Here is a 243793-nt window from a genome sequence, read left to right as displayed (position 1 = left end):
CCCACAGGGCTGGAAACCCTGACTGCCCTTAGGGACAAAGAGGGAGGAGGAGAGGGAGGGGGGAGTGGAAGGGTGTTGGGAGGGGGGGCGTAAATGGAAACTTTTATAATTTAATAAAATTACTTTCAAAAAAAAAAAAGTCCCAACTACTTAATATTCTCTGCCCCAAATTGAAGCCATGTTCTCTGCAGCATAAAGAATTAAAGGGGCCTTTCCAGACCACACTCAACGGAGAAAGAAGTATTTATCTGGACTACACATTGAGCATATAACTCTAGGAATCTAAGATTCAGGCTTTCATACTGTTCTTATATCTATCTTTTTACTCTTTGTATAGGAAAGACCATTAAGTGTTTGGTTATAGATATTTTAGTTTTATTAAGTCTCTTCATTTTCAAAATAAACTTATCAGTTTCTTTAACAGTCAAAAAAATATAACTATCTATAGTCAAAGGCTATAATGCCATTCTTTGTTCTTTCATCACAGTTAATTTGATGTCTTAGCATATTCTGTTTCCAAGGGAGTGATGATACTATCACTTTTGTATAGATTTACAATTTTACATTTTGGTCACTAGTTAAATGACCAAAATTATTTTCTGCTCACCTAGTGTTCATTTCTATTCATATTTTGTCACATAAAAGTATTTATAAAACCATAAATACGTAAAGGATTTGGATATGTGTGTATTCATATACAAATAGACTTTAATACACTCACTAATTTTGTTTGCCTACAAATAGAAGTGGCTGTTTTACTATTTAGTCTACAAATAGTTAAGTATATTGCTAACAATGGTTGCAAAGAAGACTCTGTGGATATTCATAAAGTTTTCCAACCATTTCTCACACTTGTGCATGTTCATTAAGATGAACAACAAGGTGCATTTCTTGTATGCAGCAGGATGGATTCTGTTTTTGAATCCAATCTGTTAGCCTGTGTCTTTTTTATAGGTGAGTTGAGTCTCTTTATATTAAATTCTCAAGAATAAGGAAAATTATTTTTAATTAATAAAGTACTATATATTTTAAATAAATACCTTTAGCATTCAGCTTTCATCTGGCAGAAAAAAAAAGATGAACAAAAAGAACCATTCACATCCTTGTATCTTGCTTTACATCATCTCCTGAGTAATGAATGTGCAGCCATTCATGCTATCAAGGAGATCCCAAGGGAGCTTTTAGTTCCACTTCTCTCCGCTGCATTTTAGGGGGCATAAGAATATAATGAAGGCAATGGTGAAAGTTTGGCCCTTTACCTGTCTCCATATTGGAACATTAAGTGTGTGGGAACCCCATTTTGAACTCCTGACAGCTATGCTGGAATGTCCTCAATTCCTACCTGTTCAAGACTCAAGATGTAGGTAAGACCCTGTATGATAGAGATATGTAAATAAACAGGAGGTTATACCACAGCCTGCTACTCCTCCAAAAGTAGTACATGCAAATAGTGAAAAATAATGTGGGCCTTTCAGGGAACTGAAAGGCATAATTGATGGTCTTCAGGTGTTACTGTCAAGAACTCAACTTTTCAGTAAGAATGTGTATAACAGGTATATGGTAAGACAGCAAACATTTTCCTGGAACCTGTTGCAAAAGAAGACCTAATAATCTCTCATAGTTAGCTAATAGTGAATGATGAAAATCAATGTGAGGTCGTTGGTACATCAGTTGAGGTTATCTTAAAAACTCTGATGTCTTACAGAGGGTTTTAATTTTGTAATACAGATGACGCTACTGTTGATAGATGTCCATAATGGATATGTTTCATGAAGACAGGAATAGCAAGACATTCTGAAAATTCATTGATTACAGAAAACAGTAAAGAATATAGTATTTGTGTAACAAAATCTTGCTGGTAGCTGGTGTATAAAATGACAAAAACAAAAAGAAAGATGATTTGTCACTACATGTTGTCATTGATCCTGCTGGTTCTATTAGTATCTCTAACTCATAATATTCTATGTTCTCTTTTCCCTACAGGAAGCCTAAACTGAGGATCCTAGATTTAAGGGAGGATTCTGGCTCCAAGATCGTCTGCCCAGATATCAGTACTAAGTCATCTGCATGTTTGTTCTCCTGTGTTCACTCTGAACACTCTTATCTTGAAATTGAATTCTAGCATAGTATTCCAAGTTCAGAACCAGAGATTCATCCCTCTTTTTAGGCTATGTAATTAATCGTGAACTTTTCCCTTGGTAGCTGTAGCACCTTAAGGAAACGTGAATATTTGGCTCTACTTCTGAACAAAGTAGAAGAGAGTTCAGGTTCTTTGTACCTATGCTGCCAAGATTTGCAAATCACTAAATTGGGTGATAGCAGAAATACCCTGAACCATCTAGATCTAAATCACGTCTTGGTCACCTGTCAGTTTTTCAGGGTTTAGAGACTTTTTCTGTCTAAAGTCACTTGTAGATCTTTGAATGGGAAAGTCTTCTGGAATTTTGTCTAGCAACTTAGGTGTATGCACTGTCTCAATGAACTCAATTTGCATTCTTTGGGATTCACAGATCATCTTGAAACTCTTTGTTAAAGATATACTACAAAAACATATAAAACAAATTAATTAGTAATGTATTTATGTTCTTAATGTGTTGAAATGGGCAAACACTGCATTGCAAGGACATAGCAAAAGTGTATAAAATTTAGTTTGTTTCAGTCACATGCTGAAATGTCAACACCACTGCATTTTAATTACTTACCAAGGAAGGAAATAAACAAACAATTATGCAGGTTTCTGAAATAAGTCTAACTGTGTTTTAAATATCTAGTAAGAAAAATCAAAAACTATAATATGTCTATATTGTTTCGATTTTTAAAAGATAATATACTGGATTTCAGATGAACCAGGCAAAAATACAATTAAAAGTTGCAGAGTTTTTTTCATAGTTCTTACATACTGAGATGATACTGAACTTTATTTTAGACATATAAAACATTAAAATGCATCTCCAAAACTAAAGTTTGCATGATTATATTTATATGATAAAAGATTATCAAAGTCAAGAAGATATCAATAAAAACCACATGCACAATTCTGGCACAATTATGTCATATTATTTATATTTTGAACTCACATATATGTGATTTTATCAATAACATTGTTAAGAACATATAAAACATATATGTTAAAATTACTGATTCAAAATCAGATGGAACACAGCAAAATAAAATTCAAATAAGTTTGGGTGAGTAATCCTTTAATCCCAGTACCTGCTAGTCAGGTACATACCTGTCAGTTCAATGCCAGACTGTTCTGCATAGTGCCAACCATGGGTGTATATTAAGACCTTGTCTCAAAAATTTAAATAGGAATAGAAAGATTTGATTAACTCCTAAATTCATGCTTCAATATTTTCTTTAATTTATTTTTTTAAAAAAAATATCTTTTCTTATTTTACATTCCAATCTCAGTTCCCACTCCCTAAACCCCTTCCATCCCCTTCAACTTCTCCTCCTTTCTACCCCCTCCATCCACTCCTCAGAGAGGGTGAGGCTTCCCATGGGAAGTCAACAAAGTCTAACACTTTGCTTTGAGACAGGATAAAGGCCCTCCCCCCTATATCTAGACTGAGCAAGGTGTCCCTACAAAGAGAATGGGTTCCAAAACCCAGTACAAGCAGTAGGGATAAATCCTGGCCTCACTGTTAGTGGCACCACAGTCTGCCTCAGTTATACAACTGTCAAGCACATTTAGAGGGCCTAGTTTTGCCCTATGCTGGTTTGTTTCCCCGATATCAGATCAGGGTTGGTGGGCTCCCATTAGCTCAGGTAAACTGTTTCAGTGGTTACCCTCATTATGGTCTTTACCCCTTTGGTCATATTATCACTCATTAGTCTCTTTGACTGGACCTTGGGAGCTCAGCCCATTGTTCAGCTGTGAACTCTGCATTTGCTTCCATCAGTTGCTAGATGAAGGTTCTATGATGACAGTTAAGAGAGTCATCAATCTGACTACAGGGCAAGGTCAGTTTGAGCACCCTCTCCACTACTGCTTAGGGTCTTAGCTGGTGTCATTCTTGTGAATTCCTGAGGATTTCTCTAGTGCCAGGTTTCTTGCTAGCCCCATAATGGCTCCCTCAATCACAATATCTCTTTCCTTCCTCTCCATCTCTGTCCTTCCTCCATCTCAATTATCCCATTTCCTTAAGTTCTCCTCCCTCCTCCCTTTATGCCTTTCCTTCTCTCCTCACCCCCATGCTCCCAATTTTGTTCAGAGATCTTGCCTATTTCCTCTTTTCAGGGGGAATCTATGTATGTTTCTCTTAGTGTTCTCATTGTTACCTAGCTGCTCTGGGGTTATGGACTATAGTCTCCTTATCCTTTTCGTTATGCCTAATATCTACTTATGAGTGAGTATATACCATGCTCTTCTTTCTGGCTTTGGATTTTCTCACTCAGGGTGCTTTTTTTCTAGTTCCATTCATTTGCATGCAAATTTCAAGATGTCCTCCTGAAAGGTTGCTCTGAACACCCTCAAAATATTACTTCACTCAGCTACCAACTGAGATGAATCTGGCACACAGGATACACCATAAAAGACCTGATTAACAGTGCCCCTATACAGTAGGAAGAAGTTTGGAGAGAAATAACTATGTCCATATTCTCAGATATTGTTTATAAATGTTCTTTTACATTTAAAGGGGGATATGATATAGATATGAATAATTTGCATTGATATGGATTTTAAGGTCAATTTTGTTATATGTATATGTATTTCTGATCTTGATTATGGTTGTGTAGTTTATTTAAAAATGTAATGTATAAATAAGAAACATAGGTTAATAGATAATCATCTATAATAGTCAAGTTTGTAGTCATGTTAGTTAGACTTTCTAGATGTACATAGATATATTTCAGATAGGTATTCTTCATATCTTTCAAAGACTACAGAATATGGCATTTAATGTTTTAATAACTTAGGATTTTTCATGATAATGAGACATGTCTGCTCCTGACAGCACCAAACTACTTTCTGAAGAAGATGGGCATCAAAGAGGCTCCTTATGGAATTTGCTAGCCATTTGGGCAAGAAGCTGCTTTTGCCTGGACTGATTAACTGTACATGAAGAACCCACAGAGAGAGGACTGTTGAACTTGTCTAAAGGTGAGATGATCCTTCGGGGTTCCTGATTCATGAAAGAGACTATGAGACATTCTGCAGGACACAACAGATAGTAACTGAACTGCTTTTGAAATTTCCTGCTTCATGGAAATGTCTGCTCTAAACCATGGGCCTGTAGGCTGAAGATGGATGCCCCAATGGTACAAAAGAACTTTGGGTGACTATACAGGCAGCGAGATGTCTCTGTCATTTCTAGAGTTTTGGAAGTTGCTTACTTCTTGCTTACTTAGGTAACATTATATCCTTCTGGAGTCTTTGATGGAGTTGAAGAATGGTTAGTTGTAGTTTTTCTTAGTGATCATAAAAGATAAAATAAATATAAATATTGTAACTGTAATTCTTGCTTGATAACTTTTGATAACTGTTATATGTAATTTTACTATGTTAAAGATAAAGCTTTCCTTTTTGTTTAAACAAAAAAAGGGGAAATGGTGTAGGAGGGTCTTATTTCTATGTGTTGCTTTCATTGGTTGAATAAAGAAAACTGCCTTGACCTTTTGATAGGGCAAAACTTAGATAGGCGGAGTAGACAGAACAGGCAATGGAGGAGTGTTCCCTTTACCCCACATCCTCTCCAGCATAAGTTGTCATCAGTGTTTTTGATCTTGACCATTCTTATATAGTTGTTGATTTGCATTTCTATAATTGCTAAAGATGTTGAGCATTTCCTAAGTGTCTTTCAGCCATTTTAGATTCCTCTGTTGAGACTTCTCTGTTTAGGTCTGTACCCCATTTTTTTTATTGAGTTATTTGTTCTTTTGATGACAAGTTTCTTGAGTTCTTTATATATTTTGAACATCAGCCCTCTGTCCAATGTGGGATTGGTAAAAAAAACCTGTGAGCCATTTTATCAACAGCAAACACTGTCAGGTGTTTCCCTAGAACAGATTAGTTCCCTTTAATTAACGACTATTAGAAATAAGAAGAATTGGCATTGATTTTGGAAGCTCTGAAAGTCAACCAATGTTTCAGAAAAATGAACTATTATCTAAGTACCTGGACTCACTAAGGCAACATATCTAGGTTATAGGCTCATCATTTCCTTTATATAACTAGACACCTTACTCATTCTATATTCCAATTTACACCATAATTTAGATATTTGAATTTGAGTTTTTGGTTTCTACACCACACCACTAACTTTAATGATTTCTGATTATAATTATGTGCTGCCAAATTGGCAACAAGAAGCCATCATCTACCTGCAACTACAAAACCCAGTAGATTTTTTCTCTAGGCTATAGAACTATATAAATAGTTATATAACTGAAAACTGTCTCACAAGAGTACCTTTTCTCTTTTTTTGCAAATTATTACAACTAGTTTTCCCTGAAATTTTTATCACATATTTTTAATGAAGAAAATGTATATAATACTAGCTTTCAACTAGGGTGTATGCTTTATGAAGACAGTTCTCCAATTGCAATAGGCCAAGCATTCCAACCATCAGTTCTCTTTCACATCACATTCATTCTCTTCCTGCAGTATGTGGTTCTCAAAGCTCCTTAAACTCATGCCCACTCCAGTCCCACCACAGCCCTAGGCAGTGCCTGATGATCTTTACAGAAAAATTCTTCCCCATACTTCTCATCACACTTACAGAAATCCTAGAGAAAATAGCTAATGATCAATTTACACTTAAAATGTAAACTTTTCACCTACTTTTTTTGTATGAAAAACAAAAACGAAAAGAATTTATATTAAATTGTGGTGCCTTCTATCACCAATGACTATTATTATAAATAATGGTATTTTGGTTTACAACTCAGGTTTAGCAATTTTTCTCCTTTAAGAGATGATCAGCAGCAATTATGGTAACCCTCCTCTCCATTAAATAATTTCAGCAATTCTCAATCTGTAACACTTAGATATCAGTACTTTTAATATTGAGTGTATAAATGAACCCTTGAAGCACACTGCTCAAGTGTCAACTGCTGGGTAGGTCTTGAGTAGAGAATTCTAATATGCTCCCAGAGGATGCTTGATTTAGAATAACATTGCATAAAAATTAATCTAAACTAGACTTAGTTCTTGGCTGAAATTTGGAGTCTAATATTCCATACAAATTTTAAAAACTGTCTACTACACCAAGGCAGTTAAGTTATTTACCTTTGTAATTTACTTTTAAAATCTTCTTACTAAATTCAGATTTGATCATTGACCTGTCTGTCACTCTCTTGCCCCCTCCCACAAGCCATAACACTGACAAAAAGTAAGACAGTCAAAACAGCAAAATGCTTAGCAAGTAAATGGATTTGCAATAAAAGCCCAATGACTTGAGTGTGAACCCCAGTTCCCAGTGTGTAAAAAGAGAACTGACTTGTAAATTGTTCTTGAACCTCCACATTAGGTTCTTGACACAAGCTTTTACACCTCCCCACACAATCATATTTTTAAATGAAAGTTTACCTGTAGCTAACAGGGGATTCCCATGTGTTTACTGTGTTGTTTATGAGTTCTAAACTTTTCAAATATAGTCCTTGGTCAGTTCACAATTTTCAGCCTTATAAGCGTCCTTTTCTTTTGTGAAATGTGATACTCAAAGAACTGAGGATGTGTTCAAAGCTTCCATCATTCTTATTTGTGGTGAATATTTTTACCCAGAATTCATTTTAAAACCAGAATCCACATAACAATTAAATCTTGTTTCCCAAGATTTGGTAGTACCTCCATAAGTTAGTTCAACTTACAAGATCATGTTATTTTATCAATGCAACACTGAATAAAATCTGATCCACCTCTTGTTTTTTTTCTACATATAAAACTCTTACCATATATTTATGTGAAAACAAATGATTACTAGAACGTAGTAATTCTACCATCAGCTAAGGATTTGCGCACCATAAAATGTACCTAAATGCAATGATGAAGGTGAGCATGGTGTCACATAGGTGCAATGGCAGTACTTGAAATGTTGAGTCAGTACTATCACACGCTAAGGCTACTTGAGATACATAACCACTCCTTGACTCAAAAACCCAACAGTATCAGGACAAACACTGTTCTGCAGTAAGATGTATTTGAAATATGAAGAGAAAATGAGTTTAATATGACTCATGCTGGGTGGCTATAAGCCTAAAAAGCATAGCTTAACAGAGGGTCTCTTCATAAGAATAAACTTCCTTGTTCAGGTCCATATGGAAGCTCTGAAATACAAAAAGAGCTCTGTTACTAACAAATTGTTAATACAATTTTACTAAAAATTAACAATTCAGAATATAAAAAGCAGAGAAGTGAAGCATTTCCTGCATATCCCCTATTCTATCTTTACAAAACACAGTACTAAGTTCATTTTCTCACACATGAACTCTAGACTGACAGCTGTGGAGCCTTCCTGGGACTGAAGTAGGCCCTCCATATGTGGGAGACAGTGCTGAAACTTGAACTATCTGTGAGGGCCCTGGCAGTTGGATCAAGATCTATCTTTGGTGCAGGAGTTAGCTTATAGGAGCTCATTCCCCATGGTGGGATGCCATGCTCAATCTTAATACTGGGTGGTGGGGGGATCTTGTGCCTGCCCTAACTTAATATGCCAGACTTTATTGACTCCCCATCAGAGAACTTTAGTCATTGAGAGGAGTGTATAGGGGGCTGTCTGAGGGAGAGTTGGGGGGCAGGAGGAGATGTGGGGGAGAACAATAATTTGAATATAAAATGAAATAAAAATAAATAAATTTTAAAAAGATATTTTTCTCCAAGCACATTTTTTCCATAAAGTCTACATCATAGATAGTTTTAAGTGTCAACTTGACACCATTTCAAATCCTCTGGAAAGGTGATCTCAGTGAGAGTTTTTTTCAGGTCAGGTTGACCTGTGATCACATTTGTGAGGGATTATCTTAATTCCATTAACTAACATGGGAAGGCGCATCCCACTGTTAGTAGCACAGTTACTTTGGCCTGTGTCCCAAACTCTGTAAGAATGGAGAAGGTAGGGGCTGGAGAGATGGCTCAGCACTTAAGAGCATTGCCTGCTCTTCCAAAGGTCCTCAGTTCAATTCCCAGCAACCACATGGTGACTCACAACCATCTGAAATAAGATCTGATGCCCTCTTCTGGCCTGCAGGCAGACACACAGACAGAATATTGTATACATAATAAATAAATAAATAAATCTTAAAAAAAGAATGAAGTAGGTAAGCTGAATGCTAAGCATTCAAGCATTCATTTCTCTCTCGTTTTCGCTCAAAATATATGTGACAAGCTGTTTCAGGTTCCTGTCACCCATGTCACCTTTCCCCCTCCCAATCCAGTTCTTCTGGAGTTCAGGCACTGTACTGTTTTCTAACCTAAAGATCTGTAATTTTTCATGTTCTAATATATATAATCTTCCATTTTGACAAATTTAATCACCACTCCCAAAAATATGGCTTTACAGTACCAATTTTGAATTTTCTGATGATATTTTCATAATGTATTAATTGTAACTCATAGTGAGCAAGCAAAAGTATAAAATGGAGGTCTATGAATTCTGAATGCATTGCTCTTGTGTGTCTACTGTTTAAAACATTATATAACATTAAACAACTTACCAATGTTGGTTCAGGTTCTTCCTTCTCCACAATCAAGCAGAGAAGTAATAAAAGAAATACAAAGAAGAGACAAATTGGCACTAAGAAAACAATCTTTGAATCTGGTCCCATGTAGCCTAGGATTAAAACAAAAACATAATAAAAGGAGAAATGCTAGCAGTTTATAAAGACCTTTGAAATTGAATTATTTCACAAATATCCTGTCAGTGGCACAGAAATGTGGTTAAGGGGGCACAGTGGCCAGCACACAAATACCACAGCAGGGTCTGAGTTTAGCATTCCTCTTGTTGGCAAACATTTCATCCAGAAGAACTACTTTGCTCAGCTGTGACATCTATCCCATTTCAATTCCAAAGCACATGTGATTTTGCTTGTAATTTGATGTTGTGACATTGTTCATTAAAAGCACATAATACAAGAGTCAAGAGCTTAAACAAATAAGTCCTATGTGTCTCCTTACTCTGAGGAACAAGATCTGGGCTTCAATAAGGATGTATATGAGGGTAAAGACACTAACCTTACAAGGTCAAATTTTAAAATTTGTCTCACACTTTAGAGGCTGAACTGAAGAACAAGAGATGATTTTGCTGTTTGGCATTTAGATGTGACATTTTCTTTATTCTTTCTCTCTTTGGTAGTTTTTCTTTTATTTTAGCAAAGGTAGTTGATTGAACCACAGGCCTTGAGCATGTGAGGCAAGCATTCAAGCACCAGGAGATCACCAGGCCCAGAAGTGGAGTGTTAATGTTGCTTCTGCATAGTGGAACTGTTGGTGGTGATACTTAGACTCTAAACAAATGTGACCTTCCAAGTCTAGCATCTCTGACTTGTTTTGGAATAACATACGGCATGTCAATTTTTAGTTCCAGATCTATAAATCTACCCCCATCTCAATTTGTCTTTGTCTTATTCCCTTGAGCTCTTAGTTGCCTCTAGAAAATTTTGAGATTTTAATCTCAAACTATTAACCAAATTCTAATGCTTAGTATCATAAAGATTTACAGGGGTAATTTCCAGAGAAGTGACCAACAGGACAAGTCTCCTGTCATGGGATGTTAACAAGGGCAGGGCAGACAGTTCCTTTCATAAGGTTCTGTTTGTGTTCTCTCGTCAAGACAATTCCTAAGAAGTTATTTTATTGCCAAAATATTATTGTGCTACTTCCCCCCATCAAGTCCAGCGTATGTTGCCCAATAGCTGGTGGGAATGGAACATGACCGTAAGTGTGGTCAAAGGCTTGGGGGTCATGTTAATAAAGAAAGTTGACTCTCCCTCTCCCAAGAGGTATAAAATGACAAACTCAAAGTTTGGAAGGTATAAAGGTATGGCCAGATAGGAGGGAAGGATCTGGCAATTTTAATATGATCAAAATTTAAAACATAAAATTCTCAAAAAACAATAAGAGTAGTAGTAAAATTTTAATTCTCCTAAAAAGACCCTTCTGAGGGCCTGCCTGTGTGTGATCTGTGGCATGAGCTCACATTTTCACTCTCCAAAATTGTAGGAGAATTAATATATGCTTTTAAACTAAATATGTATAAACATTTATAATACATACAAATATATGCGTACCTATGGTTGTCCTATTTTTCTACAACTTGAAGTACCCAACAAGAAATGTATACTAGTAACCTAAAATTAGAAGCAACTCCAAAAATAATTTGTTCCTAACTTGTAAGTCTAAATTTAGACTCTACCAAGATACCTGTCAGGATGAAATAAATCTCAGTCATCAAAATTCCTGATGAGATTATATGTAATGCAAAAGATATATATTTTGATAATGTAATAAAGAAAAGTCTTCAAATCCACATGAAATTTATGGTCTAATGAGAAAATATAACTCAATACAACAGAGAGAGAGAGAGAGAGAGAGAGAGAGAGAGAGAGAGAGAGAGAGAGAGAGATACACATACATACATTTTCCAGATTTCTGATTTTCTGACAATGGAAACAAAAATAAAACTGTAGAGGCAGTAACAGTATTCTCTCTGATCACATTTGGAGTTTTTTGTTTGTTTGGTTGGTTGGGTTTTTTGTTGTTGTTGTTGTATTGTTTTGATTTTTGAGACAGGGTTTCTCTGTGTAACAGCTCTGGTTGCCCTGGAACTTTTTCTGTAGACCAGTTTGGCCCCGAACTCACAGAGTTCTGCTTGCTTCTGCCTCCTGAGCACTGGTATTAAAGGTGTGTGCCACCAATACCTGGCCTTAGTAATTTGTGATAATGTTAATATATTCTGAAACAAACCATCTAGGCTTTTAAGTTTGTATCACTATGCAATTTGAATATCTTTTTAGCATAAATCACTTTCATTAGCATAGAATGTGATTGTTTTTCCCAATTATAGCATCTGTGATAATACAGTGTAATTGTCAGCTTTCTGCTCTGTACAATCATCTGGGAAGACAGTCTCATTGAGAGGTTGTTTGAAGCAGATTGGCCTATGGGCATACCTGTGAGGCATTTTCTCATTTGTGTTAACTGAAGTGGGAATACCCACCCTGGATACGGCAGCATCATTTCATGGGCTAGGTCCTGGCTGAATGAAAAGGAAAGCTGCCTGAGCAGTGTTTAATGCATACAGTCATTGCTTTCTTCTCTTTACTGCTGGTGTGAGGAGCTGTTTTAAATTTATTCCAACTAGACTTCCCAACTGTGATGGACTGTAACCAGGAATCCCAATCTAAGTAAGTTCTTTCTTCCCCACGTTGCTTTTGGGCAGGATATTTTTAATCACAACAACAGACATGAAGCCAGAACACCATCTCAATTAGAAAAATTACCAGTACTTAGTATTAGGTACTTGGAGTCAGTTACAGCCCTTGCTTTTAACGTTCTGTTCTTATGAAAACTGAAAGCTCAAAAATAATGATTGAAATGGACTCTGAACCTTCCCCCAAGAAGAACTAACAAACTAGCAGAAAAACAAAACTGTTAAATATTAAATTAATTAAAAACAAATTAAATAAATAGAAATATAAGAAACACTAAATATATTATATAATATAATTTGTTATTATATGTAAATTAATAAAATATTAACATATAAATATAATAACATATAAATAATTATTATAGGTTAATTAAATATGAATATTGACTATTAAGTATTGTCATATTAGGCAGAGTATGACTTCTACTTCCAAATGACTACTATATTTTTAGTAAGCATATCATTTATTGAGGTACTTGCTTTCCCCCCATTTATAAATGATGCTCAAGACACTTTGATCTTCCATTACAAGCACACCGAGAGGAAATAAATTTGCTAGCAAACAGCCCAGAGTTACTTAGTGCCTATCCTTTCCTTAGTACATACCTTCCCAGCATTCCTCTTCACTCCATTCACTCCAAATTCCGTCATCTGCACAGTATATATTGACTTTACTTCTTACAAAAAAGCACAGCTCTTCACTATCATTTGTTCTTTTTTTCAACTTCATGTCATTTTTATCAGTGGCAGCCTGAAAGCCAAGAAAAAAAAATATGGTGTGTTTATTTGACCTAAGTGCAACTGCTATGATTTCCTTTCTCAGCTTCGAAATGTTTGGGGACATGAAACACCTGCATTGGGATACTAGCATTGGTCATTCACTATACACTTCCACTTTGTAGCTGTACTTTAGTTTATGTTTTGTCCTATCACAGTAATTGGTTACTTGTAATAAGGAACAGTATGTGTGATATGTCACAACTCTATGTAGTTTGATGTCCATAATGTCCAGATTAGTGTCTGATATTCCAGGTTGCATAAGCAGGAACAGGAAGACTACATAAGAAGAGTTTAGTGAAAGAAAAAAGTATCATGTGAATGCAAATTTTCTGGCAACTGAAGTGTTCATATTTAAAATGTATCCCCTACTCTTTTTGCTCTGATTAACTTTTGAAGACCCATATAATAGTCCTCAGTGATTGGCGCAAAACTACCACTTCAGATATGAGACTACCGTAAAATATGCGGATACTCTCACGAGAATCACAGGGGAAACAAAAACTAAAGAAATGACTTCAGATTTCCACTTCAAAGTGCTAAAGAGTTCTTCACATATGCTATGATTGCTTTTGATTTATTTAACTTAGCTTCAGAGCCTAGAGAATATGTAGTGCAGACTTAAGTGGCCTAGGACTCAAGGTTTGAGTATACTTTTATTTGTCTATGAAGTCAATACACCCTTCTGGAACAATAATACTAACTCAATTACCAATTTTCTATTCTGTGAATTGAATCATTGAGAAACAGTAGTTCACATTTTTGTCTTTACCAATATCTAAATTGGAAACAAACAAGTCAAAGCAATGTATACCAAAGTGGGATTAAAGAAATCGCCAAATCCTTGATGTTGGGAAATAATTAGTTTCACAAGCATCACTGCTTTTAAAAGTCCCTCTTCTCTAGGAAATCTCTTATATCCCTGAGGACTCTTAATTTTGACTTCGTGGCTGGACTTCAGAAAGTAATTTCTCTGTGTGTGAGAGAGATTTTTGTAATTTAATTTATTAAGACAGAATTGGAAAAAGTAACTATATTGTCTCCAGGGTCTTTTGCAACTTTAAAATTGGCATGATTTGGTTATACTTTTTAATATTTTTATTGTCCACTGGATTTGACTTTCTGAAAGGAAACAGAAATACTTGTTGTGGTCCATTCTTCTTTTGAACAACAACAGATTTTGATTCTCCCGTATCCTATTATATTTAAATAATACATTTATGATTTTAGCAAATAAGTACAACATACCTCCCAGGAAATATCATCTTCTCGGACCACAACCTCATAAGTGTAACACCTTGGTGGAATGGGCCCTTCGGGTGTGCTCCATTTCATTCTAATCTCAACAGAATCCTCCATGCTAATGTGAAGGAATTCTGGTGGCAACGGTTTAACTAAAAAAGTAGAAGGAAACAGTTTCAACATGAAAGTTGCTAAGTTAGCAGCAGCTCTCATCCAAAGCTGGGGACACTCTGTAACAGAAACTTTCAGGGACAAATTAAGTGGCTCAAGATTATTCTCCTGATGTGACTGAAAACCACAGTTGCTTGCCAATCAAGATGAACTTCTTGAGAAATTTGATTATTTGGGAAACTCATTTTTGTTCATTTGGTTTTGATAAATTCCACAGTAATAAATATTGGAGGTGAAGAGGAAAAATAAGAAGCCCCAAATCATTGCAATGATTTCCCCATTTTTGCAACTTTAGAAACAACAGCCAAACCACCATTACTACAATTGTGAATACTTTCTTATTAATCTGTATGCTCTGGCTACCATTCCTCTGACATTGCACCAGTGTTGCATGGTCTTCCACTGTCTTCGCATACTTGATAAGGAAATTTAAACAGAGACCTTAAGCCAATCACCCAAACTCATACAATTCATAAATGGTAGAACCCCCAGATGTGGGGGTGCCTTTAATCCCAGTAATAAGGAGGCAGAGACAGGCAAATTTCTGAGTTCAATAGTGGGACCCTGTCTTAAAAGGAGAAAAAGAGAGAGAGAGAGAGAGAGAGAGAGAGAGACAGAGAGAGACAGAGAGAGACAGAGAGAGACAGAGAGAGACAGAGACAGAGAGAGACAGAGAGAGACAGAGAGAGGCAGAGAGAAGAAAAAGAAAATGGTAAACTAAGGGTTCAAATCTAGGTCTCTTACTCTTAAAGTTCTTGGAATAAAAATACAAATTCAGAAGACATAAAATGTTTTGGTTTTCAATAGTTTGTCATTTGAAGCCAAGGTTAATAGATTCTATAATTAATAATTCACTAAAACTAAACAAAAGTACTAAATAGCAGAGAGTCAACCTGGAAAATAAATTGTGATCTCTAAAAACAGTGCTGTTTTATATTTCTCTCAATATCTTCTCTACTTCCTCATCTACTCTGCTTCCTTTGTGTTTCTGCCTTTGCACTTTTATAAGTATCGCTCTCTCCTTGTGCCTCTCCTGCTCCCTTCAGAATGGCCAGAACTAAAATGAATGGTTTTGAAGTTGATATTATTTGTTCATATTTCACCTATATTTTGAAGTTGAAAAACGGTATAGCTGGATCTGATAGGTTCTGTGTTTGAGGATCCATTAACACAGATGAAGAAGTCTTTATAGTCTGATGACTCCAAGTCAGAAAGCTTGCATCCAACATTTTTTTCATTATCCCGAAGATAATTGGTACACTGCAAGGCTTGATCCAAGCCCTCATACCTATAGCAAAAGGAATATTTCAGGAATTGTTAGCAGCATCTTTTTATCCCAGTGATCAGTTTTGAGTTATCTAGTGATATTATATAAAATATACATATGAGCACAGTATATTGATCCAGTAGATTATATATATATATATATATATATATATATATATATATATTCATTTATTTGGATATAGCAATATAAACACAAACACATATGTAACAATAGTAATTTTTAAAAGAGTTCATGACTTTGAGAGGTCACTAGAGCAGTTGGAGAGAGGTAAGGGAGAGATAGAAACAATGTAAATATGGTACACATGTATGACATTCTTAAAAATGTTGTTATAAAAAGGCTACAATATGAAGAAAGAAATCATTTAGTACCTGATAGTTGCTACATGTGATATTCACCAGCAAGAAAATCAACCTAGTTAATTTCATGAAGCTTTAGTTCAATGTGAATCTTTACAAAGCAACTCAAGTATTATTATTCATAGATTTAGTTTTTGTTGACTCACCAAAGTTGATGAATCAAAGATTTGGATTATTAAGGTAGCCTTAATAATATTTGACTGAGAAAATTATTTGAAGAGAAAGCGTACTTAAAAGCAGGTATAAAATATTCCCAAGTTTAATAAAGCAAAAAGAAATCTTCTGATGTTATAACATATTGTGATATAAGTCTGAGAAAAATCAACTAGAGGAGGGAGTAAAATGAGCAAGACAAAGTAGTTTGTCAAGTGGAGTGTAATTTTCCCTTTGTCTTAAGCAAGAAATTTCATCCCATTATTTAAAGTTGACTTTGTTTCAGCAATACAGCTGTTGGAAATGAAGGAGATCTTGGGTTGTTACCAACTGATTTATAAAGCAATGATTGCTGATATATTTTTCTAAAGACTAGCCTGCAGTTCAGAGTATGACTTTGGCTTTGAAAGCAGTCAAAACTCCCTTCTGAAGTGAAACCAGCATAGTAGCTGATAAGGAGCTACTGAAAATATCTAGACTCTAGTAAATGAACTTTATACGTTGTGTCCAACTTCAGGGATGTCTTTTCAATTGTAGTCTCTTGGTTAATTGTCTGCTTACAGTCTGGGAGCCTTCATAGCTATGATTTTGTTTATTTATTATGCTCTGATACAGGAATTCACTATCCACTGTCTTAGAACTGAATATGCAGCCCAGGAACTCAGTGTCAAACTCATGATTTTTACATATTACCTTCCCAAATTCTGGGATGACATGTATACATAACTATGTCCAACTGATGTTCGAGTTTGCAAAGACTGACTGTGTGGCTTTGGTCAGTGAAAAAACTGATTCACAATCTTTAAAACATTAATATTTGTTCATCCACCATCCACTTAGTAAGGATAAGGTTATGTTAAGCATGAATGAGTGAAACGTGTCTTCCTCTTTTGTTTATTGTATCTTTGTAATTAATAGCAGTGTCTTTTATTTAATAAATGTTTAATATTTATGGATTTAATGACCAAAAAATTAGAAATTTATCCATCCAATTCAAGATATTGAACATCAAACATTCCCCCTAGATGAACTGTCTGCCAAAATCTACCCAGATTCATGTTGCCAGAGCAGAGTTTAAAGCACAATTCTCAAAAGCACTAATCCTTTATACCCAATCATTTAAATATCATGTTTTTCCTTTAAAAGATGCAATCATAGTTGGAGCTGAAAGATCACAAAAACTACAAGTTTGTCTTTTCTTGATTTGTCTTTCTTTAGTATGCATAATTTCTGATGTTTTTCATTTATCGATGTTATCATTGTTTTCATTCTTTTAGTAGTAATCTATTGTGAGTGTGGCCTTCTGTAGACAGGTAAGAGAAATGTAAGGGTTGGGTAACACCCACTAATTTTAAAAGAACTTGAGGAGACAAACTATACACATGAGATACTTTTGAATACCCTCTGAACAACAAGGGAAGTTGTAAGAAACAGTAGTTTAACAGCAAAGTCAGTGAATTAGGTACCACATAGGCTTGTAAGGCTAAAAAAGAATTGGTAAAAGGGTGAGCCAGAGGCCATTCCAGATCACAGGATGTGCATGACATGAATAAGGAAAAGAATGTAGAGATGGATCAACACAGAATAGAAAATTACATAGCAGATTACAGTTTTGGAAAGGCAGTGATGCAGTGAGACAAAAACTTCAAAGGCAGCCTAAATTTGATGCTGGGCATATTTGTAGCCACTGGGGACATATTGTCTATAGACTGGTTGGTATATAAGAATTCCAAGGAAGAAAAAGCTACCTAGCAGGAGGGGTAAATGCTGCATTCACAGCAACCGCCATTTGAGAGGTCATGGCAGTCATCCAGGTGAGGAATGTGAAAGATCTAAATGAAGGTTCTTACAGTAGATATGGAAAATGAAAAACATATGTACAACTTAGCAAACAAAATGTCAGAGTGTAGTCATTGTCTTACAACAAAGCGATTATGGAAGTGGCTACTGGTAGAGGGGATTGTGTTTTTACTGATCTGTCACCCATGCTCCAAATTATGCCCACACAGGTGGCCCTAGTTAAATTCACCTGACCACAACATGAGAATTAAATTAAAACAAAGGAGATGAAAGTAGGAGGGGGTTTGTTGAGAGTAATGGAAGGAAATAGAGAACAGGAGTGGTGATTGTGACCCGAACATATTAAATATGCATAGGGAATAAAATCTTTCTTTAATTTTTTTGAGGATCAAGAATAATTTAATAGTATCAGACATAAAATAACTGATCATTTAGCAGAGCTGCCAGGTTGCCCTCCTTTTCTTCACCAGGAAGGGCATCACATAGGTAACATAAAGGTTTGTCCCAGAGGCATTGTCTAAGAGCAAGAAGAGTAATAAACTCAATTTCATGTCATCAACTGAGTTCCTCTTGATTCTCCAGGAAATAAAATTTTAAAAGGCTCTATGTTTAACACCCTCAGGAGCAGTTAAGGAAGAAACAGTGAGAAGGTCCAGGTTAACAGAGAGCTGTTTTTAAAAAACTAAATGAATAAAATGTACAAAAACTTTTCTAACTATAAACCCAGATATCTATAGAATATAATATTTCATCATGTGTGGAAATAGTCACGTGATACCTTACAGTATGTCCAGCCTGAAATTCTCACATAATTATGATTAATTATCATCATCAATATAACTCTGGTGAAGATCGTGGTTGTAGTTCAGTTGAAATATAGTTGTTTGTACTGTGTGCTAATCTTGACAGATGTTTTCCCAATGTGGGATTCTAAGTATAAAAATACTTACCAGAAAAACATAGTATAGTTGGCATCAGAATATGCTACCTTGCCAGGCTTCCAAGAGCAAACCAAATACTGCCAGTTATAATATATACACTTCATATCCTGAATTTTAGTTTCCAGGCTTCCTAGGAAATGAATGAACTATGAATACTTGGAAGACATAGTGATACATTTTCTTTGTAATCACAATGCAATTTTATTTCCTTTGGCCTTTCTATTTTATTTAGCAATCAACATAATGAGAAACTCTGCAAAAGGAAGCTATCAGAAATCACCTTACTGTCAAAGAAGATATTGCAAATCTGAAAACATGTGAGGGCTTATTTACTGACACTAGTTTATGCCAAAGTACTAAATTAATTATTCTAAGATGCTCTCAGAAATGGAGCAAATACCCGTTCATGTTTACTAATATGGCTGCATGTTGAGGACTCTACTAATAAGATGTAGATTTATTTTTAAAAAAATTTTTCGGTACTGGAGTGATGGCTCAGTGGTTAAGAGCACTCACTGGCTGTTCTTCCAGAGGACATGTGTTCAATTTCCAGCAACCACATGGTGGTTCACCACCACCAGTAATGAGATCTGGTACCCTCTTCTGGCCTGCAGGCATACATGCAGTCAGAACACTATACATAATAAAGTGTGCACCACATTTTTTTAATGCTTGCTAGTTTATTAATGTGCTCAGAAAGCCACAACACTAACAAGAAAACATATTCTATTTTGTGCCTAATTGTCACATGTTTTACTGTGTATATAATCACCTATATAAGGGTTAAGGAATTTATTCTCTACATGTTTTTTTTTTCCGATAGAATCAAATGTGTAAAAGAAACCTTGTTTTGACCTGCATCGGATGTCCGATAAGAAGCTTCCATCCATGAACTTAGAACTTCTGATCCATTTGTACACTGCTCTGATAAATGTGTACGTATCTTTCCTTCGATGCCTTTGTTAAGATCAAACCCATCCTTGTAAATTAGATTCCTAGTAATGATGGTCTATTTGATTTAAAAAAAAGATGAAATAGTTCCATTTTAAAAACACATTGAACAGTGATACATATTAGTAAAGCTAAACAATTATTAAAATCTGATATAATTATTCACTATAGTGTCCCACTTGCATTTCTGGCAGATATCACCTCTGTAGATAATATTGTTTGATAAGGTCATTCAAAAAAACAAAACAGAAAACATTTAGTAAGGGGAAAGGTTCTGTGATGGGAACATAAGCTTTTTACAACTTGGTGTTAAATAGACAACTTTCAACAATATGAGTATTGCATGACCAATAATTTGTCACTTTCAGATATAATCTGAAACTTTCAGAATTCCCATAAAATAAAATAAAATAAAGAGCCTCAGAGGTACCTGACAAAAACTGGACAATTTGTAAGCTTTCAAAGGATGAAATCATATATAATTCAGTCTTATGTTTCTGGAATGCAGTCAAGCATTTTGCCTAAAACATCGTTCAATAAATAACTTGAATTACTCATTGAAACTACCTAGCTGTATTATAGCGCTAATGGGACACCTTCAACAACAGAGCTCTGAATGAACACAATTGTTATTGTATAGAAATTCAATAAGCATTCATTGAAACCTAGGCATACATGGAACGGACAATGTCATGTCCTGTGATGTGTATGTAAAGATCTAACACAACATCAGGTATTTTGTCAGAATTGTAGAAAGTGAATTGATATAACAATAAATTGTAAAAGTACAGCAAAATACATAAGTATTCTTGAAGTTTAGATTCTAGAAGACCTGATTTCCTTTGTTGTCCTTTCAAAAGTAGTCTTAATACTGCACAAAAGGAAAACATGTTCCTGAAGATGCACAGAAGCTTCCATGAGAGCTTTTCATATATTGATTAGAATAGTTAAGGCACACAAAGTGGCAGATACTAGAGTCAGTAATACAAGAAAACCTCTAATGAACAGCTCACTCTGCTGTTACAAGCCTTGCTTTACTTACCTTCCATTTATCACTATCACCATTTCGGTATTTTAACTCATATTCTAGTGTGCATTCCTTAAAGTTTTCCACCACCACGGGAGGTTTCCATTGCAAATGGAGATAACCTAGCAATCCAGGATCCATTATTTCAAAATCCTGAGGAGGATTAACTGAAATGCAATTAATAAAGTATTTATATTTGTCCTGTATTTTATGACTAATATTGTTGAATGTTAATGATTCTCAAATATCCATTACTTGATTATTTAATAAAATTCTAGAGTTTCTATAAGCTATAACATAACTAGATAAAGAAATAAAGCACTGATCAAAGACTGTAACTGAAAATATTTTTTTTCTAGCTCCAGACACAGAAAGACAATTATCACGTGTACTCACTCATAAGTGGTTTTTAAACATAAAGCAAAGAAAGCCATCCTACAAACCACAATCCCAGAGAACTTACACAACAATGAGGACACTAAGAGAGACTTACATAGATCTAATCTTCATGGGAAGTAGAAAAATACAAGATCTCCTGAGTAAATTGGGAGCATGGGGACTTTGGGGGAAGGGTTGAAGGGGGGAGGAAGAAGCAGGGAGGGGAGCAAAGAAAAATGTAGAGCTCAATAAAAAAAACATAAAAAAGCCTTGAATGATTAGGCTAAGTGAAGGGAACCCATCTCATAAAACTACATATCTGGTGATTTGGCCACGCGGTGGTGGCACAGGCTTTTAATCCCAGCACTCGGAAGGCAGAGGCAGGTGGATCGCTGTGAGATTGAGGCCAGCCTGGTCTACAAGAGCTAGTTACAGGACAGGCCACAAAGCTGGAGAGAAACCCTATCTTGAAAACAAACAAACAAACAACATCACAGTGATTTCATTTATACAAAATACCCTATGTGAAGACAGTAGTAGATTAGTGATCACCAGAGGCGCAGGGTTTCTCTGGAAGAGAATGTAGGAATTTGTTGGCAGTAGCAGCTTCATAACTTTGTGGCTATACTGAAATAATCTCCAAACGCTACATTAGAAGAGTTATATAAAAATAAATCTGTTGAAGTCCATAATTTTCTGTGTAGCTGTCCGCTTTAAAGAAACCACATAAGCAAAATGTGATTATTGCCTCTCTAGGAATGATGGCTGCCCAGAAATACACTCTCTATGGAATCTTCTTTGCGGACATATACACCAGGATTTGTATAATATTACATAAATAGTAGTTATATAATTATTTCTAGTAGCGAAAGCCGATCAATACTAATTCAGTACCTTGTTACGGTCAGTATAAAACATTGTGATAGATACAAGAAAAACATATTCCCTATGCCTGAGCAGCTTAAGAATTTGGAGAATAGGCATGTCTTGTGAGTAGTTCATGGAGTTAATTGAATACATAGCGCCCCACAGTTCAGAATTACTCAGAGTTTGGAAAAGCAAGACTTTCCTATAAACTTTCTAATGTCAAAAGTAGATTAGCACTATAGTACTGCCCTCATGCTAGTGAGGCTAATTCTCTCTGCTGAATGCTGTTCTGTTTAACTTCAACTTGACTAGGGATTCCTCTCAGGCTTTCCATTGAGAATGAATTTGTGTCAAATTCAATGTCCATTAGACACTGAAAACTCAGATTTTTCATATACTTTAGTTTAAACTTCCATTTTCTGGTTTGTCCAGTTGTCTGTTTATCCATGTTGTGCTAGAAGAATATAATTTTCAAATGAAGAATACACTTTTCAAATGCTTAAGTTATTGCCTAAAAAAATTATATAAAAGAGGTCTGAAAATTGTTGTTTGATTTGGCGTTTTACCTAAGAAAATGTGATCATTAGTTTATCTTCTACTACATACATATACAAGAACATATTTTAATATCATGGAAATATTACTAATAACATTATCTACTAGTTTCATACTTTCATGATAAAGAGTGAAAATACCATTCATATCCTTTGCGATGACTTCATTAAAAGAAGTTTAATTTGTTCATTTACCTTTTATTTCCAAAGAAGGTCCAACTATTGCACAAAGAAGTAACAGACCCAGGCATTTGGTATCCACACCCATAAAAGCCATTTCTCCAAGACAGTGTGCTGAAGGCTCCACTCTAAGAAGGAAAAGATGACAGTGGGACTTTATCATACTCAAATAATCATGGGGGTAAATGTAGCTAATGATATTTCTGGGAGTTCTCTGTGTGCTTTCTACCGAGACAGAAAACTGTGTTCCTTGAACCATGGAAATTAACCTTGGAGTCAATGCAATAGCAATAAAAGAATTCTGATCCTCAAAGAATCAAAACCAGCCCTAATAAAAAATAATGGTATAAACTCAACCACATAAACTTATTGAGACTCTAATTAAGATATAGTGACTTCCAGAAGCCTTCTTCCTGAAATCAAAGTCATCAGAATATCCCTCTAGTGCTTTGGAGAAACTTAGACCCTCCACCCTGTATCCTAGTAACTACTTTTCCTAGATGCCAACAAAACATGCTGAGATATGCTACTTTCTAAGAAAAAAAGTATTTGAAATTATTCTACTCTTAAACTAATTCAAAAATCCACATGAACACCTCAGAAAGGTAAGAAATTTGTTCTAGTTCTTCATAACTATTCAGTCATCACTGTATACTCTCAACTATCCCAGATTTGCCCATTTTTCCTCTCAGTAAATATCATAGTATTTAAGCCTTCCTTAGTTCTCCCCTCTTCCATCCAATCTCTTCATTACAACTCTCAACTCTAATTGATCTTGTCATCCAGAATCTTATCCAGTCATTCCTACCACCAGCACATTGTCCACACAACTCACAAGAGGAGTGATACATCTAAAGGGACAATTGGGGCTTCTCCTTTCTCTTCAAAGCTGTAACAGCATTTCATTGTCACAGGACACAGGTGAGCTTTTTTAGGCTTCAAGAACACTGCCTTTATGATCAATATTTCAAGGAATAACACCTACAAATATCTACATCATTTTAAAAATCATTTTTTTATTTTTAAATTATTTGAGAGTTTTGTACATGCATATGATGAATTTTAGTCATTTTCACACCTATTTCCCGTTTCTAACTTCCATCCCTCCTGCTCAAACACTCAACAATTCTTTCTTCTACATTTGTGTCTTCTTTCTACTTATGACAAACTGAGTTTAGTTCATGCAATGTACATGAGCATAGATGGGAGATTATTTACTGGAGCAGGGGTAATGTATCAATGGCTACATTACCAAAGAAAATGGTACACTCTTTCCCAACCACCATTAACTGTGTGGGTTGTTCAAGAAGAGCTCCTTTCCCCATCTTTGTGGGTCTTATTCAAATAGCCACTTCTTCAGTGAGTCCAATGTCTATGCCATATTCAGAAGACATTTTACTGTGTGTCTTGCCATATTCATGTTCCTACATCCTTTCCACTCTGTTTTCTGAGCTTTGAAAAGAGATATATAGATATGTATGCAACAACAACTAGTGAAAAAAGAAGATATAAACTGAAAGGGAATGAGAAGTGGTGTGGGGGAGATTCTGTATGCAAAAAAAGTAAAGGGGAAAGAGGGAAATATTATAATTTCTAAAATAGAAGAAGAAAATTAATCATTTAAGGAAATTTACCATGCTTAAGTTTTCACATTTCTTTTGGAATCTGAATCCTGGGACCAACCATTTCATGGAAAGCTGAGAATGAAAGTTTATGCATCTAATGATCAGTGGACCACTTTTATGTTCTTCTTCACAATTTAAGTCTTATTGCACCCTCTTCAACCAGTTCACTTAAAACCTTCTAACATTAGTAAACTTCAACTGTAATCTATTAGAATCTTGTGGTCAAAGTACTGGCTCTTAGTAGAAAGTTTTCAAGTCTTCTTTCCCATTTCTACCTACAGGCTATTAAAATTGGAGTTCAGCTATTAAATACCATTTACTTGATCAGTCCAAAACACTTACGCATAGAAAATAGGATAGATAGCACTTGGGGCCATTTTCAGATAAGTTTCCAACATAAATTCCTAACTTACACCTTGAAGTCAACTCAGACCTTCCCAAAAGAATACAAAGATAGTTCTATCATTGTCTTCCTGGATGCAGAACTGTCACTAGAGCACTGAGACTGGCATTAGTGTACTGGTTCCAGGAATTTTTCACAAGGTATGTTTGAAGACAAAAGGAAGGGGAAATAATGAATGCACACATACACAATCTTAAATGTCCATGACATACTAGAAATGTATCAAACAACTCATCTTGACAGAAATCCAATTTTTTAAATGAAGAACTAGCCGACAAAGAGGAAGACTAGTTTTCCAAGTTCACACAACTTACTACTTTCAGAGATAGGATCGAAAACCAGGTCTTTTTGACATCCTTTCCATAACTAGCCACCTCATTTTCTTGTCTTAAGAAGTTGACTACACCTATTATATAAAAAACCTCCTAACACCCAACTTTCCACAACCTACTGTCCCTACCCAGGCCAACTACCATACCATTTACATTTCAACCACATTTCTCACAGAGGAAAACTTCTCTCTCTCTCTCTCTCTCTCTCTCTCTCTCTCTCTCTCTCTCTCTCTCTCTCTCTCTGTATATATGTATGTGTATATATATATATATATATATATATATATATATGCATGCATTGGGTATAGGGACTTTGTTTTTTTGTTTACCTGGTAATAGTCAAATAAATTGTTTATTTTGCATAAGAACCAAATAACAAGTCACAATATCTGTAACGAGAATATCTCCTACAATGAACCCTGAGCATTGTTCATTTTGCAGGTATTATTTTACACAACTTTTAAAGTCAAGCTTGAACATTTAAACTGTATTTATGACATCTTAGAAATCAGAGGCTAAGAAACTCAGAAGTTAAACAATATACCTCAGGTTGCACAGACTGTAAATGCTGAAGCAGGGATTTAAATTTAAAAAAATGTAGAATCAGAGCCATGGATAGCAATTATGGCTAGGTATTTTCCATGCCTAAGAGCAATAAGAAATGCAACTTCCTGTTTCTACCCGTTTGGTTTTATGTAACACTGTTGCTAACACAGTTTCCCATTGACAGTCTCCTTTGGAATGGCAAACCTACAGTGATTTTCTCTTTTCAGCCTTCATTTCACACTTCTTTACAATAATACAACAAAACCCCTTTGCTATAAGATTTGGCTGAGGCTGAGAGTGAAGATTGAACTCAGTGATAGAATGTCTCCCTAGCTTGAGCAAGACTGTGGGTTCCAGCACGAGCAACCACACACACGCACACACGCAGAGAGAGTCATTCATGCATTCACAAGCACACACACAAAGAATTGGCTGGATTATCCTTGCATTACTGGAAAAGCTCCAGGTACTTACCAATAATATGGTTTCTCAAGAAATGGTATTATCACAGCAGTTATCACAAGCCCTCTTTGTCCTCTCCTCTCCACATTAGACACTAAATTGAATCTCTGCTGTTTTCCTTCCTGCCAGAAAATAAAGAACACTGAAAAACTTAAGATAGGTGTTCCTGAAATAGCCAGAGGGCCAGGATAATGATTCTACAAATCACAATCAAGAACAGCTTATGGGTGGTGCTAAATGCCATCTAAGGCAAATTTTTAATTATGACAAAGTATTTTAAAGTCTGACAATGATTATTTGGGGAAAGTAATAAGTTTATTGCCTAGAAGTTTATTAGCATAAATAACCACCTATGTTTTATTGGTGCTTAAACTACTGGGCAAATTAGAAGCAAATTATATCTTCCACCTATAAAATAAAGATAATAATACAAGCTTGGATAGTAATACAAGCTTTGGCTGGAGTTTCTGGATGTTCAAATCAGATTACGTATATGCAAGTACTTTGAAAATAATAAATTGCTCTATAAACATGAAAGATGATTGCTTACAAGGATCTTGCCACTAGTCAAAACTTGCTTCTATTTATTTATTCCCCCTGTTTTTTGATATTTTATATCTCAATGTTGAAAACTAAGCACTTAGAATTAATCTCCAGTTTCAATCCATTATTCTGACTTTTTTGATATTTAATGACAATAATTCCTTTTATTTGTTGAGGTTACAGTAGTGTATAAATAGTTTATTGAATTAATTTAGCCGGTAGGTTTGGAGAATCATTGTTACAAACAGTAAGAGAGAAGTGATGTGGCTGTCACAAGGCCACACGGTTCAGAAAAGCCATAGAAAAGGAAGGCAGGCGGGAGAAGGAAGAGACAGAAAATGTTCTAAAGCAGTGGTTCTCAACCTTCCTAATTCTGCAATCTCTTATTGCAGTTTCCTCATGTTGTGGGGACCCCCAACCATAAATTATTTTCATTGTTACTTCACAACTATAATTCTGCTACTGTTATGAACTGTAATGTAAGGATCTGTGTTTTCCAATGGTCTTAGGCGACCCCTGTGAAAGGGTCATGATCCACAAATTGAAAACCATTGTTCCAGGTCAATAATATATAATTTGTTGCTTTTCTATATTGGCAAAAATAAATAACTTTTTTTAAACTATCTAAAATCACCATAGTTTTTTTTCTTTGAAGTTTTTTTTTAAAAGGAAGAGATTAATTTGCAAAGATAAATAATTATTTATTATAGGCAAACTAATTAGAATTAGTGTTAAAAAATTAGATATTTTCTATTCATATTTCAAGGTATCCAAAGATATAAGTCAAGCAATTTACAACAGAACTTGGGAAGAATGAAAATAGTTAATATAAGAAAGGAGAGAGAGAGAGAGAGAGAGAGAGAGAGAGAGAGAGAGAGAGAGAGAGGAGACAATGATTCCTTGATTATTTGTGCTGCAGATGAGATGAGCAAACAATTTGAGGCTCTAATGTCAACTTTGCCATATGACCTTAGAAAAAGATCATAGGATCTGTAGTTTATTTTGCTCCTACCATGATCAATCTCTGTACCAGGTACTTCATGCAAATTACCACAGTTAAATTTCTCAAGTGTTCATAGCTAATTTTATTACCTCAATATTGCAAAAGAGGCATTTGAAGCTTAGAAAAAGAACACTTCTGAAGGTCATAAAAGCTAAACGAGCAAGGATATTTATCGTTTTCTAAAGCTCATGCACCTTTTAAACAGAGAACACCATCTTCCAACCAGTCTTAGCGATGGTCCATTATCTTTCCCTAGGATGTTGTTCTCAATTGCATCAGTCAGTCTGCAGTACTTTTAGTACTTCTTGTCATGGTTTTAGGATATGACTCAAGAGTACTGCATTACTGGATAACTAATCTTCTTTCAAGGACACCATCCAACAAGTGTAAACTATTCATAGCTTCTGAATACGGGCATGACTCAGCATCAGAATCAGAATGTCTAGAAGTTGCCAGGTTTTTGAGTCCTAATAGCATGCTGAGATTGATTCATGCCTCACAAATACTGCAATCAGCCTATGAACCACTGGTGAGTCAAATGTAATTTTGATAATAACATGTCTCACAGTAGATAAGCAAGTAAGGAATTCTGAATATGGTTTCACACACATTAAAGCAGTAACTTTGAGCCACACAAATTTATCATGAATGCCATCAATCAAATCATACAAATAATTTCATACAAAATAAGACATAAGGAATATTGGTACATGCTGAATGATTAAGATAATTATATTTAAATTAAATATAGGTAGGATCTTTATTGTAGCATATTATTTAAGCACTCAGTTAGCTACAGTATTATTATATTTACATCCCTGCTAAGATTGAGTGCTGATATAAATGCTCACTAATATTTACAGAATACGTTCAATAAATCTTATCAAAGCATAAGGAGTCATTCTATTCTTTATTCCCTCTTTAGATAGATTCCCATATGGTATCCTGAGTTCATCTGGCAAGCAAGGTTCCTAAAGTGCTATCCAAGCTAAAGTATTTGCCTTTGAGCTTCCATAGTATTATCTAGGTTCAAAGCATACATTCAAAAATCATCTCACACATTTCAGCATCTGTGCACGATTTACATAATTCAAAATCTGTCTCTAATTTGAGCAGATCAGAACTTTGTTATTTTATAACAAAATTTATCCCACCCAACAAAGCAACAAAACGCTTTTCATAATAACCCACTAAAGATCGTGGCTATACACTTTTTATTTGGGCATCAATTAGAAAAAATTCTTAAAATTTTAAATTTAAAATCAGTAAAGTATTAATTTAAAAAATACCTTTTAGCTGAAGAGAAAAGTACTGTCTTGACAGAGATCACTGTTCAGAATATAACAAGCAATCTTTCTCTCCCCCCTCCCTTTCTCTATCTTTATCTCCTCCTCTCCTTCTCCTCCTCCACACTCCTCTGATGCTTTCAAATACTGATTTGTAAATAGTGTGTCCTGTACCCAAAACATTCACATCATGCAACTACTTCAAAGGCAAGAAATAGGCTGTCATCCAGCACCTCAATAGTCATTACAAGCACAATGCACAATGTGTAAAAGTAGGTTTTAGAATCCTTACTTATTATTTTCCAGTCTGTTCTTTCATATCTCCAAAATACAGACTGAAAGAACATGGGACTGGTATTTACTAGATCATAATATATTGCATCATATTATGTCTTCAGTTAGAGAAACAAATGTTTGCAAGTACAATTAAGTATTTATATTATATATCTATTATACAGAAATTAATTTCAGGAGCCTGTTATCTGCCACATAGTGTTATAAGTACTGAAGATACAACATTGAACAATAAAAAAACCAGTATTTACCTTCTCTTCTGGTGTTGGAGGCAGATGGTGAAGTCATCAAATCTTTATAAACTGTGCAAAAGAAAGCAAAGCATGATACCAAGAATGGCAATGATGGTGGTTCATTTTTGATAGGATGATGAAGGAATGCCTCTCAGAGAAAGGGACATTGAGATTCTCAGTGAGGGATTTAGCCAGAGTAAGATAAACGGAAAGAATTTTCCAAGGAGAAGAAATTGCACAATCTAAAGCCCTATAGCAGTAATAAGCTTAGGCTTAGTAGTTCCAGGAATAGCAAGACCAGCGAGACAGAGAATAGAAAAGGCTGATTTGGTATTGCGGTTTGGTATGAGGTGTGTGTGTGTGTGTGTGTGTGTGTGTGTGTGTGTGTGTGTGTGTGTGTTTAATGCTGCTTTGCTTTTAGAAATAAGGTTGCATGTAGCTGGAACTGTTCTTAAGCTTGCTATGTAGTGGAAACTAGCCTTGAACTCCTTATACTCTTGTTTCCACCTACCAAGTGCTGGAATTAGAGGGGTTTGCCATCATACCAGCCTTGAGAATAGGGAAGGTTGGAAGATAATTTCATCTACTTAGACATGGCAGGGGCTGTCACAGTAGTAAATATTTTATTTACTTGTAGTGAAACATGAAGCGGCTGGACAGCTATGAGCATATTGATATGACATACATTATATTTTGCTTTAACTATGTATGTGTTACTGTATGCATGCATATGTGCATGGTATACATGAATATGTGTACACATATGTGTGGAGGCCAGAGAGTGACATCAGTTATCTTCCTCAGTCACTCTCCACTGTACTTTTTGAGATAGAGTCTCCCACTGGATCTGGACCTTGCCAATTCGTCTAGTCTGCTTGGCCATGACAGCCCAGGAACCCTCCTCTATCTGCTTTCCCAACACTGGTATTACAGATGCATGCCCATATGTCAAACATATCACATAGGTGCTGGGGTCTGAACTTAGGTCTGTTTGCTTGTACAGAAAGCATTTCAATGATGTCACCACCTCCCCAGCCTCATAAATCATATTTTTAAAAGACTATCACATAAAAAGATACTGTAGAAACAATGACTCATGGTAAAGCACTTAGTGAATTGGAACAGGCTGACAGCAATGGTGATACAGAAATAATTTAATAGTGTATTGAATGGAGACTATCAAAGGAAAAATGCCTCTATTTTAGCATAGGCAACTGATAATTACTTCTGGAGCCTGAGGGTGAGAATTAAGAGTTCAGTTTGCAATAGTTACATTTAATCTACCAGAATAATAATGGTAGAAGTAGGTGAATAGTTGAATTTGCAGAGTAAGGGAAGACCATTGCTCTAAGTACATATTTGAGAGCCATGGAAGCACTGAAAGTACTTTGGCACAATGGAAGTTACTTATAAGATACTGTAGATGAGATAGTGTTGACATGTATGGTAGAGGAGGATCATGGACTAGAACCTTCAAATATAGAAAAGGTCAGTGTATAAAGAGGAAGGTACAAAGGACATGAAGCAGAGGCCAACATGTCAGAGTTGGTGGTGTCCCTCTTTCTTCCAAGTAGAGAAACTGTTTCCAGGACCAGCACAATGACAGGCAGTGTCAAAAGGTCCTGCTGGATGAAGTAAGGTGGGACTTGTGAATGGTCTATTAGATTCAGCAAAGAGAATCTGAAAGGTGCTCTCTATAAATGAACTCATGCAGTAGAATGGCTGAATCACAACAAATTAAAGAGAGTTCAAAATAGAATGGTGAGGCAAAATTTGAAGACAATAAGTACACTTAACTCTTACAAATAGAAAAGAAGGGACAGGGCTATAAGTGGGATCAGAAGTCCACAATAAATCAATAAAAGTTAAGAAAAAGGAATGGAAAACACAAAGGATTTTCCCTATTTTTCACACAATTAGAACCATTCAAATTATTTCATCTCTGGCCATCCAAATCTGTAAGCATTTCTCTCTACAAGTAACCAACCAGCTACCTAACAGACAGCATCTGGGTGTCCTCTGATTTATTTCAAAAAGCATGGCAAGTTGAGGGCTGACACAGCTTACCTACAAATCAGGGCGCTTATAACCTCCTTCTCTAGTTACATTCATTTCATATCATAGCTCACAAAATCCAGGAAACATCGCTTACATGTCTTCGTTCACGACAAATAATATTACAGAATATGCAGGCGAAAAATTTGGTGATTGAAGTGGCATGTGAGAAAGGTTACAGAGCTCTCCTGCCTTTTCCAAGCACCACTACATATTCAGCTTCCCAGAAGCACCCTGAACCCAAATCTTTGGGCCTTGTGAAGGCTTTGTGCAGGGGCATGATTGATTAAATTGTTGGCCATTGATGACCAACTTAACTTTTAAATTTGTCTTTTTTCCCTGTGCATAAGACAATAGCATCTGTGTGGGGGAAGATGAGTCTTACCTCTTAGGAGAGAACAAGAGTTGTCTTCCAGGAAGTTGTCTTGAAACAAAGATCCTTTACATCAAAATGACCATATACGTCAGAAAGGCACACTTTCTCTCATGTGTGAAAACTAGAACAGAAAAACAATGGCGTGAAAGAGGAAAGTATAAGGAGATCAGAGTGAGAGGAAGGGGGACAAAGGAGGGTAAATGTAGTGTAAGTAATGTAGTGTAAGTATGATGAAAGTTTGTTATATGTATGTATGAAAACAGAACAACGAAATCCACAGTTACATACAATTGATACACACTAATACAAATTTGAAAACAAGCACATGAGAGTCACATTCAGTCACTAGTAATGAAGTCAATCGTTCTTCTATCATGACCAAAGATCAAGGCAAAGACACTCATATTTTCAGATTTTCAAAACACACAATATCCTCTTTGACAAGTTTTCTATGCATTGCAGGATTTACATTTGTGAGACTCATGTCACGGTAATTTAGGATTATTTATCAAAAGGTATCCTGAGAAGTATAAGCATTTGTGTGAGGAGACTAGAATCTTTCAAAGTTTGAGTTGGCTGGCTGGCTCAGTGTGTAACTGCTTTGTATACATGTGTGAGGACCTGAATTCAAATCCTAAGAACCCATGTCAAAAAGTTGGTTTTGCAGTTCTCTAATCCCAGTGCTGTTACACAGAGATAAGCAATGGAGACAAAGGAATTCTTGGATGTTCCTGGGCTTGTTCATCTGGTGTCTGTAGTGGCAAATGACAAAAGAGAGACCCTGATCTCAAACAAGGTAAAAGGCAAAGGCTGAAACTCAGAATGTCCTCTGACGTCCACATGGGTACCATGACAAACATGCATCCACACTCACAATTATGAATGCACACATATAATACATATTCATATATTATGTACACTTATGTAATACATGCATGAAGATGCATGTGCACACGTGCACACACACACACACACACACACACACACACAGAAAGAGAGAAACTACCAAAGTTTATTTCACCAATGATTACCAACTGTTTCCCATTTGTTCAAATTATTTTGTTAAGCTTATTGCATTTTTGATAAATAGTGTTATTTTTATAAACTTGGGGCCAACATGATAGCTCAATGAATAAACGTGCTCACTGCCAAACCTGAGGACCCTATAGGAGTGTAGTGGTAAAGCCACACCTATACACACACAAAATACAGATAGATAGATAGATAGATAGATAGATAGATAGATAGATAGATGGATGGATGGATGGATGGATGGATGGATGGATGGATGGATGGACGGACGGACGGACGGGTGGGTGGGTGGGTGGGTGGGTGGGTGGATGGATGGACGGACGGACGGACGGAAAAACGGACAAGATAAGATAAGATAGAAGGGTTGGCTCAGGGCTCTCAGCACCCTTGTTACAAGCTAAGCATCCTTCAAAAGACTTAACACTAACTTGGATTAAAAAAGACATATATATATATATATATATATATATATATATATATACAGAAAGACAAATAACAAATAAATAAATAAATAAACCTACCATTTTCTCACAATATTGAACATCTCTATTTTCTGCATGTAGTCTGAAATTTGATTTCTTCTGTGTATGTTTTCTGTAGAAAACCATGAGAAACAATTTTAACTACATTTTTTTACATTTGCTGACTGAAATACAATTGAAGGGCTGAACCAACGGAGCACCAGAAATAAATTCTGAATTAGAAACCAAGAACGAGAACAAACAGTACCTGTGTCATACTAGACTTTGCCCCTCCCCCGTTTTTTTCTTTTGTTTTTGGTGTCTTGAAAACACTCAGGGATAAAAGAGTGTAGGAGAACACAGTCCCAAAGAGTTCTATTATGTGTGTTCCTCTAGGTAGGATTGGGTCTGTTCTGCTTAAGCCTGGAATGCAAAATATGGAGAGTCACACTACTTCAGCTTCTTGCTGTTGGCTTCTTCCTCTTTCCTCCTGCATTGTGATCCTCAAGCTGACTTCTTTTGCTTTCTCCTTTCTGACTTTCTTTTCCTCTTTTCTCCCTTTCCCTTTTTTTTTCTGAGTGTATAAAGCAGATACTTAGCCGAGCAGTGGTGGTGCATGCCTTTAATCCCAGCACTCAGGAGGCAGAGGCGAGTGTTGATCTCTGTGAGTTCAAAGGCAGCCTGGTATACAAGAGCTAATTCCAGGACAGACTCCAAAGCTACAGAGAAACCCTGTTTCGAAAAAATAAAAAAAGGACTTTGCATCTTAATTGTACAGTTGGATGTTATGGATGACCAGACCCACCGTCACTTAGAAGATTTATTAAGACACATAACAGGATGAGATACAATAGGAAGATAACCCCCAGATGTTGAACACACCAAATATATGGAATTTCAAGTGTGGTCAAAAGACACACAGGCCCAGTTAAGAAAAGGCACTGTAGATGGAAACTTAGTATACCAACCTATCTCTTTGCTGTGGGTCACTCAGTGTTATTGGGATAGCCTCTGACTTGGAGATTGCCAAGAGACAAATTTTCAACGATCCTCCGGTTCAGCTCAACATATTCCTGCCTGGCATCAGTGCTGCCCATTTCCACACCATTGGGCCCTCATCATTAACCTCTATGATCTGTTCATTAACTCAAGAGCTAGATATCTGTCCTGACTCTTCACAATGATACTCTAATTTGCTTTTTTATTCCTATTGTCTCTTTAAACCTTTTAAAGATTTCAATAATTTGTAGATATGTGATTTGAATATTATGAATACTAATAGTCAATTTGAAATGTAATGAAAATTTGCAATTTCTCTTGTCATGAACCCAAGTGAAACCGAGAGTATTCAGATAAGTAAAGCTGGTGTAGTCAATGTAGTTTGTGAATCTACTGGCATTCAATAAATCTACCACCATAGAAAACCACTGACCTGCATTAGTGGTAGAATTTACTGACAAATCTCATATTTCTCTTTTCTACCAGTGGACGCTTATATATGTTTAGATAAGTTGTTATCCTTATTTTTTTTCCAAAACTAAGGATGCCTTTCTTTTATTTTTCAAATTTTGGCCTGACAAGGTTTCACTTTTAAAGCCGGACATTAACTCCTCCAAATTGCTGTAAAGCCTCTAATTTGCTACATGTTCCAGTCTAGCTTCAGACTCATGATCCTTCTGCCTATGTTGGCTGAGATTACAGAAATAGACCTCCATGCCTGGTACAATGTTTATTTTTGATACAATTTTTAGTAGTACTTTGTCTTCAGAAGAATCATTTTCATATTTATGTTGCAGATTAAAGTCATGTTTCAACCTTAAATTTTCTCTTTTAAAGTTATTTTTAATTATTTTTAGCCAGAGCTTTCTCATTTCTGGGCAGACTGAAAACCTTTATTGCAACAAATTCCAATTCCCTGGTTTAAAAGTAGTGGTGCTTTGCATCCCTCCTCCCCAAACTGAGGAGCAATAAATGCACATCTTAATCCTAAGCAATAGGTCTACTTGTATGTATTGTTCTTTTTGACAGCTGTGTTGAACCTAAGCCTGACACTTTCCTAAGTGACATTAGAGTGTTCTCATCAAAATAAACCCCATAGTTTCTGTTTGTATAATATTTGCCTAAATCCAACTTTGCTTACGGTACCAGTGCTGACATGGTCATGGGCATCTATCCAAATCATCATTTTAGGCATTTCCTGAGCTTCCATCTTGCACCCAATTCTGAAAACAGACAAGGCATAGTATTTCCTGCCCTTGTTTCTATTGATGGAGCAAAGGAAAAGAAATAAGAATTGTAATGTATGGTTTTCATGTGTTACCAGTAGAAGGGTGAATTATCTTTGGAGGTGATATGGCTGAGATGACAAGCCATCAGCTTCAGACACTGTGGAAATCAAGGGAACATAGCTGGGTACATAGCCAGGTAAAATGAAGACCTGTATTTGAAGATGGTGTTTCAGACTGTCCTTTCAGCTCCATGAAGCATGTTATTAAAGTTCTGGATTAGGGGATGCAAATGGCAGCATTATCTCTTATCTTTGAAGCTAGCCTGTAAAGAGAATAGGTCTTTCTTGACCTTCTCATCTTTTTTCATCCTACATAGGAGAGTATGGTCTTGGTACAGAGCTTCTTTTGATCAAGCAGATGAGTAGAACACCCCAAGCGTGATAGAACAACCAGTTCACTGAGGCCCAAGGCCACTGTTGACCTATGGCAATGAGGCTGTGAACTCTTCATGCAGCTCTGGACTCATTAGCCCCAGGTAGTCACATAAAATCAAAGCAAGCTGTCTTATTTTAACAGAACCTGTAACTTAAAATTTGAATTAGATGGCCACTTGGCAATGTGTATAAAGATGGTTTGAAGTTTATATCATTTTATTCTCAGATATCCAAGAAACCACATATACAATGTTACCATTTGTTTTTTATATACCCTTAGTGTCTGAACCTTGCATAGCATACTTTGGAAGAACCTCATCTAATTATCCTTGGTTGAAGGTCTCATACATATACATTCCATAGAGAAAACATATAGAACCATCAACCTACTTTTAAGCATTGCAGCTACAACATTAGGAAGTGATAAATAATTTGTGACAACATTCCAATGCTTCAGTGTCCCTCTTTGGGGCTTTCAAAATCCTTGAGGTTGTTAAACAAGAGGAAATATCTACTGAAGGAGCTTCTGAGGTTTTTGGAAGTGCTGTTTTTATGATGACACTCACACAGCTTTACTCCCGTGTGACATCTGCAAGGCCCAGTGATGCCAACTTATCCAATATGCTTTGTGTATCACCACAGTGTCCTGAAGTAGAGTCCCTCTTGGTGAAACTTGTTTCCTTCTCTCAACAGTATGCACTATTCTTCCTGCAAAACTTCTAGATGAAGAAAGGTACCTTGTTCCATAACTAGTTTAATCACTGTTGGATAACTGAAGCCAAGCTGACCTCAGGGGATAAAATGACTTACTTGTTGTAAAGCCACTCATAATGTATAAGCAAGCATGATATACTCACTGGTTCCCCAGAACAAACACTGGTGAGCTCATACATTGGTTTGTCATTGGAACTTTAGAAGAAGAGGGTAGACCTTGTTCACAACACTTGAATGATTGACATCCGCAGACGGTGTGACCATGAGAGTATTCAATGAGTTGTTTAGAATGGCTGGTACCTTCTATCCCCCCAAACCACTTCACACCTTGAAAGAAAGTGAGACACTCATTCTTCAAGATCTCTTTAGCCCTCCTCATTTGCTTGAAGCTTACTATATGAAGACAGTGAGGCAAGCATACAAAATTACAAATACATACTTACCTTCTACCAATCTACTTTGCTCCAAGCTTATGATTTTAAGTATTGCAAGTGATTATTTTTCAGCTTGGAAAAACTTTTAGTTCACAGACCAATATTTCTTTTCCAAGTACATGAGTCAGATTCTCCCTTATTTCTATCTTTATTCCACCAAGACCACCTTACATTCCCTCCCAAACTCAGGTGCCCACTGTCCGTTTGATCATAACTTTTCAAAATATAGAGGTCTCTTCTTTTGTAAAGAAGAAACAGAGGGCGACTGAAACTGGGGAAGAGGGGAGTTTGGGGAAAGTGGGGAGGCGTGGAAGGAGGGGAGATTGAGAGGAGAATTTATTTTCAATAAAATAAATTTACCATGTTCCTATGTAAATCTAACTTATATTTTCTCTGTGCCTGAACCTAAGCAGGTAATTGCTGATGAAAGGGGTCTCACTATAGATGATTTCCATGGTAAATGTATAACATGCAAGGTTAAATTAGCCCACTCAAAAGCCTTACTACATGTCTCTGTCCAATCTGCTTCATTCTTTTAAGTACAAAGCTCTCCTACTCTCTTCAATCCTCTTATTCCCCTTCATCCCCCCACATGCTGAGCACATGCTGGTAATTTTGCATTAATATCACTACTCAGTGATGTCGAGCAATGACTCAAGTCAGTAAAGTGCCTGCTGTGAACACTTGTGGGTCTGAGTCTGAATCTTCAGCACCCATGAAAAAGCTGGGCATGGCCATGCATGTCTATCACTTCAGTGCATAAGATGGGTAGCAGAGACAGGCAGATCTCTGAAGCTCACTGTATAACCATTTTAAACAAACTAGTGGGCTCTGGGTTCAGTGAAATGTGTGTCTCCAAAGGAGAAAGCGATAGTTGAAGACACCTGTTGTCAAGCTCTGGCCAACACATACATATGCACAGCACATATGCCCATATATTTGTATGAACACATACACTACACATACCAAAAAATTGAAACTATCAAGATATATAATTCTTCTCTATCTCCATCCATCGTCGGATGAAGGTTCCCTATGATCCTGCCTTCCTTGCTCACGTTCTCCCTCCTTCTGCTTCTCATTTGGACCTAGGGAGTTAAGTCCAGTGTTCCAATGTGGGTCTCTGTCTCTATCTCCATCCATCGCCAGATGAAGGTTCTATGGTGATATGCAAAATATTCATCAGTATGGTTATGGGCCAAGGCCAGTTCAGGCACCCTCTCCTCTGTCCAGAGAACAATCTGGGGACCTCTCCTTGGGCCTGGGAACCCCTCCAGAATCAAGTCTCTTTCAAACCCTAAAATGGCTCCCTTAGTTGAGATATATTGAACTGAGCCCCAAAGGTCCAAATGAGGAGCAGAAGGAGGGAGAACATGAAAAAGGAAGTCAGGACCGCGAGGGGTGCGTTCACCCACTGATACAAGGGGACTGATCTAATGAGAGCTCACCAAGTCCAGCTGGACTGGGACTGAACGAGCATGTGATCAAACCGGATTCTCTGAATGTGGCTGACATGGGGGCTGACTGAGAAGCCATTGACAATGACACTGGGTCTTGTTTCGGCTACATGTACCGGCTTTTTGGGATCCTAGTCTGTTTGGATGCTCACCTTCCTAGACCTGGAGGGAAGGGGGAAGAACTTGAACTTCCCACAGGGCAGGAAATCCTGACTGCTCTTAGGACTGGAGAGGGAAGAGGAGAGGAAGTGGAGGGAATGGGAAGGTATTGGGAGGAGGGGAGGAAGTGGAAATTTTTATAAATAAATAAACACTTTTTCTAAAAAAAGATATATAATTCTTGCATCGTTCCAATTTGTGAGAACCTTTCTTTAGACCCAGCCAGTGCTCGCCTTTAATCCCAGCACACAGGAGGCGGAGACAGGCAGATCAAGAACCTTTCTTTAGTGTTTTCCAAGTCTCTCCTGTTATTATAAAGGAGAAAAATTTCCACCAAGTAATATAAAAGTCCTCATATATGTTCACATTTGTTGATGTTTCCTGAAACACTACAACAGTTTCTTTCATTCTTTCTAGGTGATACTGGGGGTGGAAGCTTAATAGTCTTTTAATGTCTCTCGGAATTTTCTCTGTGCATCATGACAACTCTTTCCACAGGATAAGCAAACTGTATATAGTTAATTTGAAAATGTGAATCTAGTTATGTAACTTCTGAGCCGAGAATTACCATTGTTTCCTTCTTATTTTAGAATTTATGAGTAAAGATCAGAATCCTTGATTTTGTATTCATGGCTCTAAATATTATAGCACACGGTTAGTTTTTCAGCTACTTTTTAGGACCTGGTGTTATACCCTTGGACTACAAGGACTATATGTGGTTTTTATCCCCCAAAGATTTTTGGACAAGTCTTCTGACTTCCAATGCAAGACAAAGTTGCCAATGAACTATTATATTTTTGTACTTGCACAAAGTCACTAAAGGATTTGTCTCAGTAAGATTCTTTAAGTTGTATAAATAGTAGACTTATCAAAGAAAGAGAGAGAGTGAAGAGCATGTATTTCCTGTGGCAGAGCTAAGCTTGTCTTATGGGGATATTCTTAAAATACACACATCATTAGTGCTTTTAAAATACATATGGATGAGGTCACTCAATTTTCTCTGCTTCAAAGAACATGAGCCCCATGAAGATATGAATATTCAAAACATCTTCATTTCCCTTGCTGAATCTGTGATACTGTAACTTCTCAAGCCACAATTCTATGTCATTCTCCATTCCTTCTACTTACTTATCCCCACCAATTTTATCAGAATATGTCATATACTAAAGATTCTCTTCTTAACTACTTTTGTGTTTCATCTGCATCACCACATTCTTCCCTGAAATACTTCTAGTGCCAAGCCTTCAGAGTCTCTTGACTGATCAACTACTATAACCGATGAATACACTTTCCAAGTTACGATATATTAAGTTCAGATAATTCTCCCTACTGTGGTCTGCAAACTATGAAAAGCTCAGATATGTACAAACTCTCTCCAAAACTTCTCATTGCTTTATTGAATGATTTATAATGATAACTCCCCCTTGGATGCATAAGCATCTCCAAGCATATCACTTCCACAACTCTCTTAATCTTAATACAGCACAGCATTGTGGGATACATAGATAATACTGATGTGATCACACTTGAATAATAAAGTAACTGGAAGCACAAACATGCTACGTGAGTATCTTGGAGTCTCATTAGTTAGCAAGTGATGAAGCTAAGAAAGTCAGCTGGTTCCTCAGGACTTTGCCTTTAAGCTCTATGCTGCTACTTTCTCTCATGTATATACATGTATATAACATTAATGGTTAAGGAAGAAAAGGCTTTGAATTTGAGAGAAAATGATTGGGGCATGTGATGAGTTTGAGAGGGAGGAAGAGAGATGTCAATAATGTAAATTCAGTACCTGTATATGCAATTTTCAATAAAATACACCCACAATTTTAAGAACATAAATATAGGAACACAATTTAAAAAACCTTCAGCATGGCAACCAAGTCTTTCCACTCTCTGGATCCTACTAACGAGTTCAGTCTCATATCCTCTACTGTCTTGCTTTGTCCCTAAGCCTTTGTCCAAGCAGTATCATTAAAATTATGGTTTACAAAATTTCATCATGAACAGATTCCTAATGAAGTTTAACGGAGGTAGTAAATAGAGACTTCTGTATGATTTTATGCTTGTGCAAAATAAGAGTAGTAATAATGATATTCTAAACAGACCCTAGTACCTTCCCTCTTGGGTATCAGACTTTTGAAACAATGATCTCCATGGGACTGGAATTTCCCCAGAAATCTCATGTTGGGAAAAGGAAAAGGCTGAAGCATAGTGCCAGTCAGATGAGGAACTCTTCTCCCAGAAAAATGTTTTACATACTTCTGATGACCTGACAGATTATCCTGAAGGAGACAGTGGATCCCAGATAAGGATGGGTCAATAATTGGTAAGACCACAGCTTATCCAGAATTGTTGAGTTATGCATACCTTTTGTTTTCCGTTTAAAACTAAATCTCCTGCCAGGACAGTAAAGATAGACTTGAAGGAGGGAAAGGTATCCATAATTTTTGTACCTCTTGCAAATGTAGCCACCATTAAAGATATGTTTTTCTGTCCTTCACTATTTACTTGTCTCATTAATTGAACTATGGAGGGCAAGTGGCCAAGCCTAGCTTGTGGTGCTGTCAGGGACCAGGCTCTGATCCTAACACTGGGAAGACTTGTTCTTCCAGACAAAAGAATGTACATCTCTTCTGTATTCTGGACCAAACCAAAGAGAAATAAAATTCAATCATATTTTTAAAGCACTTTTCATTTAGTAAAGTAAACAGCCTTCTCAAATACTGAGTATGTGGGCTTACAGTGGTGGCTCAGCAGTTAAGAGTACCAACTGCTCTTATATAGGCCCCAGATTTGATTCTCAGTACCTACAGTGTGGCTAACGGTCTGTAATTCCAGTCCTGTGAGATCCAACTCCCTCTTCTGACCTCCCATGAGCAAGGCATGCATGCAAAATACACATACACATAAAAAAAAACATCTAAAATACAGCTAAGCATGTGGACAAAGATAAGAGTTCTTTCTGCTTATTTGTCATTCTCCCTTATTTCAAGAAGATAACTGGGGCCATCGTTCCTTACCTGACAGGATACACCCGCACCGTGATTGCCAGAACCCAAATTGACAATGTGAAAACCCAAGGTGACAAGAAAAATAGCATGCTTGGCAAAGTCAGTAAGGGTCTTAAGGGAACAGGTGAAATTTCTTTTAGAATTCTATGAGGAAAGAAAGTGGCATATTTCTTTTATTGATTTTTTATTGAGCTCTACATTTTTCTCTGCTCCCCTCCCTACTTCTCCCCTCCCCTTTCAACCCTCCCCCAAGGTTTCCATGCTCCGCCAATTTACTCAGGAGATCTATTTCCCATGTAGATTGGATCTATGTACGTCTCTCTTAGTGTCCTCATTATTGCCTAAGTTCTCTGGGATTGTAATTTGTAGGCTGGTTTTCTTTGCTTTAAACGTAAAGCAAAGAAAGTGGCATATTCTTAATTGAAAAACAATTCAGATGTCTGATACGAGTAAAAGTTGACAGTGAAAATAAGGAACCACTCAGTAGTAGATGGTAGCAGGCGAGTCAGAGATGTAAAATCAGATGCATTTGCTTAAATGTACTTGATCATAGACACAAGGGGCACAATCCCAGTAATGATCTAATCTCCTAAGCATAAAATACAACTGGTAGCAGAAAATATAAAACAGACAATTCCAGCATTAGACAAAATGATAGTTTAGAGAGTATATCAAGAAAATAATGGAGGTTTAATGCTCAATAATCAAAAGGGAATACCAGAACTTGAGGGCTATCTAAGGCTTCAAATATTTGCATAACCCAGCAGTCAGTCTAACAACTAACTAAAATTGTACATTTACTTTCTTGGGAGACTGTTAAGTATGAGATGGCTTGATAAATATTTTAAAGTGGAAGTTTCTTACATACCCACATACTTTTGTGCCCTTGATTTACACAATGACTAGTTATCAAATGGTACGGTAAGTTCCAGGAAAGAAGTAAGTAAGCACTTAGAAGTCCAGAGGACAGGTAGGTACTCAGTCTGATCTTGGGGATGGTCATCCAGTGACAGGCATTTAAGAAACTGAAATGCAAGCTGTCCCACAGATGAAAAGTATTTGCCAAAGAGATGTTGACAGATTAGGGGAAATAGTGTGTCCTCAATGTGAACCGATTATGCTAATATAAAGAATAAATAAATCTTAACAGATTCGGGGAGCTGCAGATGATTTGTTTTGGTTGTGATATAAGATAAGATTAAATAGACATACCTTACAGATAATGTTCTAAAATTTGGATTTAATCCTGAGAGTTATAAGTAAGAACTGAAGGATAAAAGGTTGTGTTTTCTTTTTAAGACTGGAAAACAAGTACGAGTGAAGATGAAAATCAATGACTCTATAAAACAAAAATAGATGAGTGGATTAAAAATGCAGCTACACCTGAAAACTTTTAGTTTCTAGGTGAAACAGGCGGGAAGATCACCTTTTGAAAATAATGGGTACCAGCTGAACATGGAATTTAAGAAGAGAGATGAACTGGGAATATGGCACAGAGGTATAGCACTTATTTAAAATGAGGTATGAAAACAACGGGAAAAGGAGAGTAGGAAGGAAAGAGATGATGAATGGAAACGGGGGTGAGGGTAAAGAGGAAGGAGGGAGGAAGGGAGGAAGGTCATCCATAAGGATGATCTTAGCTAAGACTCTAAGCAGTAGTAGAGAGGGTGCCTGAACTGACCTTCCCCTGCAGTCACCTTGATGACTACCTTAATTGTCATCATAAAGCCTTCATCCAGCAACTGATGAAAGCAAATGTAGAGATCCACAGTCAAACACTTAACCATGCTCCAAAAGCTCATTGAAAGAGAGAGAAGTGATAATATGAGTAAAGGGGTGATAAAAATCTTTGATCATGATGATACCCACTGAAACAGCTTACCTGAGCTAACAGGAGTTCACTGATTCTGAACTGACAGCAGGTAACCAGCATAGGACCAAACTAGCCCCTCTGAATGTGGGGGACAGTTGTGTGGCAGGGACAGTCTGTGGAGTTACTCGCAGTGTGACCAGGATTTATCACTACTGCTTGAATTGTCTTTTTGGAGCTCATTATCTTTGGAGGGATGCCTTGCTCAGCCTAGATATTTTGGGGGAGGGGAGGCCTTGAACCTGCCTCAAAAGGATATGCCAGATATTGTTGACTCCCCATTGGAAGTCTTACCCTCTCTGAATAGTGAATGGGGGATGGGAAAGAAGTGGAGGAAGGGGGAGAAGGGGAAGGAGTGAGAACTGGAATTGGTATGTAAAATTTCAATCAAATACAAAAAAGAAATAAATTCTTTTAAAAAGTTATATTTACAATCCAATGAAGATAATATTCACAGCAGACACCAAGGATCTATCTCCCAAATAATAGCACACAGTCATCTACAAGCTGGTTCTATGTAATACTGTACATTATCCATGTCTCCAGCATAGGTTTTAGTCTTACTGAGAAAATGTATAGTGTGAGATTGAAGTGCTTATCTGTTCAATAACACCTTAGAATGACCATGGAAGCATTGTGCAATAAAGAAAAGAGTCACACAAAGCCAAGCAGGGTATTTCAGCTCTCTACATCTGTATTTTCTTATGAAGAGAGTAAAAACAATAGCACTTATTACTGTACAGCCTATGAAATGATTAATGGAATAATGCATAGAAAAGATCTTTTGCAAAGTTAATATAATAACTCAATTTCTTTTCCTTCTGCTCCTTCTATATCCAGAGACCTCTTCCTAGGAATTCCTTGAAAAGTACCCCAAAAGTCCACTTCAATTCCTACCAAGCTTTGGCAAGAGCAACAAAATATACTGAAAAATATACTGAAAGCAGTTTTCATTTAATGGTAGAGTATTGACATTACAAAAATTTCTGTGTCTTCTTTGATTTCTCTAAGTGATTAAGCAATCAAATGTAACCATTACATCACCAGGTAGAGTTGGGTTGGATAACTGGGTTACTTTACAGATGAAGAAATTAAGATAAGGAAAGCTAGGTAACAGGCATACACAGGGAAAATCTAAACAAAGCCATGCATTGTTTGTTATTAGTTTAATGCTATCCGCAATAAAAAATCAGTAATATTAGTACTAATACATTAATATGATTCTTGAATCTGAAATGTACTGCAGTATTCAATGATCACAATATATTATATACATGTTTAAAGTAGCATAACAAAGTCCACTGTTTTGTACAATTAAAAGATGCTAATAAAATAGGGAGAAAATAGCAGTTAAGCTCTTGATGTTGATGGCCGGGTTTATGTGTTCTCTTTTATTAAGAAAAATTAACCCAGAAAAGAAACCTAATTGAAAGCACTTGCACTGTATACAGTAACTGGCATATTTCAGTGTTGACTACTGATATTTTTTCTTGCGGGGGAAAATGGAAATTGCTAGTATATTTTTAGAGCCAACACAGTGAAACTGGAACTTTCCTTTCCATAACAATTCACACACATAATCAGAATACATGAGTAAATGAAGCCACACACAGAGAGAATATGCATGTTCTCCTAAATAAATCAAAGCATCAAAAGTAAATGAAATCATTTTTCTTAGAGTCCCTATAGTTGTCTCCAGGCTTAAGAGACTTCTACTCTGTAGAAACTTCTCCTTTATGATAATAATAACATAGAAAATTGTTTCAGAGAACTCTAAAAAGATCACTGTTGCTTGAAAGAGATAAGATTTTTATAGTCATTACAGGTTAATAAAAATTAAGCAATAGTATTATTCATGTCATCGTACAGCATATACTAATTAGCTTCATTGAAAACATGTAGTATTTCCTCAACTATTTCCACTTAGTACGACTTTAGACACATGCACAAATGTGTCCTTCAAGCATGCACAAATGTGTCCTTTAAGCAAAGATGATAAAAGCAAAATAAGCAATTACTCAAAACAAGTTACTTCTCATTACCAAACTTCATACCCAAGTAAAACTTCGAGACTTACTCTAAGTGAATAATGTGCCCAGTTGTAATGAAATTCTTCTGAAATGCCACTGAAATCTGCCTCAAGGAACAGCTTCGAAGCTTAAAGGGTTTTAAATGACCTTAGAACTAAAGCTTCTATTTAAGGAGGAGGAGCTCCAGCTTTAGCTGCAAAAAGTACCAACTATCATGAAAAAATTTGCATTGAAAGCAAATCAGCACTCAGTTATATTTGCTTAAAATTTTTCAGAGGAAATTATATCCTGAGTGACTTTCCCTTTTAATTATTTCCTGATATAGCCTCTTAGTATTGCCAGTGTTAATCTGCTACGTGACTCACCACATTATAAACAAAATGATAATCTAAAGGCAAGTATATGATTAATACGTTTCTGTTTTATCAGCATATGCTATGCAAAGGCATCATGGTTTTGAGTGTTAAATATCTTTAAGTAGTAAAAGAGGAAACCCTAAATCTAGATTCTATTCTAGGAGCTGGTTTTATAGTCAGCTGTGGAATCTTGGCACTATTTGGAAAGAAAATTATTTTAGGAGATGATGATATAGCTCAGTGGTTAGCTCAGTGGTCCAATGTATGCTTGCCATGTGCAAGGTAACGGGTTCATTTCCAAACAGCATGAGAAAGAATGAAAAAAAAGTACTGAATGAGACCACAGGTGTCATTCATTTTATGGTTGCCTGGGACAGACAGAGACATTTTCTTTCACTACCAAGGAGGCAATGCAATACTCCAGTAAATAATCATACTGGAGTCCTGTAAAAACCACAACTAAATTCAATAGGGTTAGAGAAAAGGGGGATAGAGAGTCAGGGAGGAAGAATGAAAGGAGGTAGAGACAGAAGGAAGGAAGTGAAGGAAAAAGAAGGAGAAATGGAGAAAAGGGGAAAGAGGAATGAAGAGAAGAAGGGAAGAGGAGAGGATGGAAGAAAGAAAGGGAAAGAAGGAGAAGAAAGGAAGGAGAGAGCATTGAAAGGGAGCAAGAAGGAAGGGAAGGAAAGAGAAGGAGGGAAGGATAAAGAGAGGGAGGGAAGAAAGAATGAACAGATGAAGGAAGAGAAAGGAAGGAAAGGGAGGAAAGGAAAGGGGGAGGATGAAGGGATGGAGGAAGGAAAAAAGAAGGATGAAAAGGAAGGAAAAGGAGGGAAGGAAGGAGAAAGAAAAACAGGGAGGGAGGGAAGAAAAAAGGGAGGGAGGGAAGGAGGAAGGGAGGGAAGGAAAAAAGAATGAGGGAATAGGATAGGGAGGGAGGAAAGGAGGGAAGGAATCAAAAGATAAAGGAAGGAAGATAAAGACTCTCTGACAAGAGAATGGAGGATTGCATAGGAAGAAGAAGGGGATGGGGGATGGGAAGTGGAAAGACAAGAAAGGGCCAAGGGAGTATGTAATGCTCAAAATGCATACATGTATGAAAGTGTCCTAATGAAACACATTATTGTGTATAATTAGTATATCACAGCACATAGACTTTAGTGTTAAGTTGTTTTAACCTTCTATTTACACAAAATTGCCTCTTCACTTTGCCTACGAAGTGGGCCTTCATGAGCTTAGGGTGGAACTCTCATACATGTGTATGTAAGAATGTGGACTTGAAATCCAACATCACAGAACAAAGAAAGAAGATCCTGTATCTTATATACTTAAAATTGATGGACAAAAAATAGAGGATATCCAAAATTCCTCTGGTTCCTAAAAGCCCTGATATAATCCTTGGTACTATAGTTAAAATCTGTTAAGTGTCATGCATTTTTATTTTTTTCACTGAAAATATCAAATCGTTCTTCACATAATGAAGTGAGGTTTTATTTTAGTCTAGATAAAATTAAGAAACCTGGACTAACAATCAACTTTTCTTCACCTTATGGGTCTTGATGGAGATTTTCTCTGGCCCTGATTTGATCTCCATGTTCATACAAAGTAACACTTGACTCATACATAAGCTAAGAAGCCAGAGTACTTTTGCAGTTTTCCTAGGTAGAAGAGGTACCCTCAATGGTGAATTCTCAATAAGAACTAACAATTTCAGCTGTGTCCCCAAACCGTTAACACTTCAATGGATGAAAATCACACTCTTTACGTTGGAATGAGTGGAATGTATTTAAAGATAAGCTACACTTTGTATTAAAGAGGTAATTAAACAAAGGTAAGGCATCTAACCAGAGGGCTGAGTGTAGTATTCTTTCCGTGACAAAGTTCTCGTTTTATCCAAAGATGGCTTTCTTTCCCCCGATACTTTTTTATAATGAAATGTAATGAATTTGTATTTCATAGTTGATGTTTCTCTGTAATTTTTTTATGAGACAGGATCTCAGCCCATAACCCCAGGTGGCCTCAAACACGCAACCCCCATTCATGTCTTGCACTCCAGAGTGCTGAGATTAGAAGCATGTGCCACCACATCTAATCTACTGTTTCTCCAACTTTGACAGTCGGAAGGCAGAAAGAAACTCCAATTTAGATAGAGAGTATGGCATTTACTTACCAGACATTGACTGATTTGGCTGTTTTGCAATCATTTTGGTGAGAAATTACTTATCAGACCTCTGTGTGAGAATTTAGTGTCCGAATTTGCTGACAAGAAAAAATTTAAAGGAAACCTAGATTCAAACTTTCCTTTCTTTTTCCTGAGATTGCAATTTCAATTATCTCCAGGAAGTTTTTCTCAAGTTTCCTGCTTCCTGTAAATATTTTGGCAGCTGCAGACACACCAAAGCACTACAACTCATGTTCAATACACTAGATCCAGCTTTGTGGTGTTCGATATCTTGCAATAAATAATATGGTACCTATAAGTACAGTTATGTAAAGGATAAGCTCTATTTGGTTAATGAGCTGTTTTAAATAATGATACACATGTGTCTATTGTTGAAGTCTTACTAGATCGGCCCTTCTGTCCTAATTAGACAACTCAGTTGTCAAAAGCATAGGCTAAGCTTTCTGCTTCACGGGAGGAGAACTTCACCCAAAGGACAATTCCTTTAATTTTCCTAAAAGTTCTATTTCAACTTTTCCAGTGACAGAGATGCATATATAAATCAACCATAGCTTATGATTCTGCTTCAGGTAAAAAAAAAATACATTGCAACTTCTGAGAAATACTAAGACTGAGGAGTAATGAGTGAGAGATCCTTTTTTTTAAGGTGGAGAGAAATAACAGAAAGATACTGGACATCAATCTCTGGCCTCCACACATGCATGCATAGCACCTGCTGCTGCCTAAACATATGCATTATATGTGTGCATGCACACACAGAGACAAACTTTAAAATATCAGGCTAAGTAAAAATCCAAGTTTCTTATAATTTGCACCTATGTTTATGCTTTTTCTATACTTACTGAAGTGCTGCAGATTTTATATGAAATGCTTGCCTGACAAGAATTAAAATATCACTTTCTAGGTATGATGTTTCATATGTCCAACTACTGTGTTGACCACCGAAACAGGAAATGGGTAGTTTTAAACTGCTCTTCAAATTAGTCTGGGAGGAAAGGCTGCACAGTTGTTATTATCTGTCCATTGGCAGTTGGTTCTAGGCTCTCTGAGAATATCAAAGTTCACAGATGCACTTACCCTTACATAACATGTAATGTCTGCATAGACTCTACATTATCCAAAAATCCTTCTGGGCATTTTTAGACTAGCTCTATTATCTGATATAAAATAAATACTGTGTACATGGCTGCTTATTGTACCATTTAATGATTAATCATAAGAAAAATGCTTCTATATATGTTTAGTACAGATTTAGTTTCTGTGTTTGCTTAAAACCAAAGGTATGAAGCCTCCAGAAAACAAGGCTTCACTGCATCTAGTGCTCCCAGGTGTTATTTTGTTTTAAAGGTTAAGAGATATTAAATAGAAAAGGAGAGAGAGAGGGAAGAAAGAAGGAAATATGATTACATAAACACACAAGGTTTATAACAAAATTTGAAATTTAATAACAATGTTTAAACATTCACATAAGCATATTCTGTGAAATAGAGAGTGTCAAGGCTGCTTACCTTTCCCACACATCTAGTTTTATTTTGCTGTAATAAATCTGTGACTTACACTACCAAGACTCAATAGCAGGAATCCAGAGCTGAGATTACCGGGAAACTCACTTGAACCAGAAAACACAGTTGGCAACAAGAGGAGCCTTTCCCCAAAAGATTTTCAGAAACAGTAATTAGCACCAACCAGGTGTGAACGCAGGCAACAAAGGTCAGCAATGCCAGCTTGCTTCTCTTCTCTCCCACTCATATCAAAGCGGCCGGGCATCCAAGGCCTCAGCGTCATACAGAGATGCATTCAATGCTATAGCATGATGTTTGAAGTCTAGTTGGAGGGATGATGGAAACTGGAAACTATTGAGTGTTTACTCCACATCATGAGAATGTTACCAGACCTGGAAGAAACTGGAACCAGACTCCTGGTAGAACCAACACCCTGTAAAATCAAGAACTGGCACTGCAGGACTCTCAATACAGGCTGACCCTGAGTGAAGATGTGACATCCGAAACTGCTCTGAAGGTCATTAATAGATTGCTATTCAAACCTGATTCCAGGAACCCTGCTAGATTACTGTCTAGCAGGAGGCTTTCTGACAAAGAATAAAGACACACCATCAGACCTTCCTCCTGTAAGAGTTGATGCAAATGTAACTGTCAGTCATCCAGAGGAGAAAATGTCCCTCTGAGGAGGTTTCTTGTTCTAGAGGCTTTAGAACTATTTTAAAAAATCTTCCTAAAGGGGGTTAGAGAGAAGGCTCAGATAGGACTGAGGTTTGATTGCCAGCACCCACATGGTGTCAATTAACTCTCTGCAACTTCAGTACCAGGGGATCTGAAGCTCTCTCCTGGTTACCTCAAACATTAGGCATGCACATAGTATGTAGACATAAAAAATGTACATGCACACATAATGCTGATGCACATAAAATAAAAAATAGGTTTTTCTAAAGTCTTTCTAAAGTGTGGAGCCAGAGAATAGTCTCATTGACCATTGTCCACTCCTTCCCCTTCAGAGTGTGCTTTCCTTGACTCTACCTGTCTTTGATACTATGATATGGGTGTCTCTTATTTTTTATTTTTCTGGAGACCTTAAGGATCAAGAGACCTATGTGAGATCCTGCTGACAAGACAAAAATCTTCTAACAGAGAAGACTATTGGCATCTAAAAGAGTTTTCTACCTGTGTCAATGAAGAAGATGAGCATCGTCAGGCAAAGATGGTTTGGAGGTTGACCCTGGTTTTGTTAATATCAAGTTGCAAAATACATGAAATTTTTAGCATTGTTCTCTTCCAAAATCCCTTGGAATTTCATGAGAGATAGAAATGAGTTTGTCAATGTTCTGAATCTTTTAGGAAGCAACTGTATCTAAAGCTATCTTTAAAACTGTGGCAAAAACCAGGTGTGGGTGGTACCTGCCTTTAATCTCAGCACTTGGAAGGATGGTGGATCACTGTGAGTTCAAGGCCAGCCTTGTTTACCTCACATTCAAAAATATGAAGCAAAACAAAACACCTATGGCAGAGACTATTTTTTCCTAGGTTCCATATCTTCTTTCAGCCATATATAATGTGTTAGGATTACATACACAGCTTTATTCTGATGGTGCCAATAATCAAAGATCTCACATAGGAAATGGAATTCAAATTCAATGATAAGAAATGATCTTTGCTCCGCACAACCAACTCTGGTTACAAATACTACTACAATAGATCCCCTTTATCAGTAGAGGGGTACCTAATGTGAGTTCTAGTGGATAATTGAATCCATAGATAGTATCAACACCCTATGGAAACTAGGGGGGGTTTTCTCTATACATGCAAATCCACAATAAATTTAATTTAAAAATTAGGTACAGAGAAAGAATAATAACACTAATTTTAAATAGAATTATTTAACAGTATATATATATATATAACAAATTTATATGATGTGATCTTTCCCTCTTAAAGACATTGTATAAAATTTAATGACTTTTCTTATCAGTAACTAATGATAGTTCAGAGAATTTATGGGAAGTCATATCTCTGATAAGAGAAAGAGTATTATCTTGACATTCCTATTGTACAAAAGAGAAATTTAGGCCAACAAAAGTTCAACACTTAGCAAACGGAACTCAAAATTGTTGATCATCAAAAGGTACTTTCCTTGCTCCAACAAAGTCAGCCGCACTATGTTCCAGAAAGCCAGGCAAAAAAACTGAATGGCAATGAAAAGCAATAACATCTGTGTCTTTAAAACAAGCTAATTATTACAAATAATCAAGCCAACCTAATTTGTATGCCCAGGCTTGGTAAGTAAACACAATGTATATCTTGTTTACAAATACTTTCCTCCCTTTTTTGTGGGACTTCTCCTGTAGCATAAGATGACTTGAACTCTGTGTGGTGCTGCTGATGACCTTGAAATTCTTATCCTCCTGTTTTCACATTTTAACTGCTAAAGTATAGGCATGCACCACCAAACTCAGTTTATGCAGTTCTGGGAGTTGAACCCAGGACTTCGTGCCTGCTAGGCAACACTCTACAAACTAAGCTACAACCCCATCACTTTAAGCTATTTGTTCGATCAGTGAACACTTTCACTTTTAAAATATTAGCACAGGGACATTTTTAAATCTGGTCTAAGTTTGACACAGCTTCTGGAAAAGTGCCCTGGAATGAACAGGCGAAGCTGCTAAGGAATATAAATATTTCACAGAAAACATAAAAATATTATAGCCTTGAAATAGATTTCAAGAGATCAGTTACAATCTAGCAAATTATCTGTAAAGCAATTTATTGGTTTTATTTGTAAATTTCTTGTTACAATAATATCCAAACAAAAAGAAATGTAAATTTCAAAAATGACATTGCACAAGTCTTGGGACATATAGAGCTCAATAGAGTCCTGGGTTCTGTTCTGTATATCAAAAACAGCAAAAGAGAAAACATATTTTCACTGTAGATGAAATCCTAAATGTTATTACCTTGATTGAAAAATTATGAGATAGTAAAATATTAATTAATATGCCATAATGTGATATCTGACCCACATAGTCTCAAAAATCAAGAAGGAGCCATTCATAAAATAAAATCTTAAATGGACAAGACTGAACCAAATCTAAGACTTAGTCTAGCTAATTTTTTAACAAGGAAATCACTGTTCAGAAAGGAGAAACTGAGTAGAGTTAAAAATAAAGTTTTATATATATAGGAATTCATTATTCATTTCTGCCATATCTCAATGTCTCCTAGCATTAAATACTCTTTAGTTTAGTTGACTTCCCTAAAAATTATGGAATAGGTTACACCATTTACTCCATAAATTCACTGAACCTATCTGGGCTATTTTAGGCATTGCCAGACACAAATCTCTTCTACATGAAAATGTTCAAATAGTAAACATTGCAAAGTAACTCATTTCTATTTATCTCTTTCAAATGTCTAAATTCTATTATACAATAAAGTTTATTAATCAAAAAACCTTAGAGAAATAACACATACAACTTTACCATAACATCGTGGTCATTCCTGGTTTCTCATTGATAATGTAGAGTCAGAAACAAGCACATAATCAAATGTTTAATGAGCAATTATCAGGAAACACAAGTGTACACATGAGTATTCTTGGATTGAGCATTAATAAAAATAGGAGGTGAAGTCCCAGATGGACACTGAACAATGAGCAAAAAATTCCTAACAGCCAGGGTAACCATCATTTCAAAGAAAAATAAAGATCAAAACTGAGCATTAATCTTCCCAAATTATCATTTCACTAGTGACATGTGGACTTTCATGCTGTTTTAATGAATTACTAAATAGGATTTTGAAAGAAATTAATTTGTGAATTCTTTCATTTTATTTGAAGAGAATCACAGATTTTGTAGGTCATATTCACTATATATAAAACTGATTTAGAAGGGGTGAGATTTCCAGAAAATACAACATCTGGATTATTTGATCATTTACAGTAACACTGGGATGATCTTGTGAACAATTTTCGATTGGTCATTTATCTCTCTTTCTTTCTCTCTGAGTGCCTTGCCTGGTTTCTTTTTTTTTCTCTTTTTTAAGACAAAGTTTTGCTCTGTAGCTTTGGAGTTTTCAGGCCTCTTGCCCTCCCCTCCCAAGTGGCTGAGACTACAAGCATGCCTCACCACACCCAGCCATATTTTGGCAGGGTATCCTTTACAACATGTTTTAGCGCTTTATTCAGACCAAGACTGTCTCCGTCGGCTAATGCTAATTGGCTGTTCATTCATTCTGTAAGTTATTTATTCAATAAATAGCAAATGCTATGCTAGACAAGTGGGACGCAGTGATGAGTAATTCCTGCACTCATTGTACTTACATACCCCTGAAAAAGATAGACCGTAAATTAATAAACAAGCAATGATAAATACTGCAATGATAATCTCATTTGTTCAAAGTTCAGGTAAAGTCTAAATATGCTGTTCAGTGACAAGATGCCTGCTTAATGTACTCAGATCGCTGGGTTCCATTTCCAGCATGGAAGGAGGGAGGAAGAGATACAGGAATGTGCGGGATTCTAGACCAACTTTTGCTCTTATATAAAGAAACTGTCTCAAAAAAAAGAACAACAAAATAAAATCTTAAAGGGGGAGTAATTGGGATTGCTACAAGGTTTTAGTAGGAAATAAGTAAATTTGTTCCCACAATCTATCTCTCTCTGGACTATAAAAGGTCAAGATATAAATTATTTGGTGGAAAGGTTTTATTAGAAGTTAGATACGCTGATGCATGAAAGAAAATTTACCTATCAGTTTGTCAGTACTTAGTCCTTGCCGTCTCCTCAAGCTATACTTCCCAATACTCACATACCTAGTTCTCAAAACAGGAATTATTTGTTCTAATAAATCCCAACTGACAAGGTTGGAGGTGGAGCAGAGTTCCAAGAGTGCTTACGTAGCATGTATAAAGCCCCGGTTTCAATTCCAACCACCACTATGCTTAGCATGATGATATACACTTGTAATCTCAGTACTTGAGAGGTCCAAGAGGGAGATCAGAAGTTCACATGAAGTACTCAGGAAGAAGTACTACATAGAGAAGGAGCAGTCATGTTTTAGTGTTTCAATTTTGATGTTTGTATAGTGTGTCTAATCTTTTTCTTGATGTTGAAGGAGCCGTGTCTAAATACATGGATACGTTCAACAGTGAAGGAACAATTCTCAGAAGAGGGAATAAAGGAATAATTAAATATTAATCAAGAATGAATTGCGGGTAGGAACTGTTAAATGACCAAAGACCTTATTGTCACAATTGACCGTGCTGAAGCCTCCTTGATTGTTTTCAAAAATAAACTAATTTCTGCAAATAGTTACAAGAAATTCTTCCAGTTTCACTGCTGAAACATGAGGTTCCTCTTCTGGATAAAATAAATCAGAAAGTATCGCAGGATAGATATCCACAGATCATTCAAACTCCTAAAATATCATATAATAAATAATAAACAATCTCTTCTGTGAGATATGAGGACTATATGCAAGAATGTATTGTAGAACCACACAGAGATTTTCATAAAACAGAATGAGAAGAAGCAGTCGTCATTTTCACTTATTTTTAAAAAGTTTAATAAGATAAACTAGGACAACAGTCAATGGAGGAAAACCTACCAATTTTTAATACATTAGCTTTATTTATGCTGTGTGTTGAAATATTTATAAAGACTTCACTATCCTTCCCACATATTAATGAATATTAAGTTGTCTTTTCTTGTGACTGATTCCTTTGAACTAAACTTTTCATAAAAGTATAGGAAGACAAGCAAGCTAACAATAAGTGCAGTTAGGTAATAGTTAAAACATCCAAGGCAAGAGATATAACAAGATCCTCTTATTTATCACAGAGAAATCATTCCCTTTACAAGACCTATAGCTTAGATATGCACAGATCCATTTTCAAAAAAAATGTTGTCCTCTATCCAATATATTGCATCATAATGTCGATTTATTGTTCTACCTCCTGAACCGGTCTGTAAGACTTCCATTTTAATTTATCTTTGTGCTCTTGCAGTGCATGTCTGCTGAAGATACAATGGATGTGCCAGAGGAAGGAAAACTTACTGATTTGACTTACTAACTTTGCTCACATTTAGCTATCAGTGATGTTAACCTTTTACATTATCATGGGTCTTTCAGACTGCCACACTGCCTGACAATTCTCATTAGCTATGTTGTTCAGAAACCTAATGACAGAGACAGGGCATCAATTTCAAGTGACATAGATATTGCTTACTACAGTCATTTTAGAGAACTCAATAGCTATAAACACTATATTTAGTAAGGTTTAATGGGATTTTCTTGCAACCAAGAATTACCTTACTTAATTTCTTAACTACCGTCTATGACATTTGAGGAAATTTCTCCCTACACCAACTAATTGTTTATATTCTCATGCACGGCAAATAAACACCCACCCCCATCTTAGAATTTCAGGAGTGAAAGGCTGTGTTTAAATTAGTAAAAAAATATTATGATACTTAATCTCACAGTGTCTTTCCTGCACATTTCATTTTTTTTTAAAAAAAATCCTTCTTAATTTTGTCTTTTTAAATCATGGCTGCTGCAAATTAATAGACCAATAAATTCTTAGGTTTAATAAATATACACAAAACAGAGCAAGACACATTGGTGTATGCAGTGAATTATGGGACCTGAGTTTTGACCCCATTCCTTCCATCACTGTAAGTATGAACACATCTTTCTTTTTCTCAGCACTTCATTGGTCTAAATCCTGAAGGAGCAATGCTGAACATCAGAGTCAATGCCACGTACTCACAGAAAAGCCCTTTAAATAGTCTTTACCTTTGTTAAAAGGGCAGCTATCTTACACATTTTTTTACAATTTTAATAAAATGTAAACCTACCTTTTGAAATGTGCATGGGATCCAGAAACTTCTTGTGAAATGTCTCTAGAAGGCCTGTGTAAAGCTATTACTGTTAATAAAACTAACAAGAACAAAAATTTTAATTTGTTACCATTCTGATATCTGTAAAAGGGTAATAAAACAAATAAATGTTGATTTCTTTTACAAAAAAGCTTACGATAACAGAATGTGTGTGAATAATACAGCTCATATTGTATTCTCTTCTTCCAAAACAGAATGGATTTTGCTAATATTATTCATCACTGATGAGACAGTAATTAAAGAAACACATGAAGCATATTAGTACTGGCTGTGATATCTTTACAGAAAATATATTTTAAAAAATATATACATTATACAACCAGCCAATGAAATAGAAATCATGCTAATGCAATGCAGCCTTATATGAAGACAGCATGATTCCCAAAGAGATAGTGCACAAAATCAAGTCCTACACAAGAAACCTTAGGGTCACTAGGTCTTGCTGCTATTCTGGTACCCTCAGCAAATAAGACTCTCTTATTTATAATCCCGTCTAGTGAAAAGATTCCGCAACTTTCTTCAGGAGCCATTTCCAGTGTTTCACAATAAAGATTCCTGCTTAAGTCTGCCTCAAATCTCTCATGGCTCTTCCTGTGTCCATTGCATCATCCAAAAGTAAAGAGAGGACTGACTGTCTCCTGCATCTGAGTCATCAGCACATTTTAAGGCAAATATTAAGTTAGCCACCAGGCTTCTCTTTTCCCGTATCAATGAATACAATTCTTCAACAATCCTCTTTGAAAATGCATGTTGTATTCCATAACAAACCTATGTGTATATAACTATGCCCTTCATGGATTCTCATAAGTTCTGCCTAGATTTGATTTAAGCATCTGGAGAAACGCTGATCACATTAAACTCAGCATTCAGAACTTTGATGCAATCTACAGAACTGCTCTTTCCTAAGATGTTTCTCTTTCAGGATAATATTAGGCACTGTTACTGAGATGATATGAAATGGAATTGCATTACCAGAGTGTAAGAAATACCCATTAAAATATTAAAAATCCCTGGCTCTAGCTAACAAACAAAAACAAGAGCATTGCGATTTTAGCCTTGTGGTATCCTGTCCAGAGGCCAAGAAATTATTCAAGTGGTATTTCTCAGGAAACAAATGTTTAGACTCCTGGGAAGAAGCCAAGAAGCTGGAGTGGTGATGTGGTTCTTGGCTCCCAAATTATTATGTCACCAGAAAAATATTTTGGCTGGGTATTAGATCCTCGTCCTCATTTCCAGTCCACTGCAACTTGTAAAGTTATATTCTCTGGAGAATTTCACAGTGCACTCCAAGGTGCATTTTCATGGTTAGCTTGTCATGTGTTATACATTTGAAATTTGACCATTTGGAATTTGTGAAGGTATTGCCAACATAAAAGCTATCTTCTTACATATTACTCAATAAAAGAGAATGAATGTCTCTCTAAGGTTTCTGTCCTCCATTGCTGAATCAGATTCAAGAAGAGAGGGGAATGGTGTTTGCTGTATTTAACTGTGACATGGATTAAAATTTAAAAAATAAACCCTAAACACAAGCCGACTACCAACCCCATTACCCCCCAGGACACCATGAATTTCTCCTTATTAGACTTAATTTTTAAAATTGTGTTACATATCCTATTTGTTTGTGTGCATGGATGTGATATATGCATAAAGTCAGATGACAACTTCTGGAAGAAGATTTTTTTCTTCTAGGGACCTGGGGATCAAATTCATCATCGGGATTAATTAGTTGTAAATGCTTTTATCCACTGAGCCATCCTGATGGACCAGATTTAATTTTTAATTGACAAATCAAAACTGCCCTTATTGACTTACACATTAGGTTCTTTTCAAATACATATGTACTATATAATGGTTAAATGAAGTCAGGTAACATAATGCATTACCTCGCGTACTTACAATTTTGTGTTGAGAAAGCAGGAAATGTATTCTTTGAAATTTTTCAAGAACACACCATTAACTATATTCATCATGTAACATCATAGATCTTGTAAGCTTATTGGGACTATCTAACTTGACTTTTGGATCCTTTGGCCAACATCTCTCTATTCCTGGAAACCACTGTTCTTTCTGTTTTCAAACCATTTTAGATTCCAAATATAAGTGAGCACATGAAGCATTTAATCTTTTTATGTCTGGCTTATTTCATTTAACATAATATTCTTTAGCACCACCCATGTTATCATAAATGACATGACTTATTTCTTCATTTGGGGTTGAATAGTATTCCATGGTTAACATATGCCACATTTTCATTATATAATCATTAGTGGACACATAAATTATTTACACTTCTTGGCAATTATGAATAGTGTCATCATAAATATGGGTATGAACTGCCCCCTTTGGAGTTTATTTAAAAAAACATCTAGTTTGGAATGTTGCTATATTCCATGGTAGTCCTATCTGCAAATTTTGAAACATCTCCACACTGCTTTCTACAACGGCTGTGCTAGTTTACATTCTCACCAAGAGACTTAAGAGTTCCAATTCCTCCAACAACTACACAGCAGTCATTATCTTTTCTACTTCTGTTAACAGCTGTTCTAACATATTCCTTCTACTCACACATTTTTAGAAAAAAATAGTTTTTCTTAATATCTGATATTCAGATACTTGTTGTTTGTAATTTATTTCCAATCTCACTTTTCAAAATTCCCATCTCTATGAAACAGATAGTTAGTTGTACACTCTAATTAAATCTCAAATGCCTAAAATAGATCAACTGCTTCTTAAATATGTTCTAATTGAATTAATGAATCAAAAAATCACCATGGGAGATACCAAGAATATTTGGTTGATACTGTAACATATTTCATTACTCTAAGTTATCCTCAGCTCATAATGCTCTTACAATTCATTCAGTTACATGTTACTACTGGGTATCATTTTAATTTATGTACTCATTTAAAAATAGTCATTCACTGCTTCCAAGCTATATAATACATCATGTATATAGATATGACTATTTGTGTACATGACCACACAAGCATTATTTATAAGCAGGACATGCATACAAGAAGCAAAGATATAGAAGCAAAGTAAGAATGTCTCATGGAGTGTTAGAGTGCAAGTGGCTGACGGAACACTGATGAGAGTATAAGGTAATCCCAGAAAAGAAACAAGAGTTGACATAAAAGGCTATGGGGGAAGATCTCACCTGGATCTCTCTATTGTACCTTAACTTTGATCTGGTACAGAAGGTCACCCTTACTTAAGTCACTCCTCATTCCTTTGATTCTTGTTCCCCATCCACTAAAACTGACATATCTCCCAAAGTTCCACATGCCCTAGGCTTTATATGACTGCTAGCGTGCATTTCCTGAAACTAAAAGGGTGTGGGGGTAAGGTGTTCAGTCACTTTCCTTAAAATAGAACTGAAGCAGGAGAATTAAGCTTTCCTGGGTATAGTTTTGACTTCTTGGGAAATGAGCCACACAGAGACAAGGGAGCTGCCCCACTGCATTCCCTGCAAATATTTTCCTTGATCATTTCTTATCAATGAGTGAGTTCCTTTTAAGTATAATTGGCTGAAACAAAAACAAAGAGAATGCTGCCGCTTGAACTTTAAAGAACCATTTAGAAATTCCTCTCTCCCCCTTTCAAAACATGAAACACAGCACATTCATGGAAGTCATTAACGTTTTTGAACAATTGGAGGAAAGTGTCAGCAATATACGGGCCAAACTTGCCAAAAGTCACTTATCTTAATATTCAAGACATGCCTACCACTTTCTCCCTTGTAATTTTCTTTCCTTGTTTGTTTTTATTTTTATGATACCATGCTTTCAAAATAAATAATATAGGCAAAACATTAAAGAATATTAATGTGTCATAAATATTCGTGGCACAAAGACAAATTTTTAATTTTGTATTTATATTTGTATTAATGAGTTTCAAAGAAATCATTGATTTAGCTCAAACCACTCCAACATGAAAAAAAAATAAAGTGCATCTTTCTAAAGCACATAACCAAGCTGGGGATGGTGGAATGAAACATTCTTCTAAATTGCTCATTGTCTAAAGTAATTCTGGATATCCAACTCCTTAGTATGTTTTTATATTACTTATGAATTTATACATTCATTTAGTATATACAAAAGGAGCAATTACTGCTCCCCCCAAAAAGAGTTACATTCTCTAGGAACAAAGGTAAGACAATTTCTCTCACCTCTGTGTGTGTGTGTGTGTGCGCGCACATGGGTATGTGCATATGTGTGAAGAACAGAGAAGAGAAATGTAAATATATATTACATCGCTACAAAGGTATTAGTATCAAAAGTTTTTCAATAATATATAGTGCCATGTTTGTTATTTTAAACAAATTCTTGCAGGATATCCATGTTAGTTTATAAGTTACATACATGAACTTTCTTCATAATGAAAGAAAATATCTTTACCCATAAAAACTTACACTGAAGATACAACTATTATACAGAGTCTGATGCACAGATTTATGTCAAATTTAGACAAAATATAGTCATCTAAGAGATGGTAATCTCAATTAAGAAAATACCTTCATATGATCAGTTGTATGTAGACCTGTAAGGTATTTTCTTAATTACTGATTAGTGAGAGAGGTCCCAGCTTATTGTATGTGGTGCCATCCTTGGTCTGGTGGTTCTGAATGCTAAAAATAAGCAGTCTGTGAAAGTCTTGAGAATCAAAGCCAGTAAACAACACCCTTACATGGCCTCTGAATCAGCTTCTTCCTCCAGGATCCTTCCCTGTTTGAGTTCCTGTCCTGACTTCCTTGATGATGAACAGCTATATGAAGTGTAAGACAAATCAACCCTTAACTTCCTCAGTTGCTTTTGCTCATGGTGTTTCAGCACAGAAGTAGAAAGAAGATACAGATCATAATCATTAAACAATTCCTGGAAATATGTTAATTTGTAGGAAATTTTGTCAGGAATCATTGTGGTTTGGGGATATGGTTTGTATTTACCCTAGTAATGTAGCTGACCAAGGATGCTGTCAGTTGACTCTCCACTTGTTGCTTACATTATTGAAAACACTGTCAGTATTCTTTGTGAGTACTTTTTGAGGCAATGGTCTATGTGTTTATTTCAAACTAAGTAATGACACTGAGAGATCTAATCAGGAATATATACATGACAAGACACTTTAAGATGTTGAAACCAAATTAATAAGTGTTTGTGTCCACACTGCCATACATTTATATCAAGGTACGCCTTTATCCATGTTGAATGATATCCCATGTGAGTTTCTGACAACTTACAGATCAAATGCTGCTAACCTTGTATTTAGATATGCATATGTATAGTTATTTTGCATATTTAATTATATGCATAAATCCTGAATTCATTATTTTCATAAAAGCAATACAAGCAAAAAATCTTTTCCTCTATTAACAATGTCTTTGTCCGGACAGGAAACCCTGACTGCTCTTGGGAATGGTGAGGGAGGAGGAGAAGGAGTAGGGGGAGCGGGAGGGTATTGGGAGGAGGGGAGGAAGTGGAAAGAGTGTTTTCGGATACTTGAATAAACAAGTCTAACAGAAAAAAAAAACAATGTCTTTGTCCATCTACAAAAAAACCGTAGACCACAGATGTCTAAGTTTGGACATCATTGCTACAGTCTGCCCAGTGGTCAGAATATAATTTTAAGAATTTTAAAGATTTTTTTCAAGAAATAATAACTGAGTTAGGACCGGAGTACAGTTATAAATTCATTGCTTATCATATGTAAAAACCTGGGTTCCAACTCTGACACCACAACCACCATCATAACATGAGGTCATAAGTTGAGAATCGCAGCACCCATGTAAGAAACAGGGTGGAGGCATGTAATTGTAACCTGAGCACTAGAGAGTGAGACTGAGGCAGATTCCTAGGGATGAATAACCAGAGAGTTTAATCAAATCAATATGATCAAGAGTCGTCAAGAGATCTCATTTCAGAAAGGAAGGCAGAGAATAATAGAAGACTTTTAATACTGTCCCCCTAAACATACACTCACACACACACACACACAATAATTGAATGAAGGAATTATACATATATATATATATATATATATATATATATATATATATATATATATATATCAACATTTGTTTCTATTACTTTCTGGTTCCTAATCAGAAACTCTGGTAGCCATGGCATCCCAAATTCAATCACAACGCTGTCTAGTGGAGCTTTATTGTGTTTCCTCTATATTTTTTAAAGATATCATTGAAAGAATATAAGGGGAGTTCACTAGTTCATGAGTTGAGGTCAGTTGGTTCCAAGTTGACTAAGATTACATAGCTCCTGTGTAACTTTATTGAGAGATTTACTCAGTTTCAAGTGGCCGCACTTTGCTCTGATTCATAACCTCAAGCTTAACAAACATGACATATTAAAGGAAATAGTTTAATTTAGTTTTTGTGAAAATATCATACATGAGTAATTTATTTACATAAGTCCACCCGTCTCTCTCTTATTTAATTCCTCCCTTGTCTCCCTATGCCCTGTAAAATTCACTACCTCTTCTTTAAGCACACACACATGCATACACACACACACACATACACACACACGAGCGTGCTATACATAAATACATGCCTTTAAGTACATCAGTGTTGTTTGTATGTGTATAAGATTAGGCTGACCACTTGGTACTGGATGATCTATCGGGGACTCCTCCTTAGAGAAGAATGAGTATCGCCCTCTCAGCAGTCATTAATTGCCTATAGTACTTCATGGTTGTGATCTGTGAAATTTCCCCATCAATGATATTATGTCAGTTGTTATTGTCCTCTTTCAGATCTTGCTTAGGCATTCATATCACTGAGATGTCATGGGTGGAGTTCCCTGTCATACATAGGATAAACTATCTCACAATAGATCACCCGGTCTTCTTGCTCTTAAAATCTTTCTACTGCAAGAGGTTTAGGTATAGGGGTTTTTATGTAAATGTGTCAGTTGTGGATGGGCACACCATGGCTAGTTCTCTGCATTTTGAAAAGTTGTGTCTCTCTGATGATCTCTAAATGGTGCAAAAAGACATTTCTTTGGTGAGGGGTGAGAACTACACTGATCTATGGGTAGAGGACAAGTATTTAAAATACAGTTTGTAATTATACTGATTTATTAAAGTGGCAGTAGTACATTCTCCTCAAGAATCCAGGGCCTCAGTAGGCACAACGGGTTGGCTGGGTTTATACTACCAGAAATGAATTCTCTCCTACTGAATGAGCCCTAAGTCCAATTCAGGGACTGGTGGTTTACCTCTAATATCTAAGTGCCTCTGTTGTACCCTTGGGAACACCCTGCCAAGGTAGTCACTGTTGTAGTTCTTGGGCTTTATGGACGGGACAAACTGTTGATTGTTTTTTTTTTTCCCTTGGCTGCTTGCATAACATAACACCTTAATACTGTGTGACCCAGTCTTTTGAGACGTTCTCAGATCAGTGGGAAGAAGTTTCCAGATCAGTGCAATTTGTTTCTTTGAAGTCTTGTGCCCAAAGTGTGCAGTGGCTTCAGTAGTAGAGTATTATCTTAATGTTCTGGTAGGGCAACAGCAATAGACTATATTATTTTTGGAGCCTTTTGTATTTCTCTAACCAGCAACCAAAATGGAGGTTAGTCATGGGAATTTTACCAGCAGCACAACTGCAAATGTTTAATTTCAATTTATATAACATTTCTATATATAATATTTTAAGAAAAGATAATATGATTGCTTCTTTAAGGATTTTGTAAACATCTTTACTCTTATTTACCTCTGCTCTATCCCACTCCTTCCATATTGGTCTTTCTCTTTCCCAGTTAAATAAACACACACCCAGTTTTTCTTATTTCCCCACAGAAATCATCAACGTAAAAAAAAAAAAAAGCATGGTGAGGGTGAGAAAAGAAGCTTTAGTAGTAAGATGGCTGGTAGAACACAGGTTAGAGATAAACAAAACATTGCTTTAAGGCAGCAAATTGTATTAGAAAGTTTTAATGTCAGACAGGCTTCTCTCCCTCTCCCTCCCTATCCCCTTTTCTCTCTTCATTTCTCCTCCTCACCCCATAGGCTCTCTTCCAGATTAGGGTGGTGATGCTAAAAGTCCTTCCCAGAGCAAAATTTAAGCAACACCCACACCTTCTAAGGTCACATCAACAAAGAGAGGCACAATTCCCACCAAAATTCTCTCTGGAGAACCAAGGAGTTAATTGAGTTATTTTACAGAGGTGAGGGGTCACTTTTAGGGTTGTGGACACTCTTCCCCTAACAGGACACAGTGAAAAGCCTTACCCAGCATGGATGAAGACATGCCTGTAGCAGAATAAAGATGAACAATGCCCTGCCTTTATATATGCTCTAGTTCCTAGCCCAAGTCACCTGAAGAATTACCAGTTGGTAGCCAGAAGTTGTATATTGGGAGAGAACAGGGACGGAGACATGAATCTCAAACAATCGCAGATGACATGATCTTTTGCAAAGTGGGAGTAGCCAAATGTTCCCAGATAATTGTGGCTTGACTCAGGGGACAGTCACTCACAAGACTACAGATGGAAAGCCTTTAATTCGCAGGGGTTAGGGCTTTGGCTTTGTTAGAGCTACAAAGTGGAGCTCCCAGACCCTAGCATTTCTAGGTTCTAGACCAGCAATTCTCAACCTGTGGCTTGTGACCCTTTGGGGGACAAAAAGTCTTTCACAGGGATTGCCTAAGACTGTCTGCACATCAGATATTTACATTATGATTCATAACAGTAACAAAATTACAATTATGAAGTAGAAATGAAAATAAATTCATGGTTGGGAATCACCACAACATGAGGAACTGTATTAAAGGGTCATAGCATGAGAATCTAAGGCAGGGTTGCACAAAACTGATGGTAGGGAACCACTGGTAGCTCAGGCATGGGGCTCATGATCCTGCCATGCCTTCACCCAGTCAACAAACCCTGCCAGGATAATCCTTTTGCAAGACAGCATTTGCTTGACTTAGAGGGCAGTCACATACACCAGATGGCCTTACAGAGTTATCCTGGTGCTGCCGGTGGTCTATATAACAACAGAACATAGGTGTTTGCACCACAAATATATACTATCTCCTTGTAAAGTGGAGAATATCTGGTTCTTAGAGAAAACACACACATGCACACACACACACACACACACACACAGAGACACACACACAAGGTTGGGGGACTGATTTGCTGAATATTTGGTAGAACTCTTTTTTGGAAAATAAAAGCCTTTTCAAGCTTGCTTCCTAGATATGATTATAATATTTCTCTGAAAAAAAAACATCTGAAGGTATGCTACCAATCAGATATGGGAAGAATTTTCACAAACAGAAAGAAAAATCATCTTTTCCTAAAAGCAGAGTTCCCTTGTGAGAGGGGACTTTTGCTGTTTGTATCGATTAGAAGAGTCTCTATTCCTTATCATTGGAGTTCTGCCACTCAAGGCTCTATACCTCCTATGAAGGCATGTATGCATATGTATGTTTGGACATTTCCTTTACCGGATATATGCACCATCCATTACTTGGCTGCCATAATGAAAGCACTAGCATCTCCTACAAAGGCACTAACTACCACAAACAAAGGCTGATCAGCCTGGGGATGCTGGCAGAACAACGCCTGAGAAGGCGGCAGAAATGAAAGTGAGGAGTATGGAAGTAGGCACCAAAATCATCCTTCTGAACTTGAGAAAGCACATTCCATTAGGCCATTAGTAATTCATTTTTCAGGCCTAAAAAAACATTCCAGTCTCTGATAGACTTTCAGAAAGCTCCAAGTGCCCTTTCTGGGAGAGGACAGAACCTTTTAGATAAGCCTTCTATTTAGTCTGTTAGAGAAAATAGTTAAGAAAGAGAAGATCTCTTAAGGGGGGAAAAAAGCTCAGTCTGAAACCAATAATATGGAGAAATGAGCTTCAGTGGGATGGTACAGGTAGGAAAAGGTTGAAGAACAAAAGGTCAAAGGGCAAGCTCTTGAGTAGGATGTGATAGCACATGTTTGTCTTTCCAGCTCACAGAAGACTGGTCAGCAGGATTGCAAGTTAAAGACAAGCCTGAATGATTTAGCAAGGCTGGATTATTTTTGTTTGGTTGGTTTTTTTGTTGTGTGTGTGTGTGTGTGTTTTAAAGAGGTTATGATGGTATTTCTAACTTTTTTATTATTCTCTTTCTTTCCATCTTTTTTCCTTTTTCTTTATTTACTTATTTATTTATTTATAAAAATTTCCACTTTCTCCCCTCCTCCCAATACCCTCCCATTCCCCCCACTCCCTCTCCTCCTCCCTCTCCAGTCCTAAGAGCTGTCAGGGTTCCCTGCCCTGTGGGAAGTTCAAATTCCTCCCTCCTCCCTTCAGGTCTAGGAAGGTGAGCATCCAAACAGACTAGGATCCCAAAAAGCCAGTACATGCAGACAAAACAAGTCCCAGTGCCATTGTCAATGGCTTCTCAGTCAGTCCCCATGTCAGCCACATTCAGAGAATCCGGTTTGATCACATGCTCGTTCAGTCCCAGTCCAGTTGGGCTTGGTGAGCTCTCATTAGATCAGTCCCCATGTATCAGTGGGTGAATGCACTCCTCGCGGTCCTGATTTCTTTTCCATGCTCTCCCTCCTTCTGCTCCTCATTTGGACCTGGGGGGCTTAGTCCAGTGCTCCAATGTGGGTCTCCCCATCGTCGAATGAGGATTCCCTCTGATCCTGTCTTTCTTTCTTTCTTTCTTTCTTTCTTTCTTTCTTTCTTTCTTTCTTTCTTTCTTTCCTTCCTTCCTTCCTTCCTTTCTTCTTTTATTTTTCTTTCTGTTTTTTTTTCAGCTTCCTCATTTTAAGCTTGCTATGCATGTTATATATTCCTTGACTCCTGATCCAGATTCAAGGATGACCCTGCAGATTAAAAAAACATAGTTAGGCCTAAGGTAGTGAATTACCATGACATAGCTGGAAATTAGTAGAAGAGGTATACTAATGTGGAAAGGCAAATTGTAAGGAAAGAAAATACAGATAAAGAGATGCTGTGTCTCTTCCTGTTTGCACACTTGCTTTATAACTAAAATAAGTATCAAAATCAACATTACACTAGAGATTCTGTAGAACAGGGGGAAACAAGGAGGTGGTCTATGGGAGAACACAACAGTGATAGCATCTAGGGCATTTGTTCTATCAACCCTGACTATTTTACAATCTAAACACTAGAACTAGACAGTGCAATTTATAAAAGAAGGAACTTGCTTTAAACTCCCAAATATCCCAGGACTCTGGAAGCTTTAAAGTTTCATGACCTTATCATCTGTAAAAATAAAAAATAAAAATGTTCAAAATGATCAACACTCTGTAGCTTAAAATTTTCCCCACTTTCCTAGGAATATGTAAGATAGACAGCTGTATTTATGGATGGTGACTTGAAGAACCCTAATGAAAATACAAATCTTGCTACTGACGTCTTCTCTAGCCTTGTTAAAGTGCTGCACTTATTCTATTATTCATGGAAGGCCCAGATTGTGACCATAATTGAGGAAATGTTCCCCAGAACCCAGCTTCCTTGGGTGTTGTTTATTAGTATGTAGTCAGTTGTACATGCTGCTCCTTGTCATATGCTGGTTATTTTCTCTCTTTGTTCCTTTTTATGTTTTTCTCTGCCAGAGGACTTATTTTTAGAATCTATTGAAATTAGAGAATTCAGTGGAAGTAGATATAATAAATAAAAACAGCTTTGACAGGAAAACAAAGAAATTCGAGGAAAAAAAGGAAATCCTTTATTTATTGTTATTGGAACTGCTTTAAGAAAGTGTTGGTTTCTACAGAAAGACAAACATCTTACTTAACTAGTCCTTGCAAATCCTTAAAATTATGTCAGTAATTAGTGTGTAGACTGCATTTATGTGCCTGAGAAATTAAGTAGGCCAAGTCATCTCACAACACATGTAAAAGAATGGATATACAAGTTGAACTGGAACAGATACACCTTTGAATTTTAACACAATTTTGCTCAGATATTTTAAGGACAGATTGTCAAATGTAGCCCAGGAAGTTACTGGTTACTGGTTATTTTTATTTCACCCTTGGCCTGCAGCTTGTGTGTTGCTCATTTCATTCTACTAACTTTGACACAAGTACACAAAAAATGGTACATAGGATATTTCCTTAGATTACTAATTGTCATCACCATTAATGCAGTGATATAAAAACATCACAGAATATTCTTTTTCCCTTTTATTGAAAATAGATTTTTTTCTCATATAATATATTCTGATTATGGTTTCTCCTTCCTTTATTCCTTTCAGTTCCTTCTCACCTCCCCTCTCACTCGAATTCGTCTGTCCCTTTTCAAAAAACAAATGGTATCCTACCATAGGAAATGTACTCCAAAAATATAGTTCATGAAGCCAGGATAAGTCCTGGACCCACTGTCAGCACCCCTCAACAGATCAAATCACAAAACTGTCACCCACATTCAGAGAGTTTAGCTTGGTCCCATGAAGGATCTCCAGCTGTCAATCAAGAGTCCCTGAGCTCCCACTAGCTTGGGTCAACTCTCTCTGTGGTTTTCCCAATCATGATCTTGACCTCCTTCAGCTAAGCTCCAGGAGCTAGGCCCAGGGCTTGGCTGTGAATTACTGCATCTGCTTCCACCAATTACTGGATGTAGGTTCTATGATGACAATTAGGGTAGTCACCATCTGATTACAGGGGAAGACCAGTTCAGGCATCCTCTCCACTATTGCTAGGAGTCTTACTTGGGGTCATCCTTGTGAATTCCTGGGAATTTCCAAAGCACCTGGTTTCTCCCCAAGCCCATAATGGCTCCCTCTATCAAGATCTCTCTTTCATTGCTGCCCATCTCTGCCCCTTCCCCCAGTTCTGCCATATGAATCTTCAGGTTCCCATCCCCTATCCCATCCCTTCAATTCCCCTTCCCAGTTTGCTCATCCTTGATACGGGGCGGGGGTTAGGGTCTTGGTGCTCCCTCAACTTGTTATACCAGACTTTGTTGACATCCCAAGGGAGGCCTTACTTTTTCTGAGGAGTGGGTGGTGGTGGAATGGGGAGGTAGGGATAAGGAGAAGGGGACAGAGGAGGAATTTGGCTAACAAGTAAAATTAAAAACTTTTAAATATGAAAGAAAAAAGAAAAAAATTGGATTTTAATGGATAATGGCAAAATGGAATAGAATGCATTAATATAAAACAAGAACTAGCATAGCATAGTAAGAAAATACAAATATGCAGAGGAAGAAATGCCCAAGAAAAGGTACAAGAAACAAAGATGTGGAGACACACTCACTCATAAAAACACTATGAAGAACTGGAAGCAAAAATATATGTACAAAGGGTTTGTATGGTAAAAGAGAGGGAAATATACATATTTTACATTTATATACATATATACATATTTTATAATCAATATATACTAAAATAAAGCAATAAAATACCCCCCAAAAGGCCCTGACATGACCTTATAAGAAAAGAAACAACCAAGTTGAGTTCATTTTATGTTCAACATCTATTTCTGGGCATGCTGCCAACCCTTAAAAGTAGTTTGTTTCCCCAGTGAGACTCCTTTTGAGATAGCTTCTGGGTTAGGGATGGGGGCAATAGCCTGTTTGGGGAGTCCCATGAGATCCCTTTGGACAACAACTCAATTAGATGTAACCCAATTCCAGTACTGGAAGCTTCATTTGTTGACAAGAGATGGCCAGTTGGGACTGTCTCCCTCATTATTTGGCAATTTCATTTAGGTCTCCTTCATATATATATATATATATATATACATATATATATATATATATATATATATATGTGTGTGTGTGTGTGTGTGTGTGTGTGTGTGTGTGTGTATAGTGTAGACTAATGTCTGGGTTTCTGATTTGATTCCATTGATTCATTGTTTGACATGTCTTGTTTTTGTTCCAATACCATGCTCTTTTTATGACTCTAGCTCTATAGTAAAATTTGAGGTCAGAGATGGTGATACCTCCGGCAATCCTTTTGATATGCAAGATTATTTTAACTATCCTCTCTTTCTTTGCACCCTCTCTCCGCATGTGTATTTCCACATGAAGTTAAAAGTTGTTCAAGATCTGTGACGAATTGTGTTGGAATTTTGATGAAGGTTGTATTGAATCTATAGATTGCTTTTGGTAGAATGGTCATTTTTACTATATTAATCAGTAGTAGGCTTTCTCAGACCAACTGCCCCAAACAGAAACTTATTGTTATGATTTATGGAAGTGTGGGTGACCCTGGCAAGTCCCACTGCAGGTGGCAGAGATCACAGTGGGTAGGAGATAGATAGATTAAGCCATACAAAGATAGCTTGAGTATACAGTTTATTTAGTGAGTATTGAGAGGGTATAATGGTAAAAGAGTTATGGAAAGGAGAGACATAGACAGAGAAAGAGAACAAGGAGAAAAGGGGGAGGAAGGGAAGGTAGAGTCAGGAAGGGAAGGTAGAGTCTACTTCTTCAGAAGAAGAACAGACAGAAAAAGGATGAGAGGAGGCATGAGATCAGCTTGCCTTGGCAGGAAGGAGGAGATTGGGAGTTAACAGAGTTTGTCTCTTAAAGGGACAAGGTACCCAGGTGACAGGGAAGGCCAGCATAATTACAATTATAACATTCCTGTCTTTTTCTAAAAAGGTACGGAGTTAGTGGTGTAGGAGGTTCTTCTGTTTGTGTGTTGCTTTCATTGGTTGAATAAAGAGACTGCCTTGGCCTTTTGATAGGGCAGCCCTTAGATGGGCAAAGTAGACAGAAAAGAATTCTGGGAAGAAGGGAAGTGTGGTAGATGCCATGAATCTCCTGCCCGAGACAGATGTAGGTTAGATGCTTGCTGGTAAGCCACAATCACATGGTGATACACAGACTTAATAGAAATGGGTTAATCAAGATATGAGAGTTAGCCAATAAGAGGCTAGAGATAATGAGCCAGGCAGTAATTTAATTAATACAATTTCTGTGTGGTTATTTTGGTGATTAAACTAGAAGAACAGTGGGACACAGCCCACCACTCTCACTACAAATTAGACATCACAGTTTAAGGGGATGAAGGCATCAAGTTCTCAAGACTGCTTCCTGTTCATTTGTGATCAGAGTCTTGGGGGAACTGAGAAAACTGGGCTATCAGTCACAGGATAGCTGGTTGCTTAAATTCTGTCCAAGATTTGTGGTGTGGAACTGTCTGGTGTTTCTTGGACCTGGTGAGCTGTTGGCAGAGGAGAGGACAAGATTATGTTAAGGTATAAAAAATTTCTTTAGGTCCTGGTAATTGAGGAGTATGGTGTCAGGACCAGGGAATTGATAGAGTGGTGTATCTGACCTGATTAATGTAAATTCTTTAATTCGGGAATGCAGAAGAATTCTTTGAGTTTGTGAAAACATAAGTCTTAGACACGTACATTGTGTATACAGCAGCATTTTCATGCCATAATGACTGTGACAGATGTTCTTGCACATGAAAAGTATCTTTAGAAAGTGACCAAGGAGAATTTAAAATCTTGATCATGCAGTATAGTAGTGGTAGTACTCTGTCAGAGTCAGATCAATAGTTTATCAGTATTTTATTGATAATGTTAAGACTATGAAGAGCAGCATAATGAGAGAGAAAATGTGATAACTTGTATTTGTCATTTGACTTAGATGTCACATTGAAATCTGTTTTGTGTGGTTGTCCTTTTTAAACTGGAAAAACCTCTCAGCTGTCAAACTGCATCAGAGATCTTTGAGAAGGATAACATTTTACTTTATTTTAATTGATTTGAAAAAAATGACAGAGAACTCACTCAATTGACTACCTAAAGTCACTGCTCAGGGTCCTCTATGCTTGTTGAGGATAGGGCCTTCAGGACTGTATTTGCCTACAGGGCTTTTCAGGCTTTCAGATTGTGTGGCTTAGGAATCTGTAGGAAGACAAGCCTACCTTGCCCTGAGCAGCTAGCCTATCCATTCCAGTCGATTCCATCCACTGTCTGGAAACCTTCAGGAGTTTAGATGAACGGCAGTTTTCCCCAGTTGTTAGAAATTTCACTTGATGAAGCAAATCGCAGATCAACGTTGTTCTGTGTCCATCTGTCTTCTGTCTTCTTTGGAAGAAATGGGGTGGTAGTGCTAGGAGCCATCCTGCCTCTCTGTTACAAAAAGTCTTTTAATAATTAAACATTTAAAAAGCCATATTCCCCAGATATCTGAGTAGTTGAGGGCTATTTATTTGGTATAGATAACTCATGACTACAGAATAGGATCTGCCTGGAGAGTTGACTGTGCTGGTTTTTAGCTTAAGAGGTGAGATTTATACTTGTGAAAGACAAAGAAGAAAAAAACTGTTTGCAATAGAAGCTTAACTGTAAAACTGACAATAGGGAAGAACAGCTCACAGAAAAGGCTGTTGGTTAGCTTTCGTTAATCTGAAATATATCTTTATAATCTTACATTTTTACTCTTATATAGAATATATTTTAAAGCAGAGTTGATGTATGTGAACTGGAATTGCAGAGGCCACCTGCCAAGCTGGACCATCATGCAAATCCACCATATGTAACAACATAAAAGTAATTTTAAAAAGCATAGCTAATGGGTTGCGGGTAGCTGTTGGCAGGTCATGTAGCTACTGGGCAGCCAAGCCCCTATCAGAGCATGGTCGCTTGTTAGTATGGAAGCCAGCTGCAGGTACCATTTGGCTATGTGCAGAACCTCAAGAGTCTGAGGCTCCTCCCTATCTTAAGCACAAACAAAACGGTGGCAGTTGCCCCTAAGAAAGATGGTGCTGAGGGCCACAAAGAAGCTACTGGAATTTTAAACAGATAGAAATAACAAGAGAGACATATAGGACACATGGAACACACATTCAAAACAGAATCACATCACATTCACACATTCTCTTATACATGAAATAGACAGGAAAATTCCTTTGATTCCTTTGTGGCAGGTTCAGGCAGTGAGGGCTGGGACTAGAATAGTTGCCTCCTGGACCTGACCAGTTTTGCTGGCTTCTGCAGGACCCTCAGGGGTAGCAGTGGCACAGACAGCATGAGAGAGAGAGAGACAGAGAGAGAGACAGACAGAGAGAGAGAGAGAGAGAGAGAGAGAGAGAGAGAGAGAGAGAGAGAGATTGAGAGAGATTTTGAATAGGAGCTAGAAAAGGAGAATTTACAAGTGGTTGGGGGAATATACTGCTCCAGACAGAGTTAGCTTCTGTAGGAGGCAGCACAGTGGAGGGAAAAGCAGATGGGCATGATAAGCTGGCTGGACAAAGTTTAGTATGGCTGGGTAGAAACTTCTCCATCTGCTTGTTCACTATTAGAAATTAGAAAGCTTCCATGTTGGGGGTCTGCCATTCCATTGCCCAGAGTTGAGGAAGGGATGACAGACAAGATTCAAAAGAAAATTTTTTTAGGCATCCCTAAAACAATGCAAGAATCGAGCAGATTGGTTGAAACCATTACGAGGTCCATTGGCACAGGAATTGGGGACTAGGGCTACTCTGAGTGGCCTGAAGGACAGCAGTCTGAGATAAGAAATGAGATCCCAGTCCTCAGCCTTGGGGAATTACCAGAAATGAATATCAGCGAAAACTGACTTGAAGACGAGGATCTTACCATTTAGTCTACTTTGTGCACTCAGCAGACAGGAAGTTGGGAAATGGTCCAGCCCAGGAACCCTGAGTGCCTCAGCTTGTCCACCTGTTGGTGGGAGTGAACACTGAGAGAGCCTGGCCAAGTCACATAACAATGTTATAAATTATAGCTGCACAGGTGACCCTGGCAGGTTCCACTCCGGGTGGGAGAGGTCGTGATATGTGGGAGACAGATACGCTATGCAGAGAGAGCTTGAGTATAGAGTTTAATTAGTCGGTATTGAGAGGGTATAAAGGTAAGGGAGTTATGGAGAGGAGAGAGAAAGACGGAGAGGGACAGAAAAAGAGAGAAAAGGGGAAAGGGAGGAGGAGAAGGCAGAGGCTGCCTCTTCAGAAGAACAGACAGAGAGAGAAAAAGGCAAAGAGTATATGTGAGAACAGCTTGCCTAAGTGGAAAGGGGGAAGACTGGGAGTTGGCAGAGATTGTCTCTTAAAGGGACAGGGTACCCAAGTGACGGTGAAAGTCAGCATAATTATAATTATAGCACTTATTAGTGATGAATACTTTGCCTTAGTTTACGCTTTCCCCTCTAGATCTTTTTTTATTAAAAATTTCCACCTCCTCCCCTCCTCCCACTTCCCTCCCCTCCCTTCCCCACACTCTTCCTCCCCCTCCTTCTCCAGGCCAAAGAGCAGTCAGGGTTCCCTACCCTATGGGAAGTCCAAGGTCCTTCCTTCCCTCTAGATCTTATAATTTATTTCAAACAGTTTATCTTCACCTACATTTTGCCTGGGCCTTTTTACCTTTTTTTCATCCTATATACCCTACTTTCCTTCTTCCCTTATGTCTGTCTGTCTGGTGCCAGCCTGGATGCCTGGTGCCAGGGGTCTCCCTCTCTTTTTCCCTCTATCTCCCTCATCCTCCCTCTCTAGCCTAAATTTCTCCTCTTATTTTTTCTGCCCACCATTCTTGCCCTATCCTTCTTCTGCCTAACTACTGACATTTCAGCTTTTTATTAGAACAATCAGCTGTCTTAGGCAAACAAGGTAAATCAGCAACACACCTTTATATAAATAAACAAATGTAGCATAAACAAATGCAACAGACTTTAACATAGTTAAAGTAATGTTCTGCAACATATACAAATGTAACACATCTTTTCATAGCTAAAAAATAATTCACAGCATTAATTTTACCAATACATGAGCATGGGAGATTTTTCGATCTCTTAATATCTCCATCAACTTCCTTCTTCAAACTCAAAAGTTTTTATCATACAAGTCTTGCATTTGCTTGACTACAGTTACCCCAGGATATTTTATATTATTTGAGGCTATTGTGAAAAGTCCTGTTATTTCTTTCTCAGTGCTTTTGTCATTTGTATATGGGAGTAATACCTATTTCTGTGAGCTAGTTTTATGTCAAGCTACTTTGCTGAAGGTATTCATCAGCTGTAGGAGGTCCCTGGAGGAATTTTTAGGGTCACTTATGTAGACTATCACTATCATCTGCAAATACATTACCTTCTTTCTAATTTGTATCCCTTCTGATCTCAGTCAGTTGTTTTACTGCTTTTGTTAAAAAATTCAAATACTGCATTGAACAGGAATGGAGAGAGTGGACAGCCTGATTTTAGTAGACTTGATTTGAGTTTCTCCCCCATTTCATTTGATGTTGGCTATAGGCTTGCTCTAAAATGCTTTTATTGTGTTTAGATGTGTCCCTTGTGTCCCCAATCTCTCTGTGAATTTTATCATGAAGCAGTGTTCATCAAAGATCTTTTTCTCATCTAGTGAGACAAGCTTGATAATGTGGGTTTTTTCTTTCAGCTTATTTATAGGGTAGATTATGTTTAGATTGATTTATGTTGTACCATTCCCACCCCTCTGGGATGATGCCTACTTAATCAAGGTGGATGATCTTTTGGATGCTTTCTTGAATTTTTTTTCAAGTATTTTATTGAGAAAATTTGCATATTAAGTGAAATAATTGGTCAAAGTCCTTTTTCATTCTTGGGTCTTTTTGTGGTTTAAGTATAAGAGTAACTCTGGCCTCACAAAATAAATTTTGAAGTGCTCTTTCTTTTTCTATTTTGTGGAATAATTTAAGGAATATTGACATTAACTCTTCTTTGAAAGTGGTAGAATTCTGATCCAGGGTTTGGTAGGGAGCTGTTTATTGGGTGTTAGAGGTCTCTTTAAATTGATTAGCTTATCTTGATTTAACTTTGGTAGGTAGTATATACTGAGAAAACTATCCATTTTTTTTAGATTATTTTCAATTTGGCAAAGTGCAGTTTTTTTGTCTAACTTCTTTTTTATTAAAAATTTCCACCTCCTCCCATTTCCTTTTTCCTTCCCCAACACCCCCCCTGCTTCCTCTCCAGACCAAAGAGCAGTCAGGGTTCCCTGTCCTGTGGGAAGTCCAAGGTCCTCCCCTCTTCATTCAGGTCTAGGAAGGTGTGCATCCAAACAGACTAGGCTCCCACAAAGCCAGTACATGCAGTAGAATCAAAACCCAGTGCCATTGTCCTTGGTTTCTCAGTCAGCCCTCATTGACAGCCACATTCAGAGAGTCTGGTTTGATCACATGCTCCATCACTCCCAGTCCAGCTGGCCTCGGTGAGCTCCCATTAGATCAGCCCCAACAGTCTCAGTGGGTGGGCACATCTCTTGTGGTCCTGACTTCCTTGCTCATGTTTTCCCTCCTTCTGATCCTCATTTGGATCTTGGAAGCTCAGTCCAGTGCTCCAATGTGGGTCTCTATCTCTATCTCCATCCATCGCCAGATGAAGGTTCTATGGTGATATGCAAGATATTCATCAGAGTGGCTATAGAATCTGGCCAATTCAGACGCCATCTCCTCAGCTGCCCAAGCAACAAACTGGGGACATCTCCTTGGACATCTGGGAATCCCTCTAGAGTCAAGCCTCTTGCCAACCCTAAAATGGCTCCTTTAATTAAGATATATACTTTTCTGCTCCCATATCCACCCTTCTTCCATCCCAACCGTCCCATTCCCCCAAGTTCTCCCTATTCTCCTCTTCTCCCTTCTCCCTCCCCATCTCCCCTTCCCCTACCCCACCCCCACCCCCAATCTCCCAGTTTTTGCCTGGCAATCTTGTCTACTTCCAATATCCAGGAGGATAACTGTATGTTTTTCATTGTGTTCACCTTCTTATTTAGCTTCTCTAGGATCACGAATGACAGGCTCAATGTCCTTTAATTATGGCTAGAATCCACTTATGAGTGAGTACATACCATATTCATCTTTTTGGGTCTGGGTTACCTCATTCAGAATAGTGTTTTCTATTTCCATCCATTTGCACACTGACAATAAGAGCAACAATGAATAAATGGGACCTCCTAAAACTGAGAAAGTACAGGCTTTTTTATTTAAGTAATTTTATTAAATTATAAAAGTTTCCATTTCTGCCCCTCCTCCCACCACCCTCCCACTTCCCCCACTCCCTCTCCTCCTCCCTCTCCATCCCTAAGAGCAGTCAGGGTTTCCTGCCCTGTGGGAAGTTCAAGTTCCTCCCGCCTCCCTCCAGGTCCAGGAAGGTGAGTGTCCAGACGGACTGGATCCGCAAAATCCAGTATATGCAGAGGAAACAAGTCCCAGTGCCATTGTCAATGGCTTTTCAGAAAGACTCCAGGCCAGCCACATTCAGAGAATCTGGCCACATTCAGAGAATCTGGTTGGATTGCGTCCTCATTCAGTCCCAGTCCAACTGGCCTTGGTAAACTCTCATTAGATCCGTCCCCTTGTATCAGTGGGTGATCACATCCCTCGCAGTCCTTATTTCCTTTTTCATTTTCTTCCTCCTTCTGCTCCTCATTTGGACCTTGGGGGGCTCAGTCCGGTGCTCCAATGTGGGTCTCCATCTGTATCGCCATCCATCATCGGATGAAGGTTCTCTCTGATCTTGCCTTCTTTGCTCACGTTCTCTTTCCTTCTGCTTCTCGTTTGGACCTAGGGAGTTAAGTCCAGTGTTCCGATGTGGGTCTCTGTCTCTATCTCCATCCATCGCCAGATGAAGGTTCTATGGTGATAAGCAAAATATTCATCAGTATGGTTATGGGCCTAGGCCGTTTCAGGCACTCTCTCTTCTGTCCAGAGAACAATCTGGGGATCTCTCCTTGGGAGTCGTTTTAGGGGTTACAGGAGACTTGATTATAAATGGGATCCCAGGTCCAAGGAAAGTACAGGTTTTTAAAGTATGTTCTTATGATTCTCTGAATTTTCTTAATGTCTATTGTTATTTCTCCCCCTTCATTTCTACCTTTTAAAAGTTGAAACTTTACTCTTTGATTTTAGTTAATTTGGATAAGAATTTGTTAATCCTTTTAATTTTTTAACAACTCCTTGATTATTCACAGTCTGTTTCTATTTTATTGATTTTAACCTTGCATTTATTGCCATCTTTACTTTTGCATGTGATTGTTTCTTTTTGTTCTAGAGCTTTCAAGTGTGCTATTATTTGTATTTTTTTGTGTAGACACATAGTGCTATGAACTTTCATCTTAGAATGGCCTTCATTGTGTCCCATGAGTTTGGCTACGTTGTATCTTCAGATTCCTTAAACTCTAGAAAACCTTTATTTCTTCACCCACTTTTCATTCAGTAGTTCCCATGAATTTGTAAGCTTTCTGTTGTTGATGATATTGAAATCTCCCAGTATGAGTGTGTGACAATATGTGATTTAAAATAGAGACCTTTTTTTATGAACTTGAGTGCATTTGTGTCTGGTGCATAGATGTTAAGAAATACAATGGCTTTTTGGCAGACTTTTCCTTTGATGAGTGTATGGTGCCCTTCCCCGTCTCTTCAGATTAGCTTTGGTTTAAAGGCTATTTTCGTCAGATACTAAAATGAGTGCAACAGCTTGCTTCTTAAATAAATTTGCACAGGATATCTTTTCCCCATCTGTTTACTCTGAGGTGATGTCTTGATGATAAGGTGTGTTTCTTGGATGTGGCGAAAGGATGGATCATGTTTTCAGAACCATTTTGCTAGTCTGTGTCTCTTTATTGGGGGCACTTGAGATCATTGATGTTGAGAGTTTTCAATGAGAAGTATTTTCCTGTTAATTGTTTGTTCTCTCTCTCTGTGTGTGTGTGTGTGTGTGTGTGTGTGATGTGGGGTGTGTGTGTGTGTGTGTGTGTGTGTGTGTGTGTGTGTGTGTGCGCGCACGTGCGCACACATGTTTTCTTTCTTTTGATTCACTGTGTTTCTCCTCTTAATTTTCTGCATTTAGAGTCTGGGCTGGTATCTGTAGTTTCTTAAAGTTTATAGATCTTGTAAAGATTTCCTCCAATTTTTCTTTAGTATTTTAAAGTTTCCTTAAAGAGACTTTTCATATCCTTGGTGAAATTTATTCCAGGGTGTTTTCACAGGGTACTGTTAAGGAGATTATTTCTATGATTTTTGAGTATGTCTCATTGAATAGCCAGAACCTGGAAACAACCTAGATGCCCTTCAGTTGAAGAATAGATAAAGAAATTGTGGCACATTTGCATATTAAAGTACTACTCAGCAGTAGAAAACAATATCTTAAATTTTACATACAAATGGATGGAACTAGAAAACAGTATCCTGAGTAAGGAGGTAACCCAGATCCAAAAAGATGAATATGGCATGTACTCACTCATAAGTGCATACTAGCTATAAACAAAGGATATTGAGTCTCTAGTTCATGATCCTAGAGAAGCTAAGTAATAAAGTGAACCCAAAGAAAAACATATAGATCCACCTGGAATGTTGAAACATACAAGATCACCTGATAAAATTGGGAGTATGGGGGCCGGGGTAGAAGGGAGGTTGGACAGGGAAGAGGAGGGGAGATGGGGAGTAACGAGGAGAAGATGAGGGAATGGGAGAGTCAAGATGGAAAAAGGACAGAGATGAAAGCAATGAAAGCAATATCTTGATTGAGGGAGCCATTATGGGTTGGCAAGAAACTCGGCTCAAGAGAAATTCCCAGGAATCCACAAGGATGACCCTGGCTAAGACCCTAAGCAATAGAGGAGAGGGGACCTGAATTGGCCTTGCCTTGTAGTCAGACTGATGAATATCTTAAATGTTACCACAGAACCTTCATCCAGCAACTGATGGAGACAGGAGCAGAGACCTGGACAGAGTTCAGGGCACTGGACCGAGCTGCCAAAATCCAGTTGAAGAGTGGGAGGAATGAGGATATGAACAAAGAGGTCAAGATCATGATGGATAGACCCATTGAAACAGTTTTTCTGAGCTAATAGGAGTTCACCAACTCCAGCCAGACTGGGAAGGAACAAGCATAGGACCAAACTAGCCCCTCTGAATGTGGGTGACAGTTGCATAGCTGGGGCAGACTGAGGGGTCACTGGAAGTGGCACCAGGATTTATCCCTATTGTTTGTATTGGCTTTTTGTGAACCCATTCTCTTTGGATGGATACCTTGCTCAGCCTAGATATAGTAGGGAGGACCTTGAACCTTCCACAAAGCAGTGTGCCTTACCCTCTCTGAGGTGTGAATGAGGGTAGGGTAGGTGGGTATGTTGAGGGAATGGGAGGAGGGTAAGGAGTGGGAACTTGGATTGATATGTATAATGCAAAAAGATAGTTTGTTTTCTTTTTTAAAAATTAAAATTAAAAAAGAAAGGCTATTTGTGTGTGTGCATGTGTGCACACGCACGTGCGCACATGTGTGAATGTGTGTGTATGTAGCCTGCATTCTACTTGTTCTCAATAATAAAAATCCAGAGTTAGGTATTAGGGGGTGAATGCCAATAGATCAGAGAAACAGAGCAGCCAGTCACTATAGAGTTCTTACATCTACCAGTGCACAGACCAAAGGGGTGATCCTGTCTCTATGAATCTTTAGACCGCTGCTATCTCTACAAAACCTCAGACTACATGCTCAGAATTAATCTTCAGACTGCATCTGAGCTCTTTTCTGCTCCTGCCTTATATCTCTCTGCCCAGCCATATCACTCCTGTCTCCAGCCTCCCTAGTGCTGGGATTAAAGGCGTGTGATCACAAGTGCTAGGATCATATTTGTGTGAGTTCTGTTACTCTTTCAGACAGATTTAATCTCATAGTTTAGGGTGGTTTTGAACTTACACAGATCCATCTGCATCTGTCTCCTGAGGACTAGGACTGGGATTAAAGGTGTGTGTTACCACTGCCTGACCTCTACGGCTAACTAGTGGCTTAGCTCTGCACTCTGATCTTCAAGCAAGTTTTGTTAGATTACAAACAAAATCTCTCTCCCTCCCTCTCTCTCAGTGTGTGTATGTGTGTGTGTGTGTTTGTGTGTGTGCATGTGTGTCTATTAATTTTTTATCTGGCCACTTTGGTAAGAGTGTTTATCTGTACCAAGAATTATTGGTGGGATCTCCAAGGAATCTTACCTGTAGAAACAAATTGTCTACAGAATAAGATACTTTAAATTCCTTGTTTCCTATTTGGATCTCTTTCACTTGTTTTCCTAATCTTCCTGTCCTTGCAGTATCTTATTCCTTATTGTAGTGAAAAGCTTTAAATTCTTACACATTTAATATCATGTGGACCAGAGGTTTGTCATGTACAGTCTTTATGTTAAGACATTCTCCTTCTATTTTGAATTTCTTTAAGACTTTTAAAAATTTATTTTTTAATTATATATACTTGTGTGGGAAAGCGTTGCATGTGATTAAAGAAGCCCTCTGAGATTAGAGACATCAAATTTTCCTGGAAAGAGAGTTAGAGAGAGTTGTGAACTGCCTGAACAGGGTGCTGGCAACTGAAGCTGTGTACTCTTCAAGAGCAGTATGTGTTTTTAATTGGGTTGTTTTCTAAGTTTTTTTGAATTTTTTTGTATGTTCTAGAAAGTAAAACCCTGTCAGATATGTAGCTTATAAAGTTTACTTCCCATTCTAGGCAGTCTACTGAGTACAACTATGGTGTCTTGATGAACAAAGAGGCTTAGATTAATTGTTGCTCTTTTTTTCTTATTTGGTCTGATTTTTTTATTTGAGATAGGGTTTCTCTGTAGCTTTGGTGCCTGACCTGGAACTTGCTCTGTAGAGCAGACTGGCCTCGAACTCACAGAGATCTGCTTATGTCTGCTTCCAAAGTACTGGGATTAAAGACATTTACCACAACAGCCAGGCTAATTGTTGCTCTTTCTTTCTTTCTTTCTTTTTTTAATTGATATTTATTGATTTCTACATTTTTCTCTGCTCCCTCCATGTCTTAATGTTCACATGACTGAGGTCTTGTTCGGAGTCCCTTTCTGTACCAGTGAGTTCAATCATATTCTTGGCTTTCTCCACTGTTAGTTTTTCAGGTTATTGAATCTTATATTAATATTCCTGATACATTTTGTGGTTATGCTTTGTGCAGCATGAGAGACAGGGATATAGTTATATTCTACATGTATTCTACATTCCACCCAGTTTAGCTAGCATCATTTGAAGGTGTTACCTTTCCTGAAATGTGTATTATTTACTTCTTTGTTAAACAATCATGTGGCTCTTGAAGTGTGGGTTTAATTATGAAGCTGAAGGTAAATAGATGGAGTTCAAAAGTCACTGTGAGAGAGTTAGCCCTAACCCAGAAAGACAGTTGTCACATTTCTCTCATTTATAAATGTTAGTTTTTAATCTTCAGATAGTTGTTTCATTTCAAATACTCACAGAGGTCAATTAATTAGTAAAGGCACCAAAGGAGTACTTTTAACTGACAGTAGATATATCACAGAGGTATAAAGGGTTACTCTGGAATAATGGATCAGGAAGTGGGTAAACTGAATAGATGATATGATGAGAACAGGATAGATGAAGAAGTAGGGGCATAAGCAGCACTAAAGAGTTTGAATAAAACTTATGGTTAGCTAATAATGTTCCTAAAATACAGACACACACATATTGTAAAAAAATATATAAATGGAATTACCCTACAACAGGGTGGCATTGCCCCTATTAGACAACACGGGCCAATAAATAAAAACCCCATATATATATATGTATATATATATACATATTCAGGCTTATACAACACATCTGCAAGGTATAATTTTAGTTAATATATCATAAGTCATTACATTATTTTATATTTGTTTACATTAGAAATTAGTGAAGGATCTGAGTAAAGATTTTAGCAAATGTTATTTGTTTTTGAAAATATGTTTTTTATGTATTTACATATGTAAAATCTTATATATTTCTCACCTACTTTTGTAGTCATGTAATTAATGTGTATCAATAGAATACAGTGAAAATAAATTAATTTTTCCTGCCATTAAGTTGCATAGCAATCACATTTATATATTTGAAAAACAAATAAAATATTATAGATTTAATAAAGGAGAAAGTAAGCCTAGTGCTTGCTAAAGATCATCCAAAATTCTGCAAGACACTTGGAATACTTTAAACCTCTTTTACCAAACAGTTTTGTGCTCAAGAAGTCATCTAAATGTGTAACTTTAAGGTGACTATAGCAATATTCTCTTCAACAACAATTGGCAATATATAAATGCTCTACATTTAGGCTAAGACAAAATTATAAGCAAATACTAGTTACTTCAATTAAATACGTGGTTTGGGATTTATTTTCTGAAAAGATGTCTTATTGTATAAAGAAGATCGTTGTCAAACTCACTGTAATCCTCCTATCCTAAGTGAATTAAAATGGTGAGTCACAATGCCCAATTAAATATGAGCATATTTAGAAAAATTACAATTGAAAGTAAAAATAAATTTCTTATAATTCTGTTGTATATGAAGCAGTAAAATGTACAATAAAACCATCACATAATGATCTTCTCTATATGTGGTTTTAAATAAGTTTTCTTTTGTCAGATAGAGAGTTAACATCATACATTGATAATACTGGGTTGAAAAAAAGCTTAATAACTTAATACTTTTTAAACAAAATTTTCTTGAAAATAATATAGTATAAAAACAATCATGAGACTTACAACAATCTACTTCAGCTTTTGATATATTTGTTGCTGCTGTCATTTACTTTCTGAGACAGAGTCTCACTTATTTGCTAGGCTAGCCTTAAACTGCTGGCTTCAAGACATGCTCTCACTTTAGACTCCCTAGGACGCAAGATTCTAGGTGTAGCACCATGCCCAACTAAAACAGCCTGCGATGACTATACATCTTACCAAAGCTTTGTTTGTTTAGTCAAAAGCGTGCTGAGGTGCACTTGTGGAGCATAAGAACATGGGGAGCCACAATGAAAGGACAGCTTTCAGCTTTCAGTTCTCTTCTGCCACCATGTGGGTCCTGGAAGTCAAACTCAGGTTGTCAGCCTTCACTCACTGAGCACCACTACCAACACTCAAGGTTTGAATATCCATCCACAGTAGGGACCACAGATACTAACTATCGAAGACGGACCAAAGATATTGATAGTGAAAGCGACGCTAAAAAGGAAGAAAAGGAGCTCCAGCTTGGATTGTTTTCATTCAATTTTATCCACAGTTTGCATCGGTAATATACATTTAGTGTTCCATTTTTTTAAATGCATCAGAAAATCAATTATGATAAATCTGTGACTAATACAAACATTTCTGAATTCTTCAAAAAATTCAGTTAGAAAAGTCATTAAACTAGCATTCTATAAAGATAAGTATTAAACAAATGGTTACGCATTTTTACTCATTTCAATTCAAACATTTCCAACATCACTTCTTCCTTGTGCCAATGTGGTCATAAAGTTTAACAGAAGTAGCTATCTCGTGATATTTTGGGCCCAATAAGATATTCTTTGTTTATTCAATCTTCCTCAAATCACAAAGCCATTCAAATAATGATAATCATTCTTAATTCGATAACTGATGAAGTAAATATATAATAAGTCATAGAAAACATTTAGGATAAAATTTACACTAAAAAGTTACTAACAGAAATATGGCAGGGTCTTGGTATGAGGTTGTCATTGTGGACTATGCTGAAACTGCATTAGAAGAGATATTGGTATTGCCTTTTGGCACAATAATAATTGAACTGCTGTGTTACAGGCCCCAAGGGGACCCATCTTGAAAAGCATTTTTATTTGTTATCAAGTATGAGCACTGAAGTTCAGGTGTGTTTTCTCAATAAGGTAATAGGTAACTGACAAGTGAAATGTAGTAAAAAAAATTGCCTAAAGTTTCACAACTATTTCAATAATAACAAAGCACATAATACTTGGAAAATAACACAAGATTGATTAATAAGAGAATTTTATAGCACAATAATCATGATAGACGTATGAGTGATTGTTTTGGTTGTTAAACTTTTTGAAATTTATAATGCTGTCAACTGTCTAAATTAAAAATTCATCAGCTAAGGTACTTCCTAAATTACCTATATTATCCAAATTTTCGCTAAGGAGTTTCATTATGTCAATGGGAATATTTTTCAGATCCAATGATTTAATCATATCTAATTAGATCAAATATTTAAATAATAAATTATCAATAATTTATTCTTTAAAACTTACAGTAATAAAAAACCTTTCACTCTTCAATAGTTCCGATTTGACTCATGGGGACTAAAAAGAAAATATCTATATTCTGAAGCCAAGATTAAAAAATATGGTTCCATGACAACTGACCAAAATAATGTAGAATTATTCCTAAAATCAATCCTTACCATAGTATTTGGCACATGACATTTTACATTTTATAAATTTCCTTTGAAATACCCAGGCCAATGGTTTTATTAAGTTGCATCCATATTAAGAGGTAACAAGTGCAAATAATCACACAGTTAGAAATGATACTTGTTTGGCTACTGCAAAAGTGAATATGAAGGCTCTTCTATAGGAAACTGAGTTATTCATCACAGTAATGTTTTGGAAAAATTTCAGCACTACTATCACCATAAGTTTATCCATCTTCAAATCAAGCAAGGTCTTTACTGAACATACTATTTCATGAAACAGAATGTGTTTAATTCAACATCAGTTTACTTGAGGATCACAAGAAATGCATGATCCAGAAATGGCCAAATTGTGAATCAAAACCTGCTTCTCAATGGCGGCTCTTTTAATATGGAAGGCAGCGTTTACGTACTTAATGTCCTTATAAGTCAAGATATAAACAAGAACACTGACAGTTACATCAAAATGTCCTTGACAATTAGTACTTCCCTAGCCTTCCAAAGTCTTACTGCTTTGTGTAATGTTTGCAACACAAAAATAAAATACTCTTCAGATAAAAGAATTTAAAAGATGATTATGCTTTTGCAAAATTAAATAGCATAAATTAAGCATATTAACATTTTTGACAACATGAAAGAACCAATTTAAGAAAAAACTGCACTGGGTTAACTAAGAAACCAGCAATGTGAGGTGCATTTAAACCCTCACATATTATTGACCGTACAAAACCTACCAAAATATTTAAAAATTCCATTGATTCTATTAATACATAAAAAGAAATTGCAAAAATGCTTAAGACTATTTGAGATTCATCAATTACACAGGCACTTCACATGTAAACAACCTACAATATAAATGAAAATATTTTGGCACCAACTGATAATACTAAAAAAATTGAATAATGCCAAGGTTTTGTTTTCTTCTATTCATTTTTTTCCTAGGAAACAAAACAAAATATTGAAGAAATTGTGTACAAAGCAGGAGTATATGGAAAAACTCAAATATTGAATTGTTTTCCTAAATTATTACTTTTACCCAGATGATTACTAGTATACAGTGATGCAAAAAATTCAACTTCATGTGATTATTAAATTTAAAGCATGTTTTAAATTTTGTATCAATTTGCATTTTGAAAATCAGTCAAGGTTCTTGAATGACATATTAAAAGGAGAATTTCAATTTTCAAAATCTTATATAAATTAATCCAATTTTCCTCCAAAAGTTATTTGGACAACTCAGTTTATATCTGAGATCTTAACGTAATTCTGAAAAAAGAAACCTAAGGCAAACTATTTTTTTTACTGAACATTCTTCATGATTTTGAGATATCTGAAATCATTTCAAATACATGAAATTATTCATGTGTGTGTTTTTTTTTAATTGTCAAATCAAGCCATAGAAAGCTGAGATGCCTTGGTAGTAGGCAATTCAAGGAGTGCCTGAACTGTAACACCAACTTTCACAAGCCCTCGTTCTTCCAAAATATGGTGAGGCAAGCAGAGTCTCTCCTGGGGAAAGAGAAAAACAATATTTTAAGTCTGGAACCGATTTTAGAATTTTGCTTATTAAATTATTAATTTTATTTTTTGAGATTGCAATTGCACCATTTCATTTTCCCCTTCTCTTCCCTTCCTCCAAGCCAATCCACATCTCCCTTCTCTTCAACCCAAAAAAACAGTCTGGTTATTCAAAATGATTTATTAATTAATGACTTTTATATAGAGAAATGTTTTATCAGCTGCACACCAGAAGAAGTCAATGGATTTCATGGGAATACAGTTATAGACAGTTGTGGACTGCCATATGGGTACTGGAAATTGAACTTAGGTTCTCTGTAAAAGTAGCTGGTGCTCTTAACTGCTGAGCCATTTCTCCAACCCCAAGAAACAGATTTTCAAAATATAATTTCTATTCAAATTAAAGGAAATAATACAATAATTCAACATTTTTTCTTCTTAATTATACTATAAAATGTGGTTAGGTTCACACTTGAGCCTAAGGAAGGGATTCTAGAGATTAGCTTGGTTTCTAACAACATCAGTGCACTCCACTCAGAAGCAGACTGCTGAGGACTGTGTCACCACTATCTTACACCTGCCTCTGAAGAATCTGCTCACAAAAGATGCTCTGTTAAAAGTCACCACCACCTTCTTAAAGATCACACAGTACCCATACATATTCGACTAACTCTGTTACATCAATCTTCAACCAGTTCTTTCCTTGAACTCTCGTCCCTGCTTTCTTTTCTGTGATACCAGCCTGTTTAGTTCTTCACCTTGCCTATGCAATTGAGCTTTCAATTACAGTAGTCTTTACCCATCTTCTTTTAAAGTCCTACATATTGTCAAGAATTTTACACTCACTCTTCTCTTTTTTCACTACACCACCCCTTAGTATTGTGTCTAATAATTTTAATTCTCATTTCCACCCTGAATTCCAAATCTTTATTTCTACTAAAGGTACATCAAGCAATGCTAGTGAGCCATGACCAAATATATGTCCTACACATACATCTAAATCAACATATCCATGAAAGAACTGCTTCAAGAAATAAAATTATCTTTTGGAATTTGTATCTCAGACATTTTTCAAAATACACTGATACAAAAATATTAAGTGTAAAAGACTCCTCCTCCTTAATTACTTCTATAATCAACTTAGTATTCATCAAATATTACTAAAGATAGCTAAAGCAGCCTCAAAATGACATTCATATATCCAGTTTCATTGTTAAAACTGGTGTTCTTCTAGTATTTTACTCAAAAATTCAAATAATCAATATTATTATAAAAAGTTTCAAAGTAAAGACAATAGCAACCTTCATAGAAACTACAAAAAGAACATATTAAACCAATGCGGAACAACTAGGTATTCTGCATATATGTTACAGTTGTATAGCTTGAGCCTCTTGTAGGACTCCTAACAGTGGGAAACAGGGACTGTCTCCAACTCTTTTCTGGTTTTTGGGACCCTACTCCTCATGCTGGAATGCCTTGCCCAGTCTTAACATGAGGGGATATGCCTAGTCTCACCAAGTGGTAGGTGATGCACACCTTTAATCCCAGCACTTGGGAAGCAGAGGCAGGCAGACTTCTGTGAAATTGAGACCAGTATGGTCTGTAAAGTGAGGTTCAGGACAGCCATGGTTGCACAGAGAAACTCTGTCTAGAAATAAATCAAAAAACAAACAACAACAAACTAAAACAAAAACAACCAGATCACAATAAAAGAAGAGGTTATTTGTTTTATTTTTTTTTTACCTCAAAGGAAAAATATGATTTATTCTGGAACATATAGGATTAAACAGAGCCCAGGGACATACATTTAGGTTCCCCAAATCTAATATTCCACATGGAATCAGTTTAGTGTAGCCTTACAGTAAAGGAACAAAGAAAGCCATCAATATGGGTAACTTTCAAATGCAGTGGTGGGTGCATCAGAGAGGCAGTGACACAAGGTGGGACACAAGTCTCTCCAAAAGGCCTCAGTGCTATCATAGGGTAGTGTTGAGTTTGGGGTTAGTGGAAGATAGTGATCTGCTAAGTTAATAAATTCCAGGTTTTTAATCTAATAAACATGGAAAAATTGTATCACCATAGAGGTGGGGAATGCATGCCTATTGGCGTCGTGGCTAAAACTAGAAGAGTTTATTTATATTCATAAAAATGATTGGAGGAAAGGGAGTGGGATAATGACATAATAAGATTGTAAATACATTGATAAATATATGTTAGCAACAAAGGACCAGATGTTGAATTAATATCCAAATTAACTGTGAATGAAATTCAAGAAGACTCCAGTAAGGACATACATTGTTCACAGAAGTTAAGAAGAAATATTGTTTTATTAGATACTGCATGATTTCAAAAATTTATGAAGAGAAACCAATGCAATTATGGAGCAAAATATGATTAATGAAACTAAACAATTAAACCAAAAAATGGATCACAGACACACACACATACATAGCCCGTGACACAGAAGAAAGGTAGATGAATACAGAGAAAACGGGATTTCATGCAAGAGACTATGCAACTATAAGAAAGTAACTAAGGAAAATGCATCAAATCACTGGATGGACAGTGATGGAAGACCCATAGATCACCTGGTGTGATATTTTAATGAATCAGAATCAGGATTTAATAAAGATATCTTAGTAGCCAGTGAAATCATAATAGAAGGTAAAGGACTTAATACTTTCTCTGAAATAAAAAAAAGACCTCTGATGGCACTACCAGTGTTCCTCATATGAGTGAATCCAGTCAAAACACTTAGACAAGAAGAAATGAACAATGTTCAAACTGAAAACACTACACTACTACACTTATATAGGTTTTTTAGGTTATAGATTATAGGTTTTTTAGGTTTTAGGTTATAAAATTATATCCTACTTTCAGATAGAAGTGAGTTTGGCAAGACTGAAGAGTAAAAGGTCAGGTGTATCTCTACATAATAGTAATAAAAATCTGAAAAGTTTTCAAATTGAGATAATAATTGCATTATAGTAGAATAAAATGCTAGACTTAACATAACCAAAGAGGCAAAGTCCTCACATGAGGAAAACTATAATGCGCTGTTTAAATTGATTTTAGAAGGTGTCAGTTAATGAAAAGACATCTCAGGTACCTGGACGAAAAATAATGTAGAGAAAACAGCAGAATCTACAACAAAATCTAAGGTGGTCATTTTGCAGAACTTGGCAAACTAATGCTAATATTGATATACTGATATAGAAATGCAAAGGAATCACTACAGCCAGAATAACCTTAAAATTGAATAAAACATGAGCATCCACACTGTCTTCCAAATGTCCCAACAGGCTACAGTCACACAGGGTGTTGCTGCCATAAAGAAATCAGTGTGGAAAACAGGAAGCAAAGAAGTAAAGCCTTCCACTTATGAACAACAGATTTGTGACAGGAGTGTCAAGACAATTCAGTGAAGAAATATGAGTCTTAGCAACTACTTGTGCTGGGAAAAGTAGATACTGAGACCCAGGAGAATAAATTTGTAACCCTATCACACACCAAACACAAAACTGACATTTAAAATGAAGTATACACCTAAATAACACTGTCGAACTTTTCTGAAAACATATAGATATAAATAAATACTTACAACCTTGTATTAGGCAGTGCTTTTTTACAAATAACATGAAAGCTATAGGGAGGGAAAAAGTGGGGTTGGGGACTATACTTCATCAAACCATTTTTTTTTTGATTTTCAAGACAGGGTTTCTCTGTGTAACAGCTCTGACTTTTCTGGAATTCACTCTATAGACTGTATTCAGCCTCAAACTAACAGATATTCTACTTCTGCATCCTGAGTGCTGGAATTAAAAGTGTGCAAAAATTCTCAACAAAATCCTGGCAAACCGATTCCAAGAACACATTAGAAAAACTATCTATTATGATCAAGTAGGCTTCATTCCAGAGATGCAGGGCTGGTTCAACATACGCAAATCTATCAATGCAATCCATCATATAAATAAACTGAAAGAAAAAAAAACATATGATAATTTCATTAGATGCTGAAAAAGCATTTGACAAAATCCAACATCCCTTTATCATAAAGTGTTGAAGAGATTGGGGATACAAGGATCATACCGAAATATAATAAAAGCTATTTACAGCAAGCCGACAGCTAACATAAAACTGAACGGAGAGAAACTCAAAGCCATTCCATTGAAATCAGGAACAAGACAAGGCTGTCCACTCTCCCAATACCTCTTCAATATAGTGCTAGAAGTTCTAGCAATGGTAATACGACAACATAAGGGGATCAAGGGGATTCGAATTGGAAAGGAAGAAGTTAAACTCTCGTTATTTGCAGACGATATGATAGTATACATGAGCGACCCCAAAAACTCTACCAAAGAACTCCTACAGCTGATAAACACCTTTAGTAATGTGGCAGGATACAAGATCAACTCCAAAACATCAGTTGCCCTCCTATACACAAAGGATAAAGAAGCAGGGAGGGAAATCAGAGAAACTTCACCTTTCACGGTAGCCACAAATAGCATAAAATATCTTGGGATAACTCTGACCAAGGAAGTGAAAGATCTATTTGACAAGAACTTTAAGTCTTTGAAGAAAGAAATTGAGGAGGATACCAGAAAAAGGAAAGATCTCCCTTGCTCTTGGATTTGGAAGATCTACATACTAAAAATGGCAATTCTACCAAGAGCAATCTATAGATTCAATGCAATCCCCATCAAAATCCCATCAAACTTCTTCACAGACCTTGAGAGAATAATAACTAATTTTATATAGAAAAACAAAAAACCCAGGATAGCCAAAACAATCTTATATAATAAAGGAACTTCTGGAGGTATAACTATTCCTGACTTCAAACTCTATTACACAGCTACAGTATTGAAAACAGCTTGGTACTGGCATAAGACCAGAGAAGTCGACCTATGGAATCGAATAGAAGACCCAGATATTAACCCACAAACCTATGAACACTTGATTTTCGACAAGGGGGCTAAAGGTATGCAATGGAAGAAGGAAAGCATCTTTAACAAATGGCGCTGGCATAACTGGAAGTCAACCTGTAGAAGAATGAAAGTAGATCCATATCTATCACCATGCACAAAAATCAAGTCCAAATGGATTAAAGACCTCAACATTAATCTGACCACTTTGAACCAGATAGAAGAGAAAGTGTGAAGTAGTCTACAAGACATAGGCACAGGAGACCACTTCCTAGGTAGAACCCCAGTAGCACAGATAATAAGAGAATCAATGAATAAATGGGACCTCCTGAAACTGAGAAGCTTCTGTAAAGCAAAGGACACTGTCAGTAAGACAAAAAGGCTACCTTCCGACTGGGAGAAGATCTTCACCAACCACTCATCAGACAAAGGCCTGATCTCCAAACTATACAAAGAACTCAAGAAACTAGACACTAAAACTCTAATTAGCCCAATTAAAAAATGGGGTGCTGATCTGAACAGAGAAGTCTCAACAGAAGAACTTCGAATGGCCAAAAGACGCTTAAGGTCATGCTCATCATCCTTAGCGATCAGGGAAATGCAAATCAAAACAACTATGAGATACCATTTTACACTGGTCAGATTAACTAAAGTCAAAAACACCAATGATAGCCTATGCTGGAGAGGATGTGGAGAGAGGGGAACTCTCATCCATTGTTGGTGGGAATGCAAACTTGTGCAGCCACTGTGGAAATCAGTGTGGCGGTTTCTCATGAAACTGGGAGTCAACATCCCTCAAGACCCAGCAATTCCACTCTTGGGAATATACTCAAGAGATGCCCTATCATACCACAAAAGCATTTGTTCAACTATGTCCATAGCAGCACTATTTGTAATAGCCAGAACCTGGAAACAACCTAGGTGCCCCTCAAAAGAAGAATGGTTAAGGAAGGTGTGGAACATATATACATTAGAGTTTTACTCAGCGGTAAAAAACAATGACATCTTGAATTTTGCATGCAAATGGATGGACATAGAAAACGTTTTACTGAGTGAGGTAAGCAGACCCGAAAAGAGGAATATGGTATGTATTCACTCATAAGTGGATTCTAGCCATAATTAAAGGTCTTTGAGCCTATTATTCGTGATCCTAGAGAAGCTAAATAAGAAGGTGAACCTGAAGAAAATCATGTAGTTATCCTCCTGGAGATTGGAAATAGACAAGAGTCTCAGGTAACCTTGGGTGCATGGGGGGGTGGGAGGATTGTTAGAAGGGGAGAGGGTTAGAGAGAAGGGAGTAGGGGAGAAATGGGGAAAGCTCGGGGGACTGGGATTGGGGGGAGGGAGGAAGGATGGATATGGGATCAGGGAAGAATATATCTCAACTAAGGGAGTCATTTTAGGGTTTACAAGAGACTTGATTACAAATGGGATCCCAGGTCCAAGGAGAGATCGCCAGATTGTTCTCTGGACAGAGCAGGGGGTGCCTGAACCGGCTTTGGCCCATAACCATACTGATGAATATTTTGCTTATCACCATAGAACCTTCATCTAGCGATGGATGGAGACAGAGACAGAGACCCACATTGGAACACTGGACTTAACTCCCTAGGTCCAAACGAGAAGCAGAAGGAAAGAGAACGTGAGCAAAGAAGGCAAGACCAGAGGGAACCTTCATCCGATGATGGATGGCGATATAGATGGAGACCCACATTGGAGCACCGGACTGAGCCCCCCAAGGTCCAAATGAGGAGCAGAAGGAGGAAGAAAATGAAAAAGGAAATCAGGACCGCGAGGGGTGCGATCACCCACTGATACAAGGGAACTGATCTAATGAGAGTTCACCAAGGCCAACTGGACTGGGACTGAACGAGCACGTGATCCAACCAGATTCTCTGAATGTGGCCGGATTCTCTGAATGTGGCTGGCCTGGAGTCTTTCTGAAAAGCCATTGACAATGGCACTGGGACTTGTTTCCTCTGCATATACTGGATTTTTGGGATCCAGTCTGTTTGGATACTCTCCTTCCTGGACCTGGAGGGAGGGGGGAGGAACTTGAACTTCCCACATGGCAGGAAACCCTGACTGCTCTTAGGGATGGAGAGGAAGGAGGAGAGGGAGTGGGGGAAGTGGAAGGGTGTTGGGAGGAGGGGCGGAAATGAAAACTTTTATAATTTAATAAACTTTGAAAAAAAATAAAAGTGTGTACCACCACTAACTGGCCAGAATGTTTTTAAAGTATAAAAGTATTAAATTTTATGCTTTTACTAATGTGTATCTTATTATATATTGGTATTATCCCAATAGAGTTTTTAAATGTCTAGAACAAGGAAATAATAAAACAATTACACACTATTAGCGCTAAGCTACCCATCGAACTTAAATATAAAACTCCTAAAAGAAAAATGGTAAAAATAAGAGCATGTAATATCAAGTAATAATAGCTGGGAAAAAACATCCTCAATTTTCAATTCCCTAAGAAATGATAGGTACACAAAAATGAACTTTAAGAAGTAAAATTTTAAGGCACCATATATAAATCACAGATAATAAAAAGACAGCAAGTAGTTAACTAAGTACACATGAATTCACTGCTTCTTTAAAAAAAATAAATGGTGTCTATTCAGTTGAGGACATGGGCTAAATTTGGATTTAAGGGTAAGTTAATAATGTCACCTTTTAAAAGAGAGTTTAACACAAAGTAATTGTGGTCTAAAAATATTATTTTTCTCAAGAGTCATATGAAGATTAGGTTCCTGAAGTCTTCAAAATAGGCAACATTTTCTTATACATATTAATCTATTGACAGTACTGATTTGATTTTGTAATACTGCAATTATTATATAAAATGCAAGCCAATGATTAGGCATCTCTTGGGTATATTCCCAAGAGTAGAATTGCTGGGTCCTGAGAGAGGTTGACTCCCAGTTTCCTGAGAAAACACCACACTGATTTCCACACTGATTTTCACAAGTTTGCATTCTCACCAACAACAGATGAGTGTTCCCCTCACTCCCCATCCTCTTCACCATAGGCTATCATTGGTGTTTTTGATTTTAGCAATTCTGACAGGTGTAAGATGGTATCTGAAAGTAGTTTTGATTTGCATTTCCCTGATCGCTAAGGAGGTTGAGCATGACCTTAAGTGTCTTTTGGCCATTTGAATTTTTCTGTTGAGAATTCTCTGTTCAGTTCAGTGCCACATTTTTTAATTGGGTTAATTAGAGATTTAATGTCTAGATTCTTGAGTTCTTTATACATTCTAGAGCTCAGACCTTTGTTTGATGTGGTGAAGATCTTCTCCCAATCAGTAGGTTGCCTTTTTGTTTTAATGACAGTGTCCTTTGCTTTACAGAAGCTTCTCAGTTTCAGGAGGCCCCATTTATTCATTGTTGCTATTGTCTGAGATGCTGGGGTTCTACATAGGAAGTGGTCTCCTGTGCCTATGTCTTGTAGACTACTTCCCACTTTCTCTTCTATCAGGTTCAGTATGGTCAGATTAATACTGAGGTTTTTAATCCATTTGGATTTGAGTTTTGTGCATGGTGATAGATATGGATGAATTTTCATTTTTCTACAGGTTGACATCCAGTTATGCCAGCACCATTTATTGAAGATGCTTTCTTTCTTCCATTGTATACTGTTAGCTCCTTTGTCGAAAATCAGGTGTGGTGTTCATAGGTTTGTGGATTAATATCTGGGCCTTTGATTCGATTCCATTGGTCAACATCTCTGGTTTTGTGCCAATACAAAACAGTTTTCATTACTGTAGTTCTGTAAGAGTTTGAAGTCAGGGACGTTTATGCCTCCGGAAGTACTTTTATTGTATAGGATTGTTTTGGCTATCCTGGGTTTTTTGTTTGTCCATATAAAGTTGATTATTGTTCTCTCAAGGTCTGTGAAGAATTTTGTTGGGATTTTGATGGGGATTGCATTGAATCTATAGATTGCTTTTGGTAGAACTGTCATTTTAACTATGTTGATCCTCCTAATCCAAGAGCATGGGAGACCCTTCCATTTTCTGGTATCCTCTTCAATTTCTTTCTTCAAAGACTTAAAGTTCTTGTCAAATAGATCTTTCACTTCCTTGATTAGAGTTACCCCAAGATACTTTATGTTATTTGTGGCTATCATGAAAAGTGATGTTTCTCTGATTTCCCTCACTGTTTCTTTTTTCTTTGTGTATAGGAGGGCAACTGATGTTTTGGAGTTGATCTTGTATCCTGCCACATTACTAAAGGTGTTTATCAGCTGTAGGAGTTCTTTGGTAGAGTTTTTAGGGTCGCTTATGTACAGTATCATATTATCTGCAAATAATGAATGTTTTACTTCTTCTTTTCCAATTTGAATCCCCTTGATTTCCTTATGCTGTCTTATTGTTATTGCTAGAACTTCTAGCACTATATTGAAGAGGTATGGAGAGAGTGGACTGCCTCGTCTTATTCTTGATTTTAGTGGGAAGGTTTTGAGTTTCTCTCCATTTAATTTAATGTTAGCTGTCAGCTTGCTGTATATTGCTTTTATTATATTTAGGAATGAACCTTGTATCCCTAATCTCTCCAAGACCTTTATCATAAAGGGGTGTGGAATTTTGTCAAATACTTTTTCAGTACTCAATGAAATGATCATATGGTTTTTTCCCTACAGTTTATTTATTTGATGGATTACATTGATATATTTTCTCATGTTGAACCAGCCCTGCCTCTCCGGGATGAATCCTACTTGATCATAATGTATAATTTTTTGGATGTGTTCTTGGATTCTGTTTACCAGTATTTTATTGAGAATTTTTGCATCGATGTTCATGAGTGAGATTGGTCTGTAATTCTCTTTCTTGGTTAAGTATTTGTGTGGTTTTGGCGTCAGGGTGACCGTAGCTTCATAAAAGGAGTTAGGCAATGACTCTTCTGTTTCTATTTTGTGAAACACATTAAGGAGTATAGATATTAACTCTTCTTGGAAGTTCTGGTAGAATTCTGCATTGAAACCATATGGTCCAGAGATTTTTTTGGTAGGGAGGTTTCTGCTGACAGCTGATAATTCCTCATGATTTACAGGTCTATCATACTACAAAAGCATTTGTTCAACTATGTTCATAGCAGCACTATTTGTAATAGCCAGAACCTGGAAACAACCTCGGTGCCCCTCAATAGAAGAATGGATAAAAAAGAACATAAATGCTTTAGAGTTTTACTCAGCGATAAAAAACAATGACTTCATGAATTTTACATGCAAATGGATGGAAATAGAAAACACTTTACTGAGTGAGATAACTCAGACCCAAAAAGATGAATATGGTTTGGACTCACTCATAAGTGGATTCTAGCCATAAATAAAGGTCATTGAGCCTATAATTTGCGATCCTAGAGAAGCTAAATAAGAAGGTGAACACAATGAAAATCATATAGTTATCCTCCTGGATATTGGAAGTAGACAAGATTGCCAGGCAAAAGTTGGGTGCATGGGGGTGGGGGAGGGGTGGGTATAAGGAGAGATCGAGAGGGAGAAGGGAGAAGGGGAGGATTGGGGAGAGCTTGGGGGAATGGGATGGTTAGAATGGAGGAAGGGTGCATATGGGAGCAGGGAAATATTTATCTTAATTACGGGAGCCATTTTAGGGTTGGCAAGAGAGTTGACTCTAGGGGGGTTCCCAGGTGTTCAAGGAGATGTACCCAGCTTGTTCCTTGGATAGCAAAGGAGAGGGTGCCTGCTCTGGCCTTGTCCCATAGCCACACTGATGACTATCTTGCATATCACCATAGAACCTTCATCTGGCGATGGATGGAGATACAGACCCACATTGGAGCACTGGACTGAGCTCCCAAGGTCCAAATGAGGAGCAGAAGGAGGGAGAACATGAGCAAGGAAGTCAGGACCATGAGAGATGTGTCCACCCACTGAGCTGGTGGAACTGATATAATGGGAGCTCACCAAGGCCAGCTGAACTGAGACTTAAGGAGCATGTGATCAACCGGACTCTCTGAATGTGGCTGTCAATGAGGGCTGACTGAGAAGCCAAGGAAAATGGCACTGGGTTTTGATTCTACTGCATGGACTGACTTTTGTGGGAGCCTGGTTTGTTTGGATGCTCAACTTTATAGACCTGGATGGAGTGGGGAGGACCTTGGACTTCCCATGGGACAGGGAACCCTGACTGCTCTTAGGACTGGAGAGGGAGGGGGATAGGGAGTAGGGGAAGTGAGAGGGAAATGGGAGGTGGGGAGGAGGTGGAAATGTTTCATAAATAAATAAAAAAAAATGCAAGCCAATTTCTACTCATTTCAATGTTTGTTTATTACAGATATTATCATATATAATACTAATTGTTGTGGGATTTCAATTCATCTAGTCAATGGCTTTTGTGGCAGCAAGTTCATGGTCTTGTCTGCCTACATGACATGACACATTATAAGCTGAGGGAAATGGTCTCTTGCTCGCTCACTCTCTTGGGTGGTAAAAGAAAAGTAGGCAGACCCTGGGCAAATGACTGGACGAAGGAAACAGGATCAGCAATGGTATCTAACCAGTTTTGTATCTCTGAGTGCATACCCCTAATTTATACCTAAATTCTTGAGAACCATTAACAGACGCCTGTCGATTCACGCTACAACTAAGATTTTTATTTGTTATATATTTTGATTTTTTAGTGATTTACTTATTGTTATTTTCTGTGCATTTTTGTTTTCCCTGCATGTGTGTCTATGTGAGGGTGTCAGTGTCTCTGGAACTGGAGGTCCAGCTGTCTGCTGTCCTGTAGGTGCTGGGAATTGAACCTGGGTCTACTAGAATAGCTACTGCTCTTAACCACCGAGCCATCTCTCCAATCCTGAACCAAGTCTCATTGTTCTAATATAGTTATACTAATGGAAACTTTCTTCTTTTAATTTTATTACTTTAAAAAGGTACCAATCCAAATTCCTACTTCCTCCTTTCCTCTCCCTCCCTCCCACTCCCCCCACACATGTTTCCCCCAACCCCTCTAATCTTGAGAGAGGGTAAGGCAACCTGCCCTGTGGAAAGTCCATGGCCCTCCCCACTACACCAATGTTGAGAAAGGTATACATCCAAAAAGAATAGAATCCCAAAAAGCCAGTATATGCACTAGAGATAACTCTTAGTGCAATTGTCATTGGCCCCTCAGTCTGCCCAAACTATCAGCCACATTCAATTTAGAATCAACTCATGAAGTTACAAGGGAGAACTGGAGTATTATTAGTTCAGTGGTAGAATGTGTGCCTAGCATGTATGAGGCTTTGGGTTCAATTTCCAGCATGGCAATAAACAACAACAAAGGAGTCACAGAAAGAAATAAACAACAACACAATGGTGTCACCATCATGTTTCAGCTTTCATTACTACATTCTCTTTACTCAGTGGTATCTACAATCCACAGACTTTGTTCACACAGGCTTTATAAAAAAACTTTTTGAAGTGTTTAAAAAGCACTTACTAGATAAATGCTACAGTTACATGAAGGATCATAGGAGCAGAATAGAGAAAAGAAACTCAAATTTGTGTTCACAAAGAGTGACTCATCCCTCACTATGAAGATGCTTCTACTGATTCTACTTTCCACGTAATAGATTAATATTTAAGTGATGATGTTGTCAGATAATTACCTGGGAAACACCCAACTTTTTGCAAGCATCAAGAAAATTTTCTACATTTCTTCGACATTTCGCCATGCTCAGCTTGGGCTATAAAAAAAAAAAACGAGAAAGACAAACATTTATAAGTAATTATATGCCAAATAATTTGATACTGAAAATTGTATTGCTTAATTGCACTAGTTAAGAACATATTTTAAACCTTGTGCTCTTCTTGGGAGAAAGTGTAATCTGTTGACACTACTTACCACTGCTGGTGATGGTACATGAATACTAGCTACAGAGCGTGGCCTTATATGATTGGCCAAGTGGCAAAGAACAACCCCATCCATCAGTGCAGCTCCTATGTCATCAGGCAGAATTACTTTTAATCTGGACTCAAGGTTCTATAAAGACATGAGGATAAAGGTTCAGGTCATATCTAAACGTATGGCATACATTCATATTATCAATTATATGATCAAAATTTGAAAGAGCATTAGAAAACAAAATCACTATATGAATTTGTGAAATGAAATCTATTTCTGTAAAGCAGCTGTGCAAGGTCAACATGACTTACATTGCGAAGCTGTCGTATCTGTTCACGCTCTTCCCGTAAATGCTCCATCTTTCTTCTCATTGTAAACCCTGGATCTGCTGCCCCATATTCTTGCCGAGATGCACGACTAAAGGCTGTATAGAAAGAGAAATTCCCTAACTTTTTATAAAAAAAGAACAGACATCCATGAAGAAAGATGCATGATAAAAATAATCAGTAAAGAATTATGGAAGATGTTTTCAATAATGCATTACAAATATTTTAATTACATGTAAATGATCGTTAGTTGCATGGATGAAAAGCAACAGGCAATTCAAGTGCAATGATTTTCAGCACTTACGTATGTTCTTATTTAATTATATATTGTGACAAACTTATGACTCAGGTTAAAAGTGATGATACAACATATGACAGTTTTCTAGCTTTAAAGAAAAAAGGAAATTATTCAGGAAGGTCAAGGTGGTTATTCACTAATAAGACTATAATTCAATACCTTGCCAAGTAAAATGGATCCATTTTCTTTGGGGCATGCCAAATGCAAAAAGATCCCTGTTTTAAACCACAATACAATGGAATGCTATAATTTCAAACATTTGTGTGCTGACAGAGGGCTCATTCTAATAGCAATCACAGCAGGGGAGAAATAAGACAGCAGGATACCTAAGGCAAAAAACTGAGTTTACAGGAGCTTGAAGGTAATGGAAAAGACAGAAATGGTGATTGGAATTGCAAAGATAAATATGATCAAGAGAAAATTGCTTCTAGAAGAGGGGAAAGGATCATTGCTTACATAAAATTATGGATTCTAAGCCATTTAAGCTGGGAAACTCTATATTGAACAAAGAAGACACCAAATTTTATTTGAAGACTATACTATATATTTACCCGATCTAGGTTTCAAGCCAAAGGGACCATGTGAAAAGCCATCAGTCCTGTCATATTCCTAAAAGAAAAAAAAGCAAAACCCTTGCAGTTTCAAAATTATCAAGTCACTTATTCAAATCTGTTCCAATTTTGAGAAGTCTTTATTTCCAATGTTTTCTTAAATAGTGAAACTCAACCTAGATTTCAATTCAAGTTGATATGTTTCACGTTTTAGAAGTAAATAAATATTTCTCATTTACCTGGGTATACAACTTTAAATTTTTATTTCATTTTTAAAAAGAAAAGAAAATTATGTATGTTCACATGTGTGTGCATGTGTGTGCTTATGTGTGTAAGTGTGTGAGAGAGAGAGAGAAAGAAAGAGAGAGAGAGAGAGAGAGAGAGAGAGAGAGAGAGAGGCGGAAGTAAGAGGACAACTTGGGGGAGTAACTTCTTCAATCATATCGGTCCTTGTGATCAAATTGAGTTGGTCAGGCTTGGTGGCAAAAGCCTTTATCTTGTTGGCACATAATATTTTCTGATACTATGAAAAAAATTGAAAAGGAAAATAATTAACAAGGTGTGATAATTTTTTTAAAAAATAATTAAGGGAAGGTTTTTAAAATAATGAAGAGCACATCAATTAAAAGATAGATCAACAAGGACTGTGTATGTACTATTGACTTGACACTGAGTGGAAATTTTGAGGCCAATCCACAATTACAGGGGTTTTAGAATAACAGATGAGAGCAAATGATTATCTCTTACATCTGAACACACATTATTTTAAAGTGTTTCTGCAAGTTATAGTGAGCTATGGAAAGATACACATAACATTAAAGAAATCCTCAATCAGAGCAAAAAGCCTAAAGTATGGTGTAGGAGGTCCTTCTGTCTATGTGTTGCTTTCATTGGTTAATAAACTGCCTGGGGCCTATAACAGAGCTGTATGGGAACAGAGATAGGTGGAGAAAACTAAAGGGGACCCTGGAAGAAGACAGAGTCATGGAGATGCCATGGATCCATGGTCAGAGGTAGACGTGCTGAAAAATTGCTGGTAGGCCACGACCTCGTGATGATATGCAGATTAATAGAAATGGGTTAAATTAATATGTAAGAGTTAGCCAATAAGAAGTTAGAGCTAATGGGCCAAACAGTGATTCCATTAATACAATTTCTGTGTGGTTATGTTGGGGCTAAGCTAGCCAGGCAGCCAGGATGAATAAGCAGGCCCTCCTCCTCCTACAAAAGTATATTTGCATAAACATTTCATTTAATGAGATTAAGTCCATATGTTTCAAATGGATTTTAATGAAGTAACAGAAAGTGTTTTATAAATTTTATAATTTATAAAAACAAATAAATAAAATGCAGGTGTGGCAGCACCTTATGACTCTGGGTGACAACTCCCAAAAACTGATAGGGCAAAAGTTTTAGTTACTTCTCTGCCATTTACTGACTAGGCTCTTGGGGAAAGCTACTGGATTTTTCAGGTATAAAACAATAAAGGCACATTAAAAGGGGACTCTATTAATGCTGAAATGAAACAGAGAGACTTTATTTAATGTGGTACACTAACAGGTTTTACCATTTTCTTCTCAAATGAAACTGTGGCAGTAAGAAATCTGTACGGTGTCTAAATGTTCTCTAGACGTGATAGGCAATGTGAATGTGAGGGGAGCTAGGAAAACACATTCAGCATCCTACCTATATACATCCTTATGTTTGGTCTTTGTTATTTTGTTGAAATTGTTATAAATTACTGAACAAAATTCTATTTATCCAAATAAAAGCAAACATCACAAATGCAGTAGAACTTACCTGAAAAAAATAGACATTAGTACACTTCCTGGTAGACATAGGCCATAAAATCACACAAAACAACAATGCAAACCAAGTGGTAGTCATGTCTATCCTTACAGTTGTTATAACTTACAAAGAAGGGATTTAAAAAGCATTCAACTATGACTAATTTTAGGACATCCTAATTAAAATTGTTTTCTAACACAATATATACTATTTTGTTTTCCATGTAATTTAGTAATATTTTTATTAAATTCATGCTCATGGTCATAGAAAAGTTTTATAATACAAATCACACAAAGTAATACAGAAAAATTGCAGTTTTTTAAAAACAAATCTATGTACAAATAATGAGATAAATCTATATAAACAAGTTTATACAATAAATTCAGGTCAATCAAACATTTTAAGATGTGAATTCTCAAAATGAATTATTATTTTTCTACTAATAAAAATGGACTTTATCATACTAAATAAAGTGATCAAAACTAAATGAGATACTATTTAAAATATTTAAAGTTCTTGTGGTAAAGCAACAAGATTAAGTTACATGAACTCGTCATTCAAACCACCATAGTATTTAAACAACATTTTAGAAATTATGACTTTCATATACCAGCTCTCTCATTATTCTTTAGATCTAAGATGCCAGGAAATGTGTGACCTCCTGTCGATAGGAACAACCCACTACAGGATTGTTTCTCGTGGAAAAAGGACATTTCTCTTGCATTGTTTTCAGACCTTATTAGTTACAAGGAAAACCAAAGGCCATTGCACAATGCTTAATGCATTTTTAAAATTAAAATTCCAAAGCTATTGTTAAAATCCAACAGCTATTTTAAAATGTAGAGGAATAAGAAGGCACACATCTCATAAACTGACTTACATTCGGTGATGTAGAAATGTGTTCCACAGAAAACCACAACTTAGTGAAATTTACTAGGGATATTCATACAAAGGAATAGTATTCATAATTTTTTACAGATAAAACTTGTACATAGTAGTCAACCACCGATTTCAAAAAAGAGTAATTAAATTACTTTGTAAAAAAGATGAAGTTTTAGAAAGGAGGTAAGAAAGAACTCTTTATAAAACACAGAAAAGATACAAAGCATTAAAACAACTTGTACCTCGGATGATACCGGAGACTGTGGTGACATATGAGCATTATCACTCTCTTGCTAAAATATAAAAATAAAAACATGAAAGATGAAATTAAAATACACAATGGTGATTTAAACATACAAAAGGACAATGGAAAATTGTTTTGAACAACTGTCAAAAGAGGAATTGACAGTGTACAGTATGGCATCTTGTTACTTAAATGTTCTTGGTGAACCACAGCACAGACATCACTGGGAAATTTTAGACATAAATGATCCCTGGCCCCAAGTAACAATGAATCAGATTTTATGTAAGAGCCTCTAATGATATATAAGAATTTTAAAGACTCAAAAGTACAATCAAGACACAATAGGTAAGATGTATTACCCCTTCAGACACAGCAATGAAGGCTGGCAAGAGATCATCATGGTAAATAAGAAACTAGCTGGAAGATTATGCATATTAGTTAAGTAGAGAAATATTTATGAATTTAACTGAATAATATCAATAAACGGTTCATGGTTTAGGAATGAATACTCTAATGATAACCAAATGAAAATATCTTGACATTTAACATGGAAAATGCATACCACATTATGCATGCATTCAACTGACAAGTAATTATTTCTCAGATACTATTCTAGAAACTAAGAATGAGGAAATTTTTGCTACCCTGTATTTTTTTGTTTTTCCATATGAAATTGAGTAGTATTCTTTCAAGGTCTCTATAGAATTGTGCTGGGTATTGCATTGAATCTGCAGATTACTTTGGGTAAGATTGCTATTTTTATTGTGTTGATCCTGCCTATTCAAGAGCATGGAAGTTCTTTACATTTTCTGATATCTTCTTCAATTTCTTTCTTTAGAGACTTAAAGTTGTTGTCATACATGTCTTCCACTTGTTTTGTTAGAGTTGCACCAAGATATTTTATGTTATTTGTGGTTACTGTGAAGGGTGAGGTTTTACCGCTTTCTTTCTCAACTCATTTATCATCTGTACATAGGAGGGCTACTGATTTTATTTAGTTAATCTTGTGTCCTGCTACATTACTGAAGGTGGTTATCAGTTGTAAAAGTTCCCTAGTATAATTTTGGGGTCACTTATGTAAACTACCATAACTTCTACAAATAGTGAAAGTTTGACTTCTTACTTTCCAATTTGTATCCCCATGATCTCATTTTGTTGTCCTATCACTCTGGCTAGAGCTTCAAGTATTATATTAAATAGATACACAATGGACAGCCTGTCTTGCTCCTGGTTTTAGTGAAATCACTTTGAATTTCTCTCCATTTAGTTTGATGTTGACTGTTGATTTGCTGTATATTGCCTTTATTATGTTTAGGTATGTTCCTTGTATCCCTTACCTTTATCATGAAGGGATGTTGTATTTTGTCAAAGGCTTTTTCCATATCCAATGATATGACCATGTGGCTTTTTTCTTTCAGTTTGTTTATATTGCGGATTTTCACATTTGAACCATTCCTGCATCTCTGGGATGAAGGTAACTTAATCACAGTAGATGATTTTTTCTGATGTTTTCTTGGATTGGGTTTCCCAGTATTTTATTGAGAATTTTTGCTTCAGTGTTCATGAGGGACATTGGTCTGTAATTCTCTTTTTCAGTTGCATCTTTGTGTGGTTTGGGTACCAGGGTAACTATCACCTCGAAAAAAGAGTTTGACAGTGTTTCTTCTGTTTCTATTGAGTGGAACAACTTGAAGAGTATTGGTATTAGCTATTCTTTGAAATTCTGGTAGAATTCTGCGCTGAAACCCTCTGGTCCTGGGGTTATTTGGTTGGGAGACTTTTGATGACTACTTCTTTTTCCCTAGGGGTTATAGATCTATTTTAAAGTATTTATCTGTTTTCATTTTACTTTGTTTTATAGTTCAGAGAAAATTTTCCATTTCCTTTAAATTTTCCAATTTTGTGGAGTATAGATTTTCAAAGTATGACCTAATGATTCTCTGAATTTTCTCAGTGTCTGTTGTTATGTCCCCCTTTTCATTTCTGATTTTGCTGATTTGCCTATTCTTTCTGCCTTTTGGTTAGTTTTCATAAGGGTTTGTCTATCATGTTGAGTTGTCTCATTGATTCTTTGTTTCTAATTTATTGATTTCAGCCTTCAATTTGATTGTTTCCTGGCACCTACTCCACTTGGGTGAGTATGGTTCTTTTTGTTCAAGAGTCTTTAGGTGTGCTGTTAAGTCGGTAATGTGAGATTTCTCCAAGTTCTTTATGTAGGCACTTAGTGCTATGAACTTTCCTCTTAGCACTGCCTTCAAAGTGTTGCATAAGTCTGGGTGTTCCGTGTACTCATTTTCATTAAAGTCTAGGAAGTCTTTAATTTCTTTCTTTATTTCTTCCTTGACCCAGAGGTGATTCAGTTTAGCATTGTTTAATTTCTAAGAGTTTATGAGTTTTCTGCAATTAGAGTTGTTGTCGAATTCTAACTTTAATCCATGGTGATCTGATAATATACAAGGGGTTATTCCTTTTTTAAAAAATATCTATTGAAGTTTGCTTTGATACCAAGTATGTGATCAACTTTGAGAAGATTCTATGAGGTGCTGAAAAGAAGGTATACTCTTTTGTGGTGGGTGGAATGTTCTATAGATATCTGTTAAAATCATTTGAGTCATAACTTCTGTTAGTTCCTTTATTTCTCTGCTAAGTTTCTGTCTGGTTGTCCTGTCCAGTGGTGAGAGTGGGGTGAGAAATGTACAAGAAAGGAACTTCCAAAGATATCCCCATCCTTGACTTCAAGCTCTACTGTAGAGCTCTAGTAATGAAAACAGCTTGATACTTGCACAAAACAGACTGGTGGACCAATAAAATAGAATCGAATCAAAGATGCGGATATCAATCCACATATCCATGAATTTCTGACAAAAAAGCTAAAATTATACAATGGAAAAAAGAAAGCATTTTTGACAAATGGTGTTGGCATGACTGGATTTCAACATGTAGAAGAATGCAAATAAGTCTTTAATTTATTCATTTATTTCTTCCTTGACGCATTGATAATTCAGATAGAAGAGAAAGTGGGAAGTACACTTGAACACATTGGCACAGGAGACCACTTTCTAAATATAACCTCAGTAGCACAGACACTGAGAGAAACAATTAATAAATGGGACCTTCTAAAACTGAGAAGCTTCTGTAAAGCAAAGGACATGGTCACCAAGACAAAACTGCAGCCTAAAGAACGGGAAAAGATCTTCACCAATCCCACATCAGGCAGAGAGCTGACCTCCAATATATACACAGAACTCAAGGAATTGGTCATCAAAAGAACAAATAATCGAATAAAAAATGGATTACAGAACTTAACAGAAACCTCTCAATATAGGAATCTAAAATGGCTGAAAGACACTTAAGGAAATGCTCAACATCGTAAGCCATCAGAGAAATGCAAATCAAAACAACTCTGAGATTCCATCTTACACCTGTAAAAATGGCCAAGATCAAAAACACTGATGACAACTTATGCTGGAGAGACTGTGGGGTTAAGGGAAAACTCCTCCATTGATCGTGGTAATGCAAACTGGTACTGCCACTTTGGCTATAAGTATGGTGTTTTTTCAAAAAATTAGGAAACAACCTACCTTAATACCCAACAATACCACTTTTGGGTATATACCCAAAGGATCCTCAATCATACCATAAGAACATGTGCTCAACTATATTCAATGCAGCATTGTTTGTCATAGCCAGAACCTGGAAAGAACCTAAATGCCCCTCGACCAAAGAATGGATAAGGAAAATGTGGTACATTTACACAAACAGCAGGAAAAATAATAACATCTTGAAATTTGCAGGCATATAGACAGATCTAGAAAACATCATATTGAGTGATGTAATCCAGAACCAGAAAGACAAATATCATACGTACTCACTCATAAGTGGCTTTTAGACATAAAACAAAGAAAAACCAGCCTATGATTTACAATCCTAGAGAACCAAGGCAACAGTGAGGACCCTAAGAGAGGCATGCATGGATGTAACTGACATAGGAAATAGAAAAAGACAAGATCTCCTGAGTAAATTGGGAGCATGGGGACAATGGGAGAGGGTAGAGGGGAGGGGAGAGAAGGGAAGGGACTGTAGAATAATATATATCAAAGAATGCAAATAGATCCATATCTATTCCATGCATAAAACTCAAATCCAAATAGATCAAAGACCTCAATATAAATCCAGCAACACTGAACCTCACAGAAGAGAAAGTAGGAAGTAGCCTTGAAAGGATTGGCACAAGAAACTACTTTCTGAATATAATACCAGTAGCACAGACACTGAGATGGACAATTAATAAATGGGACTTCCTGAAACTGAGAAGCTTCTGTAAGGCAAAAGACACAGACAACAAGACCAAATAGCAACTTACAGAATTATAAAAAAAAAAAATCTTCACCAACCCCACTTGAGATAGAGGACTGATCTCTCAAATATACAAAGAACTCAAGAAACTGAATACTAAAATATCAAATAACCCAATTAAAAATGGGGTACAGATCTAAACAGAGAATTCTCAACAGAGAAATCTCTAATGACCAAAAGGCACTTAAGGAATTGCTCAACATCCTTAGTCATCAGGGAAATGCAAAGCAAATGACTCTGAGATACCATCTTATAGCAGTCAAAACGGCTAAGATCAAAAACACTAATGACAGCTTATGCTGGAGAGAATGCAGAGTAAGAGGAACATTCCTCCCTTGCTGGTGGAAGTGCAAACTTGTACAACCACTTTGGAAATCAGTATGATCTTTTCTCAAACAATTAGAAATCAATCTACTTCAAGACCCAGTAATATCACTCTTGGGTATATACCCACAGAATACATACCCATACCACAAAGACATTTGTTCAACTATGTTCATAGCAACATTATTTGTAATAGTCAGAACATGGAAACAACTATGATGCCCCGCAACTGAAGAACAGATAATAAAAATGTGGTACATTTACACAATGGAGTACTACTAAGTAGTAAAAAACAACATCTTGAAATCTTCAGACAAATGAATGGAACTAGAAAAAAAACATCCTCAGTGAGGTAACCCAGACACAGAAAAACAAACATGGTTTGTACTCACTACTAAGTAGATATTAAACATAAAGCAATGGATAATCAGCCTACAGTCCACAACCCCAGAGAAGCCAGGAAACAGGGAAAACCCAAAGAGAAACATACAAGGATCCCCTAAGGAAGGTGAAGTAGTCAAGTTCTGCATAGTCAATTGGCAGCATGGCAGTAGGGTGGCAGGGGCATGGTGGAGGGGAGAACAGGGAGTAGGGAGGAGAAACAGAGGGATTGGGAAGAGCAAGTTGGGTAAAAGACAGAGATGGAGAGCAAGCAAAGTGATACCTTGAAAGACGGAGCCATTGTGGGGTTAGCAAAAAACCAGGCATTAAGTAAACTAAGGAACCTCATTAAGGAAACATTAGGAAAACTGAGAAAACCACAAGGATGACCCCAGCTAAGAGTCTAAGCAATAGTGGAGAGGGTACCTCAACTGTTCTTCCCCTGTAATCATGTTTATGACTACCTTAATTGTCATCATAGAACCTTTATAGAGTAACTGATGGAGGCACATGCAGAGATCCACAGATAAGCACTGGATCGAACTCCTGGAGTCTAGTCATAGAGAGGGAGGAGCAATATTATGAGCAAAAGCTCAAGAACATGATGGCAATACCCTCAGAAACAGCTGACATGAGCTAGAAAGAGCTCATTGACTCCAGACTTACAGCTAGGGACCCAGAATAAGACCGAACTAGGTCTACTGAATGTGGGTGACCGTTGTGTGGTATGGTAGTTTGTGGGGCCATTAGCAGTAGAACCAGTATTTATCCCTAGTGCTTGAACTGGCTCTTTGGAGCTCATTCTCTATGGAGGTATATCTTGCTCAGCCTACAGACAAGGAGGAGGGCTTTGGTCCTGCCTCGAGTGATGTGACGGACTTTGTTGACTATTCATGGAAGGCTTCCCTCTCTGAGAAGTGGATGGGGGTAGGGTTATGAAAAGGTAGAGGGAGTGAAGGATGGGAGAAAGAGGGAACTGGGATTGGTATGTATAATAAGATTGTGTTAAAAATAAAAAAAGTTGGCTGGGCAGTGGTGGTGCACGCCTTTAATCCCAGCACTCAAGAGGCAGAAGCAGGCAGATCTCTGTGAGTTTGAGACCAGCCTGGTCTACAAGAGCTAGTTCCAGAACAAGCTCCAAAGCTACAGAGAAAGCCTGTCTTGAAAAAACAAAATACAAACAAAGAAACAAAACAAAAGTTAAAAAAGAAAAAGAAATTAGGAAATTTGGTAAAATATCATCCTTAAAGAATATCTCAGTCTAGAGAGTAGACAAATTTAAGATAACATTTCCAGTCTATGTATGGATCACAAAGAAACTGCAGAGAAAAGGAAGGGGTGGTGAAAAATATAAGCTTCTGGAGACAGTAAAGTTTGGTAAAAGTCAGGTAAATTGAAAAGATAAGAACAAAGACACAGAATCAATAAACTCAAAAAAAGCTGACTGCAAAGCAACTCTGAATTCCACAGGACAAAAAAAGTAAAAGGATGGCAAGTTGTGAGTTTATGCTTATGTGGTTACCAGGGCCTTGATCAATAAAGACTAGGAATTTACCTTGTAAGGCATTGGGTGAATCTTACGGTTTTTAAGCAAAGAAATGGCCTTATTTTAAGGAGAATGTACCAAAGAGAGAAGAGGTGTAGGGAGACATTTCAGATGGTAAAGTGCTTGTAGTGCAAGCATCGGGATCCGAATTGGGATACCCAGTACCCACATATAATGACAAACTTCATAATATGTCTCTGTGTTCCTAGGAATAAGAAAGCAGAGAGGTGAATTCTTTGAGTTCACAGATAAGCAAGCCCAGCTGAATCTGTGAGCATCAGATACAATAAGAGACCCAGTTTCAAAAAACGATGTTGAAAAGGGCTGAGGAAGACACTGGAAGTTGACAAATGGTGCACACACATGCATGCACTGTGGCATACTCAGATAGATAGATAGATAGATAGATAGATAGATAGATAGATAGATAGATAGATAGATAGATAGATAGATAGATAGACAGACAGATATATAAATAAATTATAGATATAAATAAGCAGATATACAGGCAGATAGACAGTATAAATACAGAAAAGCAAGGAAGTTGTTTTAACAATCCAAGCAAGAAAGACTGAAAATCTATGCAAAGGTAGAAAAGATGGAATAAGTGGTGTAGACAAACTATTTCAGGGCCCAAAAATAAACACGTGAATTAGTAGGTTTTCATAACGGATTAGACATTGAAACAGGTGGGAGAAAAGTGACTATGAGGAGGCAGGGAGGACAGCCAAGGTGAACCTCTAACTTGGAGTTCAAAGAATGCTGTCTGTTTAACACTTCAGATTTTGTGGATGACATGGTCTCAGTACTAACTTCACAACTTTGTCATTAGAATGCAAAAGCATCTGTAGGCAAGTGGCTGTAACTCTCTTATATGTAAAAGTTACTTACAAACATAGCAAGTGGGCCAGCTTTCATCCTGGGCCACTTTGTCAACTTCTGCTTTGTCTAAAAAGGAGTTGGTAATTTCATAAAGTAGTTACCAGCATTGCCTACACAGTAAACTCAAATGGAAAACTTTTAAACACACACAAACACACACACACACACACACACACTAATTAAATCTGAATGTCTGTGTAAAATCCAGATATCATGAGTTTTCATTGTGCAACCTAGGTTGAAAAAGATGCTTCATCAATTTAAAATGTTAATATGTTTGAAGCATGGAAAAAAGATGAATGTGTTGAATCCTAGGTGAGCAGAGATTCCGAGCAGCTAAGAAAGAGGAGACATTACTACAAAAGCCTTAGGCTCGATGGTAAAGTACGGACTAGAGCCATAAACTAGGAGCTATCACTAGGACCACTGGGATCAGTCATCAAAACTCTGCGCACTGAAACCAGCACTTTAGAGTCCATACTATGGGTTATGACATAAGGAATAAAGCGAAAGGGTCAAACAGATATTACAAAGTGCAACGGAAAGCCAGCAGCAGGTACACAGGAATTGACTGCACTCATGAATAGCAACCTAGAAAACATACCTACACAAAAAAACTGCTTTCATGATTTACCACAGATACTAACAAGGAAATAATGGAACGTTTTGGAAGCAACTGTCTTAATTTTTTTGGAGGGGGTCTCCATAAACACAATTTGATAGACATGGAAAGATAACAGCATTTGCATTAAACAAAGGTAATTCACATAGATTACTTATTTTGCCCAGTGTAATTTTATTTCCATGAAAAAATGTTTTCAGGTGTAAACTGATGGGTTAGAGGTCCAAAACAAATGATAAACCTCTAATACTACTGTGTTCTAGAAAACAAAGGGTTAAATTAGTAACTATACGACAATGCTCAGAATTTTTTATTATTGTAGAAAACTGGTGCTCAGTAGCAAAGAAAACAACAGCAGGTCTGCATTAATTCTCACTAAGTCAACTAAATGCGAAAGTAAAGAATCCAAATCAATATTACCCTTAGTCTTACCTCCTCATTTTCATTGCCACTTGAATTCTTCCTTGCTGATTTGTACTGAAAAACATTTTAAATGAATACTTTATTTTTCCTTAAACATGTGAACTTTTTGTTCAAAATGACACTTGAGGCTTATTACAATGTTGGCACTTTTATTAAATTATCTGATATTAAACTGAAGTACACAGTCAGTTTAAACAGTCCTCCTTTTCACGCGTACAATTATGTGAGTAACACTATTCCAAAATCTCTAACTATGTCAAATAGCGTTTCCTTCCTGAGCCAGACCCACTTCTCATTCTTTCAGGTTTGCAATCTGTGGGTTGTCTTAGAACAGTGGTTCTAAACCTGTGGGTAGCAACATATTTGGGGTCAAACGACCCTTTAACAGAGACTGTGTATACAGATATTATGCATATCAGATATTGTATACAGATATCACGCATATCAGATATTGTAACTCTTAACATTAGCAAAATTATCGTTATGAAGAGGCAATGAAAATAATTTTCTGGTTGAAGGTCACACAACATGAGGAACTGTGTTAAAGAGTCGCAGCATTAGGAAGGTTGAGAACGATTGTCTTAGAGTCTTTCTTTTTCTTAGTTCAATGAATTCAACAAGTCATCAAGTCAACTTTTGGGCAATCTCTCCTAGACTTGCTTCATTTGAATTCTTACAACCACCATCCTATCCAGGGTTCTTATCATCTCTCACATGGTTTGTAATTTCACTATACTAAGACCATAGCAATTGTAGCTGCATTATTTGTAATAGCCAGAACCTGGAAACAACCTAGGTGCCCCTCAATAGAAGAATGGTTAAAGAAGGTGTGGAACATATACACATTAGAGTTTTACTCAGCGGTAAAAAAACAATGACATCTTGAATTTTGCATGCAAATGGATGGACATAGAAAACGCTTTACTGAGTGAGGTAACCCAGACCCAAAAAGAGGAATATGGTATGTACTCACTCATAAGTGGATTCTAGCCATAGTTAAAGGTCTTTGAGTCTATAATTTGTGATCCTAGAGAAGCTAAATAAGAAGGTGAACCTGAAGAAAATCATATAGTTATCCTACTGGATAGTGGAACTAGGCAAGATTGCCAGGAAAATTCGGGTGCATGGGGGTGGGGGGGTGAAAGTAAGGGAAGATGGTCAGGGAGAGGGGAGAGGGGGAGGATTGGGGAAGGCTTGGGGGAATGGGAGGGGGGAGGGAGGAAGGATAGTTGGGGGAGCAGGGAGGTTTATATCTCAGCTAAGGGAGCCATTTTAGGGTTTGCAAGAGACTTGATTCTGGAGGGGTTCCCAGTAAAAATTAAATAAAAAAAATTAAAAAATAAAAAAATAAAAATTAATAAAAAAAAGAAGAAAAAGAAAAGAAAACGCTTTACTGAGTCAGGTAAGCCAGACCCAAAAAGAGGAATTTGGTATGTATTCACTCATAAATGGATTCTAGCCATAATTAAAGGTCTTTGAGCCTATTATTCGTGATCCTAGAGAAGCTAAATAAGAAGGTGAACCTGAAGAAAATTCAGGCAGTTTTCCTCCTGGAGATTGGAAATAGACAAGAGTCTCAGGTAACCTTGGGTGCATGGGGGGGTGGGAGGGTTGTTGGAAGGGGAGAGGGTTAGAGAGAAGGGAGCAGGGGAGGAATGGGGAATGCTCGGGGGGGGGACTGGGGGAGGGGAGGGAGGAAGGATAGATATGGGATCAGGGAAGAATATATCTCAACTAAGGGAGTCAGTTTAGGGTTTACTAGAGACTTGATTACAAATGGGATCCCAGGTCCAAGGAGAGATCCCCAGATTGTTCTCTGGACAGAGGAGAGGGTGCCTGAACTGGCCTTGGCCCATAACCATACTGATGAATATTTTGCTTATCACCATAGATCCTTCATCTGGCGATGGATGGAGATGGAGACGGAGAACCACATTGGAACACTGGACTTAACTCCCTAGGTCCAAACGAGAAGCAGAAGGAAAGAGAACGTGAGCAAGGAAGGCAAGATCAGAGGGAACCTTCATTCGATGATGGATGGCGATACAGATGGAGACCCACATTGGAGCACCGGACGGAGTCCCCCAAGGTCCAAATGAGGAGCAGAAGGAGGAAGAACATGAAAAAGGAAATCAGGACCGCGAGGGGTGCGATCACCCACTGATACAAGGGGACTGATCTAATGAGAGTTCACCAAGGCCAGTGACTGGGACTGAGCGAGCACGTGATCCAGCCAGATTCTCTGAATGTGGCCGGATTCTCTGAATGTAGCTGGCCCTGAGTCTTTCTGAAAAGCATGACAATGACACTGGGACTTGTTTCCTCTGCATATACTGGATTTTGGGATCCAGTCTGTTTGGATGCTCACCTTCCTGGACCTGGAGGGAGGGGGGAGGAACTTGAACTACCCACAGGGTGGGAGACCCTGACTGCTCTTGGGGATGGAGAGGGAGGAGGGGAGGGAGTGGGGGGAGTGGGAGGGGGTTGGGAGGAGGGGCGGAAATGGAAACTTTTGTATTTTAATAAACTTTGAGAAAAAAACTGGGCTGGAGATGTGTTTCAGTGGTAGCATGCTTTCCTACCACCTATGAACCTCTGGGTTCAATCCTCTGTACCACAAAGAAGTAATCTTCTAATTTCCGGCTATATTAAATGCATATGGCAGCTGCACAATAATAGTAATAGTGCTAAGAGCTAACATTTAGAACTATCATTTACATTACAGTAGTAATGATTGAAGTGCAATGCATGGATTGAGAAATTTAATCTTTATAGCAAGAGAATAAGTACTTTTATCCCAGTTTATAGTGAAATATTGAGAAAATGTGTTCAACATAAAGAATTTGAATATGTGACAAAGTGATTTTTAGAATCAAGGAGAATATACTGTGACAATCAGTAGAAGCCTTATTTTCTTATTCCTTGCCAAAACTGCTTGAATTATTCTGCAAATCAATGGTAGAACCACAAAGGTGTTCATAGACGTTCCTTAAAAAAAAAAAAAAACCTACTGATTTTCAGATCATGTCACAAACTATTTTTCCTGATGTCCAGGGTTAAATTTAATGTCCACTTTATGTAACTCTGTCTTCCATATTCTGCAGAAATAACTTACCTAGTATCTCAGTCACAAAGAAAGCTGTATTAGGAACTGCAGATAAGTGTATATGCCCCTATTATAGTTTATAGCTGTGACTAATGTACTATTAATTCCATTGCATATCTTTTTGTGTTGATGTCCAACAGCCTTTAGTATACTAAGCAAGTGCTGTTAATAATGAGCTACACCGCAGCCCTATACAATTTTGTATTTTCCTAACGTTAAAGGAATAATTTGAAACCAATTTTTCATGCAATGTCCTAACACTGACATCTTCTGACAATTAAGAAGAATTACACATGTCCCTACACAGTCCCTTAACCCAGGGACTGAAGATTATGTTTACACCCACTTTATAATGTATGAAAGAAATGAACATTTACTGACTGATGATTACATAATAGTCATTTTATATATTATCCTATTTTACCTTTTAGAAACTAAATAATATAACTAATAAAGTAGAAGGAACATATATGCCATGAAGACTACATTTTTGAATGAACAAATGATGGTTTTAAACTGAGTAATAGCTGACTATGATAAAGATTCACTAACACCTCTATTAAGTTCACTTGAATTATTGTATAATATTTTGAAAAAATGAAACTCTATTAATGTTAATGTTGATTTCTTTCATATCATGCTGTCCACAGCATAAAGACACAGCATTAAAAATGCTCTGAATTCTAATCTCAATTTTATGATAAGCACACTATTGGCTTTCTGGGCCTTAATATTCTCCTATGTAAAATACAAATGATAACTACATTTTATGCTACTGAAGTTTCCTGAGGAACAAATGAACTGAAAATATTTGGAAAGGTTTATGTCAGTTAACAATTCCAGTACAAGTGTTTTGATGAATATAATCAGTATGGTATTGTTATATTAGGATAAAGGAAATCAAAGAAATATAAAATACCTCCTGCTGCTTAGAAATAACACATCATAAGTAATTCATCAAGGTTCACTTAGAAACATATTTTCAATCAGTACTTTTGTTTATGCTTCCATGACTTAAAAAGGGGAACTAAGATAAAGACCAGATGTAAACCTAACTGCAGAGCCGCAAAGGGTTCTGATCATTAGAATGCCCTGCCCTTTTCCTTCCTATGTGTTTTTTCTTATTACCCAATTAACTCAAAATCCACTGGTTAAAAATAATCAGTAATCATTTGTTCAAAGTTTAGCGTGATTACATATTTGATAAGGCATATACCATTTTTATTTTTATTTTCAAACACATATTGATTTCCAGTATATGGATAGAGAAATATGTAGATTGAAAGAAAAACTTCTGCCAAACACAAAGGTAAAAACTGAATTCTATTTATTAGTGGCATAAACTTGAAATAATGTGCAACTTAGTTGAGTACTACATATTTAGAGAAAATGATTATCTGATGAGGTTTGCAGGACGTATGGGACAACAGAATTTGTTATTCATGGTGGAGGACAAAATTTGTACTACTCATCTGAGTCAATCCCAAGAGTAAATGCTGATTGAAAATTTTTCTAAATTTTGATTACAGTCCCTTTCAAATGTAACAAACTTGAAATACAAATAAACAATTATGTAATAGAAATTTATGATAATTTGCAAGCTCTATTATTTTATTATTTATTTTTTTTATTTATGTTTTGGTTTTTCAAGACAGGGATTCTCTGTGCCTTTTGAGCCTGTCCTGGAACTAGCTCTTGTAGTCTTAGGCTGGCCTCGAACTCACAGTGATCCGCCTGCCTCTGCCTCTAGAGTGCTGGGATTAAAGGCATGCACCACCACCAGCCCGGCTCTAGTATTTTAATTTAACTTTCATCTTAAGAAATCTACTGAATTATGTGTAGTGAGGCACAACTAAGAGTTGGGCAGATCTCTGTGAGGTCAGCCTGGTGTACATAGAGAGTTACAGGACAGCCAGACTTATATAGTGAGACACTAACTAAAAATAGTTCTGAACTATTTATTGAAATAAATCCAATAAAAATCTTTTTCTGAACCAGGCCTGGTTGTTCACTTCTGGAATCTCAGCTTATAGAAGACAGAGGCAGGGGGTAGGGATTTGAGGCTAACCTGGGTTATATAGTGAAACCCTACCTCAAAACCAAAAGACCCACATAATTAATTGCCTCAATCTGCCAATCTGTGGTGTAACACACAAACATCCATCCTCCTTTTAACCATTTGAAAAATCATGAAGTATACCGATTAATTCCAAATTAATTTAAATTACTGCAATTTTGTGGCTCTACTTACAAAGCATATCATTATTCTACACACCAGGGCAATCAACATGAACACAGTTGTGGCATTTAACTGGAGAGTTATATGTCATTTATTTAAAACAAAAATTTAAAAATAAAAGTAAAAACAAAACAAAATTAAAAATTTCTTAAGGTACCTTGAAATATTCTTTTCTGATCTGCTTACTCCGTCTCCTTTCTTCGTTTTGCCAGATTATAGGCTGAGATTCTGGCCACTGTTGTTCAACTATTTGATCCTTCTGATTTTCTAATGGCTTTAATGACAAAAGTTCTTTTTTAAACCAAGCAAATGACAACAACAAAATAGTATATGTATTATTAATGTTGTTTGCTCTTACCTGCCATGCAAGGGGTGATAATGGTGAATTCCCTTCATCTGCTGAGACACTAAAACATTAGAGATGCTTTAATATTACTTAAGGTAATTTTAAATCCTTTTGCATACTTTAAATGTGACAAATTTGTCTTTTCATTGTTTTAAGACAGCAATGTAAAGACTATTCATCATACCTATATGTTTCATTTTGTTTTGTTGTTTTGTGTTATGTTGTGTTGTATTCTGTTGAGACTGGGTTTGCTGTGCAGTTCTGGATGGCCTGATACTCACTACTGTAGCCAGCCTCCCAAGAACTGCAATGGCAGATATTAACCACCACATGGTTGACTAATATTATATAAAGTTGATTAAACCAACCAATAGCGAGTGCCTGCTAACTATTGTGCCACAAGAAATAACAAAATGAATTTATTTTATATTCATTGTATACATAAGCCAACCCTATTTGGTAGAGGCCAAAAGGAGTATCATATGTATAAATATATAGTAAAATAAACATAATATTATAAAAAACAAGTTACTCTTTCTTTCAATGGTATCAGTGAGATGAGTGAGCATGTAAAGGTACTAGCTTGCCAACAAGCCTGACAACCTGAGTTAGATCCCTGGGATTCACATAGTGGAAGGGGAGAACCAAACCCATGAATCCTTGACAGTTGTCCTCTGACATCCACACCTGTGCCATGGTACACATGCATATGCATGCACACACATAATAAACAAACAAACAAATAAATAAGTAAACACTTAAGTTCCTTCATCTAAATGCCAGAGTTCAGAAGTCAAATACGTTATTTCCTGTTGAATTACGATCATGAGCTTTAGTTATGACGTAAGAGGGCCTACAACTGAATTCAACATTGACACACACTTCTTCTAACTCCAAGGGATCCAACATCCTCTTCTGGCAACCATTCACACACAGAAACATGTGGCATACACTTACACAGACATAAACAAACACACACAGAAACAGAAACACACTAAAAAAAATTTTAAGATTAAATGAGAGAGGGGAAAGAAGGAGGGAGTAAAGCTGAGTATGGTGGCTCATACTGGACATTTTAGCACTCACAAGATGGAGCCATCACCATGAGCTGGAGTCCTGACTGGGATCCACAGGTAAGATAAACATCAGCCTGGGCCACAGAGTAAGAACTTGTTTCAAACAGACAGAAAGGATGGAGAGGAGGAACAAGAGAAGGGAGAATAGCAAGAGAGAAAATAATAAAAAAAAATTGTAAGAGTACAAGGAACATACCTCTCCTTGGGAAGTAATAAATATATACAAAAATGAAAATATAGTAACAACAATTCCAGAATTTATAGATTTTTTTCAGTGGAAGATAGAGTACAAAATTTTTGGCATAGAAACTTATGGTACAAATGTATAGACATTGGAGATTATGTAGCAAGTAAAATATAAACAACATAATGAGTACTTGTAAAATACAGAAAGAAAGAAACAGCAAAAAGGGATGGGTAAGTAAAAAAGGAAGAGTAAAAAGGAAGACAAAAAGCCTACATCCTTACCTCTTATCAATATATAGAAATCTATTAAATAAATTTACTTTAAATGTAAATAAAGAATCCTAGAAATGGATAATGAAAGAAGAATGTCATGCTTGTCCCATGCTGCTACATGCAGAGCATTTCCATGTCACAGACCAGGGAGAAAAAATTCAAGGCAGAGTGCAGATGGTTCCTACATTTAGAAGTCAGAGAAAAATTGGCATACATAGTCCACAGGATAGTATGATAAAGAAGCAGGTAAGCACATAGAATAGCATCCTGGGACTCTATATGGTTGGTTATGTACACAACCACATAATGACACACACAGACACACACAGAGATGAAGAGAGAGGCGGGGAGAGAAGGAGAGTGGAAATGTGTACAACACTTCTAATAATTTTCAGTCCAGCTCTTTCACTTTCCCATACCACACTATGCACACACACCTCCCTGGACGAGCCACCTAATAGTCTACAACCCCACCTGCATTGGACTATACATGGAGCCCTCTTGGAACAATGGGATAGCATTTTACTCTTCTACCAGCTATCAAAACTTTGACAATTTCTATACAAACATACTCTCAGTTTTTTTTCAGGAACAAAGGAGTATAAGCTGATCTGACCTAAAGTAATTTTTAGTGTCTGTCCAATAAGGCAAAATTGTATTCCCCATGTAAACTCTTGGGGGAAATCCATGTTTGCCACCTTATGGCTGTGCACAGTTGGGTGTGTAGAGAGCAAGGTTGACAGAAGTGAAGTTGGTAAGATGTGATCAGATTTCCCTAGTCAACATGATTTGGTAATGTGTTAGCTATGGGGTTTGAGAGAAAATGGCAAACTAAGGATGAAACTTTTTCAAGTGTTGAACAATAAGAATGGAGTTAGCACTTTCTGAAATGGGGAAAAATCCAGGAAAATCATGTTTAAGTGAGCAACAAAACTGAGTAGTGGTATGATTTCTGAAAATCAGACATTCACACCATGCATCTAAATGTAAAGTAAAGAAGAAATTCCACCATACGGTGGTAAATATCAATGCACAACATACATATAAACACTATATGTACAATTTATATATAAACATTGTAATACATATTGATGCGCACTGGTATATAAACGCTGTGGTATGTATCAGCGCACATTCCTATATATAAACACTGTTTTATAGACTGATACATACACCTAGATATATAAACAAGTGCAAATACTCCCATGTACATATAGAAGGGTATACTATACCTTCCATACAGTGTGCTTCCCATAAGGTATAATTTATAAAGAGCTTGAAGCTCTACGTGGTGGTAAAAAAGTGGTGAAATCAATAGGAGTAGAGCTCAGTACAATACAATACGGTCATTGGAAAGCCTCTCTTTGGAAGGGATTAATGTAGTTTTCTAGGCGCTCCAGTGGCTTCTATGAGAATAAGTTGTATTACATAAAAACCTAAAAGTAACTTAATTATTAGATCCTTCTGGCTTCCTGTCTTACTATGTGACCTCTTTTATACATGCTCCCAACACTGTGATGCTGTCTACAGTGAAGCTCTAGCCCAAACCATACAGAATTGAACTGATTTCTAAGAGACCATGTAAAGAAAGGAAGAAACATGGGCAATATGAAAAGGAGACCAAGATATAGAATGTAGAAATAGGGAACCACACTGAAATAAATAAAAGAGTTATGCTTCTAAACTTAGAGGCTGTGACTCTAGAGACTGCAAAGATGAGGCTCTGAACTGAGATTGAAGACAAGTAGAAGTCAATTTCAACTTTATGGTTAATCTCAACATTTTACCCTTTATGATAAAAAATATCTATACCGGTTAGAAAATAAGAAATAAGGGTTGCATTGGCTGATTAAGTTTTAAAAACCTCTGTTCTTTAATAATACAGAAAAGAAAGGAGTTATGTGTGGAAACTGCACTGTAGCTCAGACGGAAAACAATGGGAGCTGAAGCAATACAACTAAATTAGTAATGGAGGGGATGGAAAGAGGGTTAATGGGATATTCATGTCACAGGAGGAAGACATAAGAGTGAAGTGTTTCCAAAGTTGCTAGCTTAGGGGACTACATAGTACCTGCACATTCACTAGGGTAGATGACACAGGAAAGGAGGTTTGGAGACACAAATCTGCACTATCTGCAGAAATACATCAAGTGAGATGCATGGATCTGAGGTAAACTTATTGTTACTATATATGAAGACTTCAGGTTCTGCAATAAGACACACCTAAGTAGGAATTATGACTCTCCCATTTACAGTGTGATCTTGATCTAGTTATGAAAATTCTTAGTTTCAGTTTGCTCGTGTGTAAATGAGTATAGCAAAAGTAACAACTTCACAATTTTATTGTGATGACTGAATAAGACAGAGAATTTACAGAGCTAAGAAGAGTGCACATATATCCAGCATCCAATAAGCTATCATTCAGTGTGTGCCTCTGTACTCCCATTTTTGAAAATTTATACCCAGGACTTGGGTAAAACCAATGAAGAACAATAAAAAGAAATTTTCAGACCTTCTAGTTGTTTGAAATTCATATCTGTAAACCTAAGTCATTTAACAAATAGTTTAGCAAACCCAATTAAAAGAAATTAAAATGCAAACAATAACAAAGAATAAACATAACCAGTGATGAAGAAATACATTATTAATGGTGGTTATATCAATTGGATAAACATTTGTGAATGAATCAAGACAAACCGCAAATATAAACAAAAAAAAATCAGAATCGGGGCGTATGTTTATAGAAAACCCAATTGGACACAAGTTTTGACATATTTGATCTTTAAATTATCTACCTATATGACATCTGCATCATATATCCACATAACATCGTTTGAGGAAAATTGCTATAAGAGTATCAAATCTCATTATAAGATACCAAATATTATAATGACTATGATGTTTATACCTCTTTTCACATTCCACAGTTTGTTTCAGCTTATTTCTCATGACAGAAGTTGAATGATTAAGAATCCTAGAAGTAAATCAACATATTAATTACAAACTATACTGAAGATAGCATTGTACACATATGTCCTAAATAAACTGCAGCTATGTCATGAAGATCTTGCTAGAAAATAATATTTCAGTCCTATTTGGACTTAAGTGCCCATCAGCACATTGTTTATAAATGATGTTCACAAAATGTGTCTTGCATCTTGTTTTAGAAACCACTCTCTAAGTGCGGATATTTTCTAGCCAATGAATGATTACTCTGTGTATATCTAAGTCTAGTTTACACAGAACACAATGAAATATTTTAGGTATCATTTTGAGTCATTTCCTTTTTTTCAGGACAGAAAATGACAGGAGATATATTGGTACTTTATAATCATTTTGACAAAAGCCAAATGACAAATTTAATTATAAATGCAAAAATCAATGTTAAAGGTTAACTCCTTTTTCAAAAACTCAAAAAATATTAAAGCTTCAATAGGAAAGAGTATTATAACAAAAATATAATAATTTCCTATTAAAGAAAACTATTTGTTTAAGGCTTTGTCTAATTCTAAGTATTAATCTCAATATCAAAACTGGTAAATTAGTAATTGTCTTTCATTAAAATAAGTAATTGTACATATTAAAACATTCTTATTAATATACATATAAAAGTAACTTAATTTTACAAATAGTGCTACAATGAATAAAATATCTACTTTTTAAAGAATACTTTCAACATCAACAATCTACAGACTATGAAAAAGAATTTAGTGAATTTAGTATTAACTAAATACACACTGGTAATTAATGCTCTATGGTGAAGATAGAGCAGTCAGTTGATGCCGGACTCTCTTCCTTATTAGCTTGACTCTAAACATTGCCTCACTGAGTAAATACAGTGATGTCAAAGGGTCAAGTATTGACACAAACCTGTATTTCTGGGCCAAAAAGCACAGAATTAAGCACATTTAATTATCTTTTCCTATGTACATAAAATTTCTTTAGATCCAAAAATGCAAAATTATGGTATTGAAATATCAAATAAAAATATACTTTAAAAGGAGATTTAAAAATAGAGAAATAACAATAGGTACTACTCAGGAAGGAAAGTCAGAATCATTGTTAGAGGGAACTGGTCGAGCTATTATGACATTTGTCATGGTAAAATAAAAGCTTCTCCACAACCACACTCACTAGTATCATATATGTATCATACTGTAGTAGAAAGAAAAATATTTGAAACCTACTTACATATAAAATATGGATTATGTATTTGAAAATTCAACTATATAAAACTCTGGAATATACACTGATATTTCATTTACTCTGTGATAAAGAAAAAGTAAACATCTATTTTATCTAAATGTCTGTTTGAGATTATTAATATGCTTCCCTAACACAGTTCCCAGTACTTATTTTAAGAAAAATGTTAACACAAGTTCAGCTACATAATCCTGGAATACTTATGGCTTCTACCAACTCTAGATACCTTGATTTCCGTCCTGCTGCTCTGGTCCTCTGGAAGAGTTTGTCACTGAATGATGTTCTATAACTTAAAGGCCTCCATCTATATTCACATTTCACATATATCAACCAAATCAAAAGATGGGAGAAGGGAGATATTTTTGGAGAAGACAAGGAAGTCATTAGTAAAGAAAACAGAAAAGAAAGAATGGCTATGTTTCAAGAGTTAAGAGAAATATTGAAGTAGTTATACAAACTAGAGGTTAATACAATGCTCCTCAACCTGAAATGCTGATTAATCAGATAATAATCAAAAGATACATATCATAATGCATTTTATAATTCTAAACTCAATCCACAATCCTCTTAAAACCTGCTTTTAATTTCTTTGACAGTTATACTTCAGTTATTTAACCTTTAACTTTTTTTTTTCTAGCTATGTCGCAAGGTATTCAGAAGTACATTCATTTACAGTAAAGAAAAGCTCTCAGGGCATACCAAAAAGCAAATAGAACATTTATGAAAATGTAAGATATACCAAAATAGTATAGAATACATTATCAGAGAAATATACAATGAGGTCAGTTAACTGAAACTGTTGCAAAGTGCACATATACAATAATCTTTACTTTAGGATAATAACCAAATATTAAGAAGCTAGCTAAAGACTCACTTATTATGACAATGAAACCACTAAACACCAAGGTCTAGAATCATTTTTCTACTGCTAACATATATAAGTAGGACTGGTTAAAATGTAGGGAAATGGATCAGTGGTATAGAGTAACATTAAAGTGTTTTTTTATCAGAATTTGCTTCAATTTATTGTCAAGTCAATATTACAAATATTCTTTTTTATGATAAGTCACACATACACATGCAAAATACTAATACTGACATTTTATTCACAGCTCCTTTTTCAATTCTCTTTCTAATTCAGAGAAGCATACGTATTTTCTAAATTTAATTTAATTGTGGCAAAAATGTTTGGGGTGTGGGGGGTGGATGTAAGGGGAGATGGGTAGAGAGAAGGGAGAAGGGGAGGATTGGGGAGAGCTTGCGAGAATGGGATGGGAGGGATGGAGAAAGGGTGGATATGGGAGCAGGGAAGCAGATATCTTAATTAAGGGAGACATTTTATGGTTTGCAAGAGACTTGACTCTAGAGGGGTTCCCAGGTCCAAGGAGAGGTCCCCAGATTGTTCCCTGGGCAGCAGAGGAGAGGGTACCTGAACTGGCCTTGTCCCATAGCCACACTGATGAATATCTTGCATATCACCATAGAACCTTCATATGGTGATGGATGGAGATAGAGACAGAGACCCACATTGGAGCACTGGACTGAGCTCCCAAGGTCCAAATGTGGAGCAGAAGGAGGGAGAACATGAGAAAGGAAGTCAGGATCACGAGGGGTGCGTCCATCCACGGAGACGGTGGGACTGATCTAATGGGAGTTCATCAAGGCCAGCTGGACTGGGAGTGATGGAGCACGTGGTCAAACTGGACACTCTGAATGTGGCTGGCAATAAAGGCTGACTGAGAAGCCAAGGACAATGGTACTGGGTTTTGATTCTACTGCATGGACTGACTTTGTGGGAGCCTGGTTTGTTTGGATGCTTCCTTTTATAGACCTGGATGGAGGGGGGAGGACCCTGGACCTCCCACGGGGCAGGGAACACTGACTGCTCTTAGGACTTGAGAGGGAGGGGGAGGTGGGAAGGGGGAGGGAAAAGGGAGGCGGGGAGGAGGTGGAAATTTTTAATAAATAAATAAATAAATAGATAAATAAAAATAATAAAAAATATTTAATTATCTAGTATGCATGTAGTCTGAGTTTGACCCCAGGATAATAATAGAAACATTTAAAATTTAAAAAAAATTAACATGAGATCTCCCCTGAACTTATTTTTAAATGTGAAGTGCATGGTTAACTATATGCACAATGTTATAAACAGACATCTACAATCTACTCATCTCACAAAATTATTTTAAGACACTAATTTTAAAAAATATTTTTTTCATTTGAAATTCTTCCTTGGGGAGTGCCTGTTTTTAATCCTTTCAGCTGCATTCTCCATAAGGATATGTTTCACAAACCCTGGGCTCAAAAAATGCACTAGTCTCTGTCCCCAAGGAGTTAGACAACAGACACACAGCACCGCCGGAGCTTTTCAGAAGCCTACCCTGTACATCAGAGAAAGCAGGGCTGCCTTATAGGCAACTTGTCTTCATAATCTGAAGCCTTGTGGGCTAGCTACACAGTACTCTATTCACTGAAAATTTTCCCCAGTGTTCTTGGTCAATAATTTTGTCTTCTGGATTCTTCTGTTACTTTCTTTGGACAGTATCATTCACCAAATAAAAGTACACACTTCTGCTACAAAGTAACAATTCGTACTAACTAGTATAAGCTAAGCAAGCAGCAAAAGAGCCATAACAAATCATCATGGAACTGAATATCGCCACTGCTCCAGTCAACCTTACTTTGAGAGTGTAACCATTGTTTCTTTTAGCCTAGACCTAAACATATGTTCATTTTGAAACAATAATTAAAAGAACAGTACAGTATACAGTCAAGGTAGGTGTCCCGGGGGACATTTTCTGGTACTTGGAGTTAATCTCATACTACACAAATTACTTTTAAATGAGAATAACAATAAACAAAAGAAACCACCAAATATAATAATTGTATTAAAAACTGACATGTAGATTCTACATATTCTCTACAGAACTTTTAGAAGACAAATTTGTTTCTCCTTTAACTAGAAGGTAAGAGTTACATTTAGCATTATGGCAAAGAATTCCATATTTGTAAAGACTATAATGCTGAATATTTTTCCTATAGTGAAAAATAAAAGAATGAGTGCCTCAAACATACTCAATGCCTTCAAAATTTAGACACATCAGTATATACAAATACTTAACCTAAATCGTTCTTATATTATCTGGTAACACATAAAAAGATTAAGAAAAAAAAGAAGAAAATCAGATGGAGACTGGAGACAAAATTATCTTTGTATATATCTTGAAAAGTAAAAGAAAGTTTTATGTAGAATATAAAAATTTCAGCTAAACTGATGACTTCCATTAAGTTAAAATTTGACAAATTTAAAGAATTCACTTAGCAAACAATAGTAAAACACTGGGTCTTCTCTGTTAGAAAATACAAATCGAGGTCTGCTTTGTACTAACTATAAAGGTATTGCCAAAGCAAACCCCACAAAAGATGGACTACTTAGATATCCATTAACCTAAACTATGAAGGACAATTTAAGAAACATAGATAGATAAACATGAATATAATAATAGTAGAGATGAAAATAAGGAAAAAACTGTATGGCAAGGTTGAGTCTAAAACTAAACTCTCAAACAGAAAATGAATTTGATTGTAGAATCTTAAAAATATTATTATTCTCTTCTCATAATGAAAAATAAATACAAGTTTACTAAGTAAAGGAAGCATAAACTCAAGCATTTTTAACTTCCAAGATCTGGTGGTAGTATGCATCAAGTTAAACCACACAGGTGAGGAACACTTAGGCAACATATAACCTTACTGTAACCAGTTTGAAAAAGGCATATTAGAGCACACCAATTGATTATCCAATATCAAATGATTAGCTCTGAAAACATACATACAAGTTATATAGACTGAGTAGGTTGTATATATGCATTTGGGAATATATGTGTGTATCTACATATATACATATATAATACATATGTAAAAACATATACATATGTATACATACAGACATATAACAATTTTTAAAGGTTCATGAGCTTGAAAGAGGGTAGAGAGTTATGTGGGATAATTTGGAGGGAGAAAGAGGAAGACAAAAACTATACAACACATTATAATCTCAAAAATTAGAAGTTATTATAAAATGGCATATTAGAAATGAATTGTTAGAAATATTAAACTATAAAAACCAAGGAAACATTTACATAATGAAGTGATACCAGAAAAAAGGAAACAGAATGAGAAGTCATCAGATAAAGAAATGATAGACAGATAAGCGATTATTTTATAGTATGACAATTTTAAGAGAAATTGTAGTAGCTGTGTAAAAGTGATACTAGATGGCTACTTGTCATATTATCTATTTGCAGTTTTTTTCCTAAAAGCAGATCCTATACTCCTCATTTGATAAGTTTGTTTGTTTTGTCTTTTGGTTTCATGTATGAATTTATTTCATGCATGCACATCTTTGTACACTTGCATGCCTCAGCTTTCATGTGAAACTCAGAAGACAACTTGTGGGAGCTGGTTCTCTTCTTCTACCACATGGGTTCCAGGGATCAAACCGAAGCTGTCAGGCTTGTCTGCAAGCACCTTTATGCACTGAGTCATCTCACCAGCACTGTCTGCATTTTGTTTGTTTTGTAGTATTGGAAATGTAACCCGGACCCCATATAGGCTGGGCAAGAGTTTCATTACTGAGTTATGCAGTCAGCACTCGCTTGCTAGAACTTTTCAGGGTCGGTTTTGTATTATGAGACACAGTTTTATACAGTCCTGACTGATTATCATTTTGTGACCCTCAGCCTCCTAAGATCCAGGATTATGGACATGCACCACCATATCCAGGTACAAAGCATTTTTTAAAGAATGTGTATGTGTATATGTGAGTGTATGCCACATATGTGTGGATTATGTGGAAGCCAGAAAAGGGTGTTGGATCCCCTGGAGTTAGAGTTACTGGGTCCTGGAAAAAAAAAAAAAAACCAGTCTTCTGAAAAAGAAAAAGTGCTCCTAACTCCTGAACCATCCATCAATCCAGTTGCCAGATGCTAGGTTTTAATGATATTTTTAAAACAAATGCCAATATCAAATCTTCTCAAAACATAGTAACCATGCTAACCACAAATATTTATTTTGAATAAGTAAAATGAAATAATATTCACCCCAAATATACCAAAATTATCCTATTAATTTTCTCATGAAAAAGAAACAAAAACTTCAGTCTATTTATTTCAAAACTACAAATATAAGATTCTCAGTAAATACAGACAGCTGTAAGAGTAGCACATGGTCCATTTCATCTACTAAAAATGGGCTTTGAGCTCAGGAGGCAAATTGCCTGCTATGCATTTAGATTTTCAGCACCTGTAAAAAAATCCCAGGGATGGCTGCATGCATCTGTAAACCCAACCTGGTGAGGGTGGTGGTTCCTCGAGAGTCAACAGACTCGACAACTCTAGTCAATCAGTGAGTTCTAGGTTTAGTGGGAGACTGTGTCTCAAAATGCTATATGGAAAACAACTGAGGAAGATACCTGATGTGTCCCTCTGACCTCCATGGGTGCACACATGTCTGTGAACACATTTTTACACTCCACACACAAAAATGTTTAAATGAACTTAACTAGATTCCATTTTCACGCTCATGCAATGCCTTGCTTGTTGGCAAAGACGTGCACTTCGAAAAAGCTGAACCAGAGAGATGAAAAGTTGTTCGCCCAAGAATTAACCAATTGTAAAGTTGGGACACTCAAATTGTCACACTGATTTAAGAACCAATTATATAATTCACTTCAATTCCGGAGAAACTGCATATCCCAAATAATTGGGAATCTGATAAAAATCTAATAAACTTTACCAGTATAGAACATACTCACAAAAAAGTGCTTATACTGCAAATAATGCTACTGTAAGCTAAAAATGAATATAGTCGAGCAAATCAATTTCTATGATTTATCACAGAAGTAAAAATTTTAAGTACATTAACTAAGGCTAGTGTGTAGCACAAGAGCAGAGGCCTTGCCTAGCATGGATGAAGCCCAGAGTTTGATCACCAATACCACAAATATATATAGAGCCAAATTGTGAACATTCTATTAGTTATATATTCAATTTCATATTTCTCTTCTAAGTATTTCCTACTGGCTTTCAGCAGTCAACCTCTTGACTACATATATTTCTATATTTAAAGGTCACTATTGGTTACTTACACCTTCATTTCCTTAAGTTGATAATCTTTCACTGATAATAAAATTTGCCTGTTCAAATCTTATTACTAAAAAGAATACCTGTTCTTCTGTTCTTGCTTTAATAACTGAGCAGCTATCTTCCTCAAATCAGTTACTTCTTTCAAATCATCATCATCTTCCTCCGGAAGTAACTGTTCTTTGTCCAGTCTGAAACAGACACAGTGATTCCAAAAGTAAAGCGAACTGTTCTTTGTCAACATCTAGATATGAAAACTGTTGTTAGTTTTAATTCCATGTGAGCAAAAATTTTTATGCCTTTATATTTAAAATACTAAAGTAGAAAATAAGAAATATTTAGGAAAATATAACTGTATTCTCAACTCAATATAACTACAGCTAACAAGTGATATTGAAGTATAAACTATTTTAATTTTTTTGAAATATATTATGGTCACAAGTTAACAATAAAGGCAGCTGCTTTGGGTATATAAAGTACTGCAAAATTCCAGATAGCCAATTTCTAGAAATAAAGAAAACTAATATCAAAAATTTTCATTTTGCCACACTGTTTCTAAAGTTTACTTATTTTGATTTTTAAGATCTCTATATGAAATAAAATAGTTTAAATAAGGGGAATGTTAAATGGGTTCAAATGAGAGTTTAAAAATTTCCAGAAATAGTTAAATCATTTTAAAATTAAAAACTAAATCAAAAGTAAGTTATTCTGGAAATTGTAGCTATTTGGTGTTAAAAGCACTTCATTTAATAACAAGAACCATAAATAACAATAACGGCAATAACAATATTGTATTCTCATTTGATGAAGTAAGAAATTAATAGAAAAATGGAATCTGAAAAGCAAAATGGTGCCACAGGCCTGTAATCTCAGCTACATTGGAGCCTAAGGCTAGACAATCATAAGTTCAAGGCACAGAGGGCTGTAGCTAAAAACAAGGCATATTTATCACCACTTCTAAGGCTCTATTTGGAAGGAGGGTGCGGGGGGTAGAGGGAGGAGAGAAGGGGGGTTGAGGATAACTTGAGGGAAAGGGGTGCTTGAGAGGAGGAAGGACGGATATGAGAGCAAGGAAAGAGATATCTTGATTGAGGGAGCCATTATGGAGGAAGCAAGAAACCTGGCTCTAGAAAAATGCCCAAGAACCCACAGGGATGAACCCAGCTGACACCCTAAGCAATAGAGGAGAGGGTGCCTGATCTGACCTTACCCTTTGGATCACTGGTTGTCAGCCTTCTTAATGCTGTGACATTTTAATAGTTTCTCATGTTGTTGCGACCCCCTCATTCATAAAATTATTTTTGCTGCTACTTTACAACTATAATTTTGCTACTGTTATGAATCAAAATATGACTAATTTTGGAGATAGAGATTTGTCAAATGGGTCATGACTCACAATTTGAGAACAACTTCTCTAGACAATGTAAAACTCCAAAAGTTACTTTATAAAACACATAGTTAGCTTCATTTGGGCCAACACAAATCAAGACCCACTAATAAGTCAAGAAAACAGGGAACTCGTGGAGTTCTACCCATTCCTTCTGAACTATTGAGAGAGGGTGAACCACTGTGTGGAGGTGTGTATCCACTGCTGAGCCAGGAGACTCCAGCAGCTATTTTTAAACCAATGGTTGACACAGACAGGCCTGGATAATCTCAGTGGGCTCCAAAACAAAATAAAACGACATGAACAACATGAAGGAAAGATCTATGGGAAGTGGGGATAACAGGGGTTGTAGTGAGAAGGGGAATGAGAATGACAACTATGCCTTGTCTACATTTGTGAAATTGTCTAAAAACTCATTAATTTAAAAACTAGGACTTAGGCTATAGCTCAGTGATAGAGCACTTGTTCAGCAGAAGGCTCTACAGTCAATCCTCCACATTAAAAAAAAAGACTACAAGACAAAGCAATGTACTACCTCATTGGGTAGTAGAAATAATTAATTAACAATTTCTTAGAAAATTACCAAATAAAGTTTCAGGTGTGTAGTTTAGAAAATATACGTTCAGCAGGCATGAAATCTTGAGTCAATCCCTAGCACTAAACATAATTATCAATAAAGTCACTTGAAGGAAGCACAATGTACAGAGAAAATTAAGGGAACTGGGAGAAAGTACAGTTCAGACGCTAGTAGGTACTAGCTAAGTGCCTTTACATACATAATATAAAGCCTTTTAGTAGGTAATATAAAACCACTGAATTGCACCTCCCATATGAGTAGATATGGAATTAATTTTGCCCAAAGCAGGACTTTAGCCAAGATTAAATGAGAAACATGGAAAATCACACAGCGCTGGTCCTGATTAGTAAAGCTCTAAATAACCTAAAGGGACGACTGACTCCATCATTTTGTGAAATGAAATAAAAATAAAAGATAAAAATCTCAATTATGTAATAAAATATGGAAATATCTAGCTCATCATTTCCATATCTAGACAACAAAATGGAAAGTATCTTAAATCAAGAGACACAAAACCCAACTTGCAGGAATTCAGAACTCTAAATCTCAGCTTCCTTATTGATAAAACGATGCTGATGACATTTATATGAAAGGGTTGTTAAAGAACTCAAATGAAATAATATTCATGAAGACTCAGTCCTCTTTGGTAACCAAATAATGCACATGATTACTATTCTACTGCAGGGGGGACCAAATACCTATTAGAATTATGAATTTAATTAAAGAATTCAAAGTATTAGAAAGTTAATTATCTACACATGACATGAGGGAAAACATGGCATATGAAACAAATTCTTTCAAGTGCTCTCAAGTAGGAATACATAATGAATAGTCCAAGAATTTATAAGAAACATTTGGAAAATTAGTGCATACTTACTTTTTTTCATTTCCCAGTTCTTCAATTTTCTGAGATTTTTCAGAGCACTTTTCTTTCCCCTTATAAAAAGGAAAATTATTATTTAAAATTATATGGTATACTTCTGTATGATCAGGAAGAAGTGAATGTTATTAATGTTTGTTCAGTTTTGTTTACCTTAAGGAAAGAGACAAATGATCCAATATGTGTATCTCCTTGTTCAGGAACTGCTACATCTTCTGTGTTGGAATCAATAAAATCATACACTTCCTGGTCTAGGTTCAGATTAATATTATGAAATATTATAAATGCTCTAATACTTTATACTCATGATAAAAGCTTAGCTGTGAATATAAAATATATAATAAAATACTGCACAGTTTCAAAGTCTATTTTTAATAAAAATCTCAGTTTTAAGATGCCCTGCATACATGAAACAAAACTAGCAGATATCACATGAATTACCTTTCTGCGAATCAGGCTTGCTTCCTATTAGATGACTGTCATTTCTTGATGTTTGCTCTCTATTCGATTCTGAGACTTGAGAGTGAAGACTGATTGTATCATCATCTGATGGCTGAAAGGAACAAGCATACTGTATAAAAGAGACATTCGAAACACATGACGAAGTTTGTGCTCCTTTAGCTAAACAGGAATTACAAAACATCTGATTTCCATCTCCATATTTCCAACCAAAAGTCTATGTTATGATGAATGTACTGCTTTTAAAAATTAATAGGCACTCCTTCTTTTGAAATCATAAAATAGAACAAAAATTAAAGTTTCATGTATGTTTAGAAGTCAATATTGCCAAGGGCCTCTTTTTCAATGGTTTATGAAATAGCAAAGCAGCATGGATCAGCAACAGAAGAGACTCACTTCCGTTGTAGACAATCGCTTCTCTCCATTATCACTTCCAATTCCAGAGTCAGGGCCATGATTTTTATTTGGATAAAAATCTTCCATACTACAGAAAGAGAAATTCTCAGAGCAGTTAGAATTTTGCTCTTAAATCCACAATGCACACTTGAGCTAAAACACTCTAGGCAACACAAAATGCATACTTTTGATGTTCAAAATTCTTAAAGGAGGAAATAACATAAATTTGTCTAAAATGTATTTTACTCATGACATTTAAGCAGTATTTTTTTATTTTATGTTCTCCATAATGTAGCAGTTGATAAGAGTATTTCTCCTTAGAGACTGAAAACAGAAAGAGAGGAAAATGGACTGCCCTGCCAGAAAATCATTTTGATAAAGACATTTATTCAGTGCTTTTGGCATGTTATAACTTCACAAAATTTCTCTCTTGTTGACTGTTAAAATGTGTTAGTTATATAAATAATGTGTATAATGTTGAATGTGTGTGTACAAGTGCCTCCATTTCAAAGCTCCATGAAATGGTAAACCACCCAACAAGAGAAAAGATTCCCTTCTGTTGTAGACAATTGCTTCTTTCCATTATCACTGCCAGGGTGAAGACTAACAAACACTAGTCCACTTCATAATTAAGAAAAGGGAACACACACATACACACTGTCTGCAAAGTGCTGAATATAGAACTGTTTTGTGTGAGACTAGAGCTGTCCTTATAAATTTTCAACTTGCAAATTATGCCACCAAGATAGCAAAGTACTTCTTGCACACTGTGCAATAACTACCTAGTATGTAGCAAATACTGACTTAAGTGTTTTAAAGACAATGTCAAATATAATTCATGTAAAGTTCTAATAAAAATGGTTGGTGTTTTTCTATTTTATAGGCAGGCAAAGAAGGGCAATTTACCTATATAATTTGCAAATGTTAATGTAAATATGGTCCCTAGATTTCACCTAAGCCTGAACAATCCTTGATTTTAGCACTATGTTATAATTCCTCAAGGGCTTCCTTGACCTGGGTCTTTTTCCTCTTTCTTTCTTTTTTTGTAAGACAGGGTGTCATCACTTTAACCCTAGCTGCCTGAAACTTGCTATGATGTAGCCCAAGCTTACCTGACAGTTTCCATCCTCCTGCTTCAGCCTCCTTAGTTCTGGAGTTACAGGCATGTGCCTCCAGCACTTGATATTCTTTCTGACATTCTCCCCACCCTATCCCCACTGTTCATACAACTGGATTTTCTTAGTTTATTTCTTAAATTAAAACTCCATCTCCCCATAATGCCTGGTTGCAGACCTGATGGCACAAGCCTGTACCTGAAAACATAGACAGGAGGCTCCTCAGAGGTATCAGACTGTACTGGTCTATATAATGAATTCCAGGCCAGACAGAACTCCACAGTGAGAACTTGTCTCAAAAATAGCAAAACAAAATGCTAAAAGTCTTCAACTTCCCAAAGAGATATTCCTTAACCAAAGTCTTGGAATATGATGAGAAATATTTGTCTGTCAAAGTGTATGTCATAATTTCAAATTTTAATACATCTTAAAAGTTTCCAATAAATTAATTGTAAGTTAAAAATATTTCAAATAAAAATTCATTCACCATGCATTTTGAACATAATGCTTTAGCAACACACAGTCCACTGTAGAGTATTATGTGTTTACCCTTGTGGTCCAGCAAGAGCTCAATGTCACTGCCCATCAGCACAAGGGTATACTCATACTATATACTGACATCCCTGGAAATGATGAAAATTCAAAAATGAAGTATGGTTTCTGCTCATTGCATGTAGCTTAAGCACCATGAAAAATTTGAAAAAAATGGCAAAATGTACCATCATATGCCAGCTATCATGTGTGACTCTGTATGTGTGTGTGCACATGTGTGTGTGTGAGTGTATGTGTGTGTGTGTGTGTATGTGAATGTTATGGTCTGAATGTGTTGTAAACTTAATTCCCAATGCAAATCCATTGTCATGTGAAGTCTGATAGGGATTTAGGTCATGAAAGTTTAGTCTTTGAAGAGAATAACCTCTATTGAAGGAGTGAGTTTTGTCCAGGAAATAGATTTGTTACGGGAGTAATCTGACACCCTGTTCACATCTCCTACTTTCTTTTCTTACATGTCACCTTTAGACATGCTGTGGTGCAATAATCAGGCCCTCACTGAATGTGCCCCACCTATTTTGTACTTAATCAGTTCCTAAAATTATGAGCCATAAAAATTTTCATTATTTAAAATTACACAGTTTCAGGTATTCTTTTTTAGCAGGACAAAGTGGATTGAACACTTTTTTATATGGTTCCTTGTTCCACCTAAACTATGAGTTCAAATAGTTGCCAAAACAAACATGTACTGCTTTCAACAAAATATGCCCTGAATCTAACAGCAGGCATTAAGCAGCTATGTATAACAAAAATGATTGGTGAAAAAATGAACACCATTACTAATCTCACTTGCAAAAAAAATATAAAGCATACTAACAGAGATTACCATAGATACTAATTCTAACTTTAATAGAATTTTAATGATATTCTGCTACTACTATCAAACAAAATACACTTTGGGAAATAAATATAATATGCAAATATTTTATGAAAGGAGAAGAAATAATTTTGAAAAAGTCCTATTTGGGAACTCAAGATTTTACTCTTAACAACATTATTTACTATGATCACATCTAAAACAATCTAAAATTTAACATATAAATCAATGACAAACCTTTAAATATATATGTGGTCAGAGATTCCTTTTGTGTAATCTTACCCATTCCAAGTTTTTTTTCAACATTTCTGGATAAAATTATATTTTCAAAAGTCTTTCAGACTAATCTACATCTTGAAAGTATGAATTAAAAGGAATAACATATCTGCCATATCAAAATGTTATAGAGGACAGCACAATCAAAGAATATCAATGATATGTTACTTTTGCCCTGGAGATAGAGTTATAGCTTACTGGTAGAGCGTTGGTCTAATATACAACCGGCTCTGCATTCAACTCCCTGCACTGCAAAAAGAAAAAGAACACACACACACATACATACACACAAAGGGCTGGGGTTGTAGGTCAGTGATAGAGTGCTTGCTTAGATTGAATACTCAACATCAGAAAAAGAAAAGAACATTAGGAAAAGGAAGAAATGCATCTCCAAAGTGTCTTCTTCTTGCATCAACTTCAGTTCAAAGTCAAATTCTACCTGCTAGTTACAAGTATTAAAGCAGTGGTTAGGCTACCAGTTGTCACAGTCAGGAAATCAATGCTTTTACCTATACTGTCAAACATATACATTTTTTGTGCTAGAATAATGCTATCTGGAGAAAAAAATCTCAAATTTAGTTCAGTATCCCAGAAGTTATTCAATAACCAATGACGGTCCGCCAAATACATTTTTTAAACACTAGTGCAATCAGAATAAATTCATTCCACATACCCCAGAGAGATAAACATCTTTTCTAACAGAGGAAAAACATCAGGTGAAATGAAGACTGTTTATGTTACCTGTCTGTGAGGGGCTGAGAAGGCATTCTTTTACTCAGTGATGGAAGATCCAGGGAATCTGGTTTCTTATCCATTCTACAACATGCTTGTATATTTAAGTACTTAAATATATGTACTTTACCCTTTAAGCATATCTGTAACCAAAAAATGAAGTAGATTTTGTAATAACTCCAAATAGAAATATTTATATATTTATGTGTATGAGTGTTTTCCTTGTGCACCTTGTGCTTGCCATATGGCAGAGGCCAAAAAAAGATATGTGATTCCCTGGAATCGAAGTTCCAGGTGATTATAAACCACAATGTGAGTGCTGGGAAACAAATTCAGATCCTCTTCAAGAACAGAGAGTGTACTTAACTGCTGAGTCATCTCTCTGCTTTCTAATTGCAAATATAAAACAACACTATCAAGTTATTTGTATGTTGAAATGATCTCAAAATAGGCTGAGATATCACAACCTTGGCAGTTTGTATATTTTACTGAATTATATGTGTGGTGGAAGGAAGGAAAATGTGACAATGATAACAAATAAAAATCTTCTCTCTGTTACGGTTGTGAGCCAAGGCTTCAGCAGCTGAGCCATCTCTCCATTTAGTAAGAAGTGGAAGAAGATGCAGAGATGCAGATGCAGAGTGGTTAGTTGTGGGAGCTCACTGACTCCAGACAGACAACCAGGAAACCTACATAAGACCAGGCTAGTCTCCCTGAAAGCAGGTGGTATAGGCAGTTTGTGGGGCCTCTGGCAGTAGAATCAGTAGCAATCCTTAATGAAAAATCTGACTTTTTGAAGCCAGCTTCCTATGAAGAGAAACGTTGCTCAGCCTAGGCATGAGAGGGAGGGCCTTGGTCCTGCCTCAATGTGGCGATACAACAGAATTCATTGACTCCCTTATGCTCTCTAAAGAACAGATGGGGGAGGAGGAGGGAAAATGGGGGAGTGAGGGAAGGAGGGGAAATTGGAATTAGTATGTAAAAATTAAGAAAATCTATAATCATTTTATCAGAAAACATTTTGTATATATTTTATTTTTTCTTTGTTAAGAATAAGGGTATTTTCTTTTTTTAATTGAAGAAGGATTCTTTTATACAATATCTTCTGATTATGGCTTCCCCTCTGCTAACTCATCCCAGATTCTCCTTACTTCCACATCCACCCAAATTTACACTCATCTATCTGTCTGTCTGTCTGTCTATCTATCTATCTATCTATCCATCTATCTAATCATTATTATTAATAATTATCTATTATTAGACAACACACATCTCAATACCCATTATACCAATAGTCCAACAAATACCAAGCAAATATACACCTGAGAGAGTTCATAATCTTTCTTTTTAAAATAATACAATCAGAATTGTAAACTCACACAGAGAAAGGGGGATTGTAGATTTTCCAAATGCTTGTCTATAACCTATACTGAAACTATTATCAAAATAAAATAAAAAAGGTTCTAGCAGGCCATGGTGCCACAGTTTTCCAAGTTTATTATTTGATTGGTAGACACAGGAGGAGGATCAAAATTCATAGCTATCTTGTTGGGCAGTGGTAACACTCAGGTTTAATCCCAGCATTTGGGAGACAGAGGCAGGTGGACCTCTGAGTTGTAAGACAGTCAGATCTACAGGATGAGTTCAAGGATATCCAGAACAACACAGATAAACCCTGTCTCAAAACAAACAAGCAAACAAACAAACAAACAAAATTTATAACCATCCACCACAAAGAAAATTTGAGACCAGCATAAAAATATGAGACCATCTTAAAACAAAACAAAAAATAACAAATGTCAGTTCATAGAAAAACTCTAGATACTCCTATGTAAAAGATAAAATTGACTCATATGATACTGTATTTAAATTTAATAAAAATAAAATCATGATAAAACTGAAAAGAAAGAAGCATCATATGCTTATTACAAACCTGTGCTGGCGGTACTTGCAAAGGATTGTTATCCAAAATTATGACTTGTAAATGGTGCAGCTTCCTATAGCAGACAGGAATTTCAGTCACTTTATTACAGGAGAAATCCAACTTGACTAAGGGAAGATCTCCTAATTCTGTTCAGAAACGAAAATAAAGTTAAAGATTGTATGGTTACTCTCTTATTCAAGTAAGTGGAAATAGTGAATATCTTACCATCTGGCAAAATATGGAGATTATTTCTTCTTATATTTAGCTCTTTAAGTGAATGTAATTTTCCCATTTGTTGGGGAAGGACCTGAATTTCATTGCAGCTAATATCCTAAGGAAAACAAGAAAGTGAAACAATATCAAATTGAGAAACACAAATATATTTTCAATTTTAAAATTTAAGAATATGGATAAATTGCTAGCAAAGCTAATTATAATGTTTTCTCTAGCAGATCTTTATTTGAATTAGATCATAAGTCAATATACCACAGTCAATAAAAATTCTATGAAAAAATTTGATATTAGATTTAGTAAGTACATGAGCAAAACTCTCAACAAAAGAACAACTTTGACCATTGAAATTAGAAGAAGGAGCTAAATGTTCAAGCAGAGATAAAACACTGTAGATAACAACAACCAACTTAATCTGCCATCTACCATAGATCATTTCACATTATTTAGGAGGATAAAAACCTCAAGAAAATCAGGAACATCAAGATGTGAACTAGAGAACCAGACACCATAATCATGGTAAGTTTAAATAAATTACTCTCTACAAAAGAGTACGAATATGAAACATATGCATGTAGTCCAAATCCCACTCAAAGATATCCAAAGGAATAAGAATCTCAAGTCTCTCAAGGTTATAAAAAATATAACCCTGATTTAAAGGCCACTAATCTAAAGACCTTTTAGGAAAGAGATCATATAGAAATCTACTACTATAAAAGCTTCTTTAAATATAGATAAATTCACATGCATATATAAAATGAGTTAAAATCGAGTCACCCAATAATAGGTCAAAAATGGTATTAGATGTAATACATTATTAAATAAAATTGCTAGTGCCAGGAATGGGTCACGCCTTTGAGAATTTTTGAACAATGAGGGCCTACTGATCCACAAATATTACAGACTCTAGCTATTGCTGTTAACTACCCTCAAACACTGACAGTAAGACCTTTTGATGCAGATGGCACCTACTTGAGACACAGGCCAAGGAGAAATCAAGTTGGTACTTCCCTGGAAGCTTCCTTCCTAACTGGCTAGCTTACTTAGTTCTAAAAGGTACTATGCTTGCTACCAGAAGAGAAAAATAGGCATAAATATTATCCAGCTATAAACCCTGTGGACTACCATAATAAATGGCCTGCCATTGTGCAATAGTGGCATGAACACCACAGGAGTAAACTATGAATTTTTGGTAGAATTTAGTGCTTAGTCCACAAGATGAAACTGATACCTGGCACTATTATCAGACCAGTAACTTGTGGCAAGGCAGGCCATAGTCCCTAGGAGAAAAGCCAACTGCCACTATTCTGCTAGATGGGCACGGCATTAAATTGATTTCTTATAATTTATTATTATACAAATAGGTTAGTCCATCTTTTAACACGTATCAGAGAAGCTTCTGTTGACAGTGGAGTATTAACAAAAAGCCCTATAACTACTAAGGGTTCAGAGAATATGTAGTTGTGTAATGATTAGCACTAAAGGGAACATGTATACCACACTCTCTCTTTCCAAGGCTCAGAGAACATTGTGGAAGATGGTGTAGGATAATAAAGAATGACCACAAGAAAACAGAGTTTTCCAATGTAGAAGGGAAGTTGCACATATGAATCCACAGCAAATGTGGCAGTGCCCACTAGACCTGTGTGAGCTCAAGCAAGATAAATAACAGCGTGGAGAGGAGAAATGAATAGAAAGTTCCACCCTTAGTTAAGGTGTGATTGAAAATGATGCTAGTTTACTTTAAGAGTGTATCCTCCAGAATATATGGGTATAGGTGCTTATTTATTTAAGTTGCACTTAGAGATTTTCACTTCTAAAGATAATTGAGCTGTTCAAAATATCCCTGGATTACATGATGTCCAAAAGTAGCTATCTGCAAAGAACTATGAACTGTGAAAGAAATTAAAAGATTGTAGTCAATTTTTAAAAGCCTTTTAATAAACCAGGCAGTAGTGGTACACGCTCTTAAAAACCAGAGCTTAGGAGGCATAAGCAGATGAATCTCTGTGCATTCGAGGTCGGCCTGGTCTACAAGAGCTAGTTCCAGAACAGGCTCCAAAGTTACAAAGAAAAACATGTATCAAAAAAGCAATATAACAAAACCACTTAAAGGAACTCTAACAATAGGAAAATATCAAAAAGAACTGCTTAAACTTCAATGAGTGAAAGTGTATGATGAAAGACCTGTTCGACAAGACATGGTCTTAGAAGAAAGAAATTGAAGAAAATACAATAAAATGAAAAGATCTCCAATGCTCTTGGATAGGTAGAATCAACAGAACAAAAATGACAATCCTACCAAAAGCAATCTATAGATTCAATGCAATCCCCATCAAAATCCCAACACAATACTTCACAAACCTTGAAAGAAAAATAATCAACTTCATATGGAAAAACAAGAAGTCAAGGATAGCCAAAACTATCCTGTACAATAAAGGAACATCCAGAGGCATCACAATACCTGACATCAAGCTTCATTATAAAACTACATTAATGAAAACAATTTGGTATTAGCAGAAAACAAACAGGTTGACATATGGAATCAAATCAAAGATTCAGGTATAAAACCACACACCTATGAACACCTGATTTTAACAAAGAAGCTAAAAATTATGCAGTGAAAAAAAGCATCTTCAACAAATGGTGCTGGCATAACTGAATGTCAGCATGTAGAAGAATGAAAATAGATCCATATGTATCTCCATGCACAAAACTTAACTCCAAAGGGATTAAAGACCTCAATAAAAATTCAACCACTTTGAACCTGATAGAAGATAAAGTGGGAAGTAATCTACAAGGTATAGGCACAGGAGGCCTCTTCCTAAGTAGGACCCAAGTAGCACAGACAATAAGAGAAACAATGAATAAATGGGATCTACTGAAACTGAGAAGCTTCTGTAAAGCAAAGGACACTGTCAGTAAGACAAAAAGGCTGCCTTCTGACTGAGAGAAGATCTTCACCAACCCCTCATCAGACAAAGGTCTGATCTCCAAAATATACAAAGAACTCAAGAAACTAGACACTAAAACGCTAATTAACCCAATTAAAAAATGGGGTACTGAACTGAACAGAGAATTCACAACAGATGAACTTCGAATGGCCAGAAGACACTTAAGGTCGTGCTCAACCTCCTTAGCGATCAGGGAAATGCAAATCAAAACCACTTTGAGATACCATCTTACACCTGTCAGAATAGCTAAAGTCAAAAACACCAATGATAGCCTATGCTGGAGAGGATGTGGGGTGAGGGGAACACTCATCCATTGTTGGTGGGAATGCAAACTTGTGCAGCCACTGTGGAAATCAGTGTGGCGGTTTCTCAGGAAACTGGGAGTCAACCTCCCTCAGGACCCAGCAATTCCACTCTTGGGAATATACCCTAGAGATTCCCTAACATACTACAAAAGCATTTGTTCAACTATGTTCATAGCAGCACTATTTGTAATAGCCAGAACCTGGAAACAGCCTAGGTGCCCCTCAATAGAAGAATGGTTAAAAAAGGTGTGGAACATATACACATTAGAGTTTTACTCAGCGGTAAAAAACAATGACATCTTGAATTTTGCATGCAAATGGATGGAAATAGAAAACGCTTTACTGAGTGAGGTAAGCCAGACCCTAAAAAATATGTTTAAAAAGAAAATTATGCAAACTGTGGAATGAAGCACCCGTTAATATTTGGTCCTCAAATTCTAATGCTTAATCACATTAATAAATCAACATAGTTCGATTTAAATAACTGGAATACACAAAAAAGAAAGTCATTGAAACAAATAAAGGTAATAAGAATGTTTAATCTTAAAAAAGCAGACCTTAAAATTTCAGTAGGTAACAAGGATTTGAGGGATGAGAAGTTGTACATTTCTTCATGGAATGGCCAAGGTCAATAGATAAAACCAGCTAAAACCATTATTTTGGGTGAAAATAATAAAAATTATTAACAAATAGAATTCTAAAAAAGAGAATAGGGTAGGCTCAAATATACCCAGAGAACTGTCTATTTTGCAAATACACAGGTAAATATATTAGTTTCCTACATTCAGAAGTGACTGTCTCTGATCATTTCTAAGACCTTTTCTAACCCCAAACTTCTATGACTTTAAAGCACAAAGAGAAACAGGACATGAAGTGATTCCTTAGCAAATAGACACAGTCTTGACATTTCTGATATTGCACATTGATAGAATATGTTCCCATTATAAAATCATTAATAAGCTTAAAAAGAAAACTTTTGGTCCTTTAGAGATAATAAAATCCTACTTAAGAAAATTCATAAAGAACCATTTTTTGAAAAGCTTTACCTTAATACAAAACAGGAAATAAAAATAAACAGCATGTCACAGTGTAAAACTGAAATAACACAAATACATGAAAACATTTCAATGCTTAAGCACTCTATGTTTTTCCCTAGATGTTCAATGTCCTTTAAAAATCTAAAATGAGGGGCACTGAGGTTGTTTCCAGGTTCTGGATATTACAAATAGTGCTGCTATGAACATAGTTGAACAAATGCTTTTGGAGTATGATAGGGCATCTCTTGGATATATTCCCAAGAGTGAATTGCTGGGTCCTGAGGGTGGTTGACTCCCAGTTTCCTGAGAAACCGCCACACTGATTTCCACAGAGGCTGCACAAGTTTGCATTCCCACCAACAATGGATGAGTGTTCCCCTCTCTCCACATCCTCTCCAGCATAGGCTATCATTGGTGTTTTTCAAAGCCTTTTCCCATTCTAAAAGCGAAGAAGGACATTTAAAATGTTTTTCATTTTTATCTTTTATTTTCATGTGGATTTTAGGAGTTATGTGATGATGTTATATCATTTGACTTTTAAAAAATTTAATTCAACAGCCACTTCATAAATAACACTACTCTGGTTCAAAATGCCAGATTCGCCATCTGTATAGTTTATATGTGTTCAAGGGTAGTGCCATTCTTAAACATTACTTTGTTGCTTGTTGTCATTACTCTGAATTTAGACATATACCAAATTATTCCCTTTTGAAAAAAATTACAATGAAATTCTACAAAGGAATAGTATAACTCTAAAATAAAAATGTATATATTATATGTGACACACACACACACACACACACACACACACACACACACACACATATATATATATATATATATATTATTTTACTCACCAGCTCCATCAAATCTTTTAACTTTCCAATTTCTTCTGGAATGGATACCAGCTTATTATTGCTGACGACCAAAACTTTAAGTGGAAGGTCAAATAAGTATTTTGGCAATGTTGATAAAAGATTTCGACTGAAAAAAATTTAAGAAAAAGTCCTTATGAAAAATGTCTGAATCTTTATGTTAGGCAAAAAAGTACAAAGCACCTCGACAGTAGATAATAAGCATTCATTAACAAGTACCATTTATTGAGTGTTTCACTTCAAACAAGCACATGTAACTTACATTCATACACTGACTAATATTCACATTAACCTAAGATAGGTAATATAAGCTTCAATATACAAATATGAAAATGAATGCTGAAGCTCCCTAAGTGACTTGTCTATTATAACAGAGATACACAGACAAATCTGATAGCCAAAATTCTGTTATTACACATTGTAATGCTCATAAGTAGCCCATGCAATAATAACTCAGGGTTTTTCTGAGCTAGAGAATGCCAGAACTTTCTGGGGCATATTTTAGCACACTTGATACTTTCATAAGTCTAATCATGGAGAGGATCTTGGGGGAAATTTGCTGACATTGTGCTTAAAATGATTGAAGAAATCTATCTTTTAAAATATCAGCAGCTTGGAGTATGGAGAGATGGCTCAGCAGTTATGGACGTGGACTGATATTGAAACCCACCCAAATTTCGTTCCCAGCACCTGCATGGGGGGCAGTTCACCATCTCCTGTAACTCTAGTTCCAGGGAATCTGACACCATCTTCTGGTCTCCACAAGCACTACACTCATATGCACACTCACATAGACATGTGTGACCCACTCATACATACAATTAAAGATAAAATAAATCCTTAAAAATACTAGTAGTTTTTAGATAGTTTGCATTGGAACAACCAGGTAGCACTTCTGTTTCAGTCTAACATTAATGAAAAATTCATTAGAGTACATTTAAATACAATAACAACTAACATTTTATTGATTAATTACAATCTGCCAGTAAAAGTTCAGAATAACTCACTTGAATAAAATCAACTGTTCATCCCAGCAACCTACTTTAGGTAAACACTCATCATGAACCCCATTTAAATAAATAAATAAATCACAATGAGAGTAAGTGAAATGTTCCAAAGGTACATAGTTGGTAAGCAGGAAAGCCTGGATTGAAATATGGTCAATCTAGATTTGTTATCCTTACACTTCACATTCTATACTCAAATGCCAATTTCAGATGGATTGGCCCAAAATATCTCAAAATCAAAAATATAGAGAAGAAAACATTCCAATTACATACTAGTAAGCACTGACAAGGAATAAGATATCATTATTTTTCTATTTTTCAAATTAGCATTTAGAGACTTGTACCAAGCGTTTCATGTAATGTATACAGGAACAAAAGATCTATGTTATTTAAGCAAGAATAACATAAGATCCTCCATCCCATTTTATCTCTGCAGAGAATTTCCATAAATACTAGGCTGGCTTTAAAGTGCTGTGTGTGTGTGTGTGTGTGTGTGTATCCTTGTGTGTGTGAGAGAGAGTGTGTGAGAGAGAGTGTATGTGACAAAAGAAGACACTGTTCTTCAATTAGTAAACCTCTAGGAACTTCTGCAATGTCTAATTTCTTATGTCCCAGTCATAACCCTTCATACACTATGCTTTTTTATGTAAGGGAATTGAATATTGACAGACATTAGTATTTTGGGGAATGTCATTCTCTCACAGCCATCAAAGAACAACTTTATGAATAGATGGGAGTTTTGGGAAACAGATTAGCCCAGTTTTCTCATATGGAATACAAGAATAATATAACCTATCTCAAAATGATGTTGGAATATTAAGAGAAGTAATATAGGTCAAACACTTGTAATATTGCCTAGTACATAGTAAAACCATATTAAGCATAAAATGGCTAGGAATGCCATTCAGTGATAAAATGCTTGCCAAGCATGGACAACACCCTGAATTGATCCCCATTATGGAAAGAAAAAAAAACATGTTAAACAAAAAGATGTCCTGTCACCTCCAAACTTTCCAACCTTCCATTCCAATTTGCCCATTCTTGAACTGGCAACACATCACGTGATAAAACTTTACTTGGTGTTTCATTATAATGTTTGACTAGCATAACTAGACTGCCATATAAGTGAATTCAGAAAACTGGGCAACAAATGAGAAAAATATTTATGATCTAAATCCTTCCTCTCAAAGTGAGATCTAATGATCAATACACATGCAGGTAAATTACCAGGGGACCTTTTTAGAAAATGCAGGTCCCTCAGCAGACCTAACAAGATCCCCAGACAATTCCTGTGTATGAAACTTTGAGAAACATTGCCTTAAATAACAAGACCAAAAACTTATTGAACAATTTGAACATAAACAAAATACAATCTTTTATCATAAAAATTGATTAAAGATTTAAGAAAACACAAAAAAGTTCTAATAAAGATTTATATTATTATTACTAATATTATTACTTATTACTATTGGTATTACTATGAGTGTTTTACTGCATACATGGATGTGCATTATGTGTATTCCTAGTGGTGGAGGAGGTTAAAAAAAAGGTCGTTTGATCCTGAGAAACTGTTGTTAAAGGTGGGGATGAGCCAACACGAGGGTGCTGGGCACCAACCCTGATCTTCTGAAACCAGCAGCCTATTCTATTAACAGCAGATCCATCTTTCTAGACCCTGAAAAATTGTAGTTTTTAAAAATTGTTTGCTTACCTAATGTTAAGGTATGTTAACATCTGCAAATTCTTAATGGCTTCAGGAATGGTTTTGATACAATTATGATATAAGTTTAATGTTTCAAGTGGTGCAAATAACCACACATCAGAAGGAATTTCTGTAAAGCGATTTCTGGAAAGATCTGAAAAATAAAATCAATTTTGAGTAGCAAGTATACAACTGTATATACAGTAATCAACAGAACTACTTTCACTCACAATCTAAGTAACTATTGAATATATTATAAAACATTATTTACCAGTATCTTGAAAAACTATTTTAATATAGTGATATAAAATGTTTACTAATAAATTTAAATTAAAATTATTTTAACAAAATATGCTACTAAATGTATTGAAAATGCAAGTATGATATTTATCTTTAAATAGATCAATAGTGGGAGGCATAATTTACTGGAATTATACTTGGTTAGTATGCACAAGGCCATGGGTTCTATCCCCTGCAGTACATAAACTCATATACACACAACATACAAAAAAAATAGAAAGTTTTTTAAAAATTAGTATACCACATGATGGACTAAAAAGATAATAACCAGAAAGAGTTTCTTTCTCCACATCAGTACAAAAGATCATTTGGGATAAGCACCTGTTGATGGAGATTAGGTTGAGCATTATAATAGTAGCTATCCACTCTCTAGTCCTGACTGCCAAACAAACAAAACAAATAAGAAAAAAAAAACGTAAAATACAAGTGGTTTTCAACTACCTAAGTAATTATCAAATTAATTACCTTATGGAACTATCATTGTACTAGTTTATCATACTTAATTGACTTAAAGATAATAATCTTCAGAAAAAAATTATCTAAATCAGAGAGAACATCTACAGTCTTGCCTGGTCTACCATCTGTTCTGTTTTCAGTAGGAAAATAATGACCTATGAAAAATGTCCAACATCCTCACTGCTAGGAAAGAAACCTATTTATTCATCAAGAGAGTGAATTCCCTCTTTAGAACATCAATATGTATGTGTTAATGCAAATGTATACAGAAAATGGAGGCAGAGGTAAAGAGCTGATTCACATTCTCATCTAATGTAAAATTTTGTAATTAGCAAAAGAAATTTAAACTATAAATTTCTAGCTCTACAATACAAAAATTTATTTAGGTTAATCTCACCAAGGTCATTGATAATTTAATGAAATTATGGAATTGCTAGAAAACAAAATCTGAACACTATCGGGATATCCAAGAGTGATGCAAAGAGAGAATATAAAGTCATCATTCTTCTATATTTATGGTTTCCCTCTTATTCTTTTCTTTTCTTTTTTTTTTTTTTTTTTGAGACAGGATTTTTCTGTGAAACAGTCCTGGAACTTATTTTGTTGACCAGACTGGCCTCAAACTCACAGACATCCTCTTGTCCCTGCCTCCCTAGTGCTTAAATTAAAGGTATGTGCCAGCATATTTGGCTTCTCTTATTCTTCTACCTTCAGAGTCTTAGAAGTTAAAGTTATTCCTTACAATTAATTTGAAATTTTAATAATAGTATTATGCTCAGTACACACTTCTGGACAGATTCGCGTGTGAATTACTAATAAATAATTCAATGGTCCCAGAGAGAAGTAATAATATTTTGAAACAAGATAGCAAAACTAGAAAAAAAGACAATGGATAGAATTTAAAATATATTTAACATTGTCACATAATAGGGAAGAGTAAGGGATGGGCTATATGGACTATGTAAGAATTAAGAATCAAAGATAGCCAGAGGATTCTAGTCTAGCCTTTTATTGATGTTACCCAAAATCAATGGGAGTGGAACCAGATTTTTGTTACTACTGCTAAAGATGGGATATTTTTCTTTTTGAAGGAAAGATGTAATTAAATTTATATGATGATTATTAATCTCAAGCATGATTTCTCAAATGAATAAATAAAATTAGAAGTTATAGAAATAACATTAATGCTACAAAATCATAGAAACAGAAAATGTCACTTAACCAGAGTATTAAGAGGGATCAAGAATGCACATCAGCTAGTGGGGTGTGCACATATTTAATCACAATATAGCACTACATGGCATGAAAAGATGCAATAGAACTAGGCACAAATCCTCCTATCAAGGCTGGAAGAGAAAACCCAACAGGAGGAAAGGGGTGCCAAGTGTAAGCACAGGAGTCAGAGACAGCCAAACTTCCTGATGTGGAGGAGTCAGAGACAGCCAAACTTCCTGATGTGGGAGTCCCATCTGTGCATTGCTTGTATTGGTTAATGAATAAAGAAACTGCCTTGGCCTGGTTGATAGGGTAGAACTTAGGTAGGCAGAGAAGACAGAACTGAATTCTGGGAGGAAGAAAGCAGGGTCAGAGAGAAGCCATGGATCCTCCGCCTGAGACAGACACGGGTTAGAACCTATCCCGGTAAGCCACTGCCACGTGGCGATACACAGATTAATAAAAATGTATTAAATCATATGTGAGAGTTAGCCAAAAAGTGGCTAGAGATAATCGGCCAAGCAGTGATTTAATTAATACAATTTCTATGTGGTTATTTTTGGGCTAAGCAAGCTGGGCGGCTGGGACAAACCAGCAGCCTTCCAAGCAGCTCACAGGCACAAGCGGGCCCTCCTCCTTGTAACAACTCCCACTGTTAGGAGTCTTACAAACACCCCAAGCTAAACAACCACATAATGTATGGAGAAGACCTGGTGCAGATTCATACAGGCTCTGTGACTGCTTCTTCCGTTTCTGTAAGCCCATAAAGCTGGCTGGTCCAGTGCATATCTTCAGTTCTAGAAATCTTTGGTGGGGTGGAGACAGAAACAAGAGAGCCCCCAGGCATTTGCAGGCCAGATACCCTGGAGTAAGCCACAGGAACTATAAGTAATCTTGTCTCAAGTATGGGGGAAAGTGTAACTCAACACCTGAGGTTATCCTATGACGTACATATACACATACTGTGACACATGTGTGCCTGCAATCACATGAAAATGTACATACACACACATGCCCACAGTATAAAAACAAAACAAAAATAAAAACAGACAAAAAAGAGTTCTAGAAAAGCCCAGCAGTGGTGGCGCACAGCTTTAATCTCAGAACCTGAGAGGCAGTTCGATCTTTAAGGCCACCCTGGTCTACAAAGTAAGTTCCAAGACAGCCAAGGCTACACAGAGAAAACTTATCCAGAAAAAAAAGCAAAATCCAAGCAGATATGAAAATTCTCAAGGGAAAAGGGCAAAACCAAAAAAGATTACAAATGTAAAAAGGAAAAATATTACTACTAATAATTAATAATAATGATTTTATTAAGATAATCTTAATATACTATTTTAATAACATATTATGTTCTTGTTTTCAAAAATAATAAATTACAAATAGAATACTCTCCCACTGAATTTTAATTAAATTTATATTCATAAACTATTATCTGAATCTATTCCTGTTTGTTTACTAAAAGACAGTAAAATTACAGGAATTACTATTCTAACTGAATGGAACTAAAACAAAGCATAACAAATTCAAAATTAAAACTCCAACTATGACATAGACCCTAATTAAGGAACTCTACTTCTAGGGTGTTTCCAATTGTAAATTAGTATAAATAAACATGCTTTTTAAGCACTGGGTGACAGAATAACATTGCCAAAAGAATTCAACAACTACAGAAGGAAGCAACATAAAATAATTTATCTCTTAATTTTGTGAACTATTTCACACTATCCACGTGTCACGCTTAGCTTGAAAAGAGTGAAGATAAACTTACAGAGATGTAATACATAAAACTAAACTGATATAAAATTTTTATCTTGTGATAGATACCTAATAAAAGAGTTTTATAATATTAAAAATTATTAAATCACTATTTATATTCAGTAAACTGGTATAACACAATAATGAACATATGATTCTCAAGAAATATACATAAATGTAGTGTTTCAAAGAGAATTTCAGTAAAATAAACAGATAAATAAGTAAAGATTTCACCAAGACCAGGAATACAAGCTATCAATATGTTCCTTACTGAGATTCATTTCACAGCACTTTCAAAATGTACCTCCTCAGGAACAATAAGGGCTTGGGAAAAGACAACTATAAAAATGTTCATCTTTTCAAGATTAAAACTCATCATCTTTCTATTGTGAACTCAATGGCGGGACCTCAAACCTAGTCCAATTACAGAACCTGTGTTACCTTGTAAGAGAAATATTTTGCAGATGTAATTAAGAATCTTGACATATGGACATATCGTGGATCATCTAGGTGAGCCCTATATGTCATTACATCTGTCTTTGAAAGAAAATAAGCAGAGCATGCTTAGATCAATGATACATACCTGTAACCCGAGCATTCTAAAACCTGAGACAGGAGGATATCATGTTTGAGACAAGCTTGAACTAGATATTGATACTACATCTCACAAAACTAGAAAAGGGGAAAGTATACAGATACATGGGAGGGAAACCCCCATGAAGAGAGGTCAACATCTGAGTAACATGTGCAAGTAGGCTCAGCAGCCACCTGAAGTTGGAAGACAAGACACGAGGTGTCCCTTATAGCCTCCAAAGGGAGAAAGGCCTTGCTGAAACCTAGATTTTTATCCCATAAAATTCACTTCAGACTTTTTTGATCTCCCAAACTATAACAGACTCGGATTATACTACTGTGGACCATTAAGTTTATGATAACTTTTTATAGAAACCCCAGGAAACTAATAGAGTCCACATTAATCATTTACTCTTACTTTTGGGTGAATGCCTTTACATTTTGTTTAATAGCTGTGTACTATCGTCTTTGGCAGAACATATACTAAGAAATAGCTGTGCATTCTTTCTTGTGCATCAAGGTGATACTTTATTTAATTAATATCCTTAGGGACAATCCCATTTATAACAACTAAACAGTTTTTCCTTTGTCTAGTTTCTAAACATAAATCATATCAACCATTATTGGCTGTGAGTCAGCAGCAGACAGATTGCAGTTTACTGTTTCCTTCCTTTCTTACATGACACTCCTTATAAAACACTGGCAGCCTTTTAGAGATGTTAATAGAGCCTGTGATATAATCTGATCGCAATGCTATTCTGTATCACTGTTGAGCTTCAAAGAGCAAGGAAACTGGGGAAAGGAACAGAGTAAGTCAGATGGAATGGAAGTCTGTTAGCTGCCTTCCAAGCTGCAGCCACAAGCATCACAGATGGGGCCATCTGCTGCCCACTGTAATGTCTGGCCCATCAGTAGCAGTTTTGCCAAAGTACAGGAAAAGATCTTTAGAAATTATACTAATTATTACTACTTATATTCTGATCTTATTCAGTATACAAAAGAGTGTGATGTTTCTAGTGGAAGGTACAAGTTGTCAAAGTGTAAACTGAGAAATGAGTCATCTTTTAGTCTACTGCTTGTATAATATAGTCCCTTATTTTTAAAAAATCTATTAATATATGCAGCCCTAATAATTTTTATCTCTAGTAAAATTTCTAAAGTTTATATAAACTGTTGGAACGTATCTTCCTCATTAATAGATATAACCACATCATCATATATTTTCTGCTTATAAGGTGTTTAAGATGAACCCAAAGAAAACAATGGCATGAGAAAGATCGCAAGAGGAGGAAGGCAGAAGAAAGAAAGGAGATAATTTTCTGCTTAAAGAACATAGATTAACGTATAAGCCATTTGAAGTCAGAACTCAAAATTCCTATCAGTGGGACAGAGGCACATACACACACCATACATCGATCAGGATCCATTCACTTGCCATGGAGTATTTCTAATCCTTATGTTAATTTTATGTGATAGCTACCATTTCTTATTATACATATGAAGCAAAGACAGATTGAATGACATGTCCAATATAGATAAAAACTGAAAACAATGGGGTTCTGAATTCAAATGTGACTTCAGAGCCTATAATCTGTATGTAATTTTCCTCTCCTTTAGTAATAGAGGCTCCTGTCTCACATTTTAAATATTCTGCCCCATTCCAACCACAAACCAAGGTCAGAGAAATGATAAGTCTTCTAACCATATACATATCAAAGACTGCTTCTTGTAACAGGAAATCAAACACATATAGAAGCTAAGTCCCAAACTCAGGCTCAAAAATTAATCAAAAGTATTATAAAGCCCTCAGCTGTTCCTGATTTTACCAATACACAATTGTTTGCTTTGAGATAAGATAGATCCTACTTAGCTCTTAAAAGAATGAACCCTCATTAATGTTTCAATATTCTTAATCAATTCATTAAACAAGGATTAAAGAAAACTAAGTAAATCAATTTATCCGAACGAAGATAGACAATAGACAAAACCACTGAGTTTATGTACAGGACTCCAAGGGGTCTGAAATTTTACTCTACTTGTAAGTCTATTATTAGCTTAAAGTTGTTGTATGGATGCTAGCACAAGACACGAGATTTGTGTGTGAAAAATAAGACTTTAAAACTCACATCCCACATCATGGAATGAACAGATTATTTGCATTTGTTCTAGGTCAATGCAGATGTGTGTATTTGGGTACATCGTATGAGAGGAGCCTGAGTGGAGAGTAGGTACACCAATTACAGCAGTCAGCATCACTGTCCTGTGTGTTAAAGAATATATCCTTACTTTACTGGACAGTAAGTGTGGCTGTGCATTACCCTAGAGTCACAACAGCATTCTTCTTTGAAGGATGCAGCCAGCCTGACCTTTGCTACTGAAGGAAACTATTATATGTATCTTGCAAGGTTGCTCACCATATAAACATCCTTGAAAAGAAGAATATGGACCACTAAGCACTTACTGCCTCACATGGAAGATGTACAGAATCAAAAAAAAAAAAAGGAAAAGAAAACGGTCTCCAAATAATATCTTTTCACATTCCAACAAGGTTTACAAGTTCCAGCCTATAAACTGGGAATGTAGGTTGAGGGCAGAACAATTATCTAACATGCAAGAACCCTTGGGTTCTGTCCCCAGTACCAAAGGGGAAAATGGTTGCAGTCTACCCACAAAAAAATTTGTAAAGAAATATATATAAATACTGTAAGCATGAAGTCATCTGTAGCCATATAATAATATTAAAATAATCACCTTCTAAGACTTAGTCTCTATTTTTCAGTTAACATTTTGAATTGATTCAGTGTTATTCATGTAACAGACTTAAATAAACATTAACTAGGAATAAAGAACTAAGTGTTAATGTTAATACAAATCTTAGACCCCAACTACAGACAATAGCAATTCTTGTTCAACTTCAGCACCAAATAATGTCCACTTAGATAGTGTTAGTACCATTGCAGTGAATGGAGCAATACAAAAAGAATCACCTTCATTTATTTCAACTAAAATTGTTTACTTTTATAAAGGACTTCTGACTGAACTATATGCTATCATTCTTAGGGTGTACTTTTTGGGGTGTATTTTAAATGTCACAAAAGCTTTGGGGACCAAAATGGAAAGGTAACCTGTAGTGGCATTTCACTTGTATTGTAATAAATAAAGCTTGCCTGAGAATCAGAGATTAAAACAACCCCACAGGTCACCCTTACAGACCAGGTAATGGTAACACGCATGTTTAATTCCAGTAGCCAAATAGTTTGCCGTACAAACCGGGTAGTGCACGCTTTTAAACCCAGTGGTACATGCCTTTAATTCCAGCCCTAGAGAGGATTATAAAATGAGAGGAAACAGCTCTTAGGCTCAGTCTCATTCTGAGATTTCTAGAGGCAGGATCATCATTTCAGACTGAGGTCGAGGTTAAGAGCCAGTGTCTTCCTGTTTTGCTTTTCTGATCTTCAGGTTGAACTACAATTTCTCTGAATTGTTATTAATCATGCTTCAGTAATCTATTTAGAAAAAAGCAAGAGACAAAATAGGTGCTACATTTTTGGTTTGGTAAGAGAATGTCAATGTTGTTTAATACCTCATTATTTTAGTGCTACTGAAAAAGAGTAGATACTTTATGACAACCTAAAATCCCTAGAAGATATAAACAAAATAAATAAAAGGTAATTCATCAATTTGCACATAATAAAGGAAAAATAAGGTTTATATAGATACACAAGAAAATAGAAGTTGGATCGTTATGTTTGTTTTTGTGAAGTAGAATATATATATATATATATATATATATAACAAAATTATGCTATAGGAGAGTACGTAAAAATGAAAAAGTTTCTTGCTTTCTAACACAAAATTAAAAAATATATTTTTTACTACTTTTTTAGAAACTGCCATTATTCACATATAAATACACATGCATTGTGTAAAATCTGGTCATATACTCTCATACTTTAATACTACTTCATCTAATTTTCCATCTAAAAGAACTGTCAAAACTAGAAACAAAACCCAATGAGAACACAGGAGGTAGCACAGCTGCCCATCACTTCAAGACTGGAAAGTGTCTTTGAAGTATTAAAGACTGATGCTGGAGCCTGATGGGAAATGACAACTCTATGGCTATGGCATCTGTTTTCAACACATGCCCTCTCCAAAGGCAGGTGATTTCTTGATTCAGTATTCTCTAGAAGGGTCTCAGCCTGCCATTCAGGACAAGACAATAAACAGTCTACAAGGCCTAAGCTTTGTTGAATGAGCAGGACGCATGAGTCAGAGAACTTCTAATCTACTCCATGAATAAATAAAATGTAAACCATAGTATAGTGGAGGGAAAGCAGTAACAAAGAAAATGAAGACAAACTACTTTAAAGCCAACAATTACTAGAATTAATATGAAGCAGCTAGATCCACTGAACAAGAAGATACAGCGATGGAAGACTCATTCTGCCACTGGTATATTCGGAAGCAAGGGCACAAACAAAAGCAGATGCTACAAGAAGAAACCACGGCTGCTAACCGGAGAGGCAGATTACATGCATGCTCTGTGAAGGAAAGACTGTGAGTCATGCATCAGTTAAGTTACATGGAAGGACAAGACTTTATTAAAAGTGGGGAGGGAGCTCTTCACAGAGTTGTCTCAGAGTAATGATAACAAGGAGCAAAGTGATGTTTAAGAATGGCACTACACTTGAACACATATAAACTATACAGATGGTAAATCTGGCATTTTGAACCAGAGTAGTGTTATTTATGAAGTGGCTGTTGAATTAACTTTTTTAAAAGTCAAATGATATAACATCATCACATAACTCCTAAAATCCACATGAAAATAAAAGATAAAAATGAAAAATATTTTAAGCGTCCTTCTTCACTTTTAGAATGGGGAAAGGCTTTCAAAGTGTTACATAAAGAAGTAAGTCACTAACAAATGATTACTACATTTAGACCTGTCTGAAGAAAAGTATCAGTCTATTAAGAAACAGTAACTAATGTACACTAATGAAAATAACACCATGGCTCCATTGATTATATTACAAATTCAAAACTAAAATTTATCAATAATCAACATTCACATAACAAAATATTCAAATAATTTTTAAAGAGTTTAAACTGAGGTGTCCTACATGGGTGGATAAATGTTGCTCCCAAAAGACATAGGTATGGGGTGCCTCACTTAAGAGTTATTGGACCAGGAGTACCCAAAAGACCCACTTGCCCCTCCCCCCAAAAATACCACAAATGATTGCAATTGCTCTTTGATAACCCACCATAACTAGATGGCAAGGCCTTATTGCTGAAGATACTGAACATTTTGGTTGTACAACATACAGAAATTAAACTAGATCTGAGCTGGAACTTTTCTCCTTGGGGGTTAGATTCTATAGTATGGGAAGGTTCTATGTAGGCTGTTGAAGAAAGAAAAGTCATTAATGGTCTTAGTCAACTGTGAGCCCTGCAAGCCACAATACCAATATGCCAAGCAAGTTGTGTTCCCTTGTACAATGATGACAAGTCTACTATTGGGTAATAAATTGCTTTCTGTTTGGGGCTGAGGCCCAATCCACTGAAGGGGAATCCATGCTTAATACTGTAAACTGAGTCAAAAGTCTATGGCTGACTGTGTCATAGGCTCTAGGGTGGAACCGTCTACTGCTGTTTTGCTGAATAAATATGGTGTAAAATTGCCATCTGAATATTTATGTTTCTATCCATAGATTAGTTCTAATCTCAGTCTTGGTCACAGAAGCTTCTGCCTACCATGGTCAACGTTAATGAAAGTATTGGGAATAAATGGGGGATAACTGTTGTGGAATACTACTTTAACAATACAAAGATGTATTACATTTTTTATGCTGTAGAATATTACTTTAACTAGACAAAGATGTGTTACATTTGTTTATGCTGCATCTGTTTAATTATGTAAAGATGTGCTGCTATTTCACCTTGCCTGCCTAAGGCATCTGTTTGGTCTAATAAAAAGCTGATAGGCCAATACCTAGCCAGTGGAGGGATAGATAGGTGTGGCTGGCAGGCAGAGAGAATAAGTAGGAAGAGAAAAAAATAAGAGAGAGAACAAGAGAAGAGAACAAGGGAGAAAGAGGGGAGGGGGACACCCGAGGCCAGCCAACCAACTAGACAACAGTACATACTGAAGGAAAGAAAGCAAGCCCACAGGCAAAACATAAATGAAAAGTTATTAGAGCTATTATTAGCAAGAAACAAGCATAAGATAAGGCTGAGTATTCCTAACTAATGACATGTCTCTGTGTCATGATTTGGGAGCTGGTTGATGGCCCATAAGAAAGCTGGCTACTGATGATAAATCAGACTTTTTTGGAAAGAAAGTAAAGACTTCATACTGTTTCTGATGGGCAATTGCCTTTCATTTCACATGAAGCAAAAGTTCTAGCACTTTATTTTTAACCCAATCAAATTAACCACCAGAGGCATAGGCTTAGTGTTCATGGAAGGAGTCATGAAACTAGGCATAGGTTCCAGCAGCAGTCCAGGCCCAGACATCACCACGTCACTAAGCAGCAATCAAATCACTCAGCTCAGCTGCTCCTCACTGCTTACTCTTCTTCAAATATGCCTCTGTCCACAAGAAAAGAAACCCCACCCCCTCTCCCCATTCTTTCCTCCCTCTCCATTTCAGTGCCCCACCTGCCATGTTTTCTCCTCAAACACTAGGGTGGGCCTGTGTGTGGATCTCTTTGCCCACTCAATCCATCATGACTTTGGGAAGGAACATGTTTCTTTCTTGGAACCCAGGGCAGTCTGCACTGGGCCTGTTGTAGGTCTTTTTGCCCCACTCAGTCATGTTGCTGGGTCTGTCCTGTTTACTTAGAGATTGGTTCTCCAGCCATAACTTCCTTATCTTGTTCTCCTGGCCAATTCTTTTATTAGAAAGAAATGTTATGTAAAAGCTGGTAACCGGACTACATCTTTATCCCATTTAACTACAAACACAGTTCTGTAACCAACGTAAGTTCACAAGGACCATCTATCTTCTCTGCTCTCCAATATCTGCCACTTAATAACCAGTTAGGTTTCCTCTCTGTTTGGTTCACACCAAACACAGTAGAGTCTTTCTTATTCCTATCATTTTCATCAAATTTAAAGACCTATTCTATTCCTCAAAAAAGTTTCAAAGCTTTGAAAGCACTCTACACATTATTACAAGTTCCTGAACGGTAACCCCATTCACTTTTCATATTAAGTTACCATTCTCCCTATCTCAATGCCAGATAGCTCTTAACATATAATTTAAGATCATAGGGTTATTGATGAGTTTGATGTTCCCTTACATCTTATCACCAACTCACACTCTCTTCAGTAATATTATTCATAACACTCAATCAAAATTTCACTATTTTTGATATTAATGCTGTTTTTCGATACCTCATTTCTACCTGAGTCTCAAGAAATTTTTGTTTTCACCTAGAATAATCCTGACAGCCATCATTACCAACAACTCATTTTTTTTTTCTCCATGGACTCTAAAACAGCCTAAACTTATTTGGGCAAGCCCTTGCTTAAGATATTTCTTCCTTCCTTTCATTAGTATCTGTCGCTAATATGTGAATTACCTATTCATTTGTAGTTTCCCCGCCAAACATCACTCCAGGATACCATCACCATCCTAAATTTTCTAGGCAAAAAGGGACACAAAGGTTCGCCAACTGAGGCCAGACCCAGTCAATAATCTGTTACCTAGTTAATTCAAATGAGCAAAAGCTGACAGGAGTGGGCAAGTCATCTGTAGGACTGAAAACTGAAAGAGCTGTTCCCTTGTGCTTAAAGGCTCTTACCATGAACCTGTCAAACAAGCAGGGTCTCTTATGGAAACAAGCGAAACTGTCATCATGACGTAACAACTAATCTGAACACTCCGTTGATATCTTCAGGAAACTAAACTACCACTGCAAAGAGCATTAGTAACGCACAACTCCTGCTTCAGAAGGCTCTACTATAGTCATAACCACTCTAGGAAACTGGCATAAACCTTGGAAGACTCCACACAGGACAAAACTGGTTACCCTTCAGATGAGCCTGCGTGGAGTAATATTTCATTTGTACTTTTAATAAATAAAGCTTGCCTGGAGGTCAGAGAGTAAAACAGCTGCACTCATCAACCTTAGACATCAGGCAATGGTGACACACACCTTTAATTCCAGTAGCCACATTAGTTTGTCATAGAAACTGGGTGGTAGTGGTACATGCCTTTAATCCCAGCACCAGAGAGGAATACAAGACGAGAGGAGACAGCTCTCAGACACAGTCTCATTCTGAGATTCCTGGAGGCAGGATCGTCATTTCAGACTGAGGTAGAGGGAAGAGCCAGTGACTGACTTTTTTTATTTTTCTGACTTTCAGGATGAACCCCAATATCTGTCTCTGGATTGTTATTAGTCATGCTACAACTGCTTGTACTGCCATTACTTACACTTGAACTCTACCAGTGATGCCTACCTGGTGAATCAGCAAAAGGATTACTCCCTATATGGGACTTATGATTGGTCTTTATGTGGCTTAAGATTTATGAGCTGGAAGCCATGCTGTTGCCTATGGAATTAAAATTGAACAAGCATGCCACATCTACGTCCTAGCTATAAAAGCAGGCTGTTTTCCAGTCTTGCTGGGTTAAGGCTTAAGGCTTTTCCTATGGTATACTCCATTCAAGACTCAGTTAAGACCATAAAAAATTGTTTCTCCAGATGTTCTTTTTTTCTCACAATGGTCATTATCAGGGGCAAAGCAGATTGAGCTGGATGTTTAAAAGTTCAAAGTGCAAAAATCTAAGAAGAATAATGGAAGTATTGAGAAGGTGAGAAATCATCAAGAAAAGTTGAGTGTATGGAAGATAAGAAGCTGTGGAGAACCAAAGACAGGAGCTGAATTTCAAGAACTGAAAGCCCTGGTTGCTAGAAGAGTTTGAGGAAGCCAATGAGAAGTGAAGGCCCAAGATTTCTGATACCAAAACTCAAAATCTGGAACTTCCACCCCTAGTTTTGGTTCTCTACACCTTGGGCAATAAGCCTATGCCTCCAAAACCAACAGCAATAACCTTCAAGCTTTGATCCTTCTAAGCCATATGTTTCTAACTCTCAATGCTATAACTAAATAAGACATATCAAGTTTGAAAGTCCAGACAATAAATCACTGTAACTCATGGCTGCCAATATTAAGGAAACTTTTCTGTTGTTTTTGCCTTGATTTGTATTGTATGTTAATAAGAGTAAAAGGACCCAAAGTAAGAAATTCATGAGACCAAAATTAAATAAGTAAAAGTAAGAAGACCTCAGTCATTAGGTTTTGATGAAGCTGGAAGAGAAAAAGCAATGAACATAGAGAGCTGTTGTTTGTGAGAGCCTAAACTCTCTGATCTACCTATACATAATAACTCTTCATAGCTTAGAGATAGTAGCTCTTAACTGAGCTTATGGCAAAGGGAGGACAGCAGACTACAGGAAGAGATAGTTAAGTGATAGTTAGAGCACAGCATGCTACAACACAACTGGAAATAATTCATTCCAAACCAAACCACAAATGTACATTTGTCTCTCAGTTTTTCCCAGTCATCCTCTCTATGTAATTATGACTTTCATGGCTGAGTCTGTGACCCAGCCAGTCTTGTTGGCTCATAATTGTAATCGTTGCATTTGTGAGGCTGAGGCAGAAGAATGAATATGCATTTGAGGCAAGCCTGTACCACAACCTGAGTTTCAGAGCATTCTGGGCCATAAAAAATGCTGACTCATAAAAAATAATGAAGATTGAATTTGTTAAAAGTATATTAATATTAATCTTTAAAATGCTCTATACTAGTTAAAATGTCATCCTTATTATTTCATACCATGAACATATTTAAATCAATTATGTTAAATAATTAACCAAAATATTTTAAGTTATCTACTTTCTTTTTAAAAATTCCATTATATTATAATATGTAAAAACCAAACAAGAAAATGTAAAAAAATACTCTATTTACAATCTATTAAAGTGCAATGATATTTCTGCTTATGAAACAATAAAATGCTCCTTTTTCTTTCTAGTGCTTTTTTTTTGGTTTTTCAAGACAGGGTTTCTATGAGTAGCCTTGGCTGTATTAGAAGTCACTCTGTAGACCAGGCTGACCTCAGATAACCACCTTCCTCAACTTCCTGGGTTCAGGGATTAAAGTTGTGCACCACCACTACTGGACTTTTCTAGAACTTTTTTGTCTTTTTTGTTTTGTTTTGCTTTTATATTGTGGGCATGTGTGTATGTATGTACATTTTCATGTGATTGCAGACGCATATGTGTCACAGTGTATGTGTATGTATGTCACATGATAACCTCAGGTGTTGAGTCACACTTTACCCTTATTTGAGACAAGATGACTTGTAGTTCCAGGGTATCTGGCCTGCAAGCGCCTGGGGGCTCTCTTGTCTCTGCCTCCACCTCACCTAAGATTTCTAGAAGTGCAGATATGCACTAGACCAGCCAGCTTTATGGGCTCACAGAGACTGAAGAAGCAGTCACAGAGCCTGCATGGAACTGCAACAGGTCCTCTCCACACAAGCTGTGGTTGTTCAGCTTGGGGTGTTTGTGAATCCCTGTTGTTTGCCTGCTCTAGGGACCCTTTTCCTACTACTGGGTTGACTTATCCAGCCTTGTCATGAGGGTTTGTGCCTAGTATTATGCACCTTGATATGCTGGGAAGCCTGTTTTTTTCTAAAGGAAAATGGAGGAGCAATGACTATAGGGGAGGGGAATACTGGGAGGAGTGGAGGAAGGGGAGACTGCCGTGGAAAGGTATTGTATGAGAGAAGAATAAATATAAAGGAAAAAGAAGAAATCTAAAGCTTAGTGTGGTGGCACACCCTTGTAATTCAAGCACTCAGGAAGCAGGAGGTTCACTGGAAGTTTAATGCCAACTTGAACTATCCAGTGAGTACCAGATAAGCCTAAGCTATATAACAAGATGTTACCTCAAAAGACAATAAAGTCATTAAATGATACAATGGAGGAAAGTTACTAAATGCAATAAATACCACAGGCACTGTAAAGAAAGGGGGGCCAAATTAATCACTACATGTGAAGGATGAAATGAAAAGAGAATAACAAAAAGGCATGATGTCTGATAGAAGGGTTATTAGAGAATGACTACAGGAAAAGAAACATGCCAAAAACAAATATGGAAAAAGAAACATGGAAAGGACAGTTGGGGGCTGGAGAGATGGCTCAGAGGTTAAGAGCATTGCCTGCTCTTCCAAAGGTCCTGAGTTCAATTCCCAGCAACCACATGGTGGCTCACAACCATCTGTAATGAGGTCTGGTGCCCTCTTCTGGACTGCAGGCACACACACACAGACAGAATATTGCATACATAATAAATAAATAAATAAAAAAGGACAGTTGGATACTTTTATAAAACAAAACATAGGTTCATAGGCTGAGAGTAAATAAAAGCATGGGAGTCCAGGAATAATGGTGAGTAAAAAAATAATAAATCAGTATAGTATGCCATTTTAAAGCAATGAAGAACAAAAATAAATGCAAAAATATTAATGCACAGAAAAAGTATTTGACAAAATCCAATTCCCTTTGAGGTTAAAACATTATAAAACTAAGTACAGAAAGGAATTTCTTCAACCTGATGTGGTGATTTGAATAAGAATGGGCCCCATAAGATCATATGTTCATCAAGGAGTGGTACTACTTAGGAGGATTAGGACACATGGCAGCCTCATTGAAGGAAGTGTGTCACTGGGATGGTCTTCGAGATTTCAAGAGTTCCAGCTAGTCAGTGTCTCTCTCTCTCTTCCTCTGCCTGTGAATCCAATGTAGAACTCTCAAGTTCTTCAGTGCCATGCCTGCCTGCAGGCCACCATTTTCCCCAACATGATAAAAATGAACTCAGTCTCTAAAACTGTAAGCCATCCCCAATTAAACACTTTCTTTTATAATAGTTGGCATGGTCATGGTGTCTCTTTACAACAATAAAAAACTAAGACACCTGATAAAGGCTATACTAAGAAACCAAAGTTGATATCACATCCACTGCTAAAATACTGAAAGTATCCCCATTTCAAACACAAACAAGATAAGAAAGGTCCCTTCTCACTATGTCTACTAAATATTGTACTAGAATTTCTAATCAGGACAACTAGGCAAGATACAAAAATAAAAGGCACACTAATTCAAAAAGAAGTAAATTTTGTTTAGGGATGCAGCCTCTGAGACGTCACCCATGTTTCAGTAGATGGCCCTACACCCAAATAAATACAGACAGCACTAAGTGGACTCTGGGTTAAAACAAAAAGAGTAAATGAAGGTGGCAGGTAAAGGTGGTAGAGGGATACAGGGGGTAATTTTCAGAGGAGGGAATGTGGGGTATGGATTTGATCCACACATATTATATGCATTTTTGATGTTCTCAAAATGAATGAAATACAAAAACCATCTTGACTTGCAGATGACCTGATCTTGTAGAGAGAAAACTATTTGCATTAGAAAACTATTACTGATGACTGGAATGTAGCGCAGCAATAGAGCATTACCTCAGTGGTGCACTGAGTTGGATACCGAGCACTATAAACAAATAAATGAATAATTCTTAGAACAAACAAACTAGTTCAACAAGATGGAAAGGTATAAATCACTATGTAATAAAATCAATTGTACATCTACATACTAACAACAATCAAAGAAACCATGAAATTAAGGGGGGAAATGTAGTCAAAATATACTCAAAAATTGTTTTGAAAACTGCAAAATATTTTGTAAGAATTTAAGAAGATATAAATAGATAAAATGAGATCTCCTATTCACCGATTAACTAACTTAATGTTGTTAAGATGGAAAATTCTCGGGGGTTGGAGAAAAGATCCAGCAGTTAATAGTACAGGCTGCTCTTCCAGAGGACCTGGCTTCAAGTCCCATCACCAACATGACAGTTCAAAGCTGTCTGTAACTCCTCGTTCTGTTGTGGTGGGCTACGGGCAGGCCTGCTTTTCATCCTGCCCGGCTCCCACACAGCTAGCTTACCCCCAGAAATAATAACACACAAATTGTATTCATTTAAGCACTGCCTGGCCCATTATCTCTAGAGAGTTAGTTACTGACTAACTCTCATATCTTGATATTAACCCATTTTTATTAATCTGTATCACACCACGAGGTGTGGCTCACCGGGAAAGATTCAGCATGTCTAACCTGGTGGCTGGCTCCATGGCTTCTGGCTCATAGCCCTCTTCCCAGCATTTTGTTCTGTTTACTCCGCCTACCTAATTTTCTGTCCTATCAAGGGCCCAAGGCAGTCTCTTTATTGACCAATGAAAATAACACAATAGACAGATAACCCTCCTCCATCATCGTTCTGGGGTTGTGATGCCCTCATACAGATATGCATGTAGGAAAAACAACAATGTACATAAAATATACAAAGTATATAAAATAAAAAGATGGAGAATTCTCTTCATTTGACCTACAAATCAACACAATCTCTATCATAGTCACAGTTTGAAATTTCTCAGGATGTGCTATTGATCCTAATATTAAATGGGAATTTGGTAGTTCCAGAATAACCACAACAGTCTACAAAAGAAGTAGTGTTGAAAGATTCAAACATCCAGTAATAGAGCACTTCAAAGATTTACATACCTACAAAAATTAAGATAGTGTGATACTTGGGTAAAGACATATATATATATATAAAACAGAATTAAGTATCCAAAAATAAATATTTATAGTCATCTTTCACTGATTTTTCAATAGTGACAAGACAACTGGTTGAAAAAAAATCAAAAACTGATGCTAGATGAACCAGTAATGGGAGCACATACCTGTAACTCAAACACTGGCAAGGCAGAAGCAAGAGGAGCCTGAGTTTGTAGCAATCCTGGGTTATAAAGGGAGCCCTTGTATCAAATAAATAAATAAATTACAAGTCAATGAGGTCGTTAAGAATATAAAGTTGCTTGCCACTGAACCCAATGGCCTGAGTTCCATCCACAGAACCCAAATGATGAGAGAGAAAATGAACTTCTGAAAGTTGTCATCCAACTTCCACATGAGGTACACACATGCACAGATGTACACCCATGAGTGTCCAGAACGTGGCCACAATAAAGAGGCTACCAGCTATCAAATATTTTCACCTATCACTCTCTAACTTTTATTTTTATGATGGGGCTGGACACGAAACTTACAATTTAGGCTTGGCCAACTGCACAGTGAGCTCCTGGAATCCATCTAGCTTCATGTCCCCAAAGACTGGGGACACACACACACACACACATACGAATGTTCATGGAAATATAAACTGTAAACCAATTTGGACATTAACATACAACCTGGCAATCCCATTAAAAAAAAGAAAAAAGTTTACACATATACACGAGAAATGTTTAATGTTTACAGGTAGATTGTTTGCAAGAACAAAATGGGATAGCATGAAAGTAGTCATCAGATAGAAATAAAATAAAGCTAATAGTGGAGCTACCCAAAAGAATGAATTACAGATACACACACACACGCAAACTGAATAAATCTTAGCAACTTAATACTGGACAAGAAAATATAAAAAGTACTACAGTTAAAGAAAACATAATGTAATATTGGGTTTCATATTTTTAAAGCTTTGAAACGAAAATAAGAAAATGGTACTTTTTTGTCAGAAAACAGCCTACCTACAGGCTGAATATGTTTTAGCAGCAACTGACAGTCAGAGTTACACAACACAAAGCATAGTCTAACTAGTGTGGAGGAAAAACTGAAACAGAAGCAAAGCTAAGGCAGACAGATAAGAAACCGTGAGAAACTGTTGAAAATCTAGTTCAAGGTGAGGAAGAGAGGAACCTGAACAACAATGGCAGTAACAACAGACAGGAAGGAAACACATCTGAAAGCTATTCAGAAAGTTCTAGTGAACAGTCACCAGTTTCCAACTGGCAGAGAGGGTGAGAGGAAGGGAAGAGACAGGAATAAACCCTGCCTTCCTGATGTAAGTGAAGAGCTGGTCCAGAGTCAGTAAGAAGAGTCTGATAAGCTGAATTTGCGGAAATTCTGGGATGACAATACTCAGTGAGTGCCCTCTCATTTCACAGAGCAATGTGATTCCCTTTCTAACCCAAGTTTGCATATTCTTTCTAAAGCTCCCTTTGATGTTCCAATAGTACAATCAAATGTCATCCCAACCTCTAAGTGTGTAATACACATTGATTCATTTGTAGCACTTACCTTCTTCAAATTTAAAGTTCTGAAATGATAGTTACCACTGACGTATTAGGATAGAAAAATTTTCATTGTGGGGCTTCTTCTTTTCACCGAAAGCTGCTTGGCAGTATCTCTCATCCCTAGTTACTAAATAGTATTATCACCACCCCCACAACACCCTAAAATTATTACAATCAAAACTGTTTCCAGGCACTTCAAAATATGCCATGAAGGTGAACTAGCACTCCCCCCTACACACACACACACACACACACACATTGAGCCTGTGTAATATGTATGAATTCTTATTCTGTGGGACAAGCAATTAAGTCTTTGAAAGCTGCAACTTTACAACCTTTACAAATCCTTTCTTGCATTCTCACTAAAGATGAAAAAACAGTTGCTAAACTTAAATTACTACTTTTAATTTGTACTGGTGTGTGTCTGTGTGTGTGGGGTGGGTGGGTGTCTGCATGTGTGCACACGCGTGGATGTCAGTGCACATGAAGAACATAGAAGATGGAGTTATAGATGGTTGTGAGCTACCAGACTTAGGTACTTGGAACAGAAAAGAGATCCTCTGGAAGAGGAGCAAGTGCTCTCTTGCCTGCTGAGCCATCTCTGCAACCCCCAATTTACCATTTTTTTTTATTTCACAAACATCTGCAAATGTAAATTATTACAGACAAGCATAAATACACCCAACCATGTAACTCCTAATATTTTCTTATGGATTGCTGTATTTTGTTTTAAAAAGATGGGAAAAGTCTAGAGTCCACAGGCAAGAATGTCTAGGGGACAAAATCATCAATATAGTCATTTTTAACTGAAATCCAGATTCATAAATATTCTAGAATTGTATAGTCTCCATAACATTCAAATAAAAATTTATATCATAATTATTTAGTTGAGTTTCTCATCACTTTAGATGTCTGATACTATGCTCAAATTGCCTGAATTAATTAATTTAAAAATAAACACATGGAACAAATGAAGTAGCTCCATGGGTAAGGTGCTCATGTCACAGGTCTAGAGACTTCTGTTTAATTCCCTTAATCCATGAAAACGTGGAAGGATAGAACCTACTCCACAAAGTTGCCCTATGAATTTCACACACATGCTATGGCATGTGTTCCTAAACACACACATCATGTACATATGAGTGTGCATGAACACACACACACACACACACACACACATATATATATATATACACTGATAAATAAAATCATTAAAAGAAAGTAAGAACAGTACTATCACAAAGTATAAGAGTAAGGAGTTGAAGATAGCTTAGTGGTTAAGAGCACTGGCTGCTCTTCCAGAGGTCCTGAGTTCAATTCCCAGCAACCACATAATGGCTCACAACCATCCATAATGAGATCTGATGCCCTCATCTGGCATAAAGTCATACATGAAGATAGAGCAGTCATATTCATAAAATACATACATAAATTTTAAAAATTTAAAGAGTATACACAATAAAAATGTCCACAAATGAAAAGTATTTAATGTATTTTTATTACTTCTAATTGTTTGAGATTATAATATAATTACATAATTTTGCACTTCCATTTCTTCCCTCCAAATGCTTTTCCATATACCCCCTTCTTGCTCTTTTTCAAATACAAGAACTCTTTCTACATTAACCGTTATTACATTAATATATATATATATGTACATTCCTAATTACAAACTCATCTGACTATAAATCTTATTTAGAAAAAAATATTTCTTTAAAAAATCTCATTTTAAGGACAGGTAGTGGTGGCATATGCCTTTAATGCCAGCATTCAGGAGGCAGAGGCACGCAGATCTCTGTGAGTTTAAGGCCAGCCTGGTCTACAGAGTGAGTTCAGGATAGCCAGGGCTACAAAGAAAAACTCTCGTCTCAAAAACAAACAAAAAATTTCCAACTCGTATCAAAACTTTTCACATGACCTCAAATTACATTAGGAAATATGTAATTGTTATCTATTATAGTTCATACACTGGTTTTATAAAAGTGAAATTCTATAAATTTAAATATATTTGGAACAGATGAAACAAAAACTTAATGTTAGGTATTAAGGGCAAACATAATGATACAAAGTCCTAGTTCAAGCCACAGTATCCCAAACAAAAAGCAGTTAAAGTTTGGTGTTGACTAGACTGAGTACATTAGTCGAAATTGACACAAAAACGTTGAATCATTATAAAATTGCACCATACCATTTCCTTTCAAATACATTAAATGGTACTCCAGAGTGTAAATTGTGGATTTCCATCCTATAAGCGAGATATAGGCAAATCTCTAAAATTTCTAGAGAATTAATATTACAAGAGTATTCCAATGCTTCATCAATTACCTGAAAACACCGAAGTACAGAGAAAAAGGGAAAAGGATAAAATTTCCCCTCTTTGTTGTTTTGCTTTACTTGTTTATTTTGATTTTGAGACTAGGTCTTGTTCCTTGAGTACTTGCCCTCATTCTCACTGGCAAGTAAGCATTAGTGCTTACTTTTTCGGGATTCCAACATATAGTGAAGACCAGGTGAGACACCCAGCTTTATGGTCTAAGCAACCACTGGATTCTTGGACTTTCAGTTGGTAGACAGTCATTATTGATTTGGCTGTAGAATATCCTTTAATCCACTCCAATAAATAATATATATGTGATTATTATGTATAATATGTTATATATAAGTATATTGATATATTCATTGGTTCGATCAGCTCTTTTCCTGTAGAGAACCCTAATTATAATCTAAATTGAAATGTAAAAACTTAAACCTTAAGCAAAACATTCCACCCAATATACCAATCATCGATTTCTGTGTTTATGTTGTACTACAAATACATAGCCTACTTTTGTTTTGTGGTACCAGAATCAAACACAGGACTTCATGCATCCTAAGCAAGCAGTCTAACACTAAACTACATCCCTAGATGTTCTTTTTTTTTGCTTTTAACATTGTTCCTTTATTTAGTTCAGGTTAGCCTTATGCTCAAAATATTACTTCCTGGGGTAGAGAGATGTATCAGTATTTAAGGGTGATTATTGTGCTTACAGAAGGGGACAAAGTTTGCTTCCCAGCACCTGCGATTTTTTAGTTCAGATCTAACCCCAGGAGGTTTGACAGGCTCTTATGGACTTTGGTACACCTTAAGTCACATATATAAGTGCCCAAAGAGATACTTGCACATACAAGTAACATTATATGGATTGAATATCTTATATTTCAAAATATATATATACGTTCATATATATATATATAGGTACATGCAATAATAAAAGTGAAAAAGAGGTCATGAATTTAGAAGAAAGAAGGGTTTAGAGGGAAGAAATGGAAGAGAGATGTGTAATTATAGTATAATCTCAAAAAAGAAGAAAAATACATTAATCTCTTAGCCTTCAGAACACTAGGATTACAGATTTACGTCTACATACACACTAGACTTGTCTCTTCATAGTCTACTGGGCATATTTCCAGAGTTAAAGCTCTAAGAATGATTTTTATTCTATTCTAAAGTTTTCAAATATAAAGGCAAGAAAGGTTATGTAAGCAAATGAAACATGGCATGCCACAGACAATGATGATATCCATGAAATTAAGTACTGACTTTCACAAGAAGTAATTTTTTTAATGTTTGCATTAACAATTCCATAATAAGAAGAAAACATTCATAGTGCATACAACACTGGGATAATGATGTATCCTAAATAATACTCTGCTATTCACTCCTGGGAATCACTGAACCTCTGTCAAACACAAGGAGTACTATGTACTGTTGTAAAATATTATTTTAAGGTGTGTTTCATTTGTATATGCTGTTGAACATTTGTTTAATCATGCAAAGTTGTGCTGCATTCTTTTATGTTGCATTTATTTAACTCTGCGAAACTGCCTTACTTTGCCTGTCTAAAACACCTGATGGTCTAATAAAGAATTAAATGGCCAGTAGCAAAGCAGGAAAAAGATAGTCGGGGTGGCAGGCAGGGAGTATAAAAAGGAAGAGAAATCTGGGAAGAGGAGATTGAAGAATAAGGAAAGGAGGAGCACTCTGGGGCCCAACTAACCAGCAAAACAGCCAAACACAGGTCAGAAGTAGAAAGAAAGAAAGAAAGAAAGAAAGAAAGAAAGAAAGAAAGAAAGAAAGAAAGAAAGAAAGAAAGAAAGAAAGAAAGAAAGAAAGGAAGGAAGGAAGGAAGGAAGGAAGGGAGAGAAAGGTAAAATTCCAGAGGCAAAAGATAAATGGGATAATTTAAGAAAAGCTGGCAAGAAACAAGCCGAACTAAGGCCGGGCATTCATAAGAAAGAATTAAGCCTCTGCATGTGTATTTATTTGGGAGCTGGAAGGCGGGTTCCCCAGAGAGGAAAGAGAAAAAAAATACAATGTATTCTATCAATATTAAAAGATTATTTGCTAGGATAACATAGAGTAATTAATTACATATGAAGGGCTACACGAATGGAAGTAGTTTAACAATGACTTTGCCTTTTAATTTAAGCTAAAATTTTATTTTACATTGCAAATTTGCAAAAGAAAAAAATTAAGGGATGACTATAAAACTGGTTCCAGAATAAATCAGTTCAAGATTCTGCAACTCAAAAATATAATCTACAGCTCTTAAAATATGAGTCAACTCTGAAATATGTGCTTCAAATTCTATTTTTCAAGAAGACATTCCATAAAGAAAGGAAGATATTTGATTCAGGTCAAAATATTAAACCACAAACTTGTTCCAGTAAATGCACTAGCAGAACCTTCAACCATGAGACCAAGTCAGATATTGTGTTTATCTGGCCCCATTTTATAATCAAAGACAATGTACCATATCCTACAGTTGAAAAGGTGAGTCAACACATGTAGGAAATCCTAGAGTCAATTCCTGGTTTACAGGAAGACATGTGATTATCCAGGACACAGCACAATCTGGCAAAAGAATTCCTAAATCTGTTTTACAGACCTACTGCTCATGGACATAACATTTACTGTATAATGCATCAGACAGAGTCGCTGCAAGTAGGTTCAAACACATCCCCTTAGTTGTAGCACTGGTGACAGAGGATCTGTGAAAATGATTGAGATTTGTTTCAACAACCAATAAATTCTTTTTGTTTGTTTTGTTTTCCAAGACAGGGTTTCTCTGTGCAGCCCTGACTTTCCTGGAACTCACTCTGTAGACCAGGATGGCCTCAAACTCAGAAATCTGCCTTCCTCTGTCTCCCCATTGCAGGGTTTAAAGGCATGTGCCACCACTGCCTGGCTCAAAAAATTCATTTTAAGGTGACAAATTACTATAGTATCCAAAAAGCTCATACCATGTCTATTAGCAAGGAACTGGAAAGAAGACATTACACAGAGAATAACTGGATTTTCCTAGAAGAGGATGATGACTTTTGAACCCCTCTTTATAGATCTGTTCGTGGGTGTGAAGTTTTATTTTATTGATTTTTATTTAGCTGTACATTTTTCTCTGCTCCCATCCCTTCCTTCCTCCTCCCCTTCAACTCTCTCTCAAGGTCCCCATGCTCCCAATTTACTCAAGAGATCTTGTCTTTTTCTACTTCCCATGTAGATTATATCCATGTATGTCTCTCTCAGAGTCCTCATTGTTGTCTAGGTTCTCTGGGATTGTGATTTGTAGTTTTATGAAGGAAAGTTGAGAAAGAGGATATACTGAAAGAGGTCATGAGGACAAGCCGCCAACTGATTTCAAGTAAGGGTGCAAACTCCTCTTAGATGGTAGTCTTATCAAGAGCTGGCCATAACCGTGGAGCTTTGTGCTCCATCCCAGCAAAGGAGGAACGTTTACTTGAAGTTGAAAAGAGAACTGAGAAAAGGGACAGGAGAGGTAACTGAAAAACAGACACCATAAATACAGAGAAAATGTAAAAAGACATCAAAGATACACTCTGCCAACAGCTGTCTTCTCTCTAGTCTTCCCTCTTGGCAAACCTGTTATAGACAGCAAAGCTTTGTGGCTACAAAGTTTAAGAACATGTGCAAAATTACAAATGGGATGAGTTCTAAGCCAGGGATATCCAAGAAAATTATAGGTTCCCAGTGAACTCATATCATACACTATGATAAACAGATACAAAATAACACTGCACAAGAACTTAAGCACTTCCTAGTTTTGGTTTTAAACCTTAATCAGTAAATTTCTGCCTGTATTTTCATTTATTCAAACAAAAAGTATTTATATGACCTTGATTGTACACTGGATTCACCTGAGAAGATTTTGTTTAAGTCTCTTGGCCATGGAGACACTGATTTAATTGGTCTGGGGTAAAGTCTTGGCATAAAAAAAATTTAAAAAAACCCTCCCTTGGGATTTTAAAGTCTAGTCAAGGCAGGAAACACTGGTCTATTTCATCTTAACACGTAAAAGGGACAGTAAAATGACAGAAAAAAACCCTCCCTTCCTTCTTCTTTTGAAACTTGTCGATTTCCCTTAAGTCAATATTGTTTTATCTCATTTTTCAAGCATCGTTTAATTAGCAGAATAGCATCTTAGCTATTTTTAGCTCATTTTCCAACCCCCTCTTAATTAGGAGAATAACATCTATGCAATTTTCCCTTCTTCAAGTCTCTTCTCCATACAATAAACCACATCATGCTTGTCTAAATAATCAGTTTGGTTCTGAAACATTAACCCATTAAGAGTCATTGTAAATACACTGTAGCAATGCCACCAAATAGAATTATTCTGAAGAAGATAGTGTCTATCTGTATGTAGATACTTGCGTATGTGTACATGTATAACCTCAAACATGCTCATTTTTCATTTTTGAGGTGTGTACTTTCATCTACATAAAATAAACATGGTATCTGTATTCAAAACTATTGCTCCTAAATACTTCATGGATACATTTTGTGATTAAAAAAGAAAAGGACAAGTGACACACTTACTGATATCTCATCTAAATGAAAAAGAGAATACCACAAGATCTATTTACTCTATCTGATCTTGACATAGTCTCAATAAGAACATATATTCGAATGGCAAAAATATTAAATGATTGGCTTTCCTTTTCTTTTTTGTCATTTTTATTCTATCTTTAAATAAATCATTTTGTTCTAATTAACTCACAAATAAAAAGAATTTTGAACAAACACAGCTCATTTAAGGAAGCCACTCAAACACTTGCCCAGTCCCAAAGCCTGTCCATCTCAGTGAATTGCCTGCCATAAAGTTGGAATGGCAATTCTGAAGCGATGGAGCTTAACTTGGGCTTTTATACTTTTGCTATCAATTACATTTTTATTCACTTGTCAACCACAAAAAAATTACAAAACTATGACTGACTTGAAACCAGGAAAGAAAAATGTATTTATATCCTCTTTCATGATTCATGTGTCCTTTTACCTGAATTCCATCCTTTCTCATCACTTAATTTTAGCCTCTTTCTCGCCTTTCTAAATGTTACAACTCTACTGATACTTAAACAGTTAACATATATGCACATACACACTATAGGCTAGGAAAATCAACAAATAGGCTAAGTAAATCAACAGACCTTTTTCAAAGGAGAAACATAAATAGCATGTATTTTTTTAAAGTGCTTAACATCTGTAGTCATTGCAAATTAAAACTACTTTAAGACTTTACCTTACACCAGTCAGAATGAGTAACATCCAGAAATCTAAGGGCAAAGGTCGGAGAGAACAAGGGAGTACGGTGGGGAGAGCAATCCTTATTTATTGCTGGTAGAAATCAAATAAATGCAACAATTATGGAGATCAGCTTGCAATTTCCTCAAGAATTGAAACAAAACAAAACAAAACAAACAAAAAGCCAGTTATACTACTCCTGGGCATATACTCATAGGACTCTGTACCACGTAGGGAGGTGTACATTCATGTCTATTGCTGCTGTAGCTACAATAGCAATAAAATTGAACAAACATAGATGTCCAATTACAAATGAATAGATAATGAAAATATAGCACAGGCACAATAGAGTGTTATTCACTGTTCAGAAAAGTGATATTTGCAGGAAAATGGATGGGCTTAGGAAGCATAATATTAAGCAGGAACCCAAACTCAGAAAGAGAAAATATGAATATTATCCCTCATGTGTGCCTCATAGGTTACAATAAAACTGAGTTATTGTGACAAATTCTACAATGCCTATAATCAGGTGAGTTTGAGTCAAGAGGATTAGCTCAAGTTCAAGGCCACAAAGTGAACGGAGTGCTAGTGGAAATACAGACTCTGTCTCAAAGAGGTAGGTGGGAAGAACAGAGGAAATGACAGTGGGTAAAGTCTTGTCAACAGCATGACAACTGGAGTCCAGATCTCCAGAACCTCTGGAAAGGACAGACACAGTAGCTCTGGAATCTGGAATCCCAGCACTCCTTTAAAGAGATAGAGAAAGAGACAGCAGAGTCCCTGGCAGCTCATGGCCAGCTTGCCTGGAAAAATCAGAGGCCAGGAGACCCTACCTTAAGGTGGAAGGTAAGAACTGATATACACAAGGTACTCCTCAGATGACCACGTGATAACCCATGTGCTTACCTTCATATGTGCATGTTTGTGCAATGGGTATCACACATAAAGGAGGAATTCCATGGAGAAAGAATGAAAAAGAAAAGGAGGAAAGTACATCTTCCTCAGTAGGTAGTATGTTTGTCAGGCAAGCACAAATATCTAAATTCAAGCCCCAGAAACTACATAAGAAAGAAAATAGGTGGGCATGGTTGTTTATTTGTAATCTCAGTCCTAGAAAGAGGAAGATAGATGGATTCTCAATGTTCTCGAACCAGCCAGCTTAGTCTACTTGACAACCTCAGAGCAACGATAGGCCCTGTCAAGAAAAAGTGGACTGCACCTTAGGTTGACCTCTGGCTTCCACATTCATGTATACATTTACCTAGGCACCCTCACAAACATGTGCACTATCACACACAAGCACAAGTACACACTCCAAAAGATATACCATATAGACACCAGTAAAGATTAAAATGGGAATGATCTGGGTGTGCAGATTTCTGGAATAGCATGTGCAAAACACTACGCCACCACCACAAAAAGAAAGTGGTGAGTAACTGTTTACCAAGAACAAATATGATTCTGAGTTGTGCTGAAGCTTGCCTCGAAAGCCAACTGACGGGAAGCGTTGGAACGCAAATGGTTATTGTTAAAATAACTAAGCTAGTTAAGGATAAAACAATTATATTTTATTTATTATAAGGGGAAAACTCATGAAACAGGAAACGAGAAATCCAAGCACAGCAATGCCCCGCAGGAAAAGGTGCAGAGAGAGAGCACCTGGAGGTGCATACATTTTTACCTCGGGTCCTAGCAAAACCATGCCTTAACTAAGACCCACCTCTTAAAGATGATTGGCTAATAAAGTTCCCCATCAGGTGATAACTGAATAAAATGATGGTCATGTTTGTGAGAAATGCCATTACACAATAAAAGCGATATAGAATGGGAACACTGAACAGGTATATGCCTTTAAAGTTGTGCTCCATATCCTCAGGGAGAGCAAGGCACAACAAAAAAGGAAAATAAAGCCAGCACTGTCAAATAAGTAGTAGAGACAATAAGCACCCTGGGAATTCAAAGAAGCAGAAGACTGGTATCGATCATGGAAACAGCTTTTTGGAAAATCTCACGCATGCAGACAGCTTCATATAAGGATAAGGCAGAATTACACAAAATATTTATTTGAGGGGCAGCAAGCTGACCTAGTTGGAAGAAAAGAAGGTAGGAACATTTGTGAGATACAATTGCAATAATTAACCTGGAGCCAGACAGTGACAGCCAAAAATATTTAAACTTTGTCCTACAGGTAGAAGGAATCTTTATGGGTTATAAAGAAGAGTAAAGAAAAAAACCTACAATGATGCATCCTGGAGCCATTTTTTCTTGAAGCTTTTGAGGCACATACCAAGGAGCATATCTTGCCAATACCTATCCATGAGTCTGTGAATAGTGTTTGGGCAATCTGTTCTGAGTAAAGGTGTAAACATTCAAACCAGTTTACCACAATACATAATCCGGTATTGATTCTGTATTCATAGTTCCTTAAATACTGCCTGAGAGAATTACTGCATAGGAAGCTTCAATTTTAGATTTTTCCTTTTTTTTGCCATCCTCTGCCTGCACACATATCTTGATTTGATGTCTAGAAACCGAACGCACTTAAATTGTCTTGTTTGTAAATATGGATATTTACTACTTCTCACTATGGTGCTTCAAAATCACTACATCCATGCAAATATCTTGGTGCACAATTTATTTCAGCACTGTAGATGGGACACATAAAGCAAAAAATTAAAGATTATGAAGAGAAAAAAACCTTCAGCAAACCTAAACAAATATAAAAATAAGCAGCACTGGTTTAGAAGGAGAGTGAATTCACAGCACCACCACCAAGATGCCAGCCACAACAAAGACTAACACAGAGTATAGGGCAATCCTTTAACCATCAACCCCATAAGAAATGGAATTGTTTTCTCAAAAATACCCATACAATTTTTAGCTTTCTGCTATAAAAATCAAAACCAACAACACTCAAAAATGGACTACCTTTCACCCGGTAATCAAACACTTAAGTTATTGATGATTTAATTTCCTAGTGCAACAAATACTAATCTAACCACCATCACCTCTCAGCATCAAGAAAATGAAAATAAAATAAAAGTCACTCTGTAAGGCATAGATGAGATGAAAAGGAAACAAAAATATCCTAAAATGATTAAACAAATCCACCAGAAGAACACAGACAAACACCAAGCCTTACTCTGAAAAGGACTATCCAATGCCTTTCAAGGAATATGTAGAGATTATGATTTTTCTGCATTGTCTGTTCCCAACTCCTCTCACCTCCTCCCACCTACTCACGGTTAAGGTGGGGGAAGATAGGACCAAGAGTTGAAGGAAGTGCATTAAGGAAGGTGTCAATAAGTCCCTTCTGTCTGGGTGCAACACTCTGGGTACAACACTCTTTAACAATAATGCCCCTAACATCCCAGCCAGCTTCTCCATCATCCCAGGGCTGCTGGCGCCCCTCTTTCCCGCTGCCTGCATTGCCCCTCACAGTCAGAGGAGGCTGCTCGGATTCCGGGACTCCCGCCGCCCCTGCGCGCCGGCCCAGCAGAATCCAACAAGGCAGCCACGCAGTCACCCACTCCCCATCCTCCTTCCAGGCCCTGCTTCCCCTCCCCCCAGCCTGTCACCTGCTTGGGTGGTGTCCGTCAGGTCGTAGCCACTGCCTGGGAAGTCTCTGAGTTTCCTGCCACTGAGGCTCAGGATGCCAGAGTTCCCCGCCTCCTCCAGGGCCCGGTCCAGGCTCCTCACCGTGTGCTGAGGCTGCAAGCTCCCCGGGTGCCACTGCGGCCCATTGGGGAACGGCTGACCGAAAAGAGTCGGTACCGGGATGGGCACCGCCACAGTCCCGCCACAGCCACCACCTCCTCCCGCCCCGACCCCGCCACCTCCTCCTCCACCACCACCTCCTCCTCCTCCAGCCGCGCCACCGCCACCGCCACCACCACTTCCACCTCCACCGCAGCCGCCGCCCCCACTGTTCCCACCGCCTCCCTGACTCGCCGCCATGTTCCTGGGAGAGAGAATAGCCCCCGACAATACTCTGGGCCGCGAGTGGAAGGGGTTCTTAGGACGCATGCGCAGGCTGGAGGTGGGAGGGGGGCGAGGGAGATGGTGGGAAGGAACCCAGGGCCAGTGGCTAGGAGGTGTCGTGCACACAGAGAGGACGCTGAAATGTGCCCAACATTTGTTTAAAGAAAACCGAGGATCCAAGGAAGGATGCTAAATCCAGGGTCCGCTGTTTTGGGTACCAAATTCTTAGCGAAGAGGCACCAGACTAAGTAGAGGTCGCTTGGACTCTGTGCCTCCTTCCCCGACCCCAAATCTCTCAGATTGCTTCCTCTTCTCGTTCTGCAAAACAAAAACAAACAAACAAATGTGAGGTGGGGATGAAAGCACTCCTTTCAAGATGTATAGAAACAGCTCTTGGGAGGATTAGGGGGCAACTGACTAAGAAACTTATACAAATGTCTCAGGAATCATCTTTCCATGCTAATATGCTAATAGAATCATTGCGGAGAAAAAATGAGTACAGTAGTGAGAATGAGGCATACGTGAATTCTGCTATCCTTTAGAAGCCCAAAGTAGGAAAAGACCTTCAATGTTTTCAAGGGAGCTTCTCCTTACTGTGAGTCTCAATGTGCTGCCTTCCAAACATGGAAGAAGAGCTTTCTACATTCTACTCTCTTACTCTTTGAAGTTGTTCCAAGAACTCCAAAACATCTCCAGTTTCTTCTCATCACATCAGTATTGGATGATAAAAATGCTTTGATCACCAAGCAATCTTAGAAAGTACTTTTTGAAATACAGGTTTTGGTTTAAATGGAATTCTGACCATGTAATGCTGGGAATTTGAAGCCAATTAATCTTGGGGTTTAGAAGTTCCTTCTTACAAGTTAGATGTTTAATGTAAAGGCCAAGGAAAGCTGAAAGTCATTTATGAGGTAGCTTGGGGCCTCCATAATCTGACTCAATCTATTTAGGCAGATAAGTAGTGAGCTCTTTAAACTGTTGCTCTGGTTTCCACTATCTGTTGCACTCCGAAAGAGTCATTCAAGTCCTTTCACTAATACTCAATGAAGTTACTGGGGAAAAGAACCAGAATGCTTTGGCATGTCCCCTTATCTTCAACTTCAGCATTTTGTGCGTGTTAGTCACATCTTTGTGAATTTGAACAAGGCACCACTCAGTCTCAGAGAAATCTCTGCCACAAGAAAATCGATCTGTCATGGGCTATACTTTGACAAACGATACAGGGAAGAGCAAAATTCTTCTGGATGGCTTTGTGTTCATAGAGGGTTAATTTAAATGGTTGTGCTAAGAGAAATTGCACTTGCCTTGTACATGAAACACAGAAAGAACAGGACTTAAACTGAACTTTGTACTGGGAATTAGCAAGTAAAATGATGTATTAAACCCAATGGTAAGAGGTGGGGATTTAGGTCAAAATAGAGCATTTGCCTAGCAAGTTTAAGGCCCTGGATTTGGTCACCAATACTGAACAAAAAGATTCCAAAACAGTCATCTCTTATTTTTTTTTAACTGTAGCTTGTATTTTGTCACTGCCAAGGCTGCCATTCCAAGAGTGTATTCAGTAAACCTGTTTTTGTCCAAATAAATAAACTGCACCCTATCACAAAGAAATATTGTATATTTCTCATCTCTTATATTTCAAATCAAACCAAGTATTATTTGAGACTCTCCATAATTAAGAAGGATGGAGAAAGAAACTCTAAATTCCTTACTAAGAAAAAATCAGAAAAGGAAATATTTTAAGAATTACCCAGGGGCTGACTCAGTGGTAGAGTGCTTCCCTGGCATATGGGAGACCTCTGGTTTAATGCCTAGCACTACAAAATAAGTAAATTATACTGAGGCAATAAAAATTTTTGAAGTTATTTAAAACAGTGCATGGACTCCAGTATAAAGATGTCCTGAGGATATGGATCCTTGTTAAGTGTAATGGACCATAAATGACCAAGTTTAAGAAGTAAAATAATCTTCCAAAGAATTGAAAGAGATTCTAAGTAAGAAAGATGTGAAGCATACAAAGTTCTCTAAATATACATGGCTATTAGGCACAATAATACTTGTAAAGGTTTTGGCAAGAACATTGAGTTTCAGAAGAAGTTAATAGACTTAGAACAGCTATGAAGTTCAGAAAATTCTCCCAATCTAACTTCCTCTATACTTGGAAAATTAAATCTTTGTGCTTCAATGTCTGTATATAACAATAGAAAAGAATAATGCCTAATAATGAGAGTTAAATAGCATTTATCACTGTGATAGAATATTGTTCTCTGATCATACTAGCCATGAATATCTTATCAGAGTAGCTAGAACTGCATAGAAGAAACCCCCAAGACTCCACCTATTGATGTTCTCTCATATAAAAGGAAGGGATGAGAAAGATCATCAGATCCTCACAAGGATTGCTACCACTCTTTTTTGTGTTCCACTCCTAGTTATATGCAATTCTTCTCAAGTTGCATGTGGTCTCAGGGAGAAGCATAGAAGGCCGAAGGTTAACTGAAAGGGTAACACCATCTGTATAGTTGTGGGAAAGGCAGCAACTATTCTGTGGTGAGATATTTAGTAAAGTGGCTATTTGGGGGTATGCCCCCACAATCCTGCAAGTAGATCCCATTCGTGATCTGTAAGGAAGTCTAATAAACCATTGGTTCACCTAGGTAGAGATAGTCAGAATCCTTACCTTGGTCTGTCATTGGTGTTCTTTCTGAGATGAGGTGCTGGTTTACATTTCCTCCCAAGAAATATGCACACAACATCCAAGAACTATTCAAATTATCATTTGGTATTTCTAGCATTCCCAAAACACTGGTAATATGACTCTTATTTTATACATTATAGAAAGCAGTACTTGTTTTGCTTAGTTTAGTATTAGAATAGATCCAATCACTATGTAAAATGTACAAGCACAATACCAAGAATTCACTCAATCACTTAATAAGTAATATTGAGCAATTATTCTGTGCAATAAATATTCTAAGGTATAAGGTATGTAACAAATATTACTGTCCTCACTACATCCTGGACTTTCAAAAGAGATGAAATAAACAAGAATATACAAAATTTGAGCATCTAAAGGAAATTTTAGTTAATTCATAGATAATTGTGAGTAAAGAAATAATACATAGCAAGATTTTTTTTACTTCAAGTCTATAACAGGATATATTACAGTGTTTAACACTTCTATATTATCCGAGTGGACACATTGGTAACTGGATAATTATTGCCAATACTCAAAATTATTCAAGCCAGACTTATGAAATAAATGATGATAAATCACTAAGGCTGAATGACATATGTCAAAGATAATGAAAGGAAAACAAGGAGAAAGATTTTGAAGAAAATTTATGCTCTTTAAGCACTGCATGAATGCAAATGCAATTTCTGTTCAAAAGACATTTGCAAAGCCAGGATACTTTATAGTCACCACCATTTCAAATTTGTAACTACTCAGTAGTTAGAAATAATACAGAAGAGAAAAGGAACATTTTTTTCAAAACTAGAAAATTTTTATTAAAGATGAGGGTAAGTGAGTTAGAATACAGAATGTTCTTATGAATGTGTAAATTTAAAAAAAAATAAGATAACTTTGGACATAGGATCGAGGAAAAAAAACAATGAACTTAAAGTTCAAAGCATTATATAAAAGTTTTAAAAACATTGATCAGATTCAAGAAATGAAATAGAAATATCTTATCTATTTCTCAAAAACATCAGCGCAATTTCTAAATTCAGAGAGAAACTCTAAGGGTATATAACTCAGTAGTTGAAGGCTTGTCTAAAATAGGTGAGACCCTGGCTTTGAGCCTGTGAGATACCGAGTGTCATTAGGATACGTTTCAGGAACCCAAAAGAGCATATGAATTAACCTGTACTAAAATATTTTGCACCTGCAACTGAAATATTATGAGCACTTCTGACCACTCCAGCATCAATATCAATTCAGAATTAGAGAAATCCCTGAGAAGTGCATGATTGGAGACTTAGGAAAGGAAGAGACACACATGGTCCTCCTACATATGATAATCTGAATGAAAGACTACTCCAAGAAGCCCTGTTCCTAAAGAGTGACCAAGAAGTTATAGATTATATTAAAGGTGTTAAAGGTGTTATTTAAAGATGACAAAGGAAGAGTCTGAGAGTATACATCCCTAGCAGTGTACTTTAAAATAGCAATATGAAATATATGACATTTAGACCTTCTATCCTTGATATTTTAACTCAAGGGATAAGGGATCTAAGCAGGCACAGTAATTAAGACAACTGAGAAAACATGAACACTGGATTTGATATTATTAATCAGCAGCTTTTCAGATGAGTTGATTGTTTCATAGGTGTGTTGAGGTAGATTTGGTTTGGGTTTTTGGTGTTTCTACTTTTTTTTCCATTCTTGTTTGTTTTGCTCTAATTTCAAGTGTGTTTTTGTGTGTGTGAGAGAGAGAAAGAGACAGAAACAGAGACAGAGGTGTGTATGGCCAATATGCATGACACATTATGCATGCGCAGATCAGAGGACAACTTAGTCAAGTCTGCTCTCCTTCCACCATCTCTTGGGTTCCAGGAATTAAATTCAAATTGTCAGGTCTGCATATCAAGAGCTTTATTTGAGCCATTTTGCCAGGCCTTGTTTTCCTTTTGTTAGGGGAAGGACTGACTGAGAAAGGGCTGGTATCAAAATTATCATCTGACTGTGTCAGTCTCCAACGAACTAGGATTATAGGCATGAACAGTCAGATTAAATTTAAGAGATTTGTTTTTGTTCAACTTGATGCTGTTCTGTGTGTGTGTGTGAGTGTGTGTGTGTGTGTGTGTGTGTGTGTTTAATTTTGAGACAGCATCTCTCTGTGTAGCACAGATTGATTGTAAACTTGTGATAGTACCCCTGCTTCTACCTTCTGAGTATGCAGATTACAAAAATAAACTACCAGGGTGAAGGAAGGGTGAATTTGGAGCTGGGATTTTTATTTCTTGCAATGCGGGATTTGAAAACTGGGCCTTGCATATTGCTAAGTAAGCACTTGACTGCTGTGGTATAGCCACAGTCTTTAAGAAATATACATAGCAAAATATTTATAGATGAAAATTAAAAGACACCCTTTTCCTGCATGGGGATCTCAGAGTATTGTTTTAATTTATTTTAGTTTGTTGATAGTATATTAAACACACTATCTCAGATTGTCCTTCACCTGGTAGGCTCTGCTCTTGCTAAAGCCCTTTACACTGCTTTGAACAGCAATGGCATTCATTCTGAAGTAAACATTGATGGACTTGAATGATGTTTAGAGAAATCAATCAATACAGAGCACAGAAGAAAACTTTTATATGTCTGTTCTTTATTGTTCCTATCAGTCAACACTATTATTATGTTCTCTCAGAGTAAAATATCTGTCTTCTGCCACTTGCCAAATGTCCTAAGTTAGATGTATCTCTTAAACTCTCAAAATGTCACATTCCTCACCTTTAAATTGGAGATCATAACATTATTAGATATTGTATATGATGGTAGTAAAGATAATGAAATGATATTGCTTAATTTGTCATGATTATTTGTATCATTTGTTCTAGGTACATTTTGCCAGAAGGAACCCTGAGCTAAGAGAAGGAACTGTTCTGTTCCAGTACTCATAGAGAATATCTCTCTGCATCTCACTGGTTAAATGGCGTATCTGTTGTTCTTTCTCATAGTTTTGCTTTGTTTTGGTGGTTTTTTTTTTTCTCAATATGCTTTCTATACCAATAGGTAACACAACTCAAATTTCTACTTTCTCCCTCCGGTGCAGTCCCAAATATTGATCTCTGACTTTCTAATATGGTAATTTGATATCATAAAAGCATTTAAATACAAGGGGAGGTGCTTAGTCTTACTGAAACTTGATACACCATGCTTTGTTGATACCTATGGGAGGCCTTCTCCTTTCTGAACAGAAACAGAGGAGGAATGAATTGAGGGGAAGACAGAGGGGAGGTGGGGAGAGGGAATGGGAGGAGATAATGTAAAATTAATTAATTGATTAAATTAAAAAAATAATTTAAATATCTGTTCCAAATTAACCTTTAAAAAAGCAGGATAGAAGTGTTCTAAATGATAATCAAATTCTAGGTGACATGTTTTAAACAGTTATGTGTGAATTTCTTGTTTTTTTAAAATAGTTATAAATTCTTTAGTTTTTTAAAAAAAAAGAACAGGACTAAAGAGATGGCTCAGCAGATAAGAACACTGGGCGTTCTTCTAGAGGAAATGAGTTCAATTCCCAGCAGTCTCATGGTGTCCTAAAACCATCTATCATTGGATCTGATGCCCTCTTCTGGCATAAAACTATACATGCAGATACAGCAATCATATACATAAATATACATATATGCTTTGGGCTATAGATGTAATTTAGTGATAGAGCACTTCTTCTATACTCTAGGTTTGATTCCGAGTCTATCCCTCACACACAGTGCGTCTCTACAACTATATACAGAATAACATATGAAACACAAATATATATATACATATATGTTTTTCTGTAAGTAACATAAGTCTGTTACAAATTCTGAAGAAGTTTCTTAGCAAAGCAGTAAGTAAACCATGCAAGTTATTAAATTGGAATCAGTGATATATGCCTATAGTCCCAGCATACTGAAGGTGGGGGCAGGAGGATCAGGAAATTAAGGTTATCTTGTAGTCATGATGACTTTGAGGTCAACTTGTGATATACAAGACCAGATCAAAAGAACAAGAGAGAGAGAGAGAGAGAGAGAGAGAGAGAGAGAGAAATTACAACTGCTGAAAGATTATTTTATTGTATTATTTATAAGGCTGTGGTGGGGATCTAAGACAGGGCTTTGAATATGCTGGGCAAGTACTCCTAAACTGAGCTATACACCCAAGCTCACTCTGATTTTTGTCAATTTAGCTTTTGCAAAAAAGCAATAAAACAAAACAAAGAAAACAAGGTAAGATATTGTGAAAAACCATTTCAAGCCTGCTGGTTGGATTAGGAAATATATGAATAAGGAAGATTTGGGGTGTTCTTTAGTATTCCCTTGGAATGCATCATCTTTACACAATGCCTTTTAGGACAAGTTTATCTCTTATTTTTTTCTTTTTTAATAAGAGACTGAATGATGAAATAGAGTCTTTTAAAGCAAAGTCTTAATTCCTAGTAGTACAGAAATAGGAGAAAATTATGTTACCTCTAAGCAAGTTATATCTGTGAGACAGAAAAAAAAGATTACTAGAATTTCAGTAAAGCATATTAAAGGAATTATAATATCAAGATAATATTAAAACCTTAGGAGAAATACATGTTCCAGAAGGGTTTAAAGTCTATATTTTTCTAACTAAAGCAAGATGTATAAACATTTGAAACAAAAGTAGCATATGAAATGAATGCTGACATTAAACGATGAAGAATTCAAATGACATATCACTAAAACCTACTTAAATAATTTTTACTTTAAAATTTGCTTGAGACCATCACAGTTTCACATAGCACTCGATTCATATAAAATGTAGCTGGTTTACAATACCACTTTGGAGTATATACCCAAAGGATTTCAGTTGTACCACAAGGAGATGTGCTCAACTATGTTCATTGCAGCATGGTTTGTCATAGCCAGAACCTGGAAAAATCTAAATGACCCTTGACCGAAGAATGCATAAGGAAAATGTGGTACATTTACACAATGGAGTACTACACAGCAGAAAAAAAAACAATGATATCTTGAAATTTGCAGGCAAATGAATGGATCTGGAAAACATCATATTGAGTGAGGTAACCCAGATCCAAAAAGACAAATATCATATGTACTCACTCATAAGTGGCTTTTAGACATAAAGAAAGAAAAAACAGCCTACAATTCACAGTCCAGAGAACTTAGACAACAATGAGGACTCTAAGAGATACATACATGGATCTAATCTACAGGCAAAGTAGAAAAAGACAAGATCTCCTGAGTAAATTGTGAGCATGTGGACCATGGGAGAGGGTTTAGGGGAGGGGAGAGAAAGGGGGGAGCAGAGAAAAATTTATAACTAAGTAAAATCATTAAAAAAGAATCTAAATTTTAAAAGCATCTTAAATACCAAGAAGTATTTGGTTTAAAAGTTTATAGTTTGTAGTTTAACTTCATCAAACAAATAAAGACGTGAATCTCAATGGAAGCATGACCATGGCATCCATGGTAGCAGTGTACCCAAATTAGAAGTGCCTTTATTTTGTTGCTGTTTCTTTTGATGAATTATATTAATCTGTGTGTGTGTGTGTGTGTGTGCACGTGCGCACGCGTGTGTGTAATGTTGCCAAAGACTGAACCCAAGGCCTTATGTATACTAGGTTCACACTCTAAAGTGAGATATATTCGTAACTCTTTTAACTTTTCATTTTTAGACCTGGAATAAGTCACCCAGGCTCACTGAGAAACTGTAATTCTACTGTCTCAGCCTCCTGAGCAGCGTGTGCTTAAAATTCTTTTAAAGGCACAGTAAATAAACTTAAATGTTTTAAACCTAAATGGCCACAGGACCTTAAAATACAGTTTCCTTATAGTTTCAAGTCTTCTGTTTTCTAATCATGGAATTTACAATGACACAAGTAAGCCTATTAATAGGATATCAGAAGGAAGTGTCAAAGGTCTGTCCGTTAAGCAGGAGTGTTTGGAAAACAGTGCTTTGTAATACTCTAGAAGTGTTTGTTTTGCTGAGTCAGTTGGAAATCTCAACCCTCAAATATACCATAAGGTTGGAAAAAGATAAACATCATGAGGACATTTATTTAAGCTTTAGTACTTTGTCTACCATCATGGCATGAATCCACAAAGCAAGGGAATATGAATGGGTTGTGATGACCTCATGTTTTACACTACCAAACCAGGTATATATAATTAATGTAGAAAACAAAAGACTTTCAGACTTTCCTCTCTGCTGTGGTTATTTTGTTTAGGCTCTATGAAGAGCTGGTGCTGGTTAAATAATGGAACAAATAATTAAGAATTATTAGTATTTCAGAATTAAGTACTAAGTGCACCACTAGATAGCCCCTACCCACCTTGCATGCATACTTAGGTTAAACCTAAGGGTTTTACACACAGACTTTGCTGTTGAGCCACATTTTCAGGCCAACGAAAGTCTTCACTCACACATCTACTTATCTTCTGTTTCTCTTATATGTTTCTTAATGAAATTGACAACTTAAATCTATTACTTGATGCAAAAAGATTATCCAATGACATGTACACAAAGTTACAAAGAAGTTATTTTCTATCAATAGCTGATGCTGACTACTGATCAAAAGTGATAGTCTTGTCCTTGGTTTGTAAAACTAGTGATGTAAATAAATGCTCTACACTAACTCCTCTACTACCATAACCTTTGTTCAAATTACTGTTTTCTTAGGAACTCCTCAGCATACTGCTAACTCTGTCCCTTTTGCCTTTATTCTTCTAACATGTAGTAACTATGTGGCCTTGACCAAGTTATCTATCTTGTCTGTGCCTCTATTTCCTTATCTGTAAAATATAGGTAATATCTGCGAGGACATCTAGCTATCATTATCATTACTTGTTAAAAATAGCCGTCATAAAAAGGTAAATTATCTCTTATAATTTTATAAAAAACCTATAAGGAGGCCATTATTGTTAAAACAGTTTTAAAAGTCAAAAAACTAGCATTCAGCTAAGTTAGAGAACATGTTTAAGGTCTCAGCTGGGAAATGGCAATAAGAAAGTTTGACTAGAAGCGTGACTGACTCTGAAACCCAATCTCTAAACACTGGGACTGCTAGCATAACCTATCTACATCACTGTCTTTTCTCCATCCAAATTTCCTTAGTTCTTCACCTAACTCTTTCTAAACTTTGCCCAAATAATGTGATGGCCACTTGCAACACGATATGTGGTTTACACACACATATAATTAAAAAGAACATGGGTGTAAACTTAACACTGAATACCCCTCTGAAACTCTGAAGAAAATCTCTCTCTCTCTCCTTCAGGAACCATTAACTACCTGTAGATGCTAAGAGCAGACTGAGGACCCATGGCCTCTTCACACCTAGCAACAGTTAACTGTTGAGAAATAAAGGTTCTTTTCTTTTGATGACTTCTCTACAATCTTTTCTCAACTACAATCAAAGGCAAGTACTTGCCTGTAATATTTTATATATTTTCTTTCATGCTTTCCCAGTGATAGGAAGTTTTGTCTTACTCATTAATTTTATTTAAAATATTCATACTTGCTTCACAATAGCATACTATAGACATACAGCTTAATTGTTACATCTACTTTACTGATATCAAAACCATACATAGTATATAATATGTCACATGGCTCAGTCACTTCTTACCATGATCTTGCTAAGAATCATTTCTGTTCTTTGGTGAAGCAACCAGAAAAAAATAAACAAGAGCCACGGGTTCATGGACAGGCTTGGCCTCCAAGGAATAATCTGTTTGTGACAGAGGAAGACATCTCATGACCTCTCCATGTGCCTTTGCACACACACGCATACATGTGCTTGCGCACACACACACACCACACTAACGCAACACACACAGACATGCATGCACACATACACTCACACAAACAAACAAACAAACAAATAATGTTACTTCTTAGAGGAGTATTGGGAAGATCTAAATTAGTTAATATAAGCATAACATCTGAAACGATAGCTAGCACACATACAAGCGTATGTTCTCTCTTTCCCTCTTGTCTGTCTCTCTCTCACGCGTACTAGGATGTATGAGTGAGAGCCTGCAGTACTGTCCTCCTGAATCTGGTTTACCTCATGTAATATTGTCATTTCTAGACCCATCTCTTTTTCTTCAGATTTCCTTGTTCTTTATGACTGAATAAAATTCCACTGTGTATGCTTTAAAAAAAATAAACTCACAGTGCACTCAGTCTTGCCTAAAATTCACTATGAAGCCCAAGTTGACTTCACTCTTATAGTAAGTTTCTTTCTTTAGCCTCCAAAGAGGTAGAATTAGGGACACACACAACCATTTCAAGTGATTTTCATTTCCGTATTTCAGATGCTATCTTATCAACCATTTAGAGTTCCTGGAAAAATAAACTTTGAGTTAAAGCAATGCAAAAATAATGACAAAAAGAATAATGTTCCTTTGCATTCTCAACTATATCCTGTGCTGCCATCTTCCTTCAACTACCATTGTTGAGAACGTTTCCTTCTCTCTTCTGAGTAATTAGATAGCATTTAACTAGTCCCCCTTCTTTTGGTAGTACCTGTTTCCATTCTCCATGCCACTGCCAAGTTACATACCACAAGTGGTGGCTTATTCTCCCTCATACTGCTTAAAAAGTCTGGTCACTTTAGCAAGACATGTGGGCCTTCCACTATGCTGCTGAGGACTATTTCTCAATACTCATCTACTATACATCTGCTTTGTACCTCCTTCCAGGCAACTCCAAAGCACACTAATTACAAAGCCTACTATTTTCTCAATCCTCCCCAGAATCTTCCCTTTAGGGTCCTTCAGGGTTTAAGTTATAAGTCATTACCCCCCAAAAAGCCTTTCATGAAATTCTCTTCAGTTGGCTCCCCTCAAATTTAGGGAGTTCTTAAAAATACTCTGTGATCATCTCTAACACTATCCCTTTTAGTTTGGTTGAGACATGGTCACCCTGTGTAGCATCGATGCCCAAAAGTTTGTGATTCTATCGATTTTTTTTCCTCCAAAGTGCTACGTTTACAGTGAATACCACCACACACCTACTTTTTGTCTTGTTTGTTCTCACTTCAGTGGGAAATATGAAAGGCAGAGACAACACCAAATTTAGTTTTATGTTCTGGTACATATAGGATACCGAAAAATATAATTTTGTTAAAAAAATGTAATGGTGGCTGTTATTTAGGCCTCGGAGTGATGCCTCCTTCTATATTTTGTTTATAGAGACCACATTTAAGTCACACATGTGTGCATATGAGAACTAAACTCATTTAATACTGCAGGGCACTAAAGTATGATCTCTTCTTTCTCAGTACCACATTCTAAACTATCCCATATCCACACCATAGCTGAGACCATCTCCCCATCCTTTAACTGAATATAAAGCTGCTATGCTTCAAAGTTATATTTACAACCTTGACTCTCTTCTCAAGACTGGTAATTACATCTAAAGATTCCAAGAACTAATTTCATCAACTGAACTTTCACTCAGTGTAACTGCTCTATCCTCCACCCCCAATTCCTCATAGATTCATACTCCCATTCTATGAGCAAATTAATTTCATTCTTTTCTTCCCTAAGGCAAAATCTAAGAAACATTTTCTGGTTCATAAATTTTTCCTGCTGTTTGTAGTCAAGGGCAGAGTCCGGGTGTCATAATAGAAACTGCTAATCTGTACATTGGCTGTACTGAGGCATGTAAAGCCAATTCATAACACTCAGTGACACTTTTATGAGCTTAAATGCATCTTGCCAGACTTAGTCAAATTGTATGCATGTGGAAGGATTGTACTAGTAACTATTTTCAGAGTTTGAGATTACCCTCAATCATCTGTTGAAGAACAAAAACATTTTCAAAGTAGGATGCCAGGGCTCCAGCAGCTGAAGTAGGAAAGGCTGGTTACAGAATGTTAATTGTTATCGTGAGTTAAGGGGACAGACAACAGGTCTCCCAACTTCCTAATAAGGGATGAAGCAGATCATTTTTCTACTTCAGAGAGATCAATAGGTGACAGTGAGCAGCAGTTCTCACAAACGAATAATAGTGGGGAAACTGTCTTTGGTTGTGAGACAAGGAAAATTTGATATTGAAAAGGTTTCATGGTAGGTCTGGAACACATTGTTACTACTTTTGAGGATATGCCTTCATAGACTGTTATTTCATCCCATTTGTTTTTGGGAGTCATGACTTTCCAACCATTTATTCTTGCTCTATCAGGTTTTACTTAACAACACAATCACAAGGTTTAGGGTTACAGTTTTCTAAAGTCTTGGGTTAAATCGTGAATGTCAAACAAGTACACACACACACACACACACACAGAGAGAGAGAGAGAGAGAGAGAGAGAGAGACAGAGACAGAGACAGAGACACAGAGACAGAGACAGAGAGAGACACACAGAGAGAGACAGAGAGAGACAGAGAGAGACAGACAGACAGACAGACAGACAGACAGACAGACAGACACACACACAGAGAGAGAGTTAATAATGTTTGATGTCTCCTAACACCTGGAGAAACAATTGTGTAAAATGTCAGTGAAACATAAATAAGGCTAAATGATATAGCATAATTCCACTTTATATTATTGAAAATGTTAGTGAAGATGATACACAGACTGACCTACACCTGTAATCCCAGCTCCTGGGAGATTAAAAAGAAAGGATCAGGAGTTGAAGTCTAGGCTCAGCTGAATCCAAAGCCAGCATTGGCTGCTTGAGACTATTCAGGAAAATAAGCCACAGAAACAACAAAACCCTGGATATTGCACTCCATTACAAAGACTACTCTAAACACAGACAGCTGCAAACTCCGAGAGTCAGATTTTATAACTACTATTAATTGAGTGACTTAAAACTATTTTTGCCTGGCGTTTCTTTTAACAAGCAGTCTATGAATTACTGCATCAAAATTCTCTGGAGTTCCCAATAATATTTCTGATTCATATAATCAACCCTGCAACTATGGAATCAGAGTCTTTGGAGATGAGAACAGAAGTCTGCATGAACATATTTCTTTAAAACTGTTGCATGTTAAAACCCCAGAACTCATTGTTTAGGGAGTACTTGACAACACCCTTCCAATTTGGGAGTACGCTTTTACAGAAAAGGAAAAACATTAGTTTTTGCTCAAGATGGCCAAGCTTGGATGAAAGAGAAGTTTAAGAGTCGATGAAAGTTAAAACAATAACTGATTCAAATTTAAGGGAAAAATCTACACACACACACACATTCTCTCTCTCTCTCTCTCTCTCTCTCTCTCTCTCTCTCTCTCTCTCTCTCCATATATATAAAATAAGCTTGAGATAAAATCCAGTAGTTAACATAGATTCAACAAACACAAGAGCCAAAAATTAACTATAGTACCAAAATAAAAAAATATTTATATTGAGGCATCCAAAAGGTCTTTAAAAATGCACCCTAAGAGTTTCCATAAAGAGAACATAGAGGGCTTCATGGGGGGGGGTGTTACAATAGGGATTCTAACATAATCTGGGAGGTTGACCCAACTGGCTTCCTGAAGTCCTCCTAGCATACATATCTGACTAATTTATCTGCCAGATTTTAGATTGATAAATCCTTCCATAACTTGCAAAACTTTGGTCCTTGTTTTTTCAATCTTTTCTTTAATGAACACGTATTTGTAAGCAACTGCAGTGTTCTGAACTCTAATGAGTGAGCAAGAAATGATGATCAGTAGACAAAAACAGTGTTCCTGTCATCCGAGGATTCACACTGTAGCGGGGAAAATGGACTCAGTACAACTGTAGGATGCCTGGAATTGTTTGGAAAATATATACAGAAAGGGGCTAACCTAACTAGAGTTGGAGTCAGAGAAAGCTCTCGAGAAAGGAATTATCTACACAGAGAACTAAAGAATTAGCAAGTGCCAGCAAGACAAAAAGAAAGAGGTGCTTGAGCAAAGGCTCAGACAAGCACGCTTATTCATATAAATAAGGGAAGCTCAAAATAAATAGCCGGAAGAAAGCCAGTCAGTGATGGCACATGCCTTAAATCTCAGCACTTGGGAGGCTGAGGCAGGTGGATCTCAGTGAGTTCCTGGCCAACATGGTCTACAGAGTGAGCTCCAGGACAGTCAGAATTGTTTCGTAGAGAAATCTTGTCTCTAAATAAATAAATAAATAAATGATAAAATAAAATTAATAAATAAATGGCCAGAACAAAAGTGCTTGGAGACATAAAATGATCCCAAAATGATGAGAAGCGTAAAAAAAAAAAAAAAACTTAGCCACAGAGACCAAAATAAAGACTATGAACTTGATATCAAGGGAAATGTCTAGACATCGATGAGTGGTTTGGTTTGTTTATTTGTGTGTGTGTGTGTGTGTGTTTGTGTGTGTGTGTGTGTGTGTGTGTGTGTGTGTGTGTGTGAGAGAGAGAGAGAGAGAGAGAGAGAGAGAGAGAGAGAGAGAAAGGGTATTTAGTCCAGGCTGCCCTGGAACTCAATATCTTCCTACCTTAGCCTTCCATGTACTAGCATTACATGTGTATGTCACCACAGTTTGTCGCACTAAATGTTTTGGGGGTCTTTTGTTGGATGTTTTCAGACAGAGTTTCAGTGACCCCAGGTCAACCTCCAAATTATTATGTTCAAAGGCCAATATTAAACTCTGATCCTTCTGCCTCAACCTTCAACATGCTGGTATGGCAAGCATGCACCACCGTGTCTGGCTGTCATTAAAGTTTTATAAGAAAGAAAATAAAATGATCAAATTTTCAAATCCTAAAATCTATGCATGAAAGTATTAAAGATTGGAAGAAGTAAGTCATATGAAAAATATTGAAAAGCCAACATCAGTAGGGCTTAGGAACAGATTGCATTCAACAATGAGAGGCCAGAATCAAATCTGGCTTTCAAACTTATTATACTAACAGAAGCTTTTTATGTAGAGGGATCCTATATTAAGAAAAATGATTTTTTTGTAATTTCCTTAGTGTGTAGAACATTCATTTGCTCCAACTTCCAGCAGTGCATTGGAATCCTGCTCACTCCCCATATATATAATTCCCAGAAAACAACAAAGGCCCCCAAACAGTGGCCATTCTGATCATCGTGGAACTTTATAGCTTTTGGTTCAAGAATATCACCTTATCTCCAAATATGAATAGTTTTCTAGCTTACAGTCCTGAATGAATACTGCTCGCCCTGGCTGGCTTTCTCCTCTACATAAAGAAATCATTCCTTGACTCTGCTTGAAAACAGTTTGAACACTGTGTTCAAACACTTGTGTTTCTATAACTGATTATGTTCTTTCAAAAAACAAATGATAATAATAATAATAGAAATTCCATTTTAGAGGAATAAATAGAGATTTATTATGGAAAAATAAGAATGAACTCCCAAATGTGGGAGGGGATGCAGGGGAAGAATACCCAGAAAAGCCATTGATAAAATTTCAAAATTATACTGAAATTGAATGTTGAAAATGTAATTCAGTATACTAGTAAATACAATAGTCTTTGAAAATTATGTCATTAAAATTAAACATAAAAGGCAAACCAAAATTTTGCAGTTTTAAAGTGATCTCACAAAAAATGTAAGAATGAGGTAATAGTTATGCTGATTAACCCGATGCAGACATTCCAAAATATATGCATATATGAAAATATATTATACCCCATATGTGAATATATGAAAAACATACTATACTCCACACACTTGAAACTTTTGTCAGTCAAAAATTTTCCAAATCAACTATTTAAAAAGAATTTATGCTCAATAATGCAGTAAAAGAAGACCTGTTAACTAATGCGAAAATGGATGAAGAGTAAGTTGATTTCATCTTTCAACAATAGAGATATTCAAGAACTTTAAGGCAAAGGCAAACAATTTTCTAATTCAGATGGTAGGAAATGAGTGAGGGAAAGATGGATTTGGTTAACTGCTTCACAAGTCCCGAGGCAGAGAATCAGCCTGTTTACCAGCTGTGTGTCTGTTTTCTAATGTACCTCTTTGGCATTTGCTCTAGAGATGAAAACAAATAATAGTCTCGCCAATGTCGGAAGAATTATGAATAAGTGGCTTGAGTAAGGTAATTAATATAGTAAGAAAAGGATAACATCATACAACATGTAGCTGGTTATGGATATTTAATGATAAACTATAAAAAGACATAGGGAATATTGTGTAAAGGTGGCTCCAATTTGTTAAGCCTTCTAGTAACAAAATTTTTAATTTGCTCAAAGGTAGCAATATATGTGACTAGAATTAGAAAAAGATGCATTTTAATTTTTTCCGTTTTTACAGTATCTTGATTAGTCCATGCCACAGAACAACTGTATCTATTAAATATGCAAAATTGCAACACATGAAGACAAATTTATACAGATGTTTGAGAAACACAGGAAAATATGAAATTATTGTACAATTATAAAGCACTAGCCCTAATTTTGCCCTCTTCTTAAAACTGAACTCACAATACCCTTTAATTAAAATATTTAAATGATAAAAATATATGTTATAGTAAACACATAATCGTATCCCCCCCAGTACATTAAATCTCCCATAGAAAAACAGCCCTCAAAAGTCTATCAACAGGAATACAATAAATCCCTGCAAATGAAGATTTTCCCCAAGAACTGTTTTTTGTAAATTTATAAAAGTTTATTAATTTATAAAAGTTTCCATTTCCGCCCCTCCTCCCAACACCCTCCCACTCCCCACACTCCCTCTCCTCCTCCCTCTCCATCCCTAAAAGCAGTCAGGGTTTCCTGCCCTGTGGGAAGTTCACGTATGTATAAATACAACCACAAAAAGCAAGGAAAACACAAGCAAGATTATACTTACCAAATGGAAGGGTGTAGGCACAAATAAACTTTTTTCTCTAGACTTAATGGATCTTGCTGATGAAGAGATAGTCTATGCAAAGCTCTCCTTAACTGCCAGGTCAGTCAGTCTAATACAGGCTTTACTGCCAAAGCTAACTAACATCTAAGAAATTGCCATGTGTTTGCCCTGTAAGTTCTTTCAAAGAGATGAAATGCTGTCAAGTACAGAAGAGAACAAAACAAAAACCTGTAGCTGAAATGCAGCCAGAAAAATCTCTGATAAATTAAAGCTAAATGCCATGTATTTAGTGATGGAACCAGTTCTGAAAGTCTGCAGAAACCTTAAATATATGAAAAGAGGGGTATTTTTCTCTCCACCTGATTTAGCTGTAGAGTGCCTCTTAGTGTCTATGGTAACTCCCATAGAGTGGCTAGGAGATTCATCATTAAAAGATTGGTACATTAAAATATAATGGGGGATGAGCCACAGTATTTAGTCAATGCTAGGTTTCTGAACTGCAAAACAAGTTTAAACCAATTTATATTTTAGCAACATATTGTTAGAGAACTTTTATACATATAAGATAGCCAAAATAAGTTAATACACAGCTTTATAATAATTTAGGCACTACAAAATATAGCATGAAATGAAGTACTTAGAAGCATTGGCAAAATGCTATCAAACATATTAATATATCTAATATTGTAATTACAAAAATATGAATAAAGAAAAGGGAGAAAGATTTCCTAATATCTTTGAGTAACAGTATTGCTGTATTTTTACATGAATTTGCTAACATTTTTGGTTATCCTTTCAGCATTAAGAAAATGACTAGACTGAGGTAGGACAAAATTTAATTTTGTGTATTGAAGCCAAAGAAATCTATCTTGGTTTCTGTTTATAATCCCTCTTTGGCAGATTTTCTATTAATGATTTGAGAAATGGGTTAAATGCATGGAAAGACCTGTTTGGTTGCCTGAAAGCAACTGGCCCTTACACATTTGTTAATTAGCAAGTGAAGTCAGTGAGATGAGACTAATCCCAGAGGAACTGCTTTTGAATATACCTTCCTGTGGTTGAGACCTGGCAGAAATTCAGAATGCATTTACCTCAAACTGAGAATGTGAAATTCTTTATCCTTTAGTGGTTTCAAATGAATTTTACATATATTTTGGAAAGCATAGATGTCTCCATGTAAACTTTACTCAGTCAACAGAACTATAGCCTCAAAATACAACACATTTTCACAATGTTTAAATGGGGTCAGAAAATATCACAGTCTGAACTTGAAAATAAAAAGAACCAAACACAAATGGAGAGCTGGGAGAGTATAACAGCTCCATTGGGAGAGTACTTGCCTAGCATGCATGGAACCTGCACCAGAAGGTAGAGGTAGTGTGGTCTGAAATACAAGGTCATCCTCAGCAAGCATTAAAGCAAACTGGAGGCCAGACTGAGATACATGAGGCTCTGTACAAAAGAAAATGAAAAAAGGAGAAAAAAAGACAAAGAAGAATAATCCACTGGCCAAATATTCCCAGGAAAAGAGTCAATGTAAGGCATGATTCCCAAGTACGCTGTCACTGAACTATGGATTCCTTAGGTCAGAAGTATTGCCTTTGAATGTATCAAATTTAACTATAACAATGCTCTATAATCAACATCAGTTATGGGAAATCAAAATGGAAAAATTGTTTTCATGACTGATTAAGAGCTATTTTAAAGGGACTAAGAGTAACAATTTGCCCATTTATTTCAGTGACATGCAAGAGAAAGGATTCCATCAGAGGCGGTGGATGCAACTAATTATAGTTAAATTGCACCAGTCCATTAAGATCATGCAGTTCATTTTCCTGTCTCTATAGTAAAGGAGATGTTTTTCCTACCAGTAATATTTTTCACTGTGAGCATTGGTACCAAAATGACTGATGAATACACTCTGTGTATTTGTGACTAACTTCCCATAAGTTTCAGTGTAAGTGGCTAGTCAAGTTCTTTGCATGTCATTTTACATAAAATACAAATATATTTTAATTGCTACTCTAACACCAATTATAGGCTCCCATAGTTCCATTCTCAAAAATGTTCCTACACTGGTATCACAGTACAGTGTATGCCTTTAATACCAATTGCTCAAGAGTCTGAAGCAGGAGAACCATGAATTCAAGGCCAATCTCACACAGATGCCAACAGTGAGAGTCTCTCTAATAAAAAAAGAGACTTTCTGCTTGACAAAAATTACAAAACGAAGAGGATTTTATGTAAAAAAAAAGACATATTCTGCTTTAGAAAATCTTTGATATGCATAAATAATGACAGAGAATGCAAGACTTAGTGAGTAGACACATTTTTAAGCCTTTTACATGGATGGATTCACTGTGTTTCTCTTAAATAACAAATTAGTCTGGTTTTTTAATTATTTATTAATTAATTTAAATTATTTTACATACCAATAACAGTTTTTCCACCCTCCTCTCCTCCCATTCTGTCCTTCCACCTCCCTTCTACCCCACCCCCACCCACTCCTCCTCCTTCATTCAGAAGGGATAAGGCCTCCCACAGAAGTCAACAAAGCATGGCACATCAAGTTGAGGCAGGATCAAGCTCCTTTATTCCCCTTGCATAAAGGCTGGGCAAGACATTCCTCCACAAGTAATAGGTTCCAAAGAGGCATCTCATGTGTTAGGGACAGGCCCTGGTCCCACTGCTAGGGGTTTCATAAACAAATCAAGCTACACAACTGTCACCAAGATGTAGAGGCCAAAGTCAACTCCATACAGGCTCCCTAGCTGTCAGTCCAGAGCCTGTGAGCCCAACAGCTCAGGTCAGCTGTCTTTGTGGGTTTCCCCATTATGATCTTGATGCAGCTTTGTCATATAATTCATCTTCCCACTCTTCAACTGGCCTCCTGGAGTTCAGCCCAGTGCTTGGCTGTGAATCTCTGTGTCTGCTTCCATCAGTGACTGGAAGAAGGCTCTATGATGAAAATTATGATAATCACCAATTAGGTTACAGGGGAAGACCAGTTCAGGCACCTTTCTTCACTATTACTAGGAGTCTTAGCTGGAGTCATTCTTTTGAGTCTCTGGGAGTTTTCCTGGCACCAGATTTCTCCCTAGTCCCATAATGATCCTCTCTATCAGGATATCTCTTTCTTTTTCTATTAATTTTTATTTTTAAAACAATCTTATTTTATATATTAATCCCAGTTCCCTTTCCCTTCCTTTTTCATTTCCCTTCCTCTTTCATATGCTCCCCCTCTGTTTTGCTCCCAATTCGACCATCCTTCCCTCATGCTCCCATCCCGCATCTCCTCCCCCGTATCCCCAGCCCAGTCCCCAGTTTACCTAGGAGATCTCATCTATTTCCTCTTTTCAGAGAGATTCAGGTTTCCCTTTTAAGGCCCTCCTTGTTACCTAGCTTCTCTAAGGCTGAGGATTGCAGTCTGGTTATCCTTGACTTTTCATCTAATATCCACTTGCGAGTGAGTGCATACCATGTATGTCTTTCTGTATCTGGGTTACCCAGCTCCGAATGATTTTTTTCTAGTTCTATTCATTGGATTACAAATTTTATTATGTTATTGATTTTTACCGCTGAGTAATACTCCATTGTGTAAAATATTTCTTTATCTATTCTTTGGTTGAGGGGCATCTGTCATGTTCTGACTATTACGAATAATAAGCAACATTATTCATACTTTGATAAGTTTTAAGTGTGAATCAGTTAGAAGCACTTTTTAAAATGTTTCTAATCCTTAAAGAACAACCTTTCTAATCCCTAAAGATTAACCTTAAAATTATAGCAGGATGAGCTAGAGACATGGTTGGGCAGCTAAGAGTGTGTAATTTTCTTGCTAAGGACCCAAGTTTGTCTCCCAGGACTAACTCATTGAGCAACTTAAATTCACCTGTGACTCAGCTCCAGGGAATCTGGCGCCCCCTTCTGACCTCATAGAACCCCCTGAAATCACATTCATGCAATACATAGCAGACAAATACGCACAATTAAAAAGATATAGATAGAAATAAAACACATTGATGATTTCGATATGTTTTTGTGAAGTTCTATATACACTTGTGCTTCATCAAAATATTCTACATGGAACCACTTCTTATTGTTTTCAAATTATTATCACTTGCACGCATTATTAAAATGGTGCATAACTGACCAACATTGTAAGTTCACTCTTGCCTGCTACATTTTATTCTTAACACTTTCGTCAGAATAATTCACTTAAGACACAAGGCTGGGTGTGTGACTCAGTGATAGAGAATTTTCCTGGTATGCACAAAGGCCTAGATTCTCCCCTTAGCATGATAAAGCTAAATTAAATAATGAAATCAAACACAAGTCTAAGCCAAGTGTGGTACTACTCATCTGTATCTCCAGCTACATAGGTACCTGAGGCAGATGGATGCCTTGAGCTCAGGGGTCCATTCTAGCCTGGGCAATATAGTGATATCCTTTGTCAGAAAAATGTCTAATTGGATAAAAGGAGTTAAATGATCTTACTTCTCTGTTTGTACTTCGTGATGGGGCTGGCATGATGAGTTAGCATGTAATGATACTGCCACCAAGCTTGACATTTGAGTTTGATTCCCAAAGACTCATAAGTTGGAAACAGAGAACTGATTCCCACGGGTTATCCTCTAACTTCCACAGGCACACTATGCCACACATATATTTCCTACACAACAATTAAAATAAATAATCAAATATATAAGTAATGTTTTTTAAATGTTCTAAACCTTATGACAATCCCTACATGTTTCTTTTCCAACATAAAACTCTGACCTCATACCCCTCTTTTTGTCTCTCTCATTTGACTTGGGCCACTTAATTCTTCTTGCATACCGACTATTCTCCCAATCTCAAGGATTGCATGTGGTTGTTATATGGCAGTGTCCTCTGATTTTAAAAAAAATGAAAATGAAGGGCACTCATTAAAGCATACAGTATTCTAAAGGGAGATAGAACATTGCTCTAAGGACAACTTATAGAAACTCTGTGACAAACTTAGTTGCCTAGAACACATTCAGACCCATTAAGATCCATGAAAGAGGCACTCCCTAACATGGCGAGCTGCCTGAAAGCCATGCAGTGAGCCTCCACCCATGCTGGGACAACTTTTGGCAAAGTGTCTGTCTTGGAGTCATTTGTGCTCCTGAGAGTAATTCTCACAAATATGACTGCAAGAAATTCCAGTAAAATTCATTGTGTTACTAAGTTGGACATTGGAGTTGGTCTTCCTTTCACCTGTTTTTGGTTCCCTTCTGAGTGACTTGATGCATATTCACATCTTCTCAGGAACAACACCACACAGCAGTGGTTATATGCCCCCTTGGTGATACTCTTCTACCAGATTTCTCCACAGTTGATGTCTTCATCTCCTTCAGTATTTGTCAAATGTCACTCCTCATCAAGGTCTTTTTCTGATCATCCTATTTAATTATACCACCTCTCTATAGCACAAGTCTTCTTTTCTCCCTTCATGGCTACTTTCTACACAGTACTTATCACTAATATATTATGTATTTTGTTTCTAATTTGCCTCCTCTGTCTACAATGAAAGGTTCAGGAGGACAGATTTTTGCATTCTTTAGTCATCACAGTGTCCACATGACCTAGAACCTGGCTCAGGATGTAGTGTCTATGTGAATGAGACACATGGGATGATGCTTCTGCTCAGAAACATAACACAGTATTTAATATTTTCTGTCTCTGTCTCTGTCTCTATCTTTATCTCTGTTTCTCTCTCTTCATATATATATTAAATCTCTCTTCCATATATGTGTATATATGTGCTGTATGTGTATACATGGGTATATATTTAAAAGATTTACTACATATTATGGAACTGACACTTTTTAGATTATTCTTCCTGTTTACCACTATGCATTATATTTTTCCACCATCATGTAACAAGAGGGCCTGCTTGTTGGAATTTCTGTCCTGCCCTATTTCTGCATTCATTAAGTCCCAAGGAAAATCACACAGAGAGGTCTACATAAGTTATAAACTAATTGGCCCATTAGCTCAGGCTTCATATTAGCTCTTATAAGTTATATTAGCCCATTATTCTAGTATATGTTAGCCACATGGCTCAGTACCTTTTTCAGTGGGGGCAGGTCACATCCTGCTTCTTTGGTGTCTGGGCAGGACTGCAAGAAGATTTTCCTTCTTCCCAGAATACTCCTGTTCTTCTTGACCTGCCTCTACTTCCTGTCTGGTTGTCCCACCTATACTTCCTACCTGGCTATTGACCAATCAGCATTTATTTAAAACATAATTGACAGAATACAGAATTGTCCCATACCACCATCTTGCTATCCTTGGTTAAACCCAGAGCTTTCCACATATTAAGCACGTACCCTGCTGTTGAGATGCATAAAGCATTGTTCTTAAACATATACCTGAAAATTATGCAAACATTTTCAACAATTGATATTATATTCAGACACTAAATACACTGGTCACTCAGTTCATGCATTTGGTACTGGTGGAAATCTGCATACTTTCATCTGTATTGAACTAAATGCTCCTGTATTTTATATTTCTATAATAATAACAGATTAAATTAACTGTGTAATTATATTTTTGTGAAAGTGTAATTATACTTTTGCACCTGAACTTTCAGGGAAATGTGGACCAATGCTACTTTCTTGTCCCTAAGAGTCCCCAACCTGAGAACCTCCCTCTGTTGGCTCTAGGATCTAGAGAAATGATGAACTCATTGTGATGACTGAGAGCCTGTGATGCTTAATCTTAACTGTCAATGTGATTAGATTAAGGAGTGTCTAGGAAGATAATAAAGCACACTTCTGGTTGTGTCTTTGAGGGTGTTTCTAGGAAAGATTAGCTAAGATGGAGGACTCACCATGAATGTGGGTGGAACCATTTCTCAAACTGGATAACTAGATATTGAAAAACAGGTAAGGGGAAAGGTCCAGAGAATGAGCACTCTCTCTTACTGTATCTTGCCTGCCATGAGATGATGAAAATCCTTTACTACATGCTTCTAGCAACATAATACTCTCTCAAAGCCATGGACCAAATGACTACGGATTTCATTCTCTGAACTTGTTTATGTCAGACATTTTGACACTGCAGTGAAAAAATCCAATCAACACAAAGCCCAAGTTCTTCTCATGGGGTATACAGTTCTATCACTATTTTTTTTCTCACTGAAAAACTTGATGTCCATAGAGGTGGTGCATATGTATACATGGATGAGATTTTTTGTTTTAACAAAAAGGAATATTCAATTTCAAGTTGTGCATATGATTCATAAAGATAATGTTAAATATACTCACTGAGTTTTTCACAAAATAAACTAAAGTAGCTATAAATACTTTATCAGGTTTACAGAGAAAGGGAAGCCTGCATAAAAATGTCCAAGTGAAGGGAGCTAATTTTCTGTATGCAAGTAACATTACTAAAGTCTATATTCTGAGAGCAATACACACAATCCTACAGGATTATTAGCTCACAAATATGGAGAGAAGAAAATATGTGCGGATTAAGAATCCAAACAGTTAAAAGGAAAGGATAAAGCCAAGGGACCTGAAAATTAAATTTAGAAGCTAAAGGTAAAAGTGTTTATCTTGTTGTATTTTAAACATATTTTGTTCAGTTATTATTGCTTCTTTTTGTGGATCTAAAAAACAAAAAACAACAGGTGTAATGTCTATTGAAAAATAATAACCCAATATATAAGACTGCAATCATGGCAAAACCCTTGTATCAAAAATCAGAACAAATGGCAATGTTACTTAACAAAAGCAATTGAGCATGAATGAATTCTTAGTGGGATGTTTAATGAAAGAAAGAAGAATATTATTATTGTATGGTTCTTTATATAATAGCAAGGGAATCACGATGTGTTCTCTTTTGGTTTTCTGCACAAAGGTCTTAAGTTCAGAGTGCATATATTCATAAAATGTCAATTGCTGAAGATACCTAAATACATAGATATTAAGGCCTCATTGAAACAAAATAAAGAACTTACTTGAATATCTGTTTATTGAGAAATAGACAGCATTCAATACAGATAATGGAGTGGCCACCGTAATGACAGCTGCTTCTCTCTTACTGAATATGAGCTTATTTTCGGCCCACTAGACACAGACTATTTGATATCACAATAGAAAAATATGATGGAAATAAACCTTATATTTACTATTCACAAATTTTTCTTTAATTTAACACAAATGGGATTGTTTACTGTATCTGATGGGAATTTGAGGATAAATAATATTATTTCAAAACCCTCAAGGTATAAAATGCTTAACCAAATAGATTTTCTGATTAAATTTAGACTGTACTAAATTACTTTTGCTCAAGATTTTATTAAATACAATTATCCTAAAAATATTATTTTTCATTGTTGGATTAAAGTATGCACCAAAATTTAAGCTTTTTTGACATATGAACATGTGGTGCTTTCTTATACTATCATGTTCAACAAACTAGTACCCTCCAGAACTATCTTTATAAAAGATGAAAAAGTATGTAGGTGTTTGATGGTGTTGTCAACAGTTTTTTTTAAAAAGTCCAAAAATGAATTTACTGTCATGATTTACATTCTCTTCCAACTAGATTAATTTAATTCATTAATTGACTAATGGAGCAGAATTTGGAGTTCAGTAGGTAATTGACTGTAATATTTCCCACAAATAAGGAATGTAATCTAGAAAGGAATTCCTAAAACTTAAGATATGTCACAGTAAAGTATTCTTAGCTTCCTTCTCACTCTCCACATTTAATGTAGGTGGGCCTTCTGTTATGTGTTATTTTCATTGGTTAATAAAGAGACTGCCTTGGCCCTCTGATAGGGCAGAAAATTAGGTAGGCAGAGTAAACAGAACAGAATGCTGGGAAGAGGGCAATGAGGCAGACGCCATGAAGCCAGCCACCAGGTCAGACATACTGAATCTTTCCCGGTAAGCTACACCGCGTGGTGCTACACAGATTATTAGAAATGGGTTAATCAAGATGTGAGAGTTAGACAGTAACTAACTCTACAACAGAAGCTGTCTGGAAGAAATGAGGTCTAGTTGTTATGCATGCCAGACTGCAAGCTGAGAGCTCAACAATTGGCTAGCTGTGTATCAGAAGGGACAAACACAGTGGGATTTTCCAGAAACTGTTTATACTCACTTCATGAAAAAGATGAAGGTCACTCTTTAGGAAGTACCTCTGAAGAAGGATGCTTAGAAAAATCCCACACTAGCTCAAAATTGAGAATAACAGAGGATTATTTATCTAAGGGTAGACTCACAGATCACAATTCTCTGCTAGAACAGGAAATCCCTCAGCAGGAAAATCCCTCAGCAGGAAAAGAGGCCAGGTGTGTACTTTACATTGCATAAATAGTATAAGAGGCCATGCCCAAGTGGGCAGGTAACTTAAAGGCTATTGGTAATAGGAATTCCGACAACACCTCCCCCTTGTGTTTAAATAAGAGAGTTGTAAGCCTAATACAAAATTATATACAATAAGAATATATCAAGCTGGAAACATGTGATAAATGTTTCAATAATTATCCTATCCTGATGAGTTTAAATCTTGTATAATAAATAACTTCGCCAGGTCATGAGAAGAAAGTAACTACAACTGTGTAGTCTTCAACCCCATTGAAGATTCAGGAAGGGTAATGATATTAATTGAGTAAGCAGGAAGTGTAATCAAATAACTTCCAAACTGTATAACAAATGGTAGAGACAACTGGCTACCTGGACAATCATCCAGTCTCATTTTCAATGTTAGAGCAACTAACTTTGGCTAAAGCCTAGAGTAACTGACAGACCATTTTCAGAGGCAAGAAATTTTTCAAAACTTTCTTACCCTGTTTTGGAAAGATTTGACAGTTTTTTCTTTGTACCCTGTTTCTCCTGTAAGGACACAATGCATTTTGTTAGTGGTCAATGCACAGGCAGTTTCCTGACCAAAGACCAGTTTTGTCAAGAAGAAAACAAGCTCCAAGTGGAGTGTCGTCAGTGCTCAACATTCTCTCAGGAATAGATAGATGCTGCCAGGAGCAATTGTATCTCATTTCAACAGAACCCTAAGTTATTTAAATGCCATATTCTACAGGTCTTTGAAGTGGTTGAAGATTCCCTATTTATGCAGAATACAATCTCTATGTATCTAAAGAACCTGATTACTCTAACTATATGTATGACATAGATGACTATTGATCCATAATTCTTAATACCTATATAGCTTAAAGACTATGACACCATATAAGAATGCTATATAATAAACAACTGTGCAACCAATGAGGACAATGACCTCAAAATGTAAACATTGTATAAGTATCTTGATTAGAAGTAGAAATGTATATTGCAATATGATAAATATATCTTAAAATTGTATCAATATGCAAAAATATTTTAATGAAATGTAGAAACATGCATGCATACAATATGACAAAATAACTTTGCCTAGATATACAAATATTGTAGGCAAAATAGGAACATATTCAATATAATTTAAGTTTGTATCAATATATAAGAATCTATACCAATGTAAATTTCCTATAAATAAGAGTTCACATGCATCACTCTATTACTCTCTATTAGTAATAGAGTTACTGTTAGTGTGATAAGCCATTGATTAACCTATATTGGTTTCTCAGTTAGACATTTTAAAGGTAGGTCAGTGGGTACTTCTAAAGTTATGCTAGTTGCTTTGTGTTCTTTTACAACCTATTGACTAGTGACCTGTGTATAGTACCTTATAATAGACTTTCCAGAATTATGAATTCTTGGGACTGCAGGAATGTTAATCTGGGTATTCCATTCCTAAAATAGGTCATGGCCCCATAAATTTACTGAAATATCAGCCACATATGGCCTCAGTTTCCCTCTCAGAACTTTGGCTCTATGGAGTCAACCCATCTCGTGCTTTGATTAACTTGAGGTATGGTGGCAATTCCTAGTAACTGAACATCTGTCTCTTAAAGAGGCCAATTTGGATGCCAAAATTTCGGAGTAATGATATTCATGTCCACACCTGTACCTATCAAACCAACAATTGTAATATAATTTATAAGTACTCTTAGCTTTGGTTTTTGATCATTTCTAGGAGTGAACCAGAATATACATTTCCTAATTCTTACCTGAGTTTTCCATTTATCATTCATGTTTATTCCATCATCCAGAACAGTATGGTCTTCTACAGAAGGCTCTGTACATTCTAATTTTCCTGGTGATACATGTCCTCCACAGGGACTGGGAATGTTACTGGGAATGACTGGGTCACTTTTGGCTTGGGGGTCTGCAAGAGGACCCTCAAGGAGTTTCGCAATGATATTAGGTTGCCTTGTCTGTCTGTCGTTGATCTGTATTCATTGGTGCAATGTCGGCCTTTGCCACACCTTCTACATATACCTAAAGGCTGAGTCCTCCTACTCTTGCCATTTCCAGAGGAGATATTATTTCATGGAATTTCTTGTCTATAGTCCCTTCTCAGATGTTCTATTCTACCAGAATTAAAACATTTGGCATTTTGATGTCTCCTCATTGCTTTGGAAATCGCTTTTTCTACCCAAGATTCATCATTATATTGTCATCTTTAAAGACCCAAGTATTTTTTTGCATTCTATGTTAGAATTTTCAAATTCAGAGATTCAATAAGTACTTGTCTAGCATCTGGATCTGTTACTCCTATTCGTACAGCCTTAGTTAATCTTTGTAAAAAGTAACTAAAGTGTTCTCTCTGGCCCTTTTTAACCAGTACATGATTTAATTTGTTTTCCTGGTTTTTGAATACTTTCCCAAACATTTAAGGCTGCTTTGTGTCATAGGGACAAGATTTATTCATTGTAAAGAGCTTGAATCTGTGGGTCAGCACAAGTCCCCTCACCAAGAATATGATCTTGGGAAGTCTCAAGTCCTTTTGCTTTTCCCTATTGTTCTAAAATGTAGCCTCTTTACTGAAATAACATTTAAACATCAATTAGGGCCCTTCATCCAGGACTGCTGAAATTAACTGAATCCAGTCCTGTGATGTCACTTTAATGCTAGAATTCTATGTCTTTATCATTTCCCTAACAAATGTGGACTGCAAGACATAAGTTACAACAGCTTGCTTAGTTTCTTTTAGATCATTCATTCTTATAGGTATCCATCTACCTTCTTTGAATCCTTTTGAGTCTTTAGAAGTTGATGCTTTGTTAGAGTATATCACAGTGTAGAAAGCTAAAACACTGAGTAAGTCATCTCTGACAGTTACTGGCAATGTTAAATCCTGTCCTGTGCCTTCTATACTTTTTCATCAGCTCCAATAATTTCCTCAGTTATTTCAAATCATTTTAATATTGTCTTTAGTAAAGCCTGAATCAGTTGTAGAGGAAGGAGCTGCTTGTTTGTCCTGGCTGCCTGACTTGCTTAGCCCCAAAATAACCACACAGAAACTGTATTACTTAAATTACTGCTTGGCCCATTAGCTCTTGCTTCTTATTGGCTAACTATCACATCTTGATTTAACTCATTTCTATTAATCTGTATTTCACCCCGTGGCAGTGACTTTCCAGGAAAGATTCAGCATGTCTGATTCTGGCAGCTCCATGGTGTCTCTTTCATTCTCCTCCCTCCCTCTAAGAATTCAGTCCTGTCTTCTCTACCTACCTATGTTCTGCCCTATCAGGCCAAAGCAGTTTTCTTTATTCATTAACTAATACAAGCAACACACAGAGGGTACTCCTACATCATGAATCTCCTATCCTATATATATTTCTAGTGATTTCATAGAGACACCAGGCATTTGGTCCTCATTCTTTACATGTGATTCCAAGTTCTGATGTTTCTCCTTTAAAGACAATACCTCATCCTTGGAATTATTTGGATAGCATGCAGATTGCAATCCTGGAGAGATACTCTATCTGCCAACTTATCATATCTTTTTAACAAATTTTGATTGTCAAATTCAAAAGTATGAATCCTTTCAGATAATTTCAGTACACTTAGACAAGGATTCACTTTTGTCTGTCAAATTAATGTTACCCTTTACATTAGTATTAATTTTTCCAGGAAACTTTTGATTTTTGATTGTACTAATCCTGTAAACTAACTGTTCATTATTAGTCTGTAAAGATTGTATCATTTGTGTAAGTGCCTCATTCTTTGCACTGTTATGAAACCATTTTTTTAAGAATATAATATGAAGAAAAAACTGAGTCCCAATATCTAATAAATGGATGTATCACCATAATGATAGAAGCCTTGCAGTATACAATCCATAGTACTAACAAAAAGTTACTAAAAGTTTCAGTGTTAATGTAATCTGCCATATTGATTTATAAAGTACCCATTATGAGATCTTGGAAATTATTTTAAGTGTAATAATAATCTTTATTGTCTAGCAGGCATGGTGGTTGCAGATTTGAGATTAGCAGCGATGCAACTGGTGGCAACACGAATGGGCCTGAGCTGCTTTAGTTTCCAGTCTTGGTACTTGTTAAATACTGAAAAATATGCTTTGCTTGACAAATTAAAAGCAATTAAATCAATTTCATACATGAAGCAAGAAGCCCATAACACATGGGCAGGGAGCAGGGAGCAGAAACCAGAAGCTGCACAAGAAAAGCCATGCAGCCAAAAAAGAATGCAGCAGTAGGGCAGGGGAGGTTCATGAGCTTGGGAAATTTCCCAGTCACTGAACACTCTTAGTTCTGCTGCAGCAAGGGTTTAACAAAAAATCACTTAGGTAAAAGCAAGCCAAGCAGGCAGGGTTGGGAGAATTTCTGGGCTGTGGACTGTTTAGGCCTTTAGGCCATCCACCTGGTTGGTGTGGAGTTCAAATCCACGTGGGGTACCAGATGAAGAAGGATGCTTAAAAGAAATCCCACACTAGCTCAGAACTGACAATAATAGAAGGTTATTTATTTAGGGATAGACTCAAACATCACAGTCATCTGTTGGAATGGGGAACAGCAACCAAATCCCACAGCTGGAAGAGAAGACAAACATGTACTTTAGATTAGCATAAATAGTATAAGAGGACATGCCCAAGTAGGTGGGTAACTTAAGATTACTCTCAGTAGGAATTTCTTCAGCACACCTCCATTAACTGTGCGAGAATCCCATCATGAACTTCTGACAGGCATTCCGGAATGTCTTAAATTCCAACCTGTTCAGAACTCAGAATCTAGGTGAGTCCCTGTATAATAGAGACATGCAAAGACACAAGAGATTACACCACATGCTGCTACTCTTCCAAAGGCAGTATATGAAAATAGTGATAAAAATGTGGGACTGTTAGTCCAATACCTGAGGTCACTTTAAAAACATGTTTCTTAAAATATTGAATATGGAGTATATGTAATTGATGGTATTGTTGTCAGATTTGCATTATGGTGTTTTTATTACATAGAACAAAGACATGAGTATTAAGACTGCTGAGGATTAGTGGCAAATTAATAAAAAAATAATACGTGTGGTTTAGTGATAAATGTTGTTATTTTGTTCAATGCTGTCTACTCAATGAATGGGCATACGTAGACACTGACAGCAATGGTTAAGGCTCAACCCTGTTTTGTCTCCACATTAGAAAAGTACACCTATAAGAAACACAGGGAACTAAAAGGCATGATTGATGGTCTTCAGGTGTTACTGCCAAGAACTGAACTTTTCAATAGTAATGTGTATAGTATATATATATATATATATATATATATATATATATATATATATATATATATGGTAAGATAACAAAACATTATCCTGGAGCCTGTTGCAAGAGTGGACCAGATAATCTCCCAGAATGAGTTCACAGTGAATGCTGAAAATCAATGTAAGGGGGTTGGTATATCAGTTGATATTTGTAGTATGAGGGCCAACTTGTTGGGGTTTCTATCCCGCCCGGTACCCCACAGCAGGCAAGCCCAAAAGAAAATCACACACAGGACTCCATAAGATTATAAACTGATTGACCCATTAGCTCAGTCTTCTTATTAATTAATTCTTACATCTTATGGTAACCCATAATTCTTGTCTGTGTTAGTCATGTGGCTCAGTACCTTTTCCAGTGGGGCAGGTTACATCTTGCTTCTCTGTGGTCTAGGCAGGAATGTGGAGGGAGTTTCCTGCTTCCTAGAATACTTCTGTACCCATTGGCCCACCTCTACTTCCAGTCTTGTTGAACCACCTATACTTCCTGCCTGGCCAATCAGCATTTATTTAAAATATGATTGACAGAATACAGACAATTCTCCCACATTTTTTCCCTCTTTTTTTAAACAAAGGAAAATATCCATAGTCCATTTGTTGGGAATGTGGGCGTAGTATTCTAGGCTACTTCCGGCTAGTTGGAGGCACCGATAATCTTATGGGGACTTAAGAAAATTAGAATTATGATCAAGTACTGACTGTAGTATCCTGTGAGTCTTGATCATCTCAGGCAGCAGTCTTGAACCTGTTCTGGATGTAGAACTCAGACATCCAGGCCATCTGTTCCTACCGGGGATTTCTCAAGGGGTCTTCCTTGATCAAATATGAATTTTCTTAGCTCATAATGAATCCACAGACTCTCATTTCCCGTGGAAACAAAAGAAAATCCTCTTCTCCAAAGTAACATACCTTTTGACTTCAATTTTGAAGCCAAGGTACTTTCAAAATACCTGTCTTGGATTAATTCAGCAGCATTTATAAGCAAATATCTTTTAGCAGCTGTTGTTCCTTCCTCAGCATTCAAACAATTCAAAGAGAGCATAATAGCATACAGTATCAAGATTATCTGTATATTTTCCATCTTTATGTGGCTTTATTTTAACTTCTATTTCTTTTATTTTTACTTTTGCTTTTTGAGACAGATTCTCTGTATATCTTTGTCTGGAAATAACTCTGTAGATCAGGCTGTCCTTGAACTCACAGAGATCAGTCTGTCTCTGCCTCCCCAGTGCTGGGATTAAAGGCATGTGCTCCCACACCTTGAAGTCACAGAGGTCAATCTACTTCTGCCCCTTGAAGTCACAGAGGTCAATCCACTTCTGCCTCCCAGGCATTGGGGTTAAAGGTGTGTACCACCACACTCAACTACTCTCTTTCTTTTTACTTTAAGAACTTTAACTTTTAGTCTGCATGTATTTTTTTTAACACACTGTAAACTATTTAGAGGTTTTCTTCCTCTTTGAGTCTCTCTTTACTGTATATCTCTCTTTTTCTGACCACATGAGCCTTTAATTTACTAAGCAATATGGAGAGCCATGGCTTTGACTAGTAGATCCAGTCCATTCCTTAGCTTTCCAGCCTCATAGCAGAGGTACTGCTGTAGCCATTTTTATTGCCACAACTCTTGTGTTTCAAGGTACCTGCCAGCAAGCAAGCTGATCAGCTTTTCATCAACATCATTTAAGTGTTTCATGGCAGGACCTCTTAAAAGAGCTGCAAGGTTTTGCAGCTAAAGATGAGTCAGTAAGCCTCTCTTAAATGAGAGCGCTTGCTTACCTCTAACAAGCAGAGCAGACCCCAGAAATTGCTGCTACCAAGAAAACATGCTTTACTCTATTCTTTTCCAAGCTTTCTGTGGATTCAGTTATTAGATATAAGCTTATGATGCTTTGGAAAAGTTCTTTTTTATTTTCACAGAGGATGAGACCCTGTGGATTGCTTTTATTCCAATATGGTATGATAGACCACACCCTCCTGAAAGGTTGTTGTGAACACCCTCAAAAAATTACTTCAGCCCGCTTGCCATCCTGGCTTCCATCCAGCAGGGGCCCTGACTTCTAGCAGAGGACCATCTGTGGGGTGAGTTTCCTTCGGGCCGTGGCAGGGTCCCGGTGAGGAGGAGCTTGGCTGTTCCCCGACCCATAGACGCCCAGGTTGCCCTGCAGTGCTGGCTACCCCCTCCCGCCTGCCATCCTAGCTCCCATCCAGGTACGAATTCCTATATTTCTCCCTTCCCCCTGGGGCCATAAAATTTCCCCAGCTCAGCTGCCTTGCAAGCTGGGCCTTGGCTGTAGGCACAGGTCGGCTCGAGGCAGTTCCTGGGTCCTAAAGGCCTCCCTGAGGACTGGTGGTCCAGGTGCCAGCTCAGCCACATTCCTGACCAGCAGGGACCCTGACTTCTAACAGAGGGCCTTCTGTGGGGTGAGCTGGCTTCGGGCCGTGGCAGGGTCCCGGCGAGGAAGAGCTTGGGCGTTCCCCGACCCCATAGACGCCCAGGTCGCCCTGCAGTGCTGGCTACGCCCTCCCGCCTGCCATCCCGGCTCCGATCCAGCAGGGGCCCTGACTTCTAGCAGAGGACCATAGGTGGGGTGAGTTTCCTTCGGGCCGTGGCAGGGTCCCGGTGAGGAGGAGCTTGGGTGTTCCCCGACCCCATAGACGCCCAGGTCGCCCTGCAGTGCTGGCTACCCCCTCCCGCCTGCCATCCCAGCTCCCATCCAGGTACGAATTCCTATATTTCTCCCTTCCCCCTGGGGCCATAAAATTTACCCAGCTCAGCTGCATTGCGAACTGGGCCTGGGCTGTAGGCGCAGCCTGGCTCGAGGCAGTTCCTGGGTCTTAAAGGCCTCCCTGAGGACAGGTGGACCAGGTGCCAGCTCAGCCACATTCCTGACCAGCAGGGGCCCTGACTTCTAGCAGAGGGCCATCGGAGGGGTGAGTTTGCTTCGGGCCTTGACAGGGTCCTAGTGAGGAAGAGCTTTGGCGTTCCCCGACACCACAGTCTCCCAGGTCGCCCTGCAGTGCTGGCTACTCCCTCCCGCCTGCCATCCCAGCTCCCATCCAGGTACGAATTCCTATATTTCTCCCTTCCCCCTGGGGCCATAAAATTTTCCCCAGCTCAGCTGCCTTGCAAGCTGAGCCTGCATTGTAAGCGCATCCAGGAAAGAGGGAGTGCCTGTGCTTCAATAGCCTGCCCGAGGAAAGGTGGGCATTCTGTCAGTGAAGTCCCTGCCCAAGAAGGGAACCTGACCCGGTAACAGAAGTTCCAATAGAGAACATTTGAAGTAAGAGATGGGCAGACGCCAAGGCAAGACCTCATCAAACAATCTGAAAAACAACATGAAAACACCAGATCCCAAGGACCCTACAACAGAAGGGCTTGAACACCTTAACCCAGAAGAAGTGGAAAAAAGTGCCATTATGAAAGCAATAGAGTCCCTTAAACAGGATAGGAATAACTCCCTTAAAGAATTGAATGAGAAGTATAACAAAAAGTTTGAAGAAATGAGTATAGAAATAGATGAGAAATATAACAAAATGTTTGAAGAACTAAGTAAATCCGTGAATGAGACCCTGAGAAACCAAGAAAAAACAATCAAACAAGTAAAGGAAACAGTGCAAGAATTGAAAACTGAAATGGAGGCAATGAAGAAAACACAAACGGAGAACCGGCTGGATATGGAAAACCTAGGTAAACAAACGGAGACTACAGAATCAAGCATAACCAATAGAATACAAGAGATAGAAGAACGAATCTCAGAATCTGAAGATACCATAGAGAAAATAAATGCTCTGGTCAAAGAAAATGGCAAATCCAACAAATTCTCTTCACAAAACATTCAGGAAATCTGGGACACAATAAAAAAACCAAATCTAAGAATAATAGGGATTGAAGAAGGAGAAGAACTGCAGATCAAAGGCCCAGAAAATATATTCAACAAAATTATAGAAGAAAACTTTCCCAACCTAAAGAATGATATTCCTATGAAGTTTCAAGAAGCATACAGAACACCGAATAGACTGGATCAGAAAAAAAACATCCCCTCGCCATATAATAATCAAAACACAAAACATAAATATTAAAGAAAAAATTTTAAGAGCTGCAAAGGAAAAAGGTCAAGTAACTTATAAAGGTACTAAATCACCCCTGGGTCAAGGAAGAAATAAAGAAAGAAATTAAACTCTTCAGTGAATTTAATGAAAACCAAGACACAGCATACTCAAACCTATGGGACACTATGAAAGCAGTGCTAAGAGGAAAGTTCATAGCACTAAGTGCCCAATTAAAGAAAATGGAGAAAGCACACATTGGAGACTTAACAGCACACTTGAAAGCTCTAGAAAAAAAAAGAAGCTGATTCACCCAGGAGGTCTAGAAGACTGGAAATAATCAAACGGAGGGCTGAAATCAACAAAATAGAAACACAGAAAACAATCCAAAGAATCAATGAATCAAAAAGCTGGTTCTTGGAGAAAATCAACAAGATTGACAAACCCCTAGCCAAATTAATCAAACGGCAGAGAGAGAACTTGCAAATTAATAAGATCAGAAATGAAAAAGGGGACATAACCACAGACACAGAGGAAATTTAGAGAATCATTAGATCTTTCTATGAAAGTTTATATGCCACAAGGTTGGAAAATGAAAAAGAAATGGACATTTTTTTAGATAAGTACCATATACCAAAGTTTAACCAAGAACAAGTGAACAATCTAAATAGACCTGTTAGTCGCGAAGAATTAGAAGCTGTTATCAAAAATCTCCCTACCAAAAAAAGCCCAGGACCAGATGGTTTCAATGCAGAATTCTATCAGAACTTCCAGGAAGAGCTAATACCTATACTCCTTAACGTATTCCACAATATAGAAACAGAAGAGTCATTGCCTAACTCCTTTTATGAAGCTACAGTTACCCTAATACCAAAACCACACAAAGACACAACCAAGAAAGAGAATTACAGGCCAATCTCACTCATGAACATCGACGCGAAAATTCTCAATAAAATACTGGCAAACCGAATCCAAGAGCACATTAGAAAAATTATCTATTATGATCAAGTCGGCTTCATTCCAGAGATGCAGGGCTGGTTCAACATACGCAAATCTATCAATGTAATCCATCATATAAATAAACTGAAAGAAAAAACCATATGATCATCTCACTAGATGCTGAAAAAGCATTTGACAAAATTCAACACCCATTTATGATAAAGGTATTGGAGAGACTGGGGATACAAGGATCATACCTAAATATAATAAAAGCAATATACAGCAAGCCGACAGCTAACATCAAACTGAATGGAGAGAAACTCAAAGCCTTTCCACTAAAATCAGGAACACGACAAGGCTGTCCACTCTCTCCATACCTCTTCAATATAGTGCTTGAAGTTCTAGCAATAGCAATAAGACAACATAAGGAGATCAAGGGGATTCGTATTGGAAAGGGTGAAGTTAAACTTTCGTTATTTGCTGACGATATGATAGTTTACATAAGTGACCCCAAAAACTCTACCAAAGAACTCCTACAGCTGATAAACACCTTTAGTAACGTGGCAGGATACAAGATCAACTCCAAAAAATCAGTGGCCCTCCTATACACAAAGGATAAAGAAGCAGAGAGGGAAATCAGAGAAGCATCACCTTTCATGATAGCCACAAATAGCATAAAATATCTTGGGGTTACGCTAACCAAGGAAGTGAAAGACCTATTTGACAAAAACTTTAAGTCTTTGAAGAAAGAAATTGAGGAGGATACCAGAAAATGGAAAGACCTCCCCTGCTCTTGGATTGGGAGAATCAACATAGTAAAAATGGCAATTCTACCAAAAGCAATCTATAGATTCAATGCAATCCCCATCAAAATCCCATCAAACTTCTTCACAGACCTTGAGAGAACAATAATCAAGTTTATATGGAAAAACAAAAAACCCAGGATAGCCAAAACAATCTCATACAATAAAAGAACTTCTGGAGGCATTACCATCCCTGACTTCAAACTCTATTATAGAGCTACAGTATTGAAAACAGCTTGGTATTGGCATAAGAACAGAGAAGTCGACCTATGGAATCGAATAGAAGACCCAGATATTAACCCACAAACTTATGAACACCTAATTTTCGACAAGGGAGCTAAAGGTATACAATGGAAGAAGGAAAGCATCTTTAACAAATGGTGCTGGCATAACTGGATGTCAACCTGTAAAAAAATGAAAGAAGATCCATATCTATCACCATGCACAAAAATCAAGTCCAAATGGATTAAAGACATCAACATTCATCCGTCCACTTTGAACCTGATAGAAGAGAAAGTGGGAAGTAGTCTACAAGATATTGGCACAGGAGGTCTCTTCCTAAGTAGGACCCCAGCAGCACAGACAATAAGAGAAACAATGAATAAATGGGATCTACTGAAACTGAGAAGCTTCTGTAAAGCAAAGGATACTGTCAGTAGGACAAAAAGGCTGCCTTCTGACTGAGAGAAGATCTTCACCAACCCCTCATCAGACAAAGGTCTGATCTCCAAAATATACAAAGAACTCAAGAAACTAGGCACTAAATCTCTCATTAACCCAATTAAAAAATGGGGTACTGAACTTAACAGAGAATTCACAACAGATGAACTTCGAATGGCCAGAAGACACTTAAGGTCATGCTCAACCTCCTTAGCTATCAGGAAATGCAAATCAAAACCACTTTGAGATACCATCTTACACCTGTCAGAATAGCTAAAGTCAAAAACACCAACGATAGCCTATGCTGGAGAGGATGTGGGGTGAGGGGAACACTCATCCATTGTTGGTGGGAATGCAAACTCGTGCAGCCACTGTGGAAAACAGTGTGGCGGTTTCTCAGGAAACTGGGAGTCAACCTCCCTCAGGACCCAGCAATTCCACTCTTGGGAATATACCCTAAAGATTCCCTAACATGCTACAAAAGCATTTGTTCTGCTATGTTCATAGCAGCACTATTTGTAATAGCCAGAACCTGGAAACAGCCTAGGTGCCCCTCAATAGAAGAATGGTTAAAAAAGGTGTGGAACATATACACATTAGAGTTTTACTCAGCGGTAAAAAACAATGACATCTTGAATTTTGCATGCAAATGGATGGAAATAGAAAACGCTTTACTGAGTGAGGTAAGCCAGACCCAAAAAGAGGAACACGGTATGTATTCACTCATAAGTGGATTCTAACCATAATTAAAGGTCTTTGAGCCTATTATTCATGATCCTAGAGAAGCTAAATAAGAAGATGAACCTGATGAAGATTATTTAGCTATCCACCAGGAGGTAGGAAATAGACAAGAGTCCCAGGTAACCTCGGGTGCATGGGGGGGGTGGGAGGGGAGAGGATTAGAGAGAAGGGAGTAGGGGAGGAATGGGGAAAGTTCTGTGGCCTGGGATGGGGGGGGAGGGAGGAAGGATGAATATGGGATCAGGGAAGAATATATTTCAACTAAGGGAGTCATTTTAGGGTTTACAGGAGACTTGAATATATATGGGAACCCAGGTCCAAGGAGAGATCCCCCAGATTGCTCTCTGGACAGAGGAGAGGGTGCCTGAATCGGCCGTGGCCCATAACCATACTGATGTATATTTTGCTTATCACCATAGATCCTTCATCTGGCGAAGGATGGCGATACAGTCGGAGACCCACATTGGAGCACCGGACTGAGCCACCCGAGGTCCAAATGAGGAGCAGAAGGAGGAAGAACATGAAAAACGAAATCACACGGTATGTATTCACTCATAAGTGGATTCTAACCATAATTAAAGGTCTTTGAGCCTATTATTTGTGATCCTAGAGAAGCTAAATAAGAAGACGAACCTGATGAAGATTATTTACCTATCCGCCAGGAGGTAGGAAATAGTCAAGAGTCCCAGGTAACCTTGGGTGCATGGGGGGGGTGGGAGGGTTGTTGGAAGGGGAGAGGGTTAGAGAGAAGGGAGTAGGGGAGGAATGGAGAAAGCTCGGTTGACCGGGATGGGGGGAAGGGAGGAAGGATGAATGTGGGATCAGGGAAGAATATATTTCAACTAAGGGAGTCATATTAGAGTTTACAGGAAACTTGATTATATATGGGATCCCACGTCCAAGGAGAGATCCCCAGATTGTTCTCTGGACAGAGGAGGGGGTGCCTGAACCGGCCTTGGCCCGTGACCATACTGATGAATATTTTGCTTATCACCATAGATCCCTCATCTGGCGTTGGACGACGATACAGATGGAGGCCCGCGTTGGAGCACCGAACTGAGCTCCCCAAGATCCAAACGAGGAGCAGAAGGAGGAAGAAAATGACGAAGGACTGCGAGGGATACTATCACCCACTGATACAAGGGGTCGGATCTAATGAGAGTTTACCAAGGCCAGATGGACCGTGACTGAACGAGCATGTGATCCAACCAGATTCTCTGAATGTGGCCGGATTTTCTGAATGTGGCTGGCCTGCAGTCTTTCAGAGAAGCCATTGACAAGGACACTGGGACTGGTTTCCTCTGCATATACTGGATTTTTGGGATCCAGTCTGTTTGGATGCTCACCTTCCTGGACCTGGAGTGAGGGGGGAGGAACTTGGATTTCCCACAGGGCAGGAGACCCTGACTGCCCTTGGGGACAAAGAGGGAGGAGGAGAGGGAGGGGGGGAGTGGGAGGGCGTTGGGAGGAGGGGCGTAAATGGAAACTTTTTATAATTTAATAAAATTACTAAAAAAAAAAAAAGAAAAACGAAATCAGTACTGCGAGGGATGCTATCACCCACTGATACAAGGGAACGGATCAAATGAGAGTTTACCAAGGCCAGTTGGACTGGGACTGAACGAGGAGGTGATCTAACCAGATTCTCGGAATTTGGCCGGATTCTCTGAATGTGGCTGGCCCGAAGTCTTTCTGAAAAGCCATTGACTATGATACTGGGACCTGTTTCCTCTGCATATACTGGATTTTGGGATCCAGTTTGTTTGGACACTCACCTTCCTGGACCTGGAGGGAAGGGGGAGGAACTGGAACTTCCCACAGGGCAGGAAACCCTGACTGCCCTAAGGGACGAAGAGGGAGGAGGAGAGGGAGTGGGGGGAGTGGGAGGGTGTTGGGAAGAGGGGCGGAAATGGAAACTTTTATAATTTAATAAAATTTACTTTCTCAAAAAAAAATTACTTCATTGAACTGCCAACTGAAATGAGCCTAGCACATAGGTTTTACTTTGAAAGACCTGAATAACAGCACCCCTATGCAGCAGGAAGAAGTTTGGAGAGAAATAACTACGTACATATTCCCAGATATTGTTTATAAATGTTCTTTTATATTTAAAGGGGGATATGATGTAGATATGAATAATTTGCATTGATTGAAATTTAAGGTCAATTTTGTTATATGTATATGTATTTCTGATATCAATTAAGGTATTGTGATTGTGTCATGAAGACAGACATAGAAAGACATTATGGAAATTCATTGATTACAGAAAACAGTAAAGGATATAATATTTGCGTAACAAAATCTTGCTGGTAGCTGGGGTATAAAATGACAAAAACAAAAAGAAAGATGATTTTGTCACTACATGTTATCATTGATCCTGCTGGGTTATATTAATGTTTCTACCTCTTAATATTCTGTGTTCTTTTTTTCCTACAGGAGCCCTAAACTAAGGATCCTAGATTTAAGGGAGGATTCTGGCTGCAATATCAACTGTCCAGAGATCAGTACTAAGTCACCTACATGCTTGCTCTCCTATGCTCACTCAGAGCACTCTATCTTGAAGATAGAGTCCCAGCATAGTATTGCAAGTTCAGAACCTGAGGTTCAACCCTCTAATCAGGCTATGGAATAAATAGTGAACATTTCCATTGTTAGTGGTATCACCTTAAGGGAAAATGAATATTTGGCTCTGCTTCTGAACAAAGTGGAAGACAGTTCAGGGTCTTTGCTTCTATGCTGCTGAGATTTGGAAATCGATAAATTGGGTGATAGGAGAAACATTCTGAACCATCTAGATCTCAAATGTCTAATCAACCTGTCAGAATTTCAGGGTTCTCTAATTAAGGTCAACAATCTTCTGGCTCAGGTGGGACAGCTGAGAAGATTTTGCCTATCTAGAATCACTTGTAGATCTTTGAATGGGAAAGTCTTCTGGAATTTTGTCTCCCACCTTAGGTGAATGAACCTCCATGAGTTTAATTTTTATTCTTTCATCCTCACAGATCATCTGTCATGTAGTAAGGGAATGGGGTACATACTGTGTTTCCAATATTAACCAGTTTTTAAGATGAGAGAAATAATTCTTAGATACTCTTAAAATTTCCATAACTCTTTCTCCTTCTTCCCCAGCATGGTCAATTCTGGAAGATTAAAAACAGAAATGTAGTGGTTTCTTTCTATAATTGAAGAGAAAAAAATGAGGTTACAAAAAGCATAGTCAGGTGAGCATGTGTAGGCACTGTGCTCATTACAGAAACATGGAGGTCAAAAGAAAAACGTAGCCCTTCTCTGGCCATCAAGAGTTAAAGAGAGGGAATTGAAAGATTTTATGTTCTTGCACAGGTGTACATATTCACACACCCATAGATGGTATTGTCACATCATGAGGAAAATCTCCAAGGTTCAGGCCATGACTGAAGAGGCTGTCATTTATGGAGTTTCCAGTTGGTTGCCACTTCTGTCCCCTCTCTTCTGAGCAGGTGAACTATCTCTCCCCCCCTTTGGTTATGTTGTATTTCCTATGTTGATAGTGTTTTCACTAAGTTTTTCATACAACTTTATAAGAATATGTTGTACAAATTGTCAAGGTTAAAATAGAATTTTCCAGGGTGGTAATGCATCTCTCACAGACCCACAACTATGTTAAGTGTGTGAAAGCTCACATAATTTGCTGCTGATTTTTAAAACAATTTGTTCTAGTTTCACAGTTATAGTTCCCCTCTTCTAGTCCTCATTTTTTGAGAAATCCTATTCTGCTTTCTCCCTGCAGAGTTCTACCAACCAGTTTGGATTTCTTACATCTAACGTTCTGTGAACTTTCTTTCAATGATTTCAAGTTTCTAGCTGACTGCCCTCAAGCCAACCATTTAAATCTTCTATCAGCAATAATCCAATGCACTGGGAAGACTGCAAACCCTTTTATAACCTCTTGCATAGAATTTCTGGCACCTTGCAGCATCTGGCAGTTAATCACTGTGTTTTAACAGATTCTATAGTTTCTGGTATCATCCCAGCACTCATTCATTGTTCCCAACTCAGAGTGCTCAACTTTTCCTCAAATCCTGTTAGTATGCCCATGCTCATGAGACTCCTTGAGAACTTAACACTGTTGATGCAGCTTAAATATGTGATTTATCCTATTCCATTGCATTACTATGGGAGATGGCATATCCAGGACAGTTTAGATAAGCAGAAAATTGCTGCAGAAGTTCCTTCTGCTCCTTCAGACAATAGCCGCTGAGATACCAGCTCATGGGGCGTGGTCTCTCTCTCTTTAAAAAAGCACCAGCTGTCCTCCCTTCTCTCTCTGGCTTCTGGCTCTGCTTCCGGCTCCTAGACTCCTTTCCTGATCGTGCAGAAGGCTGTTTTCTGGGATGGTTATCTGTAAGTTTTTCCCCTTTAAATAAATAACCATTCTATTAATCATAATTCCAAACTGATGTGGGATTGTTTGTGATTTACGCCTTCATCTGGCACCCAAACATTTGATTGTAGAACTCCTCTTCCCCCTGCTGGGTTGCCTGCTGCCAGCTCAGCTTGGCATGAGTCCTCCCTCAACTGTGGCCTGTACCCTGTGTGTGGAGCCAGAAGTAGAATATAAATTATCACATTATCACACAGTGGCTTTTCTTGCTGCAATTCTTTATATTTTCTCTCTACACACCTCAGATTGGCTTCAAGCCCCCAAGTACCCAATCATTTGCCTACCCATATGGATTTAAACTCCATGCCACCCAGGCTTCACAGGCCCAGACAGTCTCTGCCAACCTGATTTGCTCTTTTCTGAGTCGTTTTTAAATCTCCCTTGCAAGCACAGCACTTAAGTGGCATGAATCAGAGTGCAAGTGGTTGCCAAAAGCTGCAACCCCTCGGGGGTGACTTTGTCACATGGAGGCATACATGGCTTCTGGGTTGTTCTCTACCCCTGAATTTTGGGTTTCTGGTTCCATGTACTGAATTGATTTAATTACATTTACTTTGTTGAGCAACTCATATTTCCCAGTTTTTAACAAATACTAAGGCAGACACTGAAACAGGACACCATTTCCGTCACCTTTATTCTAGTCGGGACTTGGCAACAGCACCACCTGCTGGATAATAGGTAATATGACAGTTTTGATTTCCATTGCAACTTTTACTGCTTTCTTTACTAATACAATGGATTATATCATGAGAGGTTTATATGACTATGAGGATACCTTAATTTACTGGTTACTAGGTTTTTTATTCTTTTCCATATTCTATCATTAAGGAAGAATATGGCGCTCCTAAGAACAATACAATCTTTACGGACTAATAATGAACGTCTAGCTGAAAGAATGAAAATTATTGAAAATCAGAGGTTATCTGAACAAGTGGATACTGTGATAGACAGAATTGACTCCATATCCAAGGGTACTAGGAATCTACCGGAAAGGGTTCAGGCTGTTAAATTTGACTTTCAGACGTTATCACAAAGTTTTGATAAGTTAACAGAGAGAATGTACCTCCAGGATGGGAATCTACATGATATACAAGAAAAGATCAATGAGGACATGTTACCTTTGAAGGAAAAAAATTAAAGCCTTGGAATCACAGGTGCAGAATGGGGGCCAAAAAAATTGATACCTTAGTGAAATCCCTAGAAACACATGCAGGACAGGAGATTCAGGATTTAAGAGAGACAATGATAAAAAGATTTGAAATGATTGAAGAAATTACTGAAGCTGGTGAACAGAGTAAGAAGGCACAAGGACAGGATACAATGCCACCACCAGCTATTAGAATTGGCTTACCCAGGGTTTTAATGACATACCCTATAATTTATTCTAAAAAAATGTCAAATTCTAAAGGCTCAAAGGGAGTCAAAGAAGATAGATGGACACCAACAGAAATGAATGATCTGAAAAAATTAAGCAAGCTGTCGTTAATTATGGCTCGCACTCTGCATTTGTTAAGGAAATGATAAGGACTTGGGCTTCTAATGTCAGAGCTACCCCCCTTAATTTCTCTCAGAGAGTATCTGCAGTTTTAGATGATAGAACTTCCTTGATGTTTGGAATTTATTTCAGAGATAATTCAAACATATGGAACAGCAAGGAAGAACAAAAGGTGTGGAGGTTTCCCAAGATCAAATTCTTGATGTAGGAGCATATACTGATCCACAGGTCCAAGCTCTTTATGACAAAGAAGTATTGTCCCTCTGTCACAAAGGAGCCTTGAATACTTGGAACAGAATACAAGATTCAGGAAGAATGGTCGAATCATACACCAGGGTTAGGCAGGGGCAGAGAGAAACCTTTATTGACTTTTTGTAAGATTAATTAAGGCTTTGGATATAGGGGTTACAGACCCAGAAGCTAGATGAATAATTCTTGAATCTCTGGCTTTTGAAAATGCAAACAGAATGCGAAAAGATCATTGTGCCTTTAAGGTCTAGATCAGCACCTATGGATGAATGGATTCAGCATACGATGAATGTTGAGACATTTAGCTATAATGATGAATCTTGGGTAGGAGAAGCAATTTCTAAAGCAATAAGGAGTCATAAAACTGCCAGGTGTTTTAATTGTGGTAAATTAGAAATCTGAAAAGGGATTGCAGGCAAAGAGATTCTAGGAATAATATCTCCTCTGGAAATGGCAGAAATAGAAGCCCTCAGCCTTCAGGTATATGTAGGAGGTGCAGTAAAGGCTGACATTGAGCCAACAAATGCAGGTCAACAACAGACAGACTAGGCAACCGGATACCATCAGAGAACCCCTTGAGGGACCTCTTGCAGGCCCCTAAGCCAAAAGTGGCCCAGTCATTCTCAGTTACAGTGGAGAATGTGTCTCACCAAGAAAACTGAAAACACCAATGTCTGCTGTAAAAAGTAATACTGGTCTAAATGATGAGTTACATGTGGAGGATGAGTCAAAAAATCTAGTATGACAGAATAAACGTATATTTTGGCAGACTTCTATTAATGATCAAAGACCAAAGCTAAGAGTCTGTATAAATGGCAATTTTATTGAAGGCTTATTAGACACAGGTGTACATATAAGTATCATTACTCCAGAATCTTGGCATCCGAATTGGCCTCTTCAAGAGGTAGATGTTTAGTTCCTGGGAATTGGAACCCTATATCGTGTAAAACAAAGCACAAGATAGATGGAATGCATAGGGCCTGAAGGGTAAATAGGAAGACTAAGGCCATATATAGCCAATATTGCAATAAATTTATGGGTCCATGACCTGCTACAGCAATGGAATACCCAGATTAACATTCCTGTAGTCCCAGGATCTCGTAATTCTGAGAAGGATACAGTGACATATTATGGGAAAAGGTCATCAGCCATTCAGGCTATACAAGAACATACAGCAACTAGCAAACGTTTAGAGGTACCAACATCCCTACCTTTAAAATGTGTAACTGAGAAGCCAATATGGATCAAGCAGTGGCCTCTAGCTGAAGATAAATTACAGGCTTTGGAACAGCTGGTATGAGAGCAACTGGATGCTCACCATATTGAAGAATGAACCAGCCCTTGGAGTTCTCCTGTGTTTGTTGTAAAAAAAAGAAATCTGGTAAATGGAGAATGGTGACTTATCTAAGAGCTGTCAACAAGGTAATTTAACCTATGGGTTCTCTACAATCTGGAATTCTTTTGCCTTCTCTATTACCAAAAGGATGGCCTCTTACAGTTATTGATATAAAAGATTGTTTTTCACTATACCTTTACAAGAAAAGGATAGAGAAAAATTTGCCTTCACAGTGCCTCCTTATAATAATTCTCAGCCTATTAGGAGGTATCAATGGACTATTCTTCCACAGGGAATGCTCAATAGTCTCACATTGTGCCAATATTTTGAAAGTCAGTCATTGGAAATAATTCATAAGCAATTTCCTAAGTCTATAATTTACCATTACATGGGTTACATTTTGTTATCGGATTCAAATAAGATACTTTAGAAGGGATGTTTGAAAAAGTAAAGAAAGTCTTGCCTAAATGGGAATTGCAAATTGCTCCTGAAAAAATTCAAAGAGGAGATTCTGTTAATTACCTAGGTTACAGAATACGTTTACAGAAAATTAGGGCACAAAAGGCACAAATTAGGAGAGACCAGTAACGGACTCTTAATGACTTTCAAAGATTGTTCAGAGACATTTCCAGGCTACAACCAGCTATCGGGATAACACTTGATCTAATATTTCATTTAAACAAAACCTTAGATAGTGATAAAGATTTGAATAGTCCCAGAGAATTAACAGCTAAAGCAGAAAAGGAACTGACAGTGGTTGAGGAAAAATTACAGGAGGCACATGTGGATAGGGTGAACCCAAATCTTAGTTGCATCCTAGTTACGTTGCCTTCCAGAATTTCTCCCACAGGGATTTTAATGCAGAGGGAAGACATTATTTTAGAATGAATATTTATACCTCATAAACCAAGTAAAATTTTAAAAACTTATGTGGAAAAAGTCTCTGAATTAATTATAAAAGGTAAACTGTGACTTTGTCAACTAGCAGGTATAGACCCATCAGAAATTATAGTGCCTTTTACTACTGAGGACATAAAAAAGTTGTGGGAAGACATGAACCATGGCAAAGAGCTTGTGCTAATTTTTTGGGAGAAATTAATAGTAACTATCCCAAAAGTGATAGACTTAACCTCATAAAGATAATTTCTTGGATTCTTCCTCGAATTGTACGTGATGCATCAATAACTGGAGCCCATACATTTTATACTGATGCTAATAAATCAGGGAAGGCAGGTTACAAATCAGATGAATTGAGTAAGCTGGAACAAAGCTCCTATAATTCTGTTCAGAAGGCAGGATTATAAGCCATTCTTATGTTTCTAAGGGATTTAAAAAAACTTTTAATATAGTTACAGATTTACAATATGCAGAAAGAATTATCTTGTATGTTGAAACTGCTTAATTTATCCAAAATTACAGAGAGTTGACTTCATTGTTTATCCAAGTACAAGACATAATCAGGAATAGCCTTTGTCCGATGTACATAACACACATCCAGTCCCATACAGGTCTGCCTGGTCCTCTAACACAAGGTAACACTGAAATTGATCAATTATTGATTGGAAGCATGTTGCAAGCCTCAGAATTCCATAAAAACATCACACCAATAGTAAAGGCTTAAAGAAAGAGTTTTCCATTAAATGGCAACAAGCTAAGGACATTATAAAGAGATGTCCTACTTGTTCTTTCTATAATCAAACACTGCTGCCTGCAGGGAGTAATGCAAAGGGTACTCAAAGGAATGAAATCTGTCAGATGGATGTGTTCCACTTTATGGAATTTGGTAAATTAAAATATGTACACCATGCCATAGACACATATTCAGGTTTTCAATGCACAACTGTCCTAAGCTCAAAAAGGGCTGATTTGGTAACCACACATTTATTGGAAGTTATGGCCATCATGGATATACCTGCAGAAATAAAGACAGACAATGGTCCAGCATATCTATCTAAGAAAAGGAAACGCTTTTTTGATTATTATAATATAAAACACATTACAGGTATACCAAATAATCCTACAGGTCAGGCAGTAATAGAAAGATCAAATCACGCTATAAAGGATATGCTGAACAAACAGAAAGGGACAGAAAATACCCCCAGAAATAGATTGCATAATTCTTTATTAACCTTGAATTTTCTTAATGCTAATGAGAAAGGGACAACAGCGGCAGAAAAACATTGGATAATGGAAAAGTCTGCTGAACTAAATCAACTGGTTTATTTCAAAGATGTGCTGACCTCTCAATGGAAGCCTGGAGGTGTGCTACGTTGGAGAAAGGGTTTTGCTTTTGTTTCCACAGGAGAAAAAAAATTGTGGATACCATCAAAATTAATAAAGGTTTGATTTGAAGAAGAGAAACCTCTTGGAAAGGAGAAATGACAGCTCATCCACAATTATGTTAATCATACAGGTGGTAAGAAAAATATATAGAATGGGGGCAGGGTTCTGTTCTCGTCTCTGCAGGAAAACACTCATCCATGAAAAATTCAGGGGACCCTGGATGTTTGGATACTGACAGATGGAAAAATAACTACCCAATAGGGACTATCAAGAAAAATGAATAGGTTCTGTAAGTAAGATATACTAAATCATATTTCTAAATTTATAGAGCTGGTTTTGGAGTTGAACTCTGGCTCAGTCCCTCTCTAATTCGAAGCCTGTTGTTAAGAGAAAAACCCAGAGGTTTTGTAGTTTCTGTCTCATGTCAAGAGCCATGACATGGGACAGAAAGAATTATTAGTTGAGAAAACATCTTTGTTTTTCTTCATATCTATCATACCTTTCATTGAATATATTGATCATGCTTTGCATTGAATATATGATTAATATTTAAGTTTTCCACAAAGAACAATGAGTTTTTCCTTCAGTGACATTTGAAGTTTCCAGGAAGAAGATGGGGCCCCATAAAAACAACTCCACTTGATTGATATGACGTCATGATAATGACGGCACTACTACAAGGCCTGTTTTGAGTACCAGCTGCACAAGGTGATTCCAACTTGGTTAGCTAAAATGGTGCACATCTTGTACAACATTCTGGCCAGACATACACAAAATACTCAGAGACTATTTGCGATTTTAAAAGACATTGATCTTGAAATCTAGCCATCATTTTAGTTTCACAGGATCCCCCAGAAAGAATGTCACCCCCATGAGAGCTGGAAGAAATTCTAGAGGATGACATCCTTTTCCCAGTAAAGTTTGTCCTTGGGTTTAGGGGCATCATTTAGGGGTTGATTATAATTAATATATGGTTGAGTGTTGGGGGAGAATTTTATAAGCTCAGGGATCTTTTTTTAAAAAAAAAGAGAGATAATTGGATGATGGGATAATAGATTGGTACTTGTGAGTTATAATTTTTAGACAAATGTATTGGTATTGATTCTTGTATATTAATACAAAGTTAAATTATATTGACTATTGTATACATTCTAACTCTGTTTAAAACATTTTTAATGTATTTATTATATATATACAGTATTGATATATGTATATTTACCATATTGCAGTGTACATTTCTACCTCTGATTAAGATACTAATATATTGTTTATGTATTGATATATATATTTACCATATTGCAATGTATACTTGTACATTGTTTATCTTTGAAGGTCATATTGTCCTTGTTTATTGCACAGTTGTTTATTGTCTTAGTCTTTAAGTTAGATAGGAATTGAGAATTATATAGATCAATAGTCATCTATGTTTGTCATTTATAATTAGACTAATCAGGTTCTTTAGATACATAGAGGTTATATTCAGTATAGATAGATAATCTTCAAACTCTTCATAGAGCTATAGAAAATGGCCTTTAATCTAACTCAGAGTTCCGTGGTAGTGAGACACAACCGCTCCTGGCAACACCGATCTATTCCCGAGAGAATGTTGAGCACCAAAGACACTCCACCTGGAGCCTTTCTTCTTGGCAGAACTGGCCTTTGGGTAAGAAATACCCATACCTCAACCACTGACAGAGATACAGAGTATCCATAAATGGATAAAACAGGACTATCATATCCTGCGAAGACAGGGTAAGATAGCTTTGAAAAGTTTCTTTCCTTTGAAAATGGTATGTCAGTTATGTTAGGCCTTAGGCAAAGTTGGTTGCATCAATGTTGCAAACATGACTTTGGGTGGTTGTCCAGGTAAGCAGTTGTCTCTGTGATTTGTTGCATGTTTTGGAAGTTGATTGCACTTCCTAATTACTCAGGTAACATTATTTCCCTTCTCAGATCTTCCATGGGGCTGAAAACTATAAAAATGTAGTTACTTTTCTCTCATGAGTTGGCCTAGTTATTTATTATACAAGACTTAAGCTAGGTAGAATAGGGCATTTGTACTTATATATAATTTCATAGTAGAGTTAGAACTCTCTTACATAAACAAAAGGGGGAGGTGCTGCGGGAGCTCCTTCTGCTCCTTCAGCCAATAGTTGCTGAGCTACCAGCCCATTGGGGCATGGTCTCTCTCCCTCTTTAAAAAATCAGCGGCTGTCTTCCATCTCTTTCTGGCTTCCGGCTCTGCTTCTGGCTCCTAGACTCCTTTCCTCATCGCACAGAGGGCTGATGTCTGATACAGTGATTTGTAACTTTTTTACCCTTTAAAAAAATAACCATTCTATTAATCATAATTCCAAACTGGTGTGGGATTATTGATGACTCATGCCTTTATATAGGGAGCTTTGGCTTTTCACTCTTACCCCAAACAGCATTCAAAAAAGACAAGGAGTCTTACACAAAGAATCACAGCCATCAGAGGAATATGCATCAGGGAAATACAAGGGACAGACCACATTTTGAGGTATTATTCTCTACTGTGTTCCTCTGGAGCCGGCTCCATTGCAAATTTGATAAGAGGTGGAAAGTACCCCACTGGTTTTGCTCCTTTGTCCTTTGATTTCAAGGCCACAATGATACAGACCACCAAGTGTGTAATACAAATATCACAGAGAGAATAGAGAGGAGGACAGTTGTGAATCAAACAGGAAATTAAAGTTGAAAATCAGAGCTAAGCCTTTTATGAACCAGAACAGGGAGGTAGAGGGAATGGCCCACAACTTTAATTCCTACTTGTGAGAGACTTAGTCTGGAGGACTACTTCAAATTTGAGGTCAGCTTCTGATTCAACATTGGAATCTGTGAACCAAAACACATAACAACAGTAGCCAAAATAGACTTGTTTGAACATCTCGTGTACTACAGTATTGTGGATCAGAGATAGCATCAAGGAGCTTGCAGCCTCATAGCAGAAAGAAGCATGACAGGCCTTTTGGACAGATGAAAATGAAAATCATACTGTATAGTTGTCTTGGAATGGCAAGTGCATAGCCATTTAGCAATTTTCTCATTTAATCTATGGTCATACTCTGAACATGCCTGATCCCAGAAAGTAAGCAAGGTCAAGCCTGATCAAGACTGCAATGCGAGAATCTTCTTCATTCTGCTTTCTGGAGGTAGGAATTTTGGATTAAACAGATTAATTTATAAATGTCCACGTTAGTGAAGCAGACAAAGGTGATATAAGGAACAGACATGAAGATATAAAGTTCGAAGTAATGAATTTTCTGGTACATGCATAGTGTGTGGTAATGGAAGGTGTGGAAGCAAGCTGGCTTCAAGAATTCTCAGGGGACCATTCATGAGGATGCCTTCCTGGAAAGAGAAATGTCAGGGTCAGAAAGAGGCAGCAGCTGTAATGACTTTACCCCAGGAATTCTCTCGGCCTACTTGTTCCTTCAAATATGCAGAGAGAACATGGAGAGAAACACAGTACAGAGTCTTAAAGTGGGAAATGGAAAAAGGATTGAAGTAATACAGCAAAGGTCCCATGTCTTATTAATCTTTATGAGTAACTAGAAAGCTTGGTCTGAAAAGAGGAACAATGTTTTTCTAAGATGTATCCACGAGCCAGAAACAGCGTGGCCTCCTGGAATTCTTAATATAAATCCTGATTTTCTCAACACTGATATACAGGCATTGCTGGAAACAGCTTAATAGCTTCAGTCACTGAAACAAACGATATTACTTTTAACAATGGATCTAAGTATCAAGGTAAATTTTCTTTTTTTCCTTGAGGACACAGCTGTTTTCATTTGCTTAAACTGTGACTGAGAAATACTCTTTTGGTGCGGGAGAATTGTCTGTATTCTGTCAGTCATGTTTTAAATAATTGCTGATTGGCCAGGCAGGAGGTATAGGTGGGAAAACCAAACAGGAAGTGGAAATGATGCAAGGAGAGCAGGAGAATTCTGGGGAGGAGGAAGTTGATTGCTTCCCACTCCTGCCCAGACCACCGAAGCAGAAGGGTATGAGCTGCCCCACTGAAAAAGGTACACAACCACATGGCTAAAATAGATCAGAAAAATGGGTTAATCAAGATGTGAGAGTTAGCTAATAAGAAACCTGATTTAATGGACCAATCAGCTTTATAACTAATAGAAATCTCTGTGTGGTTCATTTTCTCTGGGGCCTGCCAGATGGGGAAACCGAGCAGGACAGAAAACACAAACAAGCAGGGCCCGCTCATGTTACATAATGGCGCCCAAGGTAGATAACTGCATCCACAGAAAGCCTGAGAAAGCTTGGTAAAGACTAGAATAAAGCATTTCAGTTTTTAGCCGTAGCAGGAAAAAAGCTGTGCTGTTTTAAAATGCTGACTTTCTGGGCCATCCGGCCAGGGAAAACTCTGACTCTTTCAAGCAGGCAGTCCAGACTAAGGAAACAATGTAGCAGCTTCCTTCCTGGCAAGTACCTTGAAATGCCTTAAGAGCTTTTGACTGTTATTTTCTCCATATTCCTTAGCAAATTAAAGACCCATGTGGTCAGAAAAAGAGAGATATACAGTAAAGAGAGATTCAAAGAGTAAGAAAATCTCTAAATGGTTTACATTATGTTAAAAATATATACAGGCTAAAGGTTAAAGTTCTCAGAGAAAAAAAAAGAAAGAAAGAAAGAAAGAAAGAAAGAAAGAAAGAAAGAAAGAAAGAAAGAAAGAAAGAAAGGAAGAAGGAAGGAAGGAAGGAAGGAAGGAAGGAAGGAAGGAAGGAAGGAAGGAAGAAAGAAAGAAAGAGTAGAAGAGTAGCCTGGGAGGCAGAGACAGACGGATCTTTGGGAGTTCAAAGTTAGCCTGGTCTACAGAGGGAATTCCAGGACAAAGATATGCAGAGAACCTGTCTCAAAAAGCCAAAAGTAAAAAGTAAAAATAAAAGAAATAGAGGTTAAAACAAAGCTGCATAAAGATGGAAAATATACAGAGAATCTTGATACTGTATGCTATTATGCTCTCTTTAAATTATTTGAATGCTGAAGAAGGATTAACAGCTGCTAAAAGATATTTGCTTATAAATGCCACAGAATTAACCCCAGATAGGTATTTTGAAAATACCTTGGCTTCAAAATTGAAGTCAAAAGGTATGTTACTTTGCAGAAGAGATTTTGCTTTTGTTTCCACAGAAAATGAGAGGCTCTGGATTTATTCAGAGTTAAGAAAAATCATCTTTGACCAAGGGAGACCAACTGAGCAATCTCCAGTAGGAACAGATGACCCAGATGCCTGAGTTCTTCATCCAGAAAAGATTCAAGACTGCTGCCTGAGATGATCAAGACTCACAGGATACTTCAGTCAGGACTTGGTCATAACTCTAAATTTTCTTTAGGTCCCCATAAGATTTCAGCGCCCCCAACCAACAGGTAGTAGCCTGGAATACTATGTCCACTTTCCCAAAAAATGGAATATGGATATTTTCCTTTGTTTTTCTTTTTAAAAAAAGAGGGGGAAGTGGTGCGGGAGAATTGTCTGTATTCTGTCAGTCATGTTTTAAATAATTGCTGATTGGCCAGGCAGGAGGTATAGGTGGGAAAACCAGACAGGAAGTGGAAATGATGCAAGGAGAGCAGGAGAATTCTGGGGAGGAGGAAGTTGATTGCTTCCCACTCCTGCCAAGAACACCGAAGCAGCAGAACATGAGCTGACCCACTGAAAAAGGTACAGAGTCACATGGCTAAAATAGATCAGAAAAATGGGTTAATCAAGATGTGAGAGTTAGCTAATAAGAAACCTGATTTAATGGGCAATCAACTTTATAACTTATAGAAATCTCTGTGTGGTTCATTTTCTCTGGGGCCTGCCAGATGGGGAAACCAAGCGGGACAGAAAACACAAACAAGCAGGGCCCCCTCATGTTAAACTCTTTCCTCAGACCTTGCCAAGTGAAGCACGATACAGCAATGTACATTTAAAAACAGTTTCTGAAAGGAACCATTTACTAGGTAACTCAATTACAGCAGTGTTATTGATCATAAACATAGTGAACTGTACTGAAGGGAACAAGCAGACACCCTCACATGTGAGCTCCCCACCTGTTACAAAGGTTCAGAGAAAATACTTTGGAGAACAACAATCAGAAACATCTTAGACCCCATGTGCTCTGCAAGTATGGCTTCCACGTCCTGCATACTGTTGGTAAGATTGTGACAGGGAAATCAGACAGGAAAAAACATTATTAAAAAATCAACTAAGGCATATTACAAATGATTTCCTATCACAAAAGAATTACAAAAGTCTTCTCCATGCATTTTAAAAGAAGGTCAACTACAAGGTACCATTGCATTCTAGCAAACAGTAAGAAATGGCCTTAAATAGTCATTTGCAACATTGACATCTTTATCACAGGGATTTGGAGACCCGACTTAAAGTCAGAGAAGCAAGTGGTTAAATACAAAAAGTGTAAATGTTAACCCTTCATAAATATAAGACATTGACGAAAGCATAAAATACTGCACACAGAAATAAAGTTTTTCAGGTGGAAAAAAAAAACCCATTGCTTAAGGTAACAGAGCTAAGCATTTTTCTACCTTGGATGGATTCTGATAATCATGTCCCTAAAGAATGAGTATCTCCTGGCACATTTCCTTATCAATTGGACAATCACCTGTTCCAACACTAGTGTGTGAGCCTCCTCCCTCTTCCAAAAGCCACGTCCTTTAGCATAGTGGTACAAATAACATGTTCTTTTCAGGGAAAGTGTACCAATTTCCCATCACAACTCTCTTCAGTGTTACTGCAAATAGCCTGCCACTTTTTAACTTGTTCAACTAGGTTTTCAACACTGATGAATCTCAACATTATAAGCTGTGTAAAATAAAAACAAAACACTGCAAACCATCACACTAGTAAGCAGATTTTAAAAAATTGAAATATTTAAGGAAAATCAGGATTTAGTACTTCCCGCTATGCTTTGAACAATTTAATCTCCTAACATTATTACTGCATGAAGTTTAAAGTAGGCCTTAAAGAAAAAAATCTTTCTGTAATAAAGAAGAGTGCAAAGATACAAAACGATATGTAAAATCTTTTGCAATAATAGGTGTTTGGACACTGGTGAGGAAAAAGATTTTCATCCTTCATTGTACACCTGACACCTATACAAACAACCTTATCTTTAACATCTGCAACACTAGTAATATATAATAGTCGTGGACTTGGTAAAATGAAAAAGCAACTCCCACTAAAAATACTTGTATTCATCCTACAGAACCCAAGAGATAGGAGTGCTATTCGAAAGGATCCACATGCACGTCAAACATGTGCATTCTACTGAAGGCCAGAAATGGAAAGATTGATTTCCAGTGTCTCCGAAGAGCTTCAACATTTGCATTCATAACCAGCATCCTGCTTGGGTTTCCTCTGACTTCAGTACATTGAAGCCAAGTATTATGTTTGGGGAGTTCAGGGAGGTACCTGTTGACAATAACTTCATGTTTAGAACGTGCTGCAGCTATTTTAGAGCTATAGAAAATGAACACCCCTAAAATGGAACATTTTTACCAAGAAGAAAATGTATTTCTTATTAGATAATCAGGACCATCCTGCAGGTGAAAAGGAGGATCACAAATATAAAAAAATCCTGACTTTAACATGGACAATTTGTTTAAAAATATAAAAAATGTATTACATAGGTGCCATAAATAGTGAAATCTGCTTATATTAAAAAAATACGTGAAGCTTTGTTTGGACATGATTTTCTTGCAAGAGCAGTACATATCCATTGTAAACAACTACCATATTTGCTTATTTTGCAACACGTTTTTACCAAGAGGAAAATGGATTTGTTTTTAGTTAATCGGGACTATCCTGCAGATGTGAAAACCATAGAAAGATGAAAAGAAGGCTCACAAATATGAAGGAATCCTGAAGTTTACATGCATAATTCTTTTAAAAAAATGTATTACATTAGCGCCATAAACAGTGAAATCTGCTTATATTAAAAAAAAAAAACAGGTGAAGCACTGTTTGCACATTATTTCCTTGCAAGAGCAGTACATCTCCTTTGTAAACAACTACCATATTTATAATTACATTTCCTTGGCACTTAGGTCAGATTGAAAGCTAGAGGAAAACATGAAAGAATGAACTTGAAAATAATCTTTACTGGTAAGATGGTATCAGTGAGGGTAAGCAGATTTGGGTAAAACAGTTTCCAGAATCCTGGGCTAATCTGGGTAGTTAGCTCATTTGGTGAAAGGTCAGAGAGTGTCTGTACAATCCAGCTTTTCTTCTGGCCTGGCAGCTTTGTCCAGGGAACCAGCAAGGCTAATCAAACCCCAATCAGTCTCAAAAGAAAAACCAGGCAAGAGTACTGGAGTTATCACAATCTAGTCTTACCACTAAAAAATACTATGAAGTGCATGTCCATAGATGTGAGCCGGCCATCTCTTCTTCAAATATGGGCAACACAACTAGAATTTGAATTTCAAATAACCCAACATGCCTTAGTTTCAATCAAAGATGATCTCTTAATATATGAATATGTCTTTTTAATGCGGCATGTTGGATCTGTTAGATACAGCAATGAAACATTGACAAGTGTGCATTATTACCTTACCTGACAGATCTCAAAAACAAGCAAATCCGAGACTTTTCCTAAAGCATACTCATTTATACAAACTAAAATCCCTACTTTAAAATTGATTTAGAAGTCTCGTTTCTCCACCTACTGTTTTTGAGGAGTAGATTGCAAAAACATCAATTTAACTTGTGCTAAGTGGTAGTGGTTTGTTTTTTTAAACCAAAGATAGCCCTGCCAAACTTGTTGATTTTCTGCTTCATCTATTCAAGTCAATTACTGTGTCAAGCTGCTGTGCCTGTCACTGTAGGAAACCAGTTCATGCCTATATCACTGTCATCATGAAAATGTTCCATTCTCCAGAACAGTGCACTTACCCTCTATCACTTCCTGCCTAAATCCAAGTTAAAATTCATGATTTCCATTGGGTTTTAGCGCAGTTTGATTCTACAAGGTCCTTTCTTTCCATGTCTCAGTAGCTGTTCCCAAATACATTAAATATAGATATGTTCTGCACTTGACAGCCACACACTTACAAAATCAGCTGCGTACTTTGGTGTGTTTGTTTTACTAGGGCAGCTCATAAAAGCAGTTCTCATTGCTAAGTTTGGTACATTGCAATTTTGAGTGCGTTAATACAACAGTGCATTGGGAAAATACTGAGCCTCTACAAAATAACTTTACCTTTATAAACAAACTAATGTAATTTTCTTCACTCAAACAAGCATAGACTTTTTAATATTTCCTCAAGACAAATATCTCAATGAAACTCTAAGTTCACTCTATTGTGTGCCGGAGTCATGGGCTTAGGACAGTTAATACACTTAGAAGATGCTACCTGTTTAGTGTTATTTACACTGGTATGTCCATCATCCCCTAATCTGGAAGGTGAACAAAGTATATTCAGAATGTGACTGAATTTGCGTCAATAACTGGGAACGGTATAGCTTTAATTAATCAGTTACTAAACACATAATGGGACTTAGTCTTGAGTGGGAATTTTCTTCATACCCCTCTTATGGCCTGGGAAACTTAATAAGAGGTTAACATGATAAAGGAGCCCCTGCTAAGGCAGACCTTATGGTAACGAAGGGAAAATGACAAGTGTACATGGGTAAATTATCAGCAACAGGTTAGTACAGGTTAGGTACTGAAATCAAACACTGAAGGCCGAAAACGTCGCCTCTGAAATATTCTTTCTATCCTGAAAGAGAAACTAGAGAAAAGACACGATTCCCTCAGAAAGCAATGAGTCGATTCAGGTTGTGACTTTATATTTAAGCACCACTCAAACACATGGACACAAAGCAAACGATTTCCCTTTGCCCGTCACTATTCCAGCTACACAGCTTCGAGAGTTCTGTTCTCATTACACAACCCTTTCTCTGTTCCCAGAAGATAAGACGGCCCTGCGACAAATGGGACAGGTGGTATTTTCTGATAACCAGCGGTCGATGCAGTGGGCGTGGTACTCATGGGAGCAAGGTAGCTTACGAATTTTGTTGCCTACCATATATTCCGTAATGCAAATAGTACATGTCTTCAGTGCGTCATTTTCACCAAAACTTCTCATTGCTAAGTTAGCAATCTGTTCTTTGGTGAGTCCTCTAGTTTGGTGGTTGTCATTAAAAGGGTAAAGTAGGGTTTCATACACCCCTGAGCTTCTTTGTGAACTTTCACGATTGGAACTGAAGCCGGGGTTGGAGCTGGAGCCAGCAGCAGAGCTGTTCCGACCAGAGCGCCCTCTTCCACTCCGTCGAAACTCACCAAAACCTGTCATTCTCTGCCTTGATGGGGTTTGAAAAGGAACAGGTGCAGTTTCCCTTGATCCAGTATCGAAGAGTGTAAGAGTGGAAAACCTGTTAGTATTCACATAGGTTCTCTCATCTGCAGGTTCAAAAAATGTTAAGGTGCGTATAAAACCTCCACCACGACCACTATCATGAAGGACCATGGTGTTTGGGGCCTGGGACCTTGGCCGACTTCTGCTAGCGACGCTATCTCTCTGGTGGTATTCTCCCTGCAGAACTCTTCTGACTTGAAGGTCTGTGGTTGGAGGTCTTTGACCAGATCCTGCCGCTTCACCATTGGTACCCATGTCTGAAGAACTTGACCCTTGAGCGGCAGAATTTCTTGACCCAGAAGCCGCCAAAAGATCTCTACCTAGCAACTCAGGTCCAGTTATCTGCTGTCTCAAAGTCCCATGGCGAGGGGTTCTAGAACTTCCCTCGATCTCATTTACCAAAGGGTGCACAAAAGTATGAGATGAGACGCTACGATGAGATCTTCGTGGAATTTCATTTGCTGTGTACAGAAGAGACCTACATCTTTCAGCTCTGGCTCTGGGTCTTCTCCCGTGTTCTGGTTTACGGCTTCTTGCCCTGCTCCGACCTCTGGTGGATGGCACTTCTGTTAATACTTCAGCAGAACTGCGTTCTGACCTAGGTGGTCTGGCAGATGATGTCTCAGATGCTGAATTTTCCATTGGCCTTTGGCTGCTGCTGTCCATGTTTTCTGCACTAAGACCTGTAGCAGACGGTTCACTTCCATTCTCTGGGGTTTGTCTTCCATTATTACGGTTCACATTTGTCTCTAAACTGAATCTGAGATCACCACTGTGTGGATTAGTGTGACCCACTGCGCTCCAAGACTGATTTCTTCTCTGACCACTTCTTGTTATATTGCCAGTCTGTCGGACAGAGTTAGGCCAATCTATTATGGAGTCACCATTGGACATTTCATCTGAAGAGTCTCCAGGTCTATTTTCATCTGAGCTCTGTGGCGGGGGCGGCCCCTCTTTGATTTGCTGTAGTCTTCTGAGCAACTCCTCCTCAGTATTTTGACCCGGGGTGCCTAGCAAATTGTTGTCTTTCATAAGTCGATAGTCTTCTCTGCTCAGATTATTTACAAATCGATAGAAAGCTTCTTCCCGATCCAGTCGATCCATCTGCCTTCTGCACTGTGCTGCAGATTGGTCATTTCCTTTATCGCTAGAATCTGAGTTTTCCATCTTGAAGAACAAGTGGAGGATTATCTGTCTGTTATGACATAGGACTGAAATCCAATAAACCGGACTTTCAGTTTTCTTCACTAGGCTTCGGTGGTCCGGCCAGGAGGGGACTGGCTTGGCTCTGTGGCCTCAGCTGCTGCTGTGGCCGCCTGAGCTCTGCCGCGTGGCTGCCTCCTGCTCTCTAGCCCGCCTCCGAATGCCTGGGAGAGACCCGCCTCTAGCCCAGGAGCTCCGCCCATTCTGACACGTAGCTCAAGCAGCCATTATCTTTCATTGTTACCTAGCAGTGACAGAAATCGACTCAAGGTAAATTTTATTAAAGTCACCCCAAATTACCTATTGAATGTAGTTCAGGTCCTCTTTCTCAGCTACTCCTCATGACTCAAGAAGTCCTACTTAGAAAGCAGATGATTCAGCCAAAGCTTACCAGGTGGGCCTGGGGAAGAGCAACTGGTAGTTCTACTCGAAGGACACACCCACTCTTCTTGCAAGGCTGGGGAATTTAGTGAGACGGTGACTGCTTCGTGATAGGCTGGCATCACACAGGAAGTTCATTGTGCCATTCCCCAATGACAGTGGCTAGGTGCCATCATGAGAAGGAACCAAGGGGTTGACCTTCTCTACTCTGGTGTCATGAGAACAAGGATTAAGTCATGGAGCCTGAAGACACCCGGCTACAGCCCTCGAGTGGGAGACAGCTGTAGGGACTATTACAGAGAATGGGAAAGCAGATATGGACTTGCTGATTCATTCAGGTTGGCATCTGATTAGGGTGGTAAGGAAAAGGGTGGTTTTAGCCCAGCCCTCCATGTAAAGAACTGTTAGTGTCACCCGAAGTCAGCAGGAAGTTTGACTTCTAGTGGGGCCTGCAGGCCATGCATTTCACTACCAGCAGGATGGAAAATGAAAACGCAGACCTGTTGGAGTGCTTCATTTCTACAACCCCCTTCCTCCCACAGTGCATTCACTGAGGGGTGTTATATGAAAACACAGAGGCTGAGCCTCCTGCTCAGATCTCAGTCCTCTGTTTGCTCCCCTTCCCCACTCTTCAAAGTGTTCAGGGGCCTCTCATCAACGTGGTAAGTAGGCAGAGCCCAGAACATAATCTCTGGAGAAGGTGGAACATGGGAGCACCTGCTTAGCCATAAGGCTTGGAAAAGCAAAGTGTGTGTAGTAGATGCTGTTGCTATACAAAGAAGAGACGCTCCCAAAAAAGATGGACATGTTGAAGGCCTGACCCTTGGCTAGTCCAGGATCAGCCGTGACATAAATGGGAGACAAGGAAAGAGAACTCTATTTAAACACACCAATCTTTGCTGCTAGCAGACTCCAATGTTGGGAGACCCAGAAAGAAATCACACACAAATGTGATTTAAAAATTTGTTAACTGGAGGAATTGGTATGATGTGCTGAGTTTTCCTATGCCAGACTTAGTCCATCACTTCTGATTTCAGGACCCTTCAGCTCCTCAGGATATAGACAGAATGCAGCCAGATTCTCTGAGAGGATATAAGACAAATGGCATCTAACCTAGTTCCCAGTAGAGTCCTTGTTCCCCCTTGGAACCTCATAAACACAAACTTCACTGTCTACGTTTCTATTGACATTTTGTTCTTCCCATGTCCCACCTATTAAGCTTTAAGTACAGTGTTTGAGGACTTCTCTAGCCTGCAACTCGGAACTCTTCTACAGTCCTCCCGTGTCTTAAGTCCAAAGGCCTATGGCCTGCATGGTCACGTTTATAACATTAATGATTCCCACCCAGGTACCAAGGTTCTGGATTTATTTCTTTTCTCATAATCCTGACAAAGTGCCAGATCAAAGTATCTTTAGAAGACAAGGGTAAATTTTGAGTCAGGCTTTGGAGCAGATACAGCCCATCGTATTGGGATTGCATGGTAGTGACAGTGGCTCCAGCTCTTGTGGCAGGCTGTTGAGACAGCTCTTTACACTGTGCCAGTGATGGCAAGGCAGGGAGTGATGATGCTCTGCTCAGTTTGCTTTTTCCTTTTATCCTCTTTGCTCAGTCTGGGAGCCCAGCCCATTGACCGTTGCAGTACACATTTCCGGGGTGTATTCCCTGAGAGTTGTCTCCCTAGAAATGTCCTACTACACAGGCCCAAATCCAGCTATGGTGACAATAAAAATCAACCACAGAAACATAATGAAGACCATGTACAATAACCTTGTCACCAGAATATACTAAATGGGAGGAAATGGAAAGCGTTTCATTTCGAATAAGAAGGTGAAATGTTCACTTTCTTCATTCTTATTCAGTGCAGTGCTGAAATCTTAGTCAAAGCAATAAGACAGGAGACAGAAGTCAAAAGAAAACAGAAGTAGTCAAATTGCCTCTCAGATACTGTACTTGAAAGATCCAGAGGAGTCTTACATGCTAAGCCATCTCTCTAGCCCTACAAGTAAAAATGTAAAAGAACAATTAGCAATTGTTTTAGGAGGGGGTAAAGGGAGGGTGAGTGGGGGAGTGGGAGGAGAGGGAAGGAATTGGAAATTTTGAAAGGTATTATTTATAAAGCAATGAAAAACAAAGAAACAAAAAATAAAAATGCAAAAATCGGGCCTTTGAGATGGCTTGGCAGTTAAGAGCACTGGCTGCTCTTCCAGAGGGTCTGACTTCAATTCCCAGCACCCACATGGCAGCTCACGACTGTCCATTCCAGAGGATCTGACACCTTCACACCAAAGCATGTAAAATAAATTTAAATAAATAATAAAAGATTTAAAACACCAAAAATCAATTTGAAGAATGACTTTCTGATATGAATTAGAAAAATTAATTTTGTGAAAATTCTGATCTTACCAAAAGCAATTGACAGATTCAGTGCAATCCCTATCAAAATTAAAATGCTATTCTTCACAGAATTGCTAAAGAACTTCCAAAATTCACAGAGAGACACAGAACATCACACATGACCAGAGCTATCCTAAGCATGGCAATGCCGGATTTGTTACACTACAGAACCATAGGGACAAAAAGAGCATGCTACCAGCACCAAAACAGAGACAAAACAAAAAAATAGAAAAGAGACTCAGAGTAAATCCACACTGGTACAGGATTGCCTGTGTGTCTGAGACAGGATCCCTTGCAGCTCAGGATGGTGTTACCTTGAACTACTGATCCTCCTGCCACTATCTCCCAAGACCTGGAATTGCAGAAGGTCATTTGACAAAGGTGCCAAAAGCTCACACCACAAACAGCACCACTTTCTCAACAAATGGTGCTGAGAAAACTGGATGTTCTCCTGAAGAAGAATTAATCTAAATCCCTATCTCTCACCTTGTACAGAAGTCAATTAGGTCTGCCACAACGACCTTAATGGAAGGCTTTCAAATTTGAAACTGCTGGCCTGGACTGGGGAGAACACGTCACGATATAGGTGAGGCGTGGAAAGGCCTTTCTGACAAGGGCTCCAGGGGCTCAGGAGGCTGAACTGACAGATTGGGTTTTATAAAACTGTAGAGCTGCACAGCAAAGGGAACAGGCAGCAGGGCAGAGAGGCCGTATACAGAAGGAAGGAATTTCTTGCTAGCTCTATACCTGACACTGAATTAATATACTCAAATATCAATATCCAAATCATCCAGTCAATACATTAACCAATGAGCTAAACAAATCATTCTTAGAAGAAGAAAGGCAAATATGGCTGATAAAGTTAGGAAAAATGTTCAACATCCTTAGACAGTGACAGTTCTGCAAGGTAAAACTACATTCAGATTCCATCTCACTCCAGTCGAAATGGCCACCAAAAACAAAGCAGTGACATCACATGCTGGCAAGAATGTGAGAAAGTGAAACCTGGTAGAGATGACAACTAATCCAGCCACTATGGAAAATAACAGTGCAGGTTCCTCAAAGCACTGACGATGGAACTGTCACATGATGTAGCTGCAGGACTGTTGGGAATAGCTGCAAAGGAATCTGAGCCAGCCTGTTACAGAGTGATGAGGGAGCCCCTGTTCCTTTTGTGGCACTATTCACAATAGCCACGTCATGGCATCATCCTAGGTGTTCATCAACAGATTAATGGATAAAGGAAATGTGACGTTTCTCTCTCTCTCTCTCTCTCTCTCTCTCTCTCTCTCTCTCTCTCTCTCACACATACACACACACACACACACACACACACACACA

The 243793-nt window shown here is 37.0% G+C and overlaps 2 protein-coding genes, 1 non-coding gene and 2 pseudogenes across 10 annotated transcripts; 1 reads left to right on the top strand and 4 right to left on the bottom strand.

Annotated features, from left to right (window-relative positions):
* Window positions 1-795: 795 nt before the first annotated feature.
* LOC125405583 (melanoma antigen preferentially expressed in tumors-like) lies at window positions 796-222520 on the top strand (annotated as a pseudogene).
* Window positions 8126-60263, bottom strand: Il13ra2 (interleukin 13 receptor subunit alpha 2). 3 transcript variants are annotated; one of them, XM_048442061.3, is made up of 14 exons: window positions 60158-60263; window positions 33771-33843; window positions 32227-32338; window positions 29805-29855; window positions 26440-26549; window positions 23075-23187; window positions 21096-21247; window positions 19958-20111; window positions 19112-19232; window positions 15665-15849; window positions 14397-14542; window positions 12978-13122; window positions 9658-9773; window positions 8126-8271 (listed from the first exon to the last, which is right to left on the bottom strand). In XM_048442061.3, exons 6-14 carry the CDS (start codon window positions 23154-23156, stop codon window positions 8215-8217), a joined length of 1158 nt encoding a protein of 385 aa, XP_048298018.1. In that variant the 5' UTR covers window positions 23157-23187; window positions 26440-26549; window positions 29805-29855; window positions 32227-32338; window positions 33771-33843; window positions 60158-60263; the 3' UTR covers window positions 8126-8214. The 3 variants fall into 3 exon arrangements, with proteins under 3 accessions (XP_048298018.1, XP_085540508.1, XP_048298017.1); XM_085684382.2 differs by lacking the exon at window positions 60158-60263 and adding an exon at window positions 56956-57428; XM_048442060.3 differs by lacking the exon at window positions 60158-60263 and adding an exon at window positions 46098-46204.
* On the bottom strand, window positions 84958-179229 carry Lrch2 (leucine rich repeats and calponin homology domain containing 2). 6 transcript variants are annotated; one of them, XM_048441998.3, is made up of 22 exons: window positions 178550-179228; window positions 147876-148020; window positions 145140-145266; window positions 139981-140086; window positions 139765-139901; window positions 137841-137974; window positions 134340-134427; window positions 133926-134037; window positions 133638-133735; window positions 133482-133540; window positions 130724-130831; window positions 124721-124798; window positions 123200-123265; window positions 118769-118817; window positions 118568-118684; window positions 113075-113119; window positions 104530-104580; window positions 101618-101675; window positions 100754-100866; window positions 100443-100580; window positions 100207-100284; window positions 84958-87656 (listed from the first exon to the last, which is right to left on the bottom strand). In XM_048441998.3, the coding sequence occupies exons 1-22, from the start codon at window positions 178995-178997 to the stop codon at window positions 87537-87539; spliced, it is 2475 nt and encodes an 824-aa protein (XP_048297955.2). In that variant the 5' UTR covers window positions 178998-179228; the 3' UTR covers window positions 84958-87536. The 6 variants fall into 6 exon arrangements, with proteins under 6 accessions (XP_048297955.2, XP_048297964.2, XP_048297973.2 ...); XM_048442007.3 differs by lacking the exon at window positions 104530-104580 and having other exon boundaries at window positions 178550-179229; XM_048442016.3 differs by lacking the exon at window positions 124721-124798 and having other exon boundaries at window positions 178550-179227.
* Window positions 104055-104183, bottom strand: LOC125405621 (small nucleolar RNA SNORA35). Its single transcript, XR_007233634.1, has one exon. It is a non-coding gene; the product is annotated as a small nucleolar RNA SNORA35 (small nucleolar RNA).
* A 15367-nt stretch (window positions 222521-237887) lies between the features above and the next one.
* Window positions 237888-239800, bottom strand: LOC148117273 (E3 ubiquitin-protein ligase RLIM pseudogene; annotated as a pseudogene).
* Between the last annotated feature and the right edge of the window lie 3993 nt (window positions 239801-243793).

This window comes from Myodes glareolus, chromosome X, assembly GCF_982192425.1.
Source record: "Myodes glareolus chromosome X, mMyoGla1.1, whole genome shotgun sequence".
NCBI lineage: Eukaryota > Metazoa > Chordata > Mammalia > Rodentia > Cricetidae > Myodes > Myodes glareolus.
Note: the sequence above shows the minus strand (reverse complement) of the source record. Positions and strands in the feature narration are given on the sequence as shown.

What these genes read in the sequence shown, in the direction of transcription:
- Il13ra2 (XM_048442061.3), bottom strand. Translation starts at nt 23,156, where the DNA reads ATGGCTTTTATGGGTGTGGATACCAAATGCCTGGGTCTGTTACTTCTT. An exon ending in ACCTTCTTTGGAAATAAAAG is followed by an intron (nt 21,248 to 23,074) that starts GTAAATGAACAA and finishes ATTGCATTTCAG; the next exon opens with TTAATCCTCCTCAGGATTTT. An exon ending in AAGAACCTGAACCAACATTG is followed by an intron (nt 8,272 to 9,657) that starts GTAAGTTGTTTA and finishes TTTGTATTTCAG; the next exon opens with AGCTTCCATATGGACCTGAA.
- Lrch2 (XM_048441998.3), bottom strand. Translation starts at nt 178,997, where the DNA reads ATGCGTCCTAAGAACCCCTTCCACTCGCGGCCCAGAGTATTGTCGGGG. An exon ending in AGCGATTGTCTACAACGGAA is followed by an intron (nt 134,038 to 134,339) that starts GTGAGTCTCTTC and finishes TGTTCCTTTCAG; the next exon opens with CCATCAGATGATGATACAAT. An exon ending in AGTCTCCGGTATCATCCGAG is followed by an intron (nt 101,676 to 104,529) that starts GTACAAGTTGTT and finishes TTTTTCTTTTAG; the next exon opens with GAATATGACAGGACTGATGG.